We start from the raw sequence: 288,358 nt of genomic DNA, 5'->3' as shown, positions 1-288,358 counted from the left end.
ACAACACATGAGGAACTAAGGCTTGGCAGATTCCTGTCTATTCTCTGAATGGGGAATAATCCTAATAATCAAAAAACACACCCAAGTATGTAGACCAATTGCATGTGTGTGGTTATTTGGAAGCACACAGATGTTTTAACAGCTCAGATAAGTTAAAATCTAAGGTAGTAGAATTAAATAAATCCCTGAATTTAGACATTTATCTGGGCCAAGTATTCCAATGAACTTCAATTAAAACCAAATAGTATCTCCGTCTTGGTAAATTTTCACAAAAATGCTATATAGGAGGCATTATAGATTCTCTGTTAAAAGGGAGATTGAATGTTATTGAACTGTCCCAGAAAATGCTGTCAGAGATTCAGTTAGTCATGGCTCTCAACTGATTCAGCTTTATATCTTAAAATATCCATTCAGATATACGTGCATGAAACTAGTTTAGTGAGATCATAAGCTAAAGGCAGCTTTCCCATTTATAAATTATTAAAGCATTCAGTTGATAATTCACAATTTTATAACCAGAGACTCATAAATTCTCGTGAAACCTAACTGTTGTGCAAAATGGTTTGTTGCTGCTGTGACCAATAACCATTTCCATCTTTTATCTTCCTGAAATTTTGCTTAGTATCAATCAAAACCTGAGGAGATTAAATAAACTGAATCAAGTACGTACAAATACAGGAAAGAGTACGGGTAAAGTGGTGGAGAGATGGGTATTTCACAAGATGCTGTGCACTCCAGGCTGACTTCATTGACCTTCCTTTAAAGTAACCTCGGAAACTGCAGTAAAAACCATTGCAAGAAAGATTAATGAGCACTTTGGTCTCATCCATCATTCAGAAATCATGACAAAAAAAACTATTTTGCAACACATGAGAAAATGCAGATCAACTCCTTGTGCACAGAGGTTCAGTAGACTGTTAATTTCACTTTGCTCTACTGAATCAATACTTTGTTTTATCTTAATTAAAGCTATTTTCAGTTACTTAATCAAATACAGTGGAAAATCCAAAAAAACTTGTTTGTTTTTCATCTTTGCTTTCAGAAGCCACTGCACCTGGAGTTGGAAGGAGGGATCTTCACGGTGTTGCTGGTTAGTAGTGGTAACACAAGTATAAAAGGAGCAGGAGCAGGCAACCGGGCACCTAAATCTTTCCCCATTATTGAGTATGATCATCATCTGTGTGCATTCCCCAGGAACTTCAGTGCCCTGAACTTTTAAAAATGTATCCACATCCACCTTAAATATTTCTAATGATGCAGTTTCTACAAACCCCTGGGGTAGAGAATTCCAGAGATTCACCACCCTCAACAAATGACTAGCACTTATCTTTTAACTACATCCCCTTGTTTGAGACTCCACCATTGGTGAGAACAGTTATTTCTGACAACTGTGGCAAAGATCGCTAATGACCACAGCTCAATCAAACAGAATTCTTACAAGCATAAGAGAAATATAAAAAGTGCTTTTAAAGTAGTTAATCTTTAAATATTTAAACTGTGCCTGGTTTCCCTCTCTGCTTTCCTTTGGTTAATATTATAAAGAGGCTTCTGGAACCTAATTGTTTGTACTGATAAAGGATCCCATCAGAAAGTTAATCAACCTTTTTCATTAACTTGCGGATGACGTGCAATTGGCATGATAATCTGCCATAATGAGATCACATGAAGTGTTACTGAACAGCAGAATATATTTAAGGGGCTATGTAGACCAGTCTAGTTCCTATGTAACAGTAGTAATCTCAGCATCATACACAAAACGCTTGAGGAACTCAGCAGGCCAGGCAGCATCTATGGAAAAGAGTACAGTCGACATTTCAGGCTGAGACACTTCATCAGGACTGGATGAAGGATCTCAGCCTGAAGTGTCAAATACACTCTTTTCCACAGATGCTGCCTGGCTGCTGAGTTCCTCCAGTATTTTGTGTGTGATGCTTGGATTTCCAGCATCTGCAGAATTTCTCTTGTTAGTAGTAATCTCAGTTCATCATTACCAGCTCAATTTTGTAATAGAAGTTACTAGACAAGTGGATTAGAATACACTTGGAGAAGGTCCAGAGGAGATTCACAAGACCGATCGCAGGAATGACAGGAATATTTGATGACTCTGGGCCTGTACTCACTGGAGTTTAGAAGAATGATGGGGGATTTCATTGACCCTATCGAATATGACAAGACATAGATAGAGTGGTTATGGAGACAATGTTTGTGATAGCAGGGGAGTTTAGGGCCAGAGGACACAGCTTCAGAGTAGAGGGATGTTCATTTAGAACAGAGATAAGAAGGAATTTCTTTAGCCAGAGGGTAGTAAATCTGTGGAATTCATTGCCACCGATGGCTGTGGAGGCCAAGTCATTGCGTATATTTAAAATGGAGGTTGATAGGTTCTCAATTAGTAAGGGTTTCAAAGGGAAGAAAGAAGGAGAATGCAGTTGAGAGAGAAAATAAATCAGCCATGATGGAATGGCAGAGCAGACTTGATGGGCCAAATAGCCTAATTCTGTTCCTATGTCTTATAGTTTTATGGAATATTCTGCAATATCAAAAAGCTAGCAGGTGGATGATATTCTTGTGATCAATTGTTCTCTGTGACAATATATTCCACTGATGAGCCATGGCTCACCTTGGATCTTGAGTGACAGTTAATGATGACTTGTGTCAATCCTAATATAATTCAGAGCAAATACAAAATGCTGGAGGACCTCATCAGGTCAGGCAGCATTGATATAAGGAATAAACAGCTGGCGTTTCAGGCCGAGACCCTTCAACAGGACTGGAAGGTGAGGAGGTCAGAAGCAAGAATAAGAAGTTGGGGAGAGGGGAAAGAGTACAAGCTGGCAAATGGTACTAGGTGAGGGGAAAGATGGGTGGGTGGGGGAAAGGTGATGAAGTGAGAATCTGGGGGTTGATAGGTGGAAAGGTTAAAGGTTAAAGTATATGGAGCTCAGAAAAGTAGAGGGCTATAGGCAACCCTAGGTAATTTCTCAGGTAAGGACATGTTCGGCACAGCTTGGTGGGCCAAAGGGCCTGTATTGTGCTGTAGGTTTTCTGTGTTTCTATGACTGAAGAAGGAGCTTGAAAGGAAGGGAGAGTGGATTATGGGAGAAAGGGAAGGAGGAGGGACACAAATCCATAATTCAAATAAGTTGCCCATTAGGAGCAGTTTTAATCTTTCTTCCTAATCTCACAATGAGTGGAAGGTCAGGATGATGGAGGAAGTAATGTGTTAAAAATGTGAAAAATAACCCAAGAATTGCCTCCAATAGATTTGAAACCACTGAAGCAGCCTGCTCTGGGGAGGTAAGTCAGTATTCGGAATACTTAAACATTACTACTTAATAAAATGGCCATTCATGGGGTTTCCCAGAGAAGGTATGTTTAGCAGATACAGTAAGTACTTTTCTAGCATTGCCTTACTCCATTGTAAGATCACCATTACTGCCCAAATTTGCTGCAATCTCTCTCATTTTGTATTTTTCTGCAGTGTCCTCCCACTGCAGTCTATGATCTTTCACAGCCATCCCCCCCCCCAAGCTTCCCCTCTTCTCAGTAGTCACTCTGGACTCTCTTCCTCTTACCTTTTTTTTAATATCAAGGTTTAGTGAGAACAGGATTCTACAGGTAGGGGAGAGGACAGTCAGGAAGTCATGTTTTGGAATAACAAAAATATGTACAGGGGTTTAACAGTAGCTAGACACTGTGCACTGAATGGCTTCCTCTGGTGCTACAAATTTCTATGATCCTGCAGATTGAAAGAAGACTATTACATATACTTTAATTCTATTATAGCTTTACAAATCAAAATGAGCCACTCCAGTGATAGTACTGAAGCAGTAACAATTGCCACAATTAAGCTAATGGACTTCAAAATACTGTTGACAAATATACTGCTTACAATAAACCTTCCTGGATTCCTCTTAGAAAGAATAGGTGTTAATATAGTCTCAGCCTACAGGACAACAATTCTGTCATGATCAATGCATCCAATGTAAAAAAATAAAGATGACATTAACAACTACAGTATAATAGATAATTGGCTCTTACTCTCAAGCAGAAGTTTGACCTCAGATCTCTGCTTGGCTTCGTAAGGAGCTGATTGAATTAATAAGTTATACTGTTATTATTAATATATTGCCATCCACCAACCTCCATAATAACTATGTCAGTTGATTCTATTAACAGAATGATTTACTTCTTAATGAACTGGAATTCATAGGAACAGAAAGAGGCCCTTCAGTCCATCATAGCCATCTTGCCAATTGTACTAATCCATACTAAACCCACTTAACTGGATTATGCCTGGGGTCTTCTATGCCTTGATGAGTCAAGAACCGTTTCGATGTTTTTTTTAATCTTGTGAAATTACCTCTGTTGGCAGCACATTCCAAACTGCAACCACGCTGTGTGTGAAAGAAAGCCTTCTTTGGATATCCTCATAAAACCTCTTACCTCACACCCTTGAGTTTATGCCCTTTTGTCTAAGACACCCTATATTTATTGGTTTCACTACCTACCAGCCAATCTGTCTCCCACATAATTTTATATACTTCTATCACCCTTCAATTTCCTCCACTTCAGAAGAACAGAAATAATCTATCCAGTCCTTAAACATACAGCTCCAAATCCAGGCAAAACCATGATGAATCTCCTCCGCACCCTCTCCAATGACATCTTTCCTAACTGTGTGGTGACCAAAACCGCACACACTCCTGATGTGGCCATAAAGTGAGAACATGATGTCCCAGCTGTTATGTTTGGTGCCATAGCTAAAGCAGACAATCAAAATATATTATTGCCTTCTTCACCATCTTATCTGCCTATGCTGCCATTTTCAGTGAGCTGAGAACATGATACCCCAAGGCACTTCAGTTTGTCAACACTCTGCTTATTTGTTTTATCTAAATACATTGCTTTGCATTTGTTAGGATTAAATTTCATTTTCTATTGTTCTGCCTAACTTCCTAGCATACAGTATATGCTGTGGATTTAAATTACTTTCCTTACTACCTGCGCTATCACCTATTTTTGTGTAACAATACCAGGTTGAAGGTAAATAAATGAGGAGCAGGAAGGAGGTGAAAGGGGAAGGGTGGAGGATATATTTTGAAGAGTAATAGTAAAGTTGAAGGTATCACCATGTGAGAAAGAATCCAAGAAAAGTAGCAGCAAAATTGGCAGAGAAGAGGTGCAGTCAAATAACACATTTCAAAAAAAAAGTTGTCATAATGCGTGCAAACCTAGTTGTTCCAATACAGAAAGAATGTGGAGTTTTTTGGAAATGGCACAGAGGAGGTTTACCAGGATGCTGTCTGAATTAGAGGGCAATGAGCTATAAGGACAAACTTGGGTGATTTTCTCTGTAAAATTATGAGAGATTTAGATAGGAGGGATTGTGAGAATCTGTTTCCCAGGGTAGAAATATCAAATGCCATGGATCAAGGCATGACTGTGCAGGTGTGGACGTCAGGGGACCAGGGGAAGAATTTAAAAAGAAGACAGCTTTATAGAGTGGGCATGCGAGTAGAGGGAGTCAGAGTAGGACGGCTTTGGCTCAACGGGACTTCAGCGATAACAGGTTGAGGCGAGTTAAGTTACTTGTGAAGAATAGGAAGAGGAAGTATGTCTGTGAGGCCGGTGTTCTGTACTGGGTGTCAGATGTGGGAAGTCTGGGAGACTCCCAGCCTCCCGGACGGCTACATCTGTACCGAGTGCGTTGAGCTGCAGCTCCTTAGGGACTGGGTTTGGGAACTGGAGATGCAGCTGAATGACCTTCGTCTGGTCAGGGAGAGTGAGGAGGTGATAGAGAGGCGCTATAGGCAAGTAGTCACACCAGGACCTGGGGAGACAGATAAGTGGGTAACAGTCAGGAGAGGGAAGGGCAGGAGTCAGATGTTAGAGAGTACCCCTGTGGTTGTACCCCTTGACAATAAGTACTCCTGTTTGAGTACTGTTGGGGGGATGGCCTACCGAGGGGAAGCAACAGTGGCCGTGCCTCCGGCACAGAGTCTGGCCCTATGGCTCAGAAGGGTAGGGAAAGGAAGAGGATGGCAGTAGTGATAGGGGACTCTATAGTCAGGCGATTCTGTGGACGCAGGAAAGAAACGCGGATGGTAGTTTGCCTCCCAGGTGCCAGAGTCCAGGATGTTTCTGATCACAGCCATGATATCCTGCAGTGGAAAGGAGAACAGCCAGAGGTCATGGTACATATTGGTACCAATGATATAGGTAGGAAAAGGGAAGAGGTCCTGAAAACAGACTACAGAGAGTTAGGAATGAAGTTGAGAAGCAGGACCTCAAAGGTAGTAATCTCAGGATTACTGCCTGTGCCACACGACAGTGACAGTGAGTATAGGAATAGAGTGAGGTGGAGGATAAATGCATGGCTGATGGATTGGAGCAGGGGGCAGGGATTCAGATTTCTGGATCACTGGGACCACTTTTGGGGCAGGTGTGACCTGTACAAAAAGGACGGGTTGCACTTGAATTCCAGGGGTACCAATATCCTGGAAGAGAGGTTTGCTAAGGCTATTGGGGAGAATTTAAGCAAGAATTGCTGGGGAATGGGAACCAAACTGAAGAGACGGAGGAATGGGTGGTTGGCTCACAAATAGAGAAAGCTTGTAGACAGTGTGAGAGGGAGGATAGGCAGGTAATAGAGAAGGGATACACTCAGACTGATGGTTTGAGATGTGTCTATTTTAATGTAAGAAGCATCTTGAACAAAGCAGATGAGCTTAGAGCGTGGCTCAGTACTTGGAGCTATGATGTTGTGGTCATTACAGAGACTTGGATGGCTCAGGGGCAAGAGTTCCAGGCTTTAGATGTTTCAGAAAGGACAGGGAGGGAGGCAGAAGAGGTGGGGGTGTGACACTGCTGATCAGAGATAGTGTCACGGCTGCAGAAATGGAGGAAGTCATGGAGGGATTGTCTACTGAGTCTCTGTGGGTGGAAGTTAGAAACAGGAAGGTGTCAATATCTCTACTGGGTGTTTTTTATCGACCACCCAATAGTAACAGGGACATCGAGGAACAGATAGAGAGACAGACTCTGGAAAGGTTTAATAATAACAGGGTTGTCATGGTGGGAGATTTTAATTTCCCAAATATTGGTTCGCACCTCCCTAGAGCAAGGGGTTTAGATGAGGTGGTGTTTGTTAGGTGTGTTCCAGAAGGCTTCCTGACGCAGTATGTAGATAAGCCGGGAAATGAACCTGTCAGATCTCTCAGTGGGAGAGCATTTTGGAGATAGTGATCATAATTCTATACCATAGTATCAGAGAGGGATAGGAACAGACAAGTTAGGAAAGCGTTTAATTGGAGTAAGGGGAAATATGAAGTTAGCAGGCAGGAACTTGGAAGCGTAAATTGGGAACAGATGTTCTCAGGGAAATGTACGGAAGAAATGTGGCAAATGTTCAGGGTATATTTGTGTGGAGTTCTGCATAGGTAAGTTCCAATGAGGCGGAAAGGATGGGAGGGTACAGGAAATATGATGTACAAAGGCTGTTGAAAATCTAGTCAAGAAGAAAATAAAAGCTCACAAAAGGTTCAAAAAACTAGGTAATGACAGAAATCTAGAAAATTATAAGGCCAGCGAGAAGGAGCTTAAGAATGAAATTAGGGCAGCCAAAAGGCGCCATGAGAAGGCCTTGGCAGGCAGAATTAAGCAAAATCCCAAGGCATTCTACAAGTATATGAAGAACAAGAGGATAACACATGAGAGAATAGGACCAATCAAGTATGACAGTGAAAAAGTGTGTTTGGAACCAGAGGAGATAGTGGAGGTACTTAATGAATACTTTGCTTCGGTATTCACTACGGAAAAGGACCTTGGTGATTGTAGGGATGACTTGCTGTGGACTGAAAAGCTTGAGCATGTAGATATTAAGGAAGAGGATGTGCAGGAGCTTTTCGAAAGCATCAAGTTGGTTAAGTCTCTGGGACTGGATGAGATGTACCCCAGGCTACTGTGGGAGGCGAGGGAGGAGATTGCTGAGCCTCTGGCGATGATCTTTCCATCATCAATGGGGATGGGAGAGGTTCTGGAGGATTGGAGGGTTGTGGATGTTGTTCCCTTATTCAAGAAAGTGAGTAGAGATAGACCAAGAAATTATAGATCAGTGAGTCTCACTTCAGTGGTTGGTAAGTTGATGGAGAAGATCCTGAGAGGCAGGATTTATGAACATTTGGAGAGGCATAATATGATTAGGAGTAGTCAGCATGGCTTTGTCAAAGGTAGACATGCCTTACGAGCCTGATTGAATTTTTTGAGAATGTGACTAAACACATTGATGAAGATAGATCAGTAGATGTGGTGTATATGGAATTCAGCAAGGCATTTGATAAGATACCCCGTGCAGGGCTTATTGAGAAAGTAAGGAGGCATGGGATCCAAGGGGACCTTGCTTTGTGGATCCAGAACTGGCTTGCCCACAGAAGGTAAGGGGTGGTTGTAGATGGGTCATAATCTGCATGGAGGTCAGTCACCAGTGGTGTACCTCAGGGATCTGTTCCGAGACCCCTTCTCTTCATTGTTTTTATAAATGACCTGGATGAGGAAGTGGAGGGATGGGTTAGTAAGTTTGTTGACGACACAAATGTTGAAGGTGTCGTGGATAGTGTGGAGGGCTGTCAGAGGTTAAAGTGGGACATTGATAGGATGCAAAACTGGGCTAAGAAGTGGCAGATAGAGCTCAACCTAGATAAGTGTGAGGTGGTTCATTTTGGTAGGTCAAATATGATGGCGGAATATAGTATTAATGGTAAGACTCTTGGCAGTGTGGAGGATCAGAGAGATCTTGGGGTCCGAGTCCATAGGACTCAAATCTGCTGTGCAGGTTGACTCTGTGGTTAAGAAGGCGTACGGTGTATTGACCTTCATCAACCATGGGATTGAGTTCAAGAGCTGAGAGGTACTCTTGCAGCTATATAGGAACCTGGTCTGACCCCACTTGGAGTACTGTGCTCAGTTCTGGTCTCCTCACTACAGGAAGGATGTTGAAAATATAGAAAGGGTACAGAGGAGATTTACAAGGATGTTGCCTGGATTGGGGAGCATGCCTGATGAGAATAGGTTGAGTGAACTCGGCCTTTTCTACTTGGTGCGACGGAGGATGAGAGGTGACCTGATAGAGGTTTATAAGATGATGAGAGGCGTTGATCGTGTGGATAGTCAGAGGCTTTTTCCCAGGGCTGAAAAGGCTGCCATGAGAGGGCACAGTTTTAAGGTGCTTGGAAGTAGGTACAGAGGAGATGTCAGGGGTAAGTTTTTTTATGCAGAGAGTGGTGAGTGCATGGAATAGGCTGCTGGCAATGGTGGTGGAGGTGGATACGACAGGGTCATTTAAGAGACTCCTGGATAGGTACATGGAGCTTCAAAAAATAGAGGGCTATGGGTAACCCTAGGTAATTTCTGAAGTAAGTGCATGTTCAGCATAGCATTGTGGGTCAAAGGGCCTGTATTGTGCTGTAAGTTTTCTATGTTTCTTGGGGAAATTTTAAAGGAGATGTGTGGGACAGGTTTTTTACATAGAGATTAGTAGGTGGTGGAAGCAGAGATGCTGTTTAACACATGAATCTGCAGGGAATGGAGGGATATGGATTATGTATATGCAGAGAAGATATACAGTGGCTATAAAAATATTCACTCTCAGCTCTTGGAAGTATTCACGTTTTGTTTTACAACATTGAATTACTGTGGATTTAATTTGGTTTTTCTTGAGACTCATCAACAGAAAAAGACTCTTTCATGTCGAAGTGAAACAGATATCCAGAAAGCATCTAAATTAATAGAACCATAGAACCACAGAACATTACAGCACAGAAACAGGCCTTTTGGCTCTTCTTGGCTGTGCCAAACCATTTTTCTGCCTAGTCCCACTGACCTGCACCTACACCATATCCCTCCATACCCCTCTCATCCATGTACCTGTCCAAGTTTTTCTTAAATGTCAAAAGTGAATCCGCATTCACCACTTCATTTGGCAGCTCATTCCACGCTCCCACCACTCTCTGCGTGAAGAAGCCCCCCAATGTTCCCTTTAAACTTTTCCCCCTTCACCCTTAACCCATGACCTCTTTAATCTGTACAAGTTCCATGACCTCCCTACTTGTTTGCCTTGTTTCCATAGACTCCATTCCAGTTTACTTAGTAAATTCAGATGCAAAAAACCCATTTAATACCTCTCCCATTTCTTCTGGTTCCATACATAGCCGACCACTCTGATCTTCAAGAGGACCAATTTTATCCCTTATTATCCTTTTGCTCTTAACAAGAAGCTCTTAGGATTATCCTTCACCCTGATTGCCAAAGCAACCTCATGTCTTCTTTTAGCCCTCCTGATTTCTTTCTTAAGTATTTTCTTACTCTTTTCATACTCCTCAAGCATCTTATTTCCTCTCTGTTGCCTATACATGTTATACATCTCTCTCTTCTTCTTTATCAGAGTTCCAATATCCCTGGATAACCAAGGTTCCTTATTCTTATTCGTTTTGCCTTTAACCCTGACAGGAACATACAAACTCTGCACCCTCAAAATTTCTCCTTTGAAGGCCACCCACTTACCAATCACATCCTTGGCAGAGAACAACCTGTCCCAATCTACGTTTCTTAGATCCTTTCTCATTTCTTCAAATTTGGCCTTTTTCCAGTTTAGAACTTTAACTCGAGGGCCAGATCTATCTTTATCCATGATCAAGTTAAAACTAATGGCGTTATGATCACTGGAACCAAAGTGTTCCCCTACACTCACTTCCGTCACCTGCACTAACTCATTTCCTAATAGGAGATCTAATATTGCATCCTCCCTAGTTGGTACATCTATATATATATATGATTTAGAAAACTTTCCTGAACACATTTCACAAACTCTAACCCAGCTAGACCTTTAACAGTATGGGAGTCCCAATCAATGTGTGGAAAATTAAAATCCCCTACAATCACAACTTTCTGTCTCCTGCAGTTGTCTTCTATCTCTCTGCAGATTTGCTCCTCCAATTCTCACTGACTATTGGGTGGTCTATAATACAACCCCATTAATGTGGTCATACCTTTCCTGTTTCTCAGCTCCACCCATATGGCCTCAGTAGACAAGCCCTCTAATCTGTCCTGCCTGAGCACTGCTGTAACATTTTCCCTGACTAGCAATGCCACCCCCCCCCCCACCACCCTTCATCCCTCTGCCTCTATCACGTCTGAAACATCAGAACCCTGGAACTTTGAGCTGCCAGTCCGGCCCCTCCTGTAGCCAAGTTTCAGTAATGGCTATATGTCATAATTCCATGTGTCAATCCAGGCCCTCAGCTCATCTGCCTTTCCAACAATACTCCTTGCATTGAAATATACACACCTCAGAAGATTGTTACCACCACACACAACCTTACGATTTGTGACTTTGCATGAACTACTAACATCATTTATTTTTACCCCCGTTCCTCTATCTACTCTGGCACTCTGGTTCACATCTCCCTGCAAATCTAGTTTAAACCCTCCCCAATAACACTAGCAAACCTCCCTGCAGGTATATTGGTTCCCTTGTAGCTCAGGTGTAACCTGTCTCTTTTGTACAGGTCCCACCTGCCCCAGAAGAGGTCCCAATGATCCTGAAATCTGAAACCCTGCCCAGTACACCAGATTCTCAGCCATGTGTTCATCCTCCAGAGCATCCTATTCTTACCCTCACTGGCACGTGGCACAGGTAGCAATCCGGAGATTACTACCCTCGAGGTCCTGCTTTTCAACTTCCTACCAAGCTCTCTGTACTCACTCTTCAGGACTTCCTGACTCTTTCTACCTTTGTCATTGGTACCGATGTGTAATTGCCAACATAAAACACAAAATAATTGATTGCATAAGTATTCACCCCCTTCAAGTCAGTATTTAGTAGATGCATCTTTGGCAGCAATTATAGCCTTGAGTCTGTGTGGATAGGTCTCTGTCAGCTTTGCACATCTGGACACTGCAATTTTTCCCCATTCTTCTTTACAAAACTATTCAAACTGTGTCAGATTGCATGAGGATCATGAGTGAACTGCTCTTCGCAAGTCCAACTATAACTTCACAATTGGATTGAGGGCTGGACTCTGACTTGGCCACTCATTGTCTTGCTGGAAATCAAATCTTCTCCCAAGTTGCAGTTCTCTTGCAGACTGCTTTAAGTTTTCCTCCAGGATTTCCCTGTATTTTGCTGCATTCATTTTACCCTCCACCTTCACAAGCTTTCCAAGGCCTACTGCAGTGAAGCATCCCCACAGCATGATGCAGCCACCACCGTGCTTCATGGTAGGGATGGTGTGTTCTTGATGATGTGTAGTGTTTTGTCTGATAGCCAAAAAGCTCAACTTTGACTTCATCAGACCATGAAACCTTTTTCCGGCTGATTTCAGAGTCTCCTACGTGTCTTCTAGCAAACTCTAGCTGAGATTTCATGTGAGCTTCTTTTAACAGTGGCTTTCTCTTTGCCACTCTCCCATAAAGCTGCAACTGGTGAAGCACCCAGCAACACACAGTCTCTCCCATCTCAGCCACTGAAGCTTGTAACTCCTCCAGAGTTGTCATAGGTCTCTTGGTGACCTCCCTCACTAGTCCCCTTCTTGCACGGTCACTCAATTTTTGAGGACTGCCTGCTCTAGGAAAATATACAGCTGTGCCATATTCTTTCCATTTCTTGATGATTGTCTTAACTGTACTCTAAGAGATATTCAGTGACTTGGAAATGTTCTTGTATCCATCTCCTGACTTGTGCTTTCCAATAACTTTTTTGTGAAGTTGCTTGGAGTGTTCTTTTGTCTTCACGGTGTAGTTTTTGCCAGGATACTAACTCACCAGCAGTTGGACCTTCCAGATACAGGTGTAGTTTTACTACAATCATTGTAACACCTTGACTGCACGCGGTGATCTCCATTTAACTAATTATGTGACTTCTAAAACCAATTGGCTGCATCAGTGATGATTTTGTATGTCATATTAACGGGGATAAATACTTATACAATCGATTATTTTGTACTTTATATTGGCAATTAATTTAGATAGTTTCTGGAGATCTGTTTCACTTCAACATGAAAGAGTCTTTTTCTGTTGATCAGTGTCAAGAAAGCCAAATTAAATCCACTGTGATTCAATGTTGTAAAACAATAAAACATGAAAACTTCCAAGGGGGGGGGGTGAATACTTTTTATAGGCACTGTACTTCCATTTCGAATTATGCTCAGCACTGACGGTCGGATCAATGACCTGTTCCTGTGATGGATTGTTCTTTGTTCAAACCTTTAGAATACCCTGTGTTAATACTGGCACTGTTTTTTTTTCCTCGAAATAATGAACAACAGAGGGTTGTAAACAAAAACTTGACAGGATAATTAACCTACAACACACACAAAATGCTGGTGGAACACAGCATTTTGTGTGTGTTGTTGCTTGAATTTCCTGCATCTGCAGTATAATTAACCTACTGATTACAGGGATTCTGATCTAAATGTAAATTGTCCATTAACAAGAAATGAATAGTTCCTGCAAACTTGGGTGATCTTCTCATTAACATCCTATCCTGTATTTTCTATTATTCTGTCATTGAAAAAGGATGAGTGGCAGTTTTGATATGAAAAGCCCTGAGACTGGATAAACATGGAAAATTACTGTTTAGCTTCAGCAGGAAATCAGAACTCTGTGAAATGAAATGCACAATTTGACATTGGATCCAGGAATCAACTCGGAGTTAAGCCTAACCATTTCATCCCAAGTTTTATCATTTAAAATTAACATAAATACTGAGTCCTAAGGGAATGTTGGCCCTTATAGGCTGGAGTTAATGTGATTGTGATGATTCAGTGTATCATTGGATTCTATGTATTAATTTACTCTCTGATTATGCTGTATCTGGCAAAGTGGTTTTCATCATTACTCATCAACCTGCTTGTTACTCTGCCTCTTTTGAAAGGTGAGACAACATTGCAGTTGTCCCACATCAAAAGGGACAAGGTAACATGTCACATAAACAACATGGTCTAGAAATTCAATCAGTAATCAATTTTATTGTGTGATTGAATCGAGGTGTAAAATCAATGTGTAATCTGGCTGTAGTTATGTAGCATGGATATGTTTATTTTCATTAGCAATATAAGTGGAGTAGGCCCTTCTTGGCCCATTGAGCAGCACCACGCCTTGCAATCTCTGACAACCCTGATTTAACCCTAACCTAATCACGGGATAATTTACAATGACCAGTTAATCTACCCAGTACTGTGGGAGAAACCGGAGGACCAGGTAAAAACCCACGCTTTCCATGGGGAGGACATACAGAGACCCCTTACAGAGGATTCCAGCATTGCTGAACTCCAACACCCTGAACCATAATAAATCGCACAAATCTCTATGTTACCATGGCGGCCATATTATATAATGAAGCTTCCATCTGTCTGCTTCTATGTATGAAACATAGCTCAGAATGAAGCAAGTAGCATGTGTGATGCCTCACTGGCATCTCTCTCTTGTGAAAGTAAACCCCTGTACCAATCTGATTCATTCAGTACCTTTCTTAATTCGCCTTCAGTTGACTCTATTGCAGGGGATGTGGCATGCAAATGGTGGATGGATCTCCAATCAAGTTGTACTTATCTCAGCCAATTACGTCTCCACAATGCTGGACTTCCTGTTTTTACCACATGCAAGCTCAATGTGGCTTGTTGGTTGTTGTATTTCACTGTTGCAAATCTCATTCCCACAGGAGTTATCTTTTCTTCAGTGTAAGTTCTTAGCTGAATATCTGCAGGTTTTGGTTTAGTATCTTTAAAATGCTGTTCAGACTCATTTTGTGGAATGACTGAAACAGCCGAACTAGTGTCTTATTCCATTTTAATTAATTTGCCATGAACTTCTGGTATAAATCATTCTGCTTATCTATTGTTAATTTCCATACTGTAAATCTCAAGGCTACACAGTCCTGTGTCACTCACATCATTATCAGATTTTTCATCAACAACATGCAGATTAGCACTCTTCTTGAAACTGCAACTTGACTTATCTTTTTTCTCTTCCCTGAGCAGTCTATTTGTTTTCGTCTGCCCGACATGCTCTTTGTATGTGTCCTGCCTTGTTACATTTTCTGCAAGCTTGGCCTTTGAACCTGCATTGGTCTGGTGTATGTGAGCCTCTGCCACAATGGTAAAAGAATTTGTTCAGCCAGGCAGCTTTTTTGTGTAGAAGTTGCAATTTTGTTCATGCTCACTGCCATATCTGACTGTAACTCAATTGTGTCTCTGCTTCCATTGATACAGCAATTTCAACTGCTCTTTTAAATATCAGCTGTGCTTCAGTTAGGAGCTGTTTTTGAATGCTTAAGATTCCACAATTTAAACAATCGCTCAGCGCATCATTAAGCCTATCCCTGAACTGACAATGCTCAGACAATCTCTTCAATTCAGCCATGTACACTGAAATGGACTCCCCGTCTTTTTGATTCTGCTCATGAAACCCAAAGTGTTCTGCAATCAACAACGGCCTCGGTTTTAAATGTTCCTGCATCACTTTCACAATATCATCAAAGCTCATTTTGAATGTTTTGGTTAGAGCAGTTAAACCTCAAAGCAAACTGTATGCCTTCAAACCCAATGCACTCATCAAAATTAGCACTTGTTTCTCATTGACTATTTTATTTGTTTCAAAATACTGTTCAACTTGCTCAATATATAAAATACAGTTTTCTGCTCTGTTATCAAATTTGTCTATCTTTCTGATGTAGCCAGCTATTTATGCTTTTATTATCATCCAGTACTCACTGTTTATGAACCCTGATTTTTTTTCCATTTACTTCATTTGTTTTAAACTCGACTTTCTTTGGATTTGCTGGGCTGTTTTTTTAAAAATCTGACCGTTTCTCACTTCATTTTTTAAAACATGAATGTCTCACTGTGCTTCAACAGGTCAGTAGCCATCTCAGGTTTGTTTCAAAAATACTTCATCATCACCACTATTATGTTTTGTAACTTCAAAGCATTAAACTAATTCAAAGGAAGACATGGGAGTCTGGGAATGCGTGCTTAACTTCGTGCTTACTTTAAGTGAGGTGCACATGTATCATGTGGTAACGTGATGACGTATGCAGGTAGGAGGTGTTGTGGATAATGAGGTGGGTTTTCAAAGCTTGCAGGGAGATTTATGCCGGTTAGAAGAATGGGCTGAACGTTGGCAGATGGAGTTTAATGCTGAGAAGTATGAGGTTCTACATTTTGGCAGGAATAATCCAAATAGAACATACAGGGTAAATGGTAGGGCATTGAGGAATGCAGTGGAACAGAGAGATCTAGGAATAACAGTGCATAGTTCCATGAAGGTGCAGTCTCATGTAGATAGGGTGGTGAAGAAGGCTTTTGGAACACTGGCCTTTATAAATCAGAGCGTTGAGTACAGAAGTTGGGATGTAATGTTGAAATTGTACAAAGCATTGGTAAGGCCAAATTTAGAATATTGGTCACCGAATTATAGGAAAGATATCAATAAATTAGAGAGAGTGCAGAGACCATTTACTAGGATGTTACCTGGGTTTCAACACTTAAGTTACAGAGAAAAGTTGAACAAGTTAGGTCTCTATTCATTGGAGCATAGAAGGTTAAGGGGGGATTTGATCGAGGTATTTAAAATTTTGAGAGGGATAGATAGAGTTGACGTGAATAGACTGTTTCCATTGAGAGTAGGGGAGATTCAAATGAGAGGACATGATTTGAGAGTTAGGGGGCAAAAGTTTAAGGGAAACACGAGGAGGTATTTCTTTACTCAGAGAGTGATAGCTGTGTGGAATGAGCTTCCTGTAGAAATAGTAGAGGCCAGTTCAGTTGTGTCATTTAAGGGAAAATTGGATAGGTATATGGACAGGAAAGGAGTGGAGGGTTATGGGCTGAGTGCGGGTAGGTGGGACTAGGTGAGATTAAGAGTTCAGCACGGACTAGGAGGGCCAAGATGGCCTGTTTCCATGCTGTGATTGTTATATGGTTATATGTATTTATACATATAACCCACAATGAGTTATTTAAATGAACAAGAACGCTTAATCAATCGCTCTCTCTCTACATATATGTATGTGTGTGTGTGTGTGTATATGTGTGTACATATATACATACACACACAAGGTTATTCAAATATTGTGGTTGGCATCTGTCTGTTTCGAAGGACAATGGGTGATGCTGATCATCATCACAAGCCTGGGCAGAGTGTATGGAGATCCAGAGATGCCCATTTGTCAAGGCCTCACCACTGTAGTTCAGAGGAAAGCTTATGTAGCAATACATTTGGCACCAGCTTGGTTGCAGGAGCTGCTGGAAGGATGTTCACTGATTTGCTGTCTACAGTTTACTCCCATAGCCTTTGACTCTCCCAAAGCTGCCCACAAAGCAGTGGGGCTATTTACCCACAGCTGGGGATATGGTTCACAAGCAGCAGGGCATGTCCACACACCAATGGGCCTGTATGCTATGTGTAGACCTCCAAGAGACTTCCTGGAACCAAGCTCCTATCTTCAAAGACCCGAAACGTTGACTGCTTCTTTCAACGGATGCTGCCCGACCTGCTGAGTTCATCCAGCTTGTTTGTACGTCTTGATTTGACTACAGCATCTGCAGGGTGCTTTGTGTTTCCTATCTTCAAATCTCTCAGAAGCAGAGCATCCAGACATTAGGGTTAAGGTAGTGGTGATAATGACCTTTCAGATCATCCATTGCCTGGAGAGAATAAGATCCTTATCACCTTGCAGCCTCTATTGCCTGACAGATGCCTTGCTTCCCTATCTGCAGTTCAACGCCACATGCAGAAAAACATAGATTCTCACTACTTGGATAAAGGGAAATCTCCTTCTCCCTGGATGGATAGCAACAACATCACAAGAACATAGATCTGCCAGGGTTGTGTTCTTCCAAAAGATTCAGGAGTCTGGTCAAGTAGCATTTTGGATGCCATATGTGAACCCACATCTCCTCAAAGTTCATTCATTCCCTTTCTGTTTTTTAAACAAGAAAAACACGACAGATCTGGGTAAATCACAAGGTTCTGTCAACCTGAGGCACCTCAATGCACCCAGCATATTGTAGCATGGTCAGATTAAGGATGACCCTTGCATAGGAGAAGAACTACCCCTTCTATTCCAAGTCTCTGGAATAGAGACTGGCCTACATTTATTCTTGAACCAACATCACTAACATGGATTACTTAATTACTTATTGAGCAGTTCTCTTTAGGAGACTGCTGTGCTGGATTTGGTTAACCTATTTCCTATGCTATGTCAGCAACTGTTCTTCAAATGTACTCCAATTGGTGGAAAGTCACTCAGGTCATGAAATCTGTTATATACATGTAACTCTTTTCTTCAAAAGCAAAACCTTGATAATAGAAAGTGGCATAGAGCTATACAGAATGGTACTGTCGTGTTGATATTATTCCTCCAATACTTTCTTAGCCCCACAAAAGGCCCTAGAATTTTAAGCTCAAAGTTCTATTTGGTGCAAACTAAATTTCTGCAATCTTTAGTACTTGTTAAATTTATTGGGAATTTCCACTAATTGCATTAGTTTATGGGCCTTGCAGGAGGTTCCATTAATTAAACTGGTTTATTCTGCACTGTTCAAATATTTACCAATGACCCAATAGTACAGGAAAATGTTCCTTCAAAATCCTTTTGAGAGTCATTTCCAATGCAGTTACAATCAGATAACTCACAGCAAAAGTTTGGGACATTCTAGTTAAAAATTATTTTCTATGACCAATCTGTTTTAAGATGGACTAATCAAACCATGCCAACTTTCCAGCTTATATCAAAGGCTATTTCTTAGAACATTATTTTTTAATAATTTTTAATAATTTTAATTTTAAAATGCTGGATATATGCATTTTCCAAAGCCTATGTAATTTTGGCCACCGTTTATATCTGTATGGCTGCTTCTGGTCAAAGTGGAATCCCCACCTCAATGTAACCTAGTATGTGAAATAGTATATTGAAATTATAAGGAAAACAAGCCCCAATTCCTACCCCTTCTTAAAGGTTTGCCTATCACCTTCTAGCTATCCTTCTTCCCCTCCCACCACCTTTTTATTCTGATGTCTTCCCCCCTTCCTTTCCAGTCCTGAAGAATGGTTGTGGCCCAAAATGTCAACTGTTATTAATTTCTATGGATGCTACATAACCTGCTGAGTTCCTCAAGCATTTTGTGTACATTTCTTTGGATTTCCAGAATCTGCAGAATTTCTTGTTTGTATGATTTAGAACCTATAACTTTTTCACAAAACACAAATACCCAAGAAAAGTTTATTATTATTTTCTAATGATAAATCCTCGCCTGAAATAAGAGGAGGATTGTACTCAAGATGTGATGAAATGCTTCAAAGGGAACTGTGTTGTTGCTGTATCCGTCACTGAAAATCATAAATTAATTAAAATCCTTTCACAAACAGAATTTACAAAAGTTTTAGTGGCATTAACTGAAGATAAGACAGAACAGAAAATGAGAAACTATTGTTTGGCATTAACATTTTCTTTGGAAACAAATGTTTAATGAATTGCAGAATAGGTCAAGCAAAATTAATCTGTGGATAGTCTTGCCTGAAATACCAAAAATAGGGGTTGAATAATCTCATTTATTCCATTAATCCTTGACTATATCATTAATTCCTTTGTACCAGCGGCAAGGTTTTCTTCCCTCTGGGACAGGGAAATGGTATTGTCATTAATGTTCATCTAATTTGGAAGCAAAGCTGATGTTTTGAGAGTTCTTAGAGATGAATGATAGTTATGATATTAAAGCATATAATGAGATTAAATTTATATCCATCAGTTTAAATATCATGCAGCCTTTTCCTTTCCTCCACTGAAAATGAAATTGAAATGTTTAATAAGGTCAGTCAGGATAATGTGTAGAAATTTACATTCTGTCCTTTCTTGAATATGAAGACAGTCTATCTTGTAGCATGTGCTGTATAGACCTAATATGATGCTATTCCCTGTCCAGTGTATTACCTCAACAATATCAATTAAACAACTCAACTAAATCAGTCATTTTAGAGAACATAGCTGGGATTTTTCAAAAACAATTTCCTTATAATTTGCATATCCAAGGCTACAAGTTCTGATTTGCATTAGCACAAATGGTTAAATTCCATTTCAACATGCTGTGATATATCACATGATTGTGTCATAATGAGCAGTTCATTCATTTCTTCAATTTCACAGACTTTCTGCTGCTTTAACATTGTCAAAGTCAAGTATGCACAAGTTTGATGAAAAATTTACCTGTAGCAGCATCGCCGGCACATAGTATCAAATAGGTAGCATTAATAAGAAAAACATAAATTATACACTTATAAATTATAGATTATGGTGTTATTTATTAATTATGGTCTTTAGACTATTTTTCACCACGGACTAGAACGGCTGAGATGGCCTGTTTCTGTGCTGTAATTGTTATATGGTTATATATGGTTATATTTTTGTAATGTGATGTTTCTTGCTGAATGTACTATCTTTTGAAATAATCTTAATTAAATTTTCACATTCTATGAAGGTCATCATCACTTGAAAATAGAAAGCAAGGTTAATAATAGTGCTGGAACAGAAGTAGAACTCTTCAGTGAAATCAATAGTGTAGAAATGCCATCAAAGAAAAGAACAGAGACAATTGCTATTTATCCTGTATCTTCAGGTGTTCTATGTGCTTTCTTTGCCTATTCTGTCTGACTTCCTGATTGAATCTGTTTGCAAACTGAATTTATATGGGTATATATGTAACTCTCTCACCTGGGGCTCATATACAAACTTGACTCGTTAGCTAACTCTGCTAACAGCCACATGACCCAGTGGTGAGAAGGCCAGTTTTCTTAAACAATATACATCTAGGGTCAGAATGATTTGGGGTTCAACCAAACAGGAACATTGGGAATTCCAATTAAAGGAACATTGATTTGAGCAAATGTTGTGTAAATACTGAGAATACACAATTGTTGATCGGCAAGAAATAGCAGATCATACATTGCATAAAATTATAAAGAAAGCATTTTACCAATTTTTTACTTTATCAAACTATTAAAAGAGAAAGAAAATAAAAGCTAAAAGGGCCCATTACAGTTAACCAGTCTAAATGTGCACATAAGCATTGGAGTTTGTTTTGGTAATGGGCTGGCTTACCGCTTTCATCACCAATCACAGTTAGAACTTCCCTTTTTGGACTCTTTTGTCTCACAAAGCTCTCCTGTTTGGATAGGATCCTCTCTGCATCTCCCTCCAAAAGTACAAACCAGACTACCATCCATCAGAAATCTCTCACCACCCTACTCTCTCTAGAACCTTCTCTCCACCTCACCATCCTGATTAGCTGACACAATATTCCTAGGTTGAACAACATGCCCTCTTATCTTTAGCTGAAACCAAAACACTCTACCTACAGAATACATTGTTTTTAGAGAAAACTGCTAAAATAAAATACAAAGTACACGGCAGATGCTGTGGTCAAATCAACATGTACATAAGCTGGATGAACTCAGCAGGTCGGGCAGCATCCGTTGAAAGGAGCAGTCAACGTTTCAGGCCGAGACTCTTCGTCATGACTAAAGAAGGAGGGTGCAGGGGCCCATAAAGAAGGTGGGAGGTGCCAGGTGAAAAATCAATCAGAGGAAAGATCAAGGAGTGGGGGAGGGGAGGCAGGGAGCGGATAGGCAGGAGAGGTGAAGAAGGAATCCAAGGGGAAAGCATTATGGGTAGTAGAAGAAGGCAGAATCATGAGAGAGGTGATAGGCAGCTAGAAGAGGAGGCAGAGTGAAAGTGGGATGGTGGAAGGGAGAGGGAGGGAATTACTGGAAGTTGGAGAGTTCGATGTTCATACCAAGGGGCTGGAGACTACCCAGACGGTAGCCCCTTCAGATAACTAGACGGTAGTCTCCAGCCCCTTGGCATGAACATTGAATGTTGTTAAAATAAAATACCTCACAGCATAGCAGTAGAAATATTAAATATACACACACACATATGTATATATATATATATATGTGTGTGTGTGTGTGTGTAAGCCTCCTCCGTTAGTCTTGATAGACCATGGATGTGCACCTTGGAAAGTTTCCAGGGCGCAAGCCTGGGCAAGGTTTTTTTTTAAATGGAAGACCGGCAGTTGCACAAGCTGCAAGTCTCCCCTCTCCACGCCACCAATGTTGTCCAAGGGAAGGGCATTAGGACCCACACAGCTTGGCACCGGTGTCGTCACAGAGCAATGTGTGGTTAAGTGCCTTAAGTTCCAGACAATCAATCAATTGTCCAACATGTATTGAGTAAATCTGTTATTGTGATGATATTACCTTGACTACTTGACTATGGGCTCTGGAAAATTGCTTCTGTTCCACCCGCTCCAAACTCAACTGCTATTCACCTTCTGAACTGTCTATCTTTATTCTCAATGAACCAGCAAGAAAAAAAAAAGAGCACTGTACACAGGAGTTGGGACTAACCATTCAGTGCACAGGATTTACCTTCTTCTCATCTTGGGCAAACTGGGAATTACTTTTGAAACATCTGAAGTAGTACTCTTTCTAATACTTTCCTTACTTCCTTCAGGTGGGATGGCAAACAAAATAACAGATCTTTTTAAAATTTCGGATCCCAACAGATTGCCTACAGACGAAAATGCTTTCTACTCTAGCAGAGTAAGTGGAGTGTTACAAGGAATGTAAGTTATTCTGGTTTAATCCAATGTGTAGCTCAGTTTTTCTTTTCAATCACAATAATATCTATTGCACAAAAAATACAAGTGCCTCGTAAAATACTGATAACCTTAATAGTTCTAGCAGCCTTATGATAATGATAGCAATTTTCCACATAAATTCTCCACTTAATCCTACTTCCACTGATCTGTTCCCCTTCCTCAACTCATCCAACATTGGAATCCTCAATTTTATCTTATTATTTCTTGGCACCAATATTCTCCAAGCCAGCCCCCCAACTGGTACGTTGTGTGAAACTCTGCTGATGGTGATTTTATCACATCAGGTCCTGTGATACATCACCCATAATATTGGCTCTTGGTAAAATAAAGGCTTAATTTTGGAATTATTCTCCTTGTTTAGAAGCCCCTGCATGAATTTATCCCTTCAAATTTCAGTAACTTCCTAGAACTCCAAAACTCTTGAAAATGTTTGCTTTCCAGTTCCATATTCCCTGATTTTAAATATTCCTCTATTAATGGCCATGCTTTCAGCCACCCGTGCCCTAATGTTGAATTCCCTTGACCTGTCACCTCCTTCCCTCTTTAAAATTGTCCTAAAAACTTAAAGCTTTTCACCTGTCCTGTCCCATAAGTGGCTTGGTGTCAAATTTTGTTTAAAATGCTCATCTTTATGCAGTTTGTTGGAATATGTTACTACAGTATAACTATATTCCAATGGTTGTTATGAAATTGCTCTTTACTGAATAAGCCCAGCTGCATGGGCACTTCTAATATGTCATGCTTCACTGCCTACTGACTCAAACTCTGAGTGAGACCAGCCTTTAACAGGGTTATTGTACCCCTCAGTTAACATTTCCAAAGAACCTTAGCATTTTATTTTACGCTTAAGCTTTTTTTGCAGAGCTAACCAATGACATCGGTTTAGTGGTTTTCTGTTTCAAAATGACTACTTTGTGCCATTGTTAACCAATCAATGCACATTATATCCTACAGTTATGAAAATAATTTCCTTCGGTTTAAACTATTATTCCCTCAAATAGCTCTTTTGTTATGTTACGTGTTAAATCAATTTGGCAGGCTGATTACTCACTTCACATTTTGTGCCTTTACTTATCTTTTTGCTGTTAGGATACATCGCACTACGAAATGCTGGAGTATTATGTTCCGGTTTCTCATAAGGGCAGTGTTAATCAATCTGCAAGTGCCAAGAGTAGATGGACTCAAGCCAACCAGGTCCAACTTTTAGACTTGGGAAAGAATTTAATTGACCAAAGTCCAGCACAGCACACAGTAACTAAAGAAAACAAAGCTCTAAGGTCTTCTTCAGCTCCTGCTGTACTTGTGTCATCCCCTTTGGCTGAAACAGCTTTTGAAAAAACTGCCATATTATCTACATCAGCTACAAAGTTATATCAGGTCACTTCTGAACTACTTGGGAAAGATGTGACAGATGAACAGTCATCTGCTGGTATGCAAGATATACTCCCTGAAACATCCAATCAACATGTTGCATCCAAAGGAACTATAGCAGGTACATCATTACTTGAGGATGTTTTCAAACCTATTGCTACATTCCCAAATACCACTGTGAGGCCATTTTCCTCAGCACCAGCTACAATCCTGTCAAAACCTTACTTCGTGAAGCACATCGACGACCAGTAAAAAAAAAGCTGTTCATCCTACTTATCTTAGGCAGCAGTCGAAACAAGCTCAAAGTTAGAGATGCCAGATAGGAGGAAAAGGAAAGGAAATAAATTTAAGTTTAAATCCCATCTAAGTCTCATTACTGTTAAGAATGCCTATTAAATCCTATCTGTTAAGATCCAGATTCAACAGGCTCAGAAAATTCATTGTTTAAATTTTTAACGTTCAAAATAGACATCTGTCCAAAACATATTTATATATCATAGTTGAAAGTTCTCAACTATTTAATTTAGACACAAATGAACAGTGAACATTACCGGTGAATGTTATTGATTAACGGGAGAGTAATATCTTCATAATTGGACATAAAAGTTAAGTGCAAATAACTGGTAAATTTTTGAATATTGCATATATAGTATCAAAAGGCAGAATAATAAAATGCTTCTTCAGAAAAAGTCTTAAAATATTCCATAAAATTTCTAATACAACTGTTAAACAGAAGTGCCTCTGCTTTTTCATGCTTTTATCCAGTCAGACTGAAGATGATAGACCTGTAAGTATGTCCAACATTATATGAATAGTCAGCAGCCACAATGATTAGAAATTACTAGAGAAAGGATATGAAGTACATGAAAGCCCATTCACAATGGTCCATCACTTCAAAAGCTCTGGTGCAGCAGCAAAGCCTTGGTACTGCTTTTCCAGATCTCAACACCAAACCAGCCATCTCCACGTTTTATCTTTTCAAAACCACGGTGTATCCACATTCAATACCAGGGTGGATTCCCAGCATCATCATCATTAATCAGATATTTAACAGACAAAATGTACTTTAGGGTTTAATGATGTACAAGTTTCTGCTCAGCTCAATCTCCACTACTATATAACCATATAACAATTACAGCACAGAAACAAGCCACCTCGGCCCTTCTAGTCCGTGCTGAACGCTTACTCTCACCTAGTCCCACTGACCTGCACTCAGCCCATAACCCTCCATTCCTTTCCTGTCCATATACCGATCCAGTTTTCCTTTAAATGACAATATTGAACCTGCCTCTACCATTTCTACTGGAAACTTGTTCCACACAGCTACCACTCTCTGAGTAAAGAAGTTCCCCCTCGTGTTACCCCTAAACATTTGCCCCCTAACCCTCAACTCATGTCCTCTTGTTTGAATCTCCCCTACTCTCAATGGAAAAAGCCTATCTATGTCAACTCTATCTGTCCCCCTCATAATTTTCAATACCTCAATCAAGTCCCCCCTCAACTTTCTACGCTCCAAAGAATAAAGACCTAAATTGTTCAACCTTTCTCTGGAACTTAGGTGCTGAAACCCAGGTAACTTTCTAGTAAATCTCCTCTGTACTCTCTCTATTTTGTTGACATCTTTCCTATAATTCGGTGACCAGAACTGTACACAACACTTCAAATTTGGCCTCACCAATGCCTTGTACAATTTTAACATTACATCCCAACTCCTATACTCAATGCTCTGATTTATAAAGGCCAGCATACCAAAAGCTTTCTTCACCACCCTGTCCACATGAGATTCCACCTTCAGGGAACTATGCATCATTATTCCTAGATCACTCTGTTCTACTGCATTCCTCAATGCCGTACCATTTACCATGTATGTCCTATTTGGATTATTCCTACCAAAATGTAGCACCTCACACTTATCAGCATTAAACTCCATCTGCCATCTTTCAGCCCACTCTTCTAACTGGCCTAAATCTCTCTGCAAGCTTTGAAAACCTACTTCATTATCCACAATGCCACCTACCTTAGTATCATTTGCATACTTACTAATCCAATTTACCACCCCATCATCCAGATCATTAACGTATATGACAAACAATATTGGACCCAGTACAGATCCCTGAGACACGCCACTAGTCACCGGCCTCCAACTTGACAAACAGTTATCCACCACTACTCTCTGGCATCTCCCATCCAGCCACTGTTGAATCCATTTTACTACTTCAATATTAATAGCTAATGATTGAACCTTCCTAACTAACCTTCCGTGTGGAACCTTGTCAAAGACAAAAGTGCTTCAGCCTAATTGGCTGCCCAGGCAGCTTATTGATGTCATTATTGAAGCCAGTGGTCTCCCAGAATTAGAACTGGCATCAGTGGTTACAAGTCAATACCACAGACATCACTTCTATCATATCAGTGGCAAGTGTTAAGTCCTGAGACTGAAGGGGATGAAGAAATGTAGCACCACAAACAGAGTTGTCTGGATTTCTCCAGGCACACCAGAGCCAGAACTTAACATGTATATTGCACTGTACTTTTTTGCCCTAATTTATTTCACAGTTGGATAAAGGACCAGCTAGAGCACTGTGCCCTTGTATACTGAAGCTGAAAATCAAACAGCAACACATAACTGAAAAATGTCCACAATGATTAATAAATTATTTTTCTTTACAAAGTATAAAAGGAAAATTCCACTTGACCTTCCAGTTATCGCTGATTGACATTGAATTTTGCGATTAGTTTGGCATGTACTACAGGTCTTTTGACTTGGGTCTCTTTTTATTCCCTGCTGCTAGTTACTAGTTACTATTAGTTACCACTTAAAATCGTAATATGGCCCTGTGCCCTTCTGTATAGACTTAAAGCTTGGGAAGCAACTATCACAATTTTATTCTATGCACCTATAATAGGTTAAATTAGGAAGTTCTTGTTCACATTCTTTTGAGGTCATTTCAATCAGTCCCTAACTTTTTGCCTCATGTAGCATTTTGTCAGAGGGATATTGTCTGATCAGTATTACCTGTATCATGGGTTACCCTGCAGAGAGTATACTGTTTCAATAGTTCCATTTACTATCAGAGAAACGTATACAGTATACATCCTGAAGTTCTGACATCCATGAAAACAGAAGAGTGCCCCAAAGAAAGAGAAACAGTTAAAAATGTTAGCACCTTAAAGCCCCCACCTCCAACTCCACACTCCCACACACAGGCAGCAGGAAAGCAACAAACTCCCCCTTCACCCCCCACCCATTTCCACACAAATGCCTCAGCACCCTCCACCCACCAAGGAAACAATAGATCTGCAGTCCAACAAAAACTAATCGTTCACCTGACAATTCGACATGACACAGGCTCTCTGTATCTCCCTAATAAAGGGCAAAAGAGGGCTCCCCTTTCACAGCGAGAGGGGAGACATAACAAAACAACCCACCAATTTACGGTGTTAAAAGTCTGTCATGCCACTTTCTTTTCCTGAGTTCTGTGACCCAAGAGTCGGCAACAATCTTTCACCCACCAATGAGAAAGACAGAGAGAGCACATCTTGCCAACTGGAGAGCCTCCAACAGCTGATCTGTTCCCGACATTCCGTTCTCTCCCGCGATGCTTCAGTCAGCCCATCCACAGAGCCGCAAAACCCCAGAACCCTTAAGGTGCACTTGTCTTCTAGGCCACGTCCTTGAGATATTGAAAAGCGGCTGGTCATGAGCCCCTGAGAGTGGGTCCCAGCACTGCAAAGAACCGAAGTCTGAGTGTAACTCCAGGTCAGGGTCTTCAACAGACCCCATCCACCCTGAAAAGGGAAAGGAGAGATATTAAAAGTAGAAATTAAGCTGTTTTCATAGATGAACACAAAGGAGCCACAATTTAGCGCCATCATAACACCGCTTCCACCTGCCTGCAAGAATTACAGAATTTTGGATCCCAGTAAACTTAGAAGATCTTAATTATTGACATGTATAATTTCTATGGAAGGCATCAAGCTAAAGTCCTAAAGATTGTTCAGAATTCAACTTAATTAACTGTGACCAGCCAAAAAGTTCAAAAAGTATGTGCAATGAACATCTGTTGGAACATATAAGCTTAGCAAACAAAGTTACCTTACAAAGAAATTGTAGGATCTAGAATATCCTATTAGTAAAGGATTTGTGGAAGTTCATTTCTGGGATGTGCAACATCAAAGGGAAGGAAAGCCTCCTTTGTGTTCTGATTACCTTTGACTTAAGTGGCTTGGTCAGCAAGTAACTAATCATTTAACTAACTGTTAAATGAACCAGAATCTTTTCCCTGACAACCCAATGGTTTCATAGTCACCGTTACTATCACAAACACTTTAACTTCATGTATATTTGCTACATAAATATAGAGCTGAAAAATACCCATTGTACTCAAGGTTAATGTGGAATGCTATAAGCAGAATGGAAACTAATGTACCTTCTGCAGGATACAATCGCACAACTTCTTAGAAAAGCAGCACAATAATAGCCTTGATAAATGAACGGAACTGTTGTGTATTTAACATTCTATTAATATTTGAGTAGTATTGTAAATATATTGTTTGATTAAGCATCCTTTGTGGTTTACATAACTCATTATGGTTATATGTAAGAAGTACGTGAATGGCAGACGTCATTGCGTCAGCAAATGCACACTGCGTGTTTTTCTTTCAAATAGTTTTGTGCATTGGAGTTACAAAGCATAACATGACTGGTCAAAATAACTAAGATAACTGGTCATAAGATCACACCCTTGGCAGGCAAGGTAACAGTGTTAGTACTGCCCCAACAATTGAATGATAATGTTTAAACGCTAATCCAGTAATTGTCTTTGACCGGTTTAGTAAAAGTGATTTTTTAATACGGTGGTAAAATATAATAAATGAGCAACTCCTGCTAAGAGTTTTTTTATATGTCGTTAGCAGTTTCATGAAGATGCAAGCATCCAGGCAGTTGAACAAGCTTTTTATCCTTGCTGAATAAATTCTACACTTAAAAGTCAAGCTGAATAACACTTTCACACTAAAGAGAAGTGACAATTAATCAGCAGTAATTTAAAAAATTACAATGACATCTAAGTTCTGTTGCTCAGGGAAGTCTCATGATCAATCCAATGTAATAGCTGACTTCAGCCAGTAGCAGCAGACTATAATTAGACAGTATTGGCCAATGTTTCCACTGCAGATGACTAGATCAGCACCTTCCTGTTGTTGTTCAGTGAGTGTTATGTCAAGCTACAAAGTTGTTTCAGCCTAAAAGCAACTGCACAAAATTCATGCAGGGACAATAGAAACCAAGGCTCTTAAGTTTGGCAACCTAGTAAAAGCTCAATACATTCTGGAAAAGAGGAGAAAAAAAGTGGGGGAAGAAGTCATGTCCATCTATATTCATAAGGATATAAAACTGAGGCAAATTTTCCATAGCATAGTCCACACCATCTGGAACATTGCAGCCCTATTTCCTGTAAACCAGGCTCATTTGAAAGTACTCTCATTTCTGAGTAAATTTTGTGGAGTCAAATTACACTTGATGAAGAAAGGGTTGGTGGGGGTGGAGCTATCACGGGATCTTTCAGCTTATGCAGCTGGAGAAGGAAAAAATAAGAATTTCTCAATGCACCAGAGAAAATGAAGGAAGATATCTAACCCATCATATCTGTCCCCACCTTCCAGTGCCATTCACAGCCCCGTGAAGTGCAAAGCAAGACATCTTTTATCTGTCATAAGGGTTTCTGCCTCTTTAGGCAGTGAGTTCCAAATCTCTCCCACCGTAGATGATAAAAACCTTTCCTCATCTGCTCTATCACACAAAAGCCCTAGTTTTGACTACTCTCCTACAGCAAACAGCTCCTTTATTTTCTTTAACAAGGCCCTTCATAAATTCCCTTTCAGTCTCCACTATTCCAACAAAAAAAAACAGCTGACCTGATCTTTCCTCACAGCCCAAATCTTCCATTCCTGGTAACACCCTCAACAAAATCCCTTGTACCCACTCCAGTGCAATTATGTCTTTCTTCTAACATGTGTCCAGAACTGTACACTGTAGTCAAGCTGTGCTCTAACTGGTGCTGCATACTATATAGTATAATCTCCTTTTCTTCCTCAGCTAATAAAGCATAGCAGACCACATGCTTATTTAACCATCTTATTGACCTACCCTACCATCTTTAAAGATCAGTGGACATGCATCCCAAGGCCTCTCAGTTTCTCCACACCTTATTATAAAACAGAAGGATGCATTATGCCCATGCTGACCCACAATACGGAATTCTTTTTGCCCTATAGCTCGGCAAGCATCCAATCCCTCCACCATGATGAATGGTTGCTGCAGTGTGCATTATCTACAAGATGCACTGCAACAACACACCAAAACAGCACCTTCCAGACCCACGACCACTACCATCCAGAAGGACGAGAACAGCAGACACCTGGGAACACCACCACTTGGAAATCCCCCTCCAAGTCGCTCACCATCCTGACTTGGAAACACATCACCATTCCTTCATTGTCACTGGGTCAACATCATGGAATTGCCTTCCTAACAGCACTGTGGGTGTACTTACACCCCAGGGACTGCCGCGGTTCAAGAAGGCAGCTCATCATCATCTTCTCAAGGGCAACTAGGGATGGGCAATAAATGCTGGCTCAGCTGGCAACACGCACATCCCATAAATGAATACATTTTAAAAAGCCTACTCTAATTTACAGCAGCCTATTACCTGCCTTTAAGATATGGGTGGAAACTAGTACAATTGACAGAAACATGTGATCAAAGTGAGGACACATAAATTCAACATAAGGCAGCACTGTAAGTCAGGAACAAACTTGGGCTGTAGAGTTGTGAGGCAGCAGAACTAACCGCTGGGCCAAAGTGCTGAGATCACAATTCCTCTCAGTATTTTCCTAAGTATTGTCCCTTTCCTTGTCTTGCTGCACTTCTTTTACCCAACATTTTTACCCAACCAACTAGTCATTTATACGTCCCCCATTATCAACCACATAGCCCATTTTTATATTACATATAAATTTCTTTTTATGCATCCTACATTTAAGTCTTAATAATTTATATGAAAATAATGGAATAATGTGTATTTTTGGAACTGCACTCATCTGGCAATTGGGGAATTTTCACTTGTGGTACTGACTTGTATCATGGGAAGACTCTGTGGTGTCACTTGTCACAGTATAGCCGGCCTTTTAATTATTCTTGTACCGAAAACATGATGCGGTTCAGAAACATCAGTCAATCTACACTCAGTCATCATCGAAGTGATGAAAGGTACCATCAGCTGTGTTGTTAAACAACACCCAGTTTGGGTGTTATTTGGACCTTTTGACCCAGACTGTATTCTTTCAGTGATCAAAGCTGACTTCCAATGGTTTAGGGATTGTGCTCGTCATCGGGTGGTATTCTTGATCAGTGATGGCATGAGGAAGTCCCAGCTGAACTGATGGGCAGTGAGGGGAAAACAGCCCAACGATGGAGTCCAGTGGTGACTTGCACAAGGAAATCTAATTCAGGTTATTGAAGGTCAGTCATCGCAACTCCAGGAATCATTGTGCAAGCTATCAAGTGAAGTTGTCTGAGCCTCAAGTATTTTCATCAATGCTCTTCCTTCTATCATTAAGCTAAAAGTGGGAATGTTAACTGGTGATTGTATAAATTTATTTCCATTCGCAACACTTCACAAAGTGAAGTAACAATACATATATTCAATAAGATTTCAAAAACATTCATGTATGAGTATTAAATTGCATATCTGGCCACAACAAATATGCAATTTAACAAATATACAAAGTTAACAAATTTCATGACACATGCCAGTGATAATAAACCTGATACTGATTCTGAACAATGCCAGGCAATGGCCATTAGTCGAGCAACCTGCCCTTGACATTCAAAGGCATTACCACCACCAGCTTCTGTGTGCTCAACATTGATTTGAAAACCAACTAGACCAGCCACAGAAATATTGTTCCCATTCCCCCTTCCCCCACCAGTCAGCAATGAAATTTCCTATCCCAGCAATATCTCTAATGCTATATACCTGCAATCTTTCATAGAAACATAGAAACATAGAAAATAGGTGCAGGAGTATGCCACTCGGCCCTTCAAGCCTGCACCGCCATTCAGTATGATCATGGCTGATCATCCAACTCAGAACCCTGTACCTGCTTTCTCTCCATACCCCCGATCCCTTTAGCCACAAGGGCCATATCTAACTTCCTCTTAAATATAGCCAATGAACCGGCCTCAACTGTTTCCTCTGGCAGAGAATTCCACAGATTCACCACTCTCTGTGTGAAGAAGTTTTTCCTCATCTCGGTCCTAAAAGGCTTCCCCTTTATCCTTAAACTGTGACCCCTAGTTCTGGACTTCCCCAACATCGGAAACAATCTTCCTGCATCTAGCCTGTCCAATCGCTTTAGAATTTTATATGTTTCAATAAGGTTCCCCCTCAATCTTCTAAATTCCAGTGAGTATTTTTGTCGTGGTTTCTTGAAATAACCAGGAGACGCAGAAAATTCTTCGAGAAGTTTAAGCCTTTATTTGCAAACAAAAGCTGAGACAATTAATGAGCGTGTCACTAATTGTCAGCCGAGCCCTGGTTCACAGTATTCTTTATAGTAATTTCTTATCTTAGTCACATTAGCATATACTTGTTCTAGTGCCTTGACTGGTCCCCATACCATCACACCATTCCATAGCCCATACTTGCTCTAGTCTACTCCCTGGAACACGTGTCCCCCTTCCTGGCTTTGACTGGTCCCCATACCATCACACCAATCCACGATGCATCCCATCTACCACCATTAACTCTACATGCTTACTTTCACTGTTAGCTACATTCTCAAGGCATTGATGTGTTCAATAGTATAGAGACAATACAGAGATTTCCTACTGGAAATAAGTTGGATACATAGTAAATATAAGGCTGGTTTCTCACTGTTAGCTACATTCTTAAGGCATTGATGTGTTCAATAGTACAGAGACAATACAGAGATTACATTCTGGCTAATAAATTGGATACATAGCAAACAGCAAACACAAGGCTGGTTACATAGTTTTGGTTACACAGCAAACAATGCAACTTTATTCTCCAAAAGTATAAGCCTAGTCAATCCAGTCTTTCTTCATATGAAAGTCCTGCCATCCCAGGAATCAATCTGGTGAACATTCTCTGTACTCCCTCTATGGCAAGAATGTCTTTCCTCAGATTAGCGGACCAAAACTGCACACAATATTCTAGGTGTGGTCTCACCATGGCCTTGTACAACTGCAGTAGAACCTCCCTGCTCCTGTACTAAAATCCTTTTGCTATGAATGCCAACATACCATTTGCCTTTTTCACCACCTGCTGTACCTGCATGCCCACCTTCAATGACTGGTGTACAATGACAACCAGGTCTCGATGCATCTCCCCTTTTCCCAATCGGCCACTGTTCAGATAATAATTTGTTTTCCTGTTCTTGCAACCAAAGTGGATAACCTCACATTTCTCCACATTAATTTGCATCTGCCATGAATTTGCCCACTCACCTAACCTATCCAAGTCACCCTGCATCCTCTTAGCATCCTCCTCACAGCTAACACCGCCGCCCAGCTTCGTGTCATCCGCAAACTTGGAGATGCTGCATTTAATTCCCTCATCTAAATCATTAATATATATTGTAAACAACTGGGGTCCCAGCACTGAGCCTTGCAGTACCCCACTAGTCACTGCCTGCCATTCTGAAAAGGTCCCGTTTACTCCCACTCTTTGCTTCCTGTCTGCCACCCAATTCTCTATCCACATCAATACGATACCCCCAATACCATGTGCTTAAAGTTTGCACATTAATCTCCTGTGTGGGACCTTGTCAAAAGCCTTTTGAAAATTTAAATATACCACATCCACTGGCTCCCCCCATCCACTCTACTCGTTACATCTTCAAAAAATTCTGTAAGATTCGTCAGACATGATTTTCCTTTCACAAATCCATGCTGACTTTGTCTGATGATTTCACCTCTTTCCAAATGTGCTGTTATCACATCTTTGATAACCCACTCTAGCATTTTCCCCACCACCGATGTCAGACTCACCAGTCTATAATTCCCCGGTTTCTCTCTCCCTCCTTTTTTAAAAAGTGGGGTTACATTAGCCACCCTCCAATCCTCAGGAACTAATCCAGAATCTAAGGAGTTTTGAAAAATTATCACTAATGCATCCACTATTTCTTGGGCTACTTCCTTAAGCACTCTAGGATGCAGAGCATCTGGCCCTGGGGATTTGTCTGCCTTTAATCCCTTCAATTTACCTAACACCACTTAACTTCTAACATGTATTTCCCTCAGTTCCTCCATCTCACTAGACCCTCGGTCCCTTATTATTTCCGGAAGATTATTTATGTCCTCCTTAGTAAAGACAGAACCAAATTAGTTATTCAATTGGTCTGCCATGTCTTTGTTCCCTATGATCAATTCACCTGTTTCTGACTGTAAAGGACCTACGTTTGTCTTGACCAATCTTTTTCTTTTCACGTATCTATAAAAGCTTTTACAGTCTATAAAGCTTTCCTCCTGCCTCTCAATCCTGATGGAGAATCTCAATTCTAAATGTCAACCTACACCTTTTCTTCCACAGATGCTGCCTAACCCACTGAATTCTTCCAGCAGTTTGTATTTTGTTCCAGATTCCAGTATCTGCAGTCCTTTTTATCTTCTAAATACTATTGCTACAAGAATAATTAAAAGGCCGGCTATACTGTGACAAGTGACACCACAGAGTCTTCCCATGATACAAGTCAGTACCACAAGTGAAAATTCCCCAATTGCCAGATGAGTGCAGCTCCAAAAATACACAGGAAGCCCAAAATAATCCAAGACAACATTGCCCATCCATTAAACAGTGTATGTGGCTACAAAGTCAAGTATTGGCAATGTTCACTGCTGTCACTTGGTTAGGATACTCTGGCAGTAACTCCCAAACCAGTCACTTTTACCACAGAGAAAGACAATAGCTGTGGGCACATGGGAACACTACCACCTTCAGATTTCCCTCCAAGCTGTATATCACCCTGATCTGGAAGGAAACCTTGTTGTTCCTTCACCTTTGTTGGATTTGAATCTGGAGTTCCCACCTGACAGCTTCATGAATAGAACTGCAATAAGGTGACTCATTATTACCTGCTTCAGGAAATTGGGATGAGCAGTAAAAAGTCTCCAAAAATGTTATAAAACTTGATAAATAAATAAATAATGATAGCAATAATTTGCCCACCACAGGTGAAGCTAACAGATCCACAATTACATGGTTTATCACTCCTTTCTTGAACAATGGTGCTACACTAGCAGTACTCCAGTCCAAAAAAATAAAGGACTAGTGTCTCTGAGTACATACATTTTCTGGGAATATAATAGGTATATCCTGTATAGCTCCTAGTGCCTACTGGGCCCCTGGCACCTACTTTCATTTGCACAACTAGAATGGTGACACTTGTGGAGAGGCCAAATCAACCTCATGATAAGTGTAGTGGGCCTCAGTTCTGCAAATTACACTTAGCTGTTGCTCAGTTTGTTAGCTTGAACTCTGTGATTTATTTATCCCAGTTGTGTGCAATACTCTCAAATTCTACTTTAAAGTTACTTGCTGTGCACAAAAAATGGGCACGTCATTCTCAGAGCAAAGAAAAAGAATGCCTAATAAGTGAAAATAAACTCTGTGGCATTAAAAAATTCTGCCTCCTAAATAGTGCTTTTCACTTCTAGTTAAGTTAACAAGTGATGTCCCTGAATTTACAGGGAGGGAAGCTGGTGAACCAAACATTCTCATCATTATTACAGCAGAAATCTTCCACCAGTTTCTGGCTTCTACACAGGTCCAATTTAATGCAGAAACACAGGAGCCTGCTCGTCCACATGTGTGATGTTGCAGCCTTCTTTGTGTAATCGGGTGAAATGACTGATAGGGAACTTCAAATATGTACAAACAATTTTTATCATAAAGCCGATGCACAGTGGAGAGTAACCTGACTGGTTGCATCATGGTCTGTTATGGAAACATCAATGCCCAAGAATGGAAAAGCCTACAAACAGTGGTGGATAGAGCCCAGTCCATCAGAGGAAAAGCCCTCCCCTCCATTGAGAACATCTACAAGAAGCACTGCCACAAGAAAACAGCATCCATCATCAAGAACCACTACTATCCGGGCCATGCTCCCTTCTCAGTGCTGTCATCGGGAAGGAGTACAGGAGCCTTAGGTTCCACATAACCAGGTTCAGGAACAGTTATTACCCCGCAACCATCAGGCTCTTGAACCAAAGGGGATAACGTCACTCTCCTCAACTCTGAACTAATTCTACAATCTATGGACTCACTTAAAACTTCTTTACAATTCAAGTTCTCAGTTTATTTATTTTGTTATTTATTTATTATTATTATTATTATTATTTTGTTTAGTGTTTGAACAGTTTGGCTTCTTTTTGCACAATAGTTGCTTGTCAGCCTGTATGTAGTTTTTCAATGATTCTATTGGATTTCTTTGTTCTCCTGTGAGTGCCTACAAGAAAATGAATCGCAGGGAATAAGGTGACATATATGTACTTTGATAATAAATGAACTTTGAACTCAATGTAAAAATCCTGTAGTAAGTTTTGTTTTGCTGTACGAATAAGTCATTATTGCATTTTAATCCATAATCTCTACTTAAACAAACTCCTGATGACTATTTTTTTGGGTATATTAGCCCCTTATAGTTGTTGCAAAATGCTCTAAAACAATAACAAAAAAATACTTATACTGTAACATCTGTTTACAAATTTCATTTTACTTAATTTCATACTTGGTTCAACTGTATTTTTTAATATTAACCACATTTCCTATGAGAATTCTTCGATATGATTGGCTGCTTAGCCAGTTTGATAATATCACTGTTTCTGGATGCCCGGGATCCTTTTGAACTGATGCCTAACAGGAACCTAGGTCAGGGAAGGGCAGTGTATGCCACAGAGATTGCTTGATATTTGTGGGCAGCTTTCCTTGCTGTTGCTTCACGATGGAATAGAAAAACTGGTCAAATAAAACCTATTGTAATGAAATACAAGAGAGGAAAAATATTAAAATATTTCCTTTTACGATTGATTCAAAATAGGCTCACACAACTAAAATTTCAATTTCAACCCACACACTGAGCTCCCTGTTTTCACATTCTTTTTATTTTCAATTTGTTTAGGACTTATTTATATGACTGGAAACTGCAACGTTTCCATTTCAGGCTCATTGTCAATCCAAAACCTAACTTTACAAGTACTGTGCTTGATGCAATCTGCAATGTCAGCCACAGCAAAATTTACAGAGTAATTTATACGGCCATTATAAGTCTTAGGTCTGTCCTAGATATTACCTTGGTCACTGATTATTCCAGTAAGTGGGTCCCTTTTTGCTGCTAGCCTTTATCTAGGCATATGGTCCAAGTCATGCTAACTGTGAATGCTAATTCCAAATGGATGATCTTTAATCTGTTCAATTATTTATTGGTGATTTAATGTGCTTTTAATTAAACAATAAAAATATTTCAATAATATTTCATTTTAAGGAGATGTAAAAGCTTATGCACAGCCTTGAAAGACTATGAGAGAAGCAAGGCTCCAGCCCCGAGGTATGCTTCCTATCGAAGGCTGTCAGGGTGTTCTAAGACTGGGACATCCACTGTACGCTGGCTGTAGATTGGTCATGGCTAAGGCCTAGCTGCAACACAGTGACTGGCTTCAAATTCAAGAAGCCCAGCATGGCTGAATCCACCCACAAGGTTAAGACATAACAGCAAAAAATAGGCCATTTGGCCCATCGAGTCTGATCCACCATTCAATCATGGCTGATTTATTTTTCTTCTCCTGTAACCTTTAATGCCTTTACTCAAGTGCCTATCTTTAAGTATACCCATGCATACACAATTAGTACAGGCATGGGTACAGTACAGGAGGTCTGTATAGCAATCAAACTGTGCATGATTTGGCCTACAATAGTATAACCTGAGGATTTAGCAGTGAAAGACTATTATTAAAACAGATTGTTACATGCCTCCTCATTGTACTTGTCCAAATACTCCCAGGATATCATTGATCAGACATCCTTCTTAGCAGCCAGTCAGTGTGGCATTACAGTTTGAGTTAAGACCAGAAGTTACAGGAACATAATTAGACCACTTGGCCCACTGAGTCTGCTCCACCATTCAATCATGGATGATTCAACCCTGGAAGATCTGGACAGCCAAGATGCATACCTCAGGATGCTCTTCATCAAATACAGCTCGGCATTCAATAGTATCATCCCCTCAAAACTAATCAATAAGCTTCAATAGCTTGGCTTCAATACCTCTTTGTGCAATTGGATCCTTAATTTCTTCACTTGTGCTTAGATTGGCAAAAAAATTTCCTCCACAATCTCCATCAGCTCTGGTGAACCATAAGGCTGTGTGCTTAACCCCCTGCTCTGCTCACTTTATACACATGACTGTGAGGCCAAGCACAGCTCCAATGCCATAATTAAGTTTGCTGACGACACCACTGTTCTTGGCCAAATCAAAGGTGGTGATGAATCAGCATATAGGAAGGCTGAAAATCTGGCTGAGTGGTGCCACAACATCAACTTCTCATTCAATATCAGCAAGACCAGGGAGCTGATTATTAACTTCAGGAGGAGGAGGAGACCAGAAGTTTTATCAGGAGAGCAGAGGTGGAGAGGGTCAGCAAATTAAAATTCCTCGGCATTATAATTTCAAAGGAACCGTCCAGCACATAAGTGCCATTACAAAGAAAGCACGGCACTGCCCCTACTTCCTTAGAAGTTTGTGAAGATTTGGCATGACATCTAAAACTTTGACAAACTTCTATAGATGTGTGGTGGAGAGTATATTGACTGGTTGCATTATGGCCTGGTATTGAAACACCAATGCCCTTGAACTGAAAATCCCACAAAAAGTCATGGAAATGGCACAGACCATCACCATCAAGTTCTTGAACCAGAGGGGATAACTTTATTTAACTTCACTTGCCCCATTACTGAACTGTTCCCACATCCTATTGACTTACTTTCAAGGACTCTTCATCTCATGCTCTTAATATTTATTATTTATTTATTTATTATTTTTTCTTTTTGTATTTGCAGTTTGCTGTCTCTTGCACATTGGTTGTTTTTTCTGTCCTGTTGGGTGTGGTCTTTCATTGATTCTATTGTATTCCTTGGATTTACTGTGTATGCCCGAAGAAAATGAATTGCAGGGTTAAATATGGTGACATTCATGTACTCGGATAATAAATTTACTTTGAACTTTGAATTTTTTCTCTCAACCCCATTCTTGCACATTCTCCCTAAAACTCTTAACCCCACACCCGCAACCAATTAAGGAGCTGTAAATATCTGCCTTAAATATACCCAATGGCTTGGCCTCTACAGCCAAGCAATAAATTCCAGAGATTCGCCACCCTCTGAGAAAAAATCCCTCCTCATCTTAGTTCCAAAGGGATATCCCTTCATTCTGAGGCTGCGTCCTCAGACCCTAGGTTCTTCTATTCACATTCCAGACTCTCCTACTAATGGAAACATCCTCTCCATGTCCACTCTATCGGGCCTTTCAGGATTTGGTAGGTTTCAATGGGAACCCCCTTCATCCTGTGAACTCCATTGTGTGCAGGCCCAGAGACATCACATGCTCCTCATATAAAACATAGAATAGTACAGCACATTACAGGCCCTTCGGCCCACAATGTTGTGCCAACCCTCAAACCCTGCCTCTCATCTAACCCCCCCCCCATCTTAAATTCCTCCATATACCTGTCTAGTAGTCTCTTAAATTTCACCAGTGTATCTGCCTCCACCACTGACTCAGGCAGTGCATTCCACGCACCAACCACTCTCTGAGTGAGAAACCTTCCTCTAATATCCCCCTTGAACTTCCCTCCCCTTACCTTAAAGCCATGTCCTCTTGTACTGAGCAGTGGTGCCCTGGGGAAGAGGCGCTGGCTGTCCACTCTGTATATTCCTCTTAATATCTTGTACACCTCTATCACGTCTCCTCTCATCCTCCTTCTCTCCAGAGAGTAAAGCCCTCACTTCCTTAATCTCCGATCTCTGATCATAATGCATACTCTCTAAACCAGGCAGCATTCTGGTAAATCTCCTCTGCTCCCTTTCCAATACTTCCACATCCTTCCTGTAGTGAGGCAACCAGAACTGGACACAGTACTCCAAGTGTGGCCTAACTAGAGTTTTATAGAGCTACATCATTACATCGCATCTCTTAAACTCTATCCCTCGACTTATGAAAGCTAACACCCCATAAGCTTTCTTAACTACCCTATCTACCTGTGAGGCAACTTTCAGGGATCTGTGGACATGTACCCCCAGATCCCTCTGCTCCTCCACACTACCAAGTATCCTGCCATTTACTTTGTACTCTGCCTTGGAATTTGTCCTTCCAAAGTGTACCACCTCACACTTCTCTGGGTTGAACTCCATCTGCCACTTCTCAGCCCACTTCTGCATCCTATCAATGTCTCTCTGCAATCTTCAACAATCCTCTACACTATCCACAACACCACCAACCTTTGTGTCATCTGCAAAGTTGCCAACCCACCCTTCTACCCCCCCCCCCCATCCGGGTCGTTAATAAAAATCACAAAAAGTAGAGGTCCCAGAGCCGATCCTTGTGGGATACCACTAGCCACAACCCTCCAATCTGAATGTACTCCCTCCACTACAACCCTCTGCCTTCTGCAGGCAAGCCAATTCTGAATCCACCTGGCCAAACTTCCCTGGATCCCCTGCCTTCTGACTTTCTGAATAAGCCTACCATGTGGAACCTTGTCAAATGCCTTACTAAAATCCATGTAGATCACATCCACTGTACTACCCTCATCTATATGCCTGGTCACCTCCTCAAAGAACTCTATCAGGCTCGTTAGACATGATCTGCCCTTCACAAAGCCATGCTGACTGTCCCTGATCAGATCATGATTCTCTAAATGCCTATAGATTCTATCTCTAAGAAACTTTTCCAACAGCTTTAAGGCCCACAGACATAAGGCTCACTGGTCTATAATTACCTGGACTATCCCTACTACCTTTTCTGAATAAGGGGACAATATTCGCCTCCCTCCAATCCTCCGGTACCATTCCCATGGGCAACGAGGACATAAAGATCCTAGCCAGATATTCAGCAATCTCTTCCCTCACCTCATGGAGCAGCCTGGGGAATATTCCGTCAGGTCCCGGGGACTTATCCATCCTAATGTAATCTAACAACTCCAACACCTCCTCTCCCTTAATATCAACATGCTCCAGAACATCAACCTCACTCATATTGTCCTCACTGTCATCAAGTTCCCTCTCAGTGGTGAATACCGAAGAGAAGTATTCATTGAGGACCTCTCTCACTTCCACAGCCTCCAGGAACATCTTCCCACTTTTATTGCTAATCGGTCCTACCTTCACTCCTGTCATCCTTTTGTTCTTCACATAATTGAAGAATGCCTTGGGGTTTTTCTTTACCCTACTCGCCAAGGCCTTCTCATGCCCCCTTCTTGCTCTTCTCAGCCCCTTCTTAAGCTCCTTTCTTGCTTCCCTATATTCCTCAATAGACCCATCTGATCCTTGCTTCCTAAACCTCATGTATGCTGCCTTCTTCCACCTGACTAGATTTTCCACTTCACTTATCACCCATGGTTCCTTCACCCTTCCATTCTTTATCTTCCTCACCGGGACAAATTTATCCCTAACATCCTGCAAGAGATCCCTAAACATCGACCACATGTCCATAGTACATTTCCCTGCAAAAACATCATCCCAATTCACACCTGCAAGTTCTAGCCTTATAGCCTCATAATTTGCCCTTCCCCAATTAAAAATTTTCCTGTCCTCTCTGATTCTATCCTTTCCATGATAATGCTAAAGGGCAGGGAGCGGTGATCACTGTCCCCCAGATGCTCACCCACTGACAGATCTGTGACCTGACCCAATTTGTTACCTAATACTAGATCTAGTATGGCATTCCCCCTAGTCGGCCTGTCAGCCTACTGTGACAGGAATCCATCCTGGACACACTTAACAAACTCTGCCCCATCTAAACCCTTGGAACTAATCAAGTGCCAATCAATATTAGGGAAGTTAAATTCACCCATGATAATTCACCTCATCCCTCTTCCTGCCTATGTCGTTGGTCCCAACATGTACACGACTTCTGGTTGCTTTCCCTCTCATACCAGGATGTCATGCACCAGGTCAGAGACATCCCGGACCCCGGCACCCAGGAGGCAACAAACCATGCGGGTTTCCTTCTCACATCCACAAAATCTCCTGCCTGCTCCCCTGACTATAGAGTCTCCAATGACGACAGCTCTCCTCTTCTCCGTCCCATCCTTCTGCACCACAGGGTCAGACTCCTGCCACCGTGGCTCACACCTGGTCGGTTGTCCCGCCAACAGTATCCAGGACGGTAAACTTATTATTCAGGGGAATGGCTACAGGGGTGCTCTGCGCTACCTGTCTACTCACCTTTACTTTCCCCCCTCGGACTGTCACCCAACGACCTGCTTCCGGCAGCCTAGGTGTGACTACCTCCCTGTAGCTCTCATCTATGACTGCCTCATCCTCCCTTATGAGTCGAAGGTCATCCAGCTGCTGCTCCAGATTCCTCACACGGTCTTCCAGATCGCCCAGCCACAAGCACTTCTGGCAGATGTGACTCTGCGGAAGAGGAGAGTTCCCCCAAGACTGTCACATCTCACATGAGAGGCACATCACCATCTCAGGAGGCATTGTAAAGCCTAACTGGGAACAAACTCGACCTCCACCTCTTCTCGTCGAAGCCTCTTGAGTCAAAGCCTCAAATCTCCACTCCTTCACTGGCCCACTCGCTCACTGGCCGCTTTCCAGTATATGTTAAGTCTTTCATTCCAATATCATCATTGTGAACCTTGTCTGGACCCTCTCCAAGGCCAGCTCATTCTTCCTTAGACATGGGTCTGCTCACAATACTCCAAACACATTCTGAACATCCCTTACACCTTCTGATAGCTGGTAAAGCTGAAGGTCATAACTTCATCCCCAGTGAAATTTAGAACTATTACAAATGAAACCTTAAAAAATAAAAATCATTAACTCTTTTACAAAATAAAGCTGTGACTCAAAAACACACAAATACCTCCTAAGAATTAAAAGCATTAAACTAAACCAGAACAGTTTAAAAAACAGAACTGCCAGCAATCCAGACCAATCTGCCAGGATGTCAAGATTCAACAATGAAGATGAAAAATATATTTTGTGGTGCATGCTTACTAACTTGATGCATTATTATGTATTTCACTGCATCTATAAAGAAAGTAAGCAAAGTATTTGTAGAAGAGTGGAGTTATGCAATGTTCCAGTAGAATATTAGTGGCTCTTTCTAATTGCTTGTACATTTTTGAAGAAGATGGGGTAGGCTACAGAATAAATATTGTAATAAGACAAGTGTCTGAAATCTCACTTAACCATCACCTATAAAAAAGAGCAGAAAGGTTTTCTATTTTCCCGCTACAAAACAGAGTGTGTCTCTCGTTCTGTGGTTGCCTTGCTAATTCCTCTTGTGCCAGAGAAAACCACACCACCTGCTTCCTTTTGCATTGCTGTTTTTACTTGGATCATGGTTTGCTTGTTTAAATTTTAGGTGCTTACCAGTTCTGGGAAGGACGAAGTACAAGAGACTTAGGTGGGAAGTGATATCGTTAACCCAAGGGTTTCACCAGTGACCAAAAACTCAACAGCTCAGCCATGCAAACACTCTGACTATAAGTAGCAGTCCAGAGCTATGTATACTAGTCCTGACGAAGGGTCTCGGCCCGAAACGTCGACAGTGCTTCTCCTATAGGTGCTGCCTGGCCTTCTGTGTTCCACCAGCATTTTGTGTGTGTTGTTGTTCTATGTATACTTTCTTTGTGCAGAAGGTTTCTATTCAGCAAGAGCATTTATTCTAGAGGAGACCTGGTGGGATACTCTCTCCTGGGAGAATCTCTCTGTTCTGTAGCAAGTGACTCATCCCTTAGCACTACAGGAAGTGTAATGGAATATACCCCATTTGCCTGGATGAATGCAAATCACTCAGAAAGTTCATTATTATGAAGAATAAAACAATGCACATCCATCTCCCTAAATATTCATTCACTCTACCACCAGAAAACAGTGGCTGCCGTATGCACTTCAATCATTTGCCTAGACTATCTTGACAGCACCTTCCAAACCATTGGCCCCCTTCTACCCAGAAGGTCAGAGATTTCAGGTATATGGTAACATCTCCACCTGAAGATTGCCCTCCTTGTTCCTTCCTGACTTAGAAACATATCACCATCCTTTCATTGTTAGGAGTATACCCTGCAACTTTTGCCCCAACTGTATTGGGAGAGTACCTTCGCAAGAAGGGCCCCAGCAGTCAAAAAGCAGCTCCCCACTACTTTCTCTGGGACAGTTAGGATGGCCAGTGATGCCCAGTTCTCCAATAAGCTAAATAAATGGAGAAAGGTTAATACATAACACCTCTCAGTGATGAGAAGGAGATAACTAAGACTGATGCAGACTAAACGTCACTGAGAATAAAACTGCAGTTGAAATTATTTATGATTCAATGTTTGGGGAACACCAAGCATCTCGTGATTAGGAATCTAACAATGTTCATTAAAAGATTCTCACTGTAAAATCACCAGCAATTATTTGGAATGTTCTCTGCTGGCAAACTTAATAGGTCTAGAGCACTACAGGAACCAGGATAATGAATTTTGTTACCACTCTGTAAGCAGCAGTTCTTTCACCACAACCTCAGTCTGCAACCAGGCAAGTTCGCTATCTATAAACTTCTTTGTTTTTCATCCTTTGAACTATTTTACTATCCTTACTTTAAAATAATCAAATATTACAGCATCGGGAGAGGATATTTGACCCATTAAGCCATTGTCTGCTCTTTGAAGGAGCAATTCAATTAGTTTCATTCCTCTCCCCTTCCTCTTTGATCCTCCAAGACTTCCTGATTTGCAAATCCAAGCATTAGTAACTCTGGTAAGATTCAATTCTGTTTTTGTAGTAGCTCTGGAAATAGTGTTTTCCATATATTTGTGTTTTTGATTTCTTTGCTGCCTGGTTCTCTGTACACTCCCCTGAAATTCACCATGAGCCATGGTGAATTGTTTCCTCTGTCTTTCCTTTGACCTTCTGAGCTTCATCTGTAACTGTTTAAAGCATCCCCCGGTGTTAATGTAAAATAACTTGTACTTATCCAGCATATTCCATTGCCTTGGCATCTCACAAAGCAGTTCACTGCCAATGATTTACATTCTCAGTCTAAGAGTTCACTAAAGCATTGTGTCAGTGTTGACTCTTTGGCAACATTCATCTCTGTAAGGAAGTATACTCAGTATATCTCTACTCTCCAACAAAATTCATTGCAAATTGTACAGAGTGACACACATGGAAATCAAAATGTGCATAGTTTATTCTTAGTTTCTTCACAGACCACTCAGAAAGCAGTTAATCACATTACATTACAAATTAAGAGCAGGAAAAAGCCCTATCAACTTGGCTCTGCCATTGAATAGGATCAGGGAGAATCTGACTGTGGCCTCACCTACCCCAGGCCACCTGACATCCACCCACTTATTGGGAACTTATCTCGGTCTTAAATGTTCATTCAAATGTTAATAATTGTGCATTATTATCCATATTTATCCGTGGATTATGGATTACATTGGATTTTAATAAAGCCTTCAACCCAACTCCCTGTGGTACACTCATCCAGAAAGTCATGAGACATGGGATCCAGGAAACTTGGCAGAATAGATTCAGAATTAGCTTACCCACTGAAGGCAGAGGGTAGTTGTAGATGGAAGTTTGTAAACCTGGAGGTTGGTGACCACTGGTGTTCCACAGGGAACTTTTTGGGACCTCTCCTCTTTGTGATTTTTATAAATGTCTTGGATGAGGAAATGGAGAGGTGCAGATAACATCAAGGTTAGTGGCGTTGTGAACAGTGTAGAAGGCTGTTGTAAGATGCAATGGGATATAGACAAGATACAGAGTCGGGCTGAGAAGTAGCAGATGGAGTTCAGTACATAAAAGTATGTAGTGATCCACTTTGGAACTAATCACTGCCCAACTCCATAATTAAATAAATTGCAAGCTAGCTTTGGACCCCACTAGTGGTTGCAACACACGAAAAAGAACACTTACTACTGGGCTTTTAGATAATACGCTTTTGCTAACCTTTACTGATCATTAACATTTGCCGTTGTGAATTAGTTAGTGGAGTGGAACTAACAATGGGACAAAGTTGTGTTGAAAACTTTCTTGTTAGATCATGCATAGGAATAAGTAGATTTCATTAATGTTTCTGGGTTTTGTGGCCCTGAAAATGTCTCCAACTTTCTCTTTAGTTGTTTATTTTAACCTACTCTTAGAACTAAATAAATTGCTTCATTTTGCACAAAAGTACACAAACATTATGCTCATGAAATCTTTTACAGAGGTGGAAAGGTTTTCCTACTCCATCTTGAACAAACAAAGCTGGATCCTTGGTGTCATTTCTTTGATATTTTTTGCTGATGATTTTACCTCTTAGAATAGCATTGTATATGAGTACAACCCCTTGTGGGTGTTAATTGTCAAGCAGTGTTGGCTTTCTTTGTTTATATGAAGCTGGGAATAGACATGAGACAGGTCTAATTTTATGAGGCCTTTGATCTTGCCAAATCAATAATAAATATTGAGATGCTAGAAGAGGGAACTGTTTGCCTGCCATTATTCTGTTAAGTGTAACTTTATTACCTCTGCAGAAATTGACAGCTTTATCGGCTTTAGGTACCAAAAAATACCGTTGAGTCACTGATATGTTCACCAAAGTCCCATGTCCCCCTAGTTTGTTTAGTGTAAAAGATCTAGATTTGATAGATTATTTTGGCATTTGCTTTGAATTGTTAACAAGCTTAGAGCTATTTAATGGTCATATACGTATTAATCCTGAAACATATATATTCGTCGATACATATTGCACAGAAACAGGCCTTTTAGGTTCATCTTGCTCACGCTGATCATGCCCACATCTCTCAATGCCTTTCCGAGCCAGTTATCTGTCCAAATTCCTTTTAATGATTGGAAATGTATTTGCTTCTGGCAGCTTGTTCCAGAAACTCACCACCCTCACAGTGGACCACTCAGATCTTTAAGTTGCTGCCTTCACAAATTAAACCTGTGGCCTTTAGTGCTGGATTCCCCTGCCCTGGAAAACAGCTCTATCTATTGTATCTGTGCCCATCATAATTTAATAAAACTCTCATCTTCTGAAGTTCCAGTCAGAATAAACACAAAATCTCCTTATAACTACAGCCTTCTATTCCAGGCAACAACCTGGTGAATCCCTTCTATGCTCTTTCTAGCACTACCACATCCTTTCTGTCACATAGAAACCAGCACAGTACACAATAGTCTAATGCAACCTTACCAATGTTTTATACAGCTACAATGTGACAACGAAACTCTTAATACTCAATCCCTTAGCCTATGAAGCCAAACCTATCAAATGTTTCTTCATTCCCTATCGAACTGTTCCAGTTTCCTGTGCAGTCTACCTGTACATCAACATCCTGAGATTCTCCCATTTGCTCTACATGTCCTAACAGAATGTGACTTCCCAAAGTACATTATTTCACACTTGCCTTGGATGCATTTCCTTCTGCTACTGCCCCACTCAACCTTCCAGCTGATCTATATTCTGCTGTATCATTAGACAACATTGCTCATTATCTATCCCTAATTTGTAAGCAACTTTACTAATATGAACACCTCATTCTCATTCTAGTTATTTATTTATTTATATATACACATTACAAATAACAAAGGTCTCAGACTGACATTTCCAGTCAGGAGAAAACCCATCCACCACTACTCTCTGCCTCATCTGACTGTACATACATACAACCAAAAAAAAACAATGTTTCTCTGGACCACAGTGCACCCACAAAACATATATTATTCCCAGAACATAAACCAAAATACATATTACCATAAATAGTTTAATAAAATATAATTCAAAGTGCATGTAGTGCATACTACAGATGAAAATAAACAGTACAGTAAACAATATACAGCTCATTGTGCTAGTGATGAGACCTCATTGGTGGCTAGGTATTCATTAATCTCACATCCTGAGGGAAGAAGCCTCTGTACCTTCTTTCTGACAGTCGTGGGTCAAAGAGACAGAGAGACCATTTGAGAAGCCTCTCTATCTCCTCTCTGTATGCCAACTCATCACTGTTGCTGATGAGGCCAACTACTATAGAATCATCAGTGAACTTCATGACGTAGTTTGGTCGTGAGCCAGCAGTGCTGGGCACACAGCCCTTGGAAGTACCAGTGTTCGGAGTGATGGAGCTCGAGATGTTGCTGCCAACTCAGACTGACAGGGGTCTTTCCATCCAGTTACATAGAGGGGTCATGAGTCCCAACGAGGACAGTTTACCCACCAGCCTCAGAGGGATGATCGTGTTAAACGCCGAGTTTAAGTTGATGAACAACATCTTGGTGTATGAGGCATCATTTTCTAGGTGGGATATATTTCTCTATTGTTTCAGTATCTTATTTAAATCTGGTCATTCACAGGAAATCCATTTTTCCCAATCCATCTCCAAATCTTCCAGCCATTCTCTCCTGTAGCCAAATATGCAGAGAAAAAACATATTGAGGCCAAGATTAAAGATATTGGGTAGCCATATGTTAGAAGACAATTTCTGGCTTAACACATAAACATTGAACAAGCTTCATATCTCATCGTGCTGTCAGATGCAACATGGTTTCTTTTTAATTATCTTGTTAAAAAAGCAGTGAGCTGAAGGAATTGAACTGTTTCATTCTCTGAACCCCGGTGGTCTGACTGACTAGCCACAGGACCTACAAATCCAGAGAGAAGAAACAACCATCTGTATTCATGCTCAAAACCTTTGCAAATGTTTATACCCAAATCACACTTTCAAAATGCAAAGAAATTTCAAATTTTCCCCATCAAAACACCTTTGTGTGATAATGGAATGTTTGTGTTTTTTCTTACAAAGACAATAGTCTAATTCCCTGATACAAGTCTGAGAAGGAATTTTTTTACTCAAACTTAAAGGAACAGTCAAAATTAAGTAGTACAAACAGAAATGTTTTATTAGCCAAGTTTCTCGAGTGGACTTTTTGTATCATAAAATAACAGGTTTGTGCAAACCTTTTGCAAGGAAGCTGTAGACAGTACTGACATTCACGTGGGAACTGACTTGCTGCAACACATTATGTTCAAAATCACATGAGAGTAATACCTAAAATTAAATGGTAGCTTGCAAGGAAACTGCAAATTGATAGAAAGGCACCTTCACTAGTAGCTTGTTCCAGATGCTCACCAAGATTTGGTTTGTCACCTAAACCACCATTGATGTACTGTAGAGAACATCCTGACAGGCTGCATCACTGTCTGGTATGGACGGGGTGGGGGGAGGGGGGAGCTACTGCGCAGGACAGAAAGCAGCTACAGAAAGTTGAAGGTTAGTCAGCTCCATCTTGGGTACTAGTCTACACAGTATCCAAGACATCTTCAAGGACCAGTGCCTCAGAAAGGTGATGTCCATTATTAAGGACCCCATCACCCAGGACATGCCCTCTTCTCATTGCTACCATCAGGGAGGAGGTACAGAAGCCTGAAGGCACAAACTCAGTGATTCAGGAACAGCTTCTTCCCCTCGATTCCTAAATGGACATTGAACCCTTGAACACTACCTCACTTCTTTTTATATATATTATTTCTGTTTGCACTATTTTTAATTTATTAAATTAACACACACTAACAAATTGAATTTCTTTCTTTCTACATTGTCATGTATTGCATTGTGCCGCTGCTGCGAAGTTAACAAATTTCACGACACATGCCGGTGACAATAAACCTGATTCTATTCCACTCTGTGTGAAAAATACACACTTTAAATCTCCTTTAAATTCCTCTGCTCTCACATTAAACCTATTTCCTCCAGTTTTAAACTCCCCTACCGTAGGAATAAAGATTACCTGCGAACAAAAACTTAAATTCACACAATGTATACACAATTTACATGCGTGAAAAAAGTTAAGGACACCAGTACTAAATTGTAAACTGCCCCGTGATTGGGCTAGGATTAAATCGGGGTATTTCTGGGTGGCGGAGCTCGAAGGCCCAGAAGGGACGATTCTCCGCTGTAGCTTGGTCAATCAATAAATTAATCAATTACTTGCTCGAGCCCCTCACATCTTAAAGCCACAGACAAAATCACGATAAAGATGGTACGAACAAGCTGAAAGGTTGTGGCAATCGGGTGGACTTGTTGCATTATAAAATAGCTGGGGTTCAGTGCATTGAAAGGTCTCTGTATCTTCTTAAATGAAAAAGAAAAGACATTGCATAAAATTACAAATATATTGTTAGGCTTGGTGGCTTCCAAGGCAGAGCGTTCGGTCTGACAGCTGCAAAGCGCTTTTACCTGACGCAACGGGGGGGGCGGTGTCTGTCGGCGGATCAGCACAGCGTTGACATCTGCTGGCTGAGTGCTCCTGCTCGCTAGAGACAGAGGGCGTACGGGCTGAGAGTTGCCTGTTAACCTGTTTGTACAATCCCCACCCATCTGCCAAAACCACAAGAGTGGGCGGGGAGGCGGAGCACTCCGTAAACAAGAGTCTGGCAAAAACATTCTGATTTTTATCTTTAGACGCTGTTGGGTTGAGAAAATGTGTCAGTGCCAGTAGAACGGGGCTTATTGCTCTCCAGCAGATTCATGGGTAATGATGACACCAAACATTGCCACCTTTGTGCCTGTTGCTGAATGTTGATTTTTTTTACCCCTTCTCCAAAGGGATACTTAGCCAACAGGATACTTGTGGAGCGAAATAAATTCTGAGACCCGGAGGCTTGTGGACATTGGTGGAGTGAAATGACAGCTGGACCAGAGGCAGTTAACAGATCTAAGTGAGATTAAGTCTTTTGTTTTATCTACATATACTTTGAAAAAAATGGCGACAAGAGTAGGCGGAGGATACCCCATGAACCCAGACAGCCCCATGAATCCAGCTCTCGGGGTGAACCCAATGAATTCCGTGGCGGGCCAAGGTGGTAGGATGCCACTTAATCTTCAGCAGCCATCTCCAGCCTTCCGCACGATGGGTCCCGGCGGCGCTTATCCCGTGAGTAACCCCCACCCCCTTCTACTTGAACTTCTGTAACTTTCCAACTTCTGTGTTCCTGTAATTTTTTATGTATTGATCGATCTGAAAATCGTCCCGATCCCAATACCCTGACGACAAAAGTATTAGAATTGACGATGTTAAAATATTTAATTAATTTGTATCCGAATGACGGCTGATTTAATGTTATAAGCTGTTTAAAATTAATACAGTATCATTTGCACCGTGTTTGAATTTGCATTTAACAGCTTTATTTTCGTTTTGGGAGGGGGTTTATTTGCTTTGCGCACGTGCAAGAAAAATGGGACGTGTCCTAAAGTTGTTTTATTTTGGAAGTGTGTGTAGTCTCGCCCTCTCTCCCTGGGATTGACACGGGAGCCGAGCCCAGGGGAGGGCTCCCTTGTGTGTACCGCTGGATTTAACCGAAACTCGGCCTAAAAGCCGCCCTCCGGTCCTGGTTACAGAGTGTGCCTTTCTTTTCCGCCTTTCTGCTTACTTCCGCGTTTGAGCGTCGCGTGTGGGGCTGCTTGACACTGCGAGCCAGGGCCAGCGTGGAGCTGCCGACCGCTGGCCCGCAAACCGTGGCGAGAGCCGCTCGGACCCCGACCTGCACCCTCTGCCAGGGCGGGGTCGGTAAAGCCGAAAACCTTGGCTCCCCACGTGTCCTGCGTTACTGTAACCGGGAGAGGAGCACATGAGCGCCATCACATGCTTCATATTACAGTGGGGGTGGTTTATAGTGAGGTAGGATAAGACGGAAGTGGAAAGAGGAGACGTGGTGTGAGGGGGTTAAGAGTCTGACTCATAGGGTCAGAATTTGGAGAAGGATTATGAGGTCAGAGGATGAGATAATAATTGACATAAAATAGATGCTTTAGGGGCCAGAATTACATGGATAAGAGGTTTTGGAGAAGAGATGAATTATACGAAAGAGGCAAGTTATAACAGCTGAATTATACCAGGCTGGGTTATAGGGGGTGGAATTGGAGCAGGTTTTCATTGGGGAGTTGAATTTTAGGGATGGGGGAATTTATAGACGGGCATCTGCAAATACAGTGAGCCCACCAAGTGACTACAGTTAAAGATGGATAGATCATTTTGAAGGATCAGGGAGCCATGTAATGAGAAAATTAACATTTAGGAGGTGCAAACTTATCTTGATTTCACACACAAATCCCAACAAATGAAAATATTGCCCAATCCACAAACAATGGGAAAGCATTTGGTGAGGACAACTTCCAGAGCTGTTCATGCTTGTTCCTGAGTTAGCTGGATTTAATCCCTGTAACTTTTGGAAAAGGAAAGATAACAGCTGAAATGGCCAGTAAAGATTGCAATTGTTGTGGTGTTAGACTATTTGTTTTAAGCACAATGTTGTGTAAAATTATGGTACAGTGTATATTGGAAGCTCATTTACAACATTCCCAGGAAAGAATGCAGATGTACAGACCAGATTTTTTACTTTCCCAAGCATAAAACAATATCCTAATAATAATAATAGAAAATGTAGAGTTTGACAGTACTGATTGGGCCTATCTGTGGCACATTCTACAGGAATATAAAATTCCTGTCACGGTAAACAACATAATCAAAAGTTTCTGCTGTACCTTTGTGTGTAATGTTGATCACAGTGAAATCAGCTTTGAAGTCAACAAGAGTGTCAGGGTGTTTCTTGTCTGCAGCTCCCTTCAATGTACCACTGAGTGGGTAGTGCTCTGTAGGAACCCTTCTTATCCATCAAAGACTCTGTAACTTTACAGATAAATGAGAATCAACAGATTTATTATCACTGATGCATGTCATGAAATTGTTGTGTGGCAACAGTACAGTGCGAGATATGAAAAATTACTATGTTACAATCAAAGCAAACGAGGATTAGAGAGGTAGTGTTCATAGACTGTTCAGAAATCCGCTGGTGGAGGGGAAGAAGCTGTTTCTGAAACATTGAGTGTGGGTCTTCAAGCTCCTGTACCTCCTCCCTGATTATAGTGATGAAAAAGGGTGTGTCCCAGGTGGTCAGGGTCCTTAATGATTGATGCTACCTTCCTGACTCACCATCTTTTGAAAATGTCCTCGTTGGCCTTTACATTGTAATTATGTCACTGTGCTTGTGACTATCAAGCTGGTTAAATATTTCCAAGTCTACCCATCAAGCCTGCTTAAGACCTTGTGTTTTTTAATATAAATTCTTTTTTAAAACTCCAAGGAGGACATGCCTAAGCTGTTTAGTCTGTTTTGGTAAGACAGCTCTCCCATCCCAGAAATTAGCCTGGTGAGTCATTTGTGGACTGCTTTCAATGCTGCTATTTTTTTTGGTAAGGGACAAAATCTGTGTAGTGTTCCAAGTATGGCCTCTCCAGCAGTCTGTGCAACTGCAACAACAGCTTAGTGAAAAGCAAAAAAAAAAAATGATGTTGGAATTCTAAAATAAGATGCTGGAAATACTGAACAGGTTAGGCTGCATCAATGAGAAGAGAAACAGATCTGAAACTAACTGTTTCTCTTCCTAAAGATGCAGCCTGACCTGCTGATTATTACTAGCATTTTCTGTTTTTGTTGTCTAACAAAACCTCTGAACTCCTTTACATTATAGGCCAAAGTGCCTTTGTTGGAGTTGCCTGCTAATTTTGCGTATTAATGCAACCTTTGGGCCTTTTGAGGAAAATAATGTTTATAGATCAAGATCTCAGATCTGGAACAAAACTCATTGTTTATCTGGTAGCAGTGATTCTTATTTATAGTACATCTGAGGCCAGCATTTTAATGCACTGAAAAAATACCAATGACTACTACTCTGTAAAACCTTCCAAACTGGTTATGTGCCTTGGTACAAACTGATACTTGTGTTTTTCCAGAGTTTTGCCTTTCTGTCTCCTATTGCTGACTTAGCTGCTTTACCAACTGAAATAAGGCTAAGTGGTCCTTAATTTCCCGTCTTTATTTTTGAAGAGTCAGGCACTCAAAAGTCATGAGTCAGATGTGAAATTTTAATTTCTATAGAGGGATATAAAGGACATGTTTTTTTAAAGAAATCTCTTTGATAGGAACATTGAACATATTACAGCAAATTTATCATGTCATTGAGCAACTGCCAAATGAGAATTATGGCACTGTTTGTATACAAGTTTAAATTGTAGATAAAAGAGCATTGGTTTGATACCCAATTGGAATTGTTTGAGTTTTGGGGAGATGAAGGAAATGCCATTGGGCAGTGTTTCATCCATTATTGATGACCTATTGGGCAGCACAGTGGTTGAGCTTCCTCCCACTTCCCATGTTCTGTTGGTGTTGCCTCTGCGGAGTTTGCATATTCTGTCTGTGACCATTGAGCTTGCCCCAGGTGCTCGCATAGACCTTCTGGTTGCTATGTTACTTGGCTGCTAGTGGTGTATAGATGGGTGGGAGGAGAAACAGGATGAAACTGATAGGGAAGTAAGTGGGAAGATGGGATTGCTCCGAGAGCTGCCTTGAAGTCGATGGGCTTAATGGCCTCCTCTCTCCATTTTGTGCAAGCATTATCATAGAAGTGGATATTGAAAACAGGATTTTACTGTCAGCCTTGCAGTATGTGAGGCCCAGCCAGTGACTCTCAAAATGTTGGCTGGGGTACCAGAACTGGAGCTGCTTTGGAGAAATGCACAGACTCAGTGAGATTCAAATTAAATGAGATCTGTCCAGTGCAGATGTAAGCATTTGGATGTCTTCAAGCTTCTTGCTTTCAAGCCTCGAGACTATTAATTAAGCATAGTTCACAATTGTAAGTAATGTGGAACTGCTGGGTGGCTGTCATGAACTAAAACCAGGAAAAAATATCAAAGGTACATTGTCGACCCATAATAAAAACTTAATGTAAATCTACCCACATAGATCAGGTTTGATACTCCAAATTTCCAGAGCTTGTTAATAATAGTTCTGACAGTGGTTTATAAAGCCACTAGTTGATTAATTGTCAGAATAGGAAGAGTGTGGAGAGAGAAAGCTTTGCTTTCACTTTTATCAAACACATTGGTAAAGAAGCATTCTACTGGAGTGAGTATTTATTAATTTTTGACCACTCATGTGTAGTTTCACTATTCCTTTCTCCTGCACCCCAGCGCCCAGGGATGCCACTAGGATCTCGCATGGGAATGCCAGGAATGCAGATGGGCATGCCCTCTGGCCCATCCTTCATGGGGAACACGGCCGTGCGACCAGGAATTCCACAGCCGATGATGGACCCGTTTCGTAAGCGTATGCTCGCACAGCAGCCTCCACAGATGATGCAGAACCGAGGGAGAGGGTAAGATGCTGGCACAGAGGCATGGTTCCCACATATGGAACACTAAACCTTTATTCAGTCCTTGCAGAGAAGGCCGCCAAGTTTTCCAGTTGCCTTTTGAATTTACCTAGTGCTTGGATGAATCACACCTACCAAGAAGGTTTTAACTTCATTGCCATGTCTCTGCTAAGGTCACTGATCTCAGAATTGGCTGCCACAATTGGCCTCAGCATCTATGAGTGAGGGAAGAGAAAATTGGCAACGATGTGTATTCCTGACTTGTGTCCAGCAGTCCTTGCAGGATGTACACGTGTGGCATGAAGCCCTCTGAATCTACGTGTCCTGCTGATATATAATATTAAGATTTGTATTCATTTAAACTATATATACTAGTGCACAGTTAACTGAGGGAGTAACCCAGATACTTGAAACTCTGCTCATGGGAAGAGTCAGTGCCCACAGAGGGAAGGGACAAAATTAATTTTTAAAAAATTGTCAAGACAAAAAGTCTAAGCACTGAATAAGTGCCCCACCAAATCTAGAAGTAAAGGAGCAGGTCACTGATTTTTTTTTTTGGGGGGGGGGGGTGTTTGCCAAACGTTTTCTCTGCCCACTGCACAAATCTGACCGTGTTCTTTTGCTGCATGCCTTGCCTTGCTGATGCTGAGTGAAAGATGGACCATCACTGGTGATGATATTTGCTTGATTTAAAAATTTGTGGCCACAGGAAAAATGAAGAAGGTGTTTCCAGAAGCATAAATAGCATATCTACCGTATATATACACTGGCACTTTGCTCGCTATTATACATAGGAGTGGTACCCTAATCACCTCGAAGAATTGTCCTAATGCAACTCTGTTGGAACCATTATTTCTTCTCTCTTCCCCTCCTCCCTCAATTTTGGGATTCTGCCATTCTGTCAGCGCTGTCTTCATCAAGCAGTAGAAGATCTGCCGTTGATGCTACTTGGTGAACCAATGCTTCATCTTTGGAGAAGCTAGCTACTGTGAGATCAATTTTTCAGCAAATGTAGTGACGTAAGAAGTAAATGTCAATCTTGCAGGTTGGTTAATATGACCGATAGACACTTCAGCTCACAATGTTGTGCTAAGTTAATTAAGCTAGAAACTAAATGCCTAAATAAACTAATCCCTTCTACTATCCAATGTCCATAACCCTCTATTCTCCATACATTTATGTGCCTGTTTGAGAGCCTCTTAGACTCTTAAATGATTGTCATATTAGTCTCTTCTATCATCCCCAGCTCGGCATTCCAGGTACCCAAATTCTGCTTTTAAAAAGAAAACTTGCCCACACATGTACTTTGAACTTGTCCTCTTTAGTATATCATGACCCTGGCAAGAAAGATAGCAGCCATCTACTCTATGCTTTTCCTAGTCTTCTAAATTTGTCCGGTCTCCTCGTGGCTGCTGCAACAACAAAAACAACCCAGTGTCTCTGCATTGCGTATGCCCTCTTATCCAGGCAGCATTCTGGTGAACCTCTTCTGCACTGTTCCCAACCCTCCATATCTTTGGTATAATAGAGTCATCGGAATTGAATGCCAGCTAATTCATTACTTAAGCCATTGGCCCTAATGGGGCATTAGCTTCCAACAGCAGCTTGCCAGAGTCCTCTGTCCTGAGCCAGTCTTTCAAGTCGTCCCCACATATAGCCATTCTTCTTGGTGTCAGCTTCAAGGTCACATTGCCATGTGTTCACTTTCATACATGGTCTCTATAATTCCATGTTCCATTGGTGGTGGTCCTGGATGATAAAAGGATGATTGGCCCTGTGGCTTCCATGGACTTGCAGCTTTCACCACACAACTTCATACGTCTTTTAGGCGAAGATCCTTCCTCACCCACGGATGAGGTCATTAGAGCTTCTGTTGGTGTTTCTGTAGCACTGGGTTTTTACGGGATGGGGTTGCTAGCCCCATGCCAACCCTCCTCTTCGCAGCCAGGCTTGGGACCGTCCTTGGCAGAGTTAATTGAATACAATACTCCAGATAAAGCCTATCTGCATTAGAATAAGTTACCAGCATTTTTTTTATATTATGATCAACTGAAATATTTCTTTTATTTGTGTGGTTTCATATTTTTAAACAACCAATGAACTCACAGCATTCTTATTGTGCCTCTGTTCATTTTGCTATGAGATTGATCCCATTAGAATGTGCTGTACCATACCCTGACATTGCAGGCTTGAAACTATTTTATTTATTGAGATGCAGTGTGAATAGGCCCTTCTGGCCTTTTGAGCCACACCGCCCAGCAATCCCCAATTTAACCCCAGCCTGATAGTGGGACTATTCACAATGACCGATTAACCTATCAACTGGTACGTCTTTGGACTGTGGGAGGAAAGTAGAGCACCCGGAGGAAACCCACACAGTCACTACTCGCAGCCCTTTCTCGTGCTGACAATTAGTCAGCAGATCGTTCTATGACTTTACGTAGAAGTTGGAATCAGCATGAAACTAGTGTATAAGTGGATTTGCAGTATAATTTTAAGGACTAAAAATAGAGGATGAGGAACCACATAACATAGGTGTGACTAATACCATAAATTCTATCAAGCTTCTCCTTGTTAACATTAATATTTCACGTATCTTCAAATTACTGAAACAAAATTATAAAAGATGACCAATAGCATTAGTCTTGGAAAGATTGTAAAGCTTGACGTTTTTTTAAATAATCAATTCGGAGCTTGCTGGAAAGAAGCTAAATGTGTTTTGCTAAATTGAAGTCCCCAACTGAGTATAACTTGTACATAAACTTGTCCATTGGTTCTTATGGTAGTTGAACAAAGCTCCAGGTCAGTGGAGGTAAGCTGGTCAAAAGCCTTACTGTGCAGGATATAGAATGACTGATTAATTATCAAAAGCAATTGATTTGGTTTTCTTTTTGCTTCAAGTTAACAGGGCCATTTCTAAGTGGCTTGAATGGAAAAGGAAAATAGTTCTCTGGATAGAAGCAAAGGGCTTCAGAGGTCACTGGTTGGTGCTTGGGCCAGTGCTGAATGCAGTTGGAGGACTAATTTTAAAGAGAAATTTAAAGATGGGGTCGGGGGGAGGCAGATGAAGAGATTTGTGGATAAAATGCTCAAAGAGCAGTGTTTTCTACTGGACTAGACTAGCATGGGTGGGATACATATCTGGTAAGGTTCTTGATTGACTCTTGACAGAAAGCATAAAAGAAAACAAGGTTGAACTAAATCATGATGTCCACCATGTCAAGCATCATGTTAAATGTAGGTTTGGATTTTCCATTTATGAATAACTATTGTTTCAGCAATAGGAAATGGGTAGAATATGCTTTAACCAAATCTCCACCCACTTTTTAAACAAGACATAGTTTCCGTGGGCAGAGCACAGGAGTTGCTTGATAGTTCAAAGAATACTGCAGTGAGTTTTGCAACTGATAATAAAAGTAAGCAAGAATACCAGGTCTCTAATCTAAATTACTTATGCACACACAAAAGTTTACACGAATAAGGGCCCAGCTTTACTTATAACCAACATGTGTAGACATGTTAAGTTGATGTTTAAAGAGAATGCGGTTAATCTTCAATTAGTGTTGACATCTAACAACGTCCTTTATTACCTGCAGTGTGAAGAGACGAAAGATGGCTGACAAAATTCTACCACAAAGGGCAAGTGTTGATTTTTGTTGGCTTTTTAAGATTTGCTTCGTTATTGCTAAGGGTGCAAAATGTTTAACCAGAAGAATGTTTCCTGCACCCCAGAATCCCCAGTTTACAAATAGACTAACTGATCTCACTGCAAAGCATGTTCCAGCTTTACAATTATTTCAGTGCCGACTGCTTGCCAGTAATCCAACTGGGTCATTCCGCATCCAGTATCATAATAGCCGTGGGCTTGTACCACATTGGTTAATGTTATGTATGCGCAGAGCAAAAACGGCAATGGAGTAGTATCATTGAACAGTTTTACTGAATCGTGTTAGTCACGGTATACGCTGGCCAATTTACAGTGAGGGAGCAATGATCCGGGCTGCCAAAACACAAAAAGTGCGCACGCAAAAGCCTGCGCAAAAAGAGAGGGCCTTCTGCACGTTGGAGGCCCAGTTGACTCACCGCGCAATCAATCGGCCGGAAGCGCACTTGCCAGTTTCTTGCAATTGATCTGATAAGATTCCGTTAATATGCCTGGTGTCATTTACCTACCTAGTATTTTCTACTTTAAATTTTGAGAAATTAAATCTAAGTATGAAGTGCTTTATAGTTGTGCCTGTTTTTCACTAAAGTTAACAAATGTCCTATAGTGATGGTGAAATTTAACTACCTATGGAAGCGATTTATACGGCCATTTGCCTTTTATAAACAGATAGCTTTCCTAAAGAAAACAAACCTGGCTTTTCTTCTGTATTTTCACCTCTGGTTCATCAACCAAAGGAAGTGGTCTTTCTGTTGTTACGAAATTCCCATAACTGGATCACTTACCAGCAAAGATAGAGAGGTCCGTTGAAGTCTGATGGTACTATTTTTAAAAGTCTTTATTTATGAAAGGGCACAAAATAAGATTAATACAGACATTCAGATAAAATACGCCGTCAATACTCAATCTAAAAACGTGGGTATAATAATAATCATCAATTAAGCAATAGCTCTATCGTTTGTCTAGGGGATATTGTACTGTCCGATGGAAAGGTAAAAGTCACTGTCCTTTTAAGCTGCAGCTCTGTGGGTTTAAGAGAGACGGTTTTAAACTCACCCGGGTCTTTTATGAGGCCAATCCGTTGAGTCGGGGAGTTGGTTCCCCATTGTTAGTTCCAAGTCGTTTTCCATGGTACCAGCCACCAGTCCCCATGCAAGGGAACCAAATGCACGTGGCTTCCTTCAAATGGCTTCCCGCTATTACGGGATCGCTAGCGTTTCCTCTGATGCGTCTGAGGGGCTGTCCCTACAGCCCCCCCCCCCCTTTTATCTTAACTCGCCGGGTAGTAGATGTCAATCAGGTTGGGGTGATGCAATCTCTCTCTCAACCAGCCCACTTTGCCCGAGGGCTTGCACGTAGCATAGTCCCCAATCCACAAACGTGGTCTCCAGGAGACAATGGCCAGGTCTCTCTCTCTCATTTCCTGGGTCCTCTGATCCAACCCAATAATGCTCTTGCGATTCTCACAAAGGAGGGGGCTCCCCCGCACCCTTCGGCCCCTCAGAGCTGTGGTACATTCATAACACTGTATTCACCATAATCAAAGCCCTTTACAAATTTTAATTGTCTTTACTAAATCTACTCTTCATCTAATATGTTTGAGTGGAAATAGTCTCCAGTATCTCATCCCCAGTCTCTGAATCTGTATTTTACATTGACTTTAATGTCTTTTGGATATGGAGCATGCCGGTGTGATGTGATCTAATAGTTTTGTTCTATCATTGCCTGTGTGTCCTTATTCAGAAATCTAAAATGCAGTAAGGTCATCAAGAAATGTTTTAAGGATATTAAGTGAACATTGTAGAAAGTTTTCATGCATTCATTTTTACATCTTGCTGAAATCAGACATGACAGTGTACTGTTGTGTGACTATAACAAACTAAATGTTTCATGGACAATGTGACAGAGGTTGCTGTAGTAGAGTTCCTCTTTATTAAGTCCAGAGCTGACTTGATGTTTTGTTACCTTTTTAAATTTCAGATCAGAGAGCTTGTTCCTGAATCCCAAGCTTATATGGATCTCTTAGCTTTTGAGCGCAAATTGGATCAAACTATTATGAGGAAACGCCTGGAGATTCAGGAGTCCATGAAAAAGCCCTTAATGGTACAACTTTCAGAAAGCACAATTAATTTATACCAGGGACTGTTTGGTTGGGGGTAGGGTTTGCATTTAAGTTATTTTCTTGTTATTTCATAGTCCGTAAAATGCCATTCTCTTTTCTAAAACCTTATTTTTCATCAATGTCCCTCAGTCATTCAACACCACTCAGTGAAACAGGATGCAAATCAAAGCCACAATCTTTCTGTTAGTCGTTTTAATGCATTTAAATAATGCTGGGTGGAAATCTTTCCACGAAATACAGTGTATCTGCCCATTTTTAAGACTAGTCTCCTTTCCATTGGATTTTGAACTTGGATACCCATTAAGGTTGAGGTTTGATGTCTGCCTCTTTTCTCCATGGTGTAAGAGGTTAGGGCTGCAGAGCTGCTCCTCGGATGGTGGATAAAAGGTCATCAAGTGGTTGCAACGTATTGCCTGGAAGTATTTAGCCAAAAACATCCTGGTGTTTTGCAATTAATAATCAATCATGCCTAACATTGTCAGGAACATACAAATAAAATATCTCATACAAATTAATATTCAGATGACAAAGAACTTGATCCTGTTTTGAATTTATTAATCAAAAATGAAGGTATAATTTATCATAAGATCTGACCTTATTCTGTTGCCAATTTTGTTAAAGGAATGTCATCTCCTGACTTGAGTAGCTCAGGTCATCTGGCATTCTGGAAGACCTTTCAGCTGTATAGTGCAATCTTTTGGTCTCTGACTTGAAGGGTTAAGCAGTAGCCTGCAAATGGAGGAGGGTGAAAGAAAATATTTGAAGGCTTCACACTGGGATTAACTGATGAGTGGATGCTGATACACAGCTGTCCCTGTATGGAAAGCTTATGAACTACTTGATATTTTCTTCATTTCAGCAAAAGCGCAAACTAAGGATCTACATCTCAAACACTTTTACCCCAGCCAAGTCTGAAGGTGAAGAGGGAGAAACAGTTGCATCATGGGAGCTTCGTGTGGAAGGAAAGCTACTTGATGATGTAAGTTGGATTTGGCATACCTTGTGTCCCTTTTATTTTATCTTTGGCAAAGGGAAACATGAGGAATGATTACTTGAGAAGGGAGTTAGGTGAGAGAGTTGTACTATAGTACTCTTTTGTATCTAGGCATTCAAGGTTAATTAATATTTATAACGTTATTTGACATAACATATAAATTAAGTTAAAAACATAATGTGGCACGGTAGTGTGGTTAATGCAACACTTTACAGTGCTAGTCACCCGCGTTCAGTTTCCACTGCTGTCTGTAAGGAGTTTGTACGTTCTCCCCGGGACCGCATGGGTTTTCCCCGGGTGCCCCAGTTTCCTCCCACAGTCCAAAGATGTACAGGTTAGTAGACTAATTGGCCACATGGGTATAATTGTGACTCAATGGGCCAGAAGGACCTGTTACTGTCCTGTACCTTTAAATAATAATAAACCATAATATATGATCCAAGTGACACAAGTTTTTTTCTTTCTTTAGCAATCTTTTTATTAGATAAAAAAGTGTATATATAAACAAGAGAAGAATTATCACAAATATATCAATAACAGTTCAAATAAAAAGAAAAATAAACATATCAAGATCAAACAAAGTATTAATCTAATAGTATATAATAAAGAGGAAGGTAATTGATTCTCCTCTTATCCATAAAAAGAAAAAAAGATGAAGAAACTTTTATAATTGACATAAACAAAAAAAACCCTAAACACAAAAAAAAAAGAGAGAAAATAAATCGGACATTTGATACATCCTCTAAATTTGAGGAAACTTGGCGATCTTTTATTCAATACTTTCATGTGCTCTGACTTAAGGCCCTTCTAGTTGCCTTTTTGAAGTTCTGGATTTAATCAGAAAGTTTTTCCTTGTTTTTTTTTGGCTTTAACTCTCAGTTTGAGCTACCGAAGTGACACAAGTTAATGTGTCACAGAGATTGTATCAACAGTCTATCAGAGGGAAGATAGATCTCTGGAGAGAATGTAAAGGATCATGCAGAATTTACAAACAGAAGTTGTTCTGGCTATTATCTCTGCTGATCAAAATAACAGTACATACCCTTCCTTCACCTTCCTGCACTGGGTCGCTGTTCTCAAATTAGTTGGGGAACTTGGGAAAATTAGTTCTCTTTCCACAAACTGGGCCCTTCATAATTTTGTAAATTGTCAGTTAAGACTCTTACGAAAAACGGCTATAGCTTAGATAGGCACATGAGAATGGAGGGATATTGGCCGTATGCAGGCAGAAGGGGTGAGGCGGCATTAGCTTAATTAGTTTAGCATGACATTGTGGGCCAACAGCCCTGTTTCTGTGCCGTATTCCACATTTATCTGACTTTCTCTCACAGCTATAATTCTCAGTTTTGACCTTACAATTTCTGGCCATTAGCAAATCTTCAAAAGTCATACAATTAAATATGCAGTTTACTCGCAATGTAAGTAACATTAGCTGTGAATGGCTTTGTTGACTGTGGACTCACTTTTGTGAACTTCAGTTCTGAATATCGTTTGCTTATTTTTATCGTTTCTATGATTTGTTTTTTTTTTCTGCACATTGGGCATTTGGTCTGTGAAAAATGAGGGAAGTGCAATCAGATATTTTCCAAATAAGAAATTATCAAAGGGAATAAGGACACTACCATGGCTGACAAGTCAAGTCAGAGCCAAAGTAAAAGCAAAAGAGAGGGCAGAGAAACTTGGATAGATTAGGGGAATGGACAAAGAAGTGGCAATGTTGGAAAGTGTATGGTCATGCACTTAGGTGGAAGAAATAAACGGGCAGACTATTGTTTAGATGGTGAGAGAATTCAAAGTGCAGAGATGCAAGGGATTTGGGAGTCCTTGTGTAAGATACCCTAAAGGTTAACCTCCAGTTTGAGTCGGTTGTGAAGAAGGTGAATGCAATTCATTTTTAGAGGTATAGAATATAAGAGCAGGGATGTGATGTTGAGGCTCTATAAGGCACTTGTGAGACCACATATGGAGCATTGTGTTCAGTTTTGGGCTCCTTATTTTAGAAAGGATATACTGACATTGGAGAGGGTTCAGAGAAGATTTGCAAGAATGATTCCAGGAATGAAAGGGTTACCTTACGAGGAACGTCTGGTAGCTCATGGGCTGAATTCCCTGGAGTCCAGGAGAATGAGGGGGGATCTCATAGAAACATTCTGAATGTTAAAAGGCTGAACAGATTAGATGTGGTAAAGTTATTTCCCATGGTAGGGGATTCTAGGACGAGGGCACGACTTCAGGATTGAAGGACGTCCATTTAGAACAGATGCAGAGAAATCACTTTAGTCAGAGGGTGGTAAATCTGTGGAATTTGTTGCCACGAGTGGCTGTGGAAGCCAAGTCATTGGGGGTATTTAAGGCAGAAATAGATAGGTTTTTGATTAGCCAGGGCATCAGTGAGTATGGGGTGAAAGAAGGGGAATGGGGATGACTGGAAGAATTGGATCAGGCCATGATTGAATGGTGGAGCAACTCGATGGGCTGAATGGCCTACCTCTGCTCCTATATCTTATGGTCTTTTTAAAATGGGCTTTATTTGATTTTTTTTTTGTTTTTTGGCTGCCTGTTAGGAGATGAATCTCAGCTCATATATAATATACATACTTTGATAATAAATGTACTTTGACCTTTGAACATTTTAAAGAAATGCATAGTAATTTTAGCTTGGGTTGGTGGCTGGGGTCTGCACTGGCATTGTTGGAAGTGAGGCATATGGTCAAATAGATAGGCAGGTGTATGACTGGGATTTGTTTTTTTTCAATGGAGGAGGCAAATGACAGGACGTGGGAATCTGGGCAGGGTTGGGGGCACAGTTAGCGGAGGATGAAGGCATATACTTATCTGGCAGGCATCCTTATCTGGGACTGCCCTGCTGCAGCTATTTTGTTCCAGGCCTGTCCAGCCACAGGTGTCCTGAAGACAACTTGATCCAAGTTCCCCAACAGTTCTCCAAAAGGACTGCAACCCAGGGAATGACATCATCCAGTAGGTCCCTCATGCACAAGTGAATGATGCCGAAGAATGTCTGGTCAATTTGTAGAGTGATGCAAAATGACCTGGAAGTGGAAAATGTTAATTTGTACTTGGGTGATGTGGCAGCAGAAACCAGAATTTGCAATCAAATGTCCATTAAGAACATAATAAGAAATTGGAGTGAGAGTCAGCCATCCGGCCTGTTCAATCTGCTCAACCATTCAATAAGATAATGCCTGATCTGGCCATAAACTCAGCTCCATCTACCTGCCTTTAATTCCCCTGCTATGCAAAAATCTATTTAACTGTGTTGAAAATATATCTACAGCTTTCCTGAGCAGCAGAAAATCCCACAGATTCACTATGCTCTAGGAAATGCAGTTTTTCCTTGTCTCCATTCTAAATCTATTCCCCCGAATCATGAGGTTATGTCCCCTAGTTCTCGTCTCACTTACCAATGGAAACAACATTCCTGCCTCTAGCTTAATCGACCCTTTTCATGATTTGTTTTTCCAAAAGATCCCCTCTTTTTTCTGAATTCCAGCAAGTATAGTCCCAGGCTACTTAACCTCTCCTTATAGACTAACCCCCTCCTCTGGGGAATCACCATGATGAACCTCCTCTGTACCGCCTTCAAAGCCACTACATCTTCCCTGCCCCTAAGCTCAATCTGTCTAGCAATGAAGGTCATCATTCTATTCACCTTCTTGATAAACTGTTGCACCTATAAACTACCATTCTAGATATCTGGTGCAGTGCCAGACAAGGTGCAAAAACAAGCAAAGTACCTGAATCCAATTAGTGCTGGTTCATCAAGAAGGGTCTATTGGAGCTTAGTAGCAGGTTTCATCACCTCCTGAGTAGTGGGCCCATTTATGAGGGGGAATGCCTTTCACTGATTCTGCAATTACCTTTCTTTCCAGCCTGGAAAAGTGAAGAGGAAGTTTTCATCCTTTTTCAAGAGTTTAGTCATCGAATTGGACAAAGACCTTTATGGTCCAGACAATCACTTGGTGGAGGTAAGATGTTCTCAGTGATTATTAGGTTGAATTAGGAGGTCACTATTATCCTCTCCAGTCACACAGTAGGTTCCTATCCTATCAATTGGAAATTGTGTGCTGTCAAACAACGGTAAACTATTTATGACCAACTAACTTCAAACTTAAACTTGCCCCTTGAGCAAATAATAAGCTGAGGCATTCATTATACATCAAAATAGGAAACCTGATACACCACATTGCCAGATAAACCATTTGTACACCAGGAACTATTTTTAATTCAGCAGCAACTGCCTGTCTATTGTTCAGACATCTGCTGCATGTATTTTTTTTATGCCCACTTAACATGACATATTTTTGAAAGTCCTGTTTGGTGACTTGCACTGGTGATGCTAATCTGATTGCTGTGCACAGCCTGCAAAAGTGTTTTTGAAGGCTTCTGCCTTAAGATGGTGGTTCTCAACTGCTGTGGGCTTTGGGAACTGCTGCAAAGTGCTGCCACCGTCCTGCTTTCTTTTGCCCCCATCAAGAGATCAAATATTCTTAAGTTATTGTTGCACAGAAGTACTGGCAGCCCCAGGTTCTGTAAAACCTATCTTAACAAAGAGGATGTGGATCTGCTTTATGTTACAACTGTAGCAGAGATTATAATAGCTACCCTGCAGTTTCCTGTATGACTAACACCAGTTCATTAGCAGGATGTTTTGGATTTTGGACTGTTGGATATCCTGTGTAGGCAAAATCCCCAGAATAAATTATAGAGTAGGAAAAAGAAGACTATCAAATGCCACCAGCTCTGAAACCATTAACAGACTCCTGAGGTGATTTTTCTTTTGCAATGTCTTTTTGGGGGTTAATTCTACCTTATCTACACACAGAAATAATCATTAAATGATACATAACACTATTCCAGTGCTGTAACATCATTATATGTACACCATTCAGTTGTTCCACTGCATTAAGCGGTGCAGTGCAGACTGGTCCTACTGTGCCTCCAGTTCAGTGATCTTGTAGTTGTGCATAAATCCACCTGTGGTTTTGCCTGTCTCTCTTACTGTAACCTATTTCGGTCTAGAAATCCACCAGACCTCTTCCAAGGCCCTCCCACCCTGTGAAATTATTAATCCTATAGTTCACAGCTGTGATTTCAGCTTATTAAATCTTCTCTTTTGTGATTCTGAGTCACCTGTCTATCTGCCTTCTTATGGAATTCAGGAGAGTAGAGGAGATGTGGGAATCGTACATGAAAGTGAACAGACTTGAGAGTAAATGAAAATCAGAACAACTGCAGTTGCAAAATAGAAATGCTGAGAATACTCATTAGGTCAGGCAGTGGAAATTGGAACATTTAATGTTCCCAGTCTAGAACCTTTCATCGGTCAAGATCAGCCATTTTTTTTCCCTCAACAAATGGAATGAGCTCCAGGAGCTATATGACAACTTCTGTTTCTTAGCTTTTTGCAAACCCCTCTTCAAATTCCAATATACTGACATGTTTGTTCTTTGCAATTATGGCTTTCTGGGCTCATAGCTAATTCTAATTCCCTGTTATCTGGGAATTAGAATTTTTTGTCTTAATGGGACCATAAAACAATGCCTGTTATGCATGTTACAGGATAGTTAAAGTTAGTTTGTTACATTGAGTACCAGTTACAAGAAAAAGTTTGAACTGTTTGCAATTACATGGTTTTCTGCATTACTCATAAGATGGGATCTGATCTTCATCCAAGTCACAATAATAGACAAAAGCAATCTGCCTAAACTAATAACTCTCAAACAATTGTACTTCTCGTCAATAATGAGTACACCATTTACATAATCACAGTCCAGGTTCAAAAAAAAATAAGTGAACCTCTGGGTTAAGCCTTAGAAAAAGAGTTGTGGAGATGCATGAAGCTGGAAAAGGCCACAGAAGCATCTCTGAAAACCTGAGCATTCATCATTCCACAGTAAGAGAAGTTGTCTACAAGTGGAGGAAACTCAGCACTGTGGCTGCTCTCCCTCGGAGTGGGCATCCTGCAAAGATCACACCAAGAGCACAACGTGCAATGCTGAAGGAGGTGAAAAAGAACCCAGTGGTAACAGCAAAAGACCTGAGAAATCTCTAGAACTTGCTAAAGTCTCTGTTCATGTGTCCACTATAAGAAAAACCCTAAACAAGTATGGTGTTCATGGAAGGACACCATGGAGGAAACCAGTGCTCTCCAAAAATAAAATTGTCTCACATTTGCAAAAGACTTACCTAGATGTTCCACAATACTTCTGGGATAATGTTCTTGGGAAAGATGAGACAAAAATTGAACTTTTTGGCAGAAATGCATATAGCTATGTTTGGAGGGAAAAGGGTACTACACACCTACACCAGAACCTCATCCCAACTGTGAAGTATGGTGGAAGGAGCATCCTGGTTTGGTGCTGTTTTGCTCCCTCAGGGTCAGGACAGCTTACATTTGTTGTGGGAACAATGAATTCAAAATTGTATCAAGACATTTTATAGGAGAATGTCAGGGTAGTGGTCCATCACCTGAAGCTTAATAGAAATTGGCTGATGCAACAAGACAATGACCTGAAACACGAGTAAATCAACAACAGAATGAAATCTGTGTTTTGGAATGGCCAAGTCAGAGCTCAGACCTTAACCCAATTGAGATGGTGTGGCATTACCTGAAGAGGGCTGTCCATGCAAGGTATCCCAGAAATATTGATGAACTGAAACAGTTTTGTATGAAGGAATGGTCTAAAATTCCTCCTCGCTGTTGTGCAAGTCTGATCAGCAGCTACAGGGAATGTTTGGTGGAGGTTATTGCTACTAAAAAGAGGTTCTACCAGTTATTAAGTACAAGGGTTCACAAGTTTTTCCAACCTGGACTGTGAGTAAACAATGTGTTCAATAAAGAAATGAGAAGTACAACAGTTTGGGTGTTGTTAGTTTAGGCAGATTGCGTATGTCTATTAATGTGACTTAGATGAAGATCAGATCACAATTTGAGTAATTCATGCAGAAAACCTTGTAAGTTCAAACTGTTCACAAGCTTCTTGCAACTGTAGCTCCATCCCAGCCTTTGATCACATTGATCAGGTTGGCTATAGGAGAGCTAGTATCTTGACCACACTTGTGCAGCTAATAACAGATCTGAAACAGAAGAAAACAGAGGGGAGAAGGTGATTTTATAAAACAATATTTAGCATGGCCATCTTGTAACATCAACTTTGTGGATTACAGTGGCACAGAATGCCCACCACACAGGAGACAGATGGCTTTCAGGTGAAGAGACCAGGAGATGTGAATGTGAAATGCACCCTGCTATTGATGCTGGATCACCAGGTAGGACTGGAACTGTTCAATAATGAATTGGGAATAGAGAGAATTGTAGCAGCTTGTAATAATGCCACTGGTTTCTTTAGCAGATATCTGTAATATTCTTTCTCGGGTGGGTATTGCTCACAAGGCCACGCTTGCTACCTCTCAGTATTTTCTCTGAGGAAAATGGTGGAGAGTCTTGAACTGCTTCTGCACATGGTTACATTTGGCAATGGCAAAATTGAGTAGCTTCATGTCATTTCAAGGAGCTGGTTAAGCAACCATGCTGCTGTGGTTTGAAGTCCAATGGAGGCTGGACCAGGTAAGGCCAGTATATTTCCCAGTGGGGCCAATCCAACATTGTGCCATTGTATCAGTTATTTTCTTGTTTTACTGGTATCTAAATCTGAAATCAGATTCTCATTATGTTGGGTTTGCTCTCAGGTCATCAGTATAGTGCAGTACCCAAATTAACCAAAGTGCTAGTGGTGATTATAAAAGTAAAGGTTCTTTGCACCTGATATTCACTGAAAGCACTAATATAATTCCCAAATATGTAAATAATTAGTTTTTAATCACATTAGGTAAATGGTTCCCTCCCTATCTGTACAATATACAGTGACATGCAGAAGTTTGGGCACCCCTGGTCAAAATTCCTGTTGCTGTGAGTAGCTAAGTGAGTAAAAGATGACCTGATTTCCAAAAGGCATAAAGTTAAAGATGACACATTTCTTTAATATTTTAAGCAAGATTACTTTTTTATTTCCATCTTTTACAGTTTCAAAATAGCAAAAAAGGAAAAGGGCCCAAAGCAAAAGTTTGGGCACCCTGCATGGTCAGTACTTAGTAACACCCCCTTTGGCAAGTATCACAGCTTGTAAATGCTTTCTGTAGCCAGCTAAGGTTCTTTCATTTCTTGTTTGGGGATCTTCGCCCAGTCTTCCTTGCAAAAGGCTTCTAGTTCTGTGGGATTCTTGTGCCATCTTACATGCACTGCTCTTTTGAGGTCTATCCACAGATTTTCGATGATGTTTAGGTCGGGGGACTGTGAGGGCCATGGCAAAACCTTCAGCTTGCGCCTCTTGAGGTAGTCCATTCTGGATTTTGAGGTGTGTTTAGGATCATTATCCTGTTGTAGAAGCCATCCTCTTTTCATCTTCAGCTTTTAACAGACTGTGTGATGTTTGCTTCCAGAATTTGCTGGTATTTAATTGAATTCATTCTTCCCTCTACCAGTGAAATGTTCCCCGTGCCACTGGCTGCAACACAAGCCCAAAGCATGATCGATCCACCCCCGTGCTTAACATTGGAGAGGTGTTCTTTTCATGAAATTCTGCACCCTTTTTTCTCCAAGCATACCTTTGCTCACTGCGGCCAAAAAGTTCTATTTTAAATTCATCAGTCCACAGGACTTGTTTCCAAAATGCATCAGGCTTGTTTAGATGTTCCTTTGCAAACTTCTGACACTGAATTTTGTGGTGAGGATGGAGGAAGGGCTTTCTTCTGATGACTCTTCCATTGTGCAGAGTCTGCTAAACCTTCCTGAAGGTCTTTTGTATTCAAACTGGGGTTTTGATCTGCCTTTCTAGCAATCCTACGAGCGGTTCTCTCGGAAAGTTTTCTTGGTCTTCCAGACCTCAACTTGACCTCCACCATTCCTGTTAACTGCCATTTCTTAATTACAATACGAACTGAGGAAACGGCTACCTGAAAACGCTTTGCTATCTTCTTATATCCTTCTGCCTTGTGGGCATCATTTATTTTAATTTTCAGAGTGCTAGGCAGCTGCTCAGAGGAGCCCATGGCTGCTGATTGTTGGGACAAGGCTTGAGGAGTCGGGGTAATTATAAAGCTTTGAAATTTACATCACCTGGCCTTTCCTAACAATGATTGTGAACAAGCCATAGCCCTAACAAGCTAATTAAGGTCTGAGACCTTGGTAAAAGTTATCTGAGAGCTCAAATCTCTTGGGATGCCCAAACTTTTGTATGGTGCTCCTTTCCTTTTTTTTCACTAAAATTGTACAAAACAAAAATAATACATTAATCTTGCTTAAAATGTTGAAAAGAATGTTTCATCTTTAACTTTATGACTTTTGGAGATCAGTTCATCTTCTACTCACTTAACTATTCACAGTAACAGAAATTTTGACCAGGGGTGCCCAAAATTTTGCATGCCACTGTAGATATCGCACTAGGATTGAATCACATTTGGGGAAATACAGACACAAAATTCAGTCACTTTAATTTGAAGAATAAGGAATTTAAATTTTAAAAAAAGTAGCACTGAGTTACCTGGATACAGAGAAATTGAAGAAACCTGAGAACACCACTTAATATGAGAGCAACATTCCAACTGTCAAAACGGCTTTGGATTGTGTTACAGCTTGTAGCTCACAAGGCCCAGCTGTTGTAGTGTGTGGCATCCATTTTGTCTTATGGTGAGGGTGTGTCACTGTCCTGTACTTGAGATGAGAGGCTTTTCGAGGTGGCAAAAGTTGTCTGCTACGTTGGGCAAAAGTACCAGTTTCAGAATTGTATGTGTGAAATTGAACTTAATTAGTAACCTGTGACCATATCTCCCACTTCAGCCCCCACAGTATAAGCTCGATGTCAGATTGGCTCGTTTGTTAGGGGTCCACACTCAGACCCGTGCCAACATCATGCAGGCCCTGTGGCTCTACATCAAGAAGAACAGGCTTCAGGATAACCACGAAAAGGAATACATCAACTGCAACCGCTACTTCAAGCAGGTAAAAGACGCTTCTCTCCCACAAGGTTGGAGTTCCTGTTTCTACAATGTTCAATAAAACTCCAATAAAGACACACTTGGGACTTCAGTTGGGCTGGACTAGCAGCTTTGCATTGAGTGTTCCTCATGTTTCCCAAACATAATTTATTTTCACTTTTTTGTAACCTGTTACAATGGTATAACTTTTCCAGTAGAGACAGTGCGTCTAAAGGGAATGGCAGATATCCTCTGTGAATGTAAAGGGAGCGCAGGAAGCAGAACTTGAAGTCAAGTTTCAGCTTGTTAAGATGTGAAACATCCAAGATCTCCGACCACACCGGTTCTACACACCCAACTCTGGCTCTGGTTGGAGTTTTTTTCTAAGTCCTGATACATTATTAAAAACAGAGCACCTGGAGGAAATCCAGGTGGTCACAGGAAGAATGTAAAAACTCATTGCAGCCTATGGTGGAATTGAATGCAGGGCACTGGCGCTGTAATACTGTTACCCTAACTGCTATGTCACCATGCTGCTGTATTAGGTTAACTTAGACAATTAGTTAATATAAAATAATTCTGAAATGTGGTTGTTAAATAGAAATTGATATGGGAGTCTATTTCTGTTCCAACAGGAATCCCAGCTCGGTAATAATACAAGTAATTCAGATTAGTTTGTTGTCATAGCACCCGGGTGCAATGAAATTCCTGATCACATAAGGCTGATAGAGTATTATCACAGTGCCTCAGTAGCTCGGTATTTTAAAAACCCTGAGATTAGCTATGTGATCATCATGTAGTTGATATCTCTTTATCATTATCTCCTCTGTTAACAGTGAATCTTTCTTGTAGATATTTAACTGCATGCGGATGAAATTCACTGAAATTCCAATAAAACTGGCTGGTCTCCTACAGCATCCAGACCCCATCATTATCAACCACATGATTAGGTAAGAACTGTTGCCATTCTGACTTACAAAGCTGGGGTCTTGTGGAATACTTGGTTCATCAGTGAAGTAGTGATTTGAATATTTATGTCAGCAATGGAGTGTGCCTTAACAGGCAGACATCATTCATCAGTTGTTAACTTTGTTTCATTGAGTTCTGAGATGTACTTGCCAATTTGTAAAGAACTAGTTCCTAATACAGCAAAGAGACGGCTAGAGTAATAGGCTGCTGTTCCTGTCCTCCTGGTCATATCAAAACTCTTTACAGCCAGTGAGTGTGTGACTGTATGTATTGGGAATGTGAAAGTTAACGTTGTTTAGAAGAATTCACACGGTGGGGGGGGGGGGAGGGGGTGTGAGAACAGCCAGACAGCAGTAATAATGTTGAGAACTTTAGCCAGGACACTGTGGATGACTGTGATGCTCCTCCTGGGAGTGGGCAGATGGGATTTAATGCCTTATTCAAAAAGACAACGTTGGCAGGGTACAATACTCAGTACTGCACTGGTTATGCCAGCCAGAATGTGCAGCTCAAATTTTTGGAAGGGGTCTTGTACCAACAACCTAATGACATGAAGGGGAGAGGGGAATGGAACCGTCTCACTTCCAAGGATAAGAAACTTGTAAAGGATCAGTGCCTACTAGGTAGTCAGTGACTGAACCTTGCCACAGGATGGAGGAATGTACTGATTGGCCAATTATGGTGGGGTTGAGGGATAAGTGTGTGAATGGATCTGTAACAAGAATCACTGCAAGTTTTCTAGTTCTAGCTCCTTCCCAATGAATGTGCTTGATTTTGTTTCAAACAATTCTTCATGAATATAATTCAGCTTTCCCATTGAATTGGATTAGAACATGCTGCTACTGATGTGATTGCACACTGATGGAGTGGCAACTAGTTCCAATGGAAATTCACTTGGGACACTCTTATGTCAAACTTGCATGTATAGCATAATATACAGTTGGTGACTGGGTTGGGTAAGGCACACTCATTGAAGACTGAGTACTGCAGTGAAATTTCGGTTGGTACAAGGTAGTGACAGTGTAGGAAGTGAACAGGGCTGTTCTCTGAGTGGTTAAAATAGTGCAGAAATTGTATTAGTGAAGTAATAACATTCTATCTTACATTAACTATAGTGTGGATCCAAGTGATCAGAAGAAAACTGCTTGTTATGACATTGATGTTGAGGTTGATGACCCTCTGAAGAGCCAAATGAGCAACTTCCTTCTGTCGACAACCAATCAGCAGGAGATTGCAGTCTTGGATGTTAAGGTAAGCCACTGAGGTCAAGAAATGTCAGTCACTTGATTAACTGAGGTAAAGCTGCAGTTTCCTCCAAATACATCAAATGCTAATAAATCTGCAAGATGGAGTCTTGAGCAGTAATGGTGATTGTGCTCACAATCGGTACAAGAACCATCCAGGACAAAAATACATCAGCAATCACTGGGTAAATTGACAATTAAAGAGGCTGCAGGGCCACCAGCATTTTGTTTGTGACTAGCGCTTCAATTCGGGTTCTCCTAACTCTGATCAACTGAAGAGGATTTTGAGCACTGTTGTGTGGATTGCTGAGCTTTCTCTGTGTGAAGAGGATTTCCTGGAACAGTTTGTCAGAGCTTCAGCAATAGTTCCATTGATATTAGTTCTGGAAGTTCATTTCTTCCAGAGAGAATGCTCCATTTTATTGCATACCTTACAGGAGTCGTAGCTTTATGGCATCTGACAGACATCCAATGTGCAGAGAGGAAAAAAAAACAAATCATGCAAACAATGCAAGTAAGCAAATAGTGTTCAGAACAAAATGGAGGCCATAGACTCGATGCCCAGAGCAGGGCACAGCCTCAGCCTAAGTTCAGCACAGAGCTGAGTAAACATCGTGGAGCAGTGAGTAGTGTCCCTCACCTCTTATCCTGACGTCCTGCCTTTTCAATCCATTTGGCTCAGTGTTTAAATTGTTCAAACTTTGGGCCATTCCTCACACTAGGAATTGGGTCTTATATCCATAAGCTTTGGCATGGACCCCCCCTCCCCCTCCACATTTCTGCCTGTACCTGACCTTTCCAAGTCGGCCTAGCGTTTAGACCAGGCATGGGCAAACTACGGTCCGCGGGCCATATGCTTTTTAATTTGGCCCGCAGAACTTGATGAAATTATATTAATAAACCTTGTTAACGTTTTCTCCCCGCAATTCTGGCGTTTTCCCAATAGATGATGCACTCTATATACATTGACCTGTGTTGAGGTGCAGCGTATTACTCCACATTTGCGCTTTACTTTGTGACCTTGTGGCGACCCATTTCCTGGCACATCCGAACCGGCTCACAATTAGCCAGCGTTCCGGCTAAGAGAGATCGCCTGCAGGGATTTGCGAGCACAGAGCTCCGCATACCGGAGCGTTCTCCCTGCTTTGTCATTGTGCGGGTCGTTGTTGAGTTTTGGCACAGGGGACAATTGTATAAGAAGGAGCAGGACAAGTAGACCTGCATCTCCTACCGTTTTTGAAATAAAGACAGTCAGGAGGAGAGTGATGATGATAATATCTTGAAGGATAACAGAATTTTCAGTGCTTTAAAATAATAACTGTTACTATTAAAAAAAGCTGTATTTTATTCATTTAATTTTCAGTGTTTTAAAAGTCATTTCAATAAATAGCTAAATACCTTGGGACTTCAAAGACAGATATTTTGTTGTAATGCATTTGTTCATTTTCAATTGAAATTAAAGCACATGTTTTCTACATATCCCATGATATTTTATTTTCTCTTATGAGGTGTATTACCAAAACACTCCATCCATCTGCTCCTGGTCCGGCCCCCCTGTCAAATTTTAGAACCCTTTGTGGCCCACAAGTCAAAAAGTTTGCCCACCCCTGGTTTAGACTGATCACACCTCACTCTCTGTTTAGGTGGACAGACCTCAAATCTGCCTCTCCTCTGCTCCAACTTTCCCTCGAATATGCCTCAACCTTACCACGACTTTGCCACAAACGTGCCTCGCACCCATGCGCTTTGACCCTTGACTCAGCCTCATCTTCACCTACCTTTCCATTGTTTTTGGGGATTACTTACCATAAATTTTATAAGGAAGTGTAATTAATAAAGTATTTAGTTATATTCTTTGTTTTTGTTTGCCACCAGTAGGTGGTCACTGGACTTCACCAGCTCCATCTTAAACCGGAAGCACACACTGACCACTGTCCCCAATGTCAAATCTTTTCTCCCTGCATATTTCCACAGAAATTGCTCTGAAATGACACTTGCATGATAAACCTGTTTTGGCATCTCCCAACTCATTTCAAATTGTAGAAATTAGCATTTAGCTCTAGACATTGTATCCCAACTGCCTAGATACGCAAGCTAGGGCAGTACAATCTGGAGAGCAAGCTGTTGCCCATGTAGCAGATGAATCCAAAGGAACGGCAGAGACGGTTACAGTTTGACACCAGCAGGAGTTGCCAACCAGTGTTGAACTCGATGTAGGACTGCCTTGGGGACTCCAACTCTAGAATTTCCTGAGTTTACTCCTGAAGCCTTCCCCATGAGTGGGTACAGCCACAAAGCAGGGGAGATTTGAGATCAGAGTTTTCCCTCTAGACGAGCTGCCAGCCACTGCTGACAAGCCCTATCTGCCCGAGAGCACCAATAACCCGCCTTTGTCCCTTCTGTCAGTAGAAAGGTTCCACTGGATTTGGTAGCTAAACCACGTGTGAAGACCAGGAGTTGGACTTGGTGGCAGAGGCTATTTGAGGCGCATGTCATTGGGAGTATTTAATAGGCAGTGGGAGCTTATCCCCACTACCACTCCCAGCTATATCAACCTTAAGGAACCTTTGTTCTAGAATGACAGTATATGCTAAAACCAGTCTGGTTATCAGCACAGCTCACATGTAGGACATGCTTACATTCTGTAGCTAAAATGGTACGAATTCTAGATCTGATGATAGATGAAGTTTGCTGGTTTCAGCAAACCAAAATCTGAGCTCTTGCATGCTGGATTCCAGGCCCTTTAATCAGTCAATCTAGTGAAACAATGCAGGGATCCGGCAGTGATAATTCCACCTTAGATTTTAGCTGACTATGATGATTAATTCTGTAACAGTACACAGGAGGATTACACCCATTCTAAGCTGCCACTAGCTGGTGCAACAGATTAGTCACTTTGCCTGAAGAAGGATGATCCAAGGAAGAGCCAAGCCTTTCAACTATGTTCGAAGAGACCAGTAGGAGTACCTATTGAAATCATCTGGAAAACATTCTCTGATATACAAAATAATATTTTTAAAAAAGAATGCTGGAAATGCATTAGCTGTGAGAAGAGAACAAGAATGTATGATTAATAACCTTCCAACAGAACCAGAAAAGTTGCCTTCCGTATGCAGAAAGTGGGGAGAAATTAAAAGGAAAAATCTGTACTAGAATAGATTGTTAACTGACTAAAGGTGAAAAGTAGTGACAAGACTGGCAAAGATTCAGGAGATTGTTCAATAGTATTTCTCAGTTTGTATATCTAACTTCAATAGGGCAAAAATGTTTGAGTGAATTTAATAATCCAAGACTAATTTGTCCAAACTATCAGAATTTGGAAGTACTAGATAGTGCTTCAGAAATGTAATATTTTCTTAGCAAGATTATTAATATTACTAAAATAGGTTAGCAGATGGAGAGAGCTCAGTGGAATTTCAGAAACTATACAAAAAGTTTCAAGATGTTTTTCGGCATAGTGATAATAGGTATTTGTATTTGCATTGCTACTTGCCCCGATGCGCTACACAGGGATATTATCAAACATAATTTGATACCCATTGTGTTCTTTATACATACCGTGGGTTACTCATAAAGAAACATATTCTGGAAGAACATAACTAGAACTTTAACAGCAACCATGTTTTAACACTGCCACGCTTCTGGATCATTCTGTCATTTCTGCACATGCTCCGAACTCTGTCCAATCACGTTCTGACACATAATAAGTGATATCACCACATCTTCCTTTCCTTAAAAATGAAAACAATTAGCAACATTAATCAAAACAAATGCATAACTTAACATGTCTCTATCAGTCTCTCTGGGGGTTTACGAACACAAGTAGACCTTCAGTGGTTCACACAGTTCTTGTGTTTCATTGTTATTTCCAGGTTTTGTCTGGTCTGCATCAGTTATCTGAAACTCTGACGTTGGCTCTTTCTTGAGGTCTTTGTGAAGAAATCACTATTCATTCATTAACTGTAATCTCTTTTTTACGCTGAGACTTCATCATTTCAATAAAACTTCCCAATTCCTTCACTTGTGCTTTCACTTCTTCAATTGGATCCTGGTTCTTGTCACTCTTTGGCTTCAGATCAGCATTGTACTGTACCAGCAAGTTTGGTTTTGTTGGCAATGCTTTGTCAGATGCTGGTAACAAAGGGATGGGTCTGGGATTTTTCTTTATGACTTCTTTTACTTTTGCCGCGTTGGAATCAAATTCTGTTCTCTCACTCTCTTTCATCAAGTCACTGTATTTTGACTCTGTGTCACTGTCCAGGACTAAATCTCTTTTCACCAAATTCAGCCTCTCACAGGCAGATAGACCCAATATGTGCACCATATTTTTGTGTGATACTATTGCCACACATGTTCCTTTAACTGGAATGTCTGCACCTGACTACCCAGTCACTTTTATATTTGTCTGATGTAACTTTGGTCTTGGCTTTAATGCATTAAACTCAGATTCTGCAAGAACTGGCAGTGTGGAGGATCAGAGGGATCCTAGGGTCCGAGTCCATAGGACGCTCAAAGCAGCTGCGCAGGTTGACTCTGTGGATAAGAAGGCATACGGTGTATTGGCCTTCATCAGTCGTGGAATTGAATTTAGGAGCCGAGAGGTAATGTTGCAGCTATATAGGACCCTGGTCAGATCCTACTTGGAGTACTGTGCTCATTTCTGGTCACCTCACTACAGGAAGGATGTGGAAGCCATAGAAAGGGTGCAGAGGAGATTTACAAGGATGTTGCCTGGATTGGGGAGCATGCCTTAGGGGAATAGGTTGAGTGAACTTGGCCTTTTCTCCTTGGAACGACGGAGGATGAGAGGAGAGATGATAGAGGTGTATAAGATGATGAGAGTCATTGATTGTGCCAATATTCAGAGGCTTTTTCCCAGGGCTGAAATGGTCGCCACAAGAGGACACAGGTTTAAGGTGCTGGGGAGTAGGTACAGAGGAGATGTCAAGGGTAAGTTTTTTACTTAGAGAATGGTGAGTGCATTGAATGTGCTGCCAGCAACGTTGGTGGAGGTAGATACGATGGGGTCTTTTAAGAGGCTTTTAGATAGGTACATAGGGCTTAGTAAAATAAGAGGGCTATAGGTAAGCCTAGTAATTTCTGAGGTAAGGACATGTTTGACACAACTTTGTGGGCCAAAGGGCCTGTATTGTGCTGCAGGTTTTCTATGTTTCTAACATTTACTTGTGCTCCAGTATCCAATTTAAACAGAATATTGTTTTGGTTCACTTGCAATGGCATAGTCCAGTCATTCTTACTTAGTTTATTTTCACAAAGCACATCTATATAAAACTCCTCGCGTTCATTTTCAAGCACTGCATTTACATGTTTTATTTCCTTTCTACTTCTGCAACAGCATGAAAAATGATTAATCAGTTGTTGCACATTTTCCCATACACTGTACACTTTTTTGGCTGATGTTGCTGCCCACAACGATCACAAAGTTATTTTTCCTTTCAAATGACTTCTTGTTCTCTGTCGATTTTGTTGCTGTTTTATTATTTTTTCTATCATGTTTGCGCTTTTCCACAGCGTCTACATAGCTCTCAATAAAAAGCTCTTTAGCCTGCGACGTCACGGATTCCAAAGCTTTGCAGAGAATCAAAGCTTTTTCCAAATTTACGTCTGGTTCTCTTAAGAGTCTTTCTCTCAGAGCATTATACAGAATGCTCTGCAAACTCACGTATGGTTTCTCAATTCTGTAACAAATTGATCTTTTGACCAGCTTTCTGCTTGCATGTAAAGAATTTGTACCGTTCATATGTCACATTGTGCTTTGGTGTACAAAATGCTTCAAACTTGTTGATTATCGCTTTTAGCTTCAAACTATCTCCATTCTCAAAAGTAAAATGGTTATATACCTCAATTGCGTTGTCCCCAATCACGTGGAGTAGAATTGCAGCTTTCATTTTCTCCGTTTTATTAACTGCTCTGATCACCGATAAATAGATTTCAAAACACTGTTTAAATCTTTTCCAGTTTTTAGCTACATTTCCAGTCAGCTGAAGCGTTGATGGGGGTTGCAAAACTTCCATTCTTAAAGCTGTTAGCAAACAATGAAAAATTTTGTTCTCTTTTTTTCTGATTATCTTCGCTTCTCCTGTGTTTAGCAAACGTATTATTCTTCCAGACCAACTTCTGACACCATGTTGTGTTCTTTATATGTACCGTGGGTTACTCATAAAGCAACATATTTTGGAAGAACATAACTAGAACTTTTACTTAACAGCAAACAGCAACCATATTTTAACACTGCCACGCTTCTAGATCATTCCGTTATTTCTGCGCATGCTCCGAACTCCATCCAATCACGTTCTGACACGTGATATCACCACAATACCAAGCTACATAAGGAAATAATTGGGGTAACTGGTCTGTGAAGTAGAGAAGGTCATTGTTGGGGCTTGTAGCTAACATTTCACAGCAACGTGGGTCCTCTTGCTTACAGAAATTAGTAAAGATTTTGAGAAATATGTAATAATATATACTATATCCAAGATGTGAAGCTATTAAAAGTGCAGTCACGATCATCGAGAATGGCAGCTTAAGTCACTAGCTCCTCCGGAAAAATGCGTATTAAGCCCCGTTATTCCATCAAATATAATATTTTTTGAAAAATATTTGAACTGAAAAGAGGGGCAAGAATGAGGAAAAGGAATGGAAATTTTAAAAAGCGACACTGCGGAGCCTGCATCCGAGAGGAGTGCAGCGAGCGGCTCTCCGACCCGACCGCGTGCTAGCGAGGCGGATGCTGGGCCTCGTTCAGGCGAAGCGGCGAATATTTTCGAAATCCTGAAAGAAATAATGGAGGTCCAGAAAGACATAAAGCAGCAGCTCCGGGATATTAAGGCAGAGCTCACCAGCGTCTAAATGTGGAACGGATACTGAATAAGACAATAAAAATAATACATCACCAAGAAGGTAAACTGTTTGACCTGGAGGGAAGATCACGGCGGAAAAACATCAGAATCTACAACGTTCCCGAAGGAGCGGAGGGCTCGTCTATGATGGAGTTTGTCGAAAAGCTACTGCGGGATGCGCTGGATCTTCCCTCGGTTATGGAGCGGGAAATCAAGGTTCCGAAACCTACCCAGGACAGGAAGCCACAGGAATTCCAGGACAGGAATTAAATTCCTTCAGTACAGCACCAAGACGCAGATTCTACAAAGTGCCTGGGGTAAGAAGAAAGTGTTTTTCGACGATAAATTAATATATTTCGACCAAGATTACCCATCCTGCGGTCCTGCAGAAACGCAAAGAATACTCTGAAGTAAAGTGAGTACTAAAGCAAAATAAGATTAGATTTCAAACTCCATACCCTGCTAAACTTTGTGTGTTTTATGACAATGGGACACGGTTGTACCAGACAGTGGAAGAGGCAACTACAGACATGAAGGCCAGAGGGTTGCCCGTTAGCGTCACCAAAATGAGGGAAAGCCTGACTGAGGAACTGTCCCGCTCCGCTTGGGAAATAGTGCGAGAATCAAGAAGGCAGGAGACAGGAGGCCGAGAGAAATATATCAGGAAGAGACCGGGAGTTTCACAAAGACAGTCCTCACCCCCTTCAGAAGAGCCATAAGGTTTAGGTAACTTTAAAAATGTTGAGAAGTTAAATGAAAGCAAAAGTAGACGGTGATATACCTATCTCGAGAAATACTTATAATGTGGATTTTATATTACTTAGTCGTTATTCTTTATTCACTCACTTACTCCTTTCCCCCACCAAAATGAGAATATATATATATATATATGTATGTAATGTGTGTTTGTGTGTGTGTGTTTGTGTGTGTGTGTGTGTGTGTGTGTGTGTGTGTGTGTGTGAATCTATCTATGTGTGTGTATGTATGTATGTACATGTTTGTGTGTGTATGTGTGTATATACAGAGAGAGAGAGAGTACACAGGGAAATCTTTTCTGTGTAATGGATTTGTTCATTGACTTTTATGAATACTGCATTGGGGGCCCTCAACTCACAAGTAGGAGGGATTATCCCCCACAGTTAGACATTTCCTCTAGCTCAACGCAGGATCATCTACTAGTGACCTCAGCCTTGGAATCACACGTTCGTTGCCATTTTTGTTATTATTTGTGTTTCTTGGTTCGTATTTGTTCAGGGATTAGATCGATTAAGTTTTATTCTAATTTCAATGACACATTGACAGATAAATACAGATGGCTAAGGACAAGGTAAAATTCATTTCTTTTAATGTCAATAAATCCAATCAAATGTAAGAGAATTTTATCCAATTTGGAACGATTTGATTCATACTGGGAAAAATGGTTTAACTACATAATGCCTCATAGGCCTGACTTTATTCTCACAAATCAATGAATCTGTTGTAAAAACAAAAGCTCACTCCCTACTTGTACATAGTTCTTTCCTTTTGCTTGTTTTTTCTCTCCACTCTTTTCTATAAGTGTATACCTCAGATAAATACTATTTGGAAATTTGTGATATATATGATATATAGGTACAATGTCTGATACACATCTTATGGAAATGTTTGATGATGAACTTCAATAAAAAAATAAATTACAAAAAAAAATTAGAAGTGCAGTCACATGTACTACTGAAGAAATTAGTCTCACTGTGATTATGGACATGATATGTTAAACTAGTCACCTTCTGTACAGCCCAGCGTCATTTTATGGACATACAGTCAATCTACGTATAGAAGCTCTCTTATGTATTTGTATTTATTGTGGTTTTATTATTATTATGTTTTTTTTGTGCTGCATCAGATTCGGAGTAACAATTATTTCATTCTCCATACACTTGTGTATAGGAAATGGCATTAAACAATCTTGAGACGTGAGAAGAGGGCATGTTCCAGATGTTGAGTAGCTTTAATGTTGGCTGCTGCCTTCCTGAGGCACTGTCTCTTGAACATGCCCTCAGTAGCACAGAGACTTGTGCCTGTGATGGAATCGGCAGTCTACAACTCTGCAGTCTCTTGTATCCTGTGCATTGGGGGCTCTGTGCCAGGCAATGTTGCAACCAGTCAGAATGCTTCCATTGTACATCTGTAGAAATTTGGTTTGTATGTTTGTATGAACTTTTGAAGAAGTTGGGAACCCGAAAACAGCAGTGAGAGGTCCTTGAACACTTCAGCCATTAGGTCAGCGCAGATTTTCAGTACCTTGTCAAATACACCATCAGGGCCTAATGCTATGCAAGGGTTTATCCTCTTAAAGGATGTTCTAATGTCATGCTCCAAGACGGATCACCAGATCACCAGATGCTGTGGGATTCACACAGGCATAGTGTTACTTTCCCTTTAAAAGCATGTGTGAAAGGTGTTAAGCTTATTGGAGGGATGCATCATTGCCATTTATGCTAGGTTTCGTTTTTTATGAAATAATATCATGCAGACCCTGCCACAGCAGTCATATTTCTGATTGTGTTTCTAACCTTACATGGAATTGCCTTTTCACTCTCATGATGGCTTGTTGGGTACCTAAAAACTGGCAGTAGTCATTTTTGTTCATGATTAATTTCTGGAATCTGGACTTTTGTTCTCCCTGAGTTAGTGACAGTGAGTCATCATCTTAGCAGTCTGATAGGCTGCTTTGACTCACCCTAGCCAGTTGAGCATATTCTGTTACATTCCTGCTTGGTAGAAGGTGGAAAGTATGTCAAGAATTGAGTCACTGACTACGGAATTCCTACCCTTTGATCTGTTCCTGAAACAATGTTGTTTGTGTGGCTGGGCCATTTATATTTCTAGTGATGGTTCAATCCCCAGGACATCCATGAAGGTTGGGATGATTGAACCAGCTTTCTTTAAAGCAAGTCTCCAGTCACTGGAGTTGTTTTCCCCTTGTAAAACTGATGTATATGTTAATCAAAAATTCCAAATGCTGCCTTGATGTCAAAGCTTGTCAGGTCCTCCTTTCAGTTATTTTTGTTTATGTTCAGAACCTTATTGTTCCTGGCTAAACCACCAAAGCATCAGTGAATCAACTGTCATAGACTAAATCCCAATACCACAGTTGGTGAATCCTTCTGGCACTTTGACAGTATTCTGGGTTCTACTTTGTCATTTTGGCAAGTGAAAGGATTTAACTGAGACCTTTCATGTGGTAAACTTAACTGGTTTATTTAGTGCCTGTATAGCACAACAAAATATTTTTTTGAATTTGTACGATCTTTAATTGATGCATCATAGAAATAGAAAATAATTATGATATGGGAGAGTGCCATTTGGCCCATTGGGTCCATGATTGTCAAAAAGACCCACACAGCTTCTAACTCTTGATCTGTACCCCAGTAGGTCATGGCTCTTCAAAGTAGGCATCCATATAATGCTTAAAATGTGTTGAGTTTTCCCACTCTCAGTTAGTGTGTTCCAGGCTTCCAGCCTCTGGCTGATCAAACTATCCCCATCTACCTTGTGATTCTTCTAATGGTTACTTTAAATATATCCTTCCTGATTTTTGATACTCTGCCAAAGGGAAAAGGCTCCTTTCAGTTGACCATGTATGTAAAAGAAAATGAGGGGATTCTTTTTTTTTTACAGCACAGGAACAGGCCCTTTGGTCCACAATGTTGTGCCAAACCAAATAAATTGGTAATCAAATGACCAACTAAACCAATTCCTTCTACCTACACAGTGTCCATTTTCCTCACATTCATGTTCTTATCTAAATGTCTCTTAAAAGTCCCTAATGTATCTGCCTCTACCACCATACCAGGCTCGAAGTGTATGGTGCTGTGCCTCAATAAATAAATGGTTTCTTATTAAATGGTTGTTTATTAATTACTTGCTATTTTAGTGGTGTCACCAGGGAGAGTCTGTTGATGTGGCATATTAGTGTTTACATGTTTTTCAATATTTACCTCTTGATGTGCAATGATTGTCTTAAGGAATTAGTGCCAAATTTGAGTCGTTTTGATTCAGTAGGTTTGAGGAGAATGTTTTCAGACTAGAACCATCTCATATTAAACATATTTTAATTGATTTATCATCAGCTATTTCAGTGGGTCTTTTTCCTGCTACCAGCAAATTGTCATTGTTATTTATTGGAAAATAATCTGAACTTTGGTATGATGGGGAAAGAGCTCAGTGTGGTTTATTTTTCTTGAGATTTGCATTATTTTCATGTCAGGGGATTATGACAACCACGAGTTCACTGCGAGGTAGTGGCTGTGATTATCCCAGACTCTGCTGAGCCTGCTGTGAGACGCTGAGTAATCTCTGTGATAAAAGCAGCAAATGATGGAATTAAACAGAAATAGGCATCGGCATCGACTAATGAAAAGATAAGCTGACATTTCCAGTGCAGACTTCAAAACTCCCTCAAGGCCATATTTATTTTATTAGAGATACAGTAAAGTAACAGGCCCTCATTGCTCAATTACACTTGTGTCCAATTAACTTACTAACCTGTGCATCTTTGAAGTGAGGGAGGAAATCAGAGGCACCCAGAGGAAACCCACACAGTCACTAGGAGAAAAAGCAAACTCCCTACAGCAGCAGGAATTAAACACCAGTTGCTGGTGCTGTAAACCATTACTCTAATTGCTGCCTTAATTATCATTTTTCTTTCTATATAAATAAAGAATTCATATCTACTTGGAACTGCTCTTTACAAATAAGCTAATTAGACTCTGTCATAAAATGGGCATGCATGTATCACTTGATGGTTAAATATAAAAGGCTTTTTCAAGAAAACTTGTGTTCTTTTTTTTATTATTGCTAAGTTTCCAGATAGGAAAATAATGACTCATAACTTCAGGTTATTCTCCAATAGTTCTGGTTTTCCTACTCTATTGAGGGCTTGTTGAAGGAGGAAAACTTAAAGAGGGGGGGATCTGAATGTGTTTCGCTGTTAAACTTGAAGTGATGGCAGTTTGCAACACCTGGTGAAAGCAGAATCCCTGTTTCTGTTGCCTCTGCGTGTCTCACCCTACATATCAAAGAGTGCCTGTCAGGAGCAGGATGGCTGAATTTTGCTGTTGGTGCCGCTCAAGAAAATAACATGTTGAAATGGATTAGGGCAGGGGTCAGCAACCTTTACCACTGAAAGAGCCACTTGGACCCGTTTCCCACAGAAAAGAAAACACTGGGAGCCGCAAAACCCGTTTGACATTTAAAATGAAATAACACTGCATACAACGTTTTGTTTTGCCTTTATGCTATGTATAAACAAACTATAATGTGTTGCATTTATGAAATTGATGAACTCCTGCAGAGAAAACGAAATTACATTTCTGCATGCAACAAAAACATTTTGACCTCCGAAAAAAAGACGTTGGGTTGAAGGTTACTTTTAAGTAAAATACTCAACGTCTATTTGAGTCCTTCTTGTATTTATGAAAAACGCCAAACTTAAATTTGCCGCCAGCAGCAAACCAAAAATAACGTCAGCCAGCTGTCAACCTGAAAAATAAAAGGACTATTTCAATGAACAATGAAAACATATGAATATACATAAAATAATAGGCAATTAAAATATTTATCATCCTTGTTCAGGTTGATTCACACCTGACAATGCAGACGTATTCAGTAGGGATGGATCGATGCTTAGGGGAGTGACCGGGAAGGATAATGTGTTTTTTTTCTCTCTGAACTCACAGAAGCGTTTCCCAAACGATGTTTGCATTGCGATGATTGTAGAATGTAAATACTCCGAATTTATCATGTCGTGACCTTGTTTGAACTCTCTCAAATTGGGGAAGTGAGACAATGTGCCTTTCTGTCAATCTCTGGCAAGCACTGTCAACTTGCGCTCGAATGCCAAAACTCCTCCAACATGTGTAGGGCTGTACGTCCTTTCCCCTGAAGAGCTGTGTTCAGCGTGTTCAGGTGCGCTGTCATGTCTACCATGAAGTGTAGCTTTTCCAGCCACTCTGGCTGTTCCAGCTCAGGAAAGGTGAGCCCTTTGCTGCCCAGGAAAGTTTTCACTTCTTCCAGACACGCGACAAAGCGTTTCAGCACCTCCCCTCTGGACAGCCAGCGATAAAAACACGTTGTAGCGGTGTGCTACACACAGTCAGTAAACTGCAGTCAAAGATAGCTTTATTTGAACTAAACAGCCTTGCTTTTAAGCCTCCCTCAACCCGCCCCCCATGGGCGCGGATGCTGCAAAAGACACGTACTCACAAACCCCCGTAGGCTATCTCCCTTAGCCTGAACGCTGGCTAATTGTGAGCCGGTTCGGATGTGTCAGGAAATGGGTCGCCACAACGTCTTATTTAGATTGTACAAGATCACCATAATCTTCAAATTTAGATTTACATTTCAAAAACTAACAAACTAACATAAAATACATTTTAATTAAATACTGACCATGTAGCAGTGTGCTACATGCAGCGCTAAAATTACGACACGGAGTCGGTAACTGCAGTCGAAGGAAAAAACTTTATTCGAAATCTTCAGCCTCACTTTTAAGCCTCCCTCAACCTGCCCCCCATGGCGCAGAGGCTCCAAAGCTCTGTGCTCGCAAACCCCCGTAGGCTATCTAATTGTGAGTCGGTTCGGATGTGCCAGGAAAAGGGTCGCCACAACCAAATATTTCCCAAAGCAACAGGGAGCCGCAGCACAGAAGTAAAAGAGCCACATGTGGCTCCGGAGCCGCGGGTTGCCGACCCCCGGATTAGGGAATCGAGTCATATCGCCATCAAGAATTGAAGGCTGAAAACAAGTTTCATCCTTTTTACTTAAATGTTATTTCCAGTTCAGAGCTCAGCCAGCTAATGAGATAGATTAAGAAAAATGACTCAAATGAAAATTCTAAGCACAATTAGAGTCACCATTTTAAATTAACACATTGCACATGTATTACAGTGCTACTAAGAATTACATTCTAAAGCCAATCACCTGGGTATGTTTGTTAATTACAAGGTGTTTACAAAAGAAATGTCATGGACATACTTGCCAAGTCTTTTACAGAAAGCTTTCTTATTGAAGGTTGTAAAAGTATGATGTGCCATAATTATACTTTGCAAGCTCCTCTCGTCCCAATTATACCTCTTGCAGTACAGAAAAACAATTTGGGTAGTAAATAGGATGGTGATATTGGCTTGCTGTATCTTACAGAATAATGATAAAGGTTTTACAATTCAGTGTTCATACTTGCACTTAACTTTGGCAACTATGTCATGGATGAATGATCTCTTGTCAATGCTGTTCTAAGTGGAGGTCTCGTCCTGTCTGTGATACAAAGACCTGGGAAACAAATTACAGCTTCAGTCCTTTGCTATGATCACTGCTCCATGATAATATAAATGTGCTCCAACACATTTGAAAGAATGAAAATTAGTGCTCTAAACCAGTCTCTACGAGTAAGTACAGGAGATTAATCTGAACTTTATGTAGAGATACCTATGCTCTGAGAAATATTTGGTTATTGCTATTATAATGATCTTGCACTGTAGCGTGAGAAGAGCAAAATTAAAAATTACTGACCAAAATGTTACACTAATGTGTGATCAAATGTTTTAATAGATTGTGAAGATTCTGAATGTATTTGAAATGATAATTAGCCAATGTGTTACTTTCTAGATTCATGACACAATTGAATCTATCAATCAGTTGAAGATCCAACGTGACTTCATGCTAAGCTTCAGTAACCACCCTCAGGAGTTTATTCAAGACTGGTTAAAGTCACAGTGTCGTGATTACAAGGTAATAATGCCAATGGCAAGAATTACTTCCATTTTATACGTTGGTCTGTGACTTGTTAAGAGTCTATGAAGAGATAACAACAGATAAGGCCAGTAGCTAAAGCAATTACCAGTGTTTGCTGTTTCATTCCTGGGCACTTTTATGAACCCAGATTGCAAATTATACACAATTTGAAGGCACAGAAAAAGTGACCAAAAAAATGGGAAACGAAATAATCTATACTATACTAAGATTTAAATAGCATTATAATTCTTCTCTGTAAGAAACTACAGATACAGAAATCTCAAACAAAAAGACAAAACTGCTGGAGTAAAACAGCAGGTCAAGCAGCATCTGTGGAGACAGAGATATGATTGATGCTTTGGTTTGAGATGCTGCATTAAAGCAGCGCAGGGTCTTGACCAGAAATGTTGACTCCACAGATGTTTCCTGACACAGAGTTCAACTGCACTTTGTTTTTCACAATAATTCTTCCAAGCATTACTAAACCTGATTTTTTGGGGTTAGTTATTCAAAGTTTATAGCATCATAGAGAAGTACAGCACTGAAAGGGGCTCTTTGGCCCATTTAATCCATGCCGAACCATTTAAGTTGCCTAGTCCCATTGTCCTGCACCGGGAGCATAGCCCTCCATGCCCCTCCCACCCAAACATCTCTTAAACGTTGAACTTGAGCTCACATGCACTACTTGCGTTGGCAGCTCATTCCACACTCTCATAACCCTCTGAGTGAAGGTTGAAGTTTCCCCTCATATTCCCCTTAAACTTTTCACCTTTGACCCTTGACCCATGACCACTAGTTGTAGTCCCACCCAACCTCAGTGGAAAGAGCCTGCTTGTATTTACCCTATCTATACTCTCATAATTTTGTATACCTCTATCAAATCTCCCCTCAGCCTTCTCCATTCCAAGGAATAAATTCAATCTTTCCTTGTAACTTGGGTCCTCCAGTCCCAACAACATCCTTGTAAATTTTATTTGTACTCTTTCAACCTTATTTAAATCTTTTCTATAGGTAGGTAACCAAAACTGCACACAATATTAGGCCTCAACATCTTGTACATCAGCATAACATCCCATTTTCTGTACACAATTTATGAAGGCCAATGTGCCAAAAACTTTCTTTATGACCCTATCTACCTGTGCTGTCTCTTCCAATTAATTATGAACCTGTATTCCCTTTATCCCTGCACTCCTCAGTGCCTACCGTTCACTGCAAGACCTACCCTTGTTGGTCCCACCAAAGTGCACACCTTGCGCTTGCCTGCATTAAATCCAATCTGCCATTTTTCCAGTTGGTCCAGATCCTTCTGCAAGCCATGACAGTCTTCCTTGCAGTGCACTACACCCCTAATCTTGGTATCATCCACAAATTTCCTGATCCAGTTAACTATATTGGCATTTAGTTCATTGATGGCAAACAACAATGGACCCAGTGCCGCACCATTAGTGACAGGCCTCTAGTCGAAGAGGTAACCATTTACTACTGTGCTCCGGCTTCTCCCACAAAGCCAATGTCTAATCCAGTCTACCTTATCTTGAATGCCAAGCGACTGAACCACTTTGATCAACATCCCATGCCAGACTTTGTCTGTTGCCTTGCTAAAGTCCATGCAGACAACATCCACTGCCTTGCAACTTTCCTGGTAACTTCCTTGAAAAACTCTAAGATTGGTAGGCCGTGTCTAACCACACACAAAGCCAAGCTGACTATTCCTAATCAATTGCTTTCTGTCCAAATATTCAGACATCTGATCCCTTAGAATACCTTCCAGTAACTTTCCCACTACAGGTTCACCAGCCTATATTTTCCTGGTTTATTTTTAGAGCTTTTCTTAAACAGCAGAACAACATCAACTATCACACAGTCCTCTGGTACCTCTCCTGTCACTAAGGATGATTTAAATATCTCTGCTACAGCCCCTGCAATTTCTGTAATTACCTCCCACGGGGTCCAAGGGAACACCTTGTCAGACCTAATCAATCTAATTTGCTTCAAGACAGCAAACCTGTCCTCTTCTGTAATGTGTATAGGGCCCATGACCTCCCTGCTGCTTTGCCTCACTTCTATAGACTCTGTGTCCGTCTCCCAAGTAAATGCAGATGCAAAGAAACCATTCAAGATCCCCTCCATCTGTTTTGGCTCCACACATGGATTACCATTCTGATCTTCCAGAGGACCAGTTTTGTCCATTGCAATCCTTTTGCTCTTAGCATATTTATAGAATTCCTTAGGACTCTCCTTCACCTAGTCTGCTAGGGCAATCTCATGCTGCCTTTTAGCCCTCCTGCCTTGTCTCATTCCCTAAAAGCAGAGCAAGTATGGCACACTTTCTCGTTGGGAGTTCAATATACTGATTAAGGAAACTTTACTGAACACATTTGACAAACACTATCCCTTCTAGTCTTTTTTCTTCAGTATGGGAGTCCCAGTCAATATGTGGAAAGTTAAAATCAGCTACTATAGAACCTTGCGTTTCTTGCAACAGTCTGCAATCTCTTTACAAATGAGCTTGTCTAAATAACTTAAGCTGTTGGGTGGTCTATAATATAGCCCCATTAACGTAATTGTACCTTTCTTACTCCTCAGTTCCACCCATAAAGCCTTTCTAGATAAGTTCTCCCATCTGTCCTGACTGAGCATTGCTGTGACATCTTCCCTGACTAGTAACACCACTCTTCCCCTTTAATTTTGTCTAAAACAACGGAACCCCGGAATATTGAGCTGCCAGTTCTTCCCCTCCTGCAACCAAGTCTCACTAATGGTTACAACATCATAATTTCAGGTGTTTACCCATGCCCTGAGCTCATCCTCCTTTCCTATGATACTTCTTGCATTGAAATATACACAGCTCAGGACACTAGTCAGACTATGCTCAACCTTTTGAGTCCTAACTTTGCCTGAGGTCTTAAAAGCATCTGCGTGCACAACCTTTCCACTATCTGTTCTGGCATTCTGGTTCCCATCCCTGTGTAACTCCAGTTTAAATCCCACTGTGTAGGATTAACAAACCTTCCCGCTAGGATATTAGTCCCCCTCCAGTTCAGGTGCAAAGCATCCCTTTAGTACAGGTCCTGCTTTCCCTGGAAGGGAGCCCAATGATCCAAAAATCTGAAGCCCTCCCTCCTACACCAACTCCTTAGCCATGTGTTAAACTACATAATCTTCTTAATTCTGGCCTCACTAGCATGTGGCATGGGTAGCAATCCTGAGATCACAACCCTGGAGGGTCCTGCCCTTTAACTTAACACCTAACTCCCTGAACTCCCTTTGCAGAACCTCATCACTCATCCTACCCATGTCATTGGTACCTACATAGACCAGGACCTCTGGCTGTTCACCTTCTCACTTAAGAATGCTGAGTACTCGGTCCGAGATATCCTAGACCCTGGCACCCGGGAGGCAACATGCCTTATGGGAATCTCGTTCTTGTCCACAGAACCTCTTTTCTGTTCCTCTAACAAATCCCCTATCACCACAGCTTGTCTCTTCTCCCCCCCTTTACTTCTGAGTCACAGAGCCAGACTCGGTGCCAGAGAGCTGACCGCTGTGACTTTCCTCTGCGAGGTCATTCTCCTCCTCCACCCCCCTCCCCACACAGTATCCAAAGTTGTTGAGGGGGGTGACCTCAGGTGCACTCTGCACTGGCTCTTTAACCCCTTTCTGACTGTCACCCTGTTTCCTGTGTCCTGCATCTTGAGTGTAACTTGCATGCTATATGTCCTGTTTATCACTGCCTCGGCCTCCCAAATGATCCGGAGTCCATCCAATTCCAGCTCATAACTTCTTAATGTGGAGTGTTAGAAGCTGCAGACGGATGCATTTCTTGCGGGTGAAGTTCTCAGGAACACTGGAGGATGCCTTCACACATCCTGCAGGAGGAGCATTCAACTCTTCTAATTGTCCATGTATAAAGAAGGAAACAATAAATAAATTGGGGGGGGGGAGTCTAGCTACAGCTTTTTTGCCGTCTCTCACACAAGCTTCTCTTCGCTAAAGCCCCAAAGCTAAAAGCACAAACAACCACTAACCACTAAAATACTGTTTCCAACAATGGTTTCCCCTCAAACGTCTTTGACACTCTGAATTAGTTTAGATAATTTTGAAATACAATTATTTCAAATAACCTTGGAATGATTTTAAACTTGATCCAAACATTTCGACTTGTGCAGCTTTTTTATCTAAATGGTCTGTTGAAACTTCCTCCTTTAGTACATACCCATAGTGTTTCATTGCTATATTTTCCCAGAACCTTAAATCACTTATGTGCAAAAACTACCAACTTCATTTTGTATCTTTAAACATAATAAAACATCCCCAGGCACTTCACAAATGCTATCAAACAAAACGGCAAGCTGCAGAAGATATTGAGGACTGATGACACAAGCACTGAGGCAGATTTTAAGACTTCCTTTGAAAAAAAGAGTGAGGGAGACAGGGAAGCAGTTCAGAAGATTGAAGTCTGATAGCAGAAGGTGTAGTTAAAAGTCAAAGTTAAGTTTATTGTCATATGACCAAGTGTAATGAAGAACTTGCAGCTGCACCACAAGCACACAGTATTCTCAAGGGAAAAAACGAAGCAAATTATATACTTATTACAAAAATAACAGAAAATCCAAATTTGTGGTGCAGAGTGGTCATAGCGTTGCTATATGATGTGATTAGAGTTGTTCAGGTTGGTCCATGAATTGAATGGTTAAGGGGAAGTAGCAGTTCTTGAACCTGGTGGTGTGGGACTTCAGGCTTCTGTACCTCCTGCCTAATGGTAGCTGTGAGAAGATGGTGTGGCTTGGATGATGAGGTTTGATGATAGATGTTGCCTTCATGAGGCAGCACCTCCTGTTGATCACACGGGAGAGGGGTGGGAAGGGTGCTTCCCATGATGTATTGGGTTGAGTCCAGTATTCTGTAGCTTCCAGCATTCAAATTGCCATACCGGGCAGTGATGCAATGAGCCAGAATACTTTTAAGAATAAATCTCTAGAAGTGTTCGGTGACATGCTGAACCTTCTGAGAAAGTAGTTTTGTGCCTTCCTTATGATTGCATCTATGTGCTGGGACCAGGACAGGTCATCTGGTATGTAAATATCCAGGACTTCATAGCTGATGGCTTTCTCCACTGCCAATCCCTCAGTGTAGACTGCCACATGTTCACCCTCCCTCCCACTTCCTGAATTCAACAATGGTTTACTGATATAAAGTGAGAGATTGTTGTAGTACTTCTCAACCAGGCATCCTGGTTGTGTTGGCAACAATGGCACATATGTATGCAGCACTATTTTAGCAGAGGAATTAACCCTGTGTGTTTTGAACATCACTGTTACATCATGGAGCTAATATTATGGACGGAGTATTAATTAATTCAAGGTTTCCTTCCCAATAGGAACCTTGCACTTCAGTGAGGAATTTTGAGATGTTATCAAAACCTTTCTGGGCTTTTCTTTCTCCACGGGATTTAGTTTTCCCTTTATTCAATTTATTTTCAACGTTACCTAGGTTGGAATTTAGGGAAGGAACTCCCATGTTCTCAGTAAAACATTCCTCAAAGTTGGGAAAAAAACAAAGCAACCAGTCGCTTCTCATAATTCCTGCTCTGAGCAGATTATGGTACAAGCTGGAAGATGTTGAAAAATCTGTACACCATAAACTTCAAATATGGTGTATGTAAACTGAATTTGGGACTTGGGTTTGGGCCCACCAGGGGGAAGGGCACTTCAGTCCAGAACCTTGTTCAAATCTGAGAAGGTAAAACAATATTTTAAGTATTGTATTTGCCCTCATAAACATAATTCCAGCTCAATCACACAGTAATAGTTTAAAATTTACACTTGATCTATTAGTATTCTTTAATGTTCCTCTGTACCAAATGCAGATTATGACTGATATCATTGGGAACCCAGAGGAGGAGAGAAGGGCTGAGTTTTACTATCAACCTTGGACACAGGAAGGAGTTGGAAGATTCATCTTCTCAAAGGTACAGCCAATAATTTTTGTACAACTGTCATTGCTTTCCTTTTTTTTTTCTTTGTGGCACACAGTGAGGTTTAATACTTTCACGGTTACATTCTCTTTCCATGCATGGTACCTTAACTCATGCGTTCAGGTTTAATACAGTGCCATGAGTAAGATTTTACAAGCACCCAGGATCGCCAAAAAAAAAAGGCGCAAATAGACCATGGAGAGGAGAAAAGGTGAATATTGCTGTTGCAAATCTGAGATGACAGTGGAAGAAATTGGGACATTTTGCATTTGGGCAGTTACTGAAGAATGAGAAAATGCATTAAGGTGATGGAGCAAATATTTTTCTTCATGAGAGGTCATCATGGATAGGAACCAAGCTCACGGCTGCTGTGAGGACCAGATTGCTAAATCTCTGGTCATGATGCAGGTAGTCTTGAAAGTTAGGGAACGGCAATATTATAAAGAAAAAATGAGAACATGCAGCCTGGGAACAGGCCTTTCAGCCCACAAAGTTGTGCTAAACCAAATAAATCATTATTCAAATGGCCAACTAAACTAATCCCCTCTGCCTATGCAATGTCCATATCTCTCTATTTTCCTCATGTTCAGATGCTTATCTAAATGTCTGTTTAAAATCCCTGATGTACAGTGTCTGCCTCTACCACCACCCCAAGCACTGCATTCCAGGTACTCATCACTTTTTTTTTAAATTGACAAACTTGTCTCTCACATCTCATTTGAAATTACCTCCCTTGCCTTCAATGCATGCCCTCTGGTATTAGACATTTCAACCCTGGGGGAAAGATACTGTCTGTCTTTCTATGCCTCTCATAATCTTATAAACCTCTAAAGATCTCCCCTCAGTCTCCCCTGCTTCAGAGCAAACAACACAGATTTGTCCAACATCTTGTTATAGCACATTCCCTCTAAACCAGGCAGCATCCTGGTAAACCTCTTTGACACCCTCTCCAAAACCTCGACACCCTTCCTACAATGGGGTGACCAGAACTGTATGCAATATTCCAGATGCGGCCTAATTAGTTTTATGAAGCTGCAACATAACTTCCTGACTTTTGAAATCAATGTCTCAACTAATAAAAACCAATATATGCCATATGCCTTCTTAATCAGCCCATGAACCTATGTAGCCACTTACAGGGTGCTATGAATTTGGACCCCAAGATCCCTCTGCTCATCAACACTGTTAGGGTCCTGCCCTTGTCAGTGTACAGTCTCTTTACATTTGACCTACCTAGGTGCAATATTTCACATTTGGATGTGTTTAAACTCCATCTGCCATTTCTCTGCCCATATCTGCAACTCAATTATGTTGTCCACAATCCACCAATCTTGATGTCATCTACAAACTTACTAACCCCCCCCCCCCCAATCTACAGTTAATCCAGTTTATTTATATACATCACAAACAGCAGAGGTTACCACTAATGACACCTCCAGCTAGAATCAGTCGCTTTGACCACCAGCCTCTGGTTTCTATGTACATGCCATTTCTGAATCCAAACAGCCAATTCAACATTGATCCCATGCATCTTAATTTGCATGAGATTCCCATGAGGAACCTTGTCAAATGCCTTACTAAAATCCATGTTACAACAGCTACAGCTTTACCTTCATCAATCACCCTCATCAAAAAACTCAATCAAGTTAGTAAAACACGACTTGCCTGCACAAAGCCATGCTGGCTCTCCCTAATTAGGCCATGGTTTTTAAAATGTTCATAAATCCTATCCCCAAAACTTCCCTACCAGATGTGAGACTCACCAGTCTATAGTTTCCAGGATTATCCCTGGTTCCCTTCTTGAACAATGGAACAACATTAACTATCATCAGTCTTCCGGGACCTCGCCTATGGTTTTTAAGAAAGGAGGGAGGGAGAAAACAGAGAACTATCGACCTGTCAGCCTGACATCGGTGGTGGGGAAGATGCTAGAGTCCATTATTAAGGATGAAGTGGCATATCTAGATAGCAGTGATAGGATTGGGCCGAGCTAGCATGGATTTACCAAGGGTAAATCATGCTTGACTAATCTGTTGGAGTTTTTCGAGGATGTAACCAGGAAGTTAGATGGGGGAGATCCAGTGGATGTAGTGTACCTCGATTTTCAGAAGGCATTTGATAAGGTCCCACATAGGAGATTGGTGAGTAAAATCAAAGCTCAGGGCATCGGGGGGAAGACATTGACATGGATAGAAAACTGATTGGCAGATAGAAAGCAAAGGGTAGCGGTGAATGGGTGTTTCTCGGAATGGCAGGTGGTGACTAGTGGGGTGCCACAGGGCTCGGTATTGGGACCACAGCTGTTTACAATTTACGTCAACGATTTGGATGAAGGCATTGAGAATAACATCAGCAAATTTGCTGATGATACTAAGCTGGGTGGCAGTGTGACATGTGATGAGGATGTTAGAAGAATTCAGGGTGACTTGGATAGGCTGGGTGAGTGGGCAGATACTTGGCAGATGAAGTTTAATGTGAATAAGTGTGAGGTTATCCACTTTGGGAGTAAGAACAGGAAGGCAGATTATTATCTGAACGGTGTAGAGTTAGGTAAGGGAGAAATACAAAGAGATCTAGGAGTCCTTGTTCATCAAGTCACTGAAGGTGAATGAGCAAGTGCAGCAGGCAGTGAAGAAGGCTAATGGAATGTTGGCCTTTGTTACAAAGGGAATTGAGTACAAGAGCAAGGAAATCCTCTTGTATTTGTACAGAGCCCTGGTGAGACCACACCTTGAGTATTGTGTACAGTTTTGGTCTCCAGGGTTAAGGAAGGACATCCTGGCTGTAGAGGAAGTGCAGCGTAGATTCACGAGGTTAATTCCTGGGATGTCTGGACTGTCTTACGCAGAGAGGTTAGAGAGACTGGGCTTGTACATGCTGGAATTAAGGAGATTGAGAGGGGATCTGATTGAAACGTATAAGATTATTAAGGGATTGGACAAGATAGAGGCAGGAAATATGTTCCAGATGCTGGAAGAGTCCAGTACCAGAGGGCATGGTTTGAGAATAAGGGGTAGGTCATTTAGAACAGAGTTAAGGAAAACCTTCTTCTCCCAGAGCGTTGTGGGGGTCTGGAATGCACTGCCTCGGAAGGTAGTGGAGGCCAATTCTCTGGAAGCTTTTAAGGAGCTAGATAGGTATCTTATGGATAGGGGAATCAAGGGATATAGGGACAAGGCAGGAACCAGGTATTGATAGTAGTTGATCAGCCATGATCTCAAAATAGCGGTGCAGGCTTGAAGGGCCGAATGGTCTACTTCTGCACCTATTGTCTATTGTCTAAAGGAGACAGATATTAGTCAAGGCCCTTTGCATCCAAGCAAATGTTCCCCTTTTATCCTTGAGTAGTCCCACCCTCTTCAATAATCCGAGTCAGTTTCCTTGTCACCCAGATACAGTTGATTTGTGGAAGGTGTCACCAGAGGGAGGTGGTGGAATTGGATATAATAACTATATTTAAAGATGTTTAGACAAGGCATAACAGAATACAAAACTAATGTGGGCAAACAATGGCGTTAATGGGCAAGTATGATAAGAGCTCCTTTGCTGCACAACTCAATGACTTTGATTTATTATTTGCTTCTAATTTACCTGATTGGTTGCACAAGCTAGGAATAGCTTGCTTACCCCATTCATAGCACTTGTATACCTGTCCCGATCTGAGTAGTTACAATGATTATGGCAAGTAATGAGATCCAAATATCATTAAGTCTACAGTCTCACTTCCAAGCACTCCTATGTACAGATCCAGCTTGCAAAGATGAGGAAGCCAGCTTTAAATACTACTCTGCATGCTTCTGTGGACTGGATGCACTTCAGGGCTCACATTAATTTATTTATTCCAGGAGTTTTTCCATTCAAGTCCATGAATCCCAACTCTTCTGATAAGTGAAGAACAAAGCAGCCAGCTGAGCTGGGAAGCTGTTAATGACCTTGGTATAGGCTCCTTGGGATGGAATGTGTCTAACTGTGCATTTCTTGTGAAATGGCAGCTTGTTTGCTTTTTAATGTTACAATATTCTCAGCAATAAGCTTAACACACAACCATGGTACTTTCCAGATGACCTGTTCAGTTATGGATGAACATTAGGAACTTTACAGGATAATTGCTGTCCTGTTATAAAGACCCAAGTTAATTCACCAACATACCACAAGTACAATTAACTTTTAATTTTTCTCCATTCACCCTGCTGGTAGTTGTTCACCAAAACTTAGCTGTGTGAAACTTGATGCCAAAGAACCGGGAGTGGACGAGTTGCCCAGAACCATATTACTCAACTTATAAAATGGGAAAATCCTTAAGGACACTAGGTTACAAGTGCAAAAATGTTTATGTAATAACATCCCCAACTTTCCCCTCCATTATTTGGAAAAAGCTTCTTCTAGGGAATCAGACACTGTAGGACCTGCGCACAAACTGGTTTCTCATGTCACAACTTCAAGGATTTTAGCTGGTATGGCAGGGGGCAGCTAGTTGAAGCAGCAACAAGAAAAAAAATCAACCAATGCAGTATCAAATCAGGCACACAGCATTAAAAATGTAATCTTCTTGTTTCTGTACAGGTTCAGCAGCGCAGACAAGAACTGGAACAAGTACTGGGAATACGTTTTACTTAGATGCCATAGTGCCTCCCTTCCAAAGAGCTGGAGCTTAACACTCATAGTGATAACTTGCACTGCTTTTTTGACATCTGAGAACAGCCTGGTTGAGTAACTAGCAAAGAAACTGCTCTTTACCAGGGACATTCTGGAACTATTTTTATAAAATTTTACCATTTACAAAAAAAATAAACAATAGTGCAAAATCCACTCCCCTTTCCTGCAGTGGTGATTCAGAGATCTACCATCGGCAGAAATAAATTTTTATGTACAACTATTGTTTACTAATTCAAGGATGGTTCACCTAATCTTTGATTAATTATAAACAGTTAGTTTGTCTGAAAGTTGATAGTGCAAATCTGCCTTGAGGTTTATACGTCTCTCTTACCGCTTTAAAAAAAATGCACAATCTAAGTGACTTGTAACCCCCTTCCAAAGTGAATACATAGTAAACCAAAAGAACAGGATCCCCTGGGATATTGAAGGGTGTTTTAAACCTAGAAGAACATGAGTTCTGGCTACAGCACCAGAAGGATAAAATCCACATTGTTTTGTTGTAAGGCTCATTGGCACTTGCAATCAATCATAGTTTTGATTAGTTTATGCGTAGAAACTCTTGTTTGCATTCTTCTTGTATGAATGCAATTTGCACTTAAATCCATGTCATAATTTCTGGGTTATGGTATGGTTTCCCCATTTAAAATATTTCAAAGTTTGAAGCAGAATACTTTTTGATGTTTTCTGAGTATTATAGGAACATATGATTGGACCAAGCACTGCCGTCTCTGTAGAGTTCAAATCCTCTTGACATTAATCAATTTAGCCTTTCAAAGGATAGATTAGCAAACTGGAATTGTAACTTAATATTATAGCTTCAAGCCAAGGTGATAACAATCATGTTTCTTGAGGGATTATTTCAATTTCTGGCCAAAGAGTATATGTATCCTATTACATGGACCATTGGTTTTATCAGATTAGTGATAAAGATGAACATTACCCTGTTTGTCTCCCTGCAGTGACAATCCAAACTGCACTGCTTTCAGAAGTACATCAGTTTCTAGAGCTGTATGTTGTTGTGCCTTATTTGGTTAACTGGTTTCTTGCAAGGACATTTCTGTCAGTATGTTTCAAAATAGTGTTACAATTAAGAAAGTAAGAATAGTTTGTGAAAATAGTTGCAGAGGGGGAATAATGCAGGAGGATAAATTTGAGTTAGTAATTTTAAATTAAATACTGGTGTGAATATTTTGAAGTCAAGGTAAACTGTATTTAATTTATTAGAATTGTCTTGGATTTGGGATGGTTTAAACCTTGCATAATTATCATTTAAACATGTTTTATCATTTGACTACAAGAATTTTTCAAGAGTATACAAGTCTTGAAGGGATTTGTCATTTGGAGAACGCCATTCGTTCAAGCTAGCAGAAAAGTTTCTTCTGAAATCAATGTTTGTGTGCATGTAGTTGATATCAAAATGATAATCAAGTTCAAAAGTTACATAATGCCATGAGATATTCTTAGATTGTTTAATTATTTAAAACCACTGTTTTGGTTTTCAAATTCAGTTTTCTTGGAAAAAGTCAAACCAGTGCATTTGGTTCTTTGAAATGGCAAATTACGAGAATAGATTTTAAACCCAGTGTCAGTGGAAGTGCAAGCACTATAGCAACTCAATTGTAATGAACATTTAAGTCTATTTTAGATTCTGCAACTCAATTTCAAATTCATGTCCTGTTTTATGCAAAGAAAAATCAAAATAAAGTTGGTCATATCAGAGCCATATGGAAAATAAAAATGCACTACCAAAGCACAGAAGCTCAAGTAATTGAGCACCTTCTTTATTATAGAGAACCTGCAACGAAACGTAGGTTCTGCTCCCTGGTACAACTTAGTACAACTCTGCAAAGAGGTGGGTCCAAATGATCTGAATAGGAATAATGAAGAATGTTCCATTAAAATGGAATTAAGATCCAATTTTACATTTGTATTAATTTCATTCGTTTAGGGAAAAAATGTTGCTTTCCAATAGTGTTGCACAGTTGCTTTTTTTTATATAAAAATAAAATTTGATTTCAGGAAGCTAAAGCTTAAGGGTACAGAGGTGAATATTTCAGAAATTGTATTTTTAAAAATGCTAAGCGCAAACTTAAACATTTAATCTGAATTACAGATTCTTGCAAAGCTTTGGCTCTAAAGGTTTACTGTGTGTGAGTGTGGAGTAGTTTAGCATGGGTTTTGAAGTACAAGGAAATTGCTTTTGTGAGATTGTGGTAACTTAGATGGTTATGTGGTAAAGGCATTAGCTATAGCAGGAGGCTTTGTCTCTTTAAGTGTACCAGAAATACACAAACATAATTAAATATCATAATCTACACTTCACACATAGCCTGTGACCCACATAAACCTCACCAACACTATTGGCTAATTTCATAGATAATAAACCTTCAAAGTACAGCTGGGTGTTTGGTCCAATGACTCCATGCAAACTCCTTGTAGAGCACTCCAGTCACTCTCATTTCCCCATATCTCTGAAAGCTGAGCTTAAATTACTTGGACTGTTTCCATCTTTGGTGAAATTCAATAGGAACTTTTGTTAAAATTCTAAACTACAAAAGCATACCTTATTTGGAAGTTCTATGATCTAGTTCCTTGGAGCTACATCCCAATGAGCAAAGTAATTATTTGCCATAATAAACCTTTTCTAGGGAAGTTCACACTATTCATTTCACCCTCATCAAATAACTTGCGGCATTTAAAAAGAAAAAGACACGGCATGGCAGCTGCTGCTCTTTAGAGTACTGGTTCCTTCTCTGAACACAAGCACCCACTTTCTCTCTCCACGCCCCCATCCTGCCAACTCAGATAAAATAAATTATTTTTCAATCACCAAGGATACTAATTGAATCCATCATAGTACTTGAGAGTTTCAAACCAAAGCTAATATAAGCTGTAGATCCTGTGACCCAGATTCAATCGTGAGCTCTGGTGCCATCTGTCTGGAGTTTGCATGTTCTCCCTGTGACCATGTGGGTCTCCCCATGTATTTTGGTTTCCTTCCACACCCTAAAGAAATGGCATGGTAGATTAATTTGCCACTAAATTGCCCTTGGTGTGGTAGAATTGAGAACATTAATAGGAATGTGGGAAGAATAAAATGTAGGATCAGTGTAACTAGGTACTTGATGGTTGATGTGGGCTGAAGGGCCTGGTTCTATGATAACTGATTCAATATTTTATCAAACTAAAATTGAAATTATCTATGCCATTTTACTACTAGACATTTCATTAACATCTAGTTATTAGAATCATTCAATAAAAGGTAGCCATTTTTAGTGTGACTGAATACAAAGAGCCATTAGAAATTTTTCATCAAATTGGAATAGTGAGGTCTATCAACAGGTTTAATGTTGAAGTGCAGTTAATTGAATTGCAGCACAAAAATACGACACTGGGATCAATGTTATATTCTCCACATTTCAATGTGGAAAAAGGTGATTAATGAGACATTCTTCCTGTTGTACATAACATGCAGCTGATTAGTGCAACAATTGTTAAGTGAAGCTTTGTCTATATTTACAGATCTTTTAAATATTTTTATGCTTTTGTATTCACTGCAGTGGTATATAGGACCAAGGTACACACTATTTATGCTGAGGATGTCTGTATTAATTAGGTACTGGGCTCAAGGTGAAATACTGATGCAGTTTAAAAATTGCAGCTTTGGAACTGGAGGTGATTCAGCTGTGTTCAATTTTCTAAGTTCTTTAAAGCAAGTATGGTCAAAGTAGCCACATTCTGATGTTTCAGCTGTCTTATGCAGCAGTTTTTAGGGAAGCAGTAGTTGATGGATTGCACTCAGCCATTCAATGCTTGGCAGCTTTGTAGCCTTTAGTGGGCAGCAGGTATAAAACGATTACAATGTTTTACTGGCTTACAGGAATTCAGTGTTCCAATGGAAAATATCAGGTTTTTTTTTAAAAAAACACCTCAGCAGGTACCATATTTACATCGTAATTTGGTATTTATTCCATTTGGGAGAACATTTGTACCAGAACTAACACAGATTACACCTGTACCAATTTTGCTGTAGAAGTTTTGCATAGAAAATAAAAAATAAAGATAGTAGTAAAATTAACTTGTTTATTTTTCATGTTTTAGGTGGTGGAGGGAGGGGGTTAAGATGACTGAATTGGGCAAAATACACAATTCACTTCTGCAAGGATTCTCCTACCATGACCAAGAAATGGTACATCTGGTGGAATCCTGCCTCAGTGCCACCAACTTGTGCCAGAGCCTTCACCTCTGATGCTGTGTGTGGAGTTTGTACATTCTCCCTGTAACTACATGGGTGTCTTCTGGTTCCATTTCACATCCCAAAAATGTCCAGGTTGATCAGTTTAATTGGCCCACTGTAAATTACCTCTGGGCTGGCTAGTGGTGTAGCAGAATCGGCACTGGACTTAAAGGCAGATGGTCCCAGGTCCCACCCTGGGTAGCAGCAGTATCTGTGCGGAAGAAAGGTCTGGCAATTTACTTCTGTATCTTGCTATGAAAACCGTGTGGACCCCATGAGGTCACAAAGAGTCGGACTCAACAACAAAAGATTACCTCTAACAAACAAGGAGCGTGTACATATGGTGATAAGAATGTTGGGGAAAATAGAGTAGAATTAGTGTAAAAACTGGTGCAGGATCTTAATGTAGCAAACAGCCTCTTTCCATGTTGTATGTCCCACGATTTAACCCATTTCTTGGTTTGATCAGTCAATAAATGCAAGTAGCTTTACTCTATATAGATAGTATTTTTTTTGGATCATGAGCAAAGTTGGTGCAAAACCTTTGTTTCATCCTGGAATTACCAACTGCATTGTCTTTTGACAGATTAAACCAATTTTGTTGACCCAAGTAAACTAAGATTTTTAAAACATGCAAAAATACCTTTACCAGATTAACACTCAGTAGAGTTCATGGAAAGAGGCATTTTCATGTTTTACCACTACTAAATTAACCATCAACAAACTTCTAGTTTTACGGCATTTATTAAAGACAAAGCTGAGAATAAATTGACATTTTCAAATAGCCCAATCTTATATCAAACAACTTCACTGCATGCACAAGTTACTTCCAAAGCTTTTTGATAGACATGTTCTTCTCGCTGTCCTTTTGCATGACCTGCAATGAAAGGATAATACTGGTAAACAGGATTATCGCAAAGAGCAGTGAATAATTAAGTGACAAAGTTTAACAGAGATCCCTTGAGTGCCAAAAACAGACCAGAACAATTGTTCTTTTATTGGAAATACTAACAGAAAAATGAGGTGTAGATAAAAGTTTTGAATCTATTTTGCTGAACAGGAACGTAGACACCAAGTCATGATAGGGTGCAACATGCTAGTAATCAAAGATACCCTTTCACGTTAGAATGGGTGCCAGTCAGATTCCAAGGAAGTATCAGAAATATCTCCAGACCAGATTTTGATTCTGGTGCTTTTCCAGTGGAAAATAAAAGATAGCTTGATGTTTCACTCCTGGCAGGCATGGAATGAAGCCAGTATAAATGAATGCAATATACGGAAAAGCTGGAAATCTCAAGTCACCATATAGAAAAATACACAAATATATTTGGAGGAGCAGAAAATAGATTATTCAATTAAATATGCTGCAGGGATGATGAAGAGGCATCTTGGATTCCAGAAATATAGCCTGTACTTGCCCGCACATTTTTTAACTTTATAATTGAGCTCATAATTTCACAAGTACAAGAATAGCTGTAAAAGCGTATAAAAACTAAATGAGTCCATTTTAGGTAAACCAGTATAAAGAACTACTTAAAAATGTGCACACACAAACATGGATGGATAGAAAAGATTTGTGGCTTTTAAGTTATTCAGGATTAGATATTGCGAACGGTAACAATTTCTGGCTGGGATGGCAGTGAGATCAATTGAAATCATTTCAAAGAGGGAATGGGTAGTAGTTATTTTAAATTGGGAGGACTTCTGAAGCATATGCTTTATAACAAGTTTTTTTTTCCCCTCAAATAGAGATCAAGTTTTCAGAGAAAATAGGATAGATACATCAGCAGAAATATGCACCATAGAATTAGTTTGGGGCTCCTGTTCAATTAGGCTACAGTACAAATCATTAAGGTTTTGCTTCCTCTCACTGCCCTCCCCAAGCATGTTACAATTCCAATATCCCATACCACACATTCACAATTCAAATTATTTTGTGATTCAAGAGAACAAATATGTAATGCATTGTTTCACTCAACCAAAATTACAGAATTTTCAATTATATTTGATTCATACAATCTTTACACAGCATCTTACCTTGGCCACTGCCATTTCAAAGTCTTCTTGGGTAACGTGAACTCTTCGTTCTCTCAAGGCATACATACCAGCTTCTGTGCATACACCCTGCAAAATAAAAGCATCTATATATTAAATAGGTTCTTTCAGAAATGTTTGATTAAGAAACACAATTTTAACTAAGACCTTGCTGATCTGTCATACTTAGCTACATGGCCAATGGAATACAGCATTTTTCCAATGCCAGTATTTTTTGCCCATCCCAAATAAGGGGAATAATGGGTCACCCACTTTCACTAGTCAAATAAAAGAACCATGTTTGAATTTAAACAAAAAAGGATAGAAAGTTTTACTTGCATGGAGAAATTTAATCAGTTTGTGCTGGCCAAGATTAAATTGAGGTGTATAAAATGATGAGACCAACAAGAATGATGTTCTTTTCATTACCAGACAGATCAACACCAAGGGCTAAAAATTTAGTAGCTGTCAGAGACCGCAGATGTGGGAATCTGGAGCAACAACCTGCCAGAGGAACTCAGTGGATCAAGCAACACCCATGGGAGAAAAGAAATTGTCTTAAATTTTGGGTAGAAACCTTGCATTAGAATGCGACAATTCTTTTCCTCCCACAGATGCTGCCTGGCACGAATTCCTCCAGCACATTGATGCTAAAGATTTAATGCAGATTTAATAAGGATTTTAGGAAGGGAAAAATACCAATTACATTTAAAATACTTAAATAACACACTTGATGTGCCTATAGGCTGCAAATTGAGAGCTGGGATAGTAGCTTTTAACAGCTTTTTATCTAGCATGGTTACAATGTGTCAAATGACACAATACCACAATTTTTTTTAAATTGATGAAAGATCAGATTGTTAAACAGAACAACTATTTTCACTTAAAATCAGTTTTTCAGTTCACAATTACCTGCAGGTATGTTTGGAACAACAAATGTGCAAAGCATCTAAATGCTAATATCTTACTCAGCAGGTTTAACTGTTGTAAAGTTCAAAGTAAATTTATTATCAAAGTACATACATGTCACCATATACAACCCTGAGATTTGTTTTCTTGAGGGCATAAACAGTACATCCAAGGAACATAATCAAATTAATGAAAGACCACACCCAATAGGATGGGCAAACAATATGCAAAAGACAACTAACTGCAAATTTTAAAAAAAATAAGCAAAAAATATCAAGAACATGAGACTCCTTGAAAGTGAGTCCATAGCTTGTGGGAACAATTCAGTGATGGGGCAAGTGAAGTTATTCCCACTGGTTCAAAAGCCTGATGGTTGAGGGGTAATAACTGATCCTGAACCTGGTGGTGTGCGTCCTGAGGCTCCTGTACCCTCTTCCTGATGGCAGCAGTGACAAGAGAGTACCTCCTGGCTGGTGGGGGACTAGATGATGGAGGAACTCCACAGTCCAGGCAGGATCTATGGGAAAAAGTACAGTCCACGTTTCGAACCGAGACCCTTTGGCAGGACTGGAGGAAAAAAAAGATGAGGAGTAGATTTAAGAGGGGGAGGGCAGGGAGAAACACAAGGTGACAGTTGAAACCAGGAGGGGGAGGGGTGTAGTAAAGAGCTGGGAAGTTGATTGAAGAGACAAAGAGCTGCAGAAGGGGGAGTCCGATAGGAGAGAATAGAAGGCAATGGAAGAACAGAGGGGAGGAGCACCAGGAGGCAATGCGCAGGCAAGGAGATGAGGTGAGAGAGGGAAAAGGTGGGGGGGGGGGGGGGGGGAATTACCAGAAGTTCAAGAAATCAATGTTCATGCCATTGGGTTGGTGCTACCCTTTTCTTTCTTCCAGTCTTCTGTTGTTTGCGATGTGACTCTCCCCTTCTCTGCCTGAAACGTCGACTGTACATTTTTCCATAGATGCTGCCTGGCCTGCTGAGTTCCTCCAGCATTTGTGTGTTGCCTTGGATTTCCAGCATCTGCAGATTTTCTCGTTTGTGACTGGATGATGAATGCTGCTTTCCTGCGATAGCACTCCATGTAGATATGCTCAAATATGAGGAAGGCTTTACCCATGATGGACTGGGCCGCATCGACTACTTTTTTTTATATATAGGATTTTCCATCCAGGGCATTGATATTTCCATATGAAGTCTGAAGCAAAAGACTTTGCATTTAATTCACTACACTACTTATATAGGTACAAAGGTACATTTTAAAGGAAGGCATGGCACAGGAAGAATGAACTTTACTATAACACTCACCTTTACTTCTGCACCCGATGCTCCTGGCATTAGTTCTGCAATCTTACGCAAATTGATGCCACGTGTTAAATTCATCTTTCGAGAATGTATCTTCAAAATGTCAAGACGGGCCTGAATGAAGGGAGAAGAGAAGGAAACAAAACAATTTTACCAAATAAAAGTAGCTCAAGCTGTGTTCTCTTAGAAAGCATTCATGCTTAACTGATTCCTTTAGTAAGAGGAAATCTGCTGAATTAAATTTCTATTGTTCAAAAATTGTTTTCTTGGATAAAATACGTAGGCAAGCAAATAAAATTGAAATGCTGTAATGAACTGCAACTAGAACAAACATTAGCCTTTGATCAAATAATTCTAAAAAATAACCATAAGACTTCCATACACAAATCTCTTCATTTTCCAGTTATGGAATTCATAATTTTCCTGTTTGCTTTCAGTGTACTACGTTATCAGCCCAAAATCAAACCAGAAATATGGTCATAGAATTTAATATGAACCAATAAATGAAAAATAAAAAGACAGATGGCTGTAAATATGGAATTAAAAAAACTAGAAATGCTGAAAGCACTCAGCAGGTCAGGCAGTATCAATGGAAGCAGAAATAGAGTTTATGTTTCAGCTCAACGAGCCTTCAGTCTAGCTGAAATGTTAACCAGTTTGTCTTCCACAAATAGGAAGAGACTTTTCTGAGCTACTATAATTTACAATCAATGTGCAGATCACGTCAAAACCATGTAACTATATATTGCAGCACACACAAAGTGCTGGAGGAACTCAGCAGGTCAGGCAGCATCTATGGAAATGAATAAACAGTTGACATTTTAAGCAGAGACCCTTCATCAGGTCTGGAAAGCAAGAGGGAAAATGCCAGGATAAGGTGGTGGTAAGGGGAAGGAGGGCAAGCTGGAAGATGATAGATAAATCCAGGTTTGGTTTGTTGGGGGGGGGGGGGGGGGAAGAGGAAGAAGCTGGGAAGTGATTGGTGCAAAAAGCAAAGGTCTAGAGAAGAAGTAATTTGGTAGGAAAGTGGACCGTGGGAGAGAAAGGGGGGGGGGGGATATCAGGGAGAGGTGATAGGCAGGTCGGAGGTAAAAGGACAAGGCGGGGAATAGAAGAGAGAAAGAGGAGGGGAGAAACATTACTGAAAGAAGAAATCAATGTTGATACCATCAGGTTGAAGGCTACCTGGATGGAACATGAGTTGTTCCTCCACTCTGAGGCAGCGGCCATGGACCGACATGCCAGAACAGGAATGGGGATAGGAACTAAAATGGTTGGCCACTGGAAAATTCCGGTTTTTTTGCAGATGGAGTGGAGGTGCTGCACTCCAAAGTGGTCCCCAAATTTACTTTGCATCCTTCTCTACATTAGTGAGACCCATCGGGAGCACTGGATACAAGCAACGACCCCAAAAGATTCACAGGTAAAGAGCTGCCTCACCTGGAAGGACTGGGGCCCTGAATGGAGGTGTTATCCATTTCTGAACATGGACATTGAACTACCAATATTAATGAAGAAGTTATTTATCTTTCCAAAAAAAAATACTCTCCCCAACCTGCTTCTATCTGCCGATCACCCACACAGTCAATCACCTGGGTCTCCCTCTCTCTCCTGCACCTAGTTCCATCTGCTTATCATCCTTGTTATCTGGTTTCACTTCCCTTGCTCATCAGATTCCTGAAATACAGTGATGGTGAGGCTAAATACAAACTACAAGAAAAGTACCTCATGTTCCACCTGGATGGTCTAAAACCTAATGGCACGAACACTGAATTTTCCAATTTCAGATAACTTGCACTGCTTGTTCCTTTCTCTCTCCTGATCCAACCAGTTCTCTCATCTTTTCAACATCCTCCACTTTCCCCCTTCCACCTCACCATAACTGTTTCTTTCTTCTCCTCCATTTAGTTCAATTTAGCATTACCCACACAAACCAATGAGTCTATCCCCTCCCTCGTCAGCCTAACGTCCCTTATCAGATTGAAGAAACTGCTTTTGCTTTCTCTCTCTCTCTCTGCATTTCCAAAGAATGTCATTGTATTATGATTAAATGCTGCAGGTGTAAGTCTAGAAATGCCATACTTAATGGATTTTTTCTGAACTGATAATTTTAAACAAAAAGATCTTCCAAACACAGGATATAATTTTCTACTCACCTCTTCATTTGGAGGAGGAAATTCTATTTTCCTGTCAATTCGTCCTGGTCGTAGTAATGCAGGATCCAGGATATCAATTCTATTGGTTGCCATGATTACCTGTGCCAAACATGGAAACAGGTGAAAGGCTTGAATCACAGGTTATTAGAAATAATAGTTTAAGTTTTGATGAATAAACTCTTCTTGGACTTCCAGCTGGATTCAAGTATCAATTATAATGGATGTTTCAATGACTAACTCTGCCACCTTCTTCAGGGATTATGCCTGGGCACATCTAGTCCAGCAGTATTTATAACCATGTAGTCGGTCCTTCCTGATTGGTCAGTCCTCATCCAATCAGGTTTCCGTTCTTCCACCTTGCTTACAATCAAATTCTAGTTCTTCCTTACCAATGTCGCACGAGCTACTTTTTCAGTTTAAATTTTGTTCAGAATCTACACAAAGATTGTTTTTGTCTTTGTCAAGCAACAACACCAATCACATAGTTATTCTACTTACTCAATAGTCAACCAGTGAGTCCTGCTCTCATCTTCAAGGCAATGCAGGGAATCACTGCTTAACCAGGACTCCAATATATGCACAAAGAAATGTACTTCTCTGAGTAACCAAGGGTCGATGCACAGGAGACAGTTTGAGATACAATTTCAATTGTGTTTTACAGGAGGAAGAGACACACACCTCGCTGTACCCTGCATAACACACCTGCAAACAGACGTTTGCGACTTTCACGCTACCTACCAACACTAATATTTGTCAAAATTAAACTGTACCTTAATATTCTTCGTGGCTTCAAACCCATCTAGCTGATTGAGAAGTTCCAACATTGTGCGCTGCACTTCACTGTCACCACCAGAACCACCTTCCAACCGTGATGAACCAATAGAATCAATTTCATCCATGAAGATGATAGATGGAGCATGCTCCCTAGCCATCACAAATAGCTCACGAACCATACGAGCACCTAGAAAAGTAATATAAAAAATGAAAATGTATTTTAATATCATTTATTAATTATGGGAATGACAAATCCCCAGCTATTTAGCATTTATGTAGTGCCTTTCATAAGCCAAGACTTTCCCAAGGCACTATGTAAACAATGGAAATCTTCTTTGAAGAGCTCACAAGTTAGGTGTCTGCTAATCAAGATGAATTGGCAGAAAAATGGAATATTCTCCTCTAAAACAACATTTTTGCAATATCTCAGAAGATAATGCAATAATTTGGTGCAGAATGATTCAGATAAAAAGCAGCTCAAGATATGAGCTGTTTTCAACTTTCAATCAAGGTCCCAAACATCAGGAATCAATTAACTTGAGTTCCTGTTTTCAATATTTATTCATTTACTAGAATGCAACCTTTATTGCTGAATACTGTTATTTCCTGCAGTAACCAAACTGGTTCCTTGGATAGCTGTGACAGAGTCTACTGGAAATGTGTCAATATTTTGTCAAGGTGGTGTAGGTATTTGTTGTCATTTGTACTAAGTTCCTTCTGAGGAAAATCTCCAAAGCCAATGCTAGGCTGCAACAGTGGTGTCAGTATCACTTATGTATCAGAACTCCAACTGTTGATTATAATCCAAAAAAATCCAACAGACATACTGAAAACTGGATATCAGATTTTTTAAAAAGATTGGTCTATCACATGGCTTCTTTGCAAACTGTTGAGCAAACTTACAAGTGACCACTGAGTGGGTTGAGGTCAATGCAAACATGCTTATGTATGAATCATCGCTTTAAGGGTGGGAAGTGAAATATTTATGTAAAGGATCAATTTTCATCATATATGGCAGATCACTAGTGAGTTAATTAAAATTAGCCTTGGTCCTCTGTCCTGAATGCGATGTGTGTATTTGTGTGGAAATAAGAATAAAAGACAATAAGATATAGGAGCATAATTAAGCCATCTGGCCCAATGAGCCTGCTCCACCATGTCATCATGGCTGATACAGTTTTCCTCTCAATCTCCTGCTTTCCCAACCCCACCCCATATCCATTCATGCTCTGAACAATTAAGAATCTAACAACCTCTGCCTTAGATATGCATAAAGACTTAGCCTCCACAGTAGCCTGTGGCAATGAATTGCACAGATCAATCACTGCCTAGCTAAAGAAATTCCTCCAACTCCATTCCAGAAGGAAACCCCTCGATTTTGAGGCTGTCCCCTCTGGTCTTAGACACTCCCACCATAGGAAACATCTTCTCCACATCCACGCTATCAAGGCCTTTCACCATTGATAAGTTACAATTAAGTCATCCCTCCATTCTTCTACATTCCAGTGAATAGAGGCCCAGAGCCATCAAACACTCTTCCTATGACAAGCCATTTAATTCTGGAATCATTTTCGTGAACTTCCTTTGAACCCTCCCCAGTTTCAGCACATCCTTCCTGAGATAAGGGGCCCAAAACTGCTCACAATACTCCAAGTGAGGCCTCACCAGTGCTTTATAAAGTCTCAACATTACATCCTTGCATTTGCCTTCCTCACCACAGATTCAACCTGCAAAGTAACCTTTAGGGAATCCAGCACAATGACTCCCAAATCCCTTTGCACCTCAGCTTTTTGTATTTTCTCTCCATTTAGAAAATAATCAACCCTTTTTTTAAACCAAAGTACAGGACCATACACTTCCTGACACCATATTCCACCTGCCATTCTCCAATTTGTCCTTGTAGCCTCCCTACTTCCTCAAAACTACCTGCCCCATTCATCTTCAAAAATCTAAGTGTTGGGGCATGGCTCTGCCCAATTTCCACTTACACTACTGGGCAGCTAACATTTGTTGTCTCACCTTTTGGTCTCATTTTTATAATCAGTCCGACTGCCCATTATGGGTGACAATGGAGCTGAACTCTAAGAATGTTTCCATCTCCGCACTTCCTAGATCCGCACTCCCTTTTCATATGTCTAAAGCAATTAATAATCCTGTCATCAGATGCTTTAAAGATCTTTTATTAGACAACAGTTTTGCATCATTTGAACAATTGTCTGAAAAGTTTAATCTACCCAACACTCATTTCTTCAGATATTTGCAAATTAGACATTTTATCTGCCCCCTGATACCAAACTTCCCTGAGATACCGGCACAAATGCCATTGATTTGTTTCTCGGTATGAATTAATTGCGTAAGTTTCTAATATCTATTATCTGTGACAAGCTGGCAGCTCTGAGGCAAGCCTCTCTTGACAAAATTAAAACTGCCTGGGAGTAAGATTTATATTTTTCAATGTCAGAGGAGGTATGGGATGAAGTCCTCAAATTAGTGAACTCAACCTCTTTATGTGCCCACCACTGCCTGTTACAGTTCAGGGTCGTACACAGGGCCCATATGTCTAAAACTAAATTATCTCGCATTTACCCAGATGTTAATCCCTGTTACCACAAATGCAAAAGGGGCAACGCTTCCCTCATCCATATGTATTGGACATGCTCTAGTTTGGAAAAATACTAGAAAGATGTCTTCCAAACTCTATCCCAAATACTTACAATCTGGAACCTAACCCTTTGATTGCCCTTTTTGGCACCTTCGGAGAGGGGGACATGAACCTAAGTCTGACTAAACATCGCACTGTTTTTTGCTTCTCTGTTGGCGAAGCGCACAGTCTTGCTCAGGTGGAGGGATGCTGCCCTGCCCACCCACACTCAGTGACTCAGGGACATCATGTCCAGTCTACACCCTGAGAAGATCCACTACTCAATCCTCAATTCGGACATAACATATAACCATATAACAATTACAGCACAGAAACAGGCTATCTCGGCCCTTCTGGTCCGTGCCAAATGCTTACTCTCACCTAGTCCCACCAACCTGCACTCAGCCCATAACCCTCCATTCTTTTCCTGTCCATATACCTATCCAATTTTTGGAGTTCCAAAAGGTGTGGGGACCCTTTCTTGAATATTTTCAAAATTCCCAGCCAGACTAAAGGTCTATTCTCTCTCCTTTTCCTCAGTACATAAATCCCTGACCTCCAGCATTTTCCAGTAAAATTCTTCAGACTCAAATTTGTTATCATACAACAGCCTATGTATTAGAAAAATACACCTTCCCTATACCAATGCAGCTCTGTGGGGACAAAGGTTCTGTTTAACCCTTTTTGCCAATGCATTGATGGCTTGAAGTTGGGAACTGGGGGGGGGGGGGGGGGGGGTGATAATGTTTGTACTATGGGTGCATCTCTTTCATAAATATGAATTGTACATTTGTTACATTGTTATGAACTGCACAATTCTCCTTTACACCATGTCCTCTAATAAAAATATTGTCGGAAAAAAACTACCTGCCCCTCCATTTATCTTTGTATTACCTGCAAACGTTGCAACAAAGCTATCAATTCCATCATCCAAGTCATTAACATACAATATAAAAAGAATCAATCTCAACAGACAAGGCTCTCTTTATTCCCACTCTTTCACTCCTGCCAACCAGCCACTGCTTTATCCAAGCCACACACACAAACTCGACATTTCGGGCCGAGACCCTTCGTCAGGACTAACTGAAAGAAGAGATAGTAAGAGATTTGAAAGTAGTGGGGGGGGGGGGGGGGGATCTGAAATGATAGGAGAAGACAAGAGGGGGAGGGATGATGCGAAGAGCTGGAAAGTTGATTGGCAAAAGGGATACAGAGCTGGAAGAGGGAAAGGATCATGGGACGGGAGGCCTCGGGAGAAAGAAAGGGGGAGGGGAGCACCAGAGGGAGATGGACAGCAGGCAAGGAGTGATGGGCAGAGAAGAAAAAAAAGAAAAAAAGGGGGGGGGGCATTAATGGAAGTTAGAGAAATCAATGTTCATGCCATCAGATTGGAGGCTACCTAGACAGAATACAAGGTGTTGTTCCTCCAACCTGAGTGTGGCCCCATCCTGACAGTAGAGGAGGCCATGGATAGACATATCAGAATGGGAATGGGACGTGGAATTAACATGTGTGGCCACTGGGAGATCCTGCTTTATCTGGCGGACAGAGCATAGGTGTTCAGCGAAAAGGTCTCCCGGTCTGCGTCGGGTCTCACCAATATATAGAAGCCCGCAACAGGAGCGCTGGACGCAGTATACCACACCAGCCGACTCACAGGTGAAGTTTTGCCTCACTTGGAAGGACTGTCTGGGGCCCTGAATGGTGGGGAGGGAGGAAGTGTAAGGGCAGGTGTAGCACTTGTTCTGCTTACAAGGATAAGCGCCAGGAGGGAGATCGGTGGGAAGGGATGGGGGGGGGGGGGGGGGGGGGGGGAACGAATGGACAAGGGAGTTGTGCAGTTCAGCGAAACGGTCTCCCAACCTACAATCTGTCTGCCAGAGAAAGCAGGATCTCCCAGTGGCCACACATGTTAATTCCACGTCCCATTCCCATTCTGATATGTCTATCCATGGCCTCCTCTACTGTCAAGATGAAGCCACACTCAGGTTGGAGGAACACACCTTATATTCCGTCTAGGTAGCCTCCAACCTGACGGCATGAACATTGATTTCTCTAACTTCCGTTAATGCCCCCCTCCCCTTCTTACCCCATCCCTTATTTATTTATTCCCTTTTCTTTCTTTTCTCTCTCTCTCTCTCTCTCTCTCTGTCCCTCTCACAATCATTCCTTGCCTGCTCTTGATCTCCCTCTGGTGCTCCCTCCCCTTTCTTTCTCCCTAGGCCTCCCATCCTATGATCCTCTCCCTTCTCCAGCTGTGTATCCCTTTTGCCAATCACCTTTCCAGCTCTTAGCTTCATCCCTCCCCCTCCTGTCTTCTCCTATCATTTTGGATCTCCCCCTCCCACTTTCAAATCTCTTACTATCTTTTCTTTCAATTAGTCCTGACGAAGGGTCTCTGCCCAAAACGTCGACTGTACTTCTTCCTATAGATGCTGCCTGGCCTGCTGCGTTCCATCAGCATTTTGTGTGTGTTGCTTGAATTTCCAGCATCTGCAGATTTCGTTGTGACTGCTTTATCCATGCTAAAATCTTTCCTGTAACACTATGGCCTCATAAGTTTGTTAAGCAACATCATGTGTGGCACATTGTCAAAGGCCTTCTGAAAATCCAAGTACAGGTCCCTTGCAAAGGTAGAGCATTCCTATAAAACCTTTCTTAAGCCGAAATGGCATAAAGCGAAGAACCATTAATTTATATGGGAAAAATTTTCGTAAAAGTGAAGATCCTCTTTGTAATGCGAAAACAGGTTAATATAGGTCTTTTGTAAAAGCAAAGTGGCGTAAAGCGAACATTCGTAAAGCAGGGGACACCTGCACACAATATCAACTGATTCTCCTTTGTCTATCCTGCTTGCTGTGCCTCCAAGTACCACAAAACCACAATCCTTAACAACCAATTCCAACATCTTCCCAACAACTGAGGTCAGAATAACTGGCATACAATTTCCTTTCTTCTGCCTCTCTCCCTTCTTGAAGAGTGAAATGACATTTGCAATTTTCCTGTCCTCCAGAACCATTCCAGAATCCAGTGATTCTTGAAAGATCATTATTAATGCCTCCACAATCTCTTCAACCGCCTTTTTCAGAATCCTGGGGTGTACACCATCTGGTCCAGGTGACTTTTCTACCTTCAGACCTTTCAGTTTCCAAAAAACTTCTCCCTGGTAATGTCCTTCACACACTTCATGACCCTGAGACCTCGAACTTCCACTATACTGCTTATGTCTTCCACAGTGAAGATTGACGCAAAATACTTATTCAATTCATCCACCATCTTCTTGTCTCCCATTGCTACCTCTCCAGTATAGTTTTCCAGCAGTCTAATATCCCCTCTTGCCTCTCTTTTACACTTTATATATCTGAAGAAACTTGTTGCATCCTCTGTAATATCATTGGCCAGCTTACTTTGGTATTCCATCTTTACCTTCTTAATGATTTTTTTTAGCTGTTTTCTGTTGGTATTTAAAAGTTTCCCAACCCCCTAACTTTCCACTAACTTTTGCTTTATTATATGCCCTCTCTTTGGCTATTATGTTGACTTAGACTTCCCTTGTATCCATGGTTGTGTCATCTTGCCATTAGAATACTTCTTCCTCTTTGGGATAAATAGCGCCAAGTAACTTGAATTTCTGCATTTTCATTTAGTCAGAAAAAGACCATCAGCTAATGACTCAAGTTTGGTCTACATAAATACACATGGGCAAATAGTTTACACATGCTGTCAAGACTCTTACGAAAAACATGCAAATTAATAAACTGTACAAATTCAGAGCTGAAAAAGTAGCTTAAAGAGCAGTCAGTAATAGAACATTGCCCATTTTACCATCTGGAGATCCTTACTATAGCATATCTGACAATTTGAAGGTCTGCCAACACCCTTACAATGATATCACTAAGTAGGAAAAATGAAGAGAACAAGGGAAATATAAAACAGAAGGTACACATAATCTATGCAGCACAATTCATTTATGCCTGGCTCAAGATGAAATTGCTATCAATCGAGTCAGGCTGTGGATTTAAAGCAGTTCCATATCTTGGGTACTTGAAGTGCTAGTAGAAGAGCAATATAGTCACATCATTAAAAGATGCCATCTTTCAAAGGAAATATTAAACACTCATCAAGCACATACCCTCGCCAATGAATTTTTGCACAAGTTCAGAGCCAGAAACACGGATGAAAGTACAGTCAGTATGATGGGCCACTGCTCTTGCAAGCAATGTCTTTCCTGTGCCTGGAGGTCCATACAGCAGCACACCCTACAACATAATAAACATACAAATAAGATCCAATGTCATAATAAAAAAAAAAGTAATCTTTTAAAGATCTGCCTTCAACCAGAGATGTGAAGACTACACTGCTTAACTCACAAAATTTACCTTATGAAAAATAAATCATTTAAACATATCCATAAAATCTTATAGAATAACATATTGTTGGATTCTGATGTTTAAATTCAAGGTTCTTTCAGAAGTCAGGAAAGGAGCACAAAACTCATTGCTTTACAATTGTTTCAATAAGGATTGATAAAACAATGAAAAATTGAAACAGACAGTGACAGAGGACAACTAAGTGAAGGGACAGCCAAGAAGTAAGAGACTGTTTTTCCTTTTCTAGTCCTATCTTACATAATCACCTTTTTTTTTTACCTACTATGTATGATTCAACATTCCATGATTGGTATAGGAAGGGCATTAGACATTTTGAAGATCTTTTTATTGATAATCGCTTCGCATCTTTTCAACAGCTCTCTGCAAAGTTCAATCTGCCTAATGCTCATTTTTTTTAGATATCTCCAAATTAGACACTTTATTAATCCTTTAATTCCTAACTTCCCTGAAATGCCTAAGAAAAATGTTATGGATTTCTTTCTTTCTATTAATCTGCTGGGTAAAGGTTTAATATCATTTATTCGTGATAAATTAGCATTCTTACGGCATGCCCCTGTGGATAAAATTAGAATGGCTTGGGAACATGATTTAAATATCTCTATCTGATGAGACTTGGGACTATTCTCAAATCGGTTAATTCAACCTCTTTGTGCTCGCCATTGCCTTTTACAGTTTAAAATTGTTCATCGAGCCCATATGTCTAAATCTAAACTATCTCGATTTTACCCTAATATTAGTCCTCTTTGTAATAAATGCAAAAGGGGCGAGGCCTCTCTTATTCATATGTACTGGTTCTGTCCTAGCTTGGAGAAATTTTGGAAAGATGTCTTCATAACTTTCTTATATTCTGAACCACCACTTAGAACCTAACCCTTTAATTGCTTTGTTTGGTTTTTTTGGGTGAGACAGATTTACGTTTGAGTTCGACTAAATGTTGAATATTATCTTTTGCTTCTCTCCTGGCTAGACATTTAATCCTCCTTAGATGGAGAGATGTTGCCCCGCCCACACATGCTCAATAGCTTAATGATATTATGTCCTGCTTAGACCTTGAAAAAAATTCATTATTCAGTTCTTAATTCGGATACAAAGTTCCATAAGGTCTAGAGACCTTTTATTGAGTACTTTCATAACCTTCCTCTTAACTAAGGTTTTTTTTTCGGTCCCTTGCTTTCAGCTCTTTTTTTTTGGTAGTAGGCATTATTATCTTCTGTTGCTAAGTGTATTTACAGTTTTAGGGGTTTGAATGCCCTGATTTATATTCTCTATATTGTGTTGTGGTTGGTCTGGAGTTTTATTTTTGTTGCGGGGCTTGGGGAGGATACTAATTTTACATGTCTTCAATTTGGGTGCTTTCTCAATTATCTTTTTTGTATTATAGTATTATTGTATGTTTATTTTTGCACTGTATTAATTTTCTTCATTTTGATTTGGGGTTTTTTTTCTGTCTGTAGTGATGTAGAAAATGCATTAAAAAACTAATTTTAAAAAAAAGTAAGAGACTAAGATGCTAAGAACTAAAATGCCACTGCCTTAAGTCAGGTGCATTTATACCCATAGAGAAGGAAAATTCCATTCAAATGTGTAGATAAGAGCCAACCAATGAGATAGCCATTATGCAAATAATGCAGTACAAAAAAGCTTCCAGATCTTTCCGTAGTTATACTTTGTATAACCACTAGGGGCATATTAAACCCACATAAACATACACTTACCACTGGGAAGCAAACTAAGCAGTTACTTGTTAATAATTATATAAAATATAAGCAGATAATTGATGGTTGAACTGCAAAGAAACAATCAAACAATCCAATCTAAAAATAAAACAGTCAGATCCAACAATACAAATTAGGAACAGGAATAAGCCACACAGGTCCTTGATGTTGTTCCTCCATTTAATAAGAACACAGCTCTGATTAGAAAGTTACAGTAGCCTTTGTACTTAAAAAAAAACAAAGTAGAATGTACTTTAAGTTGACAAAGTTTTAAGAAAAGCATAAGTAACTCTGGACCAACATTATTGCTAAGGCCACTGGTACCACACAAAGTATAGTTAAGCCACTTAACACCCAGTCTATATTGCTAAAATGTAAGCTAGTAATATTTACACAGAGGAATTAGGGTAAGCTGCTGTTAACAATTAAATTACTGTCACAGTAAACTTATTTGGTGTACCCAGCTTTCAATGGAGATCATTCATAGAAAACACAACACACTAAATTGTGCATTTGCTGATGGCTCTGTTCGGATTTCTGCACACTTGCTGTGAAGTATGAAATTCCAGGAATCATAGACGGATTTGAACTCTTGCAGGGAAGTTACAGCATCAGCTTGGGAAAGAAATTGCCTCTCAAATTCTGTGCCAAAATTTAGACCCAATACTGGATCCAAGACTCTATACTGATTTCAAAGACTTAGAAGGCAAATTAAATTGCTATAGTTCCATGTTCATAATTATTTGTGGTATCATCTTATTAAATACTTATTTTACATATACTTTAATCATATTTCAATTACAATTTTTAAAATCCATCCCTACCTCTACCAGCTGTCGTAGTGGGTTAGGGAATTTTTTGGGACTGGGCCTCTTCACATAACTCATGGGGCATAGACAGAGTCCAGGCCAGTGAGAAACTCAGGAACGATGGTGGAACCTGCACATCCAGCCAAATAAATAGGGATACAGGTGGAAATTTCAGACTGGAATTCAAACCAGTAATTGACTCAGACCCAACTTCCCTGCCAAAAAGAATGTTGCCCTTCAAAATTTTTGGAGGCCCGTATATTTTAATAACAGCTTACTTCACTTTAAGCAATGTATTTTTAAAGGGATAATTCTGTACCTTTGAAGACAGAAAGGGAACATGCCCCACATTGGATTAGAAAAATACTGAAAAGTATTATGCAGAATTTAAGAATAGCAGGACTCTCTACAGAAAGGCATCCTATCAAAAAGCTGGTAAATCAGTCTTAAAACTAAGTTTAAATTCTGACCCACTGACTGCTTGTTTGTAGTCCATTTAGGAGAGAAGTGCTACTTCTCTCTTAGCTTTGTCTCCATCGAGCCAGTTTATTCAGCTTTAATAAACATGGTTCTTTGTAAAATGTCTAAATTAAATTTTAACTGATTTTATATTCAGTTCCCTCATGGGACTACTTCTCCATGTAACCAGGCAATTAAAGGATAACTTACTGGAATAGTAAGATTTTAAAAAGACTTCTGTTAAGGAAAATGTTATTTTGGTAAAGCTTGTTTAAAAGTGGCAGAAAAACTAGACATGAAGAGTCAAGCATTTCCATAAACAAAGTAGAATTGTACACCAAGTACTTGGAGGTTATACAGATATGTGCCAGCCAATATTTTTCACACCAGCTGGGTCCCTTCTGAAATAAAAATCTAAACTGCTTGTTAACTGATTACAGATTACGAATCTGTAAATGCAAGTAGCAGACTTCAAAACTGAAGTTCTATAAACTGGGGTGATAGAAAAGATGTTTAGAGGCCTGAATATCCCCAATAAAAAAACATCTAGTTGACAATTCATAAGGGAAAAGCCTCTGAAATTAATTATACTTCTGAAAGATTTAAAATATGAAAAGAGGAAAAAAAATACTCATCACATTCAAGCTCTAACTTTTCTAATTCCCTTATAGAATTTTCCAGTGTTAAAATCCCCTTCCTTCCAAGGTACCGAATGTGAACAAGGAACATTTCAAGACAATTTGAATACTGCACCTCTGTAAAAGCAGAATCTATCAGTAAATATCATCTCCATAAGGCTGTTTAACCTCAAACAATAAACAGCAATGCTGGTAGGGGAAGAAGGGGAAAATTGTAGCATTTCACCATTAGCTTGTTAATTATAAATGTATTCAATAAATTAAAATGGAAGTCTTTGTGATAAAAATGCTGATATGAGATTCAGCAGCAGAGTACCAAACATCAATGCTCAATACCACCATCCAAACTAAACAATGCACTTTTTGTTTGTATGCAGCTGAAACAATATGAAAAGTTAAAGGACTTTTTTTTTCATAATAACCACATGTAGCATAGAAATAAGTTTTAACCAAAATGTTACAAAACACTGTTTTTACAAGTTCATTGAGCTTGCCTGAAACATTGTTCATCTTTATTTTGCGTGGGGTGAGGGACAGTTACAATTTTCTTTCTTTCTTTCAGTCTGTTATACATAAGTGTAACACGCTGTAAGGTTTCACTGCTAGTGTAATGGTATTCCCTGTAGCAGCAATGTTTGGGTTATGACTACAAATAACGGGGCTTTGGAATGTGGGGCTATCCAATGTGAGGGACGCTGTTCTTTCTTGTGGGTCTGGGAGCAGGGATTTCGTGGTCTTTTGCCGGGAAGAGATGAGGAGAGAAGACGTGAATGGAGAGAGTTGGCAGGCCACTGGACAGAGTGGACTTGGAGCAAAGGTTAGGAACTTTCAGAGGAGGTCGATAGTGGACAAATGGCCATTATCAGTGAGCTCCAATGTTGTGCTCGCTGTTTCATGAGAATGGACCCTTTTCTTTTTTTGGTTCTTTACTAAACATATGGTCAAATTAAGAATTATAAAGCTCAATCGATAAATCGCATATTGTGTGTGCACCGTTTACTATTTTGTGGTACTGATTTGTAACGGGACACATCGCACAGCATCTGCCCAAACAAGATTTTTTAAGTTAGGCCAGGCTGAGAGCTGTCTTCTCCTAGATTAAGCCGCTAGCCAAACTGAGAGTTACACAAGGATGAGAAAGCTTTACCCTTTTCCTATCATAATGCACTTTCAACGTTCATAACATACGACCAAAAAACTTTTTTCCTCTCCCATCCAATTTGACCACCACAGAAAGTGAATTATGAAATGATTTGTCAGAAATTTAACCTTTCATTCTTTCTCTTTTATGGTTTAATTTGACATTATATTCTGGATTTACCCTACCAATATCAGATTTTAATCATCTTTCTTAGATCCTACCACTATATTGTTAAACAGATCAAGTACACAAGAATAGAAGTAGCCAAACAACTGGTTCAATTTAAGTATATATCAAATTAGCCATGTTTGTAATAGAGACATTAAAGCAAGTTGTGACACAATTAAAGCTTAGTGGATGGCAAACTTTATTATTTGTCACTCCACAACATTGACCTATAAAGTTCAAGATTCCCTGACCATGAATGTACACAGGCAATAAAGTCTTGATTTGAGCTCCATCTGTTCTCAACACATATTCACAAATTCACGTGCACTGATTGAGAGGTTACTTGTATTTCAAACAGGTATTAAAAAGGGAACAGGAAAAAAAAGGCACAAGATAAAGGGAAATGTGCACTTGCCTTAGGCTGAGCAATGCCGAGAGCTTCAAACAGTTCAGGATGCTTCACTGGCAGTTCAATAACCTCTTTGATCTCCTTGATCTGTTTGTCTAAGCCACCAATCATTTCATAAGTAGAGTCTGGAACTTTCTCAACCATCATGAGCGACACCAGGGGGTCCACTTTGTTCGGCAGTATTTTGTGAAGTGTGTAGCTATCATTTCTCAAAGCTACACGGCAATTAGGAGTTACCTTTGAACATACAAGTTACAGCCAGTTAAAAGAAATTCCAGTTAATTCCTGGACAATAATCATGAAATAGTAAACAAGCTAAATGAAACAATAAGCCATCTGATACTGAAACAAAAGAAGAAAATTAAACAAATATCAGTTAGCCAACAACCTTCCAACATCTTATGGCTATAGAAAAATATTAGACAGCTGGTCTCAAACTTGAACCTCCTTTATGTCTACTCCATCACAGTCACCAATGCAACCATTTAACTAGAATAGCTTAATGACACAGAAGCAGTATTAGATCATTCATGTTGAGATGCAAAGCAGTAAGTCAAGCTTAGCTGATAAACTTGAGTTAGAATCTCTCAATACATGTCAGACTTTCAAAATAGTGGTTTAAATCCAAATCAGTTTTGTAATTACAGAACTTAGATATCCTATATACATTTTCTTAACCAAGAGCTTGTGAGAACACCAGTTTAAAAACACAGCTTAATTTGCACTCTCTCCACTTTTTAAACTTACATTTTTGCTTATCCTGGCTCTGAAACTACACAAAATAAATTAAAATCACAAACAAGAGAAAAACTGCAGATGCTGGAAATCCTAGCAACACACACAAAATGCTGGAGGAACTCTGCAGGCCAGGCAGCATCTAGGGAAAAGAGTAAACAGTCAATGTTTCAGGTCGAGAACCTTCATCAGGCCAAGTTCCTCCAGCATTGTGTATTTGTTGCTGAAATAAATTCACATGCAAAATAATGCTCAATAAAAGGAGTTCTGAACTGCTGAAAGCACTGCAATTAAAACTCATCAACAAGACAATAAAAACTTATGTCAATTCTGTTATGTAAATAAAAACAATGGTATCTCTGAGCATGTTCTGTGCATAGAATTCACAGAAGCACACATGACAAGCAGTGGTGTGAGAAATTCATCTACAATCCAATTCCTGGTATAGGTATCATATTGAAAAAGCATGTAATTGATCATTTTAAAACAATGACTTTTAGCTCACACTCCATGGCTGGTATCTTAAATCTGAGTTTATCTAATAGCCATTCTTATACACATTATTTAGAAACACAAGTTGTTTTTCTGAATATGACCACTATTCTTTGTGAGTTTTAACTCGCACAAGATTTTGGTTTGAAGGTAAGGCAGCCAAAGTATTTTAAAATAAAATTTCTAATGAGTTAAACAAGGTATGTACTTTTTTTTAAAAAATCATATGCTCATGAAGTAGCTTCTAAACTCAATTACCTTCATTGAACTTAACAGAATTAATATTTTAAATCAATAATAGGGAGGCTAAGGAGGCTATTTGGGTGGAATTGAGGAATAGGAAAGGTGTAGTAACACTTATAGGGGCGTATCATAGACCACCTAATGGGGATCAAGAATTGGAGGAGCAAATTTGTAAGGAGATAGAAGATATTTGTAGTAAGCACAGGGTTGTGATTGTGGGAGATTTTAATTTACCACACATAGACTGGGAAGCCCATACTGTAAAAGGGATGGGTGGTTTGGAGTTTGTAAAATGTGTGCAGGGTAGTTTTTTGCAGCAATACATAGAGGCACCAACTAGAGAAGGGGCACTGTTGGATCTCCTGTTAGGGAATGAGATAGGTCAGGTGACGGAGGTATGAGTTGGGGAGCACTTCGGGTCCAGTGATCACACAATGCCATTAGTTTCAATATAATTATGGAGAAGGATAGAACTGAACCCAGAGTTGAGATTTTTGATTGGAGGAAGGCTAACTTTGAGGAGGTGCGAAAGGATTTAGGAGGAGTGAATTGGGACAATTTGTTTTATGGGAAGGATGTAATAGAGAAATGGAGGTCATATAAAGGTGTGAGGGTACAGAATATTTATGTTCCTGTTAGGTTGAAAGGAAAGGTTAAAAGTTTGAGAGAGCCATGGTTTTCAAGGGATATTGGAAACATGGTTCGGAAAAAGAGATATCTACAATATATATAGGCAGCGTGGAGTAAATGAGGTGCTCGAGGAATATAAAGAAAATCCTAAGAAAGAAATGAGAAAACCTAAAAGATACGAGGTTGTTTTGGCAAGTAAGGTGAAAATAAATCCAAAGGGTTTCTACAGCTATATTAATAGTAAAAGGATAGTGAGGGATAAAATTGGTCCCTTAGAGAATCAGAGTGGACAGCTGTGTGTGGAGCCAAAAGAGATGAGGGAGATTTTGAACAATTTCTTTTCTTTGGTATTCACTAAGGAGAAGGATATTGAATTGTATAAGGTAAGGGAAACAATTAGGGAAGTTATGGAAACTATGACGATGAAAGAGGAGCAAGTACTGGCACTTTTAAGGAATCTAAAAGTGGATAAATCTCCAGGTCCTGACAGGATATTCCCTAGGACCTTGAGGGAAGTTAGTGTAGAAATAGCAGGGGCTCTGACATAAAATTTCAAATGTCATTAGAAATGGGGATGATGCCAGAGGATTGGCATATTGCTAATGTTGTTCCATTGTTTAAAAAGGGTTTTAAGAGTAAACCTAGCAATTATAGGCCTGAGCAACACGAGGAAATCTGCAGATGCTGGAAATTCAAACAACAACACACACAAAATGCTGGTAGAACACAACAGGCTAGGCAGCATCTACAGGGAGAAGCGATGTCGACGTTTCGAGCTGAGACCCTTCGTCAGGACTGTCAGTTTGACATGAGTGGTGGGTAAATTAATGGAAAGTATTCTTAGAGATGGTATATATAATTATCTGGATAGACAGGGTCTGATTAGGAACAGTCAACATGGATTTGTGCATGGAAGGTCATGTTTGACAAATCTCATTGAATTTTTTGAAGAGGTTACTAGGAAAGTTGACGAGGGTAAAGCAGTGGATGTTGTCTATATGGACTTCAATAAGGCTTTTGACAAAGTTTCGCACGGAATGTCAGTTAGGAAGGTTCAATCGTTAGGTATTAATATTGAAGTAGTAAAATGGATTCAACAATGGCTGGATGGGAGATGCCAGAGAGTGGTGGTAGATAACTGTTTGTCAGGTTGGAGACCGGTGACTAGTGGCGTGCCTCAGGGATCTGTACTGGGTCCAATGTTGTTTGTCATATACATTAATGATCTGGATGATGGGGTGGTAAATTGGATTAGTAAATATGCAGATGATACTAAGATAGGTGGCGTTGTGGATAATGAAGTAGGTTTTCAAAGCTTGCAGAGAGATTTAGGCCAGTTAGAAGAGTGGGCTGAAAGATGGCAGATGGAGTTTAATGCTGATAAGTGTGAGGTGCTACATTTTGGTAGGAATAATCCAAATAGGACATACATGGTAAATGGTAGGGCATTGAGGAATGCAGTAGAACAGAGTGATCTAGGAATAATGGTGCATAGTTCCCTGAAGGAGGACTCTCATGTGGATAGGGTGGTGAAGAAAGCTTTTGGTATGCTGGCCTTTATAAATCAGAGCATTGAGTATAGGAGTTGGAATGTAATGTTAAAATTGTACAAGGCATCGGTGAGGCCAAATTTGAAGTATTGTGTATAGTTCTGGTCACTGAATTATAGGAAAGATGACAACAAAATACAGAGAGTACAGAGGAGATTTACTAAAATGTTACCTGGGTTTCAGCACCTAAGTTACAGAGAAAGGTTGAACAAGTTAGGTCTTTATTCTTTGGAGTGTAGAAGGTTGAGGGTGGACTTGATAGAGGTATTTAAAATTATGAGGGGGATAGATAAGAGTTGAAGTGGATAGGCTTTTTCCATTGAGAGTAGGGGAGATTCGAACAAGACGACATGAGTTGAGAGTTAGGGGGCAAAAGTTTAGGGGTAACACGAGGGGGAACTTCTTTACTCAGAGAGTGGTAGCTGTGTGGAACGAGCTTCCAGTAGAAGTGGTAGAGGCAGGTTTGATATTGTCATTTAAATTAAAATTGGATAGGTATATGTACAGGAAAGGAATGGAGGGTTATGGGCTGAGTGCAGGTTGGTGGGACTAGATGAGAGTAAGCATTCGGCACGGACTAGAAGGGCCGAGATAGCCTGTTTCCGTGCTAATTGTTATACAGTTATATAATAATTGATCCTGCACGACGATTCTTTTACATGTAAATGATTTAGATGACGGAACTGATGGCTTTGTTGCAAAGTTTGCAGATGATATGAAGATAGGCAGAGGGACAGGTAGCTTTGAGGAAGTAGAGAGGCTACAGAAGGATTTAGACAGATTAGGTGAATGGGCAAAAAAGTGCCAGATGAAATAGTGTTAGTAAGTGTATGGTCACACACTTTGGTAGAAGAATAGATTATTTTCTATAAATGGAGAGAAACTACAAAAAAAACTGAGGCGCAAAGGGATTTGGGAGTCCTTGTGCAGGATTCTCTAAAGGTTAGTTTTCAGGTTGAGCCTGTGGTGAGGACAGCAAATGCAAGGTTAGCATTCATTTCAAGAGGACTAGAATATACTGTAAAAGCAAGGATGTAATCTTGAGACTTTATAAAGCACTGTGAGGCCTCACTGGAGTATTGTGAGCAGCTTTGGGCACCTTATCTTAGAAAGAACATTCTGAAACTGGAGAGGGTTCAAAGAAGTGTAACGCGCTGTAAAGTTTCATTGCTAAGGTAATGGTTTCTCTGTAGCAGCAATGTTTGAGTTATGACTAAATGGGGGCTTTGGAACGCATGCTAGTCAATGAGAAGCATGTTGTTCTTTCTGTGGGTCTGGGAACAGGAATTTCATGGTCTTTTGTCGACGAAAGATGAAAAGAAGCAAATGGAAAGAACTGGTAGACCGCTGGACGGAGTGGACTCGGAGCGAGGGTCCGAGGGTCAGTGATGCTCCAAGGATGCCAATTGGGGATGAAGGGATGATTCCATGAGCTCCAACGTGCACTTTAGACTGTTTCATTAAAATGGGCCCTTTTTCTTTTTATCTTCTTTACTAACCCTGTAGTCAGATTAAGATTTATAAAATTCATTCGTTTAATTACATACAGTGTACTGTCTGATATTTTGCAGTTTGGATTGGTAACCGGGTAACACATCACACAGCATCCACACAAACGAGATTTCTCAGTTTGGCTGGGCCAGAGGCTGTCTTACCCTTGACAAACATATGCTGGCCAAATCTCAGGGTTACAGTAGGTTCACAAAAATGATTCCAGGATTGAAAGGCTTGTCATATGAAGAGCTTCTGATGGTTCTGGGCCAGTATTCACTGGAGTTCAAAAGGAATAGGGGTGACCCACTGAAACCTACCGAATGCTGAAAGGCCACATTAGAGTGGTTGCAGAGAAGATGTTTCCAATGATAGAGGCACCTTAGACCAGAGAGGACAACCTCAGAATAGAGGGGCATCCTTTTAGAACAGAGAGGAAGAGGAATTCCTTTAGCCAAAAGGTGGTGAATCTGTGGAATTTGTTGCCAGACAGCTGTGGAAGCCAAGTCTTTAACGCAGAGGTTGATAGATTCTTAATTTGTCAGGGCATGAAGGGGTTGGGGGGGGGGGGGGGGGAAGAGAAGATAAAGACAGGAGGCAGGAGATTGGGGCTGAGAGGAAAAATGGATCAGCCATGATCAAATGGTGGAGTAGACTCAATGGGCCAAATGGCTTAATTCGGCTCCTATATCTTATGGTCTTATCCAAACAGATGCTTAGATTTGACATTTAATTCCAAGAAAAACATAAAAATAACTATTGTCAAAATACCAAACTTACATCATTAATGTCAATGTTTTTGTCAACATCCACAACAAATTTTCCTTCTGGATGAACCTGAAAGGAAAAACAAGATTCAAGATTAAAATCAGTATAAAACAAAACGTATACACATTTCTATTTTCTTCATAAGCATTGTTAAGATGAAAAGATATGATAAGCATTTAAAACAATGAACAGTAGAATAAGGCAAGACAATGTCCAATTTTAACTCATTCTTTGGTAGATATTAACACCTGGTAAGTGCAAACTAAAATCTGCACACTTCATAAAGCAGCAGGCTTTAGCTCCAACAGTATGATGAAAATAAAATCTTTAATAATCAAATACATATCCTATACACTGCATGTAAATTAAAATAGAATATGAATATTACATTTGAGGTGGTTTCACATGATGATTGCATACCCACCATCAGTTCCTATCCATTCCAGTTATTTCAAAGTTGAAATATTTGATTAAACAACCAAATGTAATTTACTATGGTTTCCAATCCTTCAGACAGTTAGGAATTTATTTTATTTTATTTTTTTTAAGCCTTATCTTCAAAACAAGGGCATGACATTCCACTCCCCAACATGTTCAGGCTGACCACAATGAGTGTTGAGAAAGAAACTAAAGCACAGGAAGCTGAGGTACATCAACCGTTATATGACCACACTCTGCCATCAGACACAGCTGCAAAAAGAATGGGCAGTGAAGTCAACCATAATATAGCAAAGACATAAAACTAAACAGGAATAAATGGAGCTAGGATGTACCTTGATATTCCACAGTAAAAGGCAGGTATACACAAGGTATGTTAGGCAACCATCATCCTGGCTAATATTATAAAATGGATTGCACACCATATATTTCTAGAATTAAGCAGGTTTCAATGTTTCAGGTTCAAGGGCAAACAACATTCAATGGGAAATTAAAGTTAAGGCATTGATTAGAGAAAATAGCAACACCCTTCCAAATTATGCAAGTTCACATTGGTCTTGAAACTTAGAATATCCTGCCATGAAATCTACTGGAAATATCTGTTCTATTATGAAAACAATTACAAAATTCAGCTTTTTAAAAAATTCTGATCATTTGTTCTCTTTCACAGTTTAATGTTTTTGCAACTGAGAAAAATTACAAAAGCTGCAACAGGTATGTTGTTAACATTACTTTTTCCTCTATTATTAGCTGTAAAGCAGCTGGAGCAGAAGAAAAATATCCCACTAGCAGAGCTTCTTTTGAATGCCACACATATTCAAACTGCACAATTTAAATTAAGTGCACAAATATATAACAAGTCCATCTTTTCCACACACTCCATTCACTAATGTTATTGAAGATACTGAGGGGAAAAAATAAATGCCAATCTATAAATTTAATGATGTGAAATTATTTTTGAATTTAAACTCCATTCTTAATTTGGGCATTAAAGTGTCATGCAGCAGCCTAGCATACTCAGTAGCTTTCAATAATTGCAAGTTGAATGGATCATGCACATGATGAATGCCAGTTTCTGAAACAGAATATTCTGCAGAGGCAACTGAGAATTTAATTTTTCAGCATTCATTTTATCAAATTTTTCCTGATGAATAAAATTTAACGCCCCCTTTTGCAAATGAAACTGCAAAATTACCTTGACAAGCACTTTCTTCTTGTCCATAGCTCTAACCACTTCTCCAACATATGATCCCTGTTCCTGTAACAACTGTAGCTCTTCTCGCAGCATGCGCACTACAAGAAACAATTAAGAATTATACAAGTTCAAAGTTCAGTAACTGTGCAAAAATTTCACATTAAATTCATTTCATAGATTTATACTATCAGAATCAAGTTTATTGTCATGGTCTTGTATTAATTTTTTTTGCAGAAATACAGAACGAAGACATAAAATTACAATACTACAAAAAAAAGGATGAATGAGGTGGCATTATTGGGTTCATGGACTGTTCAGAAATCTGATAATGGAGAGGAAGGAGCTATTCCTGAATCATCAGTTGAGAGTCTTTAGGCTCCTGTAACACCTCCCTTGACTGTAGCAAAATATAATATTTTCACAGAATAAAAATATTAACATATAGTTTCTCAAATTCAAATAAATCATGGCTACTTTACATCACACAGGCCTCTCAAAAATGTCAGTCTCTTCACAAACTAAGTTTAGTATTTTATTCTGAACTCCTCCCATGTGAATTCTGTTGATTATTTATAGTACAAAGTACAGATCTACTGTTCACTTTGTTTACTTGCTGTTCTAGCTTAATAACAAAACACTGGGCTGAAACAAACCTCACAATAATTACTAAAATTAACTTAACAAATCAAAGTCCATAACATTGTCTGCATTTCCTTAACATATCACAACTACATGCTATCCAAAATGGAACTGTGGGGGTGGATTTGAAATTGTATCAAAATTCAGTGGAAAGAGGCCAATAGATGAGCAATAGCACATGAACTTCAATTGCATTTACCACTTACAAACAGTTGGTGTCCCTAGAACAATTTGTATCTTGCTGTATTTGTTGCAAGAACCACTGCAAATGCTATATAATGGACAGAACTGCAACACATTAAGAAAGTCCTTTGCAGCACTGATAGCCAAATGATCCAGAATTCAGATCCAAAATAATCTGCACTGATGAGATGAAGCATGACATACACTCAAGCCACTGAAACAGAACCACACTGAATATTGTTCTTCTAGCGATTTTAATTACCTTTGGCATTAAGTTCATTTCTTTGAGCCTGCAGACGTCGGAGATTCTGGCTCTTATCATTAACAATGAGCTTTGAGTGAGAGAGAGAGAAGGAATATTACAACTTCAAAATGATACTAAACAGAAAATACACTGCAGATGCTGTAGTCAAAGCAACGCGTACAACACGCTGGAGGAACTCAGCAGGTCAGGCAGCATCTGTGGAAATGAACAGACAGCGTTTCGAGCCAAGACCCTTCGTCAGGACTGAAGAGGGAGGGAGCAGGGACCCTATAAAGAAGGTGAGCAGAGGGTGGGAAGCAGAAGGCTGGTAGGTGCCAGGTAAAAAACCAGTAAGGGGAAAGATCAAGGGGTGAGGGAGGAGAAACAGGGAGGGGATAGGCAGGAAAAGTGAAGAAGGAATTTAAGGGGGAAGCACTGTGTGTAGTAGGAGGCGGAACTATGAGGGAGGTGATAGGCAGCTGGAAGAGGAGGCAGAGTGATACTGGGATGGGGGAAGGGAGAGGGAGGGAATTACCAGAAGTTGGAGAATTCGATGTTCATGCCAAGGGGCTGGAGACTACCCAGACGGTATATGAGGTGTTGCTCTTCCAACCTGAGTTTGGCCTCATCATGGCAGTAGAGGAGGCCATGTATGGACATATCCGAATGGGAATGTGAAAAAGAGTTGAAGCGAGTGGCAACTGGGAGATCCTGTCTGTCGACGAAGCGGTCCCCCAATCTGCGTCGGGTCTCGCCGACATAGAGGAGGCCGCACCGGATGCAATAGATGACCCCAACAGACTCACAAGAGAAGTGTTGCCTTACCTGGAAGGACTGTTTGGGACCCTGAATGGTGGTAAGAGAGGTGGTGTAGGGACAGGTGAAGCACTTACACTTGCAGGGATAAGTACCAGGTGGGAGATCTGGGGGGAGGGACGTGTGGACCAGGCAGTCGCGGAGGGAACGATCCCTGCGAAAAGCAGAGGAGGGTAGTGAGGAAAAGATGTGCATAGTGGTGGGGTCTTGTTGAAGGTGGCGGAAGTTGTGGAGGATCATATGCTGGATCCGGAGTCTGGTGGGGTGGTAGGTGAGGACGAGGGGAACTTGGTCTCTGTTGTGGTGACGGGAGGATGGGGTGAGGGCCGAAGTGCGGGAAATGGAGGAGATGCAGGTGAGGGCATCATTGATGACGGCAGAAGGGAAACCATAATTCTTAAAGAAAGAGGACATTTGACATGTCCTGGAATGGAAAGCCTCATCCTGGGAGCAGATGCAGTGGAGACGAAGGAATTGAGAATAGGGAATTGAAATGATACTGATTCATATGCTAAACTGGATGCCAGTAAACAAGTTCAAAAATTGTTTATTAGAAATATTCCATCACTGATCATTTGTAAAGAACAAATACATAGCTCCCAACAGTACCTAAGAGGTATTGTTAAAATCATTTGATAATATCATCATTAAAGAAGTAATTTCCAAGGAATCTTCCCACTTTGATCAATCCATAGTATATTTCAAAATGAACAGGCAACAATAATGACAGAAGATAACAGCACAAACAATAAATTCACGTAAATTCATAAGGTGATTTCATAATTTGGCTACTAATTAGTAATTACTATTGCTCACGATTATGCTCATCAACAATGCATATTCCAATGTACTTTTACTGAGTGAAGCAGTAAATAAATTTTTGCACGTTATACAGATCTCTGAAAATCAGCAGTACTGACTGATAGGAATACTACACTTTTGAAGGCCATTTCTTTTCCTTTTGATAATTACTGTTTCTTTTCCTTTTCTATAATATGCCACACCATTGAAGGAAAAGTTTGCACCTCAATTATTTTTAAGTAAAAAGCTACTTTGTTGCTCCCAGATCTTGTAAATATATTTTAAATCACTTCTCTCTTCTAACTGCATGTTAGTTACATCATAAATCACCTGAAGTTCTTCTATTTTTGATAGATAATATTGGCGTAGGCCTGTCCCTCCTTTTCCTTCTTCCACGTCCATCTAAAATCAAAGTATATGCATATTAGCGAAAGCTTTGGAAATAAAAATATATGCAACAGCAAGAAAGATTCCACAAGATACTGATAGTAGTGTGGGTGCTCTGAAAAGATTTCAGAGTTCTTTATATTAAAGCAGAGATTAAATATATTCCTGGGATTTGCAAGCCTGATTGAAATTATATGCACTTTATTAAAAACAATTCAAAAGCATTTTGCACAGAGTAAACAAAAACTATTTGATTTCTAGACCAAATAGCAGAGACTATTTTGGCATAGAACTTTTAGTGACAGGAGTTCAAAGAAAGTGCAAAAAAGCTACAAATATGCACGTTCGTCTCGTAACTCTGTCCAATATTTAAACAGAGCTATCATTACAAAAAAAGAATTTCAGTTCTGCTTTCAAACTTCAGACAACAAAGGCAGAATAGTAGCAATTCCTTGAAGGAAAAACTGAAAGACCAACTATGTTCCTGTATCTGTTTCTACTTTTCTTCCTAATCATTAGCGTCTTCTTTCAAATGTCAAATCTAGGCTTAATCAGTCTCTGAGCTGCTCTAAATCAAAAAGTGCAGAGTTCAGAACTTATTGCCTGCACATTTTAAAAAACTGTAGAGAAAAGTTTGAACAAGGTCCCTAACTAATAATGTACTCTTAGAAGTACGATTAATTGCAAAGAGTACAATCAATTGCAATATAAATATAGTTAGAAACTCCCAAAGATCTAATATTTAAATCACTACAGCATCAGCTTCCCGTCTTCCAATTACAACTCAAGATTGAATTTGAAGGACCGCTAATTGCACGAATATTGAATGACTACCACCCTCAGTTTTCCAAATTAATAATCAAAACAGCACACCTACAGGGAATTGAAAATAGATAATTAACTGCCACAATATGTGTGGAACAGGCTCATTCTAATCCAACAATAAAAGCCATATTCTAGGAATGATGAACTATGTAGAAGAGATAATCCATTAAGGGCAAAAGGGTATAAAGGGAAGTGCAATGCTCAACTGCAATAAAAGCTCATATTTACAAATGAAAGCAAATATCTTACATTAAATCTTACCCTCATGGTGCTGGAGACCGTTGAGTAATATCCAGGAAAACAATTTTCTACACAATTACAGATATATCAAGTCAGCAAAATAATATCTAGAAATTACAAAAGAAAAAATAGTTACTGACTTTCACCACTACAATCACATCACTAGAGAAAGAAAATCAGAACATAAATACGACGGCACAATTGAATGCACAGGGCCTAATGTGTGAAAATGAAGGACCCAGCTCAGATAGCACTGAATGACTCTGGAGCTTTCAGAGGCATTTTTCTGTGTTAAATGGGTGCTGGATGAATTGAAATAGCAACTAAATATATAAAATAATTATCCCTGCCATTGAGCTTAAATGTGCATGGGCCAAAATGGATAATCAGCTTTAACTTGCAGGTAACTCCCACAATGCCATTTAACCGCAAAAGACAGTACACAAGCGGAATACAAAATGGTTCTGCGAGCCATGGGAGAATGACTTGTCCCTCTCCATCGTCGTCATGGCTAACTCGAGGTCGAGGATTATGGTCTTTGTTCCGTTGATCTAGCCCACAGCCTGTGCGCGTATTTGTTTAACGTGTATTTGATGTTGCACTCCAAGAAGCACACAATACTTCACAAATCAACCAACTGATTCCAATGGCATGGAAACCACGATTGGAGCTGATGGATTTGTTGCAGCCTTCATCTGCCTTTACAGCCGTTGAGTTCAAAGAAACCTCATCGGCCTGTTCCATCGTTGAGGCCTAGGTTGGATTGTTCTTGTCAGGGACCTCATCCTCGATCTTCTCCATGGATTGTCACCTTGTCGTGGTGGAGAAGCTTGTGTGGTCCTGAGATCCCGAGAGTGATGCCGTCTGGAGCTATGCTCCTGGTAGGGACACCCATGGCAGTTAGGTCGAAGGTCCTCTATCTTATGGATTGCATCAAATTTAAACATCCATGTATTTAATTGCATTCAAGTGCTGATATTCTTTATCCCCAGGCAGTCAGTATTAAACAAAATACAACTAACGTTCTGAAATAACCTTCAGAAACTGTGCTTGGAATTCTCAGGAACTGTTAAAAACTGTAGCAAGTTCCTGCAGACCATGGAATTCAAAAACTATGGGTAATAGAACAGCTCAACCAATCCAGCAGCAGAATTCTCAATTCACATAATTCCTCAAAGCACTGATATATATTACTTTATATTAGATCTAGTGCAATGCATTCATCTAAGTCAATAAATGCATAGTTAAGAGGAAAGTCAATGGTTATCAGAATACATCAGGTATTGATCCAAATAGATCATTATTCAAACCAAAGCTTAATTATGGAAAATTTTCAAAATAACTCTCCCAATAGCTCCATATCAAAGTTCAAAGTAAAATTATCAAGGTACATGTCACCGCATACAACCATGAGGTTCATTTTCTTACAGGCCTACAGTAAATCCAAAAAAACGCAACAGAATCAAAGGAAAACTGCACCCAACAGGATGGAAAATATAAACAATGTGCAAGACAACAAACTGCAAATACAAAAGAAAAAAAATAATAATAAATGAATAAGCAATAAATATCGAGAACATGAGATGAAGAGTCCTTGAATGAGTCCATAGTTTGTGAAAACAGTTCAGCGATGAGGTGAGTAAAGTTATCTCCTCTGATTCAAGAGTCAGATGGTTGAGAGGTCAAGTCACTTTTATTGTCATTTCGACCATAACTGCTGGTACAGTACATAGTAAAAATGAGAATGTTTTTTCAGGACCACGGTGTTACATAACTGTACAAAAACTAAACTACGTAAAAAAAAAAACAACACAGAGAAAGCTACACTAGACTATAGACCTACACAGGACTGCATAAAGTGCACAAAAACTGTGCAGGCATTACAATAAATAATAAACAAGACAATAGGGCAATATGTCAATCCAGGCTCTGGGTATTGAGGAGTCTGATAGCTTGGGGGAAGAAACTGTTACATAGTCTGGTCGTGAGAGCCCGAATGCTTCGGAGCCTTTTCCCAGACGGCAGGAGGGAGAAGAGATTGCATGAGGGGTTCATGGGATCCTTCATAATGCTGTTTCCTTTGCGGAACTGTTTCTGAATCTGGTGGTGTGGGTGTTAGATCTATCACTTGGGATAATTTTAAATGGGACAAAGTTCTACACACCAGCAGACTGCAGATTCAATTGTTGCAATTTCAGCTTTAGCAAAATTAGCCTGTAGAAACATTAGTTTGGGGTAATAAACAAGGTAAAGCCAGGTTATTCCAGCAGATCATATGGCTCTTAAGGCAAATTAGTTCATAGTTAAAGAATCTAACATTATTCGCTGACCAAGCTCACTTTTAAATACTGGACAGAGACAAGGACTGCAATGACAAACTCTAACAAAAGCATATTCAAGAAAGAATTAAGAAAAATAAATCTGACATTGTACAGATGAGCTGTTAATGAATTTTTATTAATGTATATGATTACACTGGTAAAAAAAAACTATTTCATCTGTTTATCAGCCCACTAGTTTGGGAAATTTCAGACAATTTTCCATTTGAATTAGTGACTGACCAGATTATTAGTTCCCAGAAACTAAACTGTTTCAGATATTCTTGCTAGAATATTTGCTATACTGAGGATGGACAAACAAAATGGACTGTGTTACAGTTCCAAAGGCTACTGTCACTATGTTACTTCTGGAGATCTTACAAAAAGTAATAACATCTGGGCAATATTATGAGGAAATTAACTCAGAAAGACAGAAAATATGTAGTCAGGGAATGGATGTTATTTCACCAGTATCTTTCTTGGTATAATTACCTTGAAGAGATTTATTAGCAAAATGATTCACAGATCATCAATGTAATTTAAGGAAAGCCATATACCATGTTTTAATTAATTCATTTTTGGGGATCTAGCCATCAGCGGGCATGGCTAGCATTTGTTGCCCATCTCCAGTTACCCTCAAGAAGGAAGTGGTAAGCCGCTATGAGCTGTTATAATCCACCTGAACATATTCCCACAATGCTGCTGACATTGGAACTCCAAGAATTAGATCAAAAATAAAAGAACAGTGACAGTTTTCCATACTAAGAGAGTGGACAATTGGCCTTGTACTTGATAGTTTGAGAGAAGTAGTTAGGCGAGCAATTGCAACGCATTTTGTTGATGGCATGCATTGTTCATTATGGTCAATGGAATAGCAATCAAACAGATCCTTGGACAACCTCGAAACCTGTTGAAGTTGCACTCAGTTAGACAAACAGCAAACTTTCCATCTTGGTCTTTACTTGTGCCACACATAGGATGTAAAACAGTACAGCAGAGAATCAGGCCCTTCAGCCCACAATGTTGTGCCGATCCAACTAGATTGGTAATCAAATGCCCAACATAACTTAATCCCTTCTGCCTTCACAATGTCCATATCTTTACATTTTCCTCACATTTATTTGCCTATCTAGAAGCCTCTAATGTATCTGCATCTACCACTACTCCAGACAGTGCATTCCAAGCATCCACCACTAAGCAAAAATACTGCCCCTCATATCTCCTTTGAAATTACCCCCCCCCCACCTTAAATTCATGCCCTCTGGCATTATACATTTCAACCCTGGGAAAAAGATATTGTCTGTCCACTCCATGCCTCTCATAATCTTATAAGCTTCTCTCAGATCTCCACTCAGCCTCTGCCACTCCAGAGAAAACATACCCAACAGCAGAGATCCCAGTACAGATCCCTGCAGAACTCCACTAACCACAGACCCTTCGACCACAACCCTCCTTCTACAGGCAAGCCGGTCCTGAATCCAAATGGCCATTCACCATGCATCTCATGCATACTAATCTTCTGGAAAGAAGGTGAAAAGGTTTTGGGGTGTCAAGAAGCAAGTCACTTGTTACAGGCCAGCCAAGTGATGTTTCTAGTCATTGGTGACCCCTTAGGCCATTGATAGTGGGATTCCCAACAACAGTAATATTGCTGAATATCATGGGTGGATGTGAGAGGTGGTCATTGACTGGCATAATTATGGTGATTATTTTCTTACTGCTCAAGTCTTTCACAGGGCCTGACAACTGATTTATAACCATATTTTACCACCTCTAGCAAAATATGGTTACAAATACCACATTGTCAACACTCATATTCTGGGCCATGTTTCTATAGAGAATGGAGATTTTCCTGGAAAGTCCTCCTTCAGTTTGATTAATTGTTTACCATTATTCACAACAAGATGCAGCAGGACTATATTACAGTGTATGGTGGAACAGACATTAAGCTGTCATTCAACTCTTAACCTAGAGTCACAAGTTCAAATACTGGGAAATTTAAATTCAAATAATTAAATAAATAAACCTGGAAGGGGACAGGCTTTGTAGTGGTAATCATGAAATTACTGAGTTAAATTAAAAATCCATTTGGTTCACTAATATCTTCCATTAAAATCTGCTATCCTTTTCTCATTTGATAACTGAAACCCCAGCCACCAAATTTGACACTCATCTCCAGGGGCACTAGGGAATGGGCAATAAATGCTGGGATAATCTGTGATGTCCACATCCCACAACCTAATGAAAGGAAGAATACAACATTTTGTTTTGGTTTATCAACACTGCTTAGTATGAATGTATTCCAACATTGCAGTTTCACCAACTTGACTTCTCTTTTTTTTTAAAAGGTATCCCTGAAGCAGTTCCCAATCTGCCCTTGGCACTGGTGATCGAACTATTATTCCATAAGATCATAAGACACAGGAGCAAAATTAGTCATGAGTCTGCTCCACCATTGCATCACAGCTGATCCATTTCTCCTGCCTTCTCCCCATAACCTTTCACACCCTGACTAACCAAGAACTATCAACCTCTATCTTAAATACATTCAGTGACCTGGCCTCCAGAGCCACACATACCCCTCTGTCATTATCCTCTGACTAAAGAAATTCCTCATCATCTCTTTTCTAAACGTATGCTCCTCTATTGGTTTTAATGAGATCCTTCCCCCCCCCCCATTTTTTATATTCCAGTGAGTACAGGCCCAGAGCCTTCAATTGCAGCTCATATGATAACCTTTTCATTCCCTGAAACATTCTTGTGAACCTCCACTGAACCCTCTCCAATGTCAGCACATCCTTTCTTAAATAAAGAGTCCAAATCTGCTCACGATACAAGTGAGGCCTCACCAGTGCCTTATACAACCTCAACATTACAATCTTGCTTTTATATTCTAGTCCTCTTGAAATGAATGCTAACATCGCATTCACCTTCACCACCACCGATTCAACCTGCAACTTAATTTTAGGCAATCCTGCGAAGACTCCCAAGCTCCTTTGCACCTTGGATTTTTTAAAAAAATTTCTCCGTTTAGAAAATAGTCGATGTTGTTATTCCTTCTACCAAAGTGCATGACCATACACTTTCTGACACTGTGTTCCATCTGCCACTTCTTTGCCCATTCTTCTAATGTGCCTAAGTCCTTCTGCAGCCTCTCTGCTTCCTCAACACTACCTGCCTCTCCACCTGAGTATCATTCACAAACCTGGCCACAAAGCTATCAATTTCATCATCCAAATCATTGAGATAAAACATAAAAAGCGCACCCAACAGACCCCTGTGGAATACCATTAGTCACCGGCAGCCAATCCAAAAGTGATCCCTTTATTTCCATTCTGTCTCCTGCCAATCAGCTAATGCTCTATCTATGTGAGCACCTTCCCTAGAATATCCTGGGCTCTTGTGCTGTTTAGCAGCTTCATGTGCAGCGCCTTGTCAAAGGCCTTCTAAAAAGCCAAGTACACATCCACCAACACACAAAATGCTGGAGGAACTTAGCAGGCCAGGCAGCATCTATGGAAAAGAGTACAGTCGACATTTCAGACCAAGATCCTTCAGCAGAACTTCAACTCAGCCCAAAGCATCAACTGTACTCTTTTCCATAGATGCTGCTTGGCCTGCTGAGTTCCTCCAGCATTTTGTGTGTGCTGCCTGCACTTCCAACATCTGCAGATTTTCTCATTTGTATTACACATCCACTAATTCTCCTTTGTCTGTCCTGTTTGTTTTTTTTTCCCAAAGAATTCCAACAGATTTGTCGAGCAAGATATTCCTTTAAGGAAACCATGCTGACTATGGTCTATTTTGTCATGTGGCTCCAGTACCCCAAAACCACATCCTTTTGAACTCCAACATCTCCCCAGCCACTGAAGCTGGGCTAACTGGCTTAAAATTTCCTATCTTCTGCCTTCCTCCCTACTTGAAAAGTGGAGTGACATTTGCAATATTGTAGTCCTCCAGAATCATGCCGGAATCTATTGAATCTTTAAAAATTATTACTAATGCAAACACATTCTCTTCAGTTACCTCTTTCAGAACCCTGTGGTGTAGTCCATCAAATCCAGGTGACTCATCCACCTTCAGACCTTTCAGTTTCAGTTTCACAAGCGCCATCTCCCTACTGACAGAAATTGCACTCACTTCTGCCCCTTGACACTCTCGAACTTCTGGCATACTAGTGTCTTCCACACTGAAGACCGATGCAAAATACTTATTCAGTTTGTCTTGTCCTCATTACTATCTCTTCATCATCATTTGCCAGCAGTCTTATATCTACTCTCGCCTCTCTTTTACTCGAGTAGCTTACCTTCATATTTTATCTCTTTCTCCTTCTAGGTTTTTTTTAGTTGCTTTCTATTAGTTTTTAAAAAGTTCTCAATCATTTAACTTCCCACTAATTTTTGCTATATTATATGCCCTCTCTTTTTGCTTTTATATTGGCTTTGACTTCTTTGTCAGCCACGGTCGCCTCATCCTGCCTTTAGAATACTTCTTCTTTGGGATGTATCTATCCTGCACCTTCCAAAACTGCTTCCAGAAATTCCAGCCATTACTGTTCTGTTGTCATCCCTGCTAGTGTCCCCTTCCAAACAACATCTCATAGATACTCCATTTTGAATTCCGATATGTGCTGAATAGTGGCCTCGAATTTTTTTTACTCCACAGTATGATTTTACTTTGCATAACACTACTACAGTTTCGATTCAAAACAAGCAAAGATATATCAAGTGCTAGCAATTAAAACTACCTTACATCCAAGGTTAATGTGATAATATTTTGGCATTAGCACAGAATATACTCTTTGTGGAACAAGGGAAGTAACAATTCCAGTTCCCCTCCACCACCACCCTCCTGCTTCTAATGGAACTGGTCCTCACTGTCAATTTCTCCTTTTGCTCCTCCCACTTTCTCCAAACTCAAGGGGTATCCATGGGCCCCAGCTATGCCTGCCTTTTTGTTGGCTACGTAGAACAGTCCACGTTCCAAGCCTTCCCTGGTAATGCTCTCCAACTCTTCCTGTGCTACATTGGTGCAGCTTTATGCACCCATACTGAGCTCATCAACTTTGCCTCCTGCTTCCACCCTGCATTTAAATTCACTTGGTCCATTTCTGAAACCCCTCTTCTCTTTCTCGATCTCTCTGGCCCCATTTCTAGAGACAAACTGTCTGCTAATTTTATATTATATAAACCCACTGATTCCTATGGCTAATTATCACCTTTTGATAATTTTTTCTCCTCCTCTATTCCTCACTATGGCTTCTTACCTTTTCCCCTCACCTGCCTATCACCTCCCCCAGTGCATTTCTCTGCTCTTAACCCAAAAGGCTTTGCACCATATTCAACGTTTTGCTGTTATGTTCGTACAATTTTAACTAACACCTGATCTTTATTTACTGTACAATTGGTGCCGTGCCCAAACGATACAATACAGCTAAATTGAAAGCGGAGACAATGCTTCCCATAGTGGGTGAGTTTAGAACCAGAGGGCACAGTCTCAGACTAAAGGGATGCCCATTTAGAACAGAGATGAGAAAGAATTTCTTTTGTCAGAGGGTGGAATTCATTGCCACAGATGGCTAGGGAAGTCAGGTCATTGCACATATTTAAAGCAGAGGTTGATAGGTTCTTGATTAGTAAGGGTGTCAAAGGTTATGGGGAGAAGGCAGGAGAATGGAGTTGAGGAAGATAATAAATCAACCATGATTTATTATCATGGCAACGCAGACTTGACCAATGGCTGCAATAAAATTAATATCAGGGTCCTATATGATGACAGATTACATACGTTGACAATGCATATACTTTGAAGTTTAGACTGAAGAAAAAGTGTTGATATCATGGTCAGCACTCTACAAGGTAGCAGTGTATTCATAGGAAACGATTTCATGGCTGAATACGATGGATCCAAATTCCACCAATGAATAATTTCCTACAGTGGGGACACTGGGACAGCACCACTGAAAATTCTACAGCAACCTAATCATTATCTCATCGTATATTAGCGTCACCTCAGTATTGAACTCTAAACAAACTCTATACTAGCTGTATCTCAGTTTGCCAACCCTAAACTCCTCTGGCACACTTATGGACATCCACAGACACAACATTATGCACCCAAAGCAGGTAGCCCATCATGATAAGCAAAAAGATATTAAACTAGAAATTGGTACATTACTGTGACATGCATCACGATGCAGTGGAAAACTGCCATTCATACAGACCATTTCTTTTCAACACTGCTGAACATTAAACTGTACAGCCGTGAGGTGCATATTACTTTAGTTATATCACAAGAAAGCTCTGAAAAAAGAATGAATACAAAAAAAAATCCAAGGGCCCTGGAGTTTAACGATGAGGAAAACTTGACCGTATTGGCGTTCCTTGTAGCATAAATTACAAAACTAAACAGCTCAGGTAGGAGAAATTATAAACTTAGAAGCATTTACATTTGTGACAGCGTAAAGAGGGATTAGAGCGGCCCTGGTCGGCAGTTGAGGCCGGGGATCAACTCGCTTATTTAGTTCTGCTGCAAACCAGCCTCCACATCGTAGACAGAGAAAGAGGCCTTCGCCCACAGCCAATTACACCGGCCAGGGTCTACAAGGGTCCGTCACAACCCACCACTCGAGGTAGGCCTAGTCATCCGGGCCTCGGGCTCTAAGTGCAAGTCATGGCCGGCGAAACGTTGCCGGCAAACACACGCCCGACCTCCTCCGTTCCGTTTTACCTCTCCCCCTTTCCTTCCTTCCCTCTCCCACACCTCCGCTCTCCCGAACCCCCGTCCCCAACCTCCGATATTTTTCCTCCCGATCCATCCCCAGACTCATAAACAGCACCATCAACTCACCCAAACCAGCACCACAGCCCGGCGTGCGTCTTAAAGCGAGACGGGCCCAAGCAGTGCGTCTTAAAGCGAGACCGACCCGCGCGTCTTAAAGCGAAACAATAAGACGAGTTGGTGGGGGGAACTCAGCGGCTCAGACAGTGTCTGTGGAAAGAAATGGAAAGTTGATGTTTCAGGTCAAGGCCCTCCATAGACCAAAAAAGTAGGGGGAGATAGTATAAAGAATGAGGGGAGCGGTGAAGCAAGAGCTCGCAGGCGATTCAGGTGATGATGAGTTGATTGGTAGATGGAGTAAGGTAGAAGATGGAAGGGTGAAGGTCGCAGCAGAGGCTGGATGGTGATTAGTGGAGATACCAAAGAGCTGCCGGTAATGGAATCTGATCAGAAAGAAGGTGAAGAGTGGAACCATATAAAGTAAGTGATTGGGCAGACAGGATCAATGGGGTGAGGCAGACTCAGTGCTTGGGTGGAGTAGGTAGCATAGAGGGGGCGGGGTGTTGGAAGGGTGTGTGTGTGAACCTGGGTAGGTCAGGAGTGAGAAAAGGGGAAAAGACATAAAACAGTTTACCTCAAATTAGAAAATGCAATGTTAATGTTGTTCAATTGTACATCATGCAGGCAGAATATGATAACCAGCCTAGTTGTACATCTCAAAGACAGACTTATTTATGACACAGGTCCTCTCCAGGTGATAAAGTCCACACTTGTGTACACTTCATCAACATGGATGAGTATTTGTGAGCTGCTGTGTAGCTGCAGGCAGCTTCTGCCAGGGAGGAATGGAATGGAAACTTGTCCATGTGCTTTGTTTGCTCTTCACCAGTAGTGTTCAGCAGGGACCTGTTCTAGGACTCCTACTGTTTATGATTTTTATAAATAATTTGGGTGGGGAAGTGGAAGGGTGGATGAGTAAATTTGCAGATGACACAAAGATTGGTGGTATTGTGTGGAAGGTTGTTATAGGGTACAAAGGACAATGATAAGATGCAGACCTGGACAGAGAAGTGACAGATGGAGTTCAGTCTGAAAAAGTGTGCAGTGATACATTTTAGAAAGTCAAACTTGAAGGCAGAGACTTGCAGGACTCTGATTAGTGTGGAGGAACAGAGGGATCTCGGGGTACATGTCCATAGATCCCTCAAAGTTACTACAAAAATTAATAAGATTATAAGACATAAGAGCAGGATTAGGTCATTTAGTCCGTCAAGTCCACTCTGCGATTCCATCATGGCTGATTTATAATCCGCCTCAACCCCATTCTCCTGCCTTCTCTCTGTATCCTTTAACACCCTTACTAATAAAGAACCTATCAACCTCCACTTTAAATATACCCATGACTTGTCCTTCACAGCTGTCCATGGCATTGAATTTCACAGATTCACCATCCTCTGATCGAAGTACTTCTTCCTCATCCCCATTCTAAAGGATGTCCTTCTATTCTTAGGCTGTTCCCTCTGGTCCTGGACTCCCCATCTATAGGAAACATCCTCTTCAAACCCACACTATCAAGGTCTTTCAAAATTCAATAGGTTTCACCCCTCCTTCTAAACTCCAGCAAATACAGGCTGAGAGCCATCAAATGCGCTTCATATGTTAACTCTTTCATTCTCAGCATCATTCTCATGATCCTTCTCTGGATCTCCTATAATGCACAGCACATAACTAAGATAAGGGGCCCAAAACTGCTCACAATATTCCAAGTGTGGTCTGACCAATGCCTTATAAAGTCTCAGCATTTGATAGGGGTTAAGAAGGCATATAGTGTGTTGGCCTTCATTAGTCAGGGGACTGAGTTCAGGAGCCACAAGATAATGGTGCAGCTCTGTAAAACACTGGTTGGACCACACATGGAGTATTGTGTTCTGCTCTGGTCCTCTAATTATAAAAAAATGAAAACAGGGTGCAGTGGAGTTTTACCAGGATGCAGCCTAGATTAGACAGCATGTCTTATGAGGAATGGTTGAGCGAGCTGGGGCTTTTCTCTTTGAAGTGAAGGAGGATGAGAGGTGACTTGAGAGGATATAGAGTGGTGGGTGCGTGGAATACGCTGCCTCGGGCAGTGGTAAACATTAGGGACATTTAAGGGACTCTTAGATAGACACATGAAATAAAAATGGAGGACGATGTGCGAGGGAAGCATTAGATTGATCTTGGAGTAGGTTGAAAGGTCGGCACAAAATAGTGCAGTGCTGTTCTGTGTTCATTCAAATCACTCACTCATTGAGACAGTGAGGATGGCTGTCAGCACCTCTTCCTATGTCTGCTTGCCCTCCTATCAACAGTGGTTTCTACAATCAACTCCCAGACATTTTTTGTTCCTTTCTAATTTACAAGTTTAGATTGCAAACAGTTCTCACAATCTGAACCCTGTTGTAACCTGCCATGGAGTGGTAGAGTTCCACAGCACAGAACAGGCCCTTCAGCTTACTGGTCCATGCTGACCAGGATGTCCCATTTGCCAGCATTTGTCTCATAACCTTCTAAAACTTTCCAATTTATGTAACTAATCAAGTGCCTCAACCACTTACTCTGGCAGCTTATTCTACATCAAAACCAAGAGGATAACTGGGGAGTGGATAGGACCACACAACAATAAAGGAGGGAATATGTGCTTGAAGACAATGAGTTCTTTGAATCAGCATTTACCTAGGAGGACGTAGAGGATAGGGACATCAGTGTGGAGCATCCTAATTTGCTTGGGCATTTTAAGATAAAGGAGGTTGTGTGGGGTCTTGTAAAGAATATTAAGATGAATAAGTCCCCAGGTTACTTTGAGAAGCAAGAGAGGAGATTGCTGCGGCCTTGACCAACACCTTTGTGTCCTCTCTAGCCACGGGTGAGGGCCAGGAGGACTGGCAAGTAGAATCTGAATCAGAATCAGTTTTATTATCACTGATACATTTTGTGAAATGTATTGCTTTTGTGGTAGCTGTACAGTGCAAGACATAAAAATTACTATAAGTTAAAATAAAAAACTAAAATAAATAGTGCAAAAGAGAAATAATGGGATAGTCCCCATGGACCATTCAGAAATCTGAGGAAAGCATCCAGTCCAGACAGAGTACCTGGCTGAGTAATGAAGACCTGTACTGACCAACTAGCTGGTGTATACACAGATATCTTCAACCTCCCACTCCGGCAGTGTGCGTTACCCAAATGCTTCAAGCAGGTTTCAATCATACCAGTGCCCAAGAAGAACATGTTAAGCTGCCTCAGTGACCATCACCCAGTGGCACTTACATCCACAGTGAAGAAGAGTTTTGAGAGGCTGTTGTTGAAGCATATCAGCTCCTGTCTGAATGGTGACTTGGATCCACTCCAATTCACCTACCAAAGCAACAGGACTACATCAGATATTATCTTGTTGGCTCTTCTCACAACCCTGGAACATCTGGACAGTAAAGGTGCATACATTAGGATGCTTTTTACAAATTACAGCTCAGTATCTAACACTATCATCCCTCAAAACTCATCAGTAAACTCCAAGACCTGGGCCTCAATACCCCCTTGTGCAATTGGATCCTGGATTTCTTCATTTGCAGACTCCAGTCAGTTCAGATTGGTAAAAACATCTCAACAATCTCCATCAGCACCTCAGGAATGTGTATTTAGCCCCCTGCTCTACTCACTTTACATCTATGACTGCGTGGCCAAGTTTGCTGATGACACTTCTGCTGTGGGCTGTATCTGCATACAGGAAGGAGATTGAAAACTTGGCTGAGTGGTGTAATAACAACAATCTCTCACTCAATGTCAATAAGACCAAGGAACTGGTTGTGGTGGAGAGGGAAACCAGAGGTCTATGAGCAAGTAATCAGAGGATCAGGAGTAGAGAAGGACAGTAACTTTAAATTCCTGGTTGTCCCGATCTCAGAAGAACTGTCCTGAAACCATTATGTAAATATAATTGTGAAGAAAGCATGACAGTGCCTCTAATTCCTCAGGAGTCTATGGAGATTCGGCATGACATCAAAATCCTTGGCAAACTTATATAGATGTGTGGTGGAAAGTATGCTGACTGGCTGCATTAAGGCCTGATATGGGAACACCAATGCCTTTGAGTGGAAGATCCCAGTACATCACAGGTAAAACCCTCTCAACCATTGGGAACATCTGCATGAAAAGTTGCCATAGAAAAGGAGCATCCATCAAAGATCGTCACCACCCAGGCCATGCTCTTTTTTCACTGCTGCCATCAGGTAGAAAGTACAAGTACCTCAGGACTCATATCACCAGATTCAAGAACAGTTACTGCCTCTCAATCATCTTGAACAAAAGGGGATTGCTGCACTCACTTAAGGACTCGTCTTATTTCATGCTCATTATTTACTGCTATTTATTTATACCTGCATTTGCAGTTTGTTGTCCATCGATCCTGTTTATAGTTACTGTTCTATAGATTTACTAGGTATGCCCGCAGAAAAAGAATTTCAGTGTTGTATGTGGTGACATGTAGGTACTCTGATAATAAACTTTAATTTGAACTTCAAAGAAACTTGTTAAAACAGAGTGGAGGCTCCTGTACCTCCTCCCTGATCACAGAAATAGAGAGCATGTCCCAGATAGTGAGGGTCTTTAATGATGGATGCCACCATTTTATGCACTGCCTTTTGAAGATGTCCTCGATGATGAGGAGGCTTGTGCCTGTGTTGGAGCTGACCAAGTTTACAACCCTCTGCAGCCTCTATCAATCCTGTGCATTGGAGCCTCCATACCAGGCATTGATGCAAACAGTTAGAATACTCTCTACAGTACATCTGTAGAAATTTGAGCAAGGCACTTAACCACACATTACTCTGCAACAACACCAGTGCCAAGCTGTATCGGCCCTTGCCCTTCCCTTGGACAACATCACTGGCATGGAGAGGGGAGACTTGCAGCATGGGTAACTGCTGGTCTCCCACACAACCCTGCCCGGGCCTCAGTCATCAATGAAAATCAATGGACAGCTGAAGAGAAGAAGAAATTTGTTAGAGTCTTTGTTAACATACCAAATCTCCTCAATCCTAATGATATAATGTCGTTCCATTATTCAAGGGAAACAGGGATAATCCTGGAAATTATAGATCAGCGAATTTCACATCAGTGGTATGGAAGTCACTGAAAAAGATTCTTGGGGAGAGGATTTATCAACAATTGGAAAACCATGGTCTAGTTAGGAATAGTCAGCCTAACTTTATACAAGGCAAGTCACATCTTATTAACTTGAGTTTTTCACAGAAGTGACAAAGGTAATTGATGAAAGTAAATCTCTCAATGTCAGCTACATGGATTTTAGTAAGGCTTTGGACAAGGTCTCTCTTGGGAGGCTCATCCAAAGGAGCATCATGCATCGGATCCACAGTGAATCAGCTGTTTAGATTTAGAATTGGTTTACCCATTTAAGACAGAGGGTAATGGTATTCTGGCTGGGAGGTTCTACAAAGATCCATACTGGGACCTTACCTATTTGTGATATATACGTACAGTATAAATGACCTGGAAGAAAAGATAGATGAGAAAAAATCTGCAGATGCTGGAAATCCAAACAACGCACACAAAATGCTGGAGGAACTCAGCAGACTATGCAGCATTTATGGAAAAGGTAAACAGTCAATGTTTCGGGCCGAGACCCTTATTTTAATGGGTGGCTGCTATTTTAATTCAACTGCCCATTCCGACATGCCAGTCCATGGCCTCCTCTACTACCGCAATGAGGCCACACTCAGAATGGAGGTGCAACACCTTATATGCCATCTGGTTAGCCTCCAACCTGAAGATCAATTTCTAAAACTTCCAGCAATGGCCACTCTCCCCATTCCCCTCTCTCACCTCCCTCTGGTGCTCCTCCCTACTTTTCTTTCTTCCACAGCCTCCTGTTCTCTCCCATCTCCTTCTCCAGCCCTATATCTCTTTCACCAATCAACTTCCAAATTCACCATTTCTGGATTCACCTACCACTTTCAAGTGGTTGTTAGATAGGTACATGACTGTGCAGAAAATAGAAGGAATTAGCTTAGTTGGGCATTTGATTACTGATTTGTTTGGGTTATTCCCCCTCACTTACCTATGCCCTGTTGACTATCAGTAAATCATGGGGGCAGAGGGTGTTTGAATGTAGGTTGGGTGATTAGAAAGTTTGTAGACAGCACTAAAGTTATCAAGAGTTTTGAGTAGCGAGAAGGCTGTTAAGTACAGAATAATACAAATCAGATGGAAATATGAGCAGGGAAATAGCTAAAGGAGTTTATTCCAGGCAAGTGCAAAACTATCACAAAGTCAAGTGTAAGAAAGGATACAGTAAACAGGAAGACCTTTGAGCATTGATATACAGGATAGACTTGGGCTATGTCAATAAGTGAATAGGGTGATAAAGATATTGCTTTTGTCAGTCAAGTTACTCAGTATAAAACTCAGGAAGTTATGCTGAAACTTAGGAATAGAATGGGCAGTACCTTAACTTAACAATATATTTTCACGTGAATTAGTTTCTCACTGCAGCAACCCTTTTAGTTAAAGGAATCAGAATCAGGTTTAATATCACCAGCATGTGACATGAAATTTGTTAATTTAGCAGCAGCAGTTCAATGCAATACACAATATAGAAAAATCAAAATAATAAGTATATCAATTACAGTATACATATATTGAATAGATCATGCAAAAAGCAATATATACAAACCCCATTTCCAGAGAAGTTGGGATATTTTCCAAAATGCAATAAAAACAAAAATCTGTGATGTTAATTCACGTGAACCTTTATTTAACTGACAAAAGTACAAAGAAAAGATTTTCAATAGTTTTACTGACCAACTTAGTTGTATTTTGTAAATATACACAAATTTAGAATTTGATGGCTGCAACACACTCAACAAAAGTTGGGACAGAGGCATGTTTACCATTGTATTACATCACCTTTCCTTTTAATAACACTTTTTAATCATTTTGGAACTGAGGATACTAATTGTAGTAGATTTGCAATTGGAATTTTTGTCCATTCTTGCTTGATATAAGACTTCAGCTGCTCAACAGTCCGTGGTCTCCATTGTCTGATTCCCCTCTTCATGATGTGCCATACATTTTCAATAGGAGATAGATCTGGACTGGCAGTGGGCCAGTCAAGCACTCGCACTCTGTGTCTACAAAGCCACATATTGAAACCCATGCAGAATGTGGTCTGGCATTGTCCTGCTGAAATAAGCATGGACATCCTGGGAAGAGGACATTGATGGCAACATATGTCTCTCTAAGATCCTAATATACGCCTCAGGGTCAACAGTACCTTCACATACATGCAACTCACCCATGCCGTGGGCAGTGATGCACCCCCATACCATCACAAATGCTGGCTTTTGCACCTTTCGCTGATAACAATCAGGATGGTCATTTTCATCTTTGGCTCAGAGAACTCGACGCCCATTTTTTCCGAAAACTAGCTGAAATGTGGACTCATCTGACCACAGCACATGGTTCCAGTCGTTCGGTCCATCTGAGATGAGCTCGGGCCCAGAGAACTCACCGGCGTTTCTGCATAGAGTTGATGTATGACTTCCTCCTTTCATAATACAGTTTCAAGTTGCATTTCTGGATGCAGCGACGGACTGTGTTAGTGACAATGGTTTTCTGAAGTACTCCCGAGCCCAGGTGGCTATAATTGTCACAGTAGCATGACGATTTCTTAGGCAGTGCTGCCTGAGGGCTCGAAAATCACGCGCATTCAGCAGTGGTTTCCGACCTTGCCCTTTAAGCACTGAGATGTCTCGGAATCTTTTCACAATATTATGTACTGTAGATGTTGAAAGACCCAAATTCTCTGCAATCTTGCGTTGGGAAATGTTCCTTTTGAACTGACCAACAATTCTCTCACGAATTTTGGTACAAAGGGGTGAGCCACGACCCATCCTTGCTTGCAAAGACTGAGCCTTTGATGGACGCTACTTTTATACCCAGTCATGATACCTCACCTGCTACCAATTAGCCTGCTTAATGTGGAGTCTTCCAAACTGGTGTTACTTGAATATTCTGTGCACTTTTCAATCTTATTTTAACTCTGTCCCAACTTTTGAGTGTGTTGCAGCCATCAAATTCTAAATTTGTGTATATTTACAAAATACAATTAAGTTGGTCAGTAAAACTATTGAAAATCTTTTCTTTGTACTTTTGTCAGTTAAATAAAGGTTCACGTGAATTAACATATCACAGATTTTTGTTTTTATTGCACTTTGGAAAATATCCCAACTTTTCTGGAAATGGGGTTTGTATTAAGAAAGTCCAAGGATCAATGTCCATTTAGGAATCGGATGGCAGAGGGGAAGAAGCTGTTCCTGAATTGCTGAGTGTGTGTCTTGAGGCTTCTATACCTCCTACCTGATGGTAACAGTGAGAAAAGGGCAGGCCCTGGGTGCTGGAGGTCCTTAATAATGGACATTGCCTTTCTGAGACACCGCTCCCTGAAGATGTCCTGGGTACTTTGTAGACTAGTGCCCAAGATGGAGCTGATTAAATTTACAACCCTCTGCAGTTTCTTTCTTTCAACCCTGTGCAGCAGCAACCCCCCCCCCTCCCATACCAGACTGTGATGCAGCCTGTCAGAATGCTCTCCACAGTACATCTTTAGAAGTTTTTGAGTGTATTTGTTGACATACCAAATTTCTTCAAACTCCTAATAAAGTATAGCCACCGTTTTCCCTTTTTTATAACTGCTTTGGTATGTTGGGACCAGGTTAAATCCTCCGAGATCTTGACACCCAGTAACTTGAAACTGCTCACTCTCTCCTGCTCCCTATGAGGATTGGTATGTGTTCCTTTGTCTTACCCTTTCTGAAGTCCACAATCAGCTCTTTCATCTTACTGACATTGAGTGCCAGGTTGTTGCTGTGACACCACTCCACTAGTTGGCATATTTCACTCCTGAATGCCCGCTCATCACCACCTGAGATTCTACCAACAATGGTTGTATCATCAGCAAATTTGTAGATGGTATTTGAGCTGTGCCTAGCCACACAGTCATGGGTATAGAGAGAGCAGAGCAGTGAGCTAAGCACACACCCGAGGTGTGCCAGTGGTGATCGTCAGGAAGTTGATTATCTGAAATAGAGCTACAAACAAAACAGTTCAAGTTAACCTTATTATGTGCAAAATCAAGATTTACACCGGGGGGGGGGGGGGGGGGAGAGAGGGAGTTTAGATTAGATAAAAAATTTCTAATCTACCGAAAACTGCTACTGCAACATGGGAGTCTACCACTTAGCTTGAGCAGAAGCCGTTTATGGACAGCTTTTATGGACTCTACATACTGCTGTCCCTATGCATCTGGAGAAGAGGGATGCTTATGTAAGAATACTGTTCTTGAACTAGAGTTCAGCATTCAACACCGTAATTCCATTCACCTCTGCCCCTCAACACAGGTGCCCCCCTCAGGACTATGTACTGAGTCCCCTCCTTTACTTCCTGTATACCCATGATTGTGAAGCCACCTACAGCTCCAATCTGCTAATTAAATTTGCAAATGACAGTACATTGATTGGCCTAATCTCAAACAATGAGGTGGCCTACAGGGAAGAAGTCACCTCTGACACAGTGGTGTCAAGAAAACAACCTCTCCCTCAACATTGCAAAAACAAAGGAGCTGGTTGTGGACTACAGGAGGAATGGAGACAGGCTAACCCCTATTGACATCAATGGATCTGGGGTTGAGAGGGTGAACAGCTTTAAGCTCTTCGGCATCTACATCACAGAGGATCTCACGTGGTCTGTACACACCAGTGTACAACAGTGACTCTTTCACCTCAGATGGTTGAGGAAGTTTGATATAGGCCCCCAAATTTTAAGTACTTTCTACAGGGGCACAATTGAGAGCATCCTGACTGGCTGCATCACTGCCTGGTATAGGAACTGTATCTCCCTTAATCACAGGACTCTGCAGAGAGTGGTGCAAACAGCCCAGCACATCTGTAGTTGTGAACTTCCCACTATTCAGGACATTTACAAAGGCAGGTGTGAAAAAAGGGCCTGAAGGATCATTGGGGACCTGAGTCACCCCAACCACAATCTATTCTACCTACCACATCCAGGAAACAGTACCAGAGCATAAAGGCCAGGACCAACAGGCTCCAGGACAGCTTCTGATGCACTCACGCTGATTTGAGTGTATTTCTGTTACATTGACTGCTTTATTTATTATAACTATGATTGCACATTTAGACAGAGGTAACAAAGATTTTTACTCCTCGTGTATGTGAAGGATACAAGAAACAATTCAAAATAACTATAGCAGTATTTCCAGTTCTTGAAGATCAAATTGAAAACTATTTCAACATTTTTTGTTTAAGTAGATGACTTAGTTCAGACAAAAAGGACCAGACATCTAAAACTCTCATTCTAACTAGTAGAGACAGCAACACTATCCTCAAGGGCCCACTATTTAACATTTTTCAGTTGGAGTAAACGTTAACTAAAATTGGCATAAGCTACCATCACCTCTACTACAAAAATTGTTACTTTTTCCACATCTGCTCAGGAATTCAAGTACACATTTTGCAAGGCAAGGCCATCTGCCTATGGCAGGGGTTCTCAACCTGGAGTCCATGGACCTCCTTGGCTATTGATATGGGTCTATGGCATAAAAGGGTTGGGAACCCCCAGCCTAGAAGTACCAAGTAGTTGGTAACTATTTCATGACTACTGACATATGGTTGAGTTACATTTTTTGTAACTTTGCCAGCACAAAAACAAAAATCTCAACACAGAAGGCCAATAAAAATTTGTAACCATGTAAATATTAGATTATGTTGTGAATAAAACAAGAAATATGACCTGTGATTTTTCCCCCATCTGAGGTACATTGAGAAATGAACTTCCACTAAAACTACAACGCACCAATAATCCTCAGGCCTTGGGCTGTGCTGAACTGGCATATGTCCCTGGTCATTGTATTTTACTCCTAAAAATAGACTATATTTTAATTCTTTTTTAAAAAATGTAGAACCTGGTGAGTTTAAAGTAAACATGAGAAATAGTACCCTGACAAGTTAAGGGAGGGAGCACAAGAAACAGCTCACAATGAAGTCCAACACTGAACTTAGGACTTCTGAATAATTGAATAGCAGATTGAGTTTTACTGTAGTTCATGTTTAGGAAAAGGAGATATTGAGAACAGGTTGGGGTAGAAAGAAAATGGATATTTACATCCATATAATCCTCCCCAAAATATGGTCATACCACATTCATGCAGTTTTTAATATATATTTCAGATATTTGGTGCTCAAAATAAACATTTTTGGGAACTTGGCAGTCTTCCTGAAGCCATTCCAGAGCTGATGCTGGGTCAATCCTCATTAATGCTCACTTTCCAGTCACTCAGAATGCTCAAATAAATTGACAGCAAAAAAAAATCTAACATCTAAAGTCTTCATACCTCAAAAAAAATACTTTGAAATAGTGGTAGGAGGAGGATGACAAGCAGATGGATAGATGGCACAACAGAAACAGAAAAGTCAGCACAACATGAATAAGAATTTCAGATCACCCTCAAATCCATGTAGTCAAAGTGTACAGCATGTGAAGTAATCGATCTTTCCTCCCTTCAACAGAATGATGGACTTGCCATGATGAAAACACAAGCTTGGTCAGAGGCTGCTATTTATGGTTCAGTGACAAGTTTTGTTCAATAACATTCCAGCAAAATGGCTGATTTTTTTTTCTTAAAAGTTTATATGGACAATAAATGTGTATTGTGGTTGATTGCACAAAAGGTTGGTGAGATCAGATAAACATGTTAAAGTCTACGATTTGAGAAAAATGAAAAAAGCTGGACTGTTGTACATACCTATAGTCATTAATACATGTAGAATGTTGATATTGTCAGAAGGAAATAAAATAATTGAAGAGTTACACCAAAGTTCATCATCTCCTTTATGCACAACACAAAAGGTGTCTGCAGTGAAAATTAACACTTTTATTGGTATTTTCTGAAACTCAAACTATTAAAAACACACAAATCCACAAGCTAAACACAGCTCATGTGGTGTACATTTGTCCAAGCTTAACGTTCCAAAACATGTATACAATTGATAACCAAATCTTCAATAGTGTCTATAAAACAAAATAACTCTACAAAGATATGCTTTCAGGCCAATTCATTTAAATATAAATCTGGTGTTTCATTAACTAACTTGGCCAGCAATGTCCATTACTCATAACATTCATGAGATATTATTTTCAGTTAGCATAGATTATTCTGATCAACAAATACACTACAAAAGTAAACAATACAATCAGGATTCTTCAGATACCCTTATAGCTTCCGAATGTGAATGGACAGTTAATGTTTAATTGGGGGGGGGGGGTGAAGAGAGAAGAGTCTGATAGTGTTTTGATGACAAAGGAATGTTATGCTGCAATGTCAGGCTTTAAACTTCATCTTGTTTCACTCAAATTTACTATTTACAAGGATCATACAGACAACTGCTTTGAAAATTTCCACTGCTTGATTCCCTTGGAAAGAACATGTTATAAACATGTAGAGACTTGCAAAGTTTTCTTTTTTCCAAGGCAACACAGCAAGTGGTGCTGATTTTTTTTTAATTAACAGACACATGGCAGTGTAAACTAAATCAAAAGTTTTAATCTTAAATTCAACAAGAGGGAGGGAAAGAAGTTGTGTACATCTGTAGCTGTTAAGACCTGCCCATGTAACTGTTACAGTACTGCATTTCTACCACCAGATGGCACTGGTTACAAAAGGCAACAGCACTTTTAAATAAGGTTCCCCAAAGTCTTAATTGTCCAAATCCCAGTAGCTACTGCAAGAGTACAATTCAATACTCAAACTTTCACTCAGCCAGATCTAAAGTCTCACTTTACTACATATTAGGAGTTGGGAGTCTCACTACCAATCCATTCCACAAACTAAAAAAAGGACAGGTACAAGTGGGGAGGTGGAATAGAAAGCAAAATGTTGTTTCTGGATAGATATGTTATTAAAGTAGGGAGCCCTGGAAATAAGCCTTGTTCCTTGATCATCCTGGAATTCCTTAAATATCCTTTAATTCCTTAAATTCCTTTTGGCACAAAGCCAAACTTTCATTACAAAGATTAGAACAATCCAAGGTAGCAGCCCACCAACAAAAGTAAGATGAGCCCTCATCTCTTCAAAAGGAATTAAAAACAAACATTAGGCTCCACAGAGCTACCAAAATTTGTTTAGAGATGGTTGTTACATTGCTGAATCTAAGCTTCGCCTGTAGCAAAACACCAAGCTTTTTCTGACCACTTCAGAAGGCATGCCAATCCTACCTCCCAATTATTACCAAGAATACAGTTTGAAATCTGTTAAAACCAGATTTCTTTGCAGATGTTACTTTTTGTACAACACAAAACAACAGTATAGAATTAAATGGGACAATGCGTAGACCGAACTACATTTAAGAGTTACACAATATTTTACTTTGGCCTGTATAGATTTCAAAGCCAAGTATATCTAAAGCCAATTTTCAAATGAAACTAAGAATAAAATGGCAATCCAGATATTTGGTTCATTGCAGATTGTCAATGATAAGAATTGAATTACATTTCACATCCTCACTATTAATAAACTGGCAAGTACTTTAAAATGATACAAACTGCATTCTAGAATTAAAATCGGGAGCAAGAAAGGTGGATTGTGGTGGCAGAAAGACATGGTGAGAAATATAGGGTTAAGTACCAAGATTTGCCAGAGCTACAGTACAAGCACAAATTTAGTAATTGCACTACATTATCCAGGGTATCAAGCCTCTTTCAAAGCAGTTTTGAAGGTCTCCAATTATAGACCAATATGGTATAGCCTACAGCTTAATTGTAGAGATGGAAAAGGCATGATACAGCAAAAGATTACATCAAAACCCAAAAAGCTAGCATATAGTACATGCCCATAACAATAGTTTTAAGAAATAAATTCTAAACTTGTTCCAGAAAAAAAATTTCCACAATCTTTTAAATTTGAGACATCAAGATAAAAGTTGAAATGATGGTGCTATTATTTTCATTGGCTATGTATCCAAATATACCTGTAAATTAAACTGGAATGCAGAGGAATTAATTTTAAAAAAATCTATACAGTTTGCTTTTAAGCTAGACGCTTCAAATAGTTATTTTTAATACCCAAGTTGGAACTTAATGAAGCTAGCCCTTTAGATGGGTACATTGTTTAAATAAATACCAAAAAAACTACATTTGTATATTTAAGCCCAGATTTATATTAGAAATTAAAAATACAATTCAGTATAAAAAGTATTTGAAACAGTGACAATGAGAAAGTAAAAAGATAAATACAAATTGCTGTTAGACATAACAGGTGCAAATAGACCTTGTGCTCATTGCTTGTTCCCCCTTTGTCTCCATCTAAGAAACAAACTTTATTATGGTGCAACCCAATTGTTGAATTAAGCCATTCTCTTCCCTCCCCCCCCCCCACCACAATTTCTGGTTCATAAGGGTGGCACAGAACTTTTCTTGTATTCATTTCAAAAGTATTAAACACTTCAGTACAGAAATTTCAAATGATTCAAAAAGTCGATAGAAATTGAGTGCAGAATAATTTGAGAAGTAACTCAGCTTCTCAATGGTTGCATTTAGAATTGCTAATCAAGGGGGAAAAATACGTTCTACCAGGGTGTAGGCAAACTCCAGATTATGCTGTTAAATTGCTTGGAGTAAACTAAATTTGTGATATTGAAAAAAAATGGACAGCAAGTGTATTCCATTGTGTGAACACAAAGTTCAATAGATTACAAAACACTTGTGCACTGTATCAAGACACTTAATTGTATTGCCATCTCATTGCACAGGTTAGGATCAGTATAACCTCAAAGTCAATTCTTTGTTTTGAAATTGAGTATGAATTTGATTTTTAATTTGTTTAATCTATTTTTAATTGAATTCTCTATTTGAATTGTTACCCAGATTGTCTCAATTTTGATTTTAAAATACTTTCCTACTCCTTTGCAGCAAGATAATTTGTGGAAATTGTAATTTTGTTCAGTATTGAACAAACAGAAATTTCATTTTCCAAGTGGCATCTCCATTAACAGGCTTAAGCCACATCATTATTCTTTTACCTACAGAAAGAATAAAGCAGATCAAACACCATTTAATTCATTTTTGCAGCTGAGCTTTTAAAAAATGTCTGATTGACAGGAAGTGTACTTGTAGCTAGGGTATACCAGTATTTCATTCTGCTCAAATTGTCTGTGCATCAATTCTACTCCAACTATATGCTAGTCTTTAAATCAACAGCAGTTACACAAGTCACCTTTCATTGCTCTACACTGCTTAAAAATGCAAAACGAACACGTTTCATAAAGTAAACAGCAAGAAAAGTTTTTTTTAAGGAAAAAAGTTCCAATGTGCATTCTTCAATGTATAAACAATTTTATTTTCAAAATACTGTAGCAATCTTGAACACAAGGTATGAGACAAGGTTAAAAGCTGACCAAAAAAGTACTCCAGCAAAATTACTAGATAGTGGCAGGACAGAATGGTGTCACGTCTTTATATTTTACTTCAGTTTAAGCTTGTTTTTAAACTTTGACTATACTTGCAACATTTCCACTCAGACCAAGTAAGAAAATGTGCTATTGTAATTAAAAAGATGCAGGAAAGACTAGAAGGCATCTCCAAAATTTGTTATCATGGACTCAAACATTTATGTATATATGCCAAGAATTTGGATTCACACAAGCAGATGTTTGGTGCCAAGTTAATGAATTAAATGCTCAGCATAAATATTTACAGACAAATCTCAATAATTTTACAATTATTGGCCTGTTAACATATGAAACAAACCTGTAGTTAGGTAGCAATGCATCAACAGCTAAAACAGCCACAATCTGTAGTACTCATCACAAATTTGTTAATTGTGAAGTTCCAGTCAGCTATTAACTTTTGCAGATTTACCAGTTCAAATTATTAATGAGCTCTGAAAAAAGGCACTTTCTTCTGTCTGAGCAAGTTTCCAAGGATCAAACTGTAGAGGTTGTTCCTTAGAAAGCTCAGCAAAGTCTGTGGTCCCTGAATCCTCCAATGGTTGTTGGAACGAGACCTGAGTTGTAGACTGGCAAGAAGTCAAAGTGCTCGTAGATACCCCAGTATTTGGAGGGGCCGATGAAACAGATGCTGGTAAGTGCCTCAATATCAAGTCAACATTAGGTAAGAGAGGCTTAAGAATATGGACTGGGCAGAAGGCAGATCCAGTAGGATTGAAATTAACTTTGTTTTTATCTGGACACGAGTACAGCAAAGCCTGCTCAAAGGAAACAGCCCTGGGGAGAAAGAAAATAATCCACAATCATTTCATTGGAAAAGTATTTTTAAAACCAGACAGTATTACTGAGCTTTTGTAGTAAAACCTGTTGATAATTGGCGCATCAACCTTATAAACTTGAAAAATAAATCGGAATTTTATCTGGGATTTTAAAAAGTTTGCTTTAGATTGTTTTAAAAATGAATTACAACTTGATTGCTGCAGTAAATTTCAATATTATAGTGAATTTTTAGAGTTTGTTCCCAAACCCCCTCTGCCTGTTTTAGCAAGTTGTCATTTTGTCTTTGCATTTTACTCAAATCCACTCCAAAAACACTGTGCGTGTCGTTTCCCAGCTTGTACTGCTTTACTATAATAATTAATTCAAGAACTGGTTTCAGTTTATCTGATGACTTCAAATGCATTGCCTTTCAAGTGAAAATTCCCATAAGCTTTGATTCAACACATTTAGGAATACTCAACATGCATATTACTACTTCTGATTTTGAACACCATACAATCTACTCAGAGGACAAGGTATAAAATTGAATAGTGTGCAAACAGGTCTTAACAGAACTAATTCAGCCTTCAAATCTAGCTCAATATAAGATGCAGTCACAGTGACCATTTTGCTACAATGTGCACCTTGTTATAGTCTGGAATTCAATCAGCCTACTGTTCTATGTACTCCGCACATTGGATTTTATTTTGTTCATTCATGTTCCATTAAAATATTAATTCTTATAAGCCAAACGGAGAAGTTGAGTATAATAATCAAAATGGTTGATTTTCTCTCTTTTTTTTAAAAAAGACTGTGGCATTTAAAAAGCATCACAAGAGAGAAAACCCAACACTAGTAGGCCAATTAGCACGTGGCTGTCAATATTGAATAGAAAGCCCTCAGCTTTTCATCTTGGCCTAGATTTCATTCTTTTGCCAACTCCACTTAACTAACATAATGAAGCTCCATCCTAGCTTCACTGTGAAAATTAGGCAAATACTAGTGAGAAAGGAAAGATCAATCAAAATTTTTATGCCTCAAGGTCATGTAGGCTTCAGCCCTTGCATGGCTAGAGTAGCATCATTTGTCAACCTTGTCTGAAACCAGGAGAAAAATGCTTTTAAGAGAGTGACAAAGCTTTATCTATATATAATTAATAGGGAAACAGTCCAGAAATCTACATTTGTTGCTTCATAAAACTAATACAACTAAGGGCTGAAACACCACCAATGGGAAAACAGGAATATGTTATTAGTTATTAATTTGAGAGCAAACTGATTCATAACAGATGTATGCTACAAGCCAAACAGCCACTTGATAGCAATATTGTGGAAAGTTTGAGTACAAGATTGCCTTCAGTTTAGTTGAAACAACAACCAAGTTATTACAACATAAACAAATATCTTTCTATGAAAGAGACAATGCACTGAATTGTTTGGATGCAAATTGTTTACTTACGGAGTTTCTTCAAATGCAGTCACCCTCTCACAACCTTCTGGAGGCTCCCGTTTGAACATGTAGCTGTGGTTTGGTTTGGGAGAGGAAGCATATTTCAGGAGAGGAGAGTTCGTGCCACTATCTATTTGAAAGAAGAGTGGAAAAACTGTGAGCAGTATTACAAACTGGTTATGGAAAACTTATAAATGCACATTTTACATAATTAATAGCTGGCAAGATTCCCTAAAGGTTAACTTGCATATGGCAAGGCAGCCAAATGTGATGTTAGCATTCATTTTGAGAGCACCAGAATATAAAAGCAATATAGTTTGAAGGGGAGGGAGGGAGGAGGAGGAAGAGAAAGAGAAGTCTAGGACCAGGTGGCACAGCCTCAGAATAGAAGGATGTCCATTTAGAACAGAGATGAGGAGGGATGTCTTTAGCGAGAGCTTAGTGAATCTGTGGAATTCATAGCCAGAGGGCTGTGAAGTCCATGTCATTGGATACATTTAAAGTGGAGGCTGATAGGTTCTTGATTAATATTGGCATCAAAGGTTACATAGAAACAGAAAACCTATAGCCCAATACAGACCCTTCAGCCCACAAAGCTATGCCGAACATGTCCTCACCTTAGAAAGATCCCTCTGATCCTCCACACTGCCAAGAGTCTTACCATTAATACTATATTCTGCCATCATATTTGACCTACCAAAATTAACCACTTCACACTTATCTGTGTTGAACTCCAACTGCCACTTCTCAGCCCAGTTTTGCATCCCATCACTGCCCTCCATACTATCCACAAAACCCCCAACCTTTGTGTCATCAGCAAATTTACTGACCCATCCCTCCACTTCCTCATCCAGGTTATTTATAAAAATCATGAATAGGGGTCCCTGAGGCACACCACTGGTCACCGACCTCTAAGCAAAATGCTACAGGGAGAGGCAGAAGAATGGGGTTAGAGGGATAATAAATTAGCTATGATGAAATGGCGGAGCAAACTTAATGGGCCAAATGGCCTAATTCTACTCCAATGTCTTATGGTCTCATTTACCCTTGGTAAAAGTAACATTAAAAACAATTAGGTGCCTATAATGCAAAGAAAGTTTTGGTACCACCACAAAAAAACTTAAGCATTCTGGAAGATTAAAAGTAATCATTCATACTAGGACAAAAATAAAGTGAATTTAATAACAAGGAAAATGTTATAATTCTACAGTGACAATGGAGTCCAATCAGCTTTTTCAGCTCTCAGGAGTCCAATCCCATTCATCTCATTTCTCTGTGCTCCTGCAATTTAATTTTTTTTCATTCATCCCCATCAACTCCCCTCAATTATTTTTGCCATTAACATAAATATGACAAACAGTATTTGACTATAAGCAACCGCCTCATCAGCAAGTCATTGGGAAGGGTCAATGCTCAAAACTATTGCTGGAGTTAAATTCATTCACCAACTTTTTCAAAAGTGGGATGAACACTGTTATAGGACTTAATAATCCAAATTTTCTGGTACATACCATGAAAATTTAAGATGAAGATTTGTTTCAATGATACACAAGTCAGTGGTGGAGGAGAAAGAGGAAAAATTAAGTTGCATCTTACTACAAACTATGCAAACTGGAAAACCTCAAAGTTGTCCAAGACCTTACCTTTATCACGAACAAAAAATGACAAGTCTTCAATAATACAAGCACCTTCTTCTTGGGTTCCATTTGGATATGAAGGAGATGGGGATGGAGATGGATATAGAGAGGGACTACTATAGCCACTGGTCTGTTCAAGAGGTACAGGAGAGAGGTCATTCTGAGAAATGCTGCTATATTGCTGGGAAGGGAAGGGTGCCCTATGCCCATCGGGTGCATCCATAATCTATAAGATAGAAGAAAGAGGATAAGAGAATAATGAGAGTTAGGAAAATCCAAATCACAGAATCATTGTTTCACAGTTAATTGCTGACTAAAAATGTTTTAACAAACTTTAAACGTAAAACACAAGACCAATAGTGCTCATAATACCTTGATGGAAACAAAGCACAATGTACATGGTCTCAGGATAGGCAAATTCCTCTCTACAAGTAAAGCCATCAAAAACAGGCCATTTAGGAATGGTTCACTTGTCCAAAGCTACAAGACCCTCCCAGAAAAAGTACTTCCCTCATCCATCCCTGAAAATCAGTTTGGTAGACAGACACACACCTGAAGATTCCAAAAAACTGCCATGAGAAACTGCAGCAAGGCAGTGATGTATTTGTTGATATAAAGGCTTTACCTGATACCTGGCTTTGAAGTAGATTATCTGAAGGACTACTGGTATCAAAGACAATATTTTCTCCTTAACCATTTCAGAAATGATTTAACTACTCAAACTAATGTATAGCTCTTGTGAAGAGAAAATACCAGCTGCAGGTACTTAAATTTGAAAAAGTTGGGCGCAAAAGAATGCTCTGCTGCACCTATATTAATTTAAAGATTAACTGATCAAATATTAATCTGTAAATATCTAATATCAACCAGTTGAATTTTCATTAAATGCCAATTAATCTTTTTCATAGCTGAAAGCATTCTGGCAGCTCAGTTATTGTTGCAATAGAAACAGTACAAGTTCGTTCATTAGGTGCCTTGTATGACAAGGGCGATCATGGTCTCATGACCATTGTTTTTCCTCAGTAAATTTTCCTACAAAAGCAGTTTGCCATTGCCTTCTTCTGGCAAGTGTCTTTACAAGACGGGTGACCCCTGCCATTATCACTCTTCAGAGTGTGCCTGTCTGGCGTCAGTGATATGCACCAGCTGCTCATACAACCATCCACCCCCTGGCTTCACGTGATACTGATCTTGGGTCTAAGCAGGTGCTACATTTTGCCCAAAGTGACTGGCAGGCTAGTGGAGGAAGGAGCATCTTATACCTTTGGTAAGACATACCTCCGCCCTGTCACCCTTGTAGAAGTTAAAAGTCACAGTAAAATCACTCCATGAAATGAAAATAAGTTACCAACTTGTTCTAGTAGCTGCACAAACTTTGGTGAGAACAAAGAACATTCTGTTTCAGTTTTACTATCTCATCTGAGCAAGATAATATCCTAATGTGTTCACTTAAATTAACAGCTCAAGCTTCCAGAATATTGCAATTTATGACTTGGCCCATGAGAATTTAAAAAGATCACTGACTCAACATGACTCTTGCATCCAACTGCACAAGGTAAAGATGCCCCAGAATAATAGATCTGGAGTACTCACCATCCATGCAGTTCGCTCTTTTTTTTTTAAAAATGATGTAGTGAAACCCAAAACTTTGCATCCCAGCTGAGATTTTAAATAGGCAGGAACCAAGATTAATTAAAATCAGGCAACTCTGTTCACCTGGAGATGTTAAGACTTATTCACGGAGACGTTATCACAGGCAATGATGAATCCTATCGTCCCCACACATCCAATTGTTAAACAATCAAGCGACTTCCCTATCAGTTCCTTAACTTATTCCAAGGACATTTCCACAAACCATCCTGTCTCGTTCCAAATGGGAAAATTTTGTCATTAGAGATCCAGGTCTGGAGGTAGGGATGTTGTATTCCTAGAAAATGGCCTTTAAGTCCATTTTTTTTGTATAGCCTTATTTATGGTACATGTATCCAGAAATAAGTGTTGTTAGTTTACTTCTTCCTCACATAAATTGAGTGATTTTTGTTCTGCACGTAAAGTTTTTGGGTCGTGATTTGTGAATTCTACAAGGACTAATTTCTGAAACCCAAATGGTGACAACATGAGGATCACCTATATGCAAGTTTAAAAAAAAATTTAAGTAATGGTTTATTACAAAAATACATACCCTCAGTAATTCTTTATCTCCAGGCTCTTTTATAAACATCCCTTCAATTTCCTGATTTATTGCTTCCAAGCTGTTCCTAAGTCGTGGAATTAACTTTGTGAAAGCAAGATTGGCTGGCAAAATTGGTACAAACTTGGAAGTTCCCTTTTAAAGATACATCAATGTTATTAAAAAAAGCAATAAAGTTTGACGCAAGGTTTATAGTTTTAAATGCACACAGCAATAAAATGTTTAGTTTTTCTTCAAATATATTCTATACCACCAATCTAAAATCCTTCGACAAATTAAAAATAAAAACCTGTGAAAATTTTTAACTTACAAATTGGCAAATTTGATCTTTTTTACAAAATATTGTCGTACCAGCTTTAAGCTCGTGCCAAATACAAACAATTCCTCCAGATTTTAAATATTCACTCAACCATTGAGATATTCAAAATAATCTGTAATACCATAAAATATTTCAATACATTATTGATAAATATTTTCCCAAATTCAGCTAAATATAACTCAAAATGAAATTCCTACAGTGATACGGAAACATAGTTACTGCAGAGAAAGTATAAAAATGAGGCACATAAGTACACTTCTCCCTTGTGCAGTGCTTGTATTCCCCAACACACCAATGCCCTGACCAAATAAAAAATCTATTTTAGTATTCAAAATACAAAATCTGGCAAACACATTGTTTGCCCTACTTATAGGCCTTTCAAGATCTTAACAAATCAGCATGAACTAAACTCGTCAAACTCAAGGCATAGAGCCACCTAGCATCCATGGAGGTTCACATCAATGTTAGACTAGATTACACTTAAAATGTACTGCCAAGCTAAACCACAATGATAGGAACAAAAACACGACGAAATCTGCAGATGCTGGAAATTCAAGCAACACACACACACACACAAAGTGCTGGTGGAATGCAGTAGGCCAGGCAGCATCTATAGGAAGAAGCACTGTCGACGTTTCGGACCAAGACCCTTCGGTCAGTCCTGACCAAAGGGTCTCGGCCCGAAACATCAACTGTGCTTCTTCCTATAGATGCTGCCTGGCCTGCTGCATTCCACCAGCATTTTTGTGTTGCATGATATGAACAAAGCCCATCCATGACAAGGAATTGCATCTTACTTGCTGTACCAAACCCACGGCAGTATGATCTCCATGTAGAGGTGATTGACGTTCTTTGTCCTTGCTGTGCCGCTTGCTAAGTTTGGTGCGCTGAAGTTGCTGTCTGAGCTTTGCAATCTAGTTAGATGTCAAAGGAAATTATTAGAATCCTTCATTACAAAGGAACACAAAGAAGGGAATTAGGACAGAAGGTCAGCTATAACCTTCTGGGAATAAAACAGCTTCAAGGAATTTAATGATTTAGTGTGTTCATACTGGATTACAAGTACCTTAATATCATCTGAAATTTTTAAAAAATATTTCCAAAGTTCAAGTGATAAAGAGGTAAAGATCTTAAAGGTCATTATTGGCAAAATGCCCCAGGTTTCATGGTTATTTTATCTTGAAGTAATTATATAATTATTGAAACATTTCAGGTTCAAGAATAGTTACTACCCCTCAACCATCAGACTCTTGAATAAAGGGGCTAACTTTATCCTCTTGCCCCATCATTGAAGTGTTCCAACACCAATGATCTCACTTTAAAGGACTATCTCTTATCTCAATTCTCATTATTTATTGCTATTTACAGTGCCTGCAAAAAGTGTTCAACCCCACCCCCCCAGAAGTTTTCATGTTTTATTGTTTTACAACATAGAATCTCACAGTGGATTTAATTTGGCTTTTTTTGACACTGATCAACAGTAAAATACTCTTTTCATTTTGACACAAAACAGATCTCTACAAAGTAATCTAAATTAACTACAAATATAAAACACAAAGTAATTAATTGTACAAATATTCACCCCCTTTAATATGACACACCAAATCATCACTGGTACAGCCAATTGGTTTTAAAAAGTGAATATCCCTTGGAGTACAGCTCAATTATAAAGAAATGGAAAGAATATGGCACAGCTGTAAATCTGCCTAGAGCTCAAAAACTGAGTGACTGTGCAAGAAGGGGATTAATGAGGGAGGCCACCAAGAGATCTGTGACAACTCTGGAGGAGTTACTAACTTCAGTGGCTGAGATGAGAGAGACTGCACATATAACAACTGTTGGCCAGGTGCTTCACCAGTCGCAGCCTCATCGGAGTGAAGCAAAGAAAAAGCCACTGTTGAAAAAACTCACACGAAATCTTGGCTAGAGTTTGCCAGAAGCGTGTGGGAGACTGAATTCAACAGGAAGGTTCTATGGTCTGATGAAATCAAAACTGAGCTTTTTGACCATCAGTCTGAACACTATGCACATCATCAAAACACACCATCCGTACCATGAGGCATGGCAGTAGCTGCAAGGATGCTTCACTGCAGCAGGCCCTGGAAGGTTTGTGAAGGGAGAGGGTAAAATGAATGAAGAAAATCCTGGAGGAAAACCTGATGCAGTCTGCAAGAGCATTACAACTTAGGAAAAGATTTGTTTTCTAGCAAGACAATGACCCCCCACCCCCCCCAAAGCATGAAACCAAAGCTACACAAGAATGGCTTAAAAACAAAGTTAATGTCCTGGAGTGGCCAAGTCAGATTCTAGACCTGAATCCAAATGAAAATTTATGGCTGAAATTGAAAAGGGCTGTTCACTCATGATCCCTGTGCAATCTTGCAGAGCTTGAGCAGTCATACTCACTGTGCCTTACCCCTTCTTCAGCTGCAGGCTCCATTAAATCCTCTGCTCACCAGGAACTGGACCAGAACACAGAGTCACTACTATTTAATTTGAAGCTAGACAAAAATCATAGGTCTCAAACACTACAATTCTCTGTGGTGAGGTCTCAATCGAACGCTCACTGGCATGTCACAGAACTGAATGCCTATTTTGATTGGTGATGAAGCAGTTATGGGTGAATACAAGACAAATTCCCTATATTACAACAGCAACTATATGTCACAACCTTAATCACAGCCTCTGTATAGCAACAGTCTAAATAGTCTGACCATTTTACACAACAATGAACTTTTTAAAATTCTTTATTGTATATTTATGTTTTTCTTGTGAATGTTGTTCCTCTGATGCTATCTGCCTATGGTACTACATCAGGCAAGTTTTTCATCACACCAATGCCTACATGCATTTTTGCAATTGTCAATAAACTTGATCATGACTTTGAAATATACTTCTTCACCTCCAAATAGCTTGTGACTTCTTCACGTTGTAAGAGGCACCATAAAAACACCTGTTCATTCTAATAACAGGCAGTCAAAGTCACAGAACTCTACAGCACAGAAACAGGTCCTTCGGCCCATCCAGTCTGTGCTGAACTATTAATCTGCCTAGTTGCCACAACCTGCACCCAAACCATAGCTCTCCATTCCCCTCCCATCCATGTACCTACAGTGCCTATAAAAAGTATTCACCCCTGATCAACAGAAAAAGACTCTTTTGTGTCAAAGTGAAAACAGATCTCTACAGAGTGATCTAAATTACAAATATAAAACAAAATAATTGATTGCATAAGTACTCATCCCTAATATGAAGCACCAAATCATCACTGGTGCAGCCAATTGGTTTTAGAAGTCACACATTTAGTTAAAAGGAGTTCTATTTTTGGACAACTGTATGCAGTCAAGGTGTTTCAATTGATTGTAGTAAAACTACACCTGTATCTGGAAGGTCCAACTGCTGGTGAGTCAGTATCCTGGCAAAAACTACACCACGAAGACAAAAGAATACTCCAAGCAACTCCTCAAAAAGGTTATTGAAAAGCACAAGTCAGGAGATGGATACAAGAAAATTTCCAAGTCACTCAATGTCCCTTGGAGTACAGATCAGTCAATCATTCAGAAATGGAAAGAATATGGCACAGCTATAAATCTGCCTAGAGCAAGCAGTCCTCAAACTGAGTGACCATGCAAGAGGACTGGTGAGGGTCTCCACCAAGAGACCTATGGTAACTCTGGAGGAGTTACAAGCTTCAGTGGCTGAGGTAGGAAAGACTGTGTGTACTACAACTGTACACAGGTGCCCGGGTGCTTCACCAGTCGCAGCTTCATGGGAAAGTGGCAAAGAGAAAGCCACTGTTGTAAAACAACTCTCACACGAAATTATGGCTAGTTTTCTGGTGGGAGACTCTGAAGTCAGCTGGGAAAAGGTTCTATGGTCCGATGAAACGAAATTTAAGCTATTTGGCCAAACTAAACACAGTTACTGCACATAGTCAAAAAACACCAATCTCTCTTGAAGCATGTGGTGGCTGCATCATGCTGTGGGGATGCTTCACTGTAGCACACCCTGGAAAGTCTGTGAAGGTAGAGGGTAAAATGAATGCAGCAAAATACACAGAAATCCTGGAGGAAAACATAACGCAGTCTGCAAGAGAACTATGACTTGAGAGAAGATTTGTTTTCCAGCAAGACAATGACCACAAGCATAAAGCCAAACCTACACAGGAAGCCTTAAAAATAACAAGGTTAATGCCCTGGAGTTGCTAAGTCAGAGTCCAAATCTCAATCCAATTGAGAACGTGTGGCTGGACTTGAAAAGAGCTGTTCACTCATGATCTTCATGCAATCTGATGGAGCTTGAGCAGTTTTATAAAGAATGGGGAAAAATTGTAGTGTCCAGATGTGTACAAAGCTGATAGAGGCCTATGCATACAGACTCAAGGCTGCAAGGCTGTAATTGCTGCCAAAGGTGCATCTACTAAATACTGGCTAGAACGGGTGAATACGGGGGGGTGGAGTTTCAAGATGGCGACATAGACATCTGCCTTCGGGCGCTCTTCATTTTTTAAACTATAATCACCCTTTAATCAAATCTTTTCGTACTTAGTTACATGGGTTGATACTCACGATTTACTTCTTTTTTAAAATAATACTTGATTTAATGTTTTCAAACTTAAAATGTCTGTATCTAAGAAATCATCTAAAGACCCTCCATCTCTTGAGGCAATCTCCAGTCTTCTGGATACTAAACTGGATACTAAATTTGCAAGTCTGGAAAATAAGCTTACTGTGAAAATGTCTGAGCTTGAAGAAGTCGTTAGATCGTTTGATACCAAGCTTCAATTGCAGGCAGCAGATATTGAATGGCATGAAGAAAAGTTTGCGGCTCTTGATAAGTTAATTTGTGAAAAAATATGTACTATTGAAACTTTGGAGGAGAAGTTACGGTCGACCGTTAAAATAGTGAGCAGAGTAAGTTTAAAATCACCGATCTTGAAAACCGATCTCGCAGACAAAACTTGTGTATTATCGGATTTCCCAAAAATGTTGAGTCTGGTGACTTAACTGAATATTTCTCTAACTTATTGTGGGAAATTTTCGGTGAGGACGCTTTGCGGGTTAAACCTACTATTGATCGTGCTCACAGAGTTTCGAGATTTTCGATCTCGAGAGATAAACCACGAGCTGTGATTATTCGCCTCCATTATCCTCGGGAGAAAGAGCTTTTAATCCGATTAGCTCGTCAGAAAGGTATGATTTCTTACAGAAACAACCACTTTCGAATTGTTGAAGATTATTCATTTGATGTGATGAAGGCGAGAATCGCTTTTAAACCAGTGATGGCAGAGATTCATTCGATTGGACTTAAACAAGCTTTAAGATACCCAGCGAATCTCAGAATTACGTTGAGTGACAACAGTCAGCGTTTCTTTAATACTCCGGAAGAAGCGAAGAAATTCGTCGAAGAATATCGGTCTTCTAGTACAAGTTGAACTATGTGTTATGTTGAAGAATTTTTGGAGAGAAGATGCTATTTCGTTTTGGGCTTTAACTTATGAAACTGTGGTATAACTTTTTATTTTTTTTTGGTCTGTAGACCTGGTCTTTTTTTATTATCATGGTTTATAGAAGCTCTTCTAATTTTACTATAATGTTTTTTTTCTTTCTTAATTCTTTTCTTCTGAACTGGATATATATGTTAATACTCTGTAATAATGATTTATTTTTTAAGATGTCGTTTCTTCTTCCCATAAGACTTAGCTTTCCGTAAGCATTTATTTGCTTGTACTTGAAAATGGGACGAATGTTTGGACCTTTTTTATATATATAGTAGTGATTTTTGAATCCTTTTTTTTGATCCTTTTTTGATGATCTTTTTTTAATTCTATTTTGATGACCTTTTTTAATAGATTGGTGAATTTACATTTATATTTTGTAATATGGTTTTTTCAAAATGTCATTTCTTCTTCCCATAAGTCTGTTTTTGAAACGTCATTTTCTTGTATCTGAATATGGAATCTTTTCTTAAAGGTATATTACACTATTTTAAACTTTAATGTTTATCCTTTTTTTGCTTTGTTATATTATTTTTTTCATTTTGATTGATATATTATTTCTTTTTACAACCCTGTATTTATATCTGGGTGTTAGATAGTCTTTTTTCTTTCTTTTCATGGAGTTGCCATCTTGAAATGGGGGTAATATTAGTATTAGTTTGTGCGCCTGCCTTTCGTGGGGTTGGGGGAGGGGGTAGGGATCTTTTTTCACGCTTTTGCTTTTTATTTTTTTGCTTTTAGTTTATGGGCCAACTTTAGATTATTAATATTGTTGAAGTGTCATGTTCTCCAGTTGCTCCTGAATCATTTTTCCTTCTTCCTGAATTATGGGTTATGTAATTTTTTAACCTTTTATGATATATACAATTAGTATTGGCATGATGGGTAAGTCTATTAATTTTATCTCTTGGAATACTAATGGTTTAAACCACCCGATTAAACGTAAAAAAATATTTAAAGTATTCCATAGACTAAATGCTAATATAATTTTTGTACAGGAGACCCATATTAGGAGGGAGGATAATCAACACTTTTTTAGGTTCTGGAAGGATCAACAATTTCACTCGAATTGTACCACCAAAATTAGGGGTGTGTCTATTTTTATAGACCCCTCAATTTCGTTTACGCATCATGAAATTATTTCTGATCCACAGGGCAGATTTTTGTTGATAACTGGCTCACTTTTCAATCGAAAAGTGGCTCTAGTTAATATTTATGCTCCAAACTTTGACTGCCCTGAATTTTTTAAACAGTTATTTACTTTCCTCCCTAATCTAAATGAATATATGCTGATAATGGGTGGAGATTTCAACTGTTGTCTGAATCCTTCGATGGATAGATCTAAACCTATTCGAATTCTTCCGAATAGATCAGCCTTACTTATTAATTCCTTTATGGTTGATTCGGGAATTACTGAAATATGGCGGTTTTTGAACCCTAAAGATAAAGAATTTTCGTTTTTCTCACATGTTTATCACAGTTATTCTAGAATTGATTATTTCCTTATTGATCATCATTTATTAACAGATGTTACTGATTATAAATATGACTCTATTGCCATTTCGGATCATGCACTTTTGAAGTTATCTGTCAAGATTTTGGACTCTTTCAATAATATTAGATCTTGGAGACTTAACGCTACTTTGTTTCAAGATCCAGAATTTATCACCTTCATAAAACAGCAAATTGACTTGTTTTTTTCAACGAACTATACCGAAGAGATTGACAGAAGAATACTTTGGGACTCATTTAAGACTTTTATCCGTGGACAAATTATCTCATACTCTGTCGGTAAAAGAAAACAAAGATATTTAGATATTGCTTTATTAGTGGATAAAATTAAAGAAATTGATAAGATTTATTCCGTGACTCCTACCAAAGAACTCTATAAGAAGAGAGTTGAGCTTCAAATGGAACATAGTTTACTATTATCTTCTTCAATTGAGAATCAATTAATTAAGACTAGGGCTCAATTTTATATTCATAGTGATCGAATTGGTAAATTGTTAGCTAACCAATTAAAAGCTATTTCAACTAAGCGACAAATTATTAAAATTCGTAAACAAGACGGTAATCTGACTACTGATCATAAAGAAATTAATAATACTTTCCAAGATTTTTATAAATCTTTATATCAATCAGAATTTGATGGCGATCTATCCATGATGGATAATTTTTTTTAACAATTTGAATATTCCCAAACTGACAGATGAAGATTGGAGCTTGTTCGATGCTCCTACTTCTATGGCTGAAATAGGAGAGGCCATCTCATCAATGAACTCAGGGAAAGCTCCTGGTCCTGATGGTTATATTATAGAATTCTTCAAAACTTTTTCTTCTTTGCTTTCCCCTTGGTTATGTGAAATCTTTAATGATGCATTTACTAAGAAGAGACTACCCCAGTCTTTATGAAGCTACTATCTCTCTAATTCTTAAAAAAGATAAGGATCCTACTCTATGTGCATCTTATCGCCCTATATCACTATTAAATGTAGACTCTAAGTTTCTTACAAAAATTTTAGCTATTAGGTTAGAAAAGTTATTTCAGAAATTATTTCAGAAGACCAAACTGGTTTTATTAGGAACCGGTATTCCTTTTTTAATGTTAGAAAATTGATTAATATAATTTATACTTCTTCACCCACAACCCCAGAATGTGTTATTTCATTAGATGCTGAAAAAGCTTTTGATAGAGTTGAATGGACATACTTATTTAATGCCTTGAGAAATTTTAATTTTAGTCCTAATTTTATATCATGGATTAAATTAATTTATTATAAACCTGTTGCTTCTGTTCTTACAAATAATTACAGATCCCCTTTTTTTCAATTATCTCATGGTACGAGACAAGGTTGTCCATTAAGTCCTTTATTATTTAATATTGCATTAGAACCTTTAGCCATTGCTATTCGTGAAACCCCTAATATTTTTGGTATTACCCGTAATGAGAAGTTATACAAGTTATCACTTTATGCTAATGACTTGTTGTTATATATTTCCGATCCTGACAGGTCTATTCCCGCTATTTTATCCTTATTGACTCAATTTGGTAGTTTTTCTGGTTATAAACTAAACTTGGAAAAGAGCAAATTATTCCCTTTAAATGCACAAACTTTATTGAATGACAGGATACCATTTAAAGTTGTTACTGATAACTTTATTTATTTAGGTATAAAAATTACCAAGTAATATAAAGATTTATTCAGATTGAATTTTTTACCTATGCTTCATCAGATTCAACAACTTACCACAAGATGGTCTCCTTTCTCTTTATCATTAGTTGGCCGGATTAATGCTATTAAAATGATGATTTTACCGAAATTTTTATATTTATTTCAAGCCTTACCAATTTTTATTCCTAAATCTTTTTTTGATAACATTGATTCTAAAATTTCCTCATTTGTGTGGCAAAGTAAAAACCCCAGGTTAAGTAAAAAGCAGTTACAAAAATCTAAAAAAAGATGGTGGTTTAGCTTTACCTAACTTTAGATTTTACTATTGGGCGAATAATATTCGTAACTTAATATATTGGAAATTAGATTTGGATTCACCATTGTGCCCACAGTGGGTAAATTTAGAATGCAATGATGCACAAGGATATTCTCTATTCTCTGTTCTTGGTTCTTCTCTTCCTACTGATTTAGTTAAATTCAATAAACAGTTAACCAATCCTATTGTCAAGCACACATTACGAATTTGGTTTCAATTTCTTAAGTTTTTTTACTCTGAAAAACTTTGTTCTAGATAGCCCTATCTTACTTAGCTTCTTTTTTAAACCTTCTTTGACAGATCAAGCTTTTAGCATATGGAAAAGGAAAGGTATAATATGTTTTCGAGATCTTTTTTTTGAAGGTAGTTTGATGTCTTTCGACCAACTTTCCAACAAATTTAAGTTACCTAAATCTAATTTTTTTAAGATACTTACAAATCAGAAATTTTTTACATAAAGTTCTACCATCCTTCCCTAATTCAACTTTGATAGACTTTTCAGATATGATTTTTACCTTGAATCCTTGTCAGAAGGGATTAGTGGCTTTTATTTATAATATGATTATGAAAATACAACCAGAAATATCAGGTAGAATTAAACAAGAATGGGAAAAAGAACTTCAATACAATATATCAACAGAAAAATGGGAAAAAAATTTACAAATGGTTAATTCTTCTTCTATATGTGCTAAACATGCTTTAATACAATTTAAGGTTGTACATAGAACCCATATGTCTAAAGATAAACTTGCTCGATTCTATTCTCATATTAACCCTCAATGTGACAGATGTCATTTAGATGTGGCTTCATTGACCCACATGTTTTGGTCATGTCCCACTTTACATGACTATTGGAAGGACATATTTGCTATTATTTCCTCAATTTGGAATATTGATTTACAACCTCATTTTATTACTGCAATTTTTGGTATACTAAATGAGGATGGTAACCGGTTTTCCCCTTCAATTAGACGAATGATCGCCTTTGCAACATTAATGGCCAGAAGGTCTATATTACAAAATTGGAAAGTAAACCCTCCTACCACGTTTCAGTGGTTCTCTCAAACTATTTCTTGTCTGAGCTTAGAAAAAATTAGAAGTACTATTTTCGATTCATCAGTTAAATTTGAAGAAACTTGGGGACCATTCATTCGACATTTTCATATGAACTAATTTGATCTCTTCCAGACCTTTTCTCTTTTTATTCTTGTTCTGGTATGGAGTTCCGGAGTTTTTGACACTATCATATAAACTGTTATTATTGCCCATGTTAGTTTAGTTTAGGTTATTTTTTTTTAATATATATTTTTTTTCTTGCATTTTTTACATTTTTTTTTCTTTTGATGATTATTCTTGTTTTTTTTCATGTATAATTAATATAGGTTACATTGATTAATGTACTATTTTTCTTTTGCTGATAGTTAAATTAGTAATAGAATAACAATCTTATTAAAATAAGTCTAATGTACCTATAACCTATTCAATTTCACAATGTTTTTTTTATATATGAAATTCAATAAAAAGATTGAAAAAGAAAAAAAGAACGGGTGAATACTTATGCAATTATTTTCTGTTTTATATTTGTAATTAATTTAGATCACTAGGTATAGATCGGTTTTCACTTTGACACGAAAGTCTTTTTCTGTTGATCAGTGTCAAAAAAAAGTCAAATTTAATCCACTGTGATTCAATGTTGTAAAACAATAAAACTTCCAGGGGGTGAATACTATCTATAGGCACTATTTCTATTCATAGTTTGTGTCTGCAACACTCTGGTTGATATTTCATTCATCCTGTTAGTTACTATTCTATAGATTTGAGTATGCCCACAAGAAAATGAATCTCAGGGTTGTATGTGGTGACATATGTACTTTGATAATAAAATTTACTTTGAACTTTAACAGAATTTTTCAGTTAAAGTAAAATCCATGTAAAATTAGCAAGTTATTAAAAAACATGCTGTACTTTGTTAATCCCCTTTATATTTGATATTTAGTTTAAACTGTTTCCATCTAACACTAATGACAAATGCTCCTGCTTTGAAAGTTTTGCTCATATGCAGAGGTACTTTATAAAAGGTATGGCAAACAGCAACTTAAAGGTGAATGAGGCACATTCCAAATCGATATTAAAAAAATCTAATGGAATAAATCCCATTAATATTAGAGGATGGGCTATAAAGGGCAGTGAAAGTGTAGAATTGGGAATATTTTTGCAACGAGCCAGCTTTAAATCTTAACATGAATGTCCTTTCTCAAAGGCCCTAGGGAATGCCACTCGATCTTCTTTCCACTTCAACTTTGAAATTACAATTCCAGGCAGTAGAGCGACACAGCATAGGTTTAGACTTCACTAAGAGCCTATTTCCATAGACCACAATAGTTTGCTTATGCTCATGACAATCCGTAATGAAAGACCACAAATAGTTTTCAGTAATTGAAGCCAGAAATTAAAATCAGCGGCATTTAGCTGCATTCATATACAGATTCCTGTATATCGTACTTCAAAAGAATTCAGGATGTACTAAAGTACACTGAAGCCAATGATGTACTCATGAAATAGTTGCTGTAAGAGTGTGATTAAAAGACTCTCAACCTCACATTCTCACAACCAACATTAAGTGTCTACATAATGTTTTAATGATTTCTATTAAGGGTTCAATTGATAAATTATACCATGGAATTCCCCAACTCGTTTCCAAGTTGGGGATTTCATAATTCCACTCAAGAAGACAAACATGTTTCAGATGGGGTTGGTATTCAACTGTGGGTAATGGCTCCATACTGCATTCAAACATCAGCTTCAGTTATCGGCCTATGTTTCTAAACTGAACCTTAATCCCACAATAATATGACTCAAAAGCCAGAGTGGCATCACAAAGCCAAGGCTCTGATTTTGATTTTTGTACAAGTACAAACTTGCCATCTGCAACTGGAAGGAATTTGAATTTTATACTCAAGTAATGGTACAAGCATTTGATCATTCTGCCTTGTTAGGAGCCCAATACCCATAATAGATGTGGGAGGATTCGACAAAACCTGGATCATCACAAAAATATTTAGCGCACAAACTAGAATGCAGGCAAGGATTCTTTTGGCTTTTTAAAATCATCCTAAAAATTGCTTTGCCATATTTTCTAGTCCATTTCCTTTCAAAAAAAATGTTGACCACCTTCATATTCTAAATGCGCATTAGACAATTCCCAAATGGTGCATCTTTCCTCCACAACTTGATTTCAAAAGATAAATGGTGCCAGCTTTAATGCTCTCTCAACATTGCTAATTCCTACCATACTTGGATAAAAGGAGGGTGAAGGGGTGCTGGTTTATCCAAAGCATTATAATATTGCAGATACCAGTTCAATTGGTGCAACTCAAGGATGTGTGGTTAGCCCACTGCTCTACTCTTTCTAAACTCACGACTGTGTGGCCAGGCACAGCTCAAATGCCATCTACAAATTTGCTGATGTCAACTGTGTCGGTATAATTTCAGTTGGTGAGAAGAAAGCGTACAGGAACAAAATAAATTATCTGGTTGAGTGGTGTTGCAGCAGTAACAACCTTGCCCTCAATGTCAGCAAAACCAAAGAATTGATGGTGGACTTCAGAAAGGGTAAGAGAAGAGAACATACACCAGAGGTTCAGCAGTAGAAAGAGTGAACAATTTCAAGTTCCTGGGTGTCAACATCTGAGGATATATCCTGGACTCAACATATCGATGCAACTATAAAGGCGGCACAACAGTTTGAAGAGATTCAGCACGTCACCAAAGACACTTGCAATTGTCTACAGATGTACCATGGACAGCATGAAACTGTCCGACAAGGACAGAGCTATTGCACAGGAGCAAAATAAGCTGCAGAAAATTGCAAATTCAGTCAGCTCCATCATGGACACTAGCTTCTTCAGCATGCAAGAATAATCCTCAAGGAACAATGCCTCAATAAGGCAGCATCCATCATTAAGGACCCTCATCACCCAGGATATGTCCGCTTCTCATTGCTACCATCAGGTAGGTGGTACAAGAGCCTGAAGGCACACTCAGTGATTCAGGAATAGCTTCTTCCGCTCTGCCATCAGATTTCTGAATGGACATTGAACCTATGAACACTACCTTACTATTTTCTCTTTTTGCACTACAGGCAGTCCCCAGGCTACGTACGAGTTCCATTCCTGAGTCAGTCTTTAAGTCGGATTTGTACGTAAGTCGGAACAAGTACATACGGTATTATTTAGCGTCAGTTAGTCAAACATTTGTCTTAGTATATAGTATATATTTTACCTTTCTATGTACATAAAACACTTAAGAAACGTATGTATTTCATTAATTCAACCACTGCATTGCTTAGTAATAATTGTAGCTTTCATCGGGGCAGGGCCTTTCACATGCTCCATTATTCTCACTTTATCCGTTATCCTTTAAAATTGTTCTGATCGTTGACCAACTTAGCCTAACGCTTTTCCAATGACCGATGGCGTTTCACCTCTTTCCAAACGCTTTATTATTTCCACTTTATTTTCAATCGCGATTGCTTCCCGGCACTGGAACAGAAACACCGTGGGTGGCGGGTCCCAACCTGCGCCGGCTCCCAAGGTCCGCTGGATTCTAAGGACCACCACACTGAATTCCCCGGGTCCTAAACTCCACCGCAATGAGACAGGTTAAATGGAACAAGTGGGGGCCGTGCTGGGTTTGGGTATTTGATCCTCCAAAATATTCAATGTGGGAATTTAAACTGGAGGTGGCAGTGTTTTTTTTTTATGAGGTCGAGTTGCAAGCTCGACATCAACCCAGCACAGATGGTACGGGAGTCACTGGATCGACATCAACCCAACATGGAAGCAGTCTGTCACTAAATCGAACTCGGGAACCTCCGTTCTCTAGCCTGCTGCTGATCTGACTGCACCACCAGCCGACTGGAACGGGGGTGGGTTCAGGGTGAATCTTACTAAGAAAAATTTAAGCCAAATACAAAGTTAAACACTCACAGTGTCAATGGCAATGACTTAAAATGGCAGACGGCATCACAATCCGACTTAAAATGGCGGACAGTGTTCTCCTTCCTCGGTTCGTAAGTACGAGTTGTCCGTAAGTCGGACGTTCGTAACTCAGGGACTACCTGTACTTATTTAATATTACAGTATATACACAATTTACAGTGATGTATTGCAATGTACTGCAGCCACATTACAAATTTCATGACATATCCTGTTCATTTCACACAATCATACAGAACAGCTAACTACTAGATGACATTAAGCTAGCTCTGAAAAAACTAATAGCTCATTCTGCTGCTATTTCTACAAAGCTTTACAAGTTTCCCCATTTTCACCATCTATTCATTTTCCTTATAAAATATGAATAAATTAGTTTCCACACTGGTTTTAAAAATGTGCCTCAATCTTTATCTTCCGATTACTTAACCTCCCAAAAGAATTTCACCTCCTTTACTCATTTCACAAACCTCTGACACCCATATGGAAACTCCACTTCAGACTATGTGCAAAGGAGAGCCCACTAGTTTCTCCACAAAGCTCAAATTTCTTTGACTTGGCATAATCTTTTATCTGTGATTTGCTCTGCAATTTCTCGCAGGCCGCCTGTCTCAAATTAAGTTAGGTACTGTACAACACATAGGTGGATAAAGGCATTTAACCAGGATTCCACAGTATATTATTTGCTTTAGCATATGCATTACCTCTTTCAGCTGATCTGCACTACCCCATGATGCAGAACGTTTGTGAGAGTTCTTCCTTTTCAGTCCTATCTCATGCCAAGTACTAGGAGTCTGTAAACACAAAGTAGCCCTTATTTAAAACAAAAGTATTACTTTTTTTTTGCAAAACATCACCATAACCAGCATTTAAAGACAGAGCTGGATTCAGTTCTATGAAGCAAAAAAAATTATGTATAGTATTTGTTGCAGAAGCAACAATATACATGCAACACTATTATTTTGATCTTGAGAGGGGAAATGGCATCAGTATTAAACTAAATTTTGTGAACTTCTGCATTAACTTTTAATAGCAATTTCTAACTTTCCACCCCCTAATAACCTGGAGATTAGTGATAAATGAACAGGAAATAAACTAGAAAGTTGGTTTGTCCAATTGAGAGTATGCAAAAGATTAAAAATTAACATTTTTGCAAGCACAGCTTGTATCTTGGATAAATGTTGAATTTCTAAATGACGGCTACATTTTGTGGTAGCTAGAACAGAGGCAGTCTCTATAATTATCGAATTGCAATCTACTAGGTGATCAGAGATTGTTACAGGTCACATTTACTGACATCTCAGATCCCCAACATAATTCTTAATTGTTGAAGATTTTAGCATGAAAATCTATGGCAAGCCTGGCAAAGGCAAGTGTAATAACAGATGGGCACTATTCATTTAGCTGCAAATAGGTATTTTTGATTGAACAAAATAAGAATATTTTACTGTACTTTTACATTAATTCATGCTGCGAAGGGCTTCTTAGCAAGAGATGAAGCAATACGAGGTCCTGCAAATACTGTATGCAGGGGACGAAATTAGTATCCAAGCAGAAGCGCAAAATCCAAGGCCAGAAGCAGCTCAGCTTTACGTGCTTAACCTAGTGGAATGAACAATCAATTCAATTTTTCCTTTATAGAAAATTAATTTTACCATAGGCTCTCATAACCATTAAAGATTGTAGATTTTGTCTGCAAATATGGACAATGAAATCTAGAAAGGCTTCACTGTTTTAAGAGAAAGGACTGCAATATTAGTTATGATTCTGCAGTAACTTTGGACTTGCTTTCAGTTTCCTGTCATTTTGTGCACTTTGTAATAAGATTGGTATGAAGCAGGAAAAACTGACAGAACTAAAGCAAGGATTGTGGGTTGTAGCATTTAAGAGTTATATAGTACACATTAGATGAGAAAACCCTTTAAATTTGCATTTCTGGCGATTCCATGTTCATCAAAACATAACCTAAAATGAAAAAATTGCATTTGCTGCAGTTTATTATGACAGACTGCCAGAGAGAACAGGAGGCTGAAATTAATTAAAAATGAATTTGAATAATAATGAACTACAGAATGCCAAGTATTTTTGCTGGAATGTTTAATTCATTTAATTATACAAAAAAATTTTGAATGAACATTTAAATAAGTCTCCAAAAGAACTCCTTGAACGATGCACGTAGTATGTCTAGTTCAGAGTTTGAACCTGGAGGGTAATTCTGTGTTTGACCACTGCAGAGATCAATCAAAATTACCAGGAAAATGGAATTCAGCAATAGCTGATCCACATGAAGATCATGAGAGGCCAGTACTGCAAACATTTTGGTACTGACCTCCAAGGCGAAATACAAATGCTTGACACAATCATTGTTAGCTCAAAAAATCTGTTTTCATATAATTACAATTCCATTTAAATGTACTGTATAGTCAATTTCAGGTAATTTATTAAGTTTGAAAAATACTATTAGTATTGGACTGCATTACCTTGTCCAAGGTGGATTCACTCACCCAAGTTTTGTAGTAGAATCCTGACGCTTCAACGAGAAGGCAGCATTGTTAGCCTACATTTCTTTACAGCTTGTGTGCACACTAGGCTCTACATATTTTCACACCTTACAAATTTATATAACATTCAGTCATTAGTTCAACGTCTCTTTGATATCTCATCAATGTGGTAGAATGTTCAAAATTATCAACAAACCACCTTTTCCCCTTGAAAAGTAGGGTCGATTATGTTCACATTTATTTTGAACATTTGCTCAGAAATGTTAGTTAAACTTGAACATTCCATAATGGAGTCATGGAAAATTTCTAAAGAGAAAGGTAAAGGAAGGATGTACACAGGCCACAAAATATCCTCAATAGCACAGATAACTGTTTTAGGTTCAAAATAGATAGCATACACCCTCAAGTGTGGCAAATACTGTATTATATTGAGATTAAAACTAAGACTGTGTTATAAATGGCAGCTTTGAAAAGTGAAGTCAAAGTCAGAATAGCAGTCAATTCCTGTGCAAAATACTTTACAGATACCCAAATATTTAAACTGGAAAAAAGTGAAGTTTAGTCATTTTAGCTCTGCCACCTTTGATTTTCAATACATCAAAGCACAAGGCCTTGTTTCTTAAATTAGTAGCTCAAAGTTATAGCTTTTGTTTCTACTCCGAATCAGATCCAGGACAACAGAAACCACTTGAGCAAAGTCACTATCAAAAATAGTCCATCGCACACAGGAGAAAAAAAGGTTCATCAGGACCTACCACCAGATTATCTACAACTGACATCAGAAAACGCACAAAACCTTTAGCCAGAAGAAGATGGTACCAGTGAACACTATCAAAGGCGATATTCTCAAGAGGGTTATATTTCTAGCTGCTCTTTTTAATTACTACTTTTGGGCTATTTTTGAATCAGGGCGGTCTGCAGATAACGAACACTGAGCTGAACTGAACTATGCCCAAGGAAGGCGAGAAGGGAAAAGGGAAGAAATGCTTGGATCTCTGAGCACAGTCAAACCAACTTTGTTCCTCCAGTGTCCCCACTGCAGAAAATGGGCAGTGTTTGGAAGCATTTTCTCATGAAATGCATAATGACTCATGCATTACTGAAATGAAGTCATATGCCAAATTGACAGAAGCCTGACATGCTCATTATATTTAGGCCCTCAAAAGTTGCATCTATAGGCTGGGCATCCCCAAGCTAACTACCAAGTATCCCATTCCAGCTCTATTGTGATACCGATCTAGGTTTCCTCTTGAATTATTTGCCTCAAATCCTTGTGATAGGAAATTCCACATTTGTTAAAGGAAGGTTTCTACAAAATTATCCAAAGAATTTTGACAGGTGTCATACTTTTATAGCTTCCAAGTCTGGTCTCCTTCTCCAAGTAGAAACGTTTCCCACACATCCAAAGCAGAGAACAACTTAGATAGTATAAAGGATTATCAAGCTCCTTTTCACATTATGTCACATTCAGTTCAGATTCCTCCCAATAGAAGAAACATCTGCTCACTGACAATCAACACTGGCACACTCAAAGATGCATGCTTAGCCTACTGCTTTACTCTCTACACCCATGACTGTGACTAGGCAGAGTACAAATGCCATCTATAAATTTGCCAATGACACAACTATTGTTGGCAGAATCTCAGATGGTGAAGAGGTGGCATACAGGAGCGAGACTGGTTAAGTGGCGTCACAGCAACAATCTTGCACTCAACACCAGTTGTTGTTCCTTTCCACATCTTGTGGTGCATCAGACAGCAACTTTTAGCAATTTTAGCGGCAAAGTCCCCAATAGGGATTGAAAGCATTCAAGGAGCTGGTCAGATTCAAACCCAGGACCACTCACTGAAGTCCAGTGCGGATACCTCTACATCACTGACCGGCTACTCAACGTCAGTGAGACCAAGGAATTGATTGCAGACTTCAGAAGAGGGAAGTTGAGGGAATACACACCAGTCATCAATGAGTGATGAGCAGTGGAAAGGGTGAGCAGTTTCAAGATCTGAGGAGTCAATATCTGAGGATCTATTCTGGGCTCACCATACTGATGCAATTACAAACACCAAACAGTAGCTATATTTCATTGGAGTTCACAGAGACTTGGCATGTCACCAAAGACACTTGAAAAATTTTACAGATGTACAGTGGAGAGCATCCTAACTGACTGCATCACCATCTGGTATGGAGAGGTCACTGCACAGGATCAGCAAAAAGCTGCAGAAAGTTTCCAACTCAGCTAGCTCCATCATGGAAACTAGCCTCACTAGCATTGAGGACACCTTCAAAGGGAGATGCCTCAAAAAGGCATCATCCATCATTCAGGACTTCAATCACCCAGGATATGCCCCCTTTTCATTATTACCATCGAGGAGTTGCCACAGGAGCCCGAAGATACACATTCAATGTGTCAGGAACAGCTTCTCCTTTGCCATTATATTTCTGAATGGATAATGAAACCCATGTACATTACCCCATTTTTCCTTTTTTTCTGCACTTTTTTTAATGCACACATTGCTTTAGTTGTTATTTTCATGCATTGCAATATACTGCTGCCGCAAATCAGCAAATTTTGCGACATATACCAGTGATATTAAACCCGATTCTGAAAACTATTATCTAGAGATTTTAGAAAACTAAAATCTAGAGATTTTCTTTTTGCAACTTTCAGTGCCAATTTTAATTGTTTGCTGTATTCCAAGAGAAGCTTAACATAAAAGAACCTTGGCTAGAATGCAAGTACTTTTTTTAAATTAAAATTCTAATTAATCTCTTATTTATGGTTTTGTATCTGTACTCACACAATCTTTTCTTACCAAACCTCATTTAAACACTTTCCATGGAGTGTAACCAGAACATAACACCTCCAATCGAAATCAATTTCCACACAAATACAGCTGTGTCAAATGCAATCTCAAGTAAATGAAATGTTGGGGACTTCATCCATTCCAGCTCAACTCAAACTACACATTGCTTTGTTTCTATCACAAGAAGCCTTATACTTGAAGCCTGGCAACATATGCTCAAGAATGTGTAATATTCCCATCTTCATTTGCACATCATAGGAGATTGGTGAGTAAAATCAGAGCTCATGGCATTGGGGGCAGGGTTTCAACATGGATAGAAAACTGGTTGGCAGATAGAAAGCAAAGGGTAGCAGTGAATGGGTGTTTCTCAGACTGGCTGGAGGTGACTAGTGGGGTACCACAGGGCTCTGTATTGGGACCACAGCTCTTTACGATTTATGTCAATGATTTAGATGAGGGCATTGAAAACTATATCAGCAAGTTTGCTGACGATACTAAACTGGGTGGCAGTGTGACATGCGAAGAGGACGTTAGGAGAATACAGGGAGACTTGGATAGGCTGAGTGGGCAGATACTTGGCAGATGTCATTCAATGTGAATAAATGTGAAGTTATCCACTTTGGAAGCAGGAACAAGAGGGCAGAGTATTGTCTGAAGGGTGTCGAGTTAGGTAAGGGAGAAATGCAAAGTGACCTAGGAGTCCTAGTTCACCAGTCAATGAAGGTGAATGAGCAAGTGCAACAGGCAGTGAAGAAAGCTAATGGAATGTTGGCCTTTGTTACAAGGGGAATTGAATACAAGAGCAAGGATGTTCTTTTGCATTTGTACAGGGCCCTGGTGAGACCACACCTGGAATATTGTGTACAGTTTTGGTCTCCAGGTTTAAGGAAGGACATTCTGGCAATTGAGGAAGTGCAGCGTAGATTCACTAGGTTGATTCCTGGGATGGCAGGGCTGTCTTACGCAGAGAGATTGGAGAGATTGGGCTTGTACACACCAGAATTGAGGAGATTGAGAGGGGATCTGATTGAAACGTTTAAGATAATTAAAGGATTTGATAGGATTGAGGCAGGAAATATGTTCCAGATGTTGGGAGAGTCCAGTACCAGAGGGCATGGATTGAGAATAAGAGGTCAGTTATTTAAAACAGAGTTGAGGAAGAGCTTCTTCTCCCAGAGAGTTGTGGAGGTGTGGAATGCACTGCCTCGGAAGATGGTGGAGGCCAATTCTCTGGATGCTTTCAAGAAGGAGCTGGATAGATATCTGATGGATAGGGGAATCAAGGGATATGGGGACAAGGCAGGGACTGGGTATTGATAGTGAATGATCAGCCATGATCTCAGAATGGCGGTGCAGACTCGAGGGGCCGAATGGTCTACTTCTGCACCTATTGTCTATTAAAAATTTGAACACTTTGAACAAAACATTTCAGACAAACCAAGGCAAACAACCAGGATTTACAGACCTAACAGATCTAACCTAACTAGTCAATTGTAGGTCGATGATTTTCCAGAGTGAAAAAATTCAGTCCTTTTGGCACAACTGAAATGATCTCAAAGGCCATATACCCAGCAAATGTTACCATCTTTCTAAAACTACAAGCTTGCGATTATTGTGCTTCAACAGTTGAAAAATGTTTTGAGTTCTACCCTTCTGAGTATTAAGCATTGGGATTGAAACTTTATTGCAATTTGCTTTTTAACTTTAACCACATATTATGCCTACAATAGCACAGAAGTTGGACATCTTACAAATGAGTGAGTCATTGCCTGACACCCCAAAGTCATTCTAGTCCACATGGCGGAGATCATGTGATAGAATATTCTTCATATTCCTGAACAAATACAGCTCAAATACAAAAACAAATTAAGAACTCGAAAAGCAGCTTCCTGCACTATCAGTAGATATAAACATTTACTCCCTCCACCACTGGTGCAGAAGCTGTAGTATGCCATCGACAAAAAGTACTGCAGTTATGTGACAAGGCAACTACAACCCCTCACATGCAGAAATATTTACAGCCATTTGGCTGCCCTTGTACATCATACCACTTATGGAACAAAAATTACAGAACATCTGACAAGTTTTTTTGGTTGAAAGCAGGGGCTCCCAATCCCTTTTTTCTTGAAGGCCATGGTCTCCATTAATCGAGGTGTCCGTGAAGCCCAGGTTGGGAACTCCTGGGCTAAAAAGAAACCGTTTAATTACTTTACTTTCCCACTATTACCAATTTAGGGTCTGGGAATATTTTAAAGCAATCACTATTTATGAGGAAGTGGAAAAAACTGTCAAATGCAGAACTATTATACCTAATTTTTCTATTAATGTGAAAACAGAAACATCTTTATTGCAATATTGCATTTCATAATTTTTCATTATTTCAGAACTGCCTACAAGAGCAAAAAGTACACAAACCACAGAAAAGTCCCAACTTTGAAGGATGTGGGCAGTAAGTAGAGCTTGCCTATATTTAAAAAAAAGAAAAAAAAATCGACATTGGTTAAATAGGCCATTTAACAGTCACCTCTTGATGTGCCCTGATAATGCATAGTAACACAAGTCAGCACAAAAGCTAATTTTGTATTATTTTGCAATGCGACCAATCTCTTCAAAAATAGTAACAGCCAGTTCAGATGTTGGGAGATTTTTTTCACCCGCAGGCAATAACGTGCTGAAGGCACAAACTCACTTTAGGTTATTTTAATCTTATTAGTTTACCAGAAAGCAAAGGCATTAATAATTAAAACTGATCAGCTTGTGCGACAACACCTGTTGTGCAACAGTCTTCCATTTTAACCTGCACTTCCAAACAAAAATGGAGGCAGTATAGGGAAACTAGTGGAATCTTTAAAACACACCAATCATACCTGTGGACTCAGTTGCAATTTTAAACTCTGGTTCATATAGTTCAGTACCATAGGAACAGGGAAGAACCAACATGCTGTGCTATTTTTGACATGTCAAAAGACCTTTCGCTAAGCCAAATTCAGTTATCCAAATTCTTCTTATACAAGTGGGTCTCATTACCTTTGTGTTCACCCAGCCCAATACTGCTCATGGTATAATTCCCTTTAGTACATTACACATTGTAAATGGAGGCGGAAGTGACACACAGATGCAACTTTGCAAACACAATAGTGCTGAAGGAATACAGTGAATTATGTGAAACAAGCCGAGACAAACTGATGCAACAAAATACTCAGCATCAAGAATTCATGGGTAATTTGAAGTTGCACTTGGCACAAGTGCTCTTGACTTGCTATAATGAACACTAGCAAAATTTACATTTACCAAAACATTTCAGAAAGGAATCTTTAGTTATACACTGTAGAAGATTGCCATGAAAAGGAACCCAAAAGAACATTAAGTAAATGACTGCAATATCATGATAGGGTATCATAATTGAGTTCAACCGAAAAAAAAAACATATAGAAGAATTAGCAATTGTATAGATAGCAGAGATATTAAAAGCTGGTCATGAGTTTGGTTAGAACTTAAAACAAAGTAAATTTTAGCTAGTGCAGATACTATATTTTCACAATTATAATTCCAAATTATGATGTTTCTTTAAGAGGTAGCTGTGATTTTAATTCTTTACTTTCTTGTTTCAGGTGCCCAGGTTTTTCAGCTAATTCAGTGTGGAAGATTAAGGAAAAATGTACATCAATGAACAATTTATTTTTGCATATATTGTTAAAAGTGGGGTACCAGCTATAATGGGGTGGGGTGAAAGAATATCTAAATTAGGGTGATTTCTTTTGATAATGTTGAACTTTAGGTTAGTTAAGTTTGTAATTGTCTTTAAAATGGGAATTGTTACAGATGGAAAACAATTTAGCCAAAGTTGGAGAATTTGACATTGTCTGGAAGGCATCAATGTGCCTTAAAAGAAAAAACAGTTGTTCCTCAGCTTGAGGTAACCTTGCTGCAACAGTGCAGGAGGCCACAAAGAGATAGGTCAGTGAGGGAGTGGGATGGAGAATTAAAGTGGCAGGCAAACGGAAGCTCTGGGTGGCTCCCGCTGACTGAATGCAATTGCTTTGCAAAGCGATCACTCAACCAGCATTTGGGTTTTTCCAGTGGAAGAGAGCACATTGTGAACACTGAATGCAATGCAAGCGAATTACTGCTTCACTTAAGAGAAACTCAGGGTCCTAGCAAGATGAAAAGGATGTAGTTATGATAAGCACTGCCTCCCCTGCAGTAGTATGGGAATGCAGTGTACCATAAAGCATTTTATTTTGCAGAGTACCTTATCAAGGATTCTAGATAAACAGCTCTAATGAAAAGCAATGAAATACAAGTGGAACAAATACTCATTCCATTTCCTTGCTCAAATTCATTATCAAGTTTTATTACATTACTGGCATTGGCCTTCCTTTGTTCAACTTTAGCAAATTAAAACTAAAATGAATTTCACTGTCCCACCCAAGGCTTGGAAATCAGTAATTTAAAAAAAGTCTGAGACTCCACAAATGCACTCTGCAACAACAAAAAAAAAACTTGCAACCTGGTGGAGTGCTTGTCCTATAAATATCTAACTAATCTTTCCACAGTAGACAAGAACAATGTAACAAAATGGTCTTAATACATCTGTGCGCTAGAAAAGCACATCACATTAAACTGTTGCTAGCTTGGACAAACAGATGAAATTTCTCCAGATTGAGAAAATTATCTGTCAAACAATGATCATGAAAGCTTTAGTCTGGCTTCTGCCCACTTCCTTTCCAGTCTCGGCCCAAAATGCCGACTGATTTATTTCTCTCCATAGTAGCTGCTGGACTTGCCAATCCTCCAAGATTTTGTGTTGCTCAAGATTTCTAGCAACTCCAGAATTTCTTGTGATCGTGAAAGCAAGACTGAAAGTTTCCAATTCCAAGAGTGCAGAATCCGACTAATTTTATGAAATTTAAATTGTGGTGGATTAGAATTGGAGTAAAGTTAAAAAACATTACTACTTTTGCTTTGGCCCAAATGTAGTAAATATCTGTTGAAATTAAAACTTGTTTGATCAAAAGTCAAAATACTGGAAAAATAGCAACCTTTTTCCTAAACCAAAAAAAGGGCTCTGGTTTAAAACCCAAAAGGATTCAGTTTGCCTTTTAAGAATACAATTCCATACCACATTAAAAAGTGATTAGAGCAGACAGGAGTCTGAATGTTCAGACAGGATAAACTGGAAATTCTAACAATGACCAATTAAACTACCAACATTTCAAAATAAAAAAGGCCTTTGGTCTGTGGGAGGAAACCCACATGGTCATGGGGAGCACATACAAACTCCTTACAGGCAGTAGTGGGAATTGAACCACGTGGCTAGTAATGTAAAACGTCATGCTAACCACTGTGCTACCGTGCTACCCTAAAGTTGTATAACACCACAGAATGAAAAAATTTGATCCCTCAGTGACAAAAGCAATTCAGAAACGTATTGAACATTTCTCAAACAATAATGTTTTTGCACTTCAGCATTAATAAGTAGAATGATGGAATACAAAAATGTAGAGTGCTCATCTCAATTACCAATTCCAACCCCAGCTAAACAAAACCCATTTCACAAGCAACTTTAAGAAAATAATATAACAAGTGACAGGTCACAAATAACTAAAAAACAAATCAGAAATAAACATGGCTAATTGAATTAGACATAGACTGGCAATTAAAAGTAGTGTTCATTTCTTACTGAGATTTCAAAATGTTCTTCCATCCATGGACTGCAACACTATTTGCACAGGAAATGAAACATTGGGACATCCTGTTTTGTTACTAGTTCAAGAAGTGTTCTAAATAGACCAATTAAGCTTGAAGTGCTAATGCAAAAATTAAATTAGAACCACATGGTACAAGTATTGCAAGTAAATTTTGCCAAGAAATTTCTTAGTTGGACTGCTTGACAATAACAGCACCAAGTTAGGAGCCACTCCGAATGAAATTAGTTTCACGTTGACCTGTGTCATTGCAAACACAATGAGCATCCTCATGCTTCATCCTGACTGGGTGGTAGGCCACTTTGACTTCCACTGTGGCTGAGAACATACTGCACCTTGCTAATTAAGGGGAAAAAAAAAGAGGCCAGATATCCAAATTTGAGTGGTCCTGTATTAAAATGGCAGAATCTGTGGCAACTGTACATTCATGGATCAACAGTCAACCAAGCAGGCAGATACTCATGCAAATGTGCACTACATGCATGCAAGATGTGTTTTAAAGTTGTTTGCATGTTGCAAATGTTTCACGATCTATTTTTGTCTTAAAAAAATATATCACAGAACAAATTTCTTGGCATTACTTCATCACACAAAAATAAGACAGTTGTGTTTCAGGATTGATTTATGCCAAGTCAAGCCTCAATTTTGTCAGGGGCCTAGATAAATAGCCCACTTTTAGATTTGTACACAAATTTAAGAATAAATACTGCACATCAAACCAATTTTCGCCATGGATTTTTCAGAAATTAAATCATTTAATTAACCCATTCCCCTCTCATTTTGGAAAAATGCATACAAGATTTCACAATGGATTATGTAGATTATATTAAATGCAAACGATTAATGCTTGAAAATGTATTGCAGTTTTAAGTCCTAACTGAACACATCAGTTGCTCATAAATTAATACAGAATGATTTTAAGATGGCCATGGGCTATTAGGATGAAATGCTGACAACCAAGGGACATGAAGAGGACTCTTAGCTAAGATGCACAGCAGTAAATCATATGTCTTGAAACAATACAACAGAAAAAGGTTGTGATTATCTAAGCTTTTGTTTTGAATTGGAAAACCAATTCGTTAGGAGAGCAAGGGTGTTAGGGTGTAGGAGTGAGAAGAATGAGAATCCAGCAGCTTGGAATTGTGATCTGGGCAGAGAAGCACAAATTGATATGGAAAAATCAGTGCATCTCAATTAATTATAGTTCTGCAACACTTGGCACAGAATGATACAGCATAGAGGCCTATTAAAATACTCATTGTTTACAGTAAAGGAAAAAGTTCGTTACAAAATCTACTTTCAATTTCTTAGACAATTTCTCAAAACCATTTCCCCATCTTAAAACAACTTGCATAGAAGGCAAAAATGATTTTGCCAATTATAACCATGTCAAGTAAAAAATCTTGTTTACTAAAATGCTTACATCCACTAGTATGTCAATAAAGTTTTCTTCTTGTGCATCTCAGTTTCCTTTGAGAGCTGGAGATTTGAATTTGTCTTGACAAATGCTTACATAACATCAATGAGGCAGCCATTATCTTTTGCTTTCTCAAAGCTCAGGGAAGAAAAATCTTGATGTGGCTTTGGTTAGAAGAACACAAGCTCTCCAAAGCTTGTGCAAAATGCACAACACTAAACCATTTATTAGTCAGTGGGGAGGGGTGGGGGGGGGGGGGGGGGGAGAGAGTGGACTGCGTACAAAATGTATTTCAGACAATATGAAATCACAATGTAATATTACCTAGAAATTTTACTTCTGAACTCTGCAAGTGTTGATATCAAATCAAGCAGTATTATAATAACTCCAAAGAAAAATATACCAGACTCCATTACATTCTACTCAATGTCACAAGTCATTGACGTAGCTGATAAAAAAAATTCAAGACCAAGGTTACTCAAGAATAAATATGCAAATATCCACAAATGGAAAAAAAAAGCAGAAAAAAAATATAGGATGGCCTGGAAGATGTTGGAAGACAAGCTAGATAAAAAAAAGCATACAAGAGAAACTATACTTCTGAAACTGATTTCTCAAGAATCATACACAAATGGGAAAAGGCTTAAAATGTGTTTGAAATTAAAGTTTTTGTTGAATACAACTTTATTTCTAAGTTTCAGCCATCTCAGTACAGTGCATTTGTTAACATACAAATGCCAATTCTTGTACAGTTGATGGAAATTGAAGATTAGAAATAAATTCCAATACACACTATGACAAAATGTTAGGAAAATAAACAGATTAAGTTTCATTAACAAACTATTCTGGAAGGCTTATGATGCTGTATTACAGAAGTAATTATCCACTGAAAGTAATCAGAATGCGAATTTTTAGACATGTCTAAAAATGTCATGTGAAGTCTTAAATTAACCAAAGAAATTTGTATATTCTATGAGAGCCTTTGAAAGAGATTATCTTACTTGTCACATGTCTATCAAATATTGAAATACAGTGAAACACATGGCTTGCATGAAAGACCAACATAATCGGAATGTGTGCTGGGAGCAACCTGCAAGTGTCACCATGCTTCAAGCGCCAAAATAACATACCCACAACTTACTAGTCATAACCTACAACTCTGGAACAGCTGGAGGAAATCCACATGGCAATAGGAAGACATACCATTGTTTTTAAGTTTGCACGAATTGAACTCCAACTGATGGTGCTATAAGCATTACACTAACCACTATGCTACTGTGCCACCCTGAAGGGGTTCTGTTAACAATTCTAGCATTAATTTTAACCAAACAAAATTTCCAATGGAGATTGGAGTTATGGCAAGTAGACCCATGGATGTGGTGTCCTACCAATGATTCTATCATTTTAGAACAGATCATTTCAGAACACAGAACATTACATTACAGCCCTTTTGCTCATGACTGTGTGTCAAAATTTTAATCTACTCCAAGATCAATTTAACCCAACCCTCCTACATAGCCCTTCGTTTTTCTATCATCCCCATGTCTAGTAAGAGTTTCTTAAAATGCCCCTTGTGTATCTGCCTCTTCCACCACACCCGGCAGGGCGTTTCATGCACCCACCACTCTGCAAAGAACTTATCTCTGACGTCCCCCCATACTTTCCTCCAATCACCTTAAAATTATGCCCCTTTTTTATTAGCCATTTCCACCCCGGGGGGAAAAAAAGTTGCTGGTTATCCTCTTGAACCAAGCTTCTGATCATCTTGTACATCTCTATCAAGTCACCTCTAATTCTCCTTCGCTCCAGAGAGAAGCTAGGGCTCAATCAACCTATTTTGATAAGATATGCCCTCTAGTCCAGACAGCGTCTTGGCAAATCCCCTCTGCACCATCTCTAAAGCTTTCATGTCCTTCCTATAAAGAGGTGGCCAGAATGGAACACAATATTCCAAGTGTGGTCTAACCAGAGGTTTACAGAGCTGCAACATTATCTCACTGGTCTTGAACTCAATCCTAGTTTCAGAATAATGGAGAACTGGATTATTCGGAGCATGCAAAACACCGCTATATGCAGTCTTTTAACCCTGACACCAACACCTTTATTCATCTGGATGTCATAGCATTCAAGATGTATTGAGCTTTCTCCTAGTTTGTGAATTGAAACTTAGGATTTCCACCAAATTGTCTCACTTCCAATATAGGAGATGTTAAAGGGGAAGTGTGTGTGTTTTTTTTAAAAAAGTAGAGTGAAAGAAAATAGAATAGGTGGAAGAGTAAAAGTTAGATTAAAAATAGCAAAGGCAAAACAAGATGATGAACCAAGCACAAGTACACTCAATCACCTAAAATTATTCCATACTTGTGTTAATGAGATCTGCACTGACTTCAGGGCAGCATTTGTCAGCAAGCAATGATATAATAATTGGTAGCCCTACTGTCCAAACCTAATGAATTTAGTCTCTCACATATGTAAACTTCTGGCTTAATATCAATAACCATTCATTCACTGTAAACACATCTTGCTAGATTTTCTTGTAGTTACATTTAGCAGTTACATTTTAAAGCAGAAGATAATTTTTAAAAATCCTTAATGTGATAAGGCTAAAGAAAACTGAATTTAATTATATTCAGCCACAATCTGAATTGTACAAATTCAAACACCTAGACAACATAAAGATGTGCACAAGACTGTTTTAAATTAGAATGTGCAGATTACAAGCATCAAATCCAAAATTGCCTCTTTCACACAAGAACTCAAAGTTCGAGGTATCGTTATTTCAAAGCTCAGGAGGGTTAGTAAATTCGAACATTATGCGTTCACCTTTGGAATCTAGCTTTGAATCCAGTCAGCTGAAGTAAAAAAAGTATGACAGCTTTTACAAAGCTTCTAAGCAAGTAGCCTCAACCAAGTTCCTAGAGGTCACAAGCATACAGTGCAAAAGGGCTCATAATTCAGCACTAAGCTGACAGCTTCAGTCCAAAGACAAAGATAGCTGGTGTGGGAAATTGAAACTCACTGTTAGCAACTGTTCTCTTCTGAACATGGCTGAAGCACATTTGGCAGAGCTTGAGGCAGACATCAAATGCAAAAGTGGAAAGCAGTTCACCCACCAGCATGAGACTTACTCATATCGATAAGCATGAAATTTATATAGAACAGATGCAAATGGAAAAAACTTTGAATCTTAGGATGCAGATCCCAGCAGTGCACCCACCCCCATAAAAAGAAATGAACATGCAGAGTCCAATCTAACAGGGTTCACAGCATTTCACCTTTCTTCATAAATGTACAATTTTCACTGAAGCAAGGAGATGGAGATCTCATTGGTTCTAAAGAGAACCAATGTTGAACTTGCTCCATACCGTGATCCATCTTCCCCTTAACACCAGTCTCCCAAATTATGAATGTCCTAGTTGAATAGAACCAAAGAAATTTTAGCTTAGATTGTAATATTCTTGGGGGAGAAACAAAACTGAATGGGAAAAAAAACAAATCTCAAAATGGTGACAGCAAGTCATTAGCAAAATATAAGATTTAAGGAACTAACATCAAGAAGCAGTTCCCTAATCAATCTGTCAACAGTAGGACTACTCAAACAAATAAAAATGTCACTGCATATTAAAGCCCCATTCACCAAATACCCAGCACTACAACATTCTTGAATTCTCTCCACCCACTGTCACCACCCAAAGAAAGTTCATTGGTTTGCCATTTTCTTTGCAGAAGTACATTACAGGAACTTAAGCAGCAGTTAGCTTCAACAACTGGGGGAAAAAAAAATCAAAATGCACCAGGTACAATGCACTGAGTTCTTCTAGTTACAAACTTACTTGGAAATATGACGCAAGTTAAAAGTAAGCAAATCCATCATTACTAGGCAAGAGAATGCTCCTTAAACACACCTAGTAGCATAAAGCAGCAATAAATGTCACTCCAAAATCTTAGAAAACCTACAAAATTCAGTCCAAGAGAAAAAAAAAAGGTGTGGGGGGGGGGGGGGGGGGGGGGAGAAGAAAAGCAGTGAAACATCACCAGACAGGCATAATCAGACAGGGCAGATCACTACCCTGAGGGGGAGAAGATAAATAAATTGAAGACAGGCTGGTGGGCATTTCATTGCTGTGATCTTCAACTGCCAGGTACAGGCACAGAATATGAAAAATTATACTTTGATATGATGATAGTGATGATTTATCAGATAATTACTAGACATTTAAATTGATCAAAAATGGTTCATTTGGGCAGCCTAATTTCCAGGTGATCCAACACAAAGAACCCTATTAAGTTTCATTCTCCAGCACCCGTCTCAAAGGTAATTGAAATTGTTATTTTCTTCATTTGCAAATAAACAGGAAATCAAAATGCTAGTTAGACACTCAAATTTCTAAGCCATCATAATGGATCATGTTCAGAAATCATGCATAATAAATCCCTGCAATAAAATAGTAAATCCAAGAGAAAATGTTTCAATGTTTCTAAATGAAAAGCAAACTGGTCTTTTGCAAATCAACCATAGAATCTTGAAACAGGTAGGATACCACAATGGTGGATCTGTTCCAGCTACCTATCCACCATGACCTCAATCTTCATTCTGAATATCATATAATAAAAGTCATCCTAGAATGAGGTCAGAAACCCAAAAGGTTCTTCAGTGTAGTATACAAATTTCTTTGGTTAATTCAAGACTTTTTTTTCACATTAGGTAATCTACTTATCTGATAACTGCATTCTGGTGACTTTACTGATAATAGCTGTGCATTTGTTGGACACAGACATATTGAACAGCGAAGTTAGCAGAAATGTCTAGAACAGCTTCAACCTAGTCACAAAGGCAACTTAAAATATCAACACATCTTAAATACTCTGTCATTAGACTTTTCAAATACCATCTTCATGATACATCAGTGGTAAATTTGACATTTTGTTATCTGGTTTCTACAGCCAAGTAAATGCCGCACTAATGGAAATAGTATTAGCAGCAATACAAAAATCATTCCCATTTGTCACCTGCCCACTAGAACGCCAAGAAACTTGTTTTTTTTTTAAATATCCAATGAATTTTTGGAATATTGCTGGAAAACTATTTATTAAACTATTTGCGATTCAATTTAACCCTTTTAAAGTAACCCTCCTCTCTCCACAGCCAAACACAGAATAAAATAAATCTGATCTAGTATTACTTTCAAGATCAGGAACCAGATTGTACACTATTAAGTGAACTGTTTTTGAATGTAGAATAGAAAGCAATGCTAAACTTCACTTCCTATAGAAGCATTTCAAATCCACATTTGATTATGTTTTTTTTAAAAAGTCATCCTACATTCAGATATTGCTTAAAGACCAGCCAAAAAAATGCATAAGACATTAGCCATTATGTCTTTTTATTGAAATACCTGTGTAGCTTTCTCATTCTCTGATGATACAGAATGCATATCTGCATCACGAGGCCATTGTCCTACCAGGTAAGGTCCAATTATGGTGTCAAGAGAGGAGGTGCGGCGTATACAAGATAGTGTCTTCTGAGGCTTGGGCTTTTCAATAGCTAAAGGGAAAAAGACAAACATTTCCGTCAAAATAACAGAACAATCATTACACAAAAGGAAGTCATTCAACAATTATACTCCAGCTCTTTGAAAAGCAACTATTCAGTCTCATTCCCCACAATTATTTCATCCTCCCCCCCCCCCCCAATTGCCTGTGCAATGCAATTCCATTTTGACAGGCTTAATTACTTTCATTGTCCAGATTGTTTCTAGCATCACACCAACACAAATCTTCCACCACCCACCCCTTTTGCCCATCACTTCAGATTTGTAGACCCTGATTCCACGCCATTCATTCATGGGAAATAGTTATTAAAAATAAACATCTCCCTCCACTTTACAGTCCAATCTTTCACAGCTGCATTACATTTTAAAAAAGTATATGAATGGTCAGTTTATTCCACAACTCAGGCTTTAAGTCAACATCATAGGCAAAGTCCACATACAACTTGCTCCATTAAATTTTAGATAGCCCCAATTCCTGTGGAAAAGGTAATAATGCAAAAACATCCAAAATTTGTCAAAAGAATGCAGAATATTACAGGTAGATAGCAAAGTAATCTTTCAAGATGCAGGATGAAGTCAAACAAGTTGTGGTGAATCCATAAGTTAAACAAAGGCTAGTGTCCAAAGTCAATTTCCATGATACAACAAAAACTCTTCACTTTAAAAATCTAGTTATTTAGCGAGACTAAGAAAAATGGCTGATTGTTAATATACACCATGCATTAGCATTTACACTCAGTGCCCACTTTATAAGGCATCCCTGCTCCTAATGCAAATGATCTAATCATCTGGTATCAATGCAAAGCATGCAGGCATGGTCAAGAGATTCAGTTGTTTAGACCAAACATATGAATGGGGAAGAAATGTGATTTAAGTGACTGTGGAATGATTGCTGGTGCCAGACAGAGTGATTTGGATAACTCAAACTGCTGATTCTCTGTTGTGTGCGAAAATACCAGTCTTAAGTTTATAGGGAATGATACAAAAAAAATCCAGTGACTAGCAGTTCTGTGGGCAAAAACACCTGTTACTGAGAGGTCAGATGAGAATGGCCAGACTGGTTCATGCTGACAGAAAGGCAACAGCAACTCATAACCATGCATTACAACAGTGGTGTGCAGAAGAGCATCTCTGAACACAACCTGTCAAACCTTGAAGTGGATGGGCTACAGCAGCAGAAAACCACAAACATACATTCCTTGTAGGAGTGCATTTCCCTCTATTCATAGAATATTTTACCTTCCCAACATACCTCCTGTCTGAAAAGCACTTTTGAACAATGACTGCAACAGTGCAAGGTGCATTACAGAGCTACTGTTCAGCAGCAGTTACACCCTTATTCTTCTCCTTTTCTTAAGCTCCATCTGATTTGGCCCACAGACAGCTACACCCATCTAAAAGCAGCTTTCACTAGCATGAAGTTTTAACCCATTTCTGCACACGTCTTCTTTCAGTTCTGTTCTTTCCACGCTCTTTCCATGCCAGGTGTTCACAGCATAACAGCAAATACCCTGAACAAGTGTATCAAAAAAAATCTGTAACTACAAAGATGCTCAAATGACTGCCACATTAAAGATTACTGACCAAAAAACTATTTCTCACACCACATATGCTGTGCTTTCAATTGAATATCTCCAGTGAGTTTTTTTTTAAAATAAAAAAGTAATAAAAAAGTGGTATTTAGACTTTTTTCTCCCATAGGCTCCAATTTAGTCACTTTCACCAGTTATCTCAGGATTAGTGGTGCCATGTCATAACCACTTGCAATCCAGTTATTCCAACCAAAACCCCTACCCATTAATAATTTAGGTACCCATTCAAAATATGATCTCAGAAGCTGGCTTCAAGTTACCACAGGGAGTTGCTTCTAAAAAGGCATTTCCAAATTTCTGTTTAACTAGGATTCCAATGCCATAACTGAAGCCTACATTATGGCACCCCCCCCACCCCCGCCATTTACAAATTGTATTTACAACTAATTCACAATCATTTTCAGATTGAAAAATTACTGATAGAATATCAAACATGAATATTTCACTCTATATCAAAAACTGCACTTTAATGGGTATTTTATTTATTTTAAAATATCATCCCAAGTAGACAAGTTGCTACATAAAAAGTATTTTTCCTCCAGATAAGATTCAACCAGCCAATCAGCTGGAATTTCCTGCAACTCAAGTAATTTGACAATGTGCCAGAATGATAAATGACATCAACACCACATTGGAAGAATATGGAGCACTAATGAATAAATTTGTATCTACAAAGTTTAGTGGCAAAACCCAACGGCAGAAAGTGGGTATGGACCTGTATTTGCAATTTCAAAATAGTTGAGTGGTACCACAAACTTGTGCTTCAGTTGAGAAACAGTAAAAGGAACAATTCCATTATTGTTAATAAAGATTCTTTCACCAAATGGACCCAATATGTGAAGTTCCAATTAATTCATAGTTTGTTGGGCCTGCTGTGGAGACATTCTAATTCTGATGCAATGTTTGTAGAGTCACAAAAACTTTCAGCCCAGAATCCACATAAACCTTCAAGCAATCATTGACACTAACCCTTCTTTCTCTCTCCCAAAATACAAACTCTCCTGACAGCACTACTCACCTACATGCTGGGGGCATTTCATAGCAATCAAGTTACAAATCCACAGATCTTTGTGATCTCCACAGAGTAAATAACCAAGCAACTAATGTACAAAAACAAACTGTACAAATACAAAAAATATTAATAAGTAATAAATATTGAGAACACGAGCTGAAGAGTCCATGACTGTGGGAACAGTTCCGTGATTGAGCAAGTGAAGTTGGATGAATTTATCCCATATGGTTCATGTTCGTGAACCTGGTGGTGAGAGTCCTGAGGCTCCTGTACCTTCTTCCTGATAACAGCAGCAAGACAGCATACACACTAAACACATTTACCCACCCTAGATCCATACTCTTCTGTACCTTAACCATTGAAGTGCCCATTAAGTATATACACCACCTCCTCTGACAGCATATTTTTGATATCAACTACTAAACATTTCTCAATCCCTTTAAGATACCTTTTCAACCTCAAATATTCCATCCACCAAAAGCGTAATTTCCCAATGGACAACCATTTTAATTCCCATCTCCATTCTCATTCTGACATGTTATGCCATGATGAGGCTATTCTCAGGGTGGAGAAGCAACATCTTATAATCTATCCAGGTAGCCTCCAACCTGATGGCAAACAGATTTCTTCTGATATTCCCTTCCCCTTTTCTTTTCCCCCTCCCCCTTCTATTACCCACTCTGGCCTCTTCTCACCTGCCTGTCAATTCCCCCAGTGCCCCTCCTTTCCTTTCTCCCATGGTTTAACTCTCCTCTCCAGATCCTTCTCCTGCTCTTTACTTTTCCCACCCATCTGTCTTCACTTATAGCTTGTTCTCCTTCCCCTGCCCCCACCTTTTTGTTCTGGCATCTTCCCCCTTTCCAGCCCAAAACATCGATTGTTTATACATTTCCATGGATGCTGCCTGACCTGCTGAGTTCCTTCAGCATTTTGTATTGCACCTTAAGCTTGGTCTCTCCCGTTTTCTGATAACATCACCATTGGAAGGCCAAGTATCTTTTCCAACAGGCTACATAAAATTATACACTTAAATCAGGTCACCCCTCAGCCTCTTTACCCAATCTAACCAATTTTTCCCAATAACTAAAATCCTTTAACCCTTGTCCATCTCTTCTGCACCTCCACCACAAGATTGTTCCTGTAGCACAGTAACCAGAACCATGAAGCATTCCAAGTGTGGTCTAATTAGTGTTTCATAAAGTTGCAGGGCATCTCAACTTATATTAATTGGCATGACCCATGAAGGCAAACATATCATCTTAATTTTACATGTGGACACTTTGCTGGAACTATAAATTTGAACTTCAACAGCCCCCTCTATTCAACATTCCTTAGTGCTCTACTTTTTACAACTCTTAGTCCTACTTCTATTTGGATTTCTAAAATGCATTGCCAGAATTAAATTTATCTGCCAACAGATGGCAAACATTCCATTTGATCCATTGTATGTCCTGTTCTCATCTTAAACAACTCTTGTAATCAATCTCATCTTAACAATTATCATCCACAAACTTACAAATTGTATCCAATTTTCACTTCCAAATTGTTAATATGCATCACCAACAAGAACCACTGTACTAAATCATCCTTCAGTCATTACTCTGCCTCCTTTCAGGAGATTTTTGGATCCCAAGTGCTTTAACTTACTGGACCAGCTCACCATGTCAAATGTCTTACTGAAGTCCATACACACACATCTCCCATCACCTTGTCTACAATGTCCTTTGTTACCTCTTCAACAGTGGTTAAATTAGTGTGGCAGGATTTCCATCACACAAAACCATGCAGACTATCTGGGAATACAAATTTGAACTCCAACATCCCCTTATTCCCCAACATTCCTTAGTGTTCTACTCATGCCCTGCCTTTCCAAATGTACACAAATTTATCCCTTGGGATTTCCTTCAATAACTTCCTCTACCATTGAAGCAAGACTCACCAAGTCCTTACTACTACTTAAGTAAAAGAACATTGCTATCCTCCAGTCTTTTAAAACCTCACCTGTGACTAGCTAGGACGCAGAGCCCTATCAAGGCCACAGCTATGTCCTCTCTCCATTCTCAAAACCAGGGATAGACCTCATTTGGTCCTGGGTAATTTAACACCTTTTATGTCCCATAACATCCAACATCTCCTTAATAGTGACCTCTTCCCAAGAATCCATGTACCCCTTCGGGAACTCACCATCATCCCTGCCTGTCTTGATTAATATGGATGAAAAGTATTCATTAGCACCACACTTCCATGGTACACGTTGTTTATTTTTCAGTTCCTAATGGGACCCACTTTTCCTGATTTACGTCTTGGGATACTCCTTAATCTAGGGCCAAAAATGCTTCTGCCTCATTTTGCACTCCTATTTTCTTCTGCACCTTCTATTAAAGACTCACTTGACTCATACCTGCCACGCTTCCTTGCTCCACCCAAGTCAAAATTTCAGTCGATTAAAAAACTAAAAAATAGTCACAATTGGAAAAAAGAAAAGTAGCGAAAATCACTGACAGATGTGTGTATGCATTACTTTCAAAATGGAGGGAAAGAGATGGACATTGTTTCACGTTGCTATCCAGCATCAGAAATGAGTTTGTAGCGATTAGACAGCTCATATAAATTTTTTCAATAGGAATTATTGGTAACTAATGAATTGCTGGAAGAAATGTATTGTATGCCCTCCATTTTAGTATATTCACTATTTAAAACAAGATCACTTACCTGCAAAAAAAATGCACAAAATATCTATCAGCCGATGAAACTTTAAAATGACAAGTTGACAAAGTTATGAATTCCTGACAAGCCTTCTCTTTGGGAATGTAGCAATGAGTGCTCTTTCACTTCTGAATTCTTTGCTTATCTATTTAGAACCGTCCCTTCAACCTCCATGGTTAATTACTTCCCAGAGCCTCACTTTAAGAAGCAATCTTAATACTTGCAACTTAAATGAGATTACATGGCAACAAACTAGATAATTTTACCTTCAGATACATTTTGTGAAAAGCCTCATTTAAAAATAAATTTGTTATTTAGGCCAACTCTACAGAACACATTCAAAGGCCAATTTTGTATTCCAGAATTATGAAGAATAATATTGACTTGAGGTCTCCAGTCTTACCCTTAAGAGAAATTATTAGCAAATTGTTGGCAATCCTAATTTTGTTACGTCATATTCCAATAAACACAGTAGGCAGACTATTTCATCTACATAAAGCCCAGCCCTTCAGTTTTTTTAACAGCTGTGGCAAACATGCATGGGAACAAAGAACAAAGCATTATAACCAAATATTTAGTACAGTAAAACAAACTATAGTAAATGGTGGCCAAATTCATGAGGAAGGGTGGCACCCTTGCATGGGACTGTGCTAAATGGAAACATCTGTGTGCCATTCACAACCCGAGCCTTCACATGTGCACCTCAGTGATATAAGCCAATCTCCACCAAGAAACAAGTTGATGGTTAATCTCATATCCTGCAAGTAAGATTTAACTAAATGCTCAAATTAGTTACTTTGGCAAAAAGTACAGAAGTTGCAAGTTTCTATTCTGATAGCACTACTTTTCTGTTCATTAGATTTTGGATGTGAAACAAATCTGCACCAAAAAAATGATTGGTTTCCTCTTCTGCAGCATTGCAAGTAAAGACCCACTGTCATTAAAATGTTTTGTAAACTCTATAGGGTTTTGTTTAAAGACTAATTATATTTATAGAGGTATTTGGAATGCAGACAATCAGAATTTATAAACCACAAAACAGGAAAATCTGGTCATAGCGCAGATATAGTGAGATTATTTAAGCTCCAAAACTGGAATGGATATCATATAACCACACAAGTTAGGTCATTCAATTACATAATCACTTAATATTCCAAGAGATACCATTGATTGCAAAGTCAGCTGGATCAACATGTACACCAGGGCTGTAGAAAAGCAAATCAAGACTAGATATCTTTCAGTAAGTGACTCATTTAAAAAAAACACTTCAAAGCCTTTCCACCATCTACAAAACACAAATCAGTTGTGTGATCAAGTATGCTCCACTTGTCATCCTGTTAAAAGACCAGCAACAGCATACACGAATACAAACCTCATCCAGGAAAAAGCAACCGTTTTATTGCTAACTCCCATACAGCATCTTTGGTGCTTATCCCTTCCAGCATGAGCCTTGACTGCAGTGGTACCATCTACTAAATGCACTGCAATTCCTTGCCTTGGTCACTACAAAGAAACCACATGGATGGTTTCCATCGAAAAGGACATGGGAATACTACATTTCTCTGATCATACATCTCGATTTGGAAATGTATTCCATTCTGTTGCTGGGTCAAGATACCAAAACTCCTGATCTAACAACACCCACACCAAAAAAAACCAGACAGCTTAAAGCACTATCTCACTCCAATCTTCCAAAAGACCAATCAGCAGTGAACAAGCAATATTAAGTCTTGCCAGTAATGCCCAGATTGTTTTTAATGATAATCTAGTTAACCAAGTTAAAATAAATTGTTGATTTAGCCCATCAAGTTTGTGCAGGCTCTGTGCAACTCCATCAACACCATTCACCACTTACTTTCTCATGCTCATCTCCAACTCTTCTGCCACCCATAGTTTTGGTGATTTAATAACCAGCACATCTTTAGGATAGAGAAACCAGAGCATCTGGAGATTAACTCACAGGATGAACATACAAATTCCAGTCAGATAGTGAGAGATGGAGAAATAGAATTAAGTTCACTTTAGCTGCAAAGTAAATGCACAATTCGAATCAAGTGTTCACAAGTTAAATCCCACTCCAGAGACCAGAACACAAGTGTTATAGCCAGTATTTCTCTGCTGCACTGAGGAAATAAGCTGAAATATCAGTTTTTGCTCAAAGTTAAACTGGCCACATCCTCTCCAATATTTGGCCTCTTTCAGGTAGACATGCACAAAAAGTGAACCCCATAGTATCATTTCAAACAATGATTACTGGAGTTATGAAAACCTATGGCTGTGCACATCGAGAAATGCAAATGGTGAAATCCAGATTCTATTTGTTGGAAGCACATTACTTGTGTAACGAATTAACATTTCAACAGTTATAATCTACTGATCAAAATTTTCAAATTCCATCTGAAATCATTTTCCAAAACACAAAAAAACTCATACCCATTTATCTGACAGTTTAATGAACAAACAAGGATCAAACCATTAAAAGCATAATATTTAGATTTTGCGCTGATTAAATGTATTTCAAAAATGAAGCAGTGGTAGTTGCATTATTTGTATTGACAGATCTATTACTGCACAACACTGGATTATAGGATTAAAAACTTACTGTTGAGTATAATTTAATAAATATCATAGCTTCCATAGTCACAAAATGTGCTATCAAAAGAGCAGCAGCTTTAATCAGTTGTTGCATAATAGCGCAAAATTTAACATAAGATTACAATTTATTTCTGACATGAAATTAATTTCCCCTTTCAGGCTCTCTTGATCCATGCTTCCAGATAGATTGCAGCCATAAAAGACGTTTAAATCTGAGGTTCAAATGACAGCTTTACATATTATTAAACATATCGATCAGACTTTTCATTACGAATATTAAGAGTCCGAAAAAGAAAATTTGCCAAAAAAAGCGTGCAATTTATTTCAGAACTTGCAGCTACTTCTGACAGCAGATTGCAATGCCAAGCTTTGTCATTAAGGGGAGTCTCTTCTGCGAGGATAGTGCACAAAAACACAAATGGAAAAATCAAACATCATGCAAGCGGAGATTTCTAAGCAAAAACTGCAATGTTTACATAGAAAGGAAGAGGTGAAATTGGGAAGAAATAAATTAAGCTGTTGACCCAAGATGGTTCTGCCGGGGGGGGGGGAATACATTTAAACATCATTAACACAACTTATTGACGGTTTGAAACGGCTAGGGTTAGTGGCTCTACCGGAGCAGGGCTCGCACCGTTGTGCCTGGCAGCAGGTGCAGTACCTTTACTAACGGGAGAGGTGCAGCAGGAGGCAGAGTGACTGGCTTTCCTCTCGACGGACGGCACCGCTCTCCAGGCCATCTCTTGCTCGCCCGGCCCGGGGGCAATACTAGTAGAAGTGGCCACGGTGTGAAAAGCGCTGCGACTTGTCGGTGGAGACACAGACACGGAGGTGGCCGGAGCCGGCGGCGAGCACGAGGAGCCGACGGCCAGCCTTGTGCCGGCGACGGCGGTCGGAGCATTGTTGCTGGCGGCCGCTCGCAGCTGGAAGGGGATGGTGGCTCGAAGCGGCTGGGGGCGGCTGGAGGTCGGGGAGCCACTGGGCCGCACTCGCTGTGCCACTTGCGATGACATCGCCGATCGACCGAACTCGGGAATGGGATTTAAAGAACAATAAATGGCGGCAGCAACCAGCTGCACAGACGGAACTCCACTCCCCTCACTACTCCCCACTGCCTGACACTGCAGTTCACATTCGCTCTAACTTTCCTTCAGCTGCGATAAGGCCGCCTCCACCAGCCCTTCACGCTCTCTCACTGGGCGCGCGTCCAACTTTTCTATTTCCTATTGGCTACCCTCTTCGCTGCTCGAAACCGGTGTAGCCAATGACAAGGAGGTAGTGGCTCATCTCTGAAACGGTGCCAAAGATTGCAAGCGCCTATTGGCTGATTGACATGAGGTGGATCGTTCTTTTATTTGCTCTACTGCTACTGGATGTGTCGACGCTACTCCAGGCGGTTGCTGTCAAACTTTGTTTTTGATTGGATGAGCGTCATAAAATGCTCCATAGCAACGTTAATGAGTGAGGTCACAATCAAAAGCTTTGTCAGTCACATGATTGTTTCTCAATGTGTTTTACTACCAACTTTGACGTCATCACCATAATAAAAATAATGAAAAATATTTTCTCTTGGTCAATAACTGAAATCATTGTTATTTGCTTATTGCAGTTCAAAAAGCCAATTTGCTATAAATTTGAAGAGTGCATTGTTTGTGTTTTCTCTTTTACATTCGTCTTAGCTGACATCAGCAAATAAATTGTTCTAATGCAGCCAAGGAGTACAAAAAATTGATGGTTAAGTCACCATTAGTGCATGGTATAAACCCAGTTGAAACGCTTTTCAGTCGCCACCTTTTGCTGTGTGGAAGTCCCAGGGTTCCCATCTTGTTTATCTGTTCTGCATTGCAAAAAAAATACACGGGATTCAGGCCCTGTTTCCTGATAACCCTGGCCTTCAGAGCCATTTGGAGCACGTCATTGTGAAGGTTTCTGACAAGAAAGCTGTGAGACACGTAGCCTCCTTTTGCAGAAAATATCTAGTTCTGATGAAACATCACTCGCCTGATTTTGTTTCTCTTTCCTTAGATGCCTGATCTGGTGAGTATATCCAATTTTTTTTTAAATTTCAGATTTCAATTATCTACAATATTTAGTTTTTACAGTATTTAGTAGCTAGTTAATGGAATTACATGTTCCAGTTATCATTAATGTTAAAGGATGCATGTTCCCTATGATAAATAATTTGACTGACCTCAAAAATACTCATGTCATGATGCTGTCCTGGTAAATGACCCCGAAAAGAGCGAACACGAGGAAATCTGCAGATGCTGGAAATTCAAACAACACACACAAAATGCTGGTAGAACACAGCAGGCTAGGCAGTATCTACAGGGAGAAGCGATGTCGACGTTTCAGGCCGAGATGATGCCTATCCTGCTGTGTTCTACCCCGAAAAGAGATTAAGATTCATTGTGATGTTATAGAATAAAAGTGACATTTTTCAGGGAATAGCTCCGATGAGCAATTGGTATAGGCTCAGAAAGGCAGCGTCCGTTATTAAGGACCTCCAGCAACCAGGGCATGCCCTTTTCTCACTGTTACCATCAGGTAGGAGGTACAGAAGCCTGAGGACACACACTCAGCAATTCAGGAACAGCTTCTTCCCCTCTGCCACCCAATTCCTAAATGGACATTGAAGCTTTGGACACTACCTCATTTTTTTTAATATACAGTATTTCTGTTTTTGCACATTTTTAAATTATCTATGCAATATACATAATTGGTTTACTTGTTTATTTATTATTATTTTTTTCTCTCTCTGCTAGATTATGTATTGCATTGAACTGCTGCTGCTAAGTTAACAAATTTCACGTCACATGCCAGTGATGATAAACCTGATTCTAATTCTGATTCACCAAGTTGTCATCAGGGAGACGTTACAAATCCATCACCACCAGGACTACATGTTATCTCTGCAGCTTCTTTCCTGGTGTAATCCAGCTTCTCAACAAAACTCACTCAGGTGTAATAAGCTAACAGTGCCTGCACAACATCTGTTAAATAGTCTTTCCTGCTCTCGTTGTTCTGTTGATAATTATTTAATCTGTTCATATTTATTTAAGCTTGATTATTGACATTTGCACATGTGGCCATTCTGCTCATGGCTGTTTGCGCTATTGTCTCATAAACTGTTGGCTTGCTGTTGTGATTTAGGATTGTCCTGTGTTTTGCACTTGACTCTGAACCACAATCAATTCTGATATGTTTCACATACTGCCAATAAAGTGATTCTGATCCATATTGTGCTAATGCAATCCCTGGAACAGTCTTCACATCAGAAAACTTGGTCTGAGCTTTTTGCTCATGGTAATTTAATAGTGGCACAGTTAAAGTAGTAGTGTAGATCTCCATTAGTCTTGATAGACCATGGATTTGTGCCTTGGAAAGATTCCAGGGTGCAAGCCTGGGCAAGGTTTTTTTTGTGGAAGACCAGCAGTTGCCCAAGCTGCAAATCTCCCCTCACAGTTAAAGTAGTTGAGCCAAGTTGCATGGCCCAATATTTGGTACCTGATGACCGAGCTGTTTTGCAGGAAGATGACGCCTGCAGATAACACTTTCAAGGTCATTAGTTCAAAAGCTGCATGAATAATTTGAGACCAATCTTAATCAACTGGAATAAATGTTCTATATACTGATTAGAACTCTATCCCTGTGACAATGAATTAGGTAAAGAGCATTACAAAGCAACCAAAGAAAGGGAAATCTAAACTCTACAGCCAAATGAGAACCTTAAAGCTTGACCAAATTGGAGTTTTGCAGAGTGTTATCATTCGTATTATATAGGTTTTGGGGACAATGTGGATAGTTAGGGGTCAGGTTAGGGGAAGTTAATGGGAGGCAGGGCAGGAGTTTGTGTTCAGAGTGCAGATCAGAGCACTCCTTGGTCAAAGGCCAGCAATCTCTGTGATTGCTTTATTTCATCACTAGCTAGCATCCATACATAGCTCCTACCCAAAAGCTAAGTAGTTGATCATCTTATAAGTCTGTACTTGTTTTTCCTCAAACAAAGTCCCGATATACATTTTTCATTGTTCAGTCATCAAGATGAAGCCAAACTATATAACAAAGAACCATTACCTCCCTCTGGTACTCCTTCTCTTTTTCCTTCTTCCATGGCCTTCTGTTCTCTCCTATCTGATTCCCCCTTCTCCAGCCCTGTATCTCTTTCACCAATCAACTCCCCAGCTCTTTACTTCACCCCCTCCCCCTCCTGGTTTCAACTGTCACCTTGTGTTTCTCCCTCCCCCTCTCCCATCTTTTCAATCTACTCCTCATCTTTTTTTTCTCCAGTCCTGCTGAAGGGTCTCTGCCTGAAACGTTGACTGTACTTTTTTTTCCATAGACACTGCCTGGCCTGCAAGTTCATCCAGCATTTTGTATGTGTTGCTTGAATTTCCAGCATTTGCTGATTTTCTCTTGTTGTAATAAATAATAATTAACCAGGAAGTATATTTGGATTCATAAGATGAAAACACACATGAAAATATTCACAATGTAGCAAGTATACTCCCAAAGTTACTGTTCTGCTACAGGGTACATGTAACTGATGAAAAAGTCAGTTTGTTCGTTCGTGATGTGTCGTATGACGTGTGCAATCAAGGTCTTTCCATGACCATGATTGTTCTTGGCAAGTTTTTCTACAGAAGTGGTTTGTCATTGCCTTCTTCTGGGCAGTCTTTACAAGATGGGTAATTATCACTACTCTTCAGAGATTGACTGCCTGGCGTCAGTGGTCACATAACCAGGACTCGTGATCTGCACAGCTGCTCCCATGGCCTGAACGTGACCCTGATCGGGGGGGGGGGGGATGCTAAGCAGGTGTTACACCGAGCCCAGGGGTGACCTGCAGGCTAGCAGAGGGATTATGCACCTTGCATCTCCTTTGATGGAGACATATCTCCACCCCATTACCCAAGAAAAGTCAGTATTCAAACAATAATATTTGAGGTTAGAATGTGTGAGAAGAACTTAAGTACTTTTGGTTTGCCTGTGAGAACAGCAGCAAGGATGAAGGATATAAATCAAAGGAGAAGAAAGAGGAATAGTTGGAGAGACATAAAGAAGATCATTCACTTTAATGTAATTTGTATAAACGGTGATGTATTGTTAATCAGTTTGCCATTTTATTCAGAACAACATAGTAATTTATTTACCAGTTTATCTGAAACATAAAGGATATAAATTGAATAGTACTAGAAAACATGTACTTGGAATAAGGTAGCTGATCAACGTGTGCCTGTTTGACTCACCACAACCTTGTTGTTTACTGTCATTGGAGCTACTCCATGTAGTTGGCCACTGCTGATTGAGTCATGCCTGTACTTCTTAAAGGGGAAGTGTTTATATTCTGACATTATTTCACAGATTTGGTAAGACTTGCAGCTCAGATGGAACAGGCACCCTGATTTTCCATCACTCCTCAGGATAGCTTGGTATACAAAAAGAGAGGACCTCCATCTGTATGGGGCTGGGAAGACAACTGCATAGCCAAGTAACAGTGGATGGAGCTCAGAATCAAGGTTAATGCCAAGAGTCAAGTGCTAAGGAAATGAACACAGTTGTGTATACAGTTTACTGATTTCATCTGCTTATAATTATCATTGAAGACTTTGTCTCACTCCTCAACAATTGGCCTTAAACTATTACATACCTTCTAAATATACCAAAAAGCTATCTCTATCATTCAGGTTCTCCGATCAACATTCATACTGATAAGCACCAGTTTGCTCACGTGTGATTTAATACATGGTGTTAGCTGATTAGTTACACCCCAATTAGTCAATGCTGATACGACATCAACAATATGTAAGGATAGGAGTTGCCAACTGCCCACTCTGCACATTCCCAGCATAAATTCCCAAAACAAACTCCATTGATCAACCCAATTCGGCACAAGTCACTAAATGTGACTCCTTCAAAATTTAATACAAGTTAATATACTGATAAAATAATTTGACTGTCTCCCCCCCCCCAAGTTTTTTTTATTACTAGGATGTTTTATGTCCCATTAGAGGGGCCTATTTTGGCTTTATTTTGTTCTTTCATCCAGGAAGCAAGACAATTTCTTCCAGAGCTTTTAGAGATTCAACTTAAAAATTTCTGCAAGTTCATTCTCAGAAATTTAAATTCAACATTAAATGCTACAACATACGTGAGTTTTGGACTTTTCAGTGTTTAAGTAACATTAACTGCAGCTGCACTGCTGCAAAAATATGAATAGAAGTGGAACAATTTCTTATATTTTCTTCATATTTTGTGCATCTCCCTTGCTTTCTTCAACCTTAAGGATGGTACTTGAAGGAGCTGTTTTGGCAATTAATTTTATTCTCCTAAAACTAAGAAATCCAAGTGTAGTATTTTGGTAATACAATTGTCAGCATCACTATAACCTGCAAATAAATCTATTATTTTGAGACTGCACAAAGAAAACATTGACCGGAAATGTCAGCTGCCTCTGGGAAGATATAAAACAAAGAAAAAAAGCAAAATGAGTAACAATACACAATTAGGTACAGAAACATTTAAATAGAGTACATAAAGTAATTGGGATAGGAACATTTGAGAGTGAAATGACACAACCATCTCTTTAGAGGACAGATTTAATCCATTCATAGAGTTGGTTGGTTTTTAAGCAATTTCTGTCGCTAGAACAGAATCTGACTGTAGAGATACAGAAGGAATTATCTTTGATGATTTTACAGCATAATAAAACTCCATTCTCTGGACTGAAAGAAAGCCAGGGAAACACACACAGAGAAAGAAAAATAACAGATGATAAAAAGAGAAGAAACAAATATTACATTAGATTGATGTTGCATTTGCACTGCAACTCTTGGAGACAAAAACAGATTCAGATTTTTAACTTGTAGCCATACTTATTTTCTTGTTGAGAAGCAACAGCTTAGATTACTGACTCCCACAGGGTAACATCTAAGTACACTTGAAACACACATGAACATCTCAGTCAGATTTAACCTATTGTTGAGAGCCACTACTACTACACGCTTGGTGACTAATTGTGAGGCTACGTTTTTATTCTGAAGAGTGGAGAATTGAAACACAACATTCCCTGTCAGTAAAACAGATGGATCTAATGGGATATTGTTAATAATTGCCTAGTGCCGACTGAACTGGACCCTTTTCCTGACAACTACATCGAGTGATTTGAATAGGTTGTCAACTTGTGTTTGAGGAAGATGGATCTGAGTTGAAAACAAGTGCATAACAAAATGATTTGAATTTGCCTTTAAACAAATTATTTCAACAATGGCTCTTATTCATGTAAACCACAAAGCAGACATCCCACCTCTCCCAGAAGTATCCTGCATATTGATAGCTGTTCCCTGACGCCTGAAAATTATATACAATATCCTGGAAATCGATTTTTTTTTAGAGCGAGCGAGAGGGAGAGAGTGTGTGTGAGAGAGAGAGAGAGAGAGAGAGTGACAGACATAGCGAGAGAGTGACAGAGGGAGCATCCTTATTGGTCTCTCTTTGTGCCAAGTAGACCTATCAGTTTTCTCTGTGGGCGGGCTTTACAGTCGACCTCTCCCTCTCTCTCTCTCTCTCTCATTGTCCATCAGTTCAGTTTAGTGTCCTGCAGTGCCATAGCAGAGTGTTCCAAAAAAAAAGAAAATATAAAACGTACTTCACCCCAGACTACACTAAAGTGTACTCCTGCCTAATAGGGGTCAAAAATAATGTCAGTGTTGCCCGCTGCACTGTTTGCAACTATTGCCCATGGTGGGTTAAATGACTGTAAAAGACATGTTGAGGTGAGTTTAACAGGTGTCATTCGTTCATTAGCAGAGAGATTTCCAAATGGGATCAAGACAGATGCAAGAGAACAGCTCCACTTGGAAGTCCTGGATTATGTTTTAACTAACCTTGAAGGAATGGTGCCAAACTACAAAAGTTTGCCAGTTGGTGAGTTCTGGGGGAGCTGTCCAAAATAAAATCTGTGAGCACAGGGTAGTTGAGATTCAAAGAGCTCTGCCAGTTGATGAAGCTGCTTTTGGTGCTGCCAAATTCTAATTGTGATGTAGAAAGGGCATTCAGCATGAGACATTGAGACAGAATTCAGAATTCAGCTGTTTCACAAAACACTTGTGAATCTGATGTCTTGCAAAATTAACAAATTCATTGACACAGACTGCTATGAGGTTGAGACTTCCGGCAAAATGCTCAAATCTCCCAAGAAAGCTATATATATAGTTCCAATATGTGATCAAATAAATTGTGTTCTTTCATAATCAAATGTCCTGTATACATACACCCTTGGAGGCCGACCAGGGGAGGGGGAATATGGGGTTGGGGGGGGCGGGGGTTGTGGTGCTACCTCCCTGAAATGAATTTTTGCAGGGTGGGATGTCTGACAAAGTTTAAAAGAAGGCTGTGTTTCACTGGCTTATTTACTAAGAATGAAATCAGGTTCCAGACCAGGTTATTTGGCTTTCAGTACATCAGTGATTTTTGGAGGGTCTATTGTAGGTAAAACGGAATGGAAGTCCAACAGAAGGATGCAGTGAGAGAAATCATGACTCACAATACTGTTTGGGGTTAATTTGCTGAAGATAATGATTACCCTGTTATAGTTTTACTATCTTCAAGGTTCTTAGTTGTGCAATGACCTGTCTGTCAAGGGTAGTGGAGCTAGAAATGATTGTACAACAGTCCATGATTGCATATGACCGTTATTTTCCTCAGGAGGCTACAAGTATGTAATTATATTGTAATACAGTGTAATAATTCTTTGGCCTCCCTGAACCTTTTGAAACGCTGTATAACAAGGCTTAGTATATTGACCAAGTAGTGATGGTTTTTACTGCCAGGCAGCCTCTGAAAGCTCCAGTGTGGGAACTTAGAAGCCATGTTGGTAGAGGCCAAAAAGAAAGTCAGCATGCGCTGTTTAGAATTTAGAATATATTTAAATCTTACATCCATCCCATAACGTGAGGCGTTGTGGCTCCACCACAGTGTACAGACACATGAATTTATAAGCCTAATGGCTTGTGAAAAGAAGCTGTCCCATAGCCTGTTGGTCCTGGCTTTAATGCTGCGGTCCTGTTTGCCAGATGTAAGCAGCTGAAACAGTTTATGGTTGGGGTGACTGGTGTCCCCAATGATCTCCCAGGCATTTTTTATGCACCTGCTGTTGTAAATGACCTCAATAGAGGGACGTTCACAGCCACAAATGTGCTGTGCTGTCGGTACCAGTCTCTGCAGTGCCCAGTGATCTATGTTGGTGCAGTTCCCGTAGCAGGCAGTGATACAGCCAGTCAGGGTGCTCTCAATGGTGGCCCCATAGAAGGTCTTGAAGATTTGGGGGTCTGAGGTGGAAGAGACGTGTGCTTTTTTTTGGCCACATAGCCGGTGTGTACAGTCCAGGTGAGATCTTTGGTGATGTGTATACCGAGGTACTTGAAACTACTCACCCGCTCAATTGCAGTTCATCAAATAGGAAATAGACCCTTTGCATATGCAGATAAAAGGTCTAACACCTGCTTGGTGGATGATTGTTCAGACATACAGTAGGAATAGATTCCTGTATCACACAATAAAGTATTCTGGGGCTCTGGAAAGGGTGAAGAGAAAATAAAATAATGCCAAGTCTTAAGTATCTTGGATGGGTTAACTTAAAAAATTAACGGTATGCTTTGTAAAAACAGTGGTTACATTTTGTTGGTATCTAAATGTTGATTGCAGGTTTTCATGATTATATTATAAATGTGAAAACTATAGGACAGTGAGTCTGACATCAGGAATGGGAAAGTTATTGTGAGGTATTCTAGGGAACCAAATACAAGGGTATTTGGATAGACATGGACTGATTAGGATAGTCAGCATGGCTTCTTGCGTGGTAGGTCGTATCTAACCAATCTTATAGAAATTTTCAAGGAAGTTACCGGGAAAGTTGATAAAGTTAAGGCAGTGGATATTGTCTACATGGACTTTAATGAGGCATTTGACAGGGTCCTGCATGGGAGGTTGGTCAGGAAGGTCCAGTTGCTCATATTCAAGATGCGGTAGTAAATCAGATTAGACGTTGGCTTTGTGGGAAAAGCCAGAGAATGGTGGTAGAGAGTTGCCTCTCTGACTGGAAACCTGTGACTAGTGGAGTGCTACAGGGATCAGTGCTGGGTCCATTGTTGTTTTATCATTTTTTTCAATAATCTGGGTGATGATGTGGTTAACTGGATCAGAAAATTTGTAGATTGCAGCGGGATCTGGACCAGCTGGAAAAATGACTGAAAAATTACAGATAGAACTCAGTACAGACAAGTGTGAGGTGTTGCACTTCAGTAGGACCAACCAGGATAGGTCTTACAATGGGGCACTGAGGAGTGTGGTAGAACAAAAGGATCTGGGAATACAGGTCCATCATTCATTAATAGTGGCATCACAGGTAGATGGGTTTGTAAAGAAAGCTTTTGGCACATTGGCCTTCATAACTCAAATTATTGAGTACAGGAGATGGGATGTTATGTTGAAGTTGTATCAGACATTGGTGAGGCCTAATTTAGTGTATTGTGTGCAGTTTCAGTCACCTACCTACAGGAAATGTAAATAATGTTGAAAGAGTACAGAGAAAATTTACAAGGATGTTGCTGGGACTGGAGGATCTGAGTTATAAAGAAAGATTGAATAGGTTAGGACTTTATTCCTTGGAAAATAGATGGGGGGAGATCTGATAGAGATATACAAAATTATGAGAGGGTAAATGCAAATAGGCTTTTTCCACTGAGGTTAGGTGGGACTACAACTAGAGGTCATGGGTTAAGGATGAAAGGTGAAAAGTTTAAAGGGAACATGAGGGGAAACTTCTTCACTCATGAAAGTGTGGAAGCAGTTGCCAGTGCAAGTGGTGCATGCAAAGTTGATTTCAACATTTGAGAATTTGTCATGGAAGGCTATGTTCCAGATGCAGATCAATGGGAGTAGTTAATTTAAATGGACTAGGTAAGCCTAAGAGCTTGTTTCTGTGTTGCACTTTTCTATAACTCTATCATTTTACGCAGAGGAGATGTGGAGAGAATGTTTCCTATAGTGATTGAATCTAGGACCAAAGGGCACAGCTTCAGAATAGAGGGATATCAATTTAGATCAGAGCTGAGGTGGAATTTCTTTAGCCAGAGGGTGGTGAATCTGTGGAATTTGTTGTGACAGATGGCTGTGGAGGTCAAGTCATTGATTATATTTGATAGGTTACAGATTAGTCAGGGTGAGAGAGTAGAAGAATGAGATTGAGAGGGAGAATAAATCAGCCATGATGAAATGGCAGGGCAGGGTCGATGGGCCAAATGGCCTAATTCTGCTCAAATGTCTTATGGTCATATTATGCCTAGCTTATGTATTAATAAATTACAATTTTGAATTCATATTAAAGCCATTAATTATGATCTGCTCAATTCAAGTCTATGTACAGTAAATCTCCCAAATTAAATTAAATGGAAATCTGAAATAAAAAAAGAGAAAATACTGGAAATACTCAGCAGGTCAGGCCTCATCAGTGGAAAGAGAAATAGAATTTACATTTCAATTTCAAGCCTAATCTACTAAGCATTTTTACCTTTTCGGTTTTATTACCTGCCAACTTAAAACCAATTTGTGGAAGTTTAAACAGGAGGAAATTTGCAGATGCTGGAAATTCGAACAACACACACAAAATGCTGGTGGAACACAGTAGGCCAGGCAGCATCTATAGGGAGAAGCACTGTCAACGTCGTCTCAGCCCGAAACGTCGACAGCGCTTCTCCCTATAGATGCTGCCTGGCCTGCTGTGTTCCACCAGCATTTTGTGTGTGTTGTGGAAGTTTCAGTTTTCTTCAAGCAAGTATTCCTGGATATTTCACAAAATCAGTCATGAAAACAGGCTCTCTAAACATCAAATAAACTCAATCCCATCTATTGGTGTGGGGAGAGGGAAAGGACAGTAGGCAACCAACTGAGTAATTCATGTGAGTTCAGTAAGGCAGCCAGAGGAGTTGCAAAGCTTGTACAGATCATACTGAATAAAAGCTGACTTCCTCTCAGACTAAATTTGTTTATGGGAAACTACTTACCAATGAAGGGAACAGAACATTCACCTGGGAATATGCATAGAAAACCTTCCGTTGAACCCACACAATACCATCTGGAGCTTTGGATCCTGTTTGTGCTTTTGTAAATTTTTCTGCCAACCATTCCTGTTGATCTCAGCATTTAGTATCATGTTTCTTCATTTAATATTCCGTAATCACACCTCACCTTTAGTGGAAACATTGAACTCGTTTTACACTGAGGAGTCCTGTTTTGTCATATACAGTCAGTCACACATCAGCTCCATCCTGATCAGGCACCTATCTACACTAATCCAAGTTCATTTTACCACACATTAGGAACAATCTAATGAGCCAATTAACCACTCCAGCCACATGTATTTAAGATGCAGAAGGAAGCCATAGCACCTGAAGGATACTTGTGAAATCACATGGAAAATGTGCCAATTCAATCAGACCCAACAAAAGGTCAGGAGTGAACCTAGATTGCCAGAACTGTGAATGAGCAACTGTGCTGCTCCTTCATTTTTTAAACTGGCTTTCCTTTTGTCATTTTGCAATTTTTAGACAAATTGTTTCATCTATTATTTAAGCAGGTAGTTATTTTTCCAAATTTTTCACTCTGGGCTTTATCACTGGTATAATGCAGGTTTTTTTAGTCTTTCAGTCCTTCTAAGTGCTAGGCTTTTTATTTTAATTAAAGCACTTGCCAATATATTACAGAGAGAATGGTTATAAGTGTTGCCTATCAATCTGATGTCTTCATTATCTCCTGATATGTTTTGGTAATATATTTTCAGCTTTTTTATGGTTTTGGCTTGTTATTTTCCACATGTTGCTTGAAAACATCCCTGTTTGTATATTGTATGTTTAGCAGCTGAAATGTTATACATGTTACTCTTCAGTTCTGTTTCTGGTTGTTGTGGGATTTACCTCTCTACAGTCATTATAATCAATTTGTTTTTAACTTGTTATTTTCTATTGATTTTTGTGAAATAATTTTTGTGATTTTTTTTTGGCAAGGCTTCAAGGCAAATGTTGTATTGAACAAATTTTCTGTCTTTATTATTTTCCAAATGGCTGTTTGTATAATATTCTATATTTCTTTAAAGAACACACAAGGTGGGTCACATCATAAAACAACATGGGAAAAAAAGTTACAATGTTTTTAACAGATAAATTAAGTAGCAAAAGTCTAAAATTTGTGGGGTATGTGGCTGCTCAAGCTGGTAGACCCTATTCTAGGTTTCAGGGACTAGCCGAAGTCTTTTACCAAAGCCCTTGATTCCATAAATATCCAATAATCTTTTGATCTCTTATGAATGTACTCAGTAATGAATCCTCCATGACATTCTTGGGTTGACGCACCAATGATTCACTGCCTCCCGGGTGAATAAAAAATCTCCTCGCCACAGCTCCTGAAATTTTTGGTTGTTTTGCTCCATTTTATTCTTGCCTTGTCATCTACAAATGATGTATATAATATTTCCTGTTCGTAGAAATGCTGCCTGCAAATGCAAGATTAAACTGCAGCAGCTGATGAAAATATGGCACCCCTCCCTGACATTGAAAAGGACAAATGATGATAAATAAAACTCCTTGCATGTGAGTTTGAAGGGGTTGGGTAGTTCATAGGTGGGAGAGATCAGTGTTTAGAAGGGGTAGGAGCCAGTGTACATTATTGGGATCAGAGACTGAGGTCATTAGAGAAAGCAAGGGGTGAGGTGGCTGGGTGTGTTGGACCATTGCAAAGAATAAAATAATCTGAAGAGAATTATAAAACCTCTGTAATTCTGGAGTCTCACTGGGCATCATGTCTACAAGAAGCATAAGCCAGAGATGTTGTAGCAAGGCTTTGACATTGCTGAGCAGCATTACATAGCAATTAAGTTGTTGAGTAAAGGACTTGGGGGTAAGGGGTCCTGGAGAGGGTGTGCTGGTTTGGATGTCTAATTAAGGCTAGGATAGTGAAGAATTGGTTTTGTCTGGTTATATCAGTTCCCGGTTATGGGGAAAGGGGTGGGAGTAACGATAGAGCTTGAGGCCTCCATTGGGATGGGCTGAGCTTTGATGGGTGAACATAGATGGGGAAATGTGGGAGTTTGGGGGATCAGAGATTTGGCAATGATCAGAACCATGTGGTAGCTGGCTAGAGGGTAGGTGAGAGGCAGGAGAGATCAGAGATTCCCTTCATCAATGCAGATCAATTTCCAAAAGGAATACTGCAGGAGGAATGGCATCACTTCATGCATGTCTGATGGGGAATTCAAAGCACATGAGCAAGTGGAACTCGTATGGCAATTGCCCAGATGAATTTCCAGGGTGATGTGATCAAATTTCTAGTCTTTAAAACTAGGATATTTGATGCTAATTTGAAAATTTTGAAAAATCACAAATCACGTAAATTAAATCTCCCAAGCAGCTTCACACCAAAGGTATTAGAATCAGGCTTATTATCATGAATTTTGTTAATTTGGCAGTAGCAGTGCAATACTAGTATAGAAAGGAAAATAAATTACAGTAATTATGTATTAAATAGGTAAATTTAAAAATGTGTAAAACAAAAATATGTATTTTTTAAAGCCCTTCATGGGTTCCATGTCCATTTTGAAATTAAATGGCAGAGAGGAAGAAGCTCTTCTTGATTACTGAGTGTGTGCCATCAGCTTCTGTACCTCCTTCCTGACCGTAACAATGAGAAGAGGGCATGCTCTGGGTGGTGGGGGTCCTTAATAATAGATGCTGCCTTTCAGAGGCACTCCTCCTTGAAGATTTCTTGGATACTATGGAGTCTAGTACCCAAGATGGAGCTGACTAATAATATAACTTTCTATGTCTTTTGGTCCTGTGCAGTAGCACCGCCCTCTCCCCACCCCACATACCAGACAATGATGCAACCTGTCAGAATGCTCTTCACGTAGAAGTTTTTGAGTGTTTTAGGTGACAACCAAATCTCTTCAAACTCCTAATGAAATATAGCCTCTGTCTTGCCTTCTTTATAGCTGCTTCGATATGTTGGGACCAGGTTAGATCCTCAGAGTCAGATCATGACTTTCAGGAGCTTAAAATTGGTCTCTCCACTTGTGATCCCTCTGAGGATTTGTTTGTTTTCCATTGTGTTACTCTTCCTGAAGTCCAGAATCAGCTCTTTGATCTTACTGACATTGAGTGCAAGGATGGTGCTACAACACCACTCAACTAGCTGGTATATTGCGTGCCTGTACGCCCTCTCATCTCCACCTGAGATTCTACCAATTTTTAGATGGCATTTGAGCTATACCTAGACACGTGGTCATAGGTATAGAGGGAGTAGAGCATTCGGCTAAGCACACACCCTGTGGTGCACCAGTGTTGATTGTCAGAGGAGATGTTATCACCAATCTGCACAGATGTGGTCTTCTGGTTAGGAAGGATCCAATTGCAGAGGGAGGTACAGAGACCCAGGTTCTGTAGTTTATCAATCAGGACTGTAGGAATGATGGTGTTAAAAACTGAGCTATAGTCAACGAATGAATAGCATTCTGGCATGGGTGTTTGTATTGTTTGGGTGATCTAAGGCCATGTGAAGAGCCATTGAGATTGCATCTGCTGTAGACCTATTGTGGTGATGGGGAAACCTGCAGTGGATCCAAGTCCTTGTTGAGGCAGGAGTTGATTCTAGCCATGACCAACCCCTCAAAGCATTTCATCACTGTAGATGTGAATGTTACTGGACAATAGTCATTAAGGCAGTTCACACTACTCCAATGTGAGGCTAGTCAAGGCAGTGAAATGCCTCATTAAATTTTTTGCTTTGTCCTCTGTGTAAATGCACATTAAAAGAAAATTAAAATTTGCTGGAAATTACAGCCATATGTTTAAATCAACACACAAAATGTTGGAGGAGCTCAGCAGGCCAGGCAGTATCTATGGAAAAGAGTACAGCCAACGTTTTGCTGAAGGTCTTGGCCCAAAATGTTGGTTGTACTTTTCTCCATAGATACTGCCTGGTCTACTGAGTTCCTCCAGCATTTTGTGTGTGTTTGGATTTCCAGCATCTACAGGTTTTCTCTCATTTGTTTAAATTTTAGTTTCTTTAAAATATTTTGGGTTACTATTCATAAGCAGTAACTTCAATGTCTGGGAATTAAAAAATAATTATCCTGGTCACTTCAGTAAGAAACTCAGGAAATCTTTAGGATATTGAAATGTGTTTTTATTTTCTTTAAATATTTGTTTAATACATAATGATATTAGAATTCAATGGTAAATACTCAGCAGATCAGACAGCCTCTGGAGTGCGAAATTGAGTTAATGTTTTGGTTCACTAAGTTTTAATGCAAACTGGGGGGAAAATAGCTAAAACATAATTTAAGATGCAGAGAATGAGAAGAGAGATCAGAAGGGAAGATCTCTGGAGTGCTAAACAAAAGAATCAAATGACAATGTGCAGTATTAAAAAGCTGGTCAAAACATTTGTGAATAACAAGATTGGTCTGAGGGAGATCTAAATAGGAGAAATTACTGGAAGAAAGAGTGCAAAATTCTAAATTGCAAAAGCTGTAATAATAATGAGATGAGGGAAAACAGCTCTCTGACTGGGAGGGATGTTAAATGTAGAAGGTCAAATGTGGTAAATCCTCTGGGAATACATCTGACCAGATTTAGCAACCTGGAAGCAGTAAATGTATAGCATGAATTGTTAACGTCTTTTGAGTCTTGTAACATGGAGACAAGGAACAAAAATAACCATGCATAGCTCTTCTCAATTATTCAGGAATCCAAATCTGCATGAAAACATAAAATTAATTTGTTAACATGAATTTTAATGCAGTAATTAAGATAATTTGGTTTTCCAACTATGCTGCACAACCACACAAATTAAAGGTCCTATGTAATCACAAGGAAGATTTTATGACCACAGGGTAGGTAAGCTAGAGAATCACTAAACAACAAATGCATTGATGATAAGGACAACCATAAGGGGAGGCAGGCAGTGGTTCTGTCCAGGGTTCCCAAACTGGGATCCATGAACCCCTTGCTTAATGGCATTGGTCCATGTATATAAAAAAGGTTGGGAACCCCTGATTTTGAAAGGCAAGCTGGGCTTTTGGGAAAAATCCTACATAGGGAAACCCTCAAAGTTAAGAACTTATAACTGTAATATTAAAATAAAAAGCTGCAAGTTATCCATTGAATGTCAATCAATCTTGTATGTATTTTCATTTTACCTTCTGCTTTCATTAGATATGGAGTTTTTAAAACACAATTTTCAGTATTTCTGCAGGAACAAGGCTTTCTTCCTGTGCTCCCTGTAATGTAATAAATATCCATTCAGAGAGTTCTCAGTGGGTTTTTTAGTGCTTTGCATCTCTTTATTTTGGAGTTTCACAGAATGCACAAACCCAAGATCCTGTTATACAGAACAAGTTTAAACCAGTCTGGGTGATTAACAGAACATGTGGGTGACCTATATAGCAGCCAGACAGAATATAACAATTCTCTAGACTGTGCCCTATACAATTATGCAAAAATCATTACTTTACTCCAAAATAATAACTAATTGAATGTTCTCATTGCATGATTTTCCTTTGTCTATCCAGCACCATGCCTAATGCTTCTCTCAATAGTTGTTATGTCTTATCAGTTTGACAGCATATGAATAAGAAGGCATCACCTTGTAATTATTTTCTGTTTGCAAACAACCATTTTTCTATTTTTATTAATGTGCAATTACTTGGATTTAATGAAATGATATTTCAAATTACAATGCGTTACAGAAAGACATTATAGTAGTTACCAGGCCACAGTTTTACATAAGCAGGGTCATGGGTACAGCATTAGTGAGGCAAGGGGCAGCTATCCTTGAAGACAGACAGACTGTCTTCCAGCTGCCTGGAGAAGAAAGAGACAAGTGGAGAAGGGGGGGCAGGGTGGCCATTCAAACCTTGTCAATCAATTATGAAACTCTTTGTTTGCATTGTCTGCTAGATTCAGTGTCATTAGTTCAAATGTGTTGTATGGCATCAATAGTTTTCTGAAAGTTTACTTGAACAAACTGACCACACGTGACACTTGGTAAGTGTTACTGTACCAAATAGCTCAAGTGATGTTCAAGATAAGGGATGGACATCAGTAAATCTTTCAAATTTCATTCTTTAACAATGTGTATTTTGTTTAAGGAAAACAGTAGTAGTAAGATACTTAATATTTCCTAGAAATTGTTCCCTTTTTACTGCACGAAAATATCAATGTATTTTCAATGTATAAACACCAGTCTTCTGCCAAGGGTAATTAAATATATGTTGCTATTTTGGGGGAGATCAAGCTTATGGCCTTGCATTTTGGAGCATTTGTCACCCCTCTAAATGAGATCAGATAATACAGCATAAATCATAGATCAAAATGTGTCACCCTGTTTAAGTACTGCATATAGTCCAATCCTCACTGATCTGATTGAACCACCAAGGTTATGGGAAGAATTGGGAAAATGGAGCCAAATTAAAATGTTTGATACTGTGAAACTTAGAAACCACTTGCGTGTGAGAGATAATTTTGAAAAACATGTCCAAAACGGTAGGATTCAAATTGAAGGAAGCTAAGATCAAACACTAAAGAGCTTTAAACAGCCAACACCTTGAATATTGTCCAATTCTATCTAGAGGGAAACAAGGAAGGCATTCAGTACATTCACATGTTTGAAGCATCAAGAGAATCATCTCTTCTGTTGATCCAGGTTATGAAAAAAGTAATTTTTTTTGTGATATAAATCCATCTTCGGTCTCTTATTTTAAAAGTACTTGCATGGTAACAGCTGCATTTTGTTCTGTGATTCTAAAATTTTATTCCTTTGACAATGTGCAGCTGTTAATATATTGTAAAGGAGGGAAGGAGATCAAGAGTTTACTGTGAAATAGCAAACTATATTAAGATGACTAACGAAGGGCCCTACTTTAGTTTAAATTGGAAATAAGAGAAGGGTTTACAATTTTATGTTTAACATTGAAATGATCAAGCTCCTCTTCATGGAGGTTGATTATATTGGAATGGGATTCTGGGGAAAAACATGGGATAATTTAATAACCAATAGAAGCAATAATGTTTTCAATACAAATTATTTGAGATAAAAAAATGCCCAAAAGGTGTGATGATCTTGTGAAGTTACAAGAAAAATCAGATATTTTCACCTCAAATTTAATGATGAATATTTTACTAGAATAGGCAATTAAAACAGCCTATATAACTTGGTTCAATAGACAATGAGTTGGATTTTTGAAGGAAGTAGAATTTGTGGGATGTATTAAAAAGGCAATGGAGATGTTCATCTTTCAAAAGAGCTGTTCTCTGTTCCTTAACACCCTAAGACTTCCAAAGGAGCACCATGTTTTAATAAAATTCACTTTGATTTTTTTTTCAAAGAAAATGAAAAGTGTCAGTGTTTTATTGAAAGATTGGCAATTTTATAGAGAGTGCCATGCTGGAGGGAATCCTTTTTAAGTGTGTTAGATCCGAGTGACTCAAGGCATGTATGATGCCTCCTGCACTGGTGTTATGCATGTTCTAAATGGAAAGCATCTTCAAATTCATTTTGAAATCAAGTCTACTTGATTCAATACTTTTATGATAGAAGAATATATCTTCAGTCATCAGTTTCTTCCTGTAATGTCAACTTGCCTTTAGAAGGTAACAAAAAATTAAACTAAGAAATAAATACGGATGATATCATATGGCTTTGAGCATCATGATCTTACTGAATGGGGGAACAGACTCGATGGGCCAGATGGCTTAATTCTGCTCTTATTTCTTGTGTTCTAATGTTCTTATGATTGGAAACATGTGCTCTGCCTCCCAAAATTGCTGTGAACTATCCAAAAACTAAGCATCAAATGTAATAAGAAAATGAGCAACAGCCATATTTGGCATTTCTAATCCTTTGATCAAATATAGGAACTAGGCTATTCTTAATTGCTATATTGTGAATATTAAATCATTGCGTTTTATCTTTTGCTCAGAAAAAATGCAAATAATTTTTGGTTGAGTTAGCAGAGTTGAACTAGGTAAAGATCAGTTCTTACCATGCCTACAGTACAGTATTTCAGCCCCTCCCCCCAAAAAGTTCTTTTGAGGGGCTAAAATGCTGTATGTTCCAGTTTGCTGGAAGGAACTACCATTTTTTTTTCCAATGACACCATGGCCAGCTATAATCATTAGTCTTTCCCTGTTGCTTGTGAGTCAGGGACTGGATGAAATAACCATTCCTGGTCCACAGTACTGCAATCATGTTTTCATCTGAGGCACCAAACTGATCTGAATGTGTTTTAAATACTTGGAACCTATTAAGCACTTGATTTTCATGCAAAGATGAGAAAATGGCTCTTCTATGACTAATGGGAGTGGTTGTCTAAAATAAGTACAGACAGTCCCCAGTTTATGGCAGAGTTGCATTTCTGAGAACTGTTCATAACCTGAATAGTTTGTAACTCAGAAATGAACCAAACTGGTGTGTGGGAGAGGACAGCAGAAACAGCTGTGATGGGAGAGTGAGCAGGTGTGGGAAGACGTAACAACTTGCCTGCCAGCCAGCTCTGCTGACAGAATCTGCTCAGCGGCTCAACCCAGACCTCCAGTTGTTATGTTTTGGTTGTCAGGGGGTGGGGGGGGGAGGAGTTGGGATAATGGTGGGCTGAGAAGGCACTCGGAAATAACCTGTTCCCACGCAGGAGAAGGCGCCAGCTGCCAAGCCTGCTGGTCTGCCAGGTACCCATTTGTATATACAGGATGTCCGTAAGTCAAACATTCATGTCCTGGGGAGGACAGATGCAAGATGTCCTTCCATCAATTTGGTCCTTTGAATTGGAAGTTACACAAAAATAACAATTTCACACAGAAACCCACACATCTTTATCTTTGGTATTGTATCTACCAGAAAAAAGTTGCGGAGAAACTTGGGAGTTCAGTTGTAATGAATTAGTTAATACATGGCATCCATCTGGCAAGACTGTTTTATCTGGAACATGTGCTAGAGATATAATCAGTTACCCACTTGTGTTCCCATCCATGCCCTGAAGTAGGGGCTGATCTCTAGATTTGAAAAGTTCTTTTACTTTAGGACTTCAGATTATTTTTAAGATGCTAGATTTGTTGTAATTTGTGCAAGAACATGAGAACATAAAATAGAAGAAATATGAGCCAAAGGAGCTGTTTGTCCTCTCATTTAGAACTTTCCAATATTTGACCTCTGCAGTGCTACAAGACTCCCAAATCCCTCAAATCCCCTCATCCAAACTCCATTGACCTCTTTCTTGAAAATACTTGGTGACTGGGCCACGCCAGCCCTCTTGGGTAAATATTCACTCATCTAAGAGGAGAAATTCTTTCTAGATTTAGCTGAAGTTCTGGTAAACTGAAAAATAGCTAATATAACTTGATTAAAAAAGAACACATCATGCCAGTTAGTTTAACATATGTTATTAGGAAAATATTAGCTATTTTCGAGCATGTCTTAATAGGGTACTTAGGAAAATTCAAGGTTAATGGGTAAAGCCATCATGGTAATGTGAATGTTAAGACTTATTTACCAATTTATTGAAGTTATTTGAAGAGGTAACGTGCTGTGATAAACAGAAAGCAGTGAATTCAGTAAATTTAGATTTCCTAAGGGCATTTCATCAGGCATCAAAGGTTATTGTTGAAAACCAGCTCATGCTGTGGAAGGTAACATATTGGCATGGATGGTCAAACAGTTTCTGGTGAGCAAGTTGTAATAGATGGTGTGACACAGGGATCGATGGTGAGGCCTCAACATTTCATAGTTGACACAAATGATTTGTGAAGTGGCTATTACAAGGTGACAATGGCACATTGATAGGTCAAGTGAACAAGCAAAGAAATAGAATATAATATGGGAAAATGTGAATTGTTCACTTTGGCAAGAAAATGAAACAGAAGTTTATTCTTTTAACGTGAGTGATTACAGAGTTACTGATGTAAAGGGTCACCTCACACGATTCAGAAAATGCTGGTGTGTAGGTACAAAAAGTAATTAGGAAAGCTTACAGAATATTACCATTTATTTTGAGGAGAATCAAATACAAACCCTCAGGTGGTTGGGTAAACTGTTATCATTGCTCAACACCCCTCCATGTAACTGGATTTTGGATTTCTTGATGGAAAGACCCAGTCAGCAACATCTTAAGCTGTCACGCTGAGCACTGATGCCTACCAGTTCAGTTCAAACTGCATCATCAAGTTGATACAACAGTGGTTGATGATGAGTTGGCATACAGAGAGGAGGTAGAGAGGCTTGTCAACTGGTGTGAGGGCAACAACCTGAGTCTCAATGTGGACAAGACAGAAGAGACGATTGTGGACTTCAGGAAGGCACAAGTCAACCCCTCTACATTGCTCATCAATGGCTCTGCTGTGGAGAGAGTGAAGAGCACAAAGTTCCTTGGTGTGCACGTAACGAATGGTCTAACCTGGACCCACAACATCACCTCATCAGTAGTCAAGAAGGCACAGCAGCGTCTAGTCTACACTGTCTGAGGAGATTGAGGTGTGCAAGGCTCCCCGCCCCCATTCTCACAACTCTCTACAGGAGCACCATCGAGAGTGTCCTCTCTGTCTGCAACATTGTGTGGTACAAAATCTGCAAGGCAATGGACAGCAAGTCCCTACAGAGGATAATGAAAACCACCAAGAGGATCCCCAGAGTCCCCCCCCCCCCCCCCCATTTGTAACATTTGCCTGGAGCATTGTATACAAAGGACCCAAAGTGTTGTTGAGGATCGCTAACATTCATCCCTTAATCAGTTTGACCCACTACCATTAGGAAGGAGGTACAGAAGCATAAAAACAAAGACTGGGTAACAACTTCTTTCCTCAGGCTGTGAGACTAATGAATACCCTGTCACCACCAAGTCAGCAAGCTGTTGATTAATTTGTACTGTTTATTGCTTACCAGTGCTATGCACTTCACATGCATTTGAATTATATTTTATTAACTTGTTTATTTTAATATTTTCTTTTGTGTGCCGTGGGTGATAGCCTTTGCATCACGTTCCCTTACCACTGCAGAGAAAAATGACGCACAGATTGACAGAGGCCTTGAATCTGATTTGGGTGTAAAACGATTCAACCAGTACTTGTATGGGAGAGAGTTTACCCTCATCACTGACCATCAACCACTGATGTCCATTTTCAGTCCACAGCAGGGTGTTCCACTAATGGCAGCAGCACAAATACAAAGATGGGCTCTGTTTCTGGGAGGGCAGAATGACAAGATCAAATTCAAGAGGATGATTACTCATGGAAATGCTGATGCAATTGTCTGGTTTGCCCTTGGACAAGGAAATACCTGGAAAAATTTACAAAAGAGGATACCCCTCTTGATGTATTCTCCCTAGTGCAAATCAAAAGTCTCCCTATTACGGCAGAGATGATCCAAAGGGAAACCAGAAAAGAGCCCACACTGTTGCAAATCTACATTGTAAATCTATATTCAAAATGGCTGGAATGTGCAGCGGAAATCCCAGTTTCTGCATTTTTCCCAGCACAGGGATAAACTTGCCCTTGGCAGAGGTTGCCTTAATGTGGAATTGAGAGTTATTGTACCATCCAAGTTGACAGCTAAAATGTTGGAGGAGCTATGTGCTGGTCATCCAGATGTGGTCAAAATGAAAGCTTTGGCTCAAAGCTTTCTCTGGCGGTCTGTGATAGATCAACAGATCGAGCAGCTTGTCATGCACTGTTCAGGATGCAGCATGTCCAAAAGATAGGTATTCAGAGCTGTCAGAACCATTTCCTGCAGTCCCAGAACCAACTCCTACAATCACCACAGAGAAGGCCCCAGAACCTGAGAATGTTTCACAGCCACAAGTCTCACCTGCCAAACAGAATGATCCCCCTTGTCAGGAAAGATATTATCCCACAAGAGTACCCTCCATAGTAATTAAATCTTTAGGCCTGAGTGGGACAATTTAAAATTTACTAAGCTGTGGATGTATTATTGTGGTGAACTACATATACCTGTCTGGACACGCCCCCTGCTGACTACTCCTGTGGCTCCTCCCACAGACCCCGGTATAAAGGCGATTAAGGCCTGAGCCCGGCCCTCATTCTCCTGGATGTAGTATGGTGGTCAACTACTGCTTGTTCTTTCTTCCAGTCAATAAAAGCCGATATCTCGCCTTCACATCTCAGAGAGAGTTATTGATGGTGCATCAATTATATAGTATACTGTGCATATACAGTAGTTGAGAGGCATTCTGTATTGAGTTGAAGTTTCGAGCTAAGCAGCAAAGAGTGTACACACGAGGAAATCTGCAGATGCTGGAAATTCAAACAACAACACACAGAATGCTGGTGGAACACAGCAGGCCAGGCAGCATCTATAAGGAGAAGCACTGTCGACGTTTCAGGCTGAGACCTTTCGTAAGGGCTAACTGCAAAGAGTGTATTAATATTTCAGCAATATTTGAGTAATATTGTGAAATATATTGTTTGATTAAGCTTTGTTTGTTTAGATAATTTATTACAGGTTATATGTAAAAGTAGGTTAATGGCATATGTCATTACGCCACCATGTTATACTGCACACCTCACTTGAAGTAAAACCAAACTAAGACACTCCTCTCCTAGCTCCCTGTTTTTCTTTCAATTAGTTTTATGTTTTGGAGTTACAAAACTAAAAATTTACAATCTAAAAGAATAAAACAGCTAATTCTTTATTTTGACATTCATAATATCATATTGCTTTACATATTTGTCTTTAATCATCACCCTCATCCCCACAAATAACCTGTCCAGTCCTGTAAGATTTTATCAACCATGGTTGTTTTTTTTAGTAAATCAATGTTGATTCTGCCCTGTCCTACTTCAATTTTTAAGTGACCTTTTACCAAACCCTATCCAGCACCATTCTGTCAGGAGTCTGTACGACCTCCCTGTGGAATGTGCAGGTTTCCTCCCACAGTCCAAAGACATACTGGGTAGGTTCCATGCTCATTACAAATGGTTCAATGATTAGGTTAGGGTTAAGTCAGGGGTTGCTGGGGCGACATGGCTCAAAGGGTCGATTCCACACTCTGTTAATAAATAAGTAAATAACTTTTTCCTAATTTCCTAATTCTGATGTCAAGCTAACTAGTTTGTAATTTTTGTTTTCCCCCACTCTCCATTTTCTTAAATAGTGGGGCTACATTTGTTACCTTCCAATCTTTGTGACCTGTTTGAAAATCTACTGCATTTTGAAGGATAACAAGCAGTGTTCCTTTGCCACTTTCTTTAGAAACATGAAATGCCTGTAATCAATTGAGGATATATAACTTCTGAGTGCCTCATTTGTTCTCTACCACTTATTTTAACTTGCACGAACAATTCAGCTAATTGGCTATCTGTGGCCTGATGGGGCTCTGTGACCTAGGTGGATCTGAACTGTTGTTCAGTGGTGTAGCAATCAGTTATGGGGTGTAAAATGATGGTACAGTTCCTGTTTGATATTATTATCAAAGATGAACTATCCGCTTTTCTATTTGATGTTATTCTTAACAAACATTTTTATTTTATCAGTTAAGATACTACACAATGTCATAATAAATAAAAAGGCTAGCATTGCCCTGGTAAGTTAGGAAATTAGTTCAAAGAGAGCCAGTCAGTCGGAGACCCTGGTGAGTCAAAGGGAGTGTGGGACTGGGGTCCCAGTGAGTTGGAAGGAAGTATATGAACTCTGACATTGGTGAGGCAGAAGAAAGTGTGGAAGATAGTCTTCATTAGTTGGGGCACTGGTTATATCACAGAGAGGTCATGCTTCAACTTTATAATACATTGGTCAGACTTCAGTTGGAATACTGCTTGCATTTCTAGCCACCACACTGGAGAAGGAAGTGATAGCACTGGAGAGGCTTGTGGTGGAGATTCACCAGTATATTGCCTGGGATAAAGCCTTTTAGTTATGAGACTGGAGAGGCCATGTTGGTTTCCCTGGGTGGAGTTTAAAGAGGGGACATGATTGACCTCTACAAGATTTTATTTTCCTTAACAGAGGTAGATAAAACTGGAGAACATAGATTTAAGATGAAGAGAAACATTTTAGAATAGATATAAGGGGGGCCTTTTTTTCACCAAGAGAACATTGAGAACTTGGTGTTCACTACTGGGAAGAATGGGGGTAGCAGAGTCCCCAACAGCATTTCAGAAGTTTCAAGACAAGTATTCAAATTGGTTAGGCATTGAAGGCCACAGACTAAGTACTTAAAGATTAGATAAATATTGACAAATGCCCACTGGTTAGTGTGGACGTGGTGAACAGAATGGCCTTTATATTGTATATTGTTATGCCTCTGGCATGATGCTATAGGATATGGAAGTGTTTGTATTGAATTTTTAATACACATAGGCCTAATCTGACATATTGCCTATTATAGCTACATTAGGGCTAATGACTGATGTTAAATGGAAATCTGTATAATTTTAGAACAGATCAATTATGTATCGACTATACAGCTCTTCATCATGAGGCACATAGGAGTAGGAATTGATGTTTTGGCTGTGTCCATTCAGCTGCCCAAACATTTAAGATTTATTGTAGTTCAGCAGCAATCAGATATTGGTCCTACTACCAAAGTCATGGGGTCCAAACACCCATCAAAGAGCTACCTTGTGAAATTTGTACATAATGGATGACACCATTTCACTGAGGACCAATCCAGAAGTTTGCAATTCACATTTCTTGTGAGGTGAGCTGCCTATTTCTTCTGCATTGTTACAGAATCATCTGCAGTTCCTCTCCCTCTGTAATGATGTTGAGTCTCCTACCCACAAAATTCTAAACTTAAGAGAAGACTTTAAGCCCTATGCAAAAGAGTACCCTCACTTTAAGGAAGTTGTACTGTGTCAACCTATACTTCAAGGACTAGTTTACTTCACTGTTTATCTTCATGGCAAGGTCTAGCTGTCAATATTCAATATTTGAGCAGTGGGCCCCCTCCCTACTGAGGAAGAGATACTTCCAGCTAACAAAGTAGTTTTAAACATAACAACATGAGTGAATCTGCAGATGCTGGAAATAAATAAAAACACAGAATGCTGGCAGAACTCAGCAGGCCAGACAGCATCTATGGGAGGAGGTAGTGACGACATTTCGGGCCAAAACCCTTCATCAGGAGTGAAGTAACATGGGATGGTCAAGGGGTGATAAGAAGTGGGGGGAGGGATAAAGTAGAGAGCTGGGAAGTGATAGGCTGAAGGGAAATGGGCTAGGTGGAAGGTGGAGAATTATGGGAAATAAAAGAGAAAGAAAGGTAGGGCTGGGGGGAGATTATAGTGAGGGGGGAGAAAGAGAGAGAAAGAGAACCAGACTGAAATAATAGATAGGGATGGGGGTAAGGGTGGGGGCAGGGGTATCAATGGAGGTCTGTGAGTTGAATGTTCATGCCGGCAGGTAGGAGGCTACCCAGGCGGGAGATAAGGCATTGCTCCATCGACCTGCGTGTGGCCTCATCTTGATGGTAGAGGAGGCCATGGACAGACATGTCGGAGTGGGAGTGGTCTGTGGAATTGAAGTGTGTGGCCACAGGGAGATCCCGCCACTGCTGGAGGACTGAGTGCCGGTGTTCAGCGAAATGGTCTCCCAGTCTGCGGCGGGTCTCCCCAATGTATAAATGGCCACATCGGGAGCACCGGATACAGTATATCACCCCAGTTGTCTCACAGGTAAAGTGGTGCCTCACCTGAAAGGACTGTCTGGGGCCTGGGATGGTGGTGAGGGAAGAAGTGTGGGGGCAGGTGTAGCACTTCTTCCGTTTGCAGGGATGAGTGCCCGGAGGGAGGTCGATGGGGGGGATGGATGGACAAGGCAGTCGCGTAGGGAGCGATCCCTGCGGAAAGCCGAGAGTGGGGGGGGAGGGGAAGATGTGGCTGGTGGTGGATCACGTAGGAGGTGGCAGAAGTTACGGAGAATTATATGTTGGATCTGTAGGCTGGTAGGCTGATAGGTGAGGACCAGGGGGACTCTATCCCTGGTGGACTGGCAGGGGGATGGGGTGAGGGCAGAGGTGTGTGAAATACAGGAGACGCGATGGAGGGCAGAGTTGATAGTGGACGAAGTTTTAAACATAGTTCATTTTATTTTAGTGGCATATGTTAAATGTGGACACATCATTCTTGATATATATTTAAAACAGAATTTTTAACTTATAAAGATTTATAAATTAAAAGATATTTCTAAACTACAGACAACTTCTAAACACAGGTATAATTCTTACAAACTGAAAAGATATTACAAAGAATTGCAGATGAACAAGTTGTCCATTGCAGAAACTGAATGCAGAGGAATGAACTCTAGGTCTTCTTTCTGTCATTCCACCTTGTCATTCCCAACAGTCTTGACTGCTTCCTACTATTTTGTTTCTAATTGACATTTATATTGTTTTTCTGCTAGTTGACATAATTTACAGTTACATTTATTAGGCCAGGTGAATGTAATGTTTAGTTAGGCCAACATGGACCCTATCCTTTCACTTGATTAAATCATGGCTAACAAGAGCCTGATTCTTCTCTTGCTTACAACAAGAGGCTAAGCAAGGACTATAAATTAGAAGATTAACCTAGTCAAATTCAACTCTTTGACCTTTGGAAGGGTCATGCTGCTGTGCTAGAAAGCTGAGGTTCACAATAAGCCCTTGGGCCCTGAAATATGAATGTCCGTCACACCTCTTTTTTCACCTTTTTTGGGTTGTTAATGTTATAGAGATTGGGAGAGTGAACTGACTAATGGATAAAATGTTAGTTGATGGCCATGTAGCATCTTCATATGAATTAACTGCAGAAACGAAGTATTTTTATAGCAACCAAATCAATTAAATTGATTAGAGGTGCTCCATGGGTCTAGCTAAGAATGTCATTGGTAAATAGAATACACTGAATATATTATAACTCATTGCTCCTTAAACTGCCAGTTTGAACAGGAAAGTGTTATATTTGTAAACATTTTGGTGTGAATTTACAAGGGAAGGTTGAGGAAATGTTGCCTGAAGGTGGTAAGCAATAGGGATACAAAAAGTGGGTTTCAATCAGACTGTTTATGGAGGTGAGATATGAAGAAGTAGAGTAGCAACTCTCTGATAGCTGGCAATTTCAAGGCTTATCATATACCTTTGCAAGATTAATCAGAAATATCTCTACTGAATGTTTGCATGAAGATGCAAGTACTGAGGGCAATATTAACCCTATTACAGGTGTCCATTTAAAATATCCCCAGTCCCTTACTTGCTGGGGATCATCCTGGATCATTACTTCATAGGCTTAGACTGGCAGCCAAGTGGCTGACTCACACTTGGCAAATTTCTGTTTGTCATACTCGGATAAGGATTTGGCTGCACCACTGGACTCAATTTTACCATTGACTGGGTATAGACAAACAACATTATTTGGCACCAAAGGAAGCCAGTGAAAATTAAGAGTCCATTAGATTTGACTATGTGAGATTAGACTTCTGCTTTCTTGGACTCTTCCATTCCTCTGCTCGGAAACCATCCAAGCTGAGCCACTAATTGGTATGCACCACCCACCTCTCATTAAATCACTTCTCCTCCACTATCCTGCTCAATAATAACAACAGTCAGCAGTTAAAATTGTCCGGGCTTGTTTCTGGTGCAGAGGTTAACAATCTAATTGGCTCCATCGACCACCTATCCCAAATCCAAAGCTCTAAACCTGTCAAGGTTTATGTCAGCAGACTGAATTTAACTGTTAAGTGCTAATATCACATAAAGTTTCTGTATTGTGAAATGCAGCAAAAAAATGTATCAACAATGTATGTTAATCAGATCAGCTGAGATTGGTAAAGTTTGCTGAGCTCAGATGTGAAGAAAATGTAGCCAGATGGCAGTTGGAATCAGAAAATGAGATAAATTCCCACTACTGCTTGTAGGGAGTTTGTATGTTCTCCCCGTGACCACGTGGGTTTTCCCCGGCTGTTCCAGTCTCCTCCCACCGTCCAAAGATGTACCAGTTGGTAAGTTAATTGGTCATTATAAATTGTCCCGTGATCAGGCTCCGATTAAATTGAGGGACTGCTGGGCGGCATGGCTCGAAGGGCCAGAAGGGCCTGTTCTGCGTTGTACCTCAATAAATAAATAAAATACTGAAGGCGCTCAGCAGGTCAGGTGGTATTAGTGGGAGAGGTGCTGGTGTTAATTCTCATGATGAATGTTTCCAGAATTTTCATTCTTTTGTTTTAGATTTACAACATCTGCAGTTTTTTTTCTGGAAAGCGCTGAATTCCAGTTGTCTGATTTTTTTTTTATTGGATTGAACAGAGAGGGAAGAAGTTATGGGTGATATTGATATGTTCAGCACGTCGCTGGCCATTTTTACGCCCCTTCTGGCTTCTGTAAGAAGTTATGGGTGATATTGATCTCGTGGCAGAAAGGAAGCTTTCTTGTATTTTACAATGAGTATCCTCTGTGAAAACACTAAGTTTTTGTCATTTCACTGACTCTCTTTATTGATGTTGGAGAAGCCGACAAAACATCACAGCCTATGGGCAAGCAATATATCACAGATTCATCTTTAAGATTAAGATTTCTGAATTAATATAACTCATACACAGAATTCCCAAAGTTGCTGTCATTTCCTGAGTGCAATGACAGGAAGTGCTGACAATTTTGCTGCCATTTTAACCTCACAATCTGGTCCATGTTTTTCTTACTGTCACCCTCTCAAGAGACAATTAAGGAGCAGAAATAAATTCTAGCCTGCCAGTAATTCTAGCCTGTGAGTAATTAAAAAGCAAGTCCTGACCCAACAAGCTAGGTTTAGCACTCCCATTGGGTGGATCTTTGGAGTTTCCAGCAGCCTAATGGAGCTTTCTGATTCTTGAACACAACATTTTAGTGGCTTTAGAAATGAAGTGAGGGCACGGTCAGTATTTAGTACCCCCTCCCTTAATGTTCTCAAGAAGATAGTGGTGAAAACTGGAATTAATGCAATCTTTGTGATGAAGATACTCCCCTAGCACTGCTATGTAGTGGATTCCAGGATTTAGACTCAGTAACAATAATGAAACAGTGATAAAATATCAAAATCAGGATGATATGTAACTTGGAGCCATATTTCCAGATGATGCTCCCGTGCGTCTTTATGGGAGGTAGAAGTACATAGAGAAGTCTTGGTCAGTTGGTATGTTGCCTCTTACAGAAGGTGTATATTACAGTGCTCTTACTTGGTCAAATGGTTTAAGGTTATGGGGGAAATGGGTTTGGGAAAAAAATTCAACCTTAATTGAATGGGAGAACATACTCGATGGGTCAAATTCTGTGCCAACAGTGCCTTGTAAAAGTATTCAGCTCCCAACCCTTTGTTCACATAAATGAGTATTACAACTGAGATTTTTTATTTGTGAATTGCATGCTTCTTATTTCACAGTAGAGCCCAAAAATGGAAAATTGTAAAGCATGAAAAAACTAAAAATTCAAAAGCTGAAATGTAAGCGGTTCAAAAGTATTCATCTCCCTTTGCTTAGTACTTAGTTGAACCACCTCTTACATCTATTACAGCCTATAGTCTTTGTGCAAAGTTCACAAAGACTTATCCAAAATGTGATGGAGCAAGATTTATCTATTCCTCCTTGCAAAGTTTTTCAAGCTGTGCCAAGTCAGTTGCGGAGCCGCAATGGACAGCAATCTTGAGGTCTTGCCAGAAATGTTCAATCAGGTTAAGGTCAGGACTCTGACTGGGTCACTCAATGACATCAATTTTCTTCATTTGAAACCTCTCCATGGTTGCTCTGGTCATGTGCTTTGGGTCGTTGTCCTGCTGAAAGACGAACTTCCTTCTCAGTTTAAGCTTTCTGGTTGAGGTTGACAGGCTTTAATCTAGGATCTCTCTGTATTTAGCAGGATTCATCTTCCCATCAATCCTGACCTGATTTCCAGTCCCTGTTGCTGAAAAGTGTTCCAATATTATGATGCTTCCTCTACCACACTTTACAATAGGGATGGTGTTAGCTGGCTCATACGCAGTATTAGGTTTGTGCCATATGTACCACCTGGTGTTGAAGCCAAAAAGTTCCACTTCAGTTTCATCTGACTAGAAGACCTTCTTCATCTTTGCAGTATTTTTTAAGTGGCACTTTGCAAAGACCTTATGGGCAAGGATATGTTTTTTTTTTGAGCCAGGGCTTCTTCTTTGCCATTCTTCCATAAACACCATAAATGCGTACAGGAGTGAGATATGCCAACTAGTGGAGTGGTGCCACAGCAACAACCTGGCACTCAATGTCAGTAAGACGAAAGAGCTGATTGTAGACTTCAGGAAAGGTAAGACGAAGGAACACATACCAATCCTCATAGAGGGATCAGAAGTGGAGAGAGTGAGCAGTTTCAAGTTCCTCGGTGTCAAGATCCCTGAGGATCTAACCTGGTCCCAACATATCGATGTAGTTATAAAGAAAGCAAGACAGTGGCTATACTTCATTAGGAGTTTGAAGAGATTTGGTATGTCAACAAATACACTCAAAAATTTATATAGTTGTACTGTGGAGAGCATTCTGACAGGCTGCATCACTGCAGATGACCACAGCATCTGCAATGTACTTTGTGTAGGCTGCATCACTGTCTGGTATGGAGGGGTGCTACTGCACAGGACTGAAAGAAGCTGCAGAAGGTTGTAAATCTAGTCAGCTCCATCTTGGGCACTAGCCTACAAAGTACCCAGGACATCTTTAGGGAGAGGTATCTCAGAAAGGCAGTGTCCATTATTAAGGACCTCCAGCACCCAAGGCATGCCCTTTTCTCACTGTTACCATCAAGTAGGAGATACAGAAGCCTGAAGGCACACACTCAGCGATTCAGGAACAGCTTCTTTCCCTCTGTCATCCGATTCCTAAATGGACATTGAAGCTTTGGACACTACCTCCCTTGTTTTAATATACAGTATTTCTGTTTTTGCACATTCTTTTAAATCTATTCAATATATGTAATTGACTCGTTTATTTATTATTTATTATTTTTTTCTCTCTCTCTGCCCTAGATTATGTATTGCATTGAACTGCTGCTGCTGCTAAGTTAACAAATTTCATGTCACATGCCGGTGATAATAAACCTGATTCTGATTCTGATAAATGCCCTTTTTGTGCAAGGCCTTAGAGATTGTAGAGCCATGAACTTCTTCTCCAGTTGCAGCCACTGACTTCTGCAGTTCACTCAGAGTGACTGTTGGCATCATAATAGCCTCTCTTACAAGTGTCATTCTTCTCCAGAGACTAAATTTAGGAGGTGGGGTGGGGGGGAGCGGTGGTAGCCTGACCTAGTGTCTTGAAAATGTATTCAGCCCCAAGAACTAGTTTTACATTTTACTGTCTCATTTTCTAAATTTAAAATATATTAAAGTACATTTTTGAACTAATCTACAAAACATTGTGCATGTGAAATTAAAGTAAATATTCCAACATATCAACAATTTACTAAAAATTAGAAACTAAAATTGTGAGACTGAAAAAGTATTCATCCCCTTTGTAATTACTCCACTAACTTTCCTCAGGTACATAAGAATTCATAAGAATAAATAATCCCTCTCTCTGTAAGGTCCAGCAGTGTGGTATATGGATTTTCAACAGACCAAACCAAAATGAAAGCAAAAGAACATTCAAGACAAGCCAGGGAAATAACTGAGAAACACAGATCTGGGGAAAGGTACAAGAACATCTCAAAGGCACTGAACATGCCTCAGAGCAGTCCATTGTGAAAAAGCGGAAAAAATATGAAACCACAGCCATACTGCCTACAGTATACATGGCATTAAAAGAAGCATGGTGATTTTATAATTTAATCTTTCTGCTGAGGAATCTTTAAATTTATCCCTGAAAATAGAGACTCAGGCCTTTGCAAATTACTTCAGTGCCAGCATCAGAGAGCACAAAAATCCTTTTGAGTAACTTCATGTTTTGGACCACTCTGACTGTAAATCATCTGCAAGCTTTTGGAAGGTGATTAATAAATGTAAATTCATGGGTTCAACCCAAGAAATATAATGCAGCATCCAAAGGTTATCCATGTTTTTAAAAATATTGATGCACCATCAATAACTCACACTGAGACGTAAGGCGAGATATCGGCTTTTATTGACTGGAAGAAGGAACCAGGAGTGAGTGTCCATCATACTATGTCCTGGAGACTGAGGCCGAGCGTCAGGCCTCAGATCGCCTTTATACAGGGGCCTGTGGGAGGAGCCACAGGAGCAGTCAGCAGGGGGCCTGTCCAGACAGGCACATAGTTCACCACAAATATATAATTAATTTAAACTGGATTTTTGCCTATTCAAAATAGAAATGACAATGTTAAAATTGTGAATATTTTGACTGTTTTTTGCCTTTAGCGTACAACTTTTCAAGGTCAGTAACAAAATGCCTTTACTGAAACAAAATGTCTGCTACACTGCCCCAAGCAATGCATCTTAATCCTAACCTTGGGAGAGTTCCCTATTCTGAGGCAGGCTGGCATTTATATTTGTCACACTAATGATTACTGGGACCTTTGCAAGTGAGACTGTTAATTTAATGCTGATTGCTACTGGTAATTAATGTCAGATTTACTCGGGGATAATACTGATACTTTCATGTCTAAGCATGTTGCCAAGAAATTCAAATTGCTTAAAACTATTACTTTTAGCATTATGTGGTTGATTTTTTCCCCCCTCTGGAATGAATGACCATTTTCCCCATAACCTGAAACCCTTTGACCAAGTAAGAGCACTTTAATAAAAACCACAAAATGCTGGCAGAACTCAGCAGGCCAGACAGCATCTATGGGAGGAGGTAGAGATGACGTTTCGGGCCGAAACCCTTCATCAGGAGTGAAGTAACATGGGATGGTCGAGAGGGTGTAAGAAGTGGGGGGAGGGATAAAGTAGAGAGCTGGGAAGTGATAGGCTGAAGGGAAATAGACTGGGGGAAGGTGGAGAATTATGGGAAATAAAAGAGAAAGAAAGGTAGGGCGATTATAGTGAGGGGGAAAAAAGAGAGAGAAAGAGAACCAGACTAAGATTATAGATAGGGATGGGGTAAGGGTGGGGGCAGGGGTATCAATGGAGGTCTGTGAGTTGAATGTTCATGCTGGTAGGTAGGAGGCTACCTAGGCGGGAGATAAGGTATTGCTCCATCGACCTGCGTGTGGCCTCATCTTGACGGTAGAGGAGGCCATGGACAGACATGTCGGTGTGGGAGTGGTCTGTGGAATTGAAGTGTGTGGCCACAGGGAGATCCCGCCACTGCTGGAGGACTGAGCGCCGGTGTTCAGTGAAACGGTCTCCCAGTCTGCGGCGGGTCTCCCCAATGTATAAATGGCCACATCAGGAGCACCGGATACAGTATATCACCCCAGTTGTCTCGCAGGTGAAGTGGTGCCTCACCTGAAAGGACTGTCTGGGGCCTGGGATGGTGGTGAGGGAAGAAGTGTGGGGGCAGGTGTGGCACTTCTTCCGTTTGCAGGGTTAAGTGCCCGGAGGAGGTCGGTGGGGGGGGATGGGGAGGATGAACGGATAAGGGAGTCGCGTAGGGAGAAATACAGGAGATGCGATGGAGGGCAGAGTTGATAGTGGACAATGGGAAGCCCCTTTGTTTAAAAAAGGAAGACATCTCCTTCGTCCTAGAATGAAAGGCCTCATCCTGAGAGCAGATGCGGTGGAGGCAGAGGAATTGAGAGAAAGGAATTGAGAAAAATTGAGAAATTTTTGCAGGAGATAAGAGCACTGTAATGTTGTTTTGCATTATTATGCAAAATTAATGGAGAATTCTGGAATCTTGGTCAATCTTATACCCTCGTTATCACCTTAATGTCAGAAACAATTGGTGCCTAACCACCATTTTTACTATCCGTTGCTGCCAGTACACTATGGCTGCATTGTGCCTTCTACAAAGAGTAGTCTGATACTCCAAGAGTGCTTTCCAAAATGGGATTTCTATACTCAAAAAGACAAGGGCTTCAGGATCAAGGAAATCCCTCCATCTGCACCCTCCCCTGAAAAATTGTTGGTGTATCTTCACCAGAAGGTCTCAGAATTTAGATGAAGAGGCTCGCCACAACCCTTTCAAGGAGAACAGCGGATGGACAATCAGTGCAGGACCGGCAGCAATGCCCAGCCTCTAACAATGAACAAACGGAAAAAAGATGCCTGGAATAAAGCAGTATTAAAGTACTGCTGGGAAAGTTGGACTAGATTTGTCTGGGAGCAACTATCATTAGCCATTAAGGGAACATCGTCTACTGGATGTCATATTGCACATGGTTCCTTATCAAGCCAGTCTCTCACTGAATTTTAATGGTTCTGAAATCTCCTACCCTGCATCAAACCTGTCCTTGTGCAGCTGCTGATTCTCTGAAGTCCAGGTTTCAAAATGTTGATATCTTACTCTGCCAAACCCTGTGATCCAATAAGACCCTCAAGTGAAACCTTGATCTTCAAATCCACACCTCAAATTCAAGTATGTTGTCATCTGACTGTTCGTATATACAACCAAAAACTGCAAAATTCCTCCGGAGCAAGGTGCACCCAGAAAATATAACTCTCACACAGCACATAAACCAAATATTACCACAAATAAGTTAATAAAATACCATTCAAAATGCATGTGAAGTGTGCAGAACAGGTAAACGGTTTGCTGTACAAGTGGCAAGACATCAATAGTGCCAGGGTATTCATTGGCCTCATAGCCTGAGGGAAGAAGCTGTTACCCAGTCTGGCAATCCTAGTCCTGATGCCTCTATATCGCCTTCCTAAGGGTAGTGAGTCAAAGAGATTTGGGGTGGGTGGTAAGGATCCTCAACAATGCTTCATATACCATCACACACCCCACTGCATCACTACCCTTGTCCTAAATCATGTGGGATCTAAACCTGACACTGATTACTCTGGTCATTTGCTGATCACTTTGGTCCCCATGCCATAATTTTTGGATGATCTTCAACTGTGATACTAGGATTTCCTTCCTCAAGCTGCTGACTCAGTGATTCCTCACTTTCACCACTATGAGCACAGACCTGCCACATCCATTTTCCTTCCCTGACCTGAACGTAAGGCCTTAGCCCTATAATTCTGTATATTCACTGTCCTGCAACGATGGCACTTTTCAAGCTGACTCACAGTCATGACCCCATGTCCTCGTAGAAGGCTTGTTGAGAAGGCCCTGAGGATGTTCTGTGCCCTCAGAGCATCAAGGAGTATAGAAGTGCAGGAGATGTTCTACCTCTCCCTACTGAAGCATTCTGTTTTATCCAGACTAATCTCTTCCTCCTAATCATTCTAAAGATAATGGGAACTATAGTAACATTTCACTGACCTGGTGGTCCCTAACACTCCCATAGGGTATCCAATAAGACAATGTCTTTGCTTATGTCCTCAAGAAAGTTCTTGAATAAATATTTCTGGAGTAAAGCCTTGACAACATGTCCTAGAAAGCCTCTGATGTCTTCTCCAAACGATCAGAGAAAAGTGATATTAGCAAATGATAAATTGTTAAATTCGGTGTTGAAGAGTTTAATCCCGTTAATTTATCGGAGAAGATGTTACATTAACTCATGGCTTCTTATTGTGCAACAGCAAGGAATTTAATTTAGTTCTGGGTGTTAACTCAAGCTTCAATTCTTTTATAAAGATGCTATTGTTTGTTTATTGCAGACTAAGCTTGAATTTCAATTTAATCCACACTTCAGGGGCTCTTTGGTATGTGAAACATCTTGAGAAAATTTCCCCAATTGTCAAATTCAGGCAAGCTGTTAGACCAAGGCTCTATGTTGCCGCTAAATTGCACATATCTCGTGAATCTATTCAGAGACAGGAAGACTTTCTGCTCAGAATCTCACCAGTATTTATCTCCTAATCAACAGCAGAAAAACAGATTAACTTGTAATGTCGTCAGCACTATTGATCGGGCCTTGCTATGTTATAATAAACTACAGAGTTTACTACATAATAACAAGTGACTACATTTGGAAGGAAGTTGGATGTGAACTGTTTTGAAGACACTAAGGATGTACATAAAAGACACTTTGTAAACGTCTTACCTTTTATTTGCATTATGTGTATTTACTGTATATGCTTTGCACTTTTACTCACTACCCTTTAGATGAAATTGTCAAAATATTAGGGAGAAATTGTAGTTGTCTGTGATGACTTAAAATCTGAAAAGCTGAGACAATTTTGCTGAAGTCAAGTCAAAGGGTTGTGCGGACAGTGATCAACAATCACACAACTCACTTTCTAAATATTAATCACCTGTCTTTCAGAATACTGTTTAATTTTCTTTTCAGATTTATTTGGGAATAATTTGTATTCAGTTTTTTTGCGATAGCTTCTGTATTTCTTTTCTTTTGCCTCCAGGTGGCCAGGCCAACTGAGTGGTAAATAAAATCCTTTTAGGCACTTGGATTTTTTATTGTCAGTTTGCAACTTGTTTGCAGGAATGGTGTAGAACCTGAATCTACAATAGACTTATTGTTGCTGTTTCCTTTTTAACTCTGAAAATCTTTATGGTTATGTAATATTATTAATGGATTCATAACATTCTACAACATGGAAACATGGGCCAACACATCTGTGCCATTTGCTTGCATTTTGCCCTTATTTTTCTAAACCTTTCCAATCCATATTCCATTGCAAATGCTTTTTAAACATTGTAACTGTATCCACCTCTATCATTGCAAGTCATTTTCCCTATACCCACCAACCTAAAAATTCTTGTGGCTGCTCACTTATGTTCAAATGGCCACAGGGGAGTGATATTCTAACACACACAATAACAGTGGATTTTGCATATTAGAATCATGAATCTTAACAAGAAAACTGGAAGAAAGTATTATTAGATAAGCTGTCGATCAACATCTTTTATAAACCTACTGATTCCCACTGTTATCTTGACTCTTCCCACCCTATCTCCTGCAAAAATACTATTCCCTTTTCTCAGTTCCATTTTCTCCACTGCATCTGTTCCCAGGATGTGGCTTTCCTTTCCAAGACATCAGAGATGTCCTCCTTCTTCAAAGAATGGGGTTTCCCTTCTTCCACCATTGATGCAGCCCTCACCCACATCTCCTCCTTTTGCTGGACACCTGCCTCACCCCATCTTCCCGGCACCTTAACAATGTTAGAGTTCCTCTTACCTTTAACTACCATCCTATGAACCTCCATATCCATCACATCATTCTCCACAACCTCTGCCATCTCAAAGTGGATCCTACCTCTAAACACATCTTTTCCTCCCTCCCACTGTCCACTTTCTGCAGGGATCACTTTCTCTGTGAATCCCTTGTCCATTTATCCCTCCCCTCCAATCTCCCTCCCAGCCTTATCCCTGCAAGTGGCCAAAGTGCTACACCTGCCCATTCACCTTCTCCCTCACCTCCATTCAGGGTCCCAAACATTCCTTTCAGGTGAGACAGCACTTCACCTGCAAATCTGCTGGGGTCGTCTGTTGTGTCCCGTGCTCCCAATAAGGCATCCTCTACCTTGGTGAGACCAGTCATAAATTTGGTCACTGCTTTGTCAAGTACCTCTGTTCCATCTGCCAGAAGTGGAACTTCCTGGTGGCCCTACATTTTAATTCAAATTCCCATTTCTGTTCGAACGAGTCAGTCCATGGGCTCCTCTTCCGCTACAATGAGACTACCCTCTGTCTACATAGCCTCCAACCTGATGACATGACTATCAATTTATCCTAGTTTAAAAAAAGTTCCCCCCCCCCCCACTTCATCTATTCCCCACTCTGGCCTCTTACTTCTTCTTACCTGCCTATCGCCACCCCCTAGGTCACCTCTTCCTTCCCTTTCTGCCATGGACCATTCTTCCCTCCTATCAGATTCCTTCCTCTCCAGCCTTTCCCACCCACCCACCTGCCTTCACCTATCACCTTCTAGCTACCCTTCTTCCCCTACCCCCACCTTTTTATTGTGCCATCTTTCTCCTTCCTTTTTCAAGGATCTTGAAGAAGGATCTTGGTGCAAAACGTCAACTTTTGTTCATTCTTGCCTGACCTACTGAGTTCCTCCGGTATTTTGTGTATGTTGTTTTGCATTTCCAGTATCTGAAGAATTTCTTGTGTTTAGTATTATTTGGATATTCCTTTGGCCTTCCAGTCTTCACTTAAAAAAAATCAGAAAATTACTTGCCAACTTACTTTCTCAAAGCTAATTGCATTCTGCAAAGATATTTGGTGTTAGACCCATGATCTCTATACAGGTTGCTTAAAAGTTTCCCTCAAAGTGGAAATTTATTGTTCCAGAACCTTTGTCAAGTGGGGTGAATGTAATTGTTCATGATGAATAACACTGACCTAACAAGCGTGTTTGTTAAAAAAAAGCATGTTACCACATAAGGGTTAAAGAAGTTCTTCACTAACTAAAACTGCATCATACACTTTTTATTAGACAGTATGTTTCATAGGCCAGAACTTTCACTGAAAAGAGTATACAGTTTCATTCAGGGCCAAGTTCCAACCACACAATAATATAAACATACTCTAAAACTCGATTTTATAGCCACATCTTAAGTTCCTCATGCTTCTGTTCCTTCCAAACAATGGAAGCACTGCATCATCTTGTCTCTGATAAATAACTTGCATCGTGGCTTTCTTCTTTTTAATGCAGACAGAGTAACAAGACACAAGGGATCATCAAAAGCTAGCTTTTTCTACCAAAGCCAAGCATGTTTAATAATTTCCTTATGAGGGAACAGATGGTTTGAGCAAGAAAAATGACAGAACAGAGCATAACATAACATCTGGGCAACTCTTTTCTCCCATAAAATTAGAATTTGTTCATTGTAGCTCTCCTGTAATGTAGTATTTGATTGGAACTGTGCAAGACCCAGTGGCCAAGGTTTACAAACTCCCCACCATTCATAGTGTGTTTTTTTTTAACTTAAAACACTAAAATTTTAAACCATGACTACACTTGCAAATCAAAAGTCCCAATATAGGCCCAATTCATTGCTTACAAACGCTGTGACCTTGGGATGCAAAACAGTGTGACAGAATCCCTACTACATTGTCAGTTTGCATAGTGATAGCTTTATACAGTGAGTCTGCTGTACTTTGCTATCAGGCATGTAACATTTTAGGCTAACTGATTCCAAAACTATAGTAGTTGATGACATGTTTTAAATAGTCTTATTGTTTTTTTTTGCTGTTCATCAGCCACCTAATTGCAAGATTCAAACTGAACAATTGACCGTAGTCAGTTTAAATGGCATTGGTGAAAGTGAATGAGTACGATGAGTAATTGGGATGAAACAATAATTGCAGCTGCATTTTGGAATCTCTGATTAAAAAGACATTTCCCAGTAAACCTGATTCCAACCCTGTAAATGTATTTGACAAAAACCATATGTTACTATGTAAGATATAAAAGTAAAATTCAGCATTAATAATTAAAACTACATCAACACTAAGCTCTTCATGGGACCTTAGCTTTCATTCGTTGTAAAAGGATCTACTGTCTGATTTGGGGGCAAGTTTCAACCACTGAGTAATAAACCAGGAGGGAACATTGTGAGGTCAAATTGGAGACAGTAATAGATTTGTGGCTAGTTGTCCAGCATTTTCAAGACACTGCCACCCCATTTTCTCCCAGATAGCAGTCCTGAATTTAGGGTTGCTACCAGAAAGGGTATTTTAATATAACATATCGTACTATTCAGCATAAAATGATAAGAGAAATTACATTTCTAGCCGACTGCAGTCTGTCAGCCTTAGTGAGTAAGATTTCAGAATCTTTCCCAGTCATTGCTTTAAGATTATACTATGAGGTAAACCTGAGGATAGTATGACTGGTACTCAGTTGATCAGGTTTGACCATGGATATTGCATCCTAGCTGTCTACATGAAATGCAAGCCGATATGCAAGTGCGATCAGTACAGTAAAGAGAGCATGCTGTTATCCATGCAGCAGGCATACCTCTCCATACAGCTGATGAATCCAAAGAGACCGATATAATTTGGCACCAGCAGAGTCACAGAAGTTGCCAGTCAGCATTGTACTCAACATTGGACTGTCTTAGTGACTCCAGCTCCCGATTTTTTTTTCCCTCGGGGTTTACTACCAAAACCTTCCCCATGAGTGGGTGTAGCCATAAGGCAGCAAAGGTTTGAGATCAGAGTTTTCCTTCTCCTCGATGAGCTGTCAACCATGGCTGACAAGTCCCATCTGCCCAAAGTGGCTGGTTTTAAGGTCCCAGTAACCTGCCCTGGCAGGAAAAGGGGCAAAGGGCTTAGTAGCTAAGCCACACATGAAGGCCAGGAGATGGACATGGTTGTCAGAGGCTATTTGAGATACACGCTATTGGGAGCATTTAATGGGTAGTGGGAGCTTGTCCTCACTACCAATATTCCCACTACAATGAAATTAAGGAACCTTAAGGGTAAGATGACATATGCAGAAAAATAGACGAGGGACCAAATGGTCTGTTTCTGAGTCATACTCCATGATTTGACAAGAGACTGTTCATGCAGCTTTTTCAGGACAATTCTGGATTTGTCCCTCTACCTTGTCGAAAGTGGAAGTAAACAGCCTTCAGAGAAATATCATTCCCAGATTTTCTCATAATAATCCACTATGCTCTTATAGTTTAAAATTATATTCTCTTTTTCGTTTATCTGGTTATATGAGGTCTAACCTACAACCATGGAAAGTATGGTAGGTGACATTTTACCAACTATCCAGCTATGTTGGCTCTTGAATGGAATTGTAAGACCAATAGAGTGAGATTCTTGCTCCACCTTTGTCTTTTCTGCCTGTGGTCATGAGAACTATTGCAGGTTATTTAACCATTTGGGAGTAAGTGCCAGCTGGTTTTAAGACTGCTATAAGTCTTGGAGTATTGACAGTTGAACTGAGTTATTTACATGAAACATGCAAAAATTGTTGGATGCCATACCTGCAGCAAACCCACATTGTTCTTCAACATCGACCGAAGGAGTCCATTGGCAGATGCTGAAGGAATGAAAATGCAAATTCCATTAAATGATTAGAAAGGGAAAGCATTGTGGAAACGTGAGCAAAAGTGAAATTGTGTGTTATCAGCAGAGCCAGAGGATGGTCTTCCTCTCCAGCATCTAATCACTTCACAGCAACCAGCACAACATTTCTTATCTGAAAACTTAAAATAATGCAGCTGAGTTTAGTCTGCATCTTAAACTGCAGCACACACTCATTAGTTCTGTTTTGCTGAATATCATTCACTTTAGTAAAACACAATAATCTTGGAAAATGGGTGCAGGGCTGGACAGTGCAAGTAACTTGAACTTGGTTCTGCTTGTTCTTTTAATTGACCAGTGCTCAGACACGCTGTTGATTGATTGCATGTATTGGCAGGAGATGGGTGTAGCAAATGGTTAGCAAATGATTGGCTGCACCTCCTAAATTAGGACACAATTTGAGTGGATAAGATACTGGTTGTCATCCAGGAAGGAACTTAATCTGGAAAGCATTGGAGGCAGCGATATGTTCTGTATCACAGGAGACTATCGCTACACAAGGGTAGTATACCATGGGAGCAGATGGCCATAGAAACCAGTATCATCAAAAGTTTGAAGAGTTCACACCAACAATCAAGGTTAGTGAATTTATCTTCAAATGTTATAGCATACCAATTTCAGTACTCTCAACAATCACTGTTCAATTAAATATATCTTCAAGAGTTACCCAGCAGCATTCTTATCAATAAGAATCTACCTCATCTTCACCTGGGTGTCAACACGTCTCTCTGTAACTGCATCTTGGGCTTCTTGATGGAAAATCCACAGTCAGTCTGCATTGGCAGCAACAAATCTAACTCCATCATGCTGAGCACTGGCTTCTCCAATTGCTGTGTGCTCACCCTGCTGCTGTTCACACAGCTGACTCACAACTGCACTGCCAGATCCAGCTCAAACTGAATTGCTGATGACACAACAGTGGTTGGCCTCATCAACAACAATGATGAGACAGGGTACAGAGAGGAGGTAGAGCAGCTGGTGGAATGGTGCAAGCACAACAACTTGAGTCTCAATGTGGACAAGAACAAAGAGATGATTGTGGACTTTAGGAATGTGCAGGCTCCTCACCACTCCTCACTGCACATCAATAGCTCCACCGTGGAAAGAGTTAGGAGCACCAAGTTTCCAGGACTTCACGTAACAGAAAATCTCACCTGGTCCCTCGACACCACCTCTTTGCTCAAGAAAGCACAACAGCGTCTCCACTTCCTGAGGTGATTGAGACGAGGAGGTTTCTCTCCCCATTTTAACCAACTCTTGCAGTACTATCATCAAAAGTGTTCTGACCAGCTGCATCACCATCTGGTATGGGAATTGCAAGGCATCTGACCGCAAGTTCCTGCAAAGGATTGCAAGGACTGCTGGGAGGACCTTCAGGGTCTGTCTTCCACCTGTCATAATACTAATCTGGTGCAGTGCATATGCAAGGTCCTTAGCATTGTCAATGATCCCTCCCATCTGTCAAACAATCTCTTTGACACATCTGCCATCAGGCAGAATATGCCACAGCATTAGACCAAGAATTCTTAGGATGGAAAACAGCTTCTTCCTTCAGCAAGTCTATTGAACTCCCTTTCACAATCACCACCCAGCTCTCATCACATATGAAACGCCAGTAGTGTATATTGTTCACTTTTTAACATGTTATAAATGCACCTTATTATTTGTTGATTTATTTGTGGTAATATTACTTTATGTGTTATGTGAGTGAGCTATATGGACTGTGTTGTGCACCTTAGTCTCGAGAAACGTTTTGTTTAGCGGTATACATGTGTACGGTTGAATGACAATAAACTGAACTTAAACTTGACCTCATAATTAATACTTGGCATTCCCACCCCCCACCAACATCTCCTAGTTCATATATACTTTACATATGAGCTGCCGGCAACAGTGGTGGAGGCAGGTACGATAGGGTCTTTTAAGAGACTTTTAGATAGGTACATGAAGCTTAGAAAAATAGAGGGCTATGGGTAAGCCTAGTAATATCTAAGGTAGGGGCGTGTTCAGCACAACTTTGTGGGCCGAAGGGCCTGTATTGTGCTGTAGGTTTTCTATGATTCTATTTGGTTATTTGATCATGGCAGTCACATCACACTGCACCAGTCTCGCTGTTGTAGCTAATTCATATCTTCATATGTTCTTTCACACACTGATATGACCCAACCTTGATGAGATATCTAAGGGTTGATGTTGTGGCCTCTACTTCAGCACAAAATACAACCACCAAGAACTGTCTGCTAAGTGGAAGCTCAGTTCGCAGATGTGCAAAGTCAGCATGGGAGTAGGCCACAGTGTCCAAATGAGATTATAGCTCCTTCATTAAATGATTCTGACTGTGAAGGAGGAGGTACAGGAGCCTGAAGACACACACTCAATATTTTAGGAACACTGCCATCAGATTTCTGAATGGACAATAAACCCATGAACACTACCTCACTATTTTTATTTGTTTTCTTGCTCTGTTCTTGTACTAATTATTTAATTTGATTTAATTGATATATACTGTATATATGTACTGTATACTATTAAATATGTTATATGTACTTTTTCTTATTCTAACACTCAGCAGATAAGGTTGCATTTGTAGAAAGAGTAACAGTCAACATTTGAGTCTACAATCTTTCGTCACGCCGGAACAGAAAGGAACACCAGTTGATTTTAGTTAAGAGAGAAGGCAGGGGAGAAGAACATTTCCAGAAGAATGGATCTTTTTTTCCATTTTTTCATTATCTTCATCTATTTATGTGCTTTAATTAAAATTTAACTTAAGTAACAATGAAAACAGAGAAGTGCAAGCAGAGGTAGTGCAACATTTACTCGTGTAGAAAAGCTATTCATTATTGTTCTGAGATGTGAGCCGTGTAAAGTATTAGGTTTTGCTATGGGTGAGGGTAAAAATATTCAGAAGTAATCCACAAATATATACTTGCAACAGTGTTAGCTATTCATTCATTCATAGGGAAGGACATTGGATAATAAGTCCATTATGGAACATAACGCAATCACTGGCCACCTGTCAGTTGGGCACTGATCTCTTTTCCTCATGAGGCTTCCTGAAAAGGCTTTAACACAAAATGAAATAATATTGAATCCGATGCTAGACTAGAAGAGTGAGAAAACTGGCCCAGATGTAGTGACCGTGCCAGTTTATTCCTGAACCATTTTGATGAAGGGGGAACTATTCCGTGAGGATCAGTGTTCCTCGTTAACAAATAACAAAAGCTATTATGTGGGTAAGTTTACAGATCACTTCTAATCTCACAGAAGAGCAGTACAGACTTGACTGGGTAAATATCTTACACCTGCATCAGCGTCCCTGAGGCATAGGATGGGGACACCTAAAACAGAATAGGCCTTACACCAGGAAACTCGCACTGTCTTCCATCATTGTGGAGTGTGAAGATCAAAGAGGATGCAAGTTGGGGAGGATGGCATAGAAGTGTTGGTCATGGCAATGGAGGCTTGGGGGAGCAAAGATTGAGGAGGTGCAGGAGAGTGGATTAGAGGAGAGTGGGTGTGCCTGGGAGAAGATTGTGAGCATTTGGATAGATATTTGCAGGATGAGGTCAGGGAGGATGGCTAGCAGAAAGAATCATGGGGTTCGTTTAAAGAAAGGTAACAGTTTTAATATTTCTATATGCCAGTGATGTTGAACAGTTTTCATTAGGAATCATTGTCAGAATCTGGTCAATATTCTAAATTCAACAAAATCAAGTTGATAACAATAGTTTATCATGCAGTCTGGCACTGAGGTTTTACTCTCTTAGGGAGAGCAGTCATGAAAAAATGTTAGTGAATGCACTGACTCCTGGAAATGACAGATCCACAGCATTCATGATCAGGCAGCTCTTTTGTAATAGAGCATTGCCTGTTTGCAAGCATTTTCAAGCCACAATTTATTACAGCATACCACATAAGACTATTATTATCCGTTAATGCCATCATCAAATTGTCTACAGTATGTATCTGAAATACTTGGTGAACATTCCAAATGTAATTCATCCTGCATTCTCGGGAGTGCAACCTTTCAGATGAGACCAAGCTCTCTCTGCCTCTTGAGTTCTCTCTAAAAGATTTTTTTGTTATTTGGAGAAAAAGCATAACAAATTATTTCTTCATCTTTAAGTCTTGTAACAGCTGAACTGTGCATTCATCTCAGTGGTCAAATGTTACTCTACACTACCACTTTCTTGCTTGAAGACATTTTAACAATAACTCATTAGCTACACAGCATTTTAAGACATTTAGAGAACATAATTAAGTATCGTCCAAACAAAGTTCTCCCTTTTTTTTTCCTTTTAGAACAATTTGGACCTGATTTTTGTATTACCATGCAAAATACTTTTTCTTCATATTGAGCATTGTCAGACATATTTTTGAACTGGCTGTGTCTGTTATTGCTGTGGTTATTTCAGGCTCAGGTCATATCTCCAGAAGAGATCTGGACTGGAGAAATGGATGTGGTGTATTTAATGTGAAGAATCAAGGATCAACATTATTTGCAATATACAGTACATTTACATGTTTTAGGAATTTGCTGTGTGTTGGTGCGACATGCAAACAAAAAACAATATTCAACCAATATACAGAATAAAGAATTATATAAAAAATAAAGTTAGAGGTTAAAGTACAGATAAAGAATAAAATGTACATAAATACAGCATATACTTACATTATAAAAGTGGTTTAAAATATTTACAGTGCAGTGACTGAGGTAATAGATAGACGGAGGTGGAAAGGGGGCTAACGAGAATGTTGATCAGATTAACTGCTTGTGGGAAGACATACTTTTAAGAAGTCTTGAAGTTTTTGTTTTAATAGCCCTGAGCTGGGGATTGTTGGGTTTGCACTCTATCTAAATGATTGTTCTGACAATGATCAGTCATCTCTATTCAGAGAAGATTCCAGCTGTTGAACTGACTTCCCTCCCAGAGTCTGGGGGAGGGATTACACTGAGAACAACTATTGTGTTTGTTCTTGCAACTGCAAGATTTAAACCAAGGAAATGCAAAACTCTTTTTTTATATTCCACTGGTGCATCAGGAACATGATACATTCACACATTTCTGAGATGCTAACTGAGCCTCAAGGGTATTTACCGCCAAGAATGTTTGCACTATCATTTGCACAGCTGCAGATAAGGCCTCAGGTAACTTCAGGAATCTGACACTGCATTCCCAGAATCAAATGGTTTGAAATGGCTGCCTGCTGAGTCTAAACGGATAGCCCTCTCCTTCTGTGAGGGAGAGAGTTACCAAAAGTCTGCCAGTCTATTCTGAAAATGCAGCCACTTCCCCCTTCTCTCAATTCCATCTCTCTTGGCAACCATGCCATCATCAGTGCCATTGGGTGACTGATCGTGCCACCATCACTTGCCCCACATTATTTAGTGCCAGCAGCAGGCATGTCCTAATTATGCCACACATTGGCACTTTTAGTGGAGAGGGGCAGACTGCACGTGTAGCATAATTAAAGCTGCAATGTTCCTTTTGCGTATGCAGTTCCTCAATGCACCCCCCGGCCATTCTTGAAAAACTCTTACATTAGAAACAAAAGGAAAAAAACCTGCCATTATTAGCACTACTTCCTGCCGAGATAAATATATCGTCAATGGTGTCGGTCAAGTGACAATGTGGCGCAAAATGATTGCCATTATTACAGCACTTAAACTGAAAACTCTATGCAAAGCAAAATTACTATGCATGGTTTTTTTTACAATATTTCTCCATACCATTCATGTCAATATCTTCAATAAGCATAGAATTTGAAGTTACATGAAACTGGCTATTTTGCCTGAGAATTGAAAACTTCTATCAGCACTGGCAGAGGAGAGAAATGTTATTCAGACTTTTCAGGATTAAAGACTTGGAAATAATACCATTTATTCAGAAGCCTTCTCCCTCAGACAAGCCACCTGCTTTTGATTGGGCTGGCAGATCAGAGGAGAGGCACAGTAGATGAGGGAGCCCTATGACTCGTCTTGGCTACTTGTACTGAGTGGCAGCTATTAATTAACACTTATTCAGCACCTGTCACTGGCAGGTCTCGCTAGAGCCTCTCAAATTTAGCTCACAAAGCAAGTGTGGGAACGCAGAGTGTGTTGTGTAGCTCTGCGAGCCTGCATTATTAATGCATCAGGAATCAAAAAGAAGGGGCTATAAACGCCATAGTTTGAATCAAGCTTTTAGCTCCAGAGTGCTAACTGTTTTACTCTCATTCATGAACTGGGGAATGTTTGATGTTCTTTAATTGTGAATGGACTTTGTCTGGCTACTGCTGAATCTGGCATCCAGTATCGATATCAATATTTGGAACAGCCACACATATTATCCAATCAGCCAAGTAGTAGCATTACACAGTAAGAATTACTGCCTTGCTATATTCAAAATTATTTATTTTTACAACCTATATTTTTTCTCAGATGTAATAACCAATGAATATGATTTCATGCTGAGATCATTTAAATGCAGACACATTAACAGATGTGGGCATCAATTCACATTTAAGCAGCATCTTGCAAATTCAGATACAATTTTATTAAGTGCTTTTTCAGTACACATGTTTTGGCCTTGGCTCATATCAGACTGCAGCAAAAATTATTCTCAAAATTAGTTTATTAACAGCTCCCATAGACTAGAATTCGCTCAAAACTACTTAGACAAAATTATCCAAGCGTTCATTTTTTTTGTGTCGAATAAACATTCCATGGTGTGACTTCCAGTTAATAGATTTTTCATGCAAAAAGCCTCTTTGAACAAATAGGAGTAAACTATACCATGTCTGAACATTACAAAAAGCATTGCAAATGTGGCCAGGAACTGGAGGATTTCCGTTTGCATATGAAATGAAATTGAAAGACGCCAGAAGAAGGAGCCAAGAAATGACAGTGGGAAAATAATAAAAATATTGCAGATAGTGAAATAACTATAGATAGACGAAAGGATAAACTTATGTGTAGTTATAAACTTATAACAATATGCAAAAAAGTGGGATGTCAGCATAATGGTTGCATTATGGAGAAGTTCAATACAAAATGTTATCACTGCAGCCAAGTTCCTTGTAACTTCTGCCAGAATTCTACTACAATTCTGGCAATAGAGCAATACTATCCTCTGGAAAATGGCAGCAGCCCAATTTTGCTGGGGCTTTTTGAAGGCCACGCACAGGAATTTAAATTTGATTCCTTCAGGGGTGATTTGGTGAACACTTGCACATTATCCTCAAGATTATTTACACCCTTATTAAGTCAAATGATCATTGATGATGGAGCATCAGTGCTCCAGCTGCCCTTCCCACCTTGTCATGGCATATACCAATAACGTTCACATCTCCAAGAGTTTCTATTCCACCTTCTGAAAGGCTGAGTCTCCATCTAGTACTTGCATAGCAAGTTATTTAGGAGGCAGTCATGAATGGGGACACCACATCATTGATGGGGATGATGCAGTCAATCAGAGGAGCCACAGTGACTGCCAGTTGATGGACATAGGATCTATACAGTTGTCCAGCTCTTCAGAGAAAGTCTATTAGTTTTATTGAAAAAAAAAGAACATTGCAGCAAAGAGTCAAATAAGGTAAAAGAAAACAAAGCCTAGGTTGAGAACCCTTGTCCATTCCAAGAGGGCCCGCTTTCATTCTAAGAGTGGGTCCAAGACTTTCAATTGTCTTCGGTGGGAAGAATGAATCCAAGATGATGTGATGAATATCTGTTCCAATTTAATGAAATTTACTCAGACCAAGGATGCTAGTTCTATTGTAGTCAGTGCAGTCTTAAACCATGGATTTTTAAGCATTATAATTTTGAAAAAGATTACCAGCAATGGTAAAACATAATTTCCCTTATGCATGTTAATACTAACAATCACAAATTAAAATGGGTTATTTCAAATTCAAAGTAAAACATGTCTGATGAATTCTGCAGATATTCAGAATGCACGGGGGTTTAATAATCTAAATGCTAACTACTCATCTTGCAGAAAGAAGTAAATACTTTAAAAGTTAAGGAAAATATTTTCAAATTACTTCAAAGGCATAGCTTAGATATTGCAAAGGCACAAATAAAGTTTAAAAGATGAAAATGTATTGCAAGGTGAACAATGTCCTACTGTTGTCAAATGTGGCTAATCAATTACAAAGAAAATACAGCTCATTCTTTCTCAGGAACATTGAATTCTTGTTAGGACATATTTTGGGCCGATGCAGAGTAAGTAACTTTTGATTGTTGATCTTACAACTGTCTAAAATATCAATGCCATCTGTTCAATGCAAACTTTAAGGCCTTGATTTCAAAGGAGAGAACTTGTGTTGGAAATTCAATTGGCAAAATGCGAAAGGGCTTGTCTTAGTTTATTTTGACTACATGTTACTGTCAATCCATACCTAATTAAAATAGTAAAATTTCTGAAAGGATAATTTAGAAGTATTACTTTGATTCGGGGGGGTGAGCAAAAAGGAGAATTAATTAGGTCTAATTAGATTAATAGTGCTGAATTGCCAAAAAGACAATTGAAAAAAGACAGATAAGTATTCCATTGGTGTTTGGGATAGGAGTGTAATGAGGGAGGGATATAAGAAGTGGAGTTCTTCTACAGCTAGTCCAGAAGTGAAATGTTGCTGGGGGCTGAGGGGGATGTTGGAAGTGGTGTAGGTGGGTGCATATTTCTGGGAAGAAGGGTTGGAACACAGAGGAAGCAAAGGATTTTTAGTTTTCCTATGTCTCCAAACATATCATTAACAATTGTATTATTTTTAATTTGATTTTGTAAGTGACCTGTTGTGATCCCTTTCAAGCGATGATGTTTAAGTTGCTCAGTACTTGCCAGTTTAGGCCAGTGTGAATTCTGAAGTAACCACTAAAGAACTGCAAAGCCCTATGCTTCAACTTGTACCCCAGACCCAAAGCATTCTGCAACAAAACATTGAACTGCATTACTGCATTTTTGTGTCACCATACATCATTTGGAATCAGATTAATAGATTTAGATCTAGTTAGAATTTAGATTCTAACTTTTTATACATTGGCAGTTGCCCTCAAAAATGCAAAAAAAAACATTTCTCAGTCACTGCCTGGAAGGAATGGATCCTTTGTCATTCAAAGTATTAAAATATCTGATAATGAAATTTAGCAGTTATAAATATTTCAGAAACATCCTGGAAAGATTAAGGATGCCCTTTAATTCCAATATGAGTAATGATCCAACTGTGACAGGATCATCACTGAGCATTACTGTTTAAACATTAACCACCAGCGTCTTTTAGTAGCAGTTAATTTTCTTCCATTCAATAAATAGCTGCATTTAGCTTGCAGTACAGTTATCATTTTAAAGATACCTTAACTGAATGTTACAATTATCTCAGTTACTGACAAACAAAACGAAGATAATGGATGGAATTTCTTTCATAAGCTCTCGTTTGTGAAACAGTGATCACCCAGGGGACAACGCACCATCAGATTAGACTATGACGGATCGCACTAACCTTCATTGACTACAGGGTGTTGATACCCCACCCAAGGTCGTGGTAAATATTTTTTAACACTTAGCACCTAATTGGTAACAAATAAACTAGCTCCCAATTAAAGTGATTGTAAACCAAAATTGCTGCTGTTCTATTTCCCCAAAGGCAACTAGATATGTCCATATCCTTGAGAAACTAAAAGTAATAAATAAGCAAAATGTTCCATACTGTATGGGAGATTGTGAAACTGAGGGATTATGAGATTGATAAATAATATCTATAAATAATAAAACTCACAAAAATGTCAGCAGTTAAGATTATCTATAATATTTCTGAGCTAAATCTGATCGGCTTAAATTGGAAATCCTCAGGAAATGGGCAATTAGTTCACACCCATATAATCCATTTCAGGCAGCATGTGAAATTGATGCTTTTTGCTCTTTGCAATGATTGCAACATCTAACCAGCAGTTCGGTCACAGTTGATTCACTGTGTACAACAGATGGGTTGGGAGTGGGGTGGACCTGGTACTGCAAGTGATCAATGCTATTTAAAAACAACCTGTTCTTCTTAAAGGGGAGGAATATTAAGGAAATAGAATGTGGGAGATTTTTCAAATATCAGCTTGGGTAGTGATTCTTTCAGCAAGGGAAGAAGATGATAAGGAACAAAAAACCCAGGTTTTCAGATAGTGTCCTAGTGTATGGAAGCAGTGACTCCATGCATGCTCAAGAAACAGAAGGGGCAAGTACAGACAGAGCAAAACACTCAAAATGCTGGAGGAACTTAGCAGGCCAGGCAGCATCTATGGGAAAGAGTAAACAGTCAATGTTTCAGGCCAAGACCCTTCAGTAGGACTGACAGAAGTCAATACCAGAGTTAGTGATCTAAATAATACATAAATACAACATAAGGAGAACATAAATGATGTGACATGAGTTATCAAATACACTGTTTCATCTTCTACAGGCAGATCTTTTCAACTGCACTACTGTTCAATACTTTCCATAAGAGCATAAGATTTAGGAGCAGAATTTAGGCCATTTGCGTTTTCTCCAGCATTTCATCATGGCAGATCTAATTTTCCTCTCAGCCCCAATCTCCTGCCTTTTCCCCGTATCCCTTCATGTCCTGACTAATCAAGAATCTATCAACCTCTGCCTTAAATATACATACAGACTTAGCCTCCACAGTTGCCTCCATACTTCCATTCCCATCAACTGGACAAAAGAAACTTCTTAGCATTGCAGGACACTCACAGGCACAATACAGTTGTTCCTTGAGAAACAAGAATGAATGTAACAGTAGGCGGTAGAACAGACTAGAGGAGGACAGTCATCCCTAGCAACACAAACAAAATGCTGGAAGAACTCAGCAGGTCAGGCATAATCTATTGGAAAGAAATAAACAGATAACTTTTTGGGCCAAGACCCTTCAGCAGGACTAGAAAGGTAAGGAAGAAGCCAGAATAAGAAAGTAGGAGGGCAGGAAGGAATATAAACTGGCAGATGATAGGTATGACCATGTGAGGAGAACGGTGGGTGGGGGATAGACAATAGACAATAGACAGTAGGTGCAGGAGTAGGCCATTCGGCCCTTCTAGCCAGCACCGCCATACACTGTGATCAAGGATGATCATACACAATCAGTACCCCATTCCTGCCCTCTCCCCATATCCCTTGACCCCGCTATCTATAAGAGCTCTATTTAACTCTCTCTTGAATGCATCCAGAGACTTGGCCTCCACTGCCTTCTGGGGCAGAGCATTCCACATATCCACCACTCTCTGGTTGAAAAAGTTTTTCCGCATCTCTGTTCTAAATGGCCTACCCCTTATTCTTAAACTGTGGCCTCTAGTTCTGGACTCACCCATCAGCGGGAACATGCTTCCTGCCTCCAGTGTGTCTAATGTCTTAATAATCTTATATCTTTCAATCAGATCCCCTCTCATCCTTCTAAATTCCAGTGTAAACAAGCCCAGTCGCTCCAATCTTTCAGCATATGACAGTCCCACCATTCCGGGAATTAACTTTGTGAACCTACGCTGCACTCCCTCAATAGCAAGAATGTCCTTCCTCAAATTTGGAGACCAAAACTGCACACAATACTCCAGGTGGGGTCTCACCAGGGCCCTGTACAGCTGCAGAAGGACCTCTTTACTCCTATTCTTAATTCCTCTTGTTATAAAAGCCAGCATGCCATTAGCTTTCTTCACTGCCTGCTGTACCTGCATGCTTGCTTTCATTGACTGATGTACAAGAACACCTAGATCTCATTGTACTTCCCCTTTTCCTAACTTGACTCCATTTAGATAGTAATCTGCCTTCCTGTTCTTGCCACCAAAGTGGATAACCTCACATTTATCCACATTAAACTGCATCTGCCATACATTTGCCCACTCACCCAACCTGTCCAAGTCACCCTGCATTCTCATAAAATCCTCCTGACATTTCACACTGCCACCCAGCTTTGTGTCATCAGCAAATTTGCTAATGTTACTTTTAATCCCTTCATTTAAATCATTAATGTATATTGTAAACAGCTGCGGTCCCAGCACTGAACCTTGCGGTGCCCCACTGGTCACAGCCTGCCATTCCGAAAGGGACCCATTAATCGCTACTCTTTGTTTCCTGTCAGCCAGCCAATTTTCAATCCATGTCAGTACTTTGCCCCCAATACCATGTGCCCTGATTTTGCCCACTAATCTCCTATGTGGGACTTTATCAAAAGCTTTCTGGAAGTCCAGGTATATTACATCCACTGGCTCTCCCTTGTCCATGTGGATGGGGAGATGAAGTAAGTAGCTGGGAGGCAATAGGTGATAGAGGTAAAGGGCTAAAGAAGGAAGCTAGGTGAAGACAGTGAACCATGGCAGAAAGGGAAAGAGGATGGAGATGGAGGTGATGGGCAGGTTAGGAGAAGTGTTCAGAATGGGAAATGGGAAAAGTGGGGGAGGAATTACCATAAGTTAGAGAAGTTGATGTTCAAGCCATCCGGTTGGAGCCTACCCAGATGGAATATGAGGTGTTGCTCCTCCAACCTGAATGTGGCCTCTTTGTGGCAGTAGAGGAGGCCATGGACTGGCCAGTCAGAATAGGAATGGGAATTGAAATGTGTGGCCACTGGGAAATCCTGCCTTTTGGGGTGGACAGAGTAAAGATGCTCAACGAGGTGGCCCCCCAATCTACGTCAAGTCTCACCGATGTAGCCACATTGGGAGCAGTAGATGACCCCAACAGACTCGCAAGGAAAGTGTCACCTCACCGAAAAGGACTGTTTGGGGCCCTGAATCTTAGTGAGGGAGGAAATGAAGAGGTAGGTGCGGCAAATGTCCCACTTGCAAGGGTAACAGGCAGAAGGGAGATCAGTGGATTAATCATACCTCAATATTTTAACCACCCCAAGGAAGAGGAGCACTGTTTATTATAAGGAGGAGAATTACCAAAGGTACTGCTATTCACAGCATTACAGGAAACAGTAATCTTCATCTTCATTTGCATTTATTGTTTTATTTTTATTTTGAAAATATATCATTGTTTTATTTTATATTGCCTGTTAGTATTCCTTCACTGAATATTATAACTCCTCCAACTTTTTCCTTCTCCTCTTTCTTGTGTTTTCCAGTTTCTCACTGCAGGAGTGGTTCCTTCAACACGATTAGCTTGAGCAGCAGCAGCCTAGAGCAATCTGCTACAGATCTTTCGGTTTGTACTGCTGAGCAATTCAAGGCTCCTGCAGAGGAGAACTGGCAACAGAAATGTTCCATGATGATGCTGGCAGCAACAGAGCTCTGAGTTACGGCCTGTTCTTCATATAGACCTTGTCTTGAAAATCCCCAATCCACCACAAGTCTGGTCAAGTCCAGGGGTACAGAGAAGCCAATTGAATAAAGATGACTACTGCCAGGATAACAGATTTTTAAAAAATCATTAATTGTCTACTAGATGCTTAAGATTGCAACTTTGTAAAGTTGAGGTAATGCTTCATTTAGGTCAGAAAAATTAACAAAGCATCTAGTAATGTAACACTACACACTGAGGGAATGGTATCTACAATGATAGAGCATTACAGCACAGAAAACGGCCCTTCAACCCTCTAGTTGGTGCCAAACATAAAGGAGGCTAGCTGTATGTAGGGTGCACACAAAGCAGCATACATGTGGTCAGTGACATTCCACAGCTTGTGAAATCCTGCACTCCATGTAAAGGCTTATTCTTACTCTGCCTTTCTGTCTCAAGCAGGAAAGAATGAGATGAAATAGTGACTGCTTGCATGGAGAATTCCCTTATACAATAAAGCAGTACATCTCTCTTGTCTCAGCTTAGAAGATACGAGAAACATAAAACGTATTAGGAACAGTGTCCTTATGGTCACAAACAATATTGTCCTTGTCCTGCCTTGTTTCTTTTATTTATTTAGAGATACAACACGAAACAGGCCTTTCTAGACCAAAGAACCTACACCCACCTATTTAACACTTGCCTAATCGCAGAACAACTTACAATGGCCAATTAGCCCACTAACCGTTATGCCTTTGGTCTGTGGAAAGAAATCGGAGCACCCGAGGAAAACCCACACACAGACAGGGAGAACTACTGGATTGGAACTCCTCACGCTGTAATAGCGTTGTGCCAACCGCTAAACCACTGTGGCGCCCTTGTGCTATTAGATGCGACTGCAGCTATTGGCACATCTCAGTTGCATGTTAAAGAGAAAACATAAACTAAGGACGTGTGAAGTGACTTCATCCATAAAAACTCTGGGTGAATATGGCCTTTGCAGAGATGCCTTTTCCCATTACTTTTCCTGAGTTAAATTTTCTAACCTACTGTCAGTTAGCTTAATTTCCAGGAAAAGCTTTCCCATATCGTCATTGTCAGGAAGATATCTTTTCCCCAGAAAATATGTCACCATTACAAGAGAGAACAAACACGCATACAACAGGGGAAAACAAAATGAGTTCACAGTTCAGTATCACTTTATTGCCAGCACTGTTACCTCTAAACTGCATGAGTGCACAGCCGCAGAGTGATTGAAGTGCTCCCACGCACATAGCCTTTGTTGCCGTACAGCTGGAGTTCTCTTTAATGTAACATCCTACTAAAGTGCCGCGCAGTTTTCAGGCCTTGTACAAATTTCCTGCTCAGAGCAATGGTTGGTCCATCCAGCTGTAAAAAAAATTAGCATAAAACACAGGACAATACCAAAACAAGCAACACAATAGCGACAAACAGTTTACAAGACAACAGTGCAAACAGCCATGAACAATCAACAATTAGCAGAATGGTCACATGTGCAAATGTCAATAATCAAGCTAAAATAAATATTAATAGATTAAATAATTATCAACAGAACAAGGAGAGCCAGAAAGACTATTTAACAGATGTTGTGCAGGCACGGTTAGCTTATTACACCTGAGTGAGTTTTGTTGAGAAGCTGGATAGCACCAGGAAAGAAGCTTCAGATATAACATGTAGTCCTGGTGGTGATGGATTTATAACATCTTCCTGATGGCAACTTGGTGAATAGGTGCTAGGGTGGGTGAGTCAGCAAAAGTTTTTCCAGCTCTTTTCTTCACTCTAGTGATGAACAGATCTTTGTCGGTAGCTGACAGCCAATGATCCTCTCCGCTGAGTGGACCACTCACTGCAACCTGGACTTGGAGAGGGAGGAGGCAGTGGGAAACCAAATGGTGATGGAGGTGGTCACAATGCTCTCACTGATGGCTGAGTAAAGATTCATCAGGATACACCTTGAGATTTTCAGTTTCCTAAGCTGGTGTAGGAAGAACAAACTCTGCTGGGTTTTCCTAGTGATGAACTTAATGTGTTTGTCCCACTTCAAAGTATTGGTAATGGTAGAAATGAAAGATGACCCATGTACTAAGCGCCCCCACAGTTGCTTCAGATGTCTTGTTGTGAGTATATCCCCATGATTGTTTGATTAATTGAGCTGTTACTCATGCTGGCTTATAATGAATATATAATGTCAATCTCATGATATTTGTTTACAGTCACAACAATGGTTTCATTTCCTGGTTTCTTAGGTGACTTCATGTAATCCAGAACAATGCTCCTAGGAGGAAGCCTCAAGCATAGCATAAGAATTTGCAGTGTGTGTAATTAAATTTGCTGTGGGCATCATGTTATATATTTATAACAAGTACAAGTGAGTTTGATTGCATGCAAAAGGATATGGACTGATTAGACAGATGCATTGCCAGTTATGGCTTTTATCTGGATAAATGTAGAAGATAAAGTATATTAAAAATATGTCCACCAGCCAAAATTTAAGATTCAAGATTGTTTATTGTCATTCTTGACTAGATGAGTGTAAAGGAGAACAAAATGATTATTACTCCAGATCCACCGCAGCATAAAGTTAAATCACTCGGAGTAGTGACGTAGTATTAGTCACAATTGATGTGCAGCTGCTAGGAAGACAGCCAAATAGTATACATACATTATAACTAGCCTTGGACAGATCATTGCTGATGTCATTCTTGGAATACTTTTTGCAGTTTTGGACACCCTAACTCTAAAGATCATGAGGCCTTCAAGATCAGTAACTGTACTCAGCTGAAAGAACAATGAAGAGAAGACATTGAGCAAGCTCAGTTGGTCATGAGAAATTTGAAAATTTCACCTGGTTTATAATGATCTCAGCTAGTTACTGCTTCCTTTTAGAGGATATTCCCATGCTATGTTGCACCTCTTCAAATGAAATTCTGCTCAACTGACCAAACTGGCTATATCTCAAAATTTTCCTTCTCCCTCGTAATCATATGCTAATTCTTAAGTCACCTAAAAACTTCTCTATCATGCCCCTAACATTTCGACTTACAGGTAAATCATTCATATCTATCGTAAAAAGCAAGGATGCATACATGCTTTGTGGAACCCCATTGGTAACAGACTTTCAGTCACAACATCACCTATCAACCAATATCTGTTTGTTTTTTTTCAATATCTGTTTTGTGGCATACACAAAATGCTGGAGAGCCTCAACAGACCAGGCAGCATCTATGGAAAGGAGTAAACTGTTGAATTTTCAGGCCAAGACCCTCCATCTGGTTTGTGCCTGTTATCAAGCCAATTTTAGATTTCATTTAACAATCTCAGTTTTTAGTTTGTTGACTGGTCTCCTGTGCTTTAAAGTTTAAATATAATTCTTAATGTTCATCTTAATGATTGAAATACCACACACAGCTCGAACCACATCATCAAGTTCGCCGATGACACAACCATGGTGGGTCTCATCAGCAAGAACGACGAGTCAGCATACAGAGAGGAGGTGCAGTGGCTAATGGATTGGTGCAGAGCCAACAACCTGTCTCTGAATGTGAACAAAACAAAAGAGATGGTTGTTGACTTCAGGAGGGCATGGAGCAACCACTCCCCGCTGAACATCGACGGCTCCTCAGTAGAGATCGTTAAGAACACCAAATTTCTTGGTGTTCACCTGGTGGAGAATCTCACCTGGTCCAACACCAGCTCTATAGCAAAGAAAGCCCAGTAGCATCTCTACTTTCTGCGAAGGCTGAGGAAAGTAGCCTTCCTCACCCACCCCCCATCCTCATCACATTCTACAGGGGTGGTATTGAGAGCATCCTGAGCATCACTGCCTGGTTCGGAAATTACACCATCTCGGATCGGAAGACCCTGTAGCGGATAGTGAGGTCAGCTGAGAGGATCATCGGGGTCTCTCTTCCTGCCATCACGGACATTGACACTGCATTGGCAAAGGAAACAGCATTATGAAGGACCCCATGCACCCCTCATACAAACTCTTCTCCCTCCTGCCGTCTGGGAAAAGGCACTGAAGCATTCGGGCTCTCATGACCAGACTACGTAACAGTTTCTTCCCCCAAGCTATCAGACTCCTCAATACCCAGAGCCTGGACTGACACCTTACTGCCCTATAGTCCTGTTTATTATTTATTGTAATGCCTGCACTGTTTTGTGCACTTTATGCAGTCCTGGGTAGGTCTGTAGTCTAGTGGAGTTGTTTTTTTTTCTCTCTGTGTTGTATTTAATTTAGTTCAGTCTCGTTTTTGTACTGTGTCATGTAACACCATGGTCCTGAAAAATGTTGTCTCAATTTTACTATGTACTGTACATAGCAGTTATGGTTGAAATGACAATAAAAGTGACTTGACATGTGGGATATTTATAAGAAAATTAGCTCATTGACAGATATTTACATACCTTTAGTCTATTGACAATTTGAATTAAACCAATTTTTATCAAAAAAATATGCTCCTAGTAAACTTTTAAATAAATTTATTGCAGTAATTGTGCTTGTTCAGAAGATTATGATTCATATTTAACTGCATGCAAATTGTTTTGCAAGACATACTTAATAGTAATTGGTAACCTTCTTCTAAATTAACATTATAGTGTACCAACTGAAATCGGGAGCTTAATGTGAAATGGCTTCTTCTTTTGAAACTCTCTCATGGTTTATTCTTTAGTTCAGGATGTCAATTAATCTAAATATAATTGTTCAAAAGAATTTTGCATAAGTAGGTTTCATGACCAACAGGCATTTCAGCTCCTGTTGCCTGTAAGGAAGCTTCAGTAAGTGCTTGGTAAATAGTTAATCTGCTGTCTCCTATCTTTATATGTCACTGCTTTTGGCAACATCTTGTGCATCTCACACCATTATAAACTGAACCTTTGCCACCAATTCAGTAGCCCCTGGCTGTTTTCAGAAATCCTTTCTTTGATATCTGCAAGCTGTTTAGTGATCAAAGAAACTAAACCCTTCAGCACATCCATGCCTCTGATCATGACTGTCTTGCTGCAGAACATTTAAGAAATCCTGTGCTGCTTTGTGCATGAGGTGACATCAGTGATATTATTTTGTAAGATGCACTTAATATGATATGATTTGTGCGCAGTCTTCCTGAGAAATAGTAAAATACTGATACTTGGCACCCTTGCGATTTTGGTGTGCTGGACTAGCAGATTTTCTAGACCATGTGCTCCTATTAAAAGACTTGCTGCTACTAAAAGTCAAACATACTAGTGGCCAAAAGGCCAACTGTTTATTCCTCTTCATAGATGCTACCTGACCTGCTGAGTTCCTCCAGCATTTTGTGTGTGTTGCTCTTGATTTCTAGTATCTGCAGAATCTCTTGTGTATTTAAAGGGAGTGGAAATATAAAAGTACTCTGACCTTCTGAGTATGAATGCAAACAATACCCCATCCCTAACCATACTCTGACCTCTGGTTCTGGCTGCATAGTCCACTTGCACTATGGGCTCTTGGCTCACACTCTGGAGCTGGGTACCAAAACCAGCATGACTTCTAAGCAACTGGAAGCCAAATGATCCGTTTTACTATAATGCCACATTCATGGGATGAGGAGGATGCCACTGTGTTTTTCTGTTAATATTTCTCCAAATTGTATCCTAGATAACTAGTAGCAAATTATGTCAATGGTAGGTTGCGTTATTTAACAGGGTCTGCAGATAAACTTTGGTCAACAACATTTTAAGTGAGCTGAAATATTTGCAAGGTTGAAGCAGATAATGGAGCATTCAAACTCTGAAATGCTAAAAGCATTAAACACAAGTTGACTGATGCTGGGGTCTGAGGTTGAGTAAAGCTGGTCTGGTAAAAGGAAGTACCTTTGGGATCTGAACAGGTTTAGATGAAACAACTCAGGATAATCTAGCAAAGGTTATCTTGATTTACCCTGAGAGTGCAGCAGGGAATTTTGTAGAATAAAGCCAGAATTTCTTGCAAATTTCCCAGATTATGAATTTCTTCCCCCCTCCTTTCTAAAGTTTGCTCATTTTATTATAAGCTATCAAGATGAACGACATCCTCCAACAAGTGCATGTAAAGGCCATCCTTTGATAGTTTGTTATTTGTCAGGTGGTTAATAGTAATCGGGCCAAGTTTATTCAAAGTTTGTACATTTGCATTCAGAAACATAATCTAAAGTCAGAGAAAATTACATATATAATTCCTGTGGTACAAGATGATTCTTACTTAACCCTTCATTACAGGCAAACAAAGGCAGAATGCTTTCTGCATAATATTTTCTCAACTGCTATTGAACTGTTAAAATATCAGTAAACCCTTGCTTGCCTTGTATGTTTATTACATTTCTATCAGTTCACCTGTTGCCAATTATTTTAAACATAAAGTGTTAAAATTGATAGTAATCCCAGGCAGCAGAAGAGCAATATACACAGTTCTTACCTTACTCATTGGAAGAGGCTGAGGTTCTTTTTTTTCATTACAGCATTCAATATTCCCATGTTTTCTCTTTAACATGGAAACTCTACAGATGGACATGCATTCAAGAATAAATTCAATAAATTCAAAGTAAATTGTATTCAGCTTTTGTTTCTATGGGCTCAAAATACATATTATAGAAAGTGATTTTCTAGGCTTCTAAACATGAACTAATTTTACAACTATCTAAGAAGCTGTTTTGCTTGCAATGGTCAGTTATTTCATGGAAATTAAATTGAAGTAACAGTACAGTATTCATATTTTTATTTGCATTTCCATTTGTTTTGCAGATTTCAAATCTAAACCTTCCAACGTATATGCTTACATGTAATTGACTAATAGACGAATTAACACTATGGATTATAATTGAACATACGTCAAAGTAAAGGAAAGATTTTGACTCCACATCAGAAGTGTTCTCCCCTAGAATATGGTGTGCTAAAATACAATGAACTTTAACTATTAAACATGTAACAATTATAATGTCAAGGACATGAAATTCAGTGCTTCCTAACTGAAATGTACCCAGTTTTGATTGAACTTAAATTTGGTTTCACATCAAATGCATAAAGAGCAAAAGAGATTTGTTTGCCCTTGTTAATTTATTTGAAAATCATCATTAAGCTCAGCTGACATCACTTTTGCCCAGAATGAAGTTTTTATGCATTATTATTTTGGAGGACCTGTCTTGGGTCCAGCACGTAAGTGCAATTAAGAAGAAAGCATGACAGCACGTCTGCTTCCTTAGGAGCTTGCAAGATTTCAGCATAACATAAAACGTTGACAAACTTCTATAGATATGTGGTGGAGAAGTATATTGACTAGTTGCATCACAGCCTCATATGGAAATACCAATGACATTGAATGGAAAATCCTATAAAAAGTGGTGGATACGGTCCAGCCCATCATGGGTAAAGCCCTCCCCCCCCCACTGAGCACATCTCCATGAAACACTGTCACAGGAAAGCAGCATTCATCATTAGGGATCCCCACCACCCAGGACATGCTCTCTTCTCGCTGCTGCTAACTGAAAGAAGGTACAGGAGCCTCAGGATTCACACCAGGTTCACAAACAGTTATTACTTTGAACCATGGGGGATAACTTCACCCACCTTCACCTGCCCCATTACTGAAATTTTCCCACAACCTATGGACTCACTTTCAAGGACTCTTCATCTCATGTTCTCGATATTTATTGCTTATTTATTAATTTAAAAAAAAATTGTATTTGCACAGTGTGTTGTTTTTTGCATACTGGTTGAACACCCAAGTTGGTACAGTCTTTCATTGATTCTTTTATGGTTATTATTCAATTATGGATTTATTGAGTATGCCCACAAGAAAATGGTGACATATATGTATTTTGATAATAAATTTACCTTGAACTTTGAGCTTTATGGATTCAAACTTAGTTTCAGGACATTAGCACACCATCTCAGTCAACACTTTAGTGAGCTGCTGAGCAAATGTATTATTGTCAGAGGTGCTTTCTTCAGAAGAGTTGTTAAACCAAGACCAATGCATGAACAATCTCACGGGACAGTGAAAGTAGCAGTGGCATGTTCTGCTCAACAAAAATAGGTGGATCACTCTTTTCATTTGTGTTCGTAACATCTTGTTTCAGGCAAAAAGTAAAGTCACACTTGCATTCAGATAATAACAATGAAAATTCATTGGTTATGAAACACACCTCGAAATCCAGACTACAAGAAAAATGCTATATAAATAAAACTATTTTATTTCTTTTTAATTCTTAAATAATTCAAAACATTACTGGATGTCAAGTGATGGGGTAAGTCACTGTATTTTATTGCAAAGCAATAAAATTCTCAAAAATTGCTATGTGATGTTTTCACAGAAGTGTAATGAAGCTGTTTTTTTAAAGAAGAAAAAAAGTTAAATGATTTCATCAACAAGTGAGAGTGAACCACAATGATCTCTGCAAAATATAATCCTGCCCTTTTAGGGTTACTAATCTTGCCAGTGCCATAATGGCCCAAACAGATGCAATGTGACTCTTTGGAGAAAGGAAGGAAACTTAATGTCCCCAGACCTTCTTACAAATGCTGGTAATTCTGTGTAGAACTGTGCAATTTCTTCATGCATATGTCAGATATGTCTGGTCTCTCTTACAAGCTGGTGCACACACAAAATATCAAGGACTTTGTCAGGTGTTTCGTCAGTTACACTCTGCTATTGGACCCCTTATGAAATCCACAGAAATGTGTTAACTTCATCTGGAGAACTGGGGCTTGCTATTAATTTTGGAAATGCTTTTGTTGAGGAATTTCAGCTAAAGGTGAGTGTGATCTCAGTTGATAGGTAAATGGGTCTGGGCCTGGTCTGGTAGAGCCAATGTGATGCTTGCAAATCACCATTTTAAAGTAGACACCTTACTAAATAGTGTGTTGCAAACGGATCCTCAAAGCCTTGAAAATTTACCCTTGAACTCAGGTTACTTAAATTGATTTTTTGATTGGTTGTCATTACTTTTATGAATTGATTAATAGTTTCTCTATGATTCCACCTGTTTATGGAAGGACCTCATTCAATTTTGGTTAAATCCTGCAAACATTAAAGATGCTGAGATGTTTACATTTTTTCTTACCAAGTAAAAAAGTCCAGTACAGGTTAAAGTGCACCCCAATGTATTGGACAAGTCTCAGTAATAATAATTTAGCCAGGAAATAGCAAATGCTTTGAGAGGCTGATCGAGGACTACATCTGCAGCATGTTGCCACCCACACTGGACTCCTACAATTCACCTACCGACACAACTGATCAACAGATGATGCAATAGCCACAGCTCTACACACTGTCTTTACACATCTGAAGAAGAGGGATGCTTATGTGAAAATGCTGTTCTTGGATGACAGTTCAGCATTCAACACCATAATTCCCTCCAGGCTCGACAAGAAGCTCAGAGACCTCGGCCTTCACCCTGCCTTGTATAGCTGGATCCTGGACTTCCTGTCAGATTGCCGACAGGTGGTAAGAGTGGACTCCCTCATCTCCACCCCTCTGTCCCTCAACACAGGTGCCCCTCAGGGCTGTGTTCTAAGCCCCCTCCTTTACTCTCTGCACATCCATGACTGTGTCACCACCCACAGCTCCAATCTGCTAATTTGCTGACAATACTACATTGATTGGCCTTATCTCAAATAATAATGAGGGAGCCTACAGGGAAGTCATCACCCTAGCACAGTGGTGTCAAGAAAGCAACCTCTCCCTCAATGTCACAAAAGCAAAGGAGCTGGTTGTGAACTACAGGTGGAATGGAGACAGGTGAACCCCATTGACATCAATGGATCTGGGGTTGAAAGGGTGAACAGCTTTAAGTTCCTTGGCATCCACATCACTGAGGATCTCACCTGGTCTGTACACACCGGCCGTGTGGTGAAAAAATCTCTGTCCGCCAGAGAAAGCAGGATCTCCCAGTGGCCACACATTTTAATTCCACGTCCCATTCCCATTCTGATATGTCTATCCATGGCCTCCTCTACTGTCAAGATGAAGCCACACTCAGGTTGGAGGAACAACACCTTATATACCGGCTGGGTAGCCTCCAACCTGATGGCATGAACATTGACTTCTCTAACTTCCATTAATGCCCCTCCTCCCCTTCTTACCCCATCCCTGACATATTTAGTTTTTTTTGTTTTCCCCCCCTCCCTTTTTTCTTTCTCTCTGCCCATCACTCTGCCTGTTCTCCATCTCCCTCTGGTGCTCCCCCCCTCCTTTCTTTCTCCTGAGGCCTCCCGTCCCATGATCCTTTCCCTTCTCCAGCTCTATATCACTTTTGTCAATCACCTTTCCAGCTCTTAGCTTCATCCCACCCCCTCCAGTCTTCTCCTATCATTTCACATTTCCCCCTCCCCTCACTACTTTCAAATCTCTTACTATATTTCCTTTCAGTTAGTCCTGACGAAGGGTCTCGGCCCGAAACGTCGACAGCGCTTCTCCCTATTGATGCTGCCTGGCCTGCTGTGTTCCACCAGCTTTTTGTGTGTGTTGCTAAAATCACAACAATGCCACTTTCACCTCAGATGGTTGAAAAAGTTTGGGATGGGCCCCCTCCTAAGAACTTTCTACAGGGGCACAACTGAGAGCATCCTGACTGGCTGCATTACTACCTGGTATGGGAATTGTACTTCCCTCAATCGCAGGGCTCTGCAGAGAGTGGTGTAGACAGCCCAGTGCATCTGTAGATGTGAACTTCCCATGATTCAGGACGTTTACAAGATAGGTGTGTAAAAAGGGCCCGAAGGATCATTGGGGACCAAAGTCACCCCAACCACGAACTGTTCCAGCTGCTACCATCTGGGAAGCAGTACACAGCATAAAAGCCAGGACCAATAGGCTCCAGGACAGCTTCTTCCACCAGGCCATCAGACTGATTAATTCATGCTGACACAATTGTATTTCTATGCTATATTGACTATCCTGTGGAAACATAACATTTATTATAAATTACTATAATTGCACATTTAGACAGAGACAAAACAAAGATTTTTACTCCTCATGTATTTGAAGGATGTAAGTAATAAAGACAATTTAATTCAACATTTGCATGGGTGCCTCTCTGTGCACTCACTCTCCCATCCTCCACACCAGATAACACACTTTCTAGGCTTCACATTCAAATATCACAAACAATTTCTTTAGTTCTTTGGGAACATTCTTTCCTCTCCAGTGATGCCACAAATCAAGCAGTGGATTGCAGTTATCTGTTCAAGTGGAAGAAACATGTATCTCATTCTGTCATCATGATTCTTATCTATGTATGGTGATCGATGATATAGAATATGTTGTTCTTACAGATTCACATAAACTCATCTTTAACAGAAATACAGAATAGTGCGACTAAAATCCTGTTGCATCACCACATCAGGAAAGTTGTATCTAAATAACTGACAACTAAGTGGTAAAAGATGAGGAGAATGTTTTTAAGCACATGATAAATTGGAGCATTGATGATTGATTTGTAAAACTCTTTTTAAAGGTCTAAATTTTAGACTGCAAATGTCCCTTTGTGAATTCAGGCAATGTCATATCTGTTTGTTGCACTGGTTTGAACAAGGGTATAAGATACTGGCTGTGTTCCTTGTCCATGCATTATGATTCTGCTTTTGGAGGTTCCTGCATGGATTTTGGGTGAGTACAATTTTTGACTCATTTTACACTGGAGATGATGTTTCCACATGAAACTGCTCGTCTGAGGAAATTAATGCTTTTCAGTAACAGAATGGGGAAGAAAAATTTGTAGATGAAAATGAAAAAATATACAGCAACTGTTTATTACAAATTCATGTACTGTATGCTTATTTCTTATATTCATGCTAATTAGATAGATATTTGAAAGTAAAACATTTGCAAGCCTGCAGTGAATGAGCAGGAGGAGGGGAATGGTTACATTGCTCTGCTAAAAACTAACTCAGACTCAATGGCTGAATGGCTTTCATTCTGTACTGTAATAATTCTTTGTTTCTCTGTACTTTGTGCTGATTTACTGAGGAGTCCATCCTCAATTCTCAACCTAACTGTTCATCCAGTCAACATCATAAATTGAACTATGAAATGCATGATTTTGTGTAAGTACATGATTTTCCTTATTGGCCAAGGGCATGCCTTCCACTCTTTTGACTAAAGTTAAAGAAAATGGAGAACAAAAATCAAGGAAAATTGGTAAAAACAAATCAAATGTTTGCTCTTCACTTGATTCAAATTTAAAGATTACCACAGAAATTTAACTTGATTATGAGTGTGAGGGCAGTCTTTAATTTGCCTGGGCTTCCTTTATCTTCTGAGTACACATGTACAACACCAAGATCTATGTTTTGACCCTTTACAGGATATGCAAATCTAGTGCAATCTGCCTTCAAATCTCCATCTGCAAAATAAACACAGTGGAAGCCAGTTATACACATTTTCCACACAAAGGGAGCAATCACAATTAATAGGTGGTGTGGATGTGGCTTCATATTGGTTTTGACCAAGTCTCTTTTCAGTTCCTACCCAGCTCAGCTGCAGCAAACCCAAGGGCATAACTGCAAGTGCTATATAATTAGTACATGAGAAATGTGGCTTTTGCAGCATATGCGAGCAGCTGCCGTTTTAAACATTTCTTGACCGGCCCAGTTCTGAGAGAAAATGAGGAAGGATTTGCTACCACACCATATGACTTTCCCAGCTGAACAGGCCTTGTTTCAAATGATTCCAGAAGATATTCAAAATGTTCTTACACGGAACGACCTAATCTCACTTCATCCTTTGCATGTGGGGAGCTTTTGTCCTTTTACAATGAACTAATTTCAGGGACTAGTTGCAAGATCAGCTTTTGGAAGGCCAGTAGACAGGCCAAACTAAGGTCAAAAGCATTCTACTGAGCTGCTAATAAATTACTCAAAACGCAATGCAACCAGACAAAGATTTCTCAGTCTGTGCAATCCTTCAGGTAGGAAAAAACTCTGCAAATGAAGGAAATCTGAAATAATAAACAGAAAATGTAGAAGTACAAACTAGGCTTATCAGAGTAAAGAGCAAGCTAATAAGATAAGATTAATTAGGAAACGACAAAAAGATTACATCTATTATGTATTCTACTCAATACATTAACCATTTATCTTGTTGGAATGTGCAAAGCATTTCAATCTAAACAATAAGTAATAATTTTGATAATGTTAAGTAGTGCAGAGAAATCACTATAGGCCTTCTCTTGTACTATAGGTTAAAATCAATTTTAGTTATTGAGGGATTAAATTTTCATGGAGTTCCAATGAATTTAAAATCGACGGTCTGTGAATACTGTGGGATAATGACATAAATTCCACATAACATATGTAGCTTTGCTTTCCTGTCATTAAAGTCTTGATGCAATATTCTCTGTTTCAGAAGGTATTTGGCTGACCTTCCCTTCAACTAAATAGTTTCAAATCAATTAATACTAGAACAAACAGGTATTTCTGTCAGCTCTATTGCCACAACAGTAAATCTTTAAGCAGAATACAGTATTCTAAAACTGACACCAAGTCATAAATGGACACTTTGGGATAGGGTACAAAATGCTCAGTTGAAGCACTAAATGGGGAGAGTATTAAAGGAGGGTTGAGGGCTAAGGTGTGGAGAGATAAAATATTTCTAAAGTTTAGGGCATAGACAATTAAAGGCATAGCACCTATAGTGGAGCAAAGAGGATTAGAGAGGATTAAAAGACCTGATTTGTGAAGTACAGTGGGTTGTGGGGGTGGAGGAGGTTGCAGGAAAGGAATGGAGATATAAGATCAAGGCATTGTTGATTGGGAGATCTTGTAAGAATGATGGAGATTTTGGTGCTAGGAACTAAGATAGGAGATGCACATTTTAAATGAAAATGTTTTCAGAGAGTGGGCTGTCAGCCAGGACAGCATAGTAACAAAGGCTTGAATGAGTATTGGTAAAGGTCAGACTGTGACAAAAATTGACCATATAGCAATTTTGGTACAGGGGAAAACAGAAGGTTGACTTAGATTCAGATAAAATGCCAAGACTGAGTACTGGATAGAGTTTATGGTCAGGGAGCAAAGGTTGTGGAGAGATCTGCGGACAACAAACTTCTTAGTCATTAATTTTGGAATACTTGATAGTGGACACAATGATAAAGTAGAAGCTGAGAAATATATGGTGCCGAAGTAAAGCTGAATGTCATCAATGTCCATGTAGAACTTGATGTATGTTTTCTGATTATGTTGATGTGTTGTACACAAAGGAGAGAAATGACCAAGATTAATCTTGAATAGGTACTGTTCCTCATTCTCTGAGATGGTTTGTGGGGTTGTTTTTTTCCAGAACTTCTATTATTTGCAACAAACTACAATCAGTAGTTACGTGAAACAAACCCCATTCAACAGAGGCACTCTCATAGCCCTGAACCTTTGTTTCATTAATAACTGGGCTTCATTCTCCATCATCTCAAAAGTAGTGTCTGTTCTTGGGTTAAATAAAAGATGAGAAGTAGTGAGTCGTTACTCAAAAGATTGATATTAGATGGTGTTTTGTTGGTCTTGATTGTCCAAACTACAAAGGCTTAATATATGTGTTCAGTGTCTCTACTTTCTGCGAAGGCTGAGGAAAGTAGCCTTCCCCCACCCACCCCCCATCCTCATCACATTCTACAGGGGTTGTATTGAGAGCATCCTGAGCAGCTGCATCACTGCCTGGTTCGGAAATTGCACCATCTCGGATCGCAAAACCCTGCAGCGGATAGTGAGGTCAGCTGAGAAGATCATCAGGGTCTCTCTTCCTGCCATCACGGACATTTACACTACATGCTGCATCCGCAAAGGAAACAGCATTATGAAGGACCCCATGCACCCCTCATAAATCTCTTGTCCCTCCTGCCGTCTGGGAAAAGGCTCCAAAGCATTTGGGCTCTCACGACCAGACTATGTAACAGTTTCTTCCCCCAAGCTATCAGACTCCTCAATACCCGAAGCCTGGACTGACACCTTGCCCTACTGTCCTGTTTATTATTTATTGTAATGCTTGCACAGTTTTTGTGCACTTTATGCAGTCCAGTGTAGGTCTGTAGTCTAGTGTAGCTTTCTCTGTGTTGTTTTTTATTATGTAGTTCAGTCTAGTTTTTTCTACTGTGTCATGTAACATCATGGTCCTGAAAAACGTTGTCTCATTTTTTACTGTTACGAAACCCCGTAACTGGGTCACTTACCAGCAAAGATAGAGAGGTCCGTTGAAGTCTGGTGGTACTATTTTAACAGTATTTATTGGTAAAAATACACAAAATTAATATCAATGCAAACATACAGATACTATACGTCGTCAATACTAGATCAAAAGGTGCGGGTATAATAATAATCAATAAGAAATAGCTCTATCGCTGTCTAGGGGATAATGTATTGTCCAATGGAAATATAAAAGTCACTTCAGTTCATTCAGGCTGCAGCTTCTGGTTGGAGAGAGAGACGGAGGTTTAGAACTTGCCCGTTTTCCTTTTTATGATGTTGATCCTTCGAAATGTCGTCGGTGGTGATCTCTTCTTTAGCTAAGCCGCCTTCCGTGGTAAGGCCTCAATCCCGGGCAAAGGGAAAGGACACACGTGGGCCTTCCACCGGCTGTCGCTATTAAACGCTGTCACGGGATTTCTAGCGTTTCTCCTGGTGCGACTAAAGGGGTTGTTCCCCAGACCCACTTTTATCCTCACTCACGGGGTCTCAGATGTCAATCAGGTTGGGATGATGCAATCCCTCAACCCAGCCCATTTTGGTCATTCCCTGAGGGCCTCAAATAAATAGTACAGTACTCAATACACAATTCCATCTCCAAGAGACAATGGCCGTTTCCCGTAGCTTTGTATCGCTGAGGCCAGGACATTCCAAACCCTTTGTGGATTCTGCGTGTCTTTCTCTCATTCCCTGGGTCTCCTGACCTGAATTAATAGCGATCTTGCGATTCTCAAAAAGGAGGGGGCTACTTTGTACCCTTCGGCCCCTCAGAGTTGGGGCACAGTCGTAACATTACTATGCACTGTATCAGCAGTTATGGTTGAAATGACAATAAAAGTTGACTTGACTTGAGAATAAAAAGTGCAAATGCTGAAAATACTGTTATTTATGGATAAAATCACACATCAGTTTTATAAGTGTATGAAAGGGAGGTTGATGGTCAAGTGGAAATAGTTCTGAATTAAATTTCAGTTTAAAACTCACACTGCACCAAATGCAATATTTTATACTTAATTAATAACACATTAAGAAACTCAAATATTTATGAAGCAGTTGTGATTGTGTTTACAGTTTGCTCAAATAATTCTAATTGTTTCTGCTGTGAGTGACATAACAGCTTCTCAATAAGATGGTTAATTATTGATCACAATGCCTCTGTATAATTAAACTGTTATTTAAACAGTACTGTTGATTATAAATTCATTACATTTTCTGCAAGAATTGGCAGTTTTACAGATTTATTATGTTTGCTTCACTGTAATGAGAAATTAATTATATAAATCCAGAATCGGATCTTGACTTGGATTCAGAGGGAGGCAGTTTCAGTAACCTTGAAGTCACAGGTGGCTTTGGTTGTGGGTGGCATAGGGTTCAATACCAAACCAGATTCACATGTGCTCTGGGGAAGCTTTAAGCCTTTTGGCCATTGTGTTAAACTGATGTTGAACTTAACTAATGACAGAGCAGTCAGTGGACTTTGAATGTAATAAACCTTGCAAGCTGTTTTATTGAGTTATAAACAACAGGAGGAATAGACATGTGGGAGGTAGCACAGGGCTTCCAGAAGATTTTTCAGTGGACAGATTAGTTGAAAAGTTTTCTATTAATAGTGAAATTTGGAGAATGCCATTGAAAAGAGGCCACAAGCAGAAGAAGGCATTTTGCATTCTGGAAGGTGACAGGCTGCAGAGTCTGAGAGACCTGAGCTCATTTGGAGTATGTAAATGTGACTGAGAATGTTGTATTGAGCAGGGTATGGGCAACACAATCAACAAAGACAGTTGCGATACAATAAAAATTAGTTTAATTCACAGCAATTTCATTCAATAAAATGGTTAATGTACTAACTCAGTGCTTGTTCAAAACACTGATTAAAACATTTTAATCTGATAGGTCCTGGGTTGCTGAGCACCTCAATATATATTACAAATTGAGAATGTATACTTCTTTAGTTGAAAACAACATTTAGAAGTGTCTTACAGCCAAGCTCATTTCTGACTTGAGACTTCTTTTGATAACCTAATGTGAACAGAACCCTTTTAAAAGAATCTTATGATAGAAGGAAATTTTAAGTTTCCTGAATTTTTTTTCAGGATTGGTAAGAATTGATCACCCTTCTTTCTTATCCTTTCCTATTCTCTTCACTTGAGAATTTTGATGGTTCATTGAACATCTCTTTATATTTTTAGGCAGAATAAATAGTTTTCTCTTATTGTTGATTGTCTTATTGTGATATCATTTCCTGCTAATGATTCTGGATAATTGTTCTTACAGTTCCTGCTTTCAATGTTGCCTCCTCCCATGAGTGATTTTAAAATATTTTTAGAAAAAGATGGAATATTTTAAATGTATAAGCATTATCTGAGTCGTTGTTTCTTTTCCATTTACATAAAAAATGTTCTGATGATGATCCATCACAGAAATGATGGATTTATTTGCAGAATGACATGAAAAAGCACAAAACATTAAAATAGATGGGTAGGAAAGATGAGATTAGCTTTCTGTCATATACAACAGGATGCATTGAAATTCCTTGCTTGCATGGTAAACATGGTAATAATAATTCGAGCAACAAGTGCAATGATGTGCACAAGAAAGCAGACGAGTCCAAAGACTGCACTACATTGATGACTGCATTGTTGCTCCTTAGTGCACCCATGCTGAACTCATCAATTTCATCAACTTTGTCTCCAACTTCTTATTCTGATTTCTTCCCCCTTCGTTTCCAGTCCTGATGGTGTGTCTTGGCCCGAAACGTCGACTGTTTATTTATTTCCATAGATGCTGCCAGCCCTGTTGAGTTCCTGCTGTGTGTGTGTGTTGCTCTGGATTTCCAGCATCTACAGAATTTCTTGTGCTTAGGGTTCAAAGACTGCCGTGCAACCTGAAGTAATGCAAAAAGAAAAGCTAAAGTGACATTAAGGTAATAACCAAGGAAGATAGAACTAAGAATCGAGGAATGTGTTAGCCCCACTGAGAAGGGAGTGTGAAAGAGATGATTGGTTCACAGGTCTGACAGCAATGGGGAAGAAGAGTAGCTTTAATGTGTGATGGTATTGGGTTTGCTGGCTGCAAAGTTCTAAACTCAAACGAAAGACTTTAAGCCCTATCAGATATAAATAGTCACAAGTTCTCCCACTGAAGGGAATTAATATTGCAATTACCCAATCTTCAAAGACTAGTTCACTTCCGTGTTTATTCTCCATGGCGAGTTTAGCTGCTAATACCCATGATTCAAACAGATGGGTGGCAGGTATCCTTGACAATACTACTGAAGTTCTAGAAGCAGCACACCATCAAGATGGATTGAATGGAGCCTATGATATACCGGGCTGTGTTAACCACACTCTGCAGGTTTTGTTAGTCCAGAACCAATGTTACATAATAAAAATACATAATGTACTTCACTATCATTTTACTATCTTCAGCATATGTAACTTTAAAAAATGTACTGACACCTTGTGATGAGAGGCCTAGGTGAGTATGGTAAGAACCCAAGTGCTGGAGTATCTGAGAGTAGAATCGAGACATGATTTCGAGACCGAGACAAGAACAAGGTCCTTAACTAGGTAATAGACAAGAACCTGACGAGACTAGATGAGAATCCAAAAGAAACAGAAATCTTAAATGCAGTCACAGACGGAACCAAAGTTGAGCTGACAATTAGTATCGAACCGGAGTTCAGGTGCTCTTTAAATATTCAAATCTTGGCGCCAATTAGCAGAGCAAGCCAGAATCTTTAAAGAGACTATGCCAGCTTGTCATACTTCAGAGAATCAGAGCGTCTGAAGCACTGGTGAGCCTCACTTGGAGTATTGTGAGCAGGTTTGGGCCCCTTATCTTAGAAAGGATGTGCTGAAACTGGAGAGGGGTCAAAGGAGGGTCACAAAAATGATTTCAGGATTGAATGGCTTGTCATTTGATGGCTCTGGGCCTGTATTCACTAGAATTCAGAAGAATGAGGGGTGGGTGACCTCATTGAAAGGTATTGAATGATGTGGATGTGGAGAGGATGCTTCCTATGGCGGGATAGTCTAAGACCAGAGGACACAGTCTCAGAATAGAGGGGCATCCTTTTAGAACATTGATGAGAAGGAATTTCTTTAGCCAGAGAATGGTGAATCTGTGGAATTCTTTACCACAGGAAGCTGTGGATGCCAAGTCTTTCTGTATATTTAAGGTAGATGTTGATAGATTCTTGATTGGTCAGGGCATGAAGGGATACTGGGAGAAGGCAGGAGATTGGGGTTGAGAGGAAAATTGGATCAGCCATGATGAAATGGGGGAGCAGACTCGATGGGCCAAATGGCCTAATTCTGCTCCTCTATGTCTTATGGTCTAAAGCCCGGAGGTTGGCACGATCAGGTGCCTTCTGTAACATACCTGATATAACTCTCAATTTCTAGAAACAAACCATTTGACCCAAGCATATGACATTGGCACTTACCTTCCTCCCTAGCCTTCAACTATGTTTCCTCTTCAAGACGTATCAGCATGATTTTTCTATTTTTCCCTGGCTGTCTATCCAGCCTCCTCATTAATGTATTTGTACAACCACAGACAACTCATCATAATGACATCCTAGATTTGAATCAGGCTGACAACTCAACAATCCAAAGAAATATTTGCATTAAAATGACTGAAAGATGAAAAAACGTAGCTTAATCAATCTGTTCTGCTCAGTTGGGGAGCATGTAAGTTTTCCTTTGTGCCATAGAGTCATAAAATGATAACAGCACAAAAACAGGCCCTTTGTTCATTGAGTTCACACCAATCAGCAACCACCCATATTACACAAATCCTACATTAATCCTTTTTAAAAATTTTCCTCGCATTTGCTTCTTTCCTCCCTCCCCTCAGGATTCTACTACTCTACTACATAAGGGGCAATTTATAGTGACAAACTAACCTATCAACAGAGATTTCTTTGGGAGTGGGAGGAAACGTACTCGGTTGCAGAGAGAACATGCAAACTCCACACAGGCAGCACGTGAGATTGAGAGAACGCAGGTCCCTGGTGCTCTGAGGTGGCAGCACTACTAGCTTTGCCACCGTGCAACTTGTGCTTGCAACACACACAAAATGCTGGTGGATCAGGACGAAGGGTCTCGGCCCAAAACGTCGACAGTGCTTCTCCTTATAGATGCTGCCCGGCCTGCTGTGTTCCACCAGCATTTTGTGTGTGTTGCTTGAATTTCCAGAATCTGCAGATTTCCTCGTGTTAACTCATGCTTGCATTTCTTTAAGACTCTCCACTAACTCTAATGATGTTTCAGCTAGCCAGGCTCAAGAACAGCTTTTATTCCACTGTTACCTGACTCCTGAACGGACCTCTTGTACGATAAGATGGATTCTTGACCTCACAGTGTTCCTCATTATTATCTTGTACTTCAGTGTTTCTCTGCACTGCACCTTCTCTGTAGGTTTTATACTTTATTCTGCATTGTTAGTGTTCTACCTGAATGCGCTATAATGATTTGATCTGTATGAACAGTGTGCAAGACAAGCTTTTTACTTTATCTTGGTATATATGAAAATAATAACAAAATAATACCAATACCAGTGTTTTTAGTTCTTGATTATTGCGAACTATGTAGTCTCCCGCTGCATCTGTAACAGGAGTTATGGCCTGATGTATTTCACACTAACAACAACTTCCTTTTTGTGAGTTAGGTTGACAGTCTCGTCAACAGCTGCAAATGAGCTTCCTCAGCATCATGTACTGAATCAATATTTTATTAAGGAACTAACTCAGTAAAGTAAAGCATTGTGAGGAACTTGGTGAAAGGTCTCAGACCAAAACGCCAACTGTTTATTCATTTTCATAGATGGTGCCTGACCTGCTGAGTTCCTCCAGCATTTGTGTGTGTTGCTCTGGATTTCCAGCATCTGCAGAATCTCTTGTGTTTATTATCCCCAGCGCATCTCTCACTAGATTTTCTTGCCAGTGAATTGTTTGAAAAACAGCAGGAACTTCACTCTGAGTACAAGTAAATATTTACAATCTAATAGCAAGTAACAGAATAAAGATATACAACCGTGACTGGCCTCCTTCCCATTAAGTAGACAAGATACAGAAAGAAGCAAATTATTTCAATGTACACATTTTATTGATCATGCAAATAAACATGCCATTAATGCAAATATTAAAAGCATGCTGGGTTGGCACCATATTTGGATATACTGTAAGTCAGACTCTCTTTTAATGCTATAACCCTTCACATGCCACACATCCCTCTGAGGAAAATCTGACCTGATTCGGACAAAATAAAATATTTCATTATCAACATTAAGATTAATGACGCATTGGTATAAATGTGTGGTGAGCACAGACTCAATGAGTTGACCCTTCTCTACCCTACATGACTATTCTTGAAAGTCCTGCAATTTACTTGCCACTGATTTATTTGTTTTCATTGGCCAATACACTTTTAAAAAACGGATACAAAATTACACACTGCAATGTGGGCAATGCACCTTTTTTTTGCAGATTTGAGATTGATAAATGGAGAAGGATATAATTCTCTCCTACCCCAGGCTGAAGAGCACAAGGGTCCTGGCAAATCATTGAAGAAAGCGTAAAGAAAAACACAACTTTTGTTCTGGCTTCAATTAATTGAATGCACTCTACAGGAACAAGGCACCATAGAAAATAACTAAGATGCAGTTAGCTTGAGGGAGAAATAAATAAAAGGATATGTTGATACATATCCTTTAGTTTCTAGGAGACAGCTCATGCAAAATGTAAACATTTACATGACTTGTTGACTTGAAAGGCCTGTTTCTTTACTGTAAATATTTCACTATTCCTCCACCTCCTAACTTATTGATGCTTTTCTTTGGTTATATGTATTAACATAGCACACAGTCCAGTCACTAATTAGGAGCGATTTAAGATCATCTCCAGAAGAATTGCGAGAGAAGGTTTTACACAGGGGAATGTTGGGTGTCAGAATGAACTACCAGAAAACAAAAATAAAGGCAGAATTTATTAACAATTAAAAAGAGGCGTAAGTAAATTATTGAGGGAAAATATGAGAGATCTTTAAGCAATAAAAGACCTGTGCTGACATCATGGTATAAATATGCTTGTTTAAGCATGAATTGAAATTGCTAGACAATCATCTTTAGTATGCTCTTTGTTCAACTTAGAAAGCCAAGTGGTAAGCCTAGTGTCAAGTAATGTATTGCCTATAAGCTTTTGTTCACAGAATCACACTGCAGCCAGCTTTATGCACCCACTCTGATGCAAACAGACACAATTCAGACTCTGACTGATGTACACCACAGAATGTAATAGACTTAGTTGATGTAAATCACATGGATACATTAGCCCTTTTGCCCAGCAGTGCATTCTAAAAATGGTAGCCAGCTCAAACCTCTATTTGGACATTGACTATATTATGGATCCTCAGTATTGGCCAATAACAGCAGCTAAATAGCAAGACAGTTTTGCATCTGTAAGATGAGAAGATGTTGAAGTTCCGTGGAAGTATTTATCTACTTCCCAACCCTGGAAGAAACAGTCTCTGAGAGATTAGATGGGTGGTAGATTGATGGGTCAGGGGGATTTACACCAGGGTATTGGACAGGCCTTCTGGAGATATGGGGTACTGAGAGGTACATTTAATACTGGAGTGGGAACAAGATATAAGTAAGTTAGCTTTATTTGTAGGTCTTCTCCCTGATTGTCATTGATATACTAAAATCAGGCATCCTGGGTCTACTCAACAACAGGTTACCCCAGCCAATGTGGTCCAATATCTCATAATGCACAGGAAATGACACCATCTAGTACAGCCCAGATCTGGAAATGCCCATCACATTTTCTGACGCAGAACTGAACATCTTGATGCTTTGCTAATGGAAAAATCAATTTTCAATTGCACAACACTGAAAAACAATAAAGCGCAATTGGATTTCTGGACTTTTTTATTGTTCAGTTCTGAAACATTGAAGCTCAACTCCTTTGTTAAAAATTCCATGGTCCTACCATTTACGTGCTCTGATCTTCTTAAAGGGGAGTGGTACTCAAGTGATAGCACCTGCAATACAATGAACACAAGTGGTAGCTATAAGATCTATTCATGCCTTGGACAACATTCCTTCCTCAACCAACATGACCAAACAATGATTTTCCATTCATTCTTCATTCAGTCCATTGCTGCATTTAGGGTTTTGTTGTTTACATATTGGTTGCAATGTATGTTTCAAGCAATATCAATGCACTTTCAACAAGTAAACTTGTATGGGATGTTGTGCATTTACAAAAGGCATTGTAAAAATATAAGCTCCTATTTTATTCCTTCCTGCTAAACCCTTCCCCCTTCAGACTCTGCCCCCCCCCCCAGACATTATGAAAACTAGCCTTCCTCCCTGTACTTCTTGCTAAACTGGTGAAGCAGCCTGCTTTATGTCAGTCCCCACCCACCCTAGTCATCCTCCCTCTCCCATTGGGTAGCAGATACAAAAGTCTGAAAGCACATTGCACCAGGCTCAAGGACAGCTTCTATCCTGTTATAAGACTATGAATCAATCCCTAGAACAGTAAGATGGACTCTTGACCTCACAATCTACCTTGTAATGATTGTGTACCTTATCTGTCTGCCTGCACTGTGACTGTAGCACTTTATTTTTCACTTTGTTATTGCAGTGTTATGATTTTTTTTAAATATTGAGATACAGCGTGGAATAGGCCCTTCCGGCCCTTTGAGCTGTTCCACGCAGCAATGCCCTGATTTAATCCTCGCCTAATCATGGGACAATTTACAATGACCAATTAACCTACTGACTGGTACATCTTTGGACTGTGGGAGGATACCCAAGTACCCAGAGGAAATCCACATGGACATGGGGCGAATGTGCAGTGGTGGGAATTGAACCTGAGTGGCTGGAACTGTAAAGCGTTGCACCATGCCACCCCACATTGATGGTATGCAAGACGATCTTTTCACTGTATCTTAATACATGTGACAGTGACAATAATAAACCAATTTACCAATTTGACCAGACCAATTGTCATCTAATGAAATCTCTGGGAATGCCTCCAAATCGGATTGGCAACCCTTAAACAACAGTAATAAGTTGTAGAACTATGACACTAGCAGGTAGGAACACTCCTGGAGAGAGCAGAAAATTCTCAAGCTATAGCAACTTTTCGATAGGACTCCAGAGCTGTGGAATAACTTTCAGAGTGCTTCAAAGATCCTGTGCTGATCTGAATTGAGTGCTCTTCTAGGATGCATGATGTGAGCTCCCAGTTACCATGAGTTTTTCCAAAAACATGAAAGCAAATTAACTTTTAGTTACAATTTGTGAACAAAAGAATTTTAAAACAGCCACAAGGAACCAAATCCTTGACAACTGGAAACTTGGGAGATGAAATGCCAACTTTATTCCAAGGGAAAATCAAAAAAGGTGCCAGTACTGGAAATCTGAAGTAAAAGCAGAAGATGTTGGAAACACTCAGCAAGCGGCAATATCTGTGGAAAGAGAAACATGGTTAATGTTTCAGGTTAGACAGCCTTCATTATATCTGCCATAGCAATCAGTTCCTTTGAAGGATCTTGGGTATAAAACGTTAACCCTGTTTCTGCCCAAACTGCTGGGTGTTTCCAATTTTATTCCAATGTTTTAATGGGGCAATTTGATGATGTTTTTGCAAATACTATTTTCAAAAGTAAAGTTTGAGAGGTTAAAAGAATGCTGTGAGAATTGCATCCAGACCAACAGACTTTAAACTCAGAATGGCAGATGGCAAACCACTTGTGAAATGGTTTGCAGCTGTTTTGAAACTCCCCAGTAAACATGTCTCTTTGTGCTTCTTATTGATTGCCCAGGTGGATCTCCTTGTAAACCCACAGCTAGTTTTAAAGTCCAATTTTAGTCATTGAAGCATTAAAGTTTTACATAAAGTGTTGCACCAGGCAGTGAAACAAAAGACAATAGCGTTTTAAATAACAGACTGTGATGGGTGGTGATGACTTACCTATTACCATCTGTGACTGGGGCTCCAGCTAATAGAATTTAAGACATTTATACTTTATTTTTGTCTAGTTTATTAGAGATTCTAGGAATGAGAATTTGTTGCTTATGTTTGATACCGAGATGGAGATGTAGATGTATTTATAGATATATGTGGCATAAAATGAGGTAATCAAGAAAAGGCTGGAAAAAAATAACTGGTCATTTGGCACATATGTACGGTATTGTATAATTAATGTCTTAGTTTTGTGTGAGATGTTGTTCAATACTCATTCAAGCTAAAAAAATTTAAAATAAATGTAATCATCCAAAGGTTGCTGATTTCATGAAAACTGTTTCTATTACCATGCAACATTGCATCAAAAGCCATTGTCTGCAGGAAAGAGAACTCTTTGTGGCAATGACACCTTTCTTTATCCAAGTGCTGCTATCAGTTGTCTTCAGCTATATTGTAGTTTAAATACTTCTCCAGAGTCCTGAACAAAAACATTAAGGCTGAGAGTCTGCTGAAGCACTGGGAGAGTGCTATGCTACTGGACATGCTATCTTTGAGACAAGGGCTAGAGTCAATTGCAGAAAAAGAGAGGCAATATTCTTTGGCAAATAGTCCAACCAATCCTTTGTCTGATTACCTGAAGATACTGGAAATATAATATTAAGGAACTGGTCATGTGCAAAGATCTGGTAGAATAGAAGCAAGGTGAAGCAGAAAATGAGATTG

At 39.7% G+C, this 288,358-nt stretch overlaps 3 protein-coding genes across 6 annotated transcripts; 1 reads left to right on the top strand and 2 right to left on the bottom strand.

The window, feature by feature from the left end:
* The first annotated feature begins 50,786 nt into the window (after positions 1-50,786).
* Positions 50,787-103,916, top strand: smarcd2 (SWI/SNF related, matrix associated, actin dependent regulator of chromatin, subfamily d, member 2). Its single transcript, XM_059956607.1, has 13 exons — positions 50,787-51,310; positions 55,405-55,589; positions 59,183-59,225; positions 61,231-61,353; positions 62,232-62,351; positions 66,257-66,352; positions 69,555-69,656; positions 72,223-72,384; positions 73,212-73,309; positions 74,444-74,579; positions 89,080-89,202; positions 95,075-95,176; positions 99,746-103,916. The coding sequence occupies exons 1-13, from the start codon at positions 51,140-51,142 to the stop codon at positions 99,797-99,799; spliced, it is 1,515 nt and encodes a 504-aa protein (XP_059812590.1). The 5' UTR covers positions 50,787-51,139; the 3' UTR covers positions 99,800-103,916.
* An 884-nt stretch (positions 103,917-104,800) lies between these two features.
* Positions 104,801-144,538, bottom strand: psmc5 (proteasome 26S subunit, ATPase 5). The gene is made up of 13 exons (XM_059956609.1): positions 144,467-144,538; positions 135,321-135,406; positions 134,178-134,249; positions 132,249-132,318; positions 131,165-131,262; positions 129,544-129,600; positions 123,629-123,859; positions 118,025-118,151; positions 111,248-111,438; positions 110,478-110,576; positions 108,325-108,435; positions 106,113-106,199; positions 104,801-104,952 (listed from the first exon to the last, which is right to left on the bottom strand). The coding sequence occupies exons 2-13, from the start codon at positions 135,324-135,326 to the stop codon at positions 104,899-104,901; spliced, it is 1,203 nt and encodes a 400-aa protein (XP_059812592.1). The 5' UTR covers positions 135,327-135,406; positions 144,467-144,538; the 3' UTR covers positions 104,801-104,898.
* An 11,840-nt stretch (positions 144,539-156,378) lies between these two features.
* Positions 156,379-207,583, bottom strand: LOC132384943 (glucocorticoid-induced transcript 1 protein-like). Of its 4 annotated transcripts, XM_059956603.1 has the most exons (8): positions 206,850-207,578; positions 198,128-198,276; positions 181,006-181,095; positions 167,119-167,235; positions 165,994-166,137; positions 163,818-164,037; positions 162,184-162,304; positions 156,379-160,743 (listed from the first exon to the last, which is right to left on the bottom strand). In XM_059956603.1, the coding sequence occupies exons 1-8, from the start codon at positions 207,199-207,201 to the stop codon at positions 160,383-160,385; spliced, it is 1,554 nt and encodes a 517-aa protein (XP_059812586.1). In that variant the 5' UTR covers positions 207,202-207,578; the 3' UTR covers positions 156,379-160,382. The 4 variants fall into 4 exon arrangements, with proteins under 4 accessions (XP_059812586.1, XP_059812588.1, XP_059812587.1 ...); XM_059956605.1 differs by lacking the exon at positions 165,994-166,137 and having other exon boundaries at positions 206,850-207,583; XM_059956604.1 differs by lacking the exon at positions 181,006-181,095 and having other exon boundaries at positions 206,850-207,577.
* Positions 207,584-288,358: the final 80,775 nt, after the last annotated feature.

The sequence above is a fragment of the Hypanus sabinus genome, chromosome X1, assembly GCF_030144855.1.
Source record: "Hypanus sabinus isolate sHypSab1 chromosome X1, sHypSab1.hap1, whole genome shotgun sequence".
Classification (NCBI taxonomy): domain Eukaryota; kingdom Metazoa; phylum Chordata; class Chondrichthyes; order Myliobatiformes; family Dasyatidae; genus Hypanus; species Hypanus sabinus.
Note: the sequence above shows the minus strand (reverse complement) of the source record. Positions and strands in the feature narration are given on the sequence as shown.

What these genes read in the sequence shown, in the direction of transcription:
- smarcd2 (XM_059956607.1), top strand. Translation starts at nt 51,140, where the DNA reads ATGGCGACAAGAGTAGGCGGAGGATACCCCATGAACCCAGACAGCCCC. An exon ending in ACAAAATTCTACCACAAAGG is followed by an intron (nt 59,226 to 61,230) that starts GCAAGTGTTGAT and finishes TTTAAATTTCAG; the next exon opens with ATCAGAGAGCTTGTTCCTGA. An exon ending in CACAGTGTCGTGATTACAAG is followed by an intron (nt 89,203 to 95,074) that starts GTAATAATGCCA and finishes TACCAAATGCAG; the next exon opens with ATTATGACTGATATCATTGG.
- psmc5 (XM_059956609.1), bottom strand. An exon ending in CAAAAATAGAAGAACTTCAG is followed by an intron (nt 132,319 to 134,177) that starts GTGATTTATGAT and finishes TCTCACTCAAAG; the next exon opens with CTCATTGTTAATGATAAGAG. An exon ending in GCAAAAATTCATTGGCGAGG is followed by an intron (nt 111,439 to 118,024) that starts GTATGTGCTTGA and finishes TTACTTTTCTAG; the next exon opens with GTGCTCGTATGGTTCGTGAG.
- LOC132384943 (XM_059956603.1), bottom strand. Translation starts at nt 207,201, where the DNA reads ATGTCATCGCAAGTGGCACAGCGAGTGCGGCCCAGTGGCTCCCCGACC. An exon ending in CACCTCTCCCGTTAGTAAAG is followed by an intron (nt 198,277 to 206,849) that starts GTACTGCACCTG and finishes TTTTCCCTTTAG; the next exon opens with CTATTGAAAAGCCCAAGCCT. An exon ending in CCGTGGGTTTGGTACAGCAA is followed by an intron (nt 166,138 to 167,118) that starts GTAAGATGCAAT and finishes TATCTTTAAAAG; the next exon opens with GGAACTTCCAAGTTTGTACC.